The sequence below is a fragment of the Pseudonaja textilis genome, chromosome 3 (genome assembly GCF_049901715.1).
Source record: "Pseudonaja textilis isolate UNSWEBS1 chromosome 3, rPseTex1.2, whole genome shotgun sequence".
Lineage (NCBI taxonomy): Eukaryota > Metazoa > Chordata > Lepidosauria > Squamata > Elapidae > Pseudonaja > Pseudonaja textilis.
In genome coordinates, this window is record NC_141992.1 from 173581108 (window position 1) to 173869465 (window position 288358).

Consider the following 288358-nt stretch of genomic DNA (forward strand, 5'->3'; position numbering starts at 1 on the left):
AAAGTTTTCCTAAATGAAGTCTATTTGAAACACGAATAGAATATTTTGGCAGTTTGAACTTAGTTTTCTTTATATTTTTTTGACATTTTCTTGAATGTTTGGCATTAAGTATGTATGTGATTTTTAAAAGATTTTTTAAAAAAAGCATGCTTCAACAGTTATTTGATAGATAGGGGACAATATGCGTAGCTCAGAGTTGAAATGAGAGGTCCTTGGTGTTCTTTGACCTTGTATTCTTGCAGACATTTCATTACCCAAACTAGGTACTAGCACTGATAATGTTTGGATAACATCTGCAAGACAACAACCAAACTCAGAGAGCATTAAGGACCCATCAAATATTTGGGAGTCCAATACTTGAGCTTCGCCCCTAGATGGTGGTTTATGAGTCATTGGCCAATTTAAAATAGTTTGCCAGAGGAAAGAGTAATTTTCTCTCCATTTAAATGTTTATTTTTTTAAAGGACAGAAAGATGAATTACACGTAAGAATGAAAGCAGTGAAAGAAGCAGAAGAAGATAATAAAGGAGTGAGAAGAAGTTAAAACTTTGAAATCTGTTACTGTATTATAGTTTTTTGCTGTTGATGTTAATGTTCTGACTGGATTTGGCATTTTTATCCAACTATAAAGTTCATCTCAAAAACCTGATATAAGCAGATATTATTTATAAAAATAATAAATGTGGGTTATACATAAATAAATAGATTACTAAAAGACATTTTTCTTTCAGTGGTAAATGGGGATAGTTAATTTCTAAAGTAATTAAAATGGAAATAGACTCATTGTAAAGAAAAAGAAAAAGCTAATTCTTAAGGAAGTCATCCTTAAGGCAATAAAATGGCATGTACCAATGAGAATTGTAGCCATGAAATTAAAAGGTGCTTGCTTCTTGGGAAGAAAGCTATGGTAAACCTCACTGACAAAGGTCTGTATAGTCAAAGCAATGGTTTTCCCAGTAGTAATGTACAGCTGTGAGAGCTGGACCATAAGGAAGACTGAGTGCTGAAGAATTGTGGTATTGGAGAAAACTCTTGAAAGTTCTTTGGACTGCAAGGAATTCAAATCACACAATCTTAAAGGAAATTGACTGACTGTTCTTTGGAAGGACAGATACTGAAGCTGAAACTCAAATATTTTGGCCACCAAATGAGAAAAGAGGATTCATTAGAAAAGACCTGATAGTGGGAAGGCAAAAGGAGAGGGGAATGATTGAGGATGAAATGGATAGATAATGTCAGCAATACAATGAATATGAATTTGGGCAAATTCTGGGACACACAGTTTGAGACGGGGCCTGGTGTGCTATGGTCCATGGGGTTGCAAAGAGTCAGATATGACTTAGTGACTGAACAACAACGAGAATTGTAGAAGAATGATGCTTTGGTGGGGTAGGAATCCACCATAATTGTAGTACTTAGTGATGACTGAAGCACTTCCTCTCAAATGAATATGGATAGAACAACAATGACTTTGATGATTTCCACTCTCAGTGGTGACTATTTATATCCCATGAAATAAAAAGGGAGACCTGAGAAAAGGCAACTTCCTTTACAATATAGCATTAATAATTGAGAATGACATTAAAACGAGAAAAGATTGCAAAGCATGGGAGCAATGAATAACCATAATCTTAGCTCATCTTGAATGTCACTCAGATTTGTCACTGAAGTGCATGTAACTTTCTTTGGATTACTCCAAAGTTATTTAAATTGGCTAATCTCTGCTAAACATTTTGTTATTTTTACTTATCCCAGCACATGAATTTTTATAAGGCTGATAATAGGTCTCTATTTGTTTGGACAAAAGAATTACTCAAACAGCTGTCAAGAAACATTTATCTTGCTATGTTCAGGAATCTGGGAAGCAAAATCACTAAACAACTTGCCAGACTTCAAGTTCCCTAGTGATACAAACTTCAGATCAGAAAAAGTATTTCTTATCAAACTGGACTGTGTTTTTTACAAAACTGGATACGATGCAGATTTGTGCTTGTTGTGAGTCACGATTCTGACTAAAGTTCAAAGTAAGTAGGGTGTGTGCTCATCTTTCTCTGTTTTGTAGAGGGGGGGGGTTAATTTTCTTATTATCCCCCTCTTGTTTTATTTCACAATATATGCAATCTCCCTACCTGCATTATATACTCTAGATGTGCTGAAATTCTTTAATCTACTTCAAAGAAACTCTAGAAATGATATCAGAGTTCTTTGTGCTCTCTGAATTTTGTTGTTTACTTGCCAATATTTCATTACCAAACTTGATAACATCATCAGTGGTAGTGGGTGTGTGATTTAGTTATTGTTTATACACAATATTTTGCCCTGCCAGTATTGATTGAGTGTGATTTTCTCCTTGGTAATTCCTTGAGTGGGGCATTGTTTTTTGCTAGATTGTTTGTCTGGTATTAATTCCTGCTTATCTGCATGTTGGTTGCTGGAAAGGATATTTTCTAGTCTTTTTGTTTCCTTCTTAGTTTTCTTATTGACTCTTTTGAATGATGTGTAAATGTGGTTTGTCTGTGTCCATTGATGCCGATTTGTCTGCTAAGTTTCCACAATTTTCCTAACATCTTTATATTTACTTTGGTCTTTCTTATTCTATGCATTGGGAAACTCTGGGGATAGTCCCATGTAAATTGGCCTTCAGATTAAAAGATGATTAGAAAAAAATTATCCCACCATTTTGTAGTCTGACATTAGTTAACAATGTAAATCACCTAAATAGCTTTTTTGTGAAATATGCAGCAATTTAGGGTATTATGACAAAGCTCAGCTCTACTTTATTCAAATAAATCTTCAGTATAAATGTCAAAAACCTCATCAACTCATTATATATGATTCTAAGTCTTTTAATTTGTCTTCAAAGTTGGGCTCCATTAGAACTTATATATTTAAAAAAACACATCAGGAACATTTTAAATAGGAAAACTTATCTCAAAACTATGTACGGAAGAGAAAGATTTGTAGCAATGAACTATATATAATAGATGGTTGTTTTTAACAGATCTTGCTTTGAAATAAAATCTAAAGTCAAACAAAACAATACTTTATCATGCATCTCCATAAATTATAATATTAGGTATATAAATTACAAATTACCTACAAATTAGCAAGATTTAGCAGAACATTGAATCACTTTTGGTTGGGTAATATCAGCCATAGGAAACTGGATTTTTACTCCTTTTACTTTGGGGTAATTTAGAAGTTTCAGATATCACTAATGCTGAGAAGGGTAGAGGAAAATGGAAGACAACCAGCAGTGAGTAGTTGATTATAGCAGTGGTGAATGTCCATTAGGAGACTTAGATTACCAGGTTTGAAGACAAATCATCCTATAAAAGATTTATCCATGTTGCTAAGAGTGAATGCCAATATGATGATAATGTTGTGGCACTGGAGAGTTTCAGAAACAAAATGGGTGCCTTAAAGTTTGCAGACCTTTCATGTCCAATAGCATGCATTTAAACTCTGATACCCTGTCACCAAATCAGGATCTCCTTGTAGCATTTTCAGTTCTTAAAACTGGAATGTTTCTATAAGAAAACTTTTTACAGTAACAGAGGAGCAATGAGGAACATCTGTGGTACAGATTATCAAGCCACAGGCATGGCTGAAAGCATCAAAATGTCTAACTTCGAATTGACTAGGGCTAAGCTGCATAAAATAAGCCTACCATAAAAATTGTATATTAGAAATGAAAACACATGATATGATTTCTTATCATACCAAACACTTGCATATTTGACATGACTTTGTCATGGATTATTTCAGTATGAAAAGTGAAACTGGAGATGTCATGTAGAGAGGCTTACTAGAGAAGTCCAAACTCTTAGAAGACTAGATTTGCATTTTAAGATGCTTCAGAAATGACGACATACTTTTTGTTTAAAGATGGGGCAGAATTTCTAAATTTTATATGGCATTTCAATATCTTTATATCTTAAGCATTCAAGAAAGAGGTGGAGTAGAAATGTAAATAGCTAATAGTTAGCATTGTTCTAGTATTTCACTAGTGGATGGAATGGGATAATTGCAAGATCATTTATACCCATGAAAACCGTATTTAGCTGTCATAGCATTTCAACTGTCTCTTGCAAATGTACAGTCCTGAACATTTCAAGGCTGATGAGTCTGTTTATTTCTAGCTGTCTACTACGTGAGGTAAGTGAGGTAGAGTACTGACAAAAAGAAAAATAAAGAAATGCTTAAATAAAAGAGGTGGGTGGGGGAAGTTCTTGAGAGAAAATAAATGGATGGTTTAATTCCTCCATCCTTGTCCATTAATAGTCCTCCATAAATTACTTCTGCAGGATTGTGCCTTCAGAAGAAAAAAGGTTCTTCAGCCACACTTTATTCTGACATATAATTATAACAATTTATCATCCAGAAGCATCACCAGGTTTATTTTCTGAATATAATGTAGTACTCTCATTCTTACCATGCTTACCAACAGAGAAGTAAGCAATCCACATTTAGAAAAATATGCATTTATAAATGGTAGTCCTTCATAGATGGGATACCTTTCTTCCTAACTTTGATTACTGCTTTGTATACTTGCTGGTTAGACCAAACTGGTAGCAAAGGTGTACTTGCTTAATAACTGAATTTATTATGCGGAATTCCATTTTCTTTCCCCAATGTACCCAAGGGAAAGCAGTGCCTGTAGACTATACACATCTTTGAAATTCTGGAGCAAGTCCAGGCTGAAGAGTAAAATGATGCTAAAGATGCTTCAAATAAAGCCCCCTTCATGATTTTCCAAAGCTGTATTATCACATGAGAGAAAACATGTGAAATGATCATATCAAAACACATTACTTTAACAGCAAAATAATGCTCTGTGAGGGAAGTGGATAGTTTAAAAATGTGATAAATGCCAATAAACAAACAAACAAACAAATAAATAAATATTGCCCAAAAGATAAAAATTAGATAAAATGGGCAATAATTTTCTACAAATACTGTGGAATAATTTTATCCAAATCCAGCCAAATTTCCAACAAACTCAACTGAAATCATTCATTTAATTGGTTTTCCTAACCTAATAGAAGGGTTTGCATTTTTTTCAAGGGAGTTAATGTTCTTAGCCTTTGTGCATGTTATTGTTGTTGATGTTGAGGGGTGCAGTTCAAAAAGGTGATGTCAGGGCAAAACTAGAAGGAGAAGGAGGAGTGGGAGGAGGTGGGGAAGAATTACACATAGTATAATAGGAATTTTGCCCTATTTAGTAATTATCTGTCTTTTGTCACCTAAAAATTATTTGGGCTATACTTTAAATCAGGATTCACATATGAGTTGAGAGAAAGAGCGTTGTCAATTTATCCACACCATTCAATTGACTCAAGAATAATGATACCTTGAATTAATCTCCCACTGTCGGCCTGTTTTGCTTAGTTTCAAAGTATGTTTCCCTGTTATATCCTCAAGTCTCCTGTGTGAGGTCCTTAATCCTCTCCAGACTTGGTCATTTTCTTGCAGGCATTTTGTTACCAACCTGGGTAACATTATCAGTGCTAATGGGGAGTGAGATTTGTTCTCATTTTATATGTTTCTGGCTTGCCCTGTCAGTGTTGGTGAGAGTGGTTCCTTGATTGGGCTTGTTAGCTTGTTTGGCAGTTTGATTACTGTTAGCTTGTTTGGCAGTTCCTTAATTGGGCTATTGCTTATTTCTTGTTTGTTGGCCTAGTGTTAATCTTAGTGTTAATCTTTGTTCATATTTAGGTGTTGACTGCTGGTGAAAATGTGTTTTAGTCTTTTTGTTTCCTTTTTGATTGTCTCTTTTGAATGGTATGTAGATGCTGTTTTTGTCTATGTGCCTGTTGATGGCCGATTTGTTCATTTTGTTCATCAAAATTCATTTTGATACATTTATGGCTTTTAAACAGATATTGGCTGATCATATTATGGTTCATTTGGCCTAGTGTAATGTGTATACACAAACAATGTGGGGTATCAAGCATGTTTTATGACCAACAAATTGTGTCTTATTGAAGAAAATATGGATAAGTGAACAGGTTTGGCTTGCAGTATGAACACAATGATTTTGTGTCCAGGTGCCCACTTGTAATTATGCAAAATGAAGAATAAAAATGTAAGTTACAAAACAAAGCTGATGCTTTTTTATTTCCTTTCTCAATATTTTTTGGGTGGTGGTGGTAAAGGCTGGTACCTGTTCTACAAGCTATTGGCCCTGTACTGGATTTTAATGCGTAACTAACAGTTGCAACTTGGATGACAGAAGCTCAGCTTTATACATCATTCGGTTGGCAAAATCAGCAGAGCTTCCATTTCTTAATGGTGTCATTTTGACTGAATGCTATTAACAGATTACCTCTGCCTAGAGCAATGGAGCATGTGCAAGAGAAAGATAACCTTGTGTTCATAATTTAATATTAACTGTTTTCTCCATAATACTTCTTTCCAGTACATTAACAATAAACCAATATGGCCTTGTCCCCACAGTCATATTCTTGAGGTGTTTTTTTAAATGGGGGTGGGGGATTACATGATAGAAAATTCCTGAAGATTTTCCTCTGAAGTATTACAAATTACTCAATGGTTCTTGTCAGCAGCGGGGGTAGTAAAATCAACTGGCTTAGATTCAATCAAATTTAATTCCTCCAATTTAGCTTTGCCACACTTCAAAGGGTGCTCTTATGAATTGTCTTGGTGGGGAAAAAATTAACAGTAATTTCCTCTTATACTGAAAGCTCTCAGTTGTGTTTAACATAGTGAGATCAAGAAATGATTTTTTAAAAGAAGCGAATACTCTGACACAGTTTGATATAAAAGTCTAAGCCATTTACAGAAAACTCTTTATGGAATTTTCATCCTATTCCGTTCCTGGGAGCTAAATTTATATGGTGCCATAGCTATCATAGCATGAGAGTATTAGCTTTCTCACTCTGTGAGTGGTTCCATGCAGTCGGAGGGCCCTATCACTTGCTACCACTCACATACATGAGCATTACGGGTTTATCTCATCTTCTATAGTGAGTACTTGGCCCAATTCATTCCTGTAGGCTACTTTACTAATAACCTATTTCTTATCAGGGCCTCTCCACCTCAGCTTGTGATCAAAGAACCAATTAATGGAATGGAGAAAGGTGAAGCATTCAAATAATAGGGACAGCTGTTTTTCTCTGTTAGAGAAAATCCATTTGTATTGTTATCGCCTTCACCAAGTTCTGCAGCCCCTGCTTAATTCAGGAACTGCCTCTTTCTGCTGATGATTGAAAAAGAGAAGTCACAATGAATTCCAATGATAACTAGGGAAGAAAATCAGAATATTTCAACTGGTCTCTGCTGTTATCAATTTGAAAGTGAAACACGAGAACATCAGCAAGCAGATAAGAAGAATCTCCTGCAAAGACTTTGCTGGTTTTTTTTTGTCTTTTTCAAACATGTCTTCCTTCATCACCTTTTCCATCATTGATGCCCATGTTCACTTCTGCTTAGCTATCAAAATTAGAGAATCTTGAGATGGTGTCTTGAGTTTTACATCCATTGAAAAGTAATTATATGAAGAAAATAGTTGTAACTGGCCAGCATGAATAATGTTTCAGCACAGAGAGAAACTCTTAAGCATTACTTCCATTCAGACCTTAATTTGCCAAGTTGGCATTTTCCACTGTTCCATTTTAGGATTGAAATAACAACAACAACAACACAAAGTAGTCTGATACATTACAACATGCTATGTTCTTTGGAAGCACTTGAAGACCAACAGCAAAGAACTAATAGCTCTGGCTTCCTATTGTAAATTATAAAAATAAAAATATCCTGATGCCCAGAGACTGAATGGTTTACAAATGATTAAAAACATTTAAAAACTAATAAAAGTATAAGGGGAAGAGCGTTCTAATATGTTCTTCCCTATTCATATTTTCATAGACCAGCACTGGCGAATATATGATGTACGTGTCTAAGGTGACATGCCATGGTATTTTGATAACATGGCAGCATTTAACACCAGAAAACAATTCTTGAAAGCAATACCCCATTTTGGCACAATGTTTGGAGGATGTGGAAGTTGCAAAAGAATGGGGTTTGTACCTGCATAGCCTCTGTGAGTCATAAGAAGGGCCATGCTCATGTGCATCCTTGGGAGCCAAGATTTTTTGCAAGTGGTTTGCTATTGGGATCTGTCCTACAGCTTTACTAGGGATGAAAGAGAGTGACTTGCCCAAGGTCACCTAGCTGACTTCATGCTCAATGCAAGACAGTCATTTTCCCATGTATTTTCCCAGGAAACATAGAAAACACAGTCTCAAAAAGTAGGCACCATCTTAACAATACCCATGCGTTCCAAATCTATTGGTGATATCCATTTATCTCTTCGAAATGTGCAATAACAAATAACTGGGTTGTGAAGGGAGGTGCGGGTGGGGGAGAATAAGGCAAGGATTGTCGCGCATGTGCAAATAATGTTGTGCATGCGCAGTAAAAAAAACAACAGTTTTTGGAGTGGAGGAGCAGAGGAAAGGGGCCAGCCAGGGGTCCATTTTACCAGTTCTAAGAACTACTGGGAATGTTAACAACCAGTTCTATAGAACCAGTGTGAACTGGTAGAATCCTACCCCTAGGAAACTCCCATTCATGGAAAATCCACTTAGGGTTAGGTCCACAAGAATTCAGGGAGCAAAATAGACATAGCCAATGGATTCAGAGCCCACTGGTATCTTTAGGAGGGTGCATACCTTTCCAGCCTACTTTATATACATTTCCTAGGAAAATACATTGAAAAATCCCATTCACTGAAAATCCACTTAGTGTTAGGTCTACATGAATTCAGGGAACAAAATGGACATTCCCAAAGGATTCAGAGCCCAGCAGTATGTTTAGGAGGATGCACACCTTTGCAACCTACTTTATCAATTTTTCCTGGAAAAATAAATGGGAAAATCCCATTTGTGGAAAATCCACTTAGGGTTAGGGTGAGGTCCATATGAATTTGTGAAGCAACATGGACATTGCCAATGGATTCAGAGCCCACCAGTATGTTTAGGAGGATGCATACCTTTCCAGGCTACTTTATCTATCTTTCCTGGGAATATACATGGGAAAATCCCATTTTCAGAAATCAACTTAGAGTTAGTTCTACGTGAATTCATGGAGCAAAATGGACATCACCAATGGATTTGGAGCCCAACAGTATGTTTAGGAGGATGCACACCTTTCCAACCTACTTTATCAATTTTTCCTGGAAAAATAAATGGAAAACTCCAATTCATGGACCATCCACTTAGGGTTAGGGTTAAGTCCACTTGAATTCATACAGCAAAATGGACATTGGCAATGGATTCAGAGTCCATCCACATGTGTAGGAGGGTACATAACTTTCCAGCCTATTTTATCTAATTTTCCTGGGAAAATTCATTGGAAACTCCCATTTGTGGAAATCTACTTAGGGTTAGGGTTAGGTCTACATGAATTCAGGGAGAAACATGGACTTGGAGCCCAATGGTATCTTTAGGATGGTGCATACCTTTCCAGCCTCCTTTATTTACATTTCCTGGAAAAATACATGGGAAAATTCAATTTGCAGAAATCCACTTAGGGTTAGGTCCACATGAATTCAGAGAGCAAAATGGACATCTCCAAAGGATTTGGAGCCCACAGGTATCTTTAGCAGGGTGCAAATCTTTCCAACCTACTTTATCCACATTTCCTGGTAAAGTACATGGGAAACTCCCATTCACGGAAAATCCATTTAGGGTTAGGGTTAGGTCCACATGAATTCGTAGAGCAAAATGGACATCACCAATGGATTCAGAGCCAATCACTATACTTACGAAGCTACATACCTTTCCAACCTGCGTAATCAGTCTTTGAAGAAAATATGAATGAATGTACTTTCAATTCCACACTGCTGTCTGCTCTTTGAAGCTCTCCCCGCTTCTTTCTGTTGTCAACTATAAAATGTATACAAAATGTTTTATGAGTTGACAAAAAGTAGGTAAAGTAGGCTGGAAACATATGTACCTTCCTAAGGTTAGTGATATGCTCCAAATACATTGGTGATGTCCATTTTGCTCTACGAATTTAAGTGGACCTGACCCTAAGTAGATATTTTGCAAATGGGATTTTCCCACATATTTTCCCTGGAAACTGATATAAGTTAGACTTGAAAAGTATTTTCTCTACCAAGCAAACCAACGGGCTCTGAATCCATTGGCAATATTTATTTTGCTCTTCAAATTTATGGAGAAATAGTCCTAAGTCTATGTGGATTTTCAGCAAATGAGAATTTCTTTTGAATTTTTCCAGGAAACATAGATATATCAGGCTCAAAAAGTATGCACACTCCTACCCATACCCATGCACCTCAAATCCAATGCCTAAATCAATTTTGCTCTGCAAATTCATGGAATCCTAACTCTTGTTTTTTCAGCAAATGGCATTTCTTATGTATTTTCCCAGAAAATGTACATAAGGCTGGCTTCAAAAGTGTGCACCCTCCTATCTACATCTACCATTTCCAAATCCATTCGCTATGTCCATTTTTGTCTTTACATTCATGTGGGTTTAACCCTAAATGGATTTTCCACCAATGATGGTTTCCTACTTTCTAGCCTTGGGCTTAATCATTACCTCAAAAGGGATTTAATGTATGAATTGTACTGTATGAATACGTTGATGCATTGAGAGGTGGGCTCTGGAAAACCTGACTTGGTAAATCAGTCTTGACAACTGGTTATTAATGCAGTAAGGTCAATGGACTGGCTAGCCCTAATATATGTAGGCATTTATGCTTTGCGGAATTATGCTTCTTAGTAAGAATTGGTTTTTACAGTTGGCTGAACACAGGATTTATCCCTGGTGTGCCTATATTTCCTTTGCCCAGCTGGTGTTGGGTCTTGCTCCCCTTCTGAAGCTGCTTGAGCCACTTCCTGTCCTGTCTGGTAATAGAACTGAGTTCAGATTATGATTTTCTCTCATGCTTCTCTTTCCCCTGCTTTTTGCACAAGATTTTTGTGGGGAAAGAGAAGAAATTGCTTCTTCAAAATAGTGGGTGAATAAAAATGATGTGCATCGTGATGAAAGCGCACAAAGCGGCAGGATATGTTGTGAGCAGGACCCCCCCTGCTGATTGCATACAGTGAAACCACTGGTGGTGTGGAATCACAGAATCTGTATTAGACAGAAGAATGCATAATGCATTTACTTGTATGAGTATATTCAAGTGATAAAAGGACCGCATGGTAACAAAGGATAATTTGTATTAAAATGTGTTCAAAGCATTCTCAGGCCTAAGTACACTTCTGAAGTATCAGATATGCAGATACCTACTTTTCAAAGGTACAAGTTGTTTTACTGAATATACTTTGGGGATTCTTAATAAAATTGAGTCCCAGATATTTACTGGTATTCCATTTATTTTGCTTTCCTCTTGTCGAAGGGATGTTAAGCAATAAAGTGTAAAATAAATTTGGATCTAAAGAATATATTCTGTTGTCCAGTTCTGTTTTCCATGTATAGTCGAAATTTGGAAAACATTGGGGTTAGATTTCTGGTTTGCTTTTATAATAATGCTGCACAAATGAATTGGAAGCAGGCAAGGTAGATTAGTTGACAGGTTCTGCCCATGGCAGAAATTATCAGGAGGTGGGTGGAGCCTCAGTAGAAGTCAAGAGGATGAGAAGTGCCCACTGAATGGATTGGGACTGGCAGAGTGGAAGAACTGAGGCGCTAAGAAATCTGGACTGAGTACAGGAAGTAGGAGTTGCAAGGAATTAAGTGGGGACAAGACAAGGAGAGTGGAAAGAGCTCTATGAGATGCCTATAAGGAAACTAAAGTGTTGAAAGGTGTGAATGTGTTCTGATTTTAAAATGTATCGCCTCTCTTTTAAGAGGCTTTTTGCCAAGTCTCACAGAAGATGGGGTGGTGATGGTGACAGAGAAGAATTCATTCCCATTGACTTCAATAGTTATTTTTGAGTAAAATTATTATTGGGCTATATGTAATTATGTGAATCAGTCACATAAAGTTATTATTTGATGCATTAAAATAGAACTGTTCCCAGCCATTTCTGAATGCAAATAACAAATTAGTTTTCATTCCTGAAAATTTATCTTTTGAGGCTTAATGGATTTGTGGAAGGTGAGACAAATGGCCCTTAGTGGTGCCTGCTGGTTGGAAAGCTTAATATCAGACTTGGTTGAAGGCTTTTGGATAGAAATTAGAAAAGGAATCAGGACAGTTTCTCATATTTGAGTAGCTGCTTTGTAATAAATGAGGCCAGGCAAAAGTACTTTATTGATAAGAATGGAGAAGAAGAATGAAGCATCTTTAGAGTCCGATACCTCTGTGATATACCTGGTGCACACAGAAGTTTTCTATATGATGAACACCTTTTTGAATTCTCCAACAAATCCATACAGACAGATATTGGGTGGATGATTTCTCTGCTTTAGGAATGTAAAGGTATGTGAGGATGATCTTGAGAGAGACAGGGTAAGAGATGGAAGGACCTTCATCCTATCATATCTTGGTTTCCTTGGAATTAAATACAAACAGACCATTCTCCCATGATATTCTTCTGACTGTTTTTCTTTTTTTGAAAGAAATTCTAAAGAGAGGGAGGGAGGGAGAAGGAGGGGAGAGAGAGAGAGAGAGAGAGAGAGAGAGAGAGAATTGAAAGGAAATTTTTTTTTTTTGCCCTGTAGCAACATTTCTTTCCAGCCCCAAGTATGCTTTTATGATTGTTGGAAGTTACTTCTACAGACCAGCTGTTCTTGGGATCCGCTCAGCAAACATTGTAAGATTCCAGGCATCAGAGCTGAAGCGGGAATTTCTGTTTCTGTTTCTGTTCTGGCAAACCAATTCACAGAAGTCAAACCTGCCTTTGCTCATTGAAAAGTGCAATCTAGTGCAATCTAGGTTTTAGTCATGGGTCACTCAAGGACTGACCAGTTGGTCAAAAGTTGTTGAAATCCAACCAGAAACTCAGACTTTTGTTTTAAACTGAAATGCATCTTAGGTTGATCTATGGAATTGCTGCCAATGGGGAAAAGAAAGGAATTTAAGAAACAGCAATGTGGTAGATGATTAAGATGTGGTGGGATAAAAGTAAAATCTTTCTGCTATCGATTTGTAGTGCCTTATTGCTCCTCTCAATGGTCCACCTGAAAATAGGTATAGGATATCTGATTAAAGTTTTCCCCATAATATGTTATTTGCTAACTTTCTACTCAATCTCTCATTCTTAAAAAAGGAATTCCAGACAGGAACATGGGAGAAAGGAAAGCATTATATTATAAAACATATTTAAAGGTGTTGAATGAAGATTAATACAGTATGAAGGTCCTCTTCCTTCCCTGAAGGCAAAGCAAACATTTAATAGGAAAGCAACATAAACAATTTTGTTTGCACTTGTCACTGGCTTATCTATTCTAGAAAGGCTGTAGTAAATTTTGATATAATCCTTTAAGTTAGTCTCATTGGGTACCTTCTAGTTTTGGTTGGTTTCACCTGGGAGATCAGGGAATTAATAGACAGATTACTTGACACTTATCTTTCAGACTAGGAAAATTGGAAGCAAAGCTATTTCAGTGACATCACAAAGTATATTCCTGGAGAACTTTAATGGCAAAGAACACAGCTTTTCCTTTCAGAACTCATGTCAAACTCATGTCATCAAGGTGGCATCACATGATGTACCGGGACTTTTTTCCCCTTTGCTAAACCAGGGGTTAGGGTTAGAGTGTGGATGTGGCCAGGGCGTGATGCATCTGGTCTGTGGGCCAGGAGTTTGACAGCCTTGTTTTAGAAAGTTAACACACTTTTATAAGTAAGACTGCCACTTAAAAATATCACATGCAGGCTGGGTTCACACAAAATAGTAGATCAGGACTAGGTTAAATTTGAGCTAAGTACCTTGTAGTTCATCATGTTATTATGTAAGCAAGGGTATCAGTCCAACCTTGCATGGCTTATGGAATCTCTTGTAGTTTAACAAAATAGCAGTAAGTTACATTAAGCTGGGTTTAGAGCATTGTGTGAAACCAACCAGAAACCTCAACAGGTTGCTAGAATGCAACTTTATAGAAGAAAAGACATAGCTTTATGCAACTGCAATGATACTTTCTAAAGAGATCCCCATATGAATAATAACTGGAAAATAATAAGGACGTGATTTCATCTCCCTATTAAGCAGCAGCTGTTATTTAGCAGTCTGCTCGATTTGACATAGCTTAATATCTTGCCCTTCATTTATTAAACTGATTTGGTGGCTCAAAGTGAGAAAAGTAAATGCAGATTAAAGATAAGTAAACAAGAGGAATTGATCACAGGTGAGCTGACTGGGAAAAACTGTACTGAACTTTGATATGGATAAAAATGAATATTCCACACATGGTACAGAATGAAGATGATTTACAATGTTGGTCAGAAAGCACTATGTTTCAGTACCAGTACAATCACAGCCACTGTGACTGTTATTTATATGAGGCTTATTGGCTTTATTGCAATGATAAAGAGTTAATGCCATATTTTAAAGTCTGTAGTAGAATGCAAATAGGAAGCCTCACTTTAAATAGGTCATTTAATCCAGTATTATCAACATCAATTGGAAAAGATTATCCAAGGTTTTCTTAAACTCAGTGGACTTTTACCAAAATAAACTTCTAAATATGATGTACAGGTGTTAATACAATATATGAAACTAGATGATGATGATGAAGGCTAGCAGCCATTGTTCTAGGAAAAAACAAGGAGGAAGATTTATTTGGCTTTGCTGGTTGGGTCATAATGGTATCTGAAAGTTTTTAAAATATGTTATTATCATGGCGAAAATTAAGCACCATAGAGGGGGTATAACTTATTCATTTCTTTGTAGTATTCAATGCAATATAGCTTTGTTCAAGCAGCAGTTAACATACACTTGGTTGGCTTGACCAGGGCTGTATATTGTTTCCTATATCGATGCTTAACATTGATGCTTTGTTCTAGTCGTATAAGGGAGTCAGTTTCCCAACTAAGGTCACTGAATGCAATGCATTTTTAAGTGCAGTCAATCTGAGCCTTTCACTTAAGAGACTCAGAACATCAGTTCACGGAAGCATAGCTCAGAAATAATTTATACAATCAATTAAAGAACATTATCAAGGGATGATTTGACAACTGTTGCCATGCCAACCAGCATGGCAGATAGCATTTCAACGTTCAAAGGCTGCACCTGGTGATAGACATAGCAGATTTTGAGGGCTCTGGCAGAATCGCAGATGCCCAAAGGTGTGGCAGCGACGTGATTTAGAAGCCTGATGTGATGTCTTTTTCGTGGTGAAAGGGTGTTGATAACATGTTGTTTGCTCCCTCATTCCAAATTCTGTCATTTTTCATTCTTTGATGAAATCTGAAAGTGAGAATGCACTTTGCAGGCTGAGAAAATATGATAGCAAAATGGATGATGCTCATTTGCAGCCTGAGATAATTAAAAAAAAAAAAGTGTGTGCCAGTGTGTTTATGAAAAGCCTGTTAGTCAGCCACAACTTCACTATCCTTAATGGCTGCGTCTTCTACACTTCTAATTATTATTAGGAATTCTAGTGTGCAAAAGGCATTGGCTGCATTTAAATGTGAACCTAGGGACCTACAGTAGGATTAGCCCAATCAAAGGATTAGCCTAACTGGTTTCTGAAGCCTGATTAACAGATCCATTTGGTTTCCATGTTTTTCCAGTTGTAATTTAAAATGCTAGTTTTTACCTACACTAAATATGAAAAAGCCGAGATACAGTAATGACTCCCATATTCCATATTATTCTCCCACACGCTACCTTTGACAAGAGAGATGTTGCATTTCATTAAATCAGTTTTTGAAGTATTAAGACTCGACCACATCCAGATCCTTTAACATATCAATAAGACCATATTTATCCTAAGACAGAACATATTTATTTATTTTAAAAAATCTTCCTTGATTTCAACTGATTACTGTAAAATTGCCTTTTTAAATAGTGTTTCTTATAGTAAATGGTTTTAGGAGGTATGAAAACTATCTTGATTTTTCTGCAAAGAAATGGGTAGCTAAATATCCTAAATAAACAAACAATAACATATTTTTGGATTGGCACATTTGTTTGCCTACCCTTCTGTTGTATCCAGTATTGTTAAAGAAGTGTTATTATTCTATTGCAGAAAATCATGCTAAATGTTTCAGCATTATGAATAGCACACAAGGAAGCAAGAAAGCAAGCAATAAACAAAGAAAGAGAAAAAGGGGAAGGCAGGAAGGAAAGAAAGAAAAGAAAACAGTTGTTTTGTTAAGTGGGAAGCAGGTTTTGATTAAGAAACGTCCTTATAATTCTTTCTTAGGAGATTTGGGTGTGATTACTTAAGCCAACTGTTTTAACTATATACATTGAAATGCAAGAGATAAATATCCTAAATAATTGATGCTAGTCAGTTTCATAGTGATTGTAGTAGTGTTTGTGGCTCTTTAATCTTTGGAGCAGGGAGCCAAGTGGTTCTCCAATGATTATGCAAAGCACACTGCAACCTATGTTCCCGAATTATCCTCCAAATACTATGGGAAAGGACACCATTTTCATACCTGGAGAAGGAAGAAGAATGTGATGACAAGGGGCATGGTGCAAAGGCAACACTGTCAGATAATCAGTAAGAGTCCCTTTATTAGTTCCAACTTTGCCCCCAATATCCTAGTTACCTTCTGGCTGGAGAAAGGAACAGCCTTTGGCTGCAGAGAGTCAAGTCCAAAACATGGTCAAAAAAACTATAACTATAAGTCCAAACAAGGCAAAATGAGGTAATTAGTCTAGCAGGACAGGAACAAGAATTCCAGATGTGAAGGCACAGCAATAATTGAACATGGTTGGGAAGATACCAGGAACACAGATAACCAAAGTCAACACAAGATAAACTCATGCTTGCTCCCAGCAGCTGCCGCACTCAGTATGCATCTCCTTTAAACTCTCTTCCCAGCTGTGTCTAATGAAGGGAATCAGGGCCCTTTCCCTCCCCATAAGCCACACAACCCACATTTGCTCTCTTTTCCATTCCTTCCAGCGTGCCCTAGGATGAAAAGGGGGTGGGCCTGGGTCTTCCTCTGAACTCCCTCCCTTGTTCTACCTCTACCTCCCTTGTTCTGCTCAGCCGTACTTTGCCCTTCCCCAGTTTCCTCCACAACCAACAGAGCCGTCAGCCCACTTCCTGTCAGCTGTTTGTCTTCCTCCTCGGATTCAGACTCCGACAGGGACATGACAAAGAAGAGGAAGACACCTCAGATCCTAAGGTCACATTGTTGTTCTCATCTAAGCATAGTGAAAATATGACGGGGGGATATAATAAGTTCTTTCAAGTATCTGAAAGGGTGGAAAAGGCCATGAATTGTTCATCGCAGAGTGCAGGACCCAGAGTAATGGATGTAATCTATAAGGAGGGAGATTTTCAGCTGAAAAGTAGGAAAACTTCTTCAAATAATAGCACTCTGACAATTGAATCAATTACCTTGGTGGGCTTCCCATCAATAGAGGAGTTCAAGCAAAGACAGGCCACCTCTCTGTTGAAAATGCTATAATTGGGATTCCTGGAATGAGTAATGTCATGCAGTTGGGGATGATTGGACATAGTGACCTAAAATAGCCTTTAGGACTTTCAAGAAAAGTGAACACTGACTGGGACCAGGCTGGGGACGGGGGTAGGGTCAGGGGGCAGTTGATGCCAACACTTAGACCAGCTGAGTTTTTTGTGGTAGGTTGTATTTATTGTTTTCACAATCCTGACTTATAGAATTTCTGCATTGCTTGAAGAAATGAATCTTCTGTGCATCTATGGAATCAGGAAGACCTGGAAACATTTTTAGACAATTGACTTTCTGTCAGTGTGCTGTACCTTTCTCCCCTTGATATAGATCTTCCAAATCATACCTGCAAAAATCTGGATGAAAGTTTTTTTTATCTAGTTTGTCTCCAGATTACTGTAGCTCAGATCTGGTGGATGCATCATTTTTTAAAAAATATTGTTGGGAAGTTTCTCATAAACAAGAATGTAGGAAAGAAGATTTTTCAACGAGCTCTTAATTTTTTTCTGCACTCTCTACTCATTGTTGGACATCTCTGAATTCTTGACAGAAGACTTTTGCACTGAAATTAACTTTGAACACCACAGTTAAGATGTAGATAGATATACTAGTAGAGGCAGGGACAGAAGTAAAGCTGGATGTAGAGATATCTTTTTCTATAACTGACAACAAATACTTAAAATGTAAAAAAAGTGAAAGGGCATGACATCTAGGAAAAGAAGACATCACGTATTTAAAACAAATCATTCTGCCTTAAAAATCAGGTAAGTTTTCCCCACTCACATTTCTCAAACTTTGGAAAAGTAGTACTGAGTTTCATTGACATAGCTAAGTCTAGGGAAAGATTTTGCGATATGGCTGAAAAGAAAGAAGTAAATCCTATTTGGAATAAAAATGTTGGCAGAGTGTCTAAATGTTTTATAAAATTCTAAAAATAGCACTTTTGCCATCACAAATTCAAGAAAGAAAAAGGGAGGTTACTCTAGTTCCTTTGCTAAATTATTATGCAACTAAATAGGTTTTTAGGTTTTTGATGAAACCTGTACTGAGATCTTTGTAATTCTGATCATATATTTGGATAGTTCAGATATTTCAATTTTATTACTTCAGTTAATGAAACAATAGCTAAATAAGTCAAACACAAAGATCTATTTGATTTATACCTAAGAGATAACTATAGGAACTATCTTTTCAGTGGATTCTTTTTCCACTTGACTAGAAGCATTGATGAGCCTGATCATCTCAAATACAAGGGCTATTTTGGTATTGTTGCATGTAGAAAAGGGAGAGACTTGCATTGTGTAGCTCTGCCCACCAGCTTATGAATTTCCAGTCCACCCTTCCCATTTCCTCTTGCTATATGTGATGAGCCTAGAAATGAAGCTGCAAAGGAGACGGAGTATGTCAAAAAAGGAACATAGCTTCCGAAAATACCTGATTAAATTCCCATTCCTTTTTTGTGCCTTGTCTTTGTGGCACACCTATAAAAGTGACAAGACTTTGATCACTTAAAGACAGCTACCATCTGTAGTGTTTTGATTCCTCTCTCAATTGCCACTGAGGATAAAAAAATTGGGGTTCACAGTAACACAGATCACACATCACTAACCCAAGTTAATGGCATTCTTAATGAATGTTATTGTTTCATTTTAAGATAGAAATGCAGAAAGAGAGAGAGAGAGAGAGAGAGAGGGAGGGAGGGAGGGAGGGAGGGAGGGAGGGAGATGATTTCCGAATTTTTCAGTGCAGTAAAATACAGGAAAAATACAACCTCAACCTTTTGCTTTACATTTCACAACATTACAAGCTCTTTCTATAATGACAAAAACATTCTAATAATCAAAGCTGAAAATCAAATTTTTATTTTTATCAGTTTGGAGCAAAAAAAGTCCAGAAGCAGAAAGAGAATTAGATAGATTCTTCCCTTCAATCAAAACAGTCAATTTCAGCATCTCTGCAAACTCTATCATCTTTACCATCCATTCTTCCATTGTGGAAATTAGTGTGTCGAGTTAATGGCATTGTCAATTTATCTTCAAAAGAATGTCTTTGTCCAGAATTTGGAGGCAGGCCAAAGAACTTGTAGGAATTTAAAAACAAATGGACCCTTATTTTTTCTTTCTTTTTTCTTAGCAGAACAAAATGCAACAGTCTTCATCCTTCTTTCCAATATTACTGGCATCACCTTCATAATGTAGGATATGATGTCTCTTGAAAATATGAGGCAATATCCTGGAGCACTGGGAGGGAGAGAGAGGGATTCTGGCACTGGCCAATGGGATCAGTCGTTTTTTGCTCAGTAATGCAGTGATCATAATATTCACCTGCCATATTCACACCTTAGCAAGGGAAATGTTGCTTGGCTGCAGAAAGCACCCAAATTGCCACCCAACAGAATACTGTAATAATATTTCTGGTGGTGTGGACTGGAGACTTGAAACTGTCAAAGTTAAAATCCTGCCTGTATTGGGCTCACTTTGTGTATTTGCAAATATGCTCAACTGTTATAAGATGCTATAACTCTGTTGCCTCACACTGGGGGAAACCCCCCCAAAAAATCTGGATAAGTACAGTAGCATCCTCAATTTATGCTTAAATAATTTCTTCCAAACAATTTTTCTTTCAGACGATGTCTGCTTATTGTTCTTTACCACATGATATGTGTTTCTGCCTAATCATTTTTTTAAACACAGCTGATGATTATCCTGGCTGGATTATAATAGCCACAACTTGGGATGGATTTCTTACCAATAGAAAAACAATACCGCTCTGGAAAAAAAAATATCTGGATTTTTCCCATGATTTTAGTTCTGGTTGCTCTCTCTCCAAAGCTTGGGATTTCCTCTGAGTTTTCTGGAGATACATATACATCATATACTGAATGCTGGTAACTATTATCCCAGTCCTGCAAAAATAATTCCAGTTAATATTGTCTTGTTTTTTCCCCCAACTGCTTCTTCCCACCTTTCCACAGTTTATCAAAGCATAATTAACACTCTATGTGGGAAGATCAAGGATGGTCATTAAATTTGTAAGCCCTAACTGCAAGCAAGGAGAAATATAGTTCTATATAGCCTGTATTAAAATAAGTTTTTTTTTGATAGCCTGAAGATATTTATGGTAATGAATTCAACTCATCCCTCTGGGAACAGACATCTTGAACATCTGAAAGGGAGGGGATAGAGAAAAAGAAAAAGATCAAATACCAAAGTGCTTTACATTTTATTATGCATATGAGCAGGATGCATAATTATGTGAAAGAAATGGAGTACTCAGAGTTCAGATAACAGATTTTACAGGATGAAGTACACTTGCGGGTCTCTGCCAACATGAGTCCTATAAAAGCAAGGAGACTCAGTAATATAAAAATTGAAAACTTTTTTTTATTACAGAGAAGCGTCTTTAAAAAGAAATCATTTTGATGCTTTTACTTTATTTTTCTTTCCCTACACTGCATTTCTTTTTATTTGATATGTGAAAAATTCTTTGAAAACTTTTTTATTACAGAGAAGCATCTTTAAAAAGAAATCATTTTCAGACTTTGACTTTAGTAATTATCTAATTTTTAATCAATGTTCCCATTTGGCTATCAATATATCTTTGCACTGCTGTTGTGGAAAAAACATTACAAATTTCAAGGCACTCAATACTATACCTATTACATTATGAAAAATAATATGGAATTCTGTCTCATGTATTTTTCTGGGGTTTGCTGAATTTCTTTTCCTGGGCAACAATACAGGATTATGTCACTATACTTCTGAGATATTAATTTTATCATAAAGCATTCATGGACTGCGAGTACATATTGATGTATTATATAGTTTTATTTTTGTGAATGGAACTGAAAGCTACTCAGATAGGGTACCTCATTGGTATTTTTAAAAATAAGATTGTCTTATTTGTCCTTAGAGAAGAAAACATACAGGTAAGGATACTATTTTTGAGGTAAGGTAAGGTAAGGAAAGGGCATATTTCATACAATTATGCTAGACTTGCTTTATGATCTATCCACAAATGTCTTTGCTTTAAAAAATTAAGCAGAAAGATCTTCATATTTTTTTCTTCCAGTATAATTCAATTGTGCCTTTGACTTTTTCTTATAAGTTTAGATTAGTGAATACTTCTTATTGATACTCAGTATAAAGGGACTTTAAGTCAAATGGTCATGGTCCCCCCCCCCCCCCCCCCCCCCCCCCCCCCCCCCCCCCCCCCCCCCCCCCCCCCCCCCCCCCCCCCCCCCCCCCCCCTTTTGGTATTGTGGAGTCTTCTATTCTGAAACAGAGAGAGAGAAAGAATTAGAACGTACGTGTAAAATAACTATTTCCATATGTGTATTGGCTGGTACCTCAAGTTAGTGTGGAAAAAGGTTTTCCCTTTGTGTCTCATCGTTTGTATGCTTTTCTTCTTTTCTTGCTCTTTCAGTTGATTTTAAAATTTGATGAGACCAATAAGCCTTAAAGCAACATGGTCAGTAATGACACATTCACCTATCTTACTGTCTCTAACTAGAGAGGTTCTTGAAAGAATAGAGTTAAAAAAAGTAATCTGCAAAGGAAGAAAAATCCATTCAACATATGGCATTTATACATTAAAAACATTTAGATTAGAAGATTTCCAAGACTGGCTCCATTTGTTAGCACTTCACATCTGTTGTCTTGAGATAGCATCTCTTTGGTCAAATAAAATGGTTAGCACACAAAAAAGGTAAATTATTTAAAATCTGTGTGCTTCAGAACAGAGTTTAATGTGGTTTCCCACTCCCCTAGAAGTAAATCTATCATTCTGAGAGTTTTAGGGTTCCTTTAATCTTCAGGGTAATTTCTGAGAATAATGGTCAAGGCCATTAATACTACAGCAACAAAAAGCCAAGATGGTTGGAAAACTGCTGGATTGGATTTGCAAAACAAAAGTAAGAAAGAAGCCTTTACTAAAAATATTTTACTTATCTGCCTTGATGTTTTGGGGAAGAAAGAGGAAATGAATCAGATAAATATCTTTTTTCTGCAGAGAAGTAACTCCCATTGAATAGATTTTTTATTATCTGATAGTTCTTCTTTATGTGATGTTACAGTTTGGAAATGAAAGATAAACAAGGCCAAGAAGATCTGTGGATCATTTCTTTATGCTGAATTTGTGAAGGTGTGAAACTTGCCATTAAAAGCGCACCAACGTGCCTACCGTCCCTGTCCTATTGTTTCTTTTATTTTTCTTATATGTATCCATGTATTCATAACTATGTTTTTACTTATACCTATTGTTTTGTAAGCAATTGACAAACCAAATAAAAATAAATAAAATAAAAGGTGCAGGAGGGTCAATGTAAGCATTGAACGTGAGGGAGGGAGAGGGAGGGAGGGGAAGGAAGGAACAAAGGAGGAAGTGAGAAAGTGAGTCAGAGAGAGACTGTGAGACAAGCATAAGGAAGAATCAATTGTTGGTTGTGCCAATGGGGTGTGGAAATATAGACTAGAAGTTCTGAGAAAAAACAGAGTTCAAGGTAGGAAGTTAAATATGAGACCAACATAGTTCTTTATTAGGTCAGCTAGATAGTTAAAATCAGAAGCCTCAAAGAGTAGATAAACTTACAATATTAGAATGACAGTGTTTGCACTATGTTTGAGAAGATTGAAGTCCATGTTATATGGAATCAGGCTGCTGGGGCCTAGCCCTACCTGGCTTGGGACCAGGCTATTTGAAGGACTGCCTCTCCCTTATTACATCCACCTGATTCACCAGCATGGGAAGGTAGAGTATGCTGCAGGTCTTATCTATTATGGGTGCACAGTTGGTGGGTCCACCAAAAAAGGGCCTTCTTGGTGGTGGCCCCTTCTTTGTAGAACATCATTCCCCAGGACGAAAATCCTCCCTCCACCATGTTGCTTTTCCAAAAGCTCTGAAGACATGGTTTTGTCAGTTGGCCTGGAGACCATGAAAGGAGATTGTTGTTGTTAGTTACAAACTCGTGTCCGACCCATTGTAGCCCCATGAACAATGTTCATCCAGGCCTTCCTGTCCTCTACCATCACCTGGAGTCCATTTAAGCTCACATCAACTGCTTCAGTGACTCCATTCGGTCACCTTTTTTTCTGTCATCCCCTATTTCTTTTGCCCTCAATAGTTCCCAGCATTAGGCTCTTCTCCTTCCTTCTCATTAGGTGGCCAAAGTATTTGAGTTTCATCTTCAGGACCTTGCCTTCTAAAGAGCAGTCAGGGTTGATCTCCTCTTGGACTGGCCGGATTTATCGCCTTGCAGTCCAAGGGACTCGCAGGTGTCTTCTCCAGCACCATAGTTCAAAGGCCTCAATTCTTTGGCGCTCAGCCTTCCTTATGATCCAACTTTCACAGCCATACATTGCAACAGGGAAAACCATAGCCTTGGCTATACACATTTTGTGGGCAGGGTGATGTCTCTGCTTTTTAGTATGCTGTCTAGATTTTTCTATAGCTTGAATGGAGATGGAGTCAATCAAATGGTTGTTTTGATTGTGTTGCTGCTGCCATGAGGGAGAGTATAGCTTCTTATCATGTGGATTTTTAATGTTGTAAGCCTCCTAGAGTCACCTGTGTGATGTGGACAGCTGTATAAAGTTATGTAATAAGTTAAATATCAAAAGACTCCTAAGAAAAAGTATACAGAATCCGTATATTCAGTCTGAGATGAATTATTCCTACAAAGATTAAATTGATTTTAATTATCAAGCCGCTGACAGGGTAAATTAGGCAATATTTATATGATGATATCTGATAATCATTGTAAGGTCAAAGGCCAATGTACAAAACTGCAAAAGCTGGAGCTCTTTGGAGAGAGAACTGCAAATGGATGTACTTCTATCTAAGGCTAGTAGCTACCAGTCCAAGATGGGAGAGTTGAAGAGCTTGGAAAAAAAAAAATTTCATAAAAGAATCCTGGTTAATTGAAAATAATTGGCAAGTTATGCTTGCTCTCAGCTGTTTCATCGAATTCCAGGCTGGAAGGGAAACAAAGGTCTCAAGGTAATGATCAAACGAGTCTTTATTCGTCCATACAATGTTCCGGATTCAGGTAACTATGAGTATCCAAAAGGAATTAAAGTCAGCTCTGGCACACCTCGCAGCCAGAGCTGTATTTATAGACTAGTTTATCCACCATCCGGTGAGCGCTACTGGATCACATCCGGTCACCATATAACACCCTAAACACCGTGCTTTTTATCCATTAATTATTTACCCCTATTTACTATACTTGTACAAATATCATATTCCAACATTGTATTTACGCCTATGAAGTGACCCTCCATCCCTCCCAAGATTGTTAGTTCAACAGGCAGCAACCAAATCGTTTTGTCTACAACCGTCCACAGGCTGTAACAGCTCAGCGTGTGATGTCAGCAAGGCTCGTTTTCTCCATGGAACAGTCGAAGCCCCAGGTTGGGTGGTTAACAGCACTTCCCCCCTCGATAGCATAGTCTGACATGGCACAACCCATGATGTCACAGCTCCAGCATGCCCTGGAGAGATGACACTTACCTTCAAATATACATTCTGTAAGAATAACAAGGAAGTGTAATTGAAAGGAACAAATGTCATAGTAGAGAATTTTTATAAAAGATTAAATTATTAATTATTAAAATATTAAAAAAGGAATTAAACCTTTGGCAAAGAAGTACAAATAGAAAAGTAGTGATAAAAATGAACAAGATTTACCTCTTCTGATCTGGTGGTCTTTGGTGATAGATTTTTGGATTTAAAGACATTCTCGCAAGAACTTTTTGCCATCTTGGGTGGTTTTGAAGTTGTCTGGAAGTTGAGTCATGGCAACTGGATTTCTTTTGTTGGTTTGAAACATTTCACTGCTTATTTACATAGCTTCTTTGGTCTGTGCAAGTTAGTTAAGGGAACCCCCTATATCTCCTCCAGGGAGCTATCATTTCTCACCTAATCTGGATAGGCTGATTAGGTGAATAGGCAGAGAGCTGTTGGAAAGTTAATGTTTCAACTCCTAAATCCTTTACACTCAGTGGGTCATTGAGCGTGGCCTCCCTGATGAACCTATGAAGTCATCTTAATTTTCCTGGGTACTGATGAAAGAGCAGCATAAAAATGATGTCTAAACTTGAATTGATATGCTAGGAAGATACTTTAGAGAATAGAAGTGCAAATGATGAGGTTCTGACTATACCTGTATCAACAAGTTAAAAATCAATAAAGTGACAATTCCCGATGATATTCAAAATATTTAAAAAACTTAAACACTGAAATTGCTTCTAAAAAGCCTGTTGAAGATCAAGCCTTGTTGAAGAACAATCAGTGAAAATGAGAATCCCATAAAGCTTTGAGCTTGTTTAAGAATGTCAATGAACATCTGGATAGAAATAATTTAGCAGAGTGTGCTTCAATGTTCAAAAGCTTTTGGCAAATTTCTCTTTTGCAGTCATAGGACGAGTGGCCTGAGCCATCATCCTTTTAGGGTCCAGTGAACATTTAGCTTGTTGGTGGATTATTTTAAAGGAAATATACAAATACAGTATCTTAACTTACTCTATGACAACATCCAAATATTCATTCATTTGCACAGCTACAGTTTTAATTTTCTGATTTCAAACAATCAAGTTTGAATATTTCCCAGGCATCTGTTTTGTGTATACTTGCTTATCTATTTTTATTCAATTTAGCACATTTTTTTACTGAGGAAAAAGTTTTAAGATGGGAATTGAGGACTATGACTCAGATGTCAACATCTCATGGAAGGAGCCGTGCAACATTTCATGCAATGAAATCTATGAAGTTTCTAGTTTTGTTATCAACATCCTTCCACACCCACAGGAACATATGTTCCTTCTGTTTGTGCAAATAAGCAACTATTGCTTAAAGTAGATGTTTCTACTAACACTGCGTCTAATTACAAAAAACAAACGCATGTATGTATGATCTCTGTTAACTGTCTTTCTCATCAAGCTTCTCTCTGCATTCTGGTTAATCCAAAACAGCCTTTCTGCTGAAGAATAGGCAGATGGATAATATAGAGCCCCCTCTGTAATCTGAACCTGGTTTAGGGTGCAAACCAGAGTCTGTTCAGTCTGTTCTATATCTATTGTCTGTATTGCCCTTGAGAATATATGGGTATAGTATTAGACTGGAAACTATCCCATACCGAGATTGTTCTCAAAGTTAGAATGATCAGAAAAATACAGATAGTTCTTGCTTAACATCCAAAATTGGAAGTGGAAACTGTATCAGTATGTGAGACATCAGATGACCGCTACAGGAACTGGGCTTGGCTAGTCTAGTGAAGAGAAGGACCAGGGGAGATATGATAGCAGTCTCCCAATATTTAAGGGGCTGCCACAGAGAGGAAGAGCTCAAGCTATTTTCCAAAGCACCTGAAGCCCAGACAAGGAATAATGGATGGAAACTGAACAAAGAGAGATTTAACCTGGAAATAAGGAAAAAATGACAGTGAGAACAATTAAACAATGGAACAGCTTGCCTAAGGAACTTGTGGGAGCTTCATCACTTGAGACTTTCTAGAAGTGATTGGACTGCCATTTGTCAGAAATGTTGTAGTCTAATGGCTTGGGCAGGGGGTTGGACTACAAAGTCCCTTCTAACTCTGTTAATCTAAACTAATCTTAAAAAGTTGCAATTTTCCTCTATTGACTGTTTGATGAAAGCAGGAAGTGAAGCATACAAAAGACAGTCAGGTGACCAGAGCAATCTGTGACAATCATAAATACCTTGCAAAGTGCCTGAATGTCAATCTCATGACCATGGAGATGCTGTGACCATTCTAAGTGTGTGGACAGGTTGTAAAATTACCCTTTCAAAGCTGTCAATATTTGAATGGTATCTAACTACCTGTGATGGTTGCATTGTTTTTATGAGAACAATACAAGTTCTTTAAACTATGCAATCAGGCTTTGTTTTTGGAGATAGGTTTTCACTTTATGTTAAACCATGGTTTCTTAAAGCCCCATAAGACTGTGGTCTTATATTATACTAAGTTGTAGTTCAGGATTAGTTTCAATGCTTGTATTAATACAAAATACTTAAGTAAAACTAAAGTCCAATTCTATTTTGATATGACTAGCCTATGAGTGCATATTGTATGCACACATAGGCTAGTTGACATATCAACTAGCCAAAGGTTTTACAGTTTTTATCTTAAGACATTTGAATCATTCTTTGTTGGACTGCATAGAAATAAATTGGTTTTGCATGTGTCCTTCTATAACAGCTTGCAGACAAATCCTACACATCTTGACCATTCAGCCATTTTTTTAAGAATTATTTCTTTGCAAAGGAGGTGCAACTTGGCTGTTTTTGTTTTTAAAGATAAAGACTAAAAGAATGCCAACATTCTCTACAGTTAATAGCAATATTTTGAAAATCAGGAGAGATAGATAACAGATATTCAGAGTTGGAAGGGACTTTGTAGGTTATCTAGTCCAACCCCCTGCCCAAGCAGGAGACCCTACACCATTTCTGACAAATGGCAGTCCCAATTCTTCTTGAAAATCTCAAGTGATGGCGCTCCCACAACTTCCAAGGGCAAGCTATTCCATTGGTTGATTGTTCTCACTGTCAGAAAGTTTCTCCTTATTTCCAGGTTAAATCTCTTCTTGTTCAGTTTCCATCCATTATTCCTTGTCTGGCCTTCAGGTGCTTTAGAAAATAACTTAACCCCTTCCTCTTTGTGGCAGCCCCTCAAATATTGGAAGACTGCTATCATGTCTCCCCTGGTCCTTCTCTTCACCAGACTAGCCAAGCCCAGTTCCTGTAACCGTTCTTCATATGTTTTGGTCTCCAGTCCCCTAATCATCCTGGTAGTGCTCTTCTCTGTAGTTTTTCTAGAGTCTCAACATCTTTTTGTCCGAGGGTACCTTTGCTGATTAACCAATTTTGCTAAAGGATATGAGATTTTGTGAACTAAACTAACCCAGTTCTTTACTTACAATCTTTAAGAAGTATTTTGGTGACTTCACATTAAATATAACTGATAAAGTGTCTTTTAAACAGGAGCCACTGTGTACATGCCCACCAAGTTCATATTAGAAGGAGGAGGTTACTCAGATAAAGCTGTGGTGACCTACAGGTAGTTTTTGACTTATGACCAGATGCTTTGTAACTGTTCCAACATTAAAACATATTAACATATTAACAAGAGAGATCAGAGCAGCAAAAACAAGCTACTCTGAAAAGTTAAGAAATCAGTTCTCAACAAATGAACCAGCAAACAGTGGAAAACTCTTTTTAGAAAATCACTGGCTACAGCAAACTGCCTTCCCAGGCAGAAGGAAATCAACAACTAGCAGATTACCTGAATGTGTTTTACTGCAGGTTTTAAAGGAAACTACAGCCACCTATCTCCACAACTCCCATCTCAAACACACCAGCAACAGCCAAGCCTCCTACAAGTGGCCCCAACCCATTGGGTTCACAACCTCTGGTGATCACAGAAAAAGAAGTGCAAGATATATTTCATAGACAAAAACCAGGAAAAGCACCATGGCCAGACAAGATAACTCTGTCTTGCTTAAAAGTCTGTGCTGACCAATTGCCCCCCATTTTCACCCAAATCTTCAACAGATCACTAGAGATGTGCTATGTTCCTTCCTGCTTCAAACACTCTACTATCATCCCAGTGCCAAAGAAGCCCTCCATCAAGGAACTGAATGACTATAGACCAGTTGCTCTAACATCTGTTGTTATGAAAATCTTTGAAAGGCTTGTGCTATCCCATCTGAAAACCATCACGGATCTTCTGTTAGATCCCATGCAATTTGCATACCGAGCAAATAGATTGACAGATGATGCTGTTAATATGGCTCTGCATTACATATTACAACACCTGAATCTCCAAATACCTACACAAGGGTCCTCTTTGTAGACTTCAGTTCAGCATTCAATACCATCATTCTAGACATTCTTGTAAGTAAATTAAACCAACTAGCAATACCTGAACACACTTGTAAGAGGATCATAAGCTTCCTAGTAGACAGGAAGCAGCAAGTGAAGCTAGGCAGAATCACATCTGATACCTATACAATTAGCACAGCCCCCCCACCAAGACTGTGTGCTTTCTCTACTTCTCTTCTCCCTATATACCAATAACTGCATCTCAAATGAGCCATCTGTTAAAATACTGAAGTTTGCTGATGACACAACAGTGATTGGTCTCATTCGAGACAATGACAAATCTGCATACAGACAGGAGGCTATACAACTTGTCTCATGGTGTAACTGGAACAATCTGGAGCTGAACACACTCAAAACCATAGAAGTGGTGGTAGACTTTGGAAGAAACCCTCCCATACTACCACCTCTTACAATACTAGACAACACAGTAGAGACCTTCAAATTTCTAAGTTCTACTATATCACATGACCAAAAATGGACACCTAACATCAAAAATGTCATCAAAAAAGCACAACCAGAAAGCTCAAACTGCCCAAGGAGCTGCTGATACAGTTCTATAGAGGAATTATTAAGTCTATCATTTGCATCTCTATAACTGTCTGGTTTGGTTCTGCAACCCAACAGGACAGACACAGACTTCAGAGGATAATTAGGACTGCAGAAAAAACAATTGCTACCAACCTGCCTTCCATCGAGGACCTGTATATTGCACGAGTCAAAAAGAGGGCTGTGAAAATATTTACAGATCCCACACATCATGGACATAAACTGTTTCAACTCCTATCCTCAAAACGACGCTATAGAGCACTGCACACCAGAACAACTGGACACAAGAACAGTTTTTCCCCAAAAGCCATCATTCTGCTGAACAAATAATTCCCTCAACACTGTTCAATTATTACAAAATCTGCACTACTATTACTGTTAATCTTCTCATCACTCCTTATCACCCATCCCCTCCCACTTGTGACTGTATGACAGTATCACTTGTATTCTTATGATTTATATTGACTGTTTCCTAGTATGATTTGATTGCTTATTGTACCCTATGACTATCGTTAAGTGTTGCACCTTATGATTTTTGACAAATGCATCTTTTCTTTTATGTATACTGAGAGTATTTGTACCAAGACAAATTTCTTGTGCGTCCAACCACACTTGTCCAATAAAGAATTCTATTCTATTCTATTCTATTCTATTCTATTCTATTCTATTCTATTCTATTCTATTCTATTCTATTCTATTCTATTCTACCCTACCCTACCCTACCCTACCCTACCCTACCCTACCCTACCCTACCCTATTCTATTCTATTCTATTCTATTCTATTCTATTCTATTCTATTCTATTCTAATGGATTTTCCAAACCCATTTCAAAGTTCAGTGTTTCTCCCTTAAGTGACAGAATTTGGGGCACTTGGCAACCAGGCTGCATTTACATCCATTTGCAGCAGGTGCTTATATGATTTCTATTTTTGCCCACACCCAGCATTTACTTCTGGTTTTTGGCACAAACATCCAATAGTAAACAATGGATTTGCTTAATGACCATGGTGTTTGCTTAATGACTGCTGCAAAAAAATCATAAACTTGGGTTGCTCATATGGGTGACCTTCCTTTATGAATGTCACAATTTAGAACCATAACAGGCAGGTTCCATTACTAGCTGTATCTCGAACAGAATAACTTTCTGAACACTTGTGATATAAATGTATAGCTGTTTCTTTTCATAACTCTTTCAAAGGAACACACACATACAAACGCAAATATAAAGAGTGGAAAAGTATGGATTTTTAAGGATTTTTATTACACAGTAAAGAATACAACAATACCTGAATCATACTTTAAAGATTCACAGGTTGACAGACCATACATTACAGTCCAACTAAAGGAAAAAAAAAGATTAACAGGAAACCACAGTTCAGACATAGTAGACTTAAAAGCTCAAGAGTATGTTGACAAAAGCATGATGCCTAGTATCCCACCCACCGCCCCCACCCCAGTGTTAGTCTACCATTAACTTGTGGTACATGTCTGAATTAAGTATTGCACAACAACTTTTTTCTTTTCTTTTTCACAATAATGTCGCAGAACCCAAAACAAAAATCCAAAATAAACATAAAACAAAAAGAAAACCAAAGTACTTGAAAACAAAAAAACTGCATTTTCAACAGTTTCCAATTTATTTATTTATTTAGTCCTGTCCCTTGAGCAGTTCAGACAACATGGAGTCAACGTTTTCCCCCCTAAATGTTTTCCAGACGTTGGCATGCTTTGCATATAATCCAGCCTTGTACATTTCAAATCCCCAAGACATGCACCAACACACACACACACACACACACGCACACACCAACAGGCATACGCACCCCCCACCCCGCACACAATTTTCTTTTAAAAAGTAAGGATAACAGAAGGGTTTTTTTTTTTTTAAAAAAGAAGAGACTGGCAGCCCCTGCCACACGCACACTCAATACACAGTATCATGACAGAGAAAAAGAAGAAGAGGAGAGGAAGAGACAGATCAGAGGACGCCCTAGTTCTATTAGCGGCCATGATTCAGATCTAACCCAATGAAGTTAGCTTCTTTTTTTAAAATGTGTTTATTCCTACAAATTATACTCTCACGTAGCCTGTATAAGTGACAAGCAAAAAAGGAAAGTAACAAAAGTTTTTTTTCTTTCTTTCTCTTCTTTAGGTTTATGAGGTCTGCATTGTTACCAAGAAGTGATATGGTTTGCAGCTGTATGAGCTTAACTTTTGGTATCCTGGTTCTTCGGTGCCCATTTGGTTTGACTAGACTAGACCAGTTTTTTTGTTAGCTACTGGTGCAATATACATGCTGTCAGAGGTAGAGTGAAACTTTTTGCCACTGAGGAGACTGTAGCAAAACAGGAGGAGAGGAGGAAGAGGAGGAGACAGAGCTCAGAGTTAGGGGGTAATCTCTCTCTTTTTTTTGTATTTGTATTTTTTTTTCACTCCGGGTGCCCTGAATTATAAAGTAATGAGACATACTGTACTAATCCCTCTTTCACACACTTATGTTCAAGAGCAACAGTGTTGTTTCACATACATCATAGCTTCTGGAGACATAAAATTATGAGATACCATATATATATATATATATGTGCGTATGTGTGTGTGCATGTATCTATATATGCATCTTCATACAAACACATACATATATGTTTTGGATTATTAAACCCTTCATTGCCTAGAGCTCTAGAGGAATGGACTCCAGTGTCACAAGCAGAATAAGAAACAAAGGAGATCTGAATGAATTTGGGAGCACCATGATCACACAGAACGTGTTTGAAAAATTAGTTATGTGTTTTTGATTTCCATGTAAGGCAAGGCAGTTGGCAAGCACCCATTCTTCTGCTATATAAGAGCCAGGTTTCTCAACAATGAGGCAATCTAGCTCTGGAAACCCCTAAAAGTCATATGTTGTCTGTATGGATGCTTTGTATTTGCAACTTCTCCAGTTTCCAGCATGGTTTCTCAGCAGAAAATTGGACATTGGATAGAGGTTGCCTTCCTTGTCCCAGACAAAGGTAAAATCGGGAAACAGAAAACTCTGCCTCAGCTTATACAGACATTGTCTCACACAGGTACTAAACCTTCCCTATCTATTGAATAATACTAGTAGGAACAGTTTCTTTTTTCCAGAAAACTCAAAATGTGATTTTAATACTAGTAAGTCCTCACCTACCAACTGCAATTGGGACTGGCCATTTCATTGCTAAGCAATGTGGTCATAAAGTAGAAAACCACATGGTCACAAGAAACTTATGACAGTTTGTCACTTCTGGCTGTAGTCATTAAGTGAATAGCAATAGCACTAAGATGTATTTACCACTTCACAGTGCTTTACAGCCCTCTCTAAGCGGTTTACAGAGTCAGCATATTGCCTCCAACAATCTGGGTCCTCATTTTACCGACCTCAGAAGGATGGAAGGCTGAGTCAACCTTGAACCATTGAGAATCAAACTGCTGGCAGTTGGCCGAATTAGCATTCAATACTGCATTCTAACCATTGAGCCACCACAGCTCTACATCATGTGACTACAACCTGTGAATTCCTGCTGGCTTCCCCACTGCCTTTCAGAAGCCAGCTGAAAAAGTTGAAAATGGTGATCATGTGACTATGGGATGCTGAGACCGTTGTGCGCTGGTTGCCAAGCGAATCATGATCCCTTGACTGCAGGGACACGACAGTGGCCACAACTTCAAGGACCAGTTGTAAGTTTCATTATTCGGTGCCATCATAATCTGAATGGTCACAGAGCAAGTGGTTAGTAAGTTAGGACTATCTGTAATAGAGATATTTAAATAAAATGTCTGTAACCACTGAGGGAGTTCTTTGTATCCAGGCCCAACCAATCCACTTTATTTATTTAATTACATGGCACAGAATTGTTTTCTTTTTTTCTTGGAGAAAGCTTGAAATAAAAATATTTAGGAATGCCTTCTACAACGGCATTAAAGATATTAAAACCAACTTATTGCGTGGCTTACTTGGTAGAAAAGCACATAACCATCTTATGGGTTGTTTACATTTACAAATATTTCTGGCCTAGACAATGGACAATGAAGGGTTAAATGAATGTACATTATGCCTTTGCTGAACATGTTTAACCTGCTGATAATTTGGAAAATAGAAACAATGCTTTCAGAACTCAGATTTTGGTCCATCAAATCAGTCTTTGGCTGACTTCCCTTTTTTTGTTTTTTGTTTTGTAATAATACTGTAATATAAACCTGGCATTCAGCAGTGTTAAAGCTGTCAATCTACACCTCAGCATTTGGAGCTCTAATCATCATAATTTCTATTTTGTAAAATCAGAAATACCGTACAACCTTACAGTGATAATGCATGCACTTTTTTTTATTAAAAAAGTATGATAGCCTGTTTTATTTTTATTTTTTTTTATAAAATACGTATTAATGAATTTTGCAAAAGAAAAAAGAAAAAAAACAAAACAAAAAAAGGAGGGGAGAGAAAAATTTAAAAATAACCCACCACTTTTCTAATCTACAGATAAATTCGGTGAAATGGCTCTAGCATCTTTAAAAAGAGTTTGCCCCAAAAAAGCATGCCTAGGAGTCATTATGACAGTGCAAAATACATTTATGTACATCCCTCTTAGAAAAACACCAATATTTTAGCATTCCAGGAAGCATGCTAGGTTTCAGAATGTTTTTCCCCCTATAAGAGAGTGAAATAGCAGCTCCGAAAGATAGCTTTTTTCCTTTCCTTTTCTTCAGGAGAAATGAAAAAAGGAGGGGGTTTCTTTTTTTCTTTTTCTTTTGACCTTCTAGAGAAATATTACTACTACAGACAGATATAAAAGCAGCATAGAAAGTTTCTCACCTACTAGTAATAAAGAAGACTTAAATGTGAGCATAGTTAACTACAATGCATTTTCACATTTGCCCCAACACATTTACAAGGGGGAAAAAAACACAATTGGGAAACCTCACAGGACAGAAGTGCTTTAACACCAAGAGAACTACTATATTTTTCCTTATTTTTAATTGTTTTTAAAAATTAAAAACCCATACAGGATGAGATGGAAAGAATTTGGATGATATCTGGAGCTGGAGTCACTGCATTGTCACCATCGCTGATACAAAAACGAACGAGGTGAAACACACCCGATGGTCTTTCTCTGTGGAAGCTTGTTAAAAAAAGTGAAGGAAATTTTGAAGCTTGTTTTTTTTTTTTTCATCTTTGAGAGGGGGAAGGATAGAGGCAGCTGGTTGATATTATAGCTGCCAAAATGCTAATTAACTGCAGGCTGTGTTCTTATTTCTGTTCTAAAAAAAAAATACAAAACCAAAACAAAACAGAAAACTAATCCCCACCAAAAAAACGAAACAAAGGACAGAAAAGAAGAGGAGATCTTTGTGTGGTGGTATTTTTTTTCCCTTTGCTGCTCTTTTAAGTCCTTCATCCCACTGCAATCATCTTCCATTTTTCATTCTGTTGACCTGGATATTATTATTTCATTCAGAAACAAGAAAAAAAATGAACATCTGTGTCTCCTTCCAATCTGCTGCACATCTGCGTGTTTTTGATATGGGTTTTCAGAGTTCAAGTCAGTAACCCATGGACGCTATTCATCTTCTTATTAAAATGTCTGCGGCTTTATCCAATGCTTAAGCCCATGAGGGGGGGTTGTTTTCTTTCTTTCTTTCTTACTTTCTCTCTCTCTCTCTCTCATTCTCTCTCTCTTTCTCGCAGTTAAAAAAAATCCATTTTTTTTGTTACAAAGAACATTGTGACTTTATATTATTAGCATTTTTGCTTTCAACAGCAATTAGCAATCTCTTGGTTTGCTGTTTGGTAAAGCATTGTGTTAATGAGGTCACCTAGTTTAAAATCCCAGCTACTGGAAAATAACAGGGAGGAGGTCAAATCTATCATTGTGTGTATGTTCAATCTTCTCTGTTTCCTAAAGAAAAGATATCTTTGTTATCCAGAATAAGTCATTATGACCCGTTACTGGCCTTCTGGGTTTGCTTCTACCTCAAGATACAGTATAATTTCTTTTATAATATTGAAATGTGAAAGTTCAGCAGAAACCTTTGAGTATCTGAGGATGAGGATTTTGTTTTGTTTTGTATTTGTCTTTAAGTATTTTAAAGTTCAGTCTTAGCGAGGAGTTGACTCTATGGTGCTTGGAGTTCCAGGGGTGTTTGACCTGGGAGTAGCTGCTGGTGGGGTGTCGATGGGGCTCCTGGCTCCACTATTCGGTGTTGCAGAGGAGCTGACTGCTGGTGTCTCCCCTTGTGGCTGGGCCTGTAGAGTCTGTCCACAGAGGTGGTGATGTTTCTCCCAGTCTTTATGTTGGCAAAATGAGCCACAGTAACGTGCAGTATTGCAACCACTGCAAGTTTCGCTGGCTTTACGGCCACAGTTCCAGCAACTCTGCATAGAGAGATGGGTGAAAAGAACAAAGGATATAAAAAAAATTGGTGAGAAATTCTATGGGTAGAATGAGTACGAAGCTATCTATTTTGAGAAATTGTGTGAGGGAAGGAGAAAACTTCAAACCAGTTTTTTACTACACAGTGGAATATCCAACATACCCAAATCTTGGCCATTTGACAGGCCAAAGCTAGGGTCTCCTTTAGAACACTTGCCACTATAGCACATAAGATTTGGTAACCTGCGGCTGGTGCATTTTTATGACTTATAAATCAATTCCACTACAACTGATACAATTAAAAAACAGTAATAATGGTCAGAAACCACAGATATCTAACCTTTAGAAAGGAAATGCATTGGTTTTAAGAAACTCCTCCTTGAAACCAACAGTTTTGGATCTCACTAAATACCTAAGCAATGCTCCAGTCATAATCATTAAATGGTGGAAGATTTAAGATAGAATTAAGCTTTGAGGTATGCTTGGCTCAAAATGTTAAGGGAAGCACAAAAGCAAATTTAAAAAAATCCATGTATTATGAGTCAAGGTAGATTTCTAGTAGATACCTGGACATACTCATTCTATTGTCTTTCACCTCTTCCAGGATCTTTTTCAACTTCCCTGTTTTTCCTAGGAAGTTGTGGTGACTATTCTAGGCCCAACCCTGCTAAACCGTCTGAGATCAGAAAAAGCCAGTTAACTGCTGGTAGCTGCTATGACTATGATCACACAATGATAGAGTTTTCTGGAGTTTTGTAAAGGCCTCATTGTATTTATGTAGCAAAGTGAAGATATGAAGATTCAGTTTGATTGCAGCAATCCTCAGCATTAGAAAATAACTTGTCAAGGGAAATATTTCACAATTGCATCACAATGTTATACCTCTATAAAAACCTCCGTATACCAGATCTTGATGCAATCGATTTTGCGCGCAGTGGACTACATTTCCTTATTCAATGAACATTCTGGAATAAAATTAATCCACTAAAACAAGGTTTCACTATATTATGCCTTCCTGCAGAAGCCAGGAGGCAGCGCACTTAAGAAAGAGATGCATCGAAGAATTTTCTCATGAAAAACGACTCCAGAAGTTGTCTCAACAGGGTGTACACTACAGATAGTCCTTGACTTACAACTGTAACTGAGCCCAGAATTATGGTCAGAAATTGTGCTGCTTGTTAAGTGGATTATCATATGAACTTGTCTGATTTTAAGACCTTTTTTGTGAGAGCCATTAAGCGAATCCACTGTCTGCAATGTGTGGAGAGGTTTTTTTTATTTTTTGCTGGAAACCAGAATTAAATGCCTGTTTCTGGCAAAAAAACCATTGTAACTTGTGGTCATGTGACTGTGGGAATGCTTCAAATGGTCCTAAATGTGTGCTGGATGCTGGGTGTCCAACATGCTATTACTTGATCATGGAGGACGGAGCGGCTGCTGTAATTTCAAATTTGGGTTTAAGTAGCCCAGGGAGGTTGGCATAACATTAAGCAATTGGTCATAAGACAAGGACTTCCTGTAATGTTCTTGGTCTAAGTAAGACTTCACAACTAACTGCTGTATAAAAATCTGTATTCGCTACAGATTAACACAGAAATCATGGTTTTCATGACTCTAACAGGAGAATTAGATTTTTAGAATACAATAGAATAGAATAACAGAGTTGAAAGGGATCTTGGAGGTCTTCTAGTCCAACCCCCTGCTTAGACAGGAAACCAGACAAATGGTTATCCGACATCTTTTTTAAAACTTCCAGTGTTGGAGCATTCACAACTTCTGGAGGCAAGCTGATCCACTGATTAATTGTTCTAACTGTCAGGAAATTTCTCCTTAGTTCTAAGTTGCTTCTCTCCTTGATTAGTTTCCACCCATTGCTTCTTGTCCTGCCCTCAGGTGCTTTTACAACAGTCCTAAGCTACATAAGACAATTGCCCAAAAGAAAGCCAAAATATCTCATTGCTAATCCCCCAAAAGGTGTGTACAAGGGGGAGGGAAAGGCTTCTTCACTATCAAGTTCACTTTTCTCTCATTTAGCTCAAAATTCAGACAACATGGTGCTCATGAAGATTGGATATATAAAAAAGAATTTTTTTGCAGTTTAAAAGCACCAGCAACTTTTTTAATTTAAAGGAGAGATATTAAAGAAGATAGGCTCACTGATGGCTGATGATGATTGGTAGCAGAATTTAGTCACCGTGACCTAATTGTTTATTCTAACCCAACATTTCTCAACCTTGACAACTTTAAGACCTGTGGATCTCAGCTGGAGGGCTGGGGAATTCTGGGCTTTGAAATCCCCAAGTTTTCAAAGTTGCCAAGGTTGAGAAACGCTGCAGAAAGGGAAAAGCACTTTGTATGCCGTCCAGATATGATGGCATGTAGTAAGGAGGCGCATTCCAGAGGAGTAAGAAGCTTTCAGTCTGGATGCTACATATGAAAGAGTGTGAAGGCAAACTCTCCCTAACTGTTTAAAGCGTATATTGCAGATGCATATGATAGACACCATAGAAAAACTCACCACAGCTAGGTTGTCACTGCTGAGTCACCGTAGGCAACTCACCACAGGAGAAGGCTAGAAGCCAGGGGAACCACCCTCTCCTCCTCCACTCTCTTCCTCTCTTCTTCCTTAATCTGGCTTACCCTCCCTGACCAATACCCCTTAAATCTGCGAGACCCTCTCCCAAATGATTTTTCTTCTGGTTGAGGGGAACGACTCCCTCTTCCCATACCCATTTTGTCCTGCTTTTTTCCCCACAGTCCCAGCTACAGAGGAGGAGCAGAAGGTTCCTCTCACCTCTGGCATTCTCCCATTACATTACATTAGACTGATGTAACTAATAAAAGGAATTGTTCCATGGTGAGATGCCCCATGATAAATTGGTGGGGGCATGACAGCTCAGGTAAGGAGGTGGTGTCGAGCCAATGGCAGAAAGTAGTCTTAAGACTCTATAATAGAATTGTCAGTCTGACAAGGTTATGTCTGTACCCGTGTTTCCCTGAAAATAAGACCAGGTTTTATATTAATTTTTGCTCCAAAAGACTTGTTAGGGCTTATTTTTCAGGTAAGTCTTATTTTGGGGGAAATACAGTATTAAATGCAGATGATCTTAACTGCGGCTTACTTTTGGGGTGGGGCTTATATTATAAGCATCCTGAAAAATCATGCTAAGACTTATTTTCTACTTGTGTCTTATTTTTAGGGAAACATTGTAGTGTATAATAGATGTGAAATTTTTTAAAAAATCAGTTTGTAAGAATCACCAAATGCCATTCTTGGTTTTGGGCCTTATATTGCATGCATTTAGAAACTGAAAGTCTGGGTAGTAGAAATTAGGACTCTGTTTGTAACTCTTCCACTCATTAAAATGTTAACTTTATAACTTAAGGCTATTCTTCAAATAGTCCAAACTCTGACATTTAAGCAGATTAAGAAAGAAAATCCAACATTGGCATTTGAAGAAATCTTCAAATGGATGTTTATTGGTACCAAATTTGGTAAGCACCAGGCTTAAGTCTTTTTATGTTCCCTGGACCAACTAGATGGTCCTATATTTAGAATGTATGTTATTGCTTTTCATTATTAATTTAATACTCCAAATTCTACTTTATGATGGTAGCTGTATAAATTGAATGTATTAAAATTTAAATAATACTCATAAGATACACTCACAAGATAGCTTATGATTCTCTAAAACATAACATTTTCAATTCTAAACATACAAGTATAGTTGTTCCTCCTGAACTCAAGTGGGGAAAAACCACCCCAAAATTTCAGAAATTATATTAGTATGTTGGATTTTTCTGGCCTCCCTGTATTGATGCACCATCAATAGATTTTCACTGTGGGATAACAAGCAAGGATATATGGTTCAAATCTCCTTTTTTCCATTCAAAAAGTTGTGCTTAAGATACTGAAATTCTGTCCCTGTCTACATTTCATCCCAAAGTACAAGAATTCCTTGTTAAGCACATAGCCAGCTGATGGCATCTTACATTTCTATTCCCTGCCAAATAGAAAACCACCAAAAGGATGCCTGTTGCTCCTTTCCCTCCAGCTTTACTGTGCCAGCTGGATCACTGGAGCAAAGCCAGCAGATAAGTGAAATTCCTAAACTACAACAGAAATCCCAATTACCAGGAAGAACAAAGGCCTAAGTCCAAAATACTGTTCTAAGGAAATTAAACATTTAATTGGAGTCAAGTGGCTTCTTTAGAAAACAGTTCTAGTGTAGGATATACTCTCTTTCTCTCTTTTTTTGGCACAGGAATGTTTTGGCAGATGCAAGAATAGTGAAGTGTCCAGTACTCATACCTCTTTTCCTTTCTCTTTCTCTTTAATAGATTGAATTCAGATGTATGCGGCATTTCTATCTAAACTCATACAGAGGAAGTGTGCAGACTAAACCAGGTAATTACAAATGCATGAGTTAGGGATTAGGTGCTTTTTTTTGGTATTTGCAGAAATTGTTCCCATCTTTTAAAAACTCTTCTTAAAAAGTGGAATTACTAACACAGAGAAACAGATGTTTTTGGTGGTTCAATTGCAAGGAACATAGGCTCCTTGTCTGCCATCAGTTGGTTTTGATTCGCTATCCATGGTTTCAGGTTCATTCTGAGGATTGGAGGATAGTTCACTGTAGTTTTACAATTATTTCATGGGGAGAGGATTATCATGATGAAAAATTATAAAATGGGACATTTCCAATAGATTTTGCTGAGTTTAGTTTGAAGCCCAGTTTTGCGACCCATCAAATATTGCAGCTATATAGCGTGTATTGTTTTATTGGAGCCAAAGCAGAAACTTCAAGGAAATATCAGAGAAAGGAGGAGACGACGCTAGTCATTACCAATCAGTTTTATGTCTCCGAGGAGACTTCCCACATCAACACTCTCTGCTAGAAACCCTCACTTGAGTGGATTTAGAGTAACAACAATGTTGAAAGTTCTGCATCTAAAATTTCCAGGGTCTCCTTGTAAAGACAGACTCCTTGGCAACTTCAGTTAAAAGGGCCATGGACCAGGAATGGTAAAGAACTTGGCATGTGAAACTGAAGAGCTACTCCAAACCAGTTTGACAATATTGGGTTGGAGAGACAATTAGGGAAGTTCTCATGTCCCTCTAATAGGCGCAAATATGCCCTGGAAACTGTTTACGTATGGCATAGCCTGGTAACATTTTCTTCATCTCACTGCCATCCTACAGCTGAAGAAGCTTAATATCATATTTAGCTGTTTCAGTTTTAGTGTTTTCCTTCTTCTCCTGTCATAATTTTAGGTGTGGATAATATCTAGCATCCTTAATAAATGATGTGCTTGATGACACTGTCAAAATGGAATCTATCCAACATCCACTGGCCACTTGTGGTTCTGCAGATGAACATCTCCCTTCCCATTCACTGGGCCCTGTTGGGGCCATTTTCTGTTGGGTTGTAGGAGACACATGATTTCCACAGAGGTATCTGCTTGTATAATGCTTGACTTTCTTTTTTTCTTCCATTCAATCTTGCCTGATTCTCAGACATTGCCTGGACAAGTCCCTGAAGTTTTCTTACCAGGATTTTTAAGAAGTGGTTTGCTATTGCTTCTTTCCTAGGGCTGAAAGAAGCAACTGGCCCAAGATCACTCAGCTGGCTTTTCACCTAAGGTGGTAATAGAACTCAGGGTCTCCCAGGTTTTTTAGATTTTTTAATCCCCCCTTTTATTATTTCTGTAATAACTAATACTGCACACTGGATAGCAAATCCATTTTATTGTACGCACAGCTACATTAATAGGCATTTTTTTTAAAAAAAACACAAGCTTAGTGCTATTAGTCAATTGATTTGAAGCCTTGGTAAAAACATATTGAGGCTATAATCTAGCAGGGCATAGTTATTCAATACTTGGATAAAATTATAGATTGTAGCTTGAAGCAATATGAAAAGTAAAAAGGAAATATATACTAATCCTATTCTCTTTGGCTTCTGATATATCTTTAAGGGACCAATATTCAGGAAGTGTTATTTTATGGCAATAAGTGAGAAGAGAGGCATTTCTTGTTCTTCACTAGTTATTTCTCCTAAAGAAGAGTAATTTAGTGCTCCTAGCAAAAGGTTCTCAAATTTTGACACAGTGGCCAATCAGAGCATTGTGAAGGCAAAAATTTCTATCACTTGCCCTCTTTCTGGGTCTTAAATCATAGTTTTGCCCTCAGTGCCTAGAGATGCTAAATCGTACCTGCAGTCATTGTCTAATCATGTACAGTCTCATAGCTGTCTAAAGTAACTGTATTAGTAAACATTTTTCTTCTGCTAAGTCCTGCCTGTCTATTAAGGTCTGTGCTGTTGACTGTAGTCTAAACCTCCTTGGATGTGAATATGAGAAAGTATATATAGAACAGTGAAGTGCTACCTATAAATGTATAGATACCAAGTCCTATTTATAAACATATGCTTCAATCAATGTTAATGGCACTAAAATGTGCTTAACTTTTGCTGGAACTGATCTATGATTTCTTAAAAACCCTTCATAAACAATGATGTTCTGTCTGTCTTCCATGATGCAGTTGGAATTAATGCAGAGAGAAAAAGCTTAAGAGCATGAGTGCTCCCATTAAAACCTATTCACAATGTTATTTTGCTTTACCTATAGTTGCAACTCTGTAGTAATGATTCCAATCTTTACAATATTCATTTTTACATCATACACATATACCCAGGACATTCACTTCTGAGGTAACCAATGTTATTCGAAGCACAGGAAAAGAGTAAGAAATATTAAGTCAAAGAAATTATAGGTAGGAGATAAGAGAAATGTCAAAGAAATCCAACTAGACTGACTTTATACCAATACTGTTCAGTATATTCCTCTCCAGACTTTTTTTATTACTTCAAACCATAATTTGTCCTGGATTTAGTGAATGCTTGGGGTATGTTTGCATAACAAAGCCTATTGCACTGTCTTTGCTTATGTTTGGATATACCCAAGCTCTGCTGAAAAATATTTTTGTTTCATCTTACTATTACAGCATAATCTTAGTTCTGAAAGTGTCTATCACTTCAGTCTATTCCAAATGCTACAACCGTATTATTAACCATATTATTAAGAACTAAAGAAACTTCTTGGATGAGAAGCGAAATGTCTTCAAGGAAAAACAAAGAAAATCTTGTTGCCTTTTGAAAAAGCATCTTTGGGACATATTATTAACCACAAACATTTTTAGGGAACACCTTTAGCTTCTTGCTAAAAGGGATTCCCTGGCTACTTGGTCTGCTTTTGGTGACAGTTATTACAGCTGTTTAAGAGTTCCATGCCTTGGTATCAGGCTATTTGAAATATCTTGTTCTTCCAAAAGAGGCTGAGCTTTTAAAGACATTGAGAAAATTGAATGCCTTTCAAAAAGACTGCAGTACTGAAGCATCAGACTATCCTCCTTTTTGATAATAGCATGTGACAATTTATGAGATATATATCTCATCTCTCCTCCAAGAGCTCAAATCTTGTTAAACAGGGTTTACATTTTATCCTTGCAACAACAACCCTGTGAAGTGGGTTGGCCTGAGGGAAAGAGAGAGACCAAAGGTCCAGATATTAAGTAGGTTCTTTGGTTGAAGGTGAATTACAATTTCAAAATCTTAACCACTATATTCCCCATGGGTTATCTTCACATAACAAAACATACATTATATCTACTCCTCTCTCCTCTGTCTCAAGCTAGGATAATAATTCAGCTTTCCCTGACCTTGAGCCCTCTGGAACTATTTAGTCTGCATTTCCCTGATGTCTCTATTGGCTGGAGATTCTGGAATTTGTATTTTCAACATATTGGAATGGTTGTGACCGTTTAAAGATCGCATTCACAAACAAACTGTCTTGACATAAGTGAAGTACATAATGCCAATACATTTTAATTTATATCAAATTTAATTCTGCAAAAGATTTGCTAAGAATGACATTTCTCTTTCATACACAGGCACACAAACAGACACACATTTATTCTTAGGGTTTTTTTTTTTTTTTTTAGGAAACTTTCAGATGTTGTAAATCAATTCCTTATGTCTCTTCTTCATTCATCTGCTACACATTAAGTTGAAACTCTGGGCATCTAGTCATTTCCCAATAGCCTTTCATCTCTGATGATGCCTGGGACCAATTAAAATCTTACTCTCCCTTAAATAATGGATGTGTATTACTCCACGCTGTAGATTTTGCCTGTGATTTTTGCCACTTCTTTCCACATGGAGCAAGGACTTAATTGGAATTTTTGCACCTAAATCACTCTAGATGTTACCAACTTGCTACACATATTAAACACCATGCTTAGAATAATTAAAATTGTGTAAATATTTCAAAATAGATAAATTGTGTGAAATATTTCACATAATTTTTAAATACTAAATTAAGATATCTTATCAACATCTTAATTTAGTATTTAAAAATTATTGAAAACTACGCTCACAAAAATGCTGGTACATGTAAAAAGATATGATAAAAAGAAAGACCATAAACAAAAGCTCCCATCAATGTTAAGCTGAAAGAAATTATACTTAGCATCTGTTTATTGGGGCAGGCTTAATCAAGACTTCCCTTTCCGCATGGATTTTAATATTTCTTTTTTCTCTGAAAGACACAAGAATTCATTTTATCCAAAACACTTGGATTTGCAACAGAATATATGATCCTCCCTCTGTATTCTTACTTCCTTTTATATATGGTGCCATATGTGCCCCCCAAAAGCTTTCACTGACATCTTCCAGCCTGAACTAAGGTTTTATCATCATTGTCCCTAATATACTCTTTGTTGCTCTTTGAATCTGTTTTCTTCTGCCAGATGCTGTTTTCTCACCATTCCCTTTACAGAAAATCCTGCAGTTGAAATAATAGGTTCCAGTTCAGAAAAGGATGTTACAAGCCTGATAACACATTTTGTTTGCATTCTAAAAACCTCATTCTTCATTGATCATACAAGTATACTAAAATAGATTTCCAGTATACTTATACAAAATGATTTACTTTGTACTGAAACATATACCCTTTCTATTTGTTGGAAAGGATTTGAAATGCAAATTATTTTTGAAATTGTTTTAACTATTATGTACAATTTAAATATAACTGAAAACTAGTTAGAAATCACCAATATAAGATTACACTTCTAATATTTATTTATCAAGTGAGATTTTTTTTAATGTTAATGTAACTGTTGCCACAAAATGATACTCCATCCCCATTCTTTTATTATTCATTATGCCTATAAATATGTCCATCCTATCTACATTATGGAGGAACCAGCATGTGATCACAAAATAAAATATGGAAATTTAGAGTAGCATTTGCAGTGACTTCATTTAATACACTGTGGAATACATGAAATCAGAAGGAAAACATGAGCTCAATAAATATGATCTAAATACTTTTAAAACTATTTTAATATTTGCATTGGAGAATTCAAAATATCCTTACTTCAAAATGCTGTTTCATTGACTTAGTGGGATTACTCCATAATAAGTATGCACAACATTGCAATCTCAGGCTGACATATTGATAATGGATAACTTTATCTTACTGTACAATTTGTAGTTTGCATTGTTTTTCTTCCATAATGTCCAATTCTCAGAGACTATCTGGAAAATCCCTGCAATTTTCTTGGCAAGTTTTTTCAAAAGTGGTTTGAAATTGCCTCCTTCTTAGAGAAAAAGTGAGTGGTCCAAGGGTTCCCCAGCTGATTTCATGCCCAATGCAGAACTAGAACTCAGGGTCTCCTGGTTTTTAGCCTAATAAAGCCTTAACTACTACATCAAATTGGATTAAACTTTGAAATATTTCAAAATTCACCTCAGTGAATAGAATGTAAAGTACAAGAGTTAGGAGACATCTCTGTCAATTATAACAAACAAAGGAATGTTTTGGCTTGTTATATGTTAACTCATATGAACCTAGGGCATCTAAGACTGTGTACAATGACTTAATTTCAGAAATGGCTGGCCACTACCTTCTTCCTGGGGCTGAGAGAGAACAACTGGCCCATAATCACAATATTCACTTTTGTGCCTAAGACAGTGTTATAACTGACGTCTCCCTACTCCAAGTCCAGTTCCTAAACCGCTAGACCAAATTGGCTCTCAGCTTTAAACATATTCAAAAAATAAAATCAATCAGATTTATTACCGCAACATTATCTAATCTGTCAAGGAGGATAATATACAAAGGAACTCTCCTTTTGGAAGTCCTGTCAGCTCTGTCTTCTCTGCTTTCCTTTCTTTTTCTATGATAACCAAGTTCAAAAGAGGGTGAAGAAGAAAATGAGGAAAACTAAGAATAGTTAAAGCTCTGCATTTTACTTCATACACACATGAATGCTGGGATGTGTAGTTTTTAAAGTTACTCAATGATCAGGAAGAATCATCATCATCTCTTTTTTCTATAGACTAGAAAGTTCCTGATAATTTATAGATTCACTAAAACTTTCATTGCCAATTCTGATAAATGTATTATTTACTTTTTACTTATTATTGTGCCCAAACTTGTTGGACACAGATATGGCCTTATTCTTCATCACAAAATTCTCACCTCACTAGAATCCTCTTGCTGATTGATCACACTTAATGCATCCTCCGCAGCCTGTCGCTTGGCCTCTGCCACTGTGCGCTCCATTTTAGCTCTCTCTGAAGTAATCATATCATGGGCTTTCCGTTCTGCCTCTGACACTGCCTTCTGCAACTCGGTCATTGCTTGCCGTTTTACTTCATTGACTGCTTCCTCTGTAAACAAAATAAGAAATTTCTCTTGGTACAGCAGAAGCAAGATAAAAAAAACAACTGATTTTTATGCACAAACATAGTTAGATTATAGAAGCTACTTATCTATGTAATGCAAATATTCTATATTTGGGTAAATGTCCTTAAATTCAAAGCGCACGATACCAGCTACTAAACAATAGAACATATTTCCAGGTTTCTAGTATATTGGGGTCCCATAGGAGTGTCTATGCTGGGGATGGTATCAGAGAGGTAATATTCACAAAGCTATCATAATAAATTTTGATGCACAAATCTTTGCTGTAGAAATGCAGATCTACAATCACCATGAAAAGATGACATGGTGGGTGTCCACCATATTGCAGGACATTATTGGAGGAAAAAAGAAATCGAAAATGAGTAATTAATCCTAACATAGACCCAGGTGACAACAGAACACAGAAATGGTACAAAAACGTCATAGAAATGTGGGTAAATACAGCAACAGTTTTTTAGAAATTTCCTCTAACTCTGATTTCAAATACAGTACTTATACCACAGAGGTTTGGTAGAACAACAAAGAACAAAATTGGTACAAGTTCAGATTTTACAGTTAAAACAGTTTTATGGGACTTTGGTAGTGGTTGAACTCAATGGTGTTAATGGTTTTTTTTTTTCAAATATCCTTTTAGAAATCAGTGTTTTAGAACAATGGGAAGAGTTATCATGTCTTCCATTTAAATTAGCTAGCAAAAATTACCATAATGCAATATTCTTTTTCAGAGTATATAACATAATTTGTCATCAAAGAGCTGACTGGGTTTTGTTTGATGCAAGAGTGGTGGAAGATTTCTTGTATTCAACTGACAACTGAAACAAGTGATTTTAAAAAATAACACTAACTACTCTAATTAACAAGGAAACTATCCTCCCTCTGATTTAGTGTATCTAATTTTCATCTTTATTCAAAGCAAAATGACAATGATTAATTGAAAATTTAATAAGCACTAATTATTAACTTGGCAAATGTAGTACCAATTAACACTCTATTAAAACTAATTATGACATGTTTCATTCAAGTATTTGCACTTAATTGTTTCACCCACTTAAGAAGCACCTTAATTAAATGTTCTGTTTAATTAAATACATAAGATTTCTAATAAAAATGTTTAACTGTAAAATAAAAATATTTGAGTTACAAAAGCTCAGTGGTTATGGTGAGATGTACATTATTTTCCAGTACTATAAATTTAATTCTCCTTATCTGATGCTATTGTATTCTTAAACTTATCTGGGTTTAAGGCCACAACCTTAGGAATTCTTATTAGAAATTAAGTCTCAATGGATTCAATGAGACCTACATGTATGAAGATAAGCATATAACTACACTCATTAACTGCACAGACTAAGAAACATTAGACTGAGAAACATTTTGGCTGAAGAACATCAAAATGTTCCATTTCATCATCAACTGCATTTGAAACTTGTCTTTGAGTCAATAGAAGTCTGATTTTTATATGTGATATTCCAAAAGCCCACATTAAATTCTACTTGGATATATGACATGATTTCCATAAGTTTTAAAATCCTGGCTACATTCTTGATTCAGAAAGTATCTATCTATCTATCTATCTATCTATCTATCTATCTATCTATCTATCTATCTATCTATCTATCTATCTATCTATCTATCTATGCATCCATCCAATAGAACTATCACTTCTCCTAAATGGCAGAAAATGTAAGATATTCCGTGACCAATTTGAATAAATATTTATCAGCTTAATAAACCAAAAATGTTAACCTATCTTCTGTAGTAGTGTGCAGGCAGTTATGTTACATTAGTGTATCTGAAGGCAATACAATATATTCAATTAATCAAGCTGTCCATATTGTTCAGAGTAGGAAATTGCCAGATGTAGAACCTTCCTCTGTGAAGTGTAAGGGGCAGATGCCTTCCCTTTATCGATCTTTTCACTCTAAAAATGTTTTTTTTTTTCATAAAAATGTTGTTTATTCACTGAAGTAACCTAATCTATAGGAATGTCTAGAAAAATTATACCAAAAACTGGAATAAGTTTTTGGAACTATAATTCTCTACTAGCTTTAATGAAAAGTATTGATCCATTTGATAATTCCCTAATAGTTATCATGCATTACATGTGGCACCTTCTGTGTCTGGAACACATGGTTATTAATATCTCACCCTCTTTTAAAACATGTTAAGATAAATATTGATATTGTGCCTAGAGAGGAAAAATGCTAAGTTTATGAAACTTAAAATATGTCTTCACTTTACCCTCCCGTAAATATTTGGAGGCTATGCAAGTCAAGATTCATTTATTTTGAATATTCAAGGTGAATTACTATTCTGTGTAAGTGGCAACAGGACAATAATTTTTGCTTACGATTAAAGCTGCAGCTTGACTAATTGTATATGCAAATAAGGCAATTTATATTTAAATTATGCATTCCTATTCTAGTCCCACCGGCATACAAAGATCAGCAAAGAGAATTGGTAGGACATTTGCAAGATGTTTGAATATTTATTACCAACTGCAAACATTTTCAGATCCCTTGAAAAAGAAATACACGAAGACAAACCCACAAATGAAAATCATATTATTGTCTTTACAAACGTTTTTAAAAAGAAGAAATGAACATGATTACAGGCTCTTTTAAGTGTAATTACCAATCATATTTCTATTTTATAATATTTTGTGTAACCTGAAAAAATTACAAATATTAGTGCTTGCCCTTGGAGCTTAGAGTTTTATAAGCATACAGTACTGCAAAATATTACCAAAGCAGTAATAATTATTATCAATTAATATTTATTAGAAATCAACCAACATATAAACCTAGGGTCTTGTTTATTGTGGTTCTGAACCAAAACTTCAGGTGAATATGCTAAATATATCTTAAAAATAGGGTAATAGTCTAATAAAAGGGACATTTGTGGCAATTTTTGTGCTAGCATGTAGAAAGCACAGGAAGTATCCAACACAAAAGTAGAAATGGGGAGATATTCTAAAGTTTTCTTGGCCTGGCCAAAAAATGAATTCTTTTCATCCACAAAAACCCAGAAACAATTTCATGTCTTGATCCATTCAACAATGAGAAAATGAGAAATCTCTTCCTTGCAAGTAGTTCCTTGCATCAGGGCTGTGGTGGCTCGCGTGGTAAGATGCTGGGCTTGTGCACCACTGAGGTCAGCAGCTCAGCGCCGTTTGATTCCTGTGAGCGAATAAACTGTGCAGGGACAAAAAAGGAGACTCTCCCGAATGCCTACCAGCATGGAAGTGTACCTCGGGTAAAGATCGAAAAAATTCCTTTCACAACAGCAGCCAGCCATTTCGGTGATCCCTAGCTAACACATGCCATACGCTAACTAAATAAATAAAGTTCCACCAAAACTTCCCAATCCTTGCCTTTGTTTAGTATGAAGGGGAGATACTGCCAGTAGTTCAAGTAACAAGAAAAAATCATAAGGAAGGGAAAAAGGGGGGAACTCTTTTTGGTTTTGTAACTCCCAATCCTGAAAGCCATTCCTCATCTCTGTAGAAAGAGGTAGAAAAAATAAGGGGGGGGAACCCCTCTTCCTACTCAATGGATCTTGACAGACTAGAACACTGGGACATATCTAACAAAATGAAATTCAATGTAGAGAAAAGTAAAGTCCTACACTTAGGCACGAAAAACCAAAAGTACACATATAGACTGGGTGAAACCAGGCTCAATAGCAGTAACTGTGAGATGGATCTTGGAGTCTTAGTGGACAACCAGCTAAATATGAGCCAGCAGTTTGCAGCAGCAGCCAAAAAAGCTAATGCAATCCTAAGTTGTTTTAACAGAGGGATACAATCAAGATCAAGGGAGGTACTAATACCACTCTATAAAGCCTTAGTAAGACCACACCTAGAGTACTGCATCCAGTTTTGGTCATCACATTATAAAAAAAGATGTTGAGACTCTAGAAAAAGTACAGAGAAGAGCAACCAGGATGATTAGGGGATTGGAGACTAAAACCTATGAAGAATGGTTACAGGAACTGGGCATGGCTAGTCTAGTGAAGAGAAGGACTAGGGGAGACATGATAGCAGTCTTCCAATATTTGAGGGGCTGCCACAGAGAGAAAGGGGTCAAGCTATTTTCTAAAGTGCCTGTAGGCCAGACAAGGAATAATAGATGGAAATTGAACAAGGAGAGATTTAACCTGGAAATAAGGAGAAACTTTCTAACTGTGAGACAATCAATCCATGGAACAGCTTGCCCTTGGAAGTTGTGGGAGCACCATCACTTGAGACTTCTAAGAAGAGATTGGACTGCCATTTGTCAGAAATGATGTAGGCTCTCCCACTTTGGCAGGGGGTTGGACTAGATGACCTACAAGGTCCCTTCCAACTCTGATTATCTATTATATTTATTCATTGCTACACTCATTCTTGTATGATGATAAATAGTGGGAAGAGTAATATGGGGGATGTGGGTGATCAACAATAACTGGTAAAAAGATGAGAATACTTGTCTGATCCAGATCATGGGCTTTAAAAAATTTCAATCCCCCAAATTTAATTTCTCAACTTTATCAGCATCAATTTACCAGGGTGGATTTCCTTTGGATTTAGCCAATGGATTTGATTGCAGTCAAGCAAATAAAAATATTTGTAGCTCAGAGCATGACACAAAGTCTGTAAGTAAAAAAATAATAATGTAGATCTCCTCATACAATACAATGGCTTTATCAGCAGATATTACCTGCCAACCATTGGAATAATGATGTATAAAAAGCATTAGATTTAGTGTGCTGTCCAGACAGTTTAGAGTTAATGGGATTTGGGATAGTTAGTTAGGATTTGTGAGCTGTTCCCCTTAAGGGAATGCATCATGGTAAATGTAGTTAAGGTATCCTGGGAAATGTAGTCCATGTCATGTGGTCACATCTGTAATCCAGATTGGTCACTAAATTGACCCTTGGTGGGTCGGGGGAGGTCTCCTTCACTCTTGCCTGAAACCACCATACCATGCGGCTGCTTCAATCATCATGGGGTTGAGACCTTATTATCTTCCTACACCACAATTCAGATATGCAAAGGCTTGCACATTAAGAAGAACCTCATCATAAATGTGAGTTGACAGGATGCCTGATGAACCAATAAAAAAGACTTTGTATGGATGCTTTGTGGAGTTTATCTATCTGCCTTTGTATTTGTATAGTATTTGTACAGGCCAGGCAGAATATTTAGACTTCTCCATAAGGACAGGTGATATAATCTGGGTATCGTTTTTCTTTTAGTGTTGTATTGATATCCTCTTATCTTCTGACGTAGATGCTGATGTAATTAAAATTATTTTGTGTTCTCATCCATTCCAGCTAAGCATTAGGAATTGAAACTGATTTATTTGCAATCCCTTTCTTTCTTTTTCTTTTTAAAATTCCTGATATCAAAGCATTAACAAATACACACAGCTGCCAACTGCTATGCTCATGTTTTTAAACAATTCTTACCAGCTTTCTTCCAGATCTCCTCTGGAACATATCCAGAAGCAGGCCTGTGAAGGAATTCCCGATGTGAGTCTATAAGAATCAGGGAAAGAATAAGAGAAATAAAACAGTATATTTTAAATACTGGTTAAACAGATTTTTTAAAGCTGCTCTTCATAATTCAGTCAGGCAATTAAAAGCATAACCTTGATTAAAAACGAAGAGAGCAATCATGCTTTTATTCCAAAATTCCTTATGAAACATTTGAAATAACTCCTACTAAATGAATCTGATATAATAAGATACACACACACACACACACACACACACACACACACACACACACACACTGGAAAAGTAAAGAAAAAGAGAACCAATATAACTGAAAATCTATGTTAAGGGAAAAATTAGAATTAATCACTGAAATGTACCATAAATTGCATTACTGCAACTTAATACTAGCATTTTTTTTTTCTTTAATGTACTTCATAATGGGTTACTGGGTCCCACTGTAAGATATAGAAAGGCAATTTGTGACCATAAACTACAAATGGCAGTCAAGATTTCTCATTCTAGAAAATGAGGGAAAGCTAATTATTATGGCAATCCTTTAGTTTATGATTGTGGCAAACCAACAGAACATCTGTGGGATTGCCTCAACAGTTTTGTCTACTAACAATTTATTATTGGCTACTATAAAAGGAATTTGCTTTGTGACTGGTGAACCTTAAGAGAGACTTGCTGTCAATGTAGCAACTGTCCCTGCCAGTGTTATTTGCAGGATAAGAACCACAGAAAACATGCATAGTTTTTCTACATGTCAAGGCTCCACCATCTAATCTGTGGGCATGAAAGATTTATTGTTCTTTAGGAAAAGAGCTGATGCAAACAACTCCCCTTGGTATTTGCAAGACCAGGAGCACTGAAGACTTGTCCAGGTGAAACATCTCTGTATAAAGATTGAACGGCCAGTTCCCTGGCTTTGAAAGGATTATTGCCCATTTCAGGTTTCTTAACAAGAATGTGGTGTGTGTGTGTGTGGGGGGGGGGGACAGGGATGGGATTCTACCGGTTCTGTCCACCTCTGTAGAGCCGGTTGCTCTGAAGAGCATTAAACAGAGACCATACATAGAACCTGTAGCAGAACCTGTCTGCTGCTCTTTTGGCCCACCCGTCCGCCCGGGCTCTCTTACCTGACCTTTATTTCCTGTTTTTTTCAACTGCAGCTGCTTTGCGCGACACAGCTGCAGTTGAAAAAGCAGGAAAAAAATGCCTTTTCAACCACTGCGCACCTGCACGCAGCGCTGCTCAGCTGTCCAGGCAGCTAGCTGACAATGATATACACATGTGTGCAGCGCACGTCAGGAGCAAAATGTAAAATCACCGAACTGGTAGTTACACCGGTTGGATCTTACCCCTGGTGGGGTGGTGGTGGTGTAATTCTCAGATGCTACCCTTGATATAGGTTGACTAAGTCCCTAGGTTCAAATTCACTGAAGCTCCTCAGACACACAGTATAGTACAAGAATAAGAAACTTTCTTGCATAGTAGATATAAATGTTTAAAATGGCTGGTTGCAGAGGTGGTATTCAGCAGGTTCTGACCAGTTGTGGAGAACTGGTAGTGGAAATTTTGAGTAGTTCAGAGAACCAGCAAATACCACCTCTGACTGGAGATTTTACAGTATCCTTCCCCTGCCATGCACACCAAGCCACACCTACCAAGCCACACCCACAGAATAGGTAGTAAAAAAAATCGAATCCCACCACTGGTTGATTGCTTTTTGTTAGAATAAACAGATAATTCTCTATTTTACCCATTGTCTATAATTTGACAATCCTTCAAGGTAGATCAGACCAGGAAACTGACTTGGCAAATTTCAATGAAACTCTAGTTTATTAGTAACAGAATCTTGAAGGCCTGACAAAATTTTCTCTCCGCACTGTCTTATAATCCAGGAAGTTTGGGTGGAGCCAATTTGAGTTTCCCCCTCATGTTTTGCTTCCCAATCTTAAGCGTGTTTCTAACCCTCTCTACATACTTTCTCCCAGGTCATCTCTATATTTCCCTACAGGAAACTTCTTTTTCCTGCTTTTCCCAGTTGCTCTGGCCTGTGTTTTTGATCTTAAAACTGGGTGAATTTAGATTGTTGATATAACTGACAAGTCTGCTCTGAGAGAAATTCTAGCTCTCAACATAACTTTTGCTCCCTGAGGTGATGATTTTACCATTAGGAGGCTTGCTGATAAGAGAGTGACCCTTAAAGTGGTTCTTTTGACATCCCTTAAGGTGGAGAACTCTATTTTCATTGCAATTATTGGAGAAGAGCTGGGATTTAATTGGGACAGTTGCCAAATGTTGCTGGCTTTATTAAATTATGGTTTGCTAGAATGAGAGGATTAAGGATATTGAAAAGAGTAAAGACTGAAGCATGATCAGAAAACAAAATTTTAAATAGTAACTGGTAAGGAATTGCAATTTGGCTGTTGCAATTATTGGAAAGTTTATGGGTTTAGAGATCGTAGTTATGATCTACTTTCTGATGAGCTGCATTTGTTTTCTGGACTCAGTTTTGGCATCTCCTTGTGACACAATACCTATACAATTTTATGTACCTAATCTGGCATAATAGATTCCTGTATGAAGAAGTAATTGGATTTTATGATCCAACTCTGGATTTCACATTGTGCTTGACTCCTTAATTGAAAGACTTTATCTTGCCTGTTTTGTTCAATGTTCTTTATCTTTTGCCCTTATAAAAAAATTACAATGTCTGCTCCTTGTAGTTTTGCTTATGGATGTTTCCTCGGCTGCTTTTGGACTATTTTGATTTAGATTTGAAAATTTGTGGCAGACATTTGTTTTTTTTATCCCTTGTGGTTGGCAGCCCTCAGGCATAAAGGTTAAAGGACAAGAGGGATGTAGGACTGACATGTTCTTGTGGTGAAAGCTCATGTCCTGAATATATCCTGGTTATCCTTGGGAGATGCATTATTTTTTGCAGCCTTTTTCAGTCTGTGCTTGTAACTTGAAAGCTGTAGCTCCATCTGGATTCTATCAAACATGCATTTAATGCTATTCAGTTAAAGGCAGATATTTATATTTTATTTCTTATCTTTTTCAATCCTTTAATCATTTTTTCTATAACTTGCATCTTTAGCATCTCTTTCTCTCGGTTTTTGTAGTTACCAATGTCTTCTTTCGGCAAACCTGTTCTTCAGAAGAAAGGAATATTTTTCTTGTGTATGTTCAAGGTTAACCCTCTCCATCATTCTTTTTAGAGTGATCACAAATAGTGCCACGTTATGATAATCATTATCATCATGATCACTTAATATGCACTGTTTTAGGGAGTATATTTTGGAGAGGTGTGTACCATACTATATATACATACCCTTATGGGGTGCTCCTTTCCTCTGATTTGTGGAATTGAGTGGAATAGTCATCCCAATGTGCATAGTCTGCCTTTTATCTATAGTTATTTGAAACAAGACTTCATAAACCTAATCCTGAATAAATCTTAGCATACGGGCTTTATAAACCTAGGGGACTGGAAGCTAAAACATGAAGAACGGTTGCAGGAATTGGGTATGTCCAGTTTAATGAAAAGAAGGACTGGGGTGACATGATAGTAGTGTTCCAATATCTAAGGAGCTGCCACAAAGAAGACATAGGTCAACCTATTCTTCAAAACACCTTAAGGCAGGACAAGAAGCAATGAGTGGAAACTAATCAAGGAGAGAAGCAACCTAGAACTAAGGAGAAATTTCCTGACAGAACAATTAATCAATGGAATGACTTGCCTCTAGAATTTGTGAGTGCTTTTGGAGACTTTTAAGACAAAATGGTATTGGATTTTCTGCTTGAGCAAGGATTGAATTTAGAAGACATCCAATGTCACTTCAAACTCTGTTGTTCTAAGTTTTTCTGTATTGTTAATAAGTATATACTTAATAAAATTATCTTTGCCTATCTTGTCTTACTGAATATTCGTGAATATTCTGCAACTGTGTTCAACACTTGCACCTATTTCCTAAGTGGGGATTAAAACTACAGCTGAAATCCAGTTGTCAAAAATAATTAAATTAATTCCTACACAAAACACAGCCAACACTAAGATTGCCAAGTTAGCAATGGTTAAGGATTTCATTTTGACCATGATGATCAACAGCCTCTCCTGTCTGAATCATTCAGCAGGACATATACTAGATTTCATATTTAGTTTGAGATGTTGATGAGAAAGTAGAGGGGCTGGTTGTAACTCTGATATTATACACAGATACTCCTCAGTCAATTTGATGCTGGTGGCTGCTATTGGCCTTTTTGGGGAAGTGGGGTGTTGTGTTTAAAAATCAGTCAAGACAATCCAATGAAAGTGCTAAATGCAGATGATTCCTGAATGCACTTGGGGACTTGTCTATCTTATCTATTAGCAATATCATTGAAAACTTGGCAAATCTGTGCAACACGAAAGTATGCAACATAAAGGTAACCCTTGACTTACAATCCTTTGTTTAGTAACTGTTCCAAATTACAACTGAAAATAACACTGAAAAATAGTGACTTACAACCAGCCCCATACTTATGACTGTCGTAGCATCCCTCTAGTCATGTAATAAAAATTTACGTGCTTAGCAACTAATTTGTATTTATGATGTTTGATGCGTCCTGGGGTCGTGTGATCTGTGGTGACCTTCCCACTGATTTCTGGAAAGCAAAGCCAATGGGGAAAGCAAAGCCAATGGGGGAAGACAGATTTGCCTAATAACTTGCAGTGATTAACTTAAATATCAAAAAATTGGATATGTCACTTAACAAACATCTTGTTTAGCAACATAAACTCTGGTCCCAAGTGTGGTCATAAGTTGAGGGCAACCTGATATGACTGCTTCTAAGCCTTCTTTTCCTTGAAGCAAGCATCTTTGTTTTCAAAGTCTACATGCAAAAGCAAACTGGAGACATTGAAAATATCAATAATGTTCTATTTAGTGTGCTGGGCTGAAAAATGATGTTTAAATGATCCTGAACACTGAACCTGTATGACAAAATGAAACCAAGTATAGTTCAGTGTAAAGAAAGTAACACAAGCTATGAAAAACAAAACATTTTAATGCTAACTGCTCGCTTATTATAAAATATAAAATCCATAACTAGATTTTGAAATCAGTGAAACTATGCTAAGTAATGTAACCTTTGAATGATACAAGAAAAGTAACATACTAGGAATTATGGAACACTAAAATAAATATTTTCTGTTATCCAGAAAAGAGTAGAAGCCATCCAGTGCAACTATGATTTTTACTACAGAGTGGCCTTTTGGTATGATATAAAAACTGGAACAAGATGCTCTATTGATTTGTTCAGGTATGTTACAGTCAAGCTAAATGGAATTCAATGATATCATTCACTGGATTGCCAACTAATTCGTTCAATTTCCAGGCACAAAGATCAATCAAGCTCATATTCCAACCCATAATTCATATCGATAACGAAGCCAAGACACTGTTAGAAAGATTAAATCAAGATCTATGAAGGACTTCCACATGGCTTTTAATTTCTTTTCTGGAGAGGAAAGTATGGAATAATATATGTTGAAAATAAGAAACATATTTCCATATTTTAAAAATAATTTTAAAAGTGGATATGATAAAGCTAGCCCAGAGGACTTTGTGTTTTCAGAGACAAATATCTTCATAATTCTAGAATAGAAAGTAAAAAAAAGTTTCTAATTATTTCATACCATTTCACTCATCGAAGGAAAGAGTTATGAGAGAACTTAATAAAAGGAATTTATATTTATTTCAATTTATTATTTCTATGTATCTTTCTCTAATTTATTTTTTTGTATACAATATTGCCTAGCATATTTTTGCGCATAATTTTTGAATTGGAATGGCATAATTGGTTTCAGAGAAATGTACAATTCAAATCATACATTAGTTTAGCATGTGCAAATTAAATTAAATCATATCATTTTAATCACACTTTTGCTATCTTACAGTATAAGATTAAGATAACTTAGCATCTCTGGTGGATGGTCTTTATTCTTTGGTACTTGGGTGAAATGATGTATTTTTTCTCAGATTTTTGGAACTTCTTTTAGTAATTCTTGATGCAGAGAATATATAATGTTGCAGCAAATTAAACAGTGAGAAGATATGTGGCAGAACGTATGTTATTCCTTGCAGAGAGTTAGTCTCTCTGGTCAGTGATGATGTTTGTTCTGTGATCTTGAAGTCCACATGATATTTTAGAGAAGTAGGTCTAATGTATTATTAACATGTATGTGAAACTGCTGGGCTAGAGCTTCTGAAGAAGTCAAGGATTGTTATATTGGTACATGACTTTATCCATGTTGGATATTTCCTTGTTTTCAAGCCTAGCATTGTAGCCTGTCAACAGAGGATTCTTTCAAATGCTTGTTTGTAATCAACACTGATTCTATCTAAAGAAATACAGTTGACTAATTCTTGTAAACAGAACTTGTATCTTATAATCAATGATCTTTTTCTAGATTTGAGCTAGCTAATATCTGTTTTGTCAAATCTCCACATTGCCTGGTGTAAAATTTCTTGGATCCACTCTTTAATTTTTTTAAAAAAAGTTATTAATTTGCTTCTATTCTATTTTCTGAAAATAGGAAGTGGCTTTCAAACAACATTGACAAAATCCTTCTGTACCTGAGATGTAGCTTTTTATTAAAAAAAATAATAAAAGCATAACTTGGATATTAATGTTTTACTTTGCAAGTGACAATACGTTAATCACAAGAACTCACTGATTTTTTTCTAAGTACTAGACCAGTATATATTTGGTCAGAGCTGTAAGAAAACAGAAAAACATAACAGCAAAATGAAATATGCCTCAAACCATGATAGATTTGGCATACGGTATGCAATGAATACCATTAACCAATTATTTTACTCAGTTCACAAGATCCTTACAAATTAAGATGACATGTCCTATTGTCAAAGTAATATAAAGCAGCTTAATCAACCTCAAGAACAGGAAAGTCTATAATCGTGTTACTAAGAAGCACTTTAGAATTCAGCAAATCATATGGGAATTCAATGCAACAGAAATCACCAGTGTCGTAAGCATGTAAAGAAAAAATGAAGGTTGACAGCTAAAACAAACTGTCAGTTTGATAAAAGAAACTCTAACTCATTATATTTATCCCAATTCCTTGAGCTTTTTCATTAAAAAGTACAGCTCTGTTCATATTTGCATAACTATTATTAGGAAATTATTACATTGGGGTAGGATAGAAGTAATGGGAGAATTCTTTGAATAATAGTAAAAAAATGCAGCTAGAACTTGAATTCTCATTTAAATTTTGCAGTTAGTCTATTTCACCTTGCAAGAATAATCAGCAGTCTTGCACCATACAAAATGGGATTTGAGGTAAGTGTCTATGGAGATTCTCAGTCATCCAGGTCATGATTGTCCCAAAGGTGCTTTTTCAAGAGACAACTGGACTTTCTGGTTTTTCTTTGAAGACATTTCATTTCTCATCCAAGAAGCTGGATGAGAAGCAAAAAGTCTTCAAAGAAAAACCAGAAAGTCCAGTTGCCTCTTGAAAAAGAACTTTTTGGGATTTGGGGTAAGGTTAGCTAAGGAACTGCACTGTCTCTCTTTTATCTAAAGATCACATTTGGACATTGATGAGGCTTGTGTAAACAAATGAAATTGAGATAGATCTGACATAGAAGCAAACCATACTGACATACTCTATGTCAGGCCCCAAACCAACAAGAACTCTTGGTGGTTCTTCCCAGCTGAGTTGTTTATTGTTTCATATCTACAGACAAAATCCTGCCAGACTGAGAACTCTACTGTCTGCAGCTACAATATACTCTATGAATTATTAGGATCACCCTTTTCCATCTGACATGATATCTAGACTGAGTCATCATTTTACCAACCTTGGAAGGATGAAAGCTGAGTCAACCTTAAGCCAGCCAGAATCAAACTCCTGACAGTGAGAAGTGAGTTAAGCCTGCAATACTGTATTCTAATCACTATGCCATCATGGGTCAGGATATATGCATTGTAACCATTTAAATAAAGCATCCAGCCACCAATCAAGTTCTGTCCTAGAAACCAGCAAGAGGTAGGAGGCATGGTTCTTTTATAGACTATATATTTCACAAGAAGATAGTCTAAGACCGTGATGGCAAACCTATGGCATGCATGCCAGAGGTGGCACACAGAGCCCTCTCTGTGTGCATGCAAGCCATCACCCCAGCCCAGCTCTGCCACGCTTGTGCACATGCCTCCTGCCAGCCAGCTGGTTTTCTACCATGCATGTAGAGGGTGGGAGGGGCACATGCAGGAGGCAGGGTGCATGCGTGGGAGATGCGTGTGCTTGCATTTTGGGATGTGCACGCTTTGGCCACTTGGTGTTGAAAAGGTTAGCCATCACTGGTCTAAGATCTATCCATGCATCTCTAGATAAGAAAGTAAAGATACCCATCTGAAGTATTATGTATTTGGGGTTTTACAAAAACCTTCACTGGTAGTGTATTTTATGTGATATATTAAATGGAATTCCTTGTTAAGAGGATGGAATTTAAATACTGTTCAAAATGTAATTCAGGTACTCCTGTGAGGTTGACTTACAACTGGTTTTTTTTTGGGGGGGAGATCATTCAAAGTTACAAAGGACCTCCTTAGGGGTATATACAACCTGGTTTTGAAATTCAAATGGCTATCCCCCCAATCATGTGATTACATTTTTGGCTCTCAGAAACTGGCCAGTGTTTACAGCCATTTGCAGCATCCCATGGTCATATAACCATGTTTTATGGCAAAATCAGACCATTGCAAATCACTAAGGACTGTGCTGTTCACTTAATGATTGCCACAAAAAAAAGAGTGGTAAAATTGGGTCAGTCATGTTGGTGACCCAATTTATGACTGTCACAACTTACAACCATGATAGGCAGGCTCCATTATGATTGTAAATTGAAGACTATCTGTACATCCTTTTGCAAAAATGCTGGAATAAAATAAAATAATTTACATGTAATTTTACCATTACATATTCTATCAAGTGGATAAATAATATGAAGCTTCTCTGATATTTCTATACATATATGGATTATTCAGGAGTAAAGCAATTTTACTCATCTTCCAAACAAATATTTAAATATTTCTTACAAATAGTTTATGCTAAGTATATTAGCCAGTTTAGTGTATTTATTGGTCTAGAAACCAGGAAACCTGAGTTCTAGTCCCACTTTAGGCATGAAAGCCAAATGGGTGGTTTTTGGCTGGGCACTGCCTCCCAGCGAAACCAGTGTTGTTATTCTTGTGGGTAATAATAGGAGGAGATAAGAGTATTAGGTATGTTCACTGCCTTGAGTATTTTTAAAATAAAGGCCAGATATAAATAAATAAGTAAATAAAACATACAAATATAAGTAGTGTATAGAAATTTCAAGAAAGTGGTTCAGAGTATATAAATTTAAATGTAAGAAAAAAAAATGCAAATAACAATACAATTATTGATTCTTACCACTGCAATAGGATAGAAAACTAACAGATCAATAAAGCAGTGGCTTTTGGGGGAGTGGGAGGGGTGTTTTAAACTGTGAGTGTGTGCTAATGCTATTCCTTTCAACCACAGTTCTCTAAGGTCTCAGGCAAAGATACTGTATATCTCAACCCTCATAAATTACTTTTAACAGTAGATGCCCACAATTCGGCATGCATCTGCTACGGTACCTTATCTCACATCATTTCTTATTATTAGAAAGGTCACAAGCCGGAGTAGCATATGTGTACTTGCTATTTCACCTCGTGCAAAGGTTGCAGAGAATTTTGGATTAAAGCCATTATTATAAACTCGGAAAAGGATAGATTATAGCTATAATTGAAACTGATCTACAGAATGGGTACTGATATAAATCATAAAGGGGGGAGGGGGAGACACAAAGGCATAACAGATGGCCCTCTTCTCCTCCATCCATAGCTACTGGAGATGACAAGCTGGCAATTTTTACTGGGTGGTTTAGCTCATTAAAAATGACAAAGGGGATTTGTGACATTTACAACCTACAGAAAAATGCAGTGTTTGTTCTTTGTGATACAATATTTTTTAAAAACATGCTGTAAGTGTGGGATAGCACCTATGTTGGTGTAGTTCTTATCTTGCCTTATAGGCAATTCATCAACTGTTGACTATTTTCCTTAAGAACTAGCAACACACTGCCATGATATTATTTTCCTTCTATTAAATTCTATAATTTGTAAGACAATTTAATTCTAATTCATGATTGTCATGCCGTGTTTAAAAGACAAGCTGCAAATGAAAGGCATGTGCTTGGAAGGGGTTTTAATATTCTGTCCTTTCAAGAGACGCCAATGTAGGATCAGAACATCAGTTCTTTTGTGTATCAATTTATAATGATTTACTAGCCCTTTGCTTTTCTTACCCCAATAAACAGAATCCTTACAGCCTAATCCAAGTGAATGCATAGAGCTAAATATTGCATTTCAATAATCTTCCACCTTCTCTTCAATGTGCGATTTTAAATAAAGGCAACCGTGTTATAGCCACAAAACTGCAATTTTAAGAAAATGACTGAGATTAAAAAAGAAGACAGATGCAAATAGCAACATAAAAGTGTTCAAAGTTGTTTCTGAATGGTTCAAAGGCACCATACCTAAAGGGATGGGATCCGGATTCACTGGACTCTGCTGCCTAGAATGATTGCTACCGTTGCCTTTTTTCAAATCCTCTGCATCGCTGTACCGCCGTATCCAGTAATTAAGTTCTTCCCGGTCAGCTTCTTGACATCGCCGTAGCACAGTGAGAGATCGCCTTGTTTTTTCTACCATGTCCATGATGCAATTTAAGAGCTAGATGTCAAAAAGGGAAAGGGAATGATGATAATGTTTATTTGATGTATATCAATCAAAATATAGCTGGAAGGGACCTTTGAGGTCTTCTAGTCCAACCCCCTGCTCAAATTGATATTTGATGTATATCAATCAAAATATAGCTGGAAGGGACCTTTGAGGTCTTCTAGTCCAACCCCCTGCTCAAGCAGGAGACCCTATACCATTTTAGACAAGTGACTGTCCAGTCCCTTCTTAAAAACCTCCAGTGATGAAGCACCCACAACTTCTGATGGCAAGCTGTTCCACTGGTTAATTGTTCTCATTTTCAGGAAGTTTCTCCTTAATTCCAGGTTGCTTCTCTCCTTGATTAGTTTCCATCCATTATTTCTTGTCCTGCTCTCTAGTGCTTTGGAAAATAAATTGACGTCCCTTCTCTTTGTGGCAACCTCTCAAATACAGAATATCAGTCATAAGACCCAGTTTCCACAGAGCAGGGTCACACTTCAGTGGTCCTCTGCATAAAAGTGCCAAATGGACTCCCATCATCCACTACTGTCATGTTTTCCCAGTAGGACATGCTACTTATGTTTCACCACTGACTGCCACACAAACAGACTGTATTTTCTAGGTGAATTGTGGTGCTGTTGAATGAGAACTAAGCTGGCTCACAGTTCCATTCTGTCTGGGTGGCTGATGATGTTTGAGTATCTGGAACACGGTATCCAACCTGACATTAACAAGGCAGTGCAGTGGATTTTAGCCAATTTAATCTGGTGGTCAGCCAGCATAGAGCACGTCCAACTGTTAGTCCAAGTCATTTCCCATTCAGAAGGGCCATTAGCAATATTTACTGGGGGGGGTGGAGTGAGGACAGGTGAGAGAAGCGGCTGCTACTGCTGCTGCAGAAGCACTGCATCTGTTATAGTATTTACTTACTATACAGGGCTCAATGGTGAAATTAGCTAGGAGTAGTTCCAACTTTTTATGCAGTGGGGACAATATCTGAAATGTTGAGAAAGTGTGGGACAGATATACTAACATAAAGGCAGAGATGAAGGTGCCACACAGTTATTGCCATGTACTCTGAATCTCCTTCTTTCCAATGCTGTCTTACGAGTTCTATTTCCAATTTCTATTTTTCTAATCAGGTATGCAAAGGAAATAAAGCACTCAGCCTGTGGATACCCTGATTTTTAATTTCCAAAGAATGTATAGGAGGGCTATCTCTTACACATAAAGCTCCTACTCTTCTTTAAGCATATTAGTTACCATTTATTTTTAAATAAGATTGGGAGGAAAGCAAAGGAGTCCCAGTACCCAGACGTGACATTTTTGGCTATTCTCCAGCAGATCCTGATACTATGCTTACTTCTGATTTTCGAAGGAACCTTCAACAATTTGAATAGTTGTATGCCCATCTGCTACAAACATTTGCTTTCATGCTGATCCTGTGAAAATTGTAGGGTTCATTTATTATGGGCTGGCTCAGGGAAATAGTTTTAAGGATAAGGGACAATTTGAGTCGAGTTATTTTAGATCCAGTTGGACATCTTAATCAATGTTTCGGGAATTGGGAATTCAACAATAGGATTCACTTCATTGCCAAGCAGACCTCATTCCAAATAATGTAAGTAATAAAAAAAATTAAACATGTCATCATGAACTTTCCAAATCTTGCAAAATTTCAGTGATATCTCATGTGAAAATGGCAAGCGTCACTTCAATGAGTTCAAAACAGTTGACATTCAAATTGGCACTTATCCTCTTATAACCATAAATAACACTCATTCTCTCTTTCATTATACAGTATATATAATGAAAATAAAACATGTACAAGATATATTTACACATAGTGATGAATCTCGTTGCCTAACTTCATGGATTTTGCTTGCCTTTGTGCTAATATAACAGAGATGAAGACCACTCCAATCTATAAGCATATATAATATAGGATTAGGCTGCAAATTTTCATAATCTATGGACAAAGATAATAAGCATTTCTCACTAATTTAAAACTTAAAATTAAATTTAAAACTTGCGATGTCTACACTACTGAACAAAATACAGACATTCCTTACATGGTCAAGGTGTTTCCATTCTTCGGCCCATTCTCTATCTGTTAGTCTATGATCAATCATTTCTTCTTGACGTGTCCCATGCAACCCTGCCAGAAAAAGTGTAAAATATTACATATGAATAACATGAACAAGTCATCTAATAACAGCTTCATATTTCACCTATGGCTGTAAATATATGCATTTATAAATATAACATTGCTTGATTAGGGGCATTGCATGGTACAGGTAGTTCTTTACTTACAACCACAATTGGGACTGAAATTTCTATCATAAATTAGTGGAGTTGTATGTCAAGGTGGACCCAATTTTATGACAATTTTTATGGTGGGTTTTAAGCAAATCACATGGTTGTTAAATGAATCACAGTTATTAAGCAAATCCACCTTCCCCAAATGGATGTTTTGGGCTGAAAATTGGCAAAAAGTTGTAAACTGTAATCATGTGACCTGAGGATTCTGCAACAAGTAGTAAATATAAGCCAGCTGCCAAACACTTGCTGTGATTACATGACCGCTGGAATAGTGCAATGGTCATAAGTGTGAATACAGGTTGTAAGTTACTTTTTCCAAGGCTGTCATAACTTGGAACCATTGTTAAATGGTTGTAATTAAAAAGATGACCCTGATTCTCATGGAATATTTCAGGGATCAATTAAATCTACAGAATTAAAAATAGGAAAGAAAATCATAGGACCCAAGTTGTTAATGATAGCCATAGCCCTTACACTTATATACTGCTTTACCTAGTTTTACAGCCCTCTCTAAGTAGTTTACAGAGTCAACAATTTTGGGTCCTCCTTTTACCCACCTTGGAAGGATGGAAGGCTGAGTCAACCTTGAGCCTGGTGACATTTGAACTGCCAAATTGCAGGCAGCTGGCAGGCAGCAGAAGTAGCCTGCAATACTGCATTCTAACCACTGCGCCACCGTGGCTCATAAGTTCCCAGTGTACATAAAAAATACATTCATCATGAATCATAAGATACTGTACAATACTTAGTGATAGTCATAATATACAAAATAAGCAATCAAAATCATACTAGGAAACTAAATAAAACAATATATCATGGATGGGTGTCTTCAGGCAAACACTGGGATTCAAATAATAACTGAGGCACAGAGGCCCCAGTGAAGAAAGAGCTTTGCTTACCCATAGGTCTGTTTCTGTCCCTGAGGTCCCTGTGGTTGGGGTGTCTGTATGAGTCCCTGTAGTGGTGGGCAATGGCCATATCATCCAAACGGTAATGCTGAGGTGGAGGCGGAGTAGGGTGAGGCAGACCATTAGGCTGGTAAGACAAGCTGTTATTTGGACTGTACCGCTGGCCTGGGCTAATAGTGCACGGCCGCTTGCTTGGATGCTCTGAGTGCAAAGGCTCTCTGTCAAAGCCATTTTCTTTGGTTCTAGGGAAAAAAAAAAGATACATACGTTTGATTAAGAGCTTTTTCAAACCATAAGGAAGTGCTGCACAACTTTTTATTATTTTGCCTTCCCCAATCCCTGCCCCACAGAAATAGGGAGCTAAAATCCCAACCTATGTGGAGGGTGTCGGCTTAATCCTCAACTTATAACCATTCGTTTAGTGACAAATCAAAATTACAACGGCACTTAGAAAAAGTGACTTGTGACAGTTGCAGCATCCCCATGGTCACGTGATTGACATTCGGATGCTTGACAACTGACTCACATTTATGACAACCACAGAGTCCTGGGGTCATGGGATCACCTTTTGCAATCTTCTGAGAAGCAAAGTCAACGGGGAAAACAGATTCACTCGACAACCATATTTACTAATTTAGCACTTGCAGTGATTCACTGAACAAATATGGCAAGAAAAGTCATAAAATGGGTCAATTAACCAATTTCTCATTTAGCAACATAAATTTTGGGCTGAATCGTGGTTCTAAATGGAGGACTACCTGTAGATTATTTACTGCAGATACTAATTTTAGATTCAACTCAAAATATATTCAGTTTAGGTCGGGAAGAAGAAGGCAAATACAAACTGTATATATGAATAAATGAATGAATAGGGTTTGCAATAGAAACAACTCATATAAGAGGTAGCAGTCCTACAACAAATCCACCCCCATTCAAATCATAAATCTCTAGCCGCATCTCTCAGAGTAAAAACAAATTGTTTTATTAGGAATGGCCATGTTGGCATTATCTGGGTGCAGCCAACACTAAAATACACCATTCATTTTCCCCTTGACCTTGGTCTTACAACCCACCCCCAGATGTATATTCTCCAATGGGACACATCTATAGTCAAATCATCAATCATGCTCTCCAGTAATATTCTTGCACTCCAACAGCTTTGGGCTGCCAAGGTGATTATCTAAGGCAGGGGTGTCCAACCTTGGCAACTTTAAGACTTGTGGACTTCAACTCCCAGAATTCCTCAGCCAGCAAAGCTGGGAATTGAAGTCCACAAGTCTTAAAGGTTGGACACCCCTGATCTAAGGCATTTGAGGAATGCACTGCTTTCCCCCACTCCTTTTCTGATGGCAACTAAAATGACCAAAGAAGTATTTTTTTAGTTGACACCTATACTTGTACTTCAACTAAATGTCTAATTATTTTTGTCTTCTGTTGCTTAGTGTATCTTTTGATTTAGTTTCTTGCTAACCTTGCAATGAGAGCCTGCTTGGGGTAAGTCACTTATTCAGCACCTTGAAACCATTGTTGAACAATTTGTCTTGCTTTGATTTTCTCCGGTAGAAGAGGGAAGAAGAGAGAAATGCAACTGAGCTTTCAAGAGTCTGTTATTTACGGTCTTTATCAATAGAGTTCTAATATTTCTTGCTCACCTTGGCTGATAAGGTAAATGGAAGCATGAGAAAAGTACACAGCAGAAAGTAGTCACCAGATCATTGAAGGTTGGGCATTCTTAACCCAGGAACTGCCTGTATAATCATTTCTAATGTAAAAATCTTGGCAAATCAGGAAAAAATCTGTTTATTTCTATATCTGTAGCACACAGCAAGGAACCAGGATTCTGCATAGTCTTCTACTCATGTTTCAAATATTTTACAGATGCATTTTAGAAATTTCATACTGAAAGACCACTCGTAAGTATCTATGTTTGTATAGTAGCAATTAAAGCAGAGATTGAAATGATGTTTTTCTTTGATATAAAGGGACAGGCAAAATAAAAGTAGAGTTGAAAGACAAGTGTCACAACATGTTTAGGTTACTGTACTTTTGAGACAATCATACTTTTTTCAAATTGGATTCTTTCAAACAAAATTACGTTCTTTCAAATTCTTTCAAACAAAATTACGAACCTGCATTGTGTATCTGATATTAACACAGTAGAGAAAGTCCAGAAATATTTCACAAGAAGAGTTGTCCACTCCTCTACTCGTTGCAGAATACCTTATGCCACCAGACTTGAAATTCTAGACCTAGAAAACCTAGAACTATGCCGCCTTCGGTCCAATCTAAGTGTAGCATATAAAATTATACATTGCAATGTCCTACCTGTCAATGAATACTTCAGCTTCAACCATAACAATACAAGAGCACATAATAGATACAAACTCAAGGTTAACAGCACCAAACTTGATTGCAGGAAATACGACTTCATCAACCAAGTGGTCAATGTCTGGAATACTCTACCTGACTCTGGGGTTTCTTCCCCAAACCCAAAAACTTTAACCTTAGAATGTCTACTATTGGCCTCACCCCTTTCCTAAGAGGTCTGTAGGGGACGTGCATAAGCACACCAACATGCCTACTGTCCCTGTCCTATTGTTTCTTTTTTTATTTTTCTTACATGTATCCATTTCATGTATCCATAACTATGCTTATACTTTTACCTGTTATCTTATAATTACTTGACAAAATAAATAAATAAATAAATAAATAAATAAATAAATAAATATGGTTACTGAGAACCTACTGCAAACACACATTGACCACTTTCTGTACTTTTTAAAATTTATTGCTTGTGATTGCTATTACAGAAAAAATGATCTTTCTTTCTTGATAAGCCTACCAATGGTAATAGAAATGTTAAAAAAAAACATGTATCTCCTTATAAAGAAAATCAAATCTTAGTTCTATGACAGAAGTTACCAAATGTTAAAACTGTATATTTTATTGGATTGTGTTGGAAAGGTGGAGCAACCAACTGAAAAATTGGCATTGGTTTATAAAGCTGTAATGCAAATATTTTTGACAAGAGTTGAGAAGTGGAGAAACATATCTAAATCTTAACACTAAGATTCCTTTATAAGGAAATCCATTCAGTTGGTTGACCTATTTTACCAACATAAAATTCCTTCTAATATCATGCTGATATTGATTCCTCTGTCTCTTCAACTATTGATTCTTGTCCTGTTTTGTCAGACAATAGAGAACATACAACAAGACATGTTCCCTCTTTACATGACAACTTTTAGATAACCAAAACCCAGTTCCTTCTAGGGTTTGGTTTCTAGTCCCCTTTACCATTTGGGTAGCTCTTATCTTTATTTGCCATTTATTGATGTTATATGATGTCCAGAATCAAATACAGAATTCCAAGTAGGGTCTATTTAACAAAGAGATGATTGCTTTCCATCAGCTGGACTCCATTCTCCTAATACATGCCAAATAGCATTTGCTTTTATAGCAGCTGCATCACAACTGGTTTACAACACTTAGAGCCTTTCCCCATTTTCTCATATCCATCTAGCCTATATCTTACCATGACATCATGAGAAACTTTGTTGAATGCTTTGCTGAATTCAAGGTTCATTGTATCTATGGCATTTCTCCAATTTATTCAATTGGTAAATGTTTAAAAATGAAAAAGGAAGGATCTGGCATGTCTTGGGATAAACCAATGGTGGCTCTTGCTAACTATTGTAGTTAAGTTCACAAATACTTTCTTCAATAATTTCCTTAAAAACCTTGCCAGTATAAACATCAAACTGACAAGTTTGAAATTGTTCAGGTCCTCCTCCTTTCCTTTTATAAGGTAAGAGTATCATTGCTTTTCTCTAATCTTCTTGGTTATTTGCCAGTTATCCACAAATTCTCAAAGATGGCAATTACTTCTAATCACCTCCATTAATTTCTTTGGTATCCCAGGATATCATTCATTTCATTTTGTTATCTTCCATTTAAGTATATAATTTAATTTTAAACTATATATTTGCCTTCATTCGTAATTTTAAACTGCTATGTAATTCTTTATTCGTCTACCCTGAAGTTCCCTTCTTCTATTTATTTATTCCTTTATATCCTGCTATTATTATTTTTATAAATAACTCAAGCCAGTGAACTAATAGTCCTTCTTCTAGTTTCCCCACAACTACAACCTTGTGAAGTGGCTTGGCTGAGAAAGAATGACTGGTCCAAAGTCACGTAGCTGATTTTCATACATAAGGTATAATTACAACTCACAGTCTCCTGGTTTTTTGCCTGGACTAAAGCAAATTGGCTTTCCATTTGTGGCACAATAATAATCAGCCACGGTTTTGCTTTCTTTCTGAGCAATGATAGAATGTGTATGTGTGTGTGTGTGTGTATGTGTGTGTGTATGTACGGGTGTGCATGTGTGTATACACAATTGAAACACACACATATACACACATAGTCTAATTTGTTTTTTCATGATCTTTCCCCATATGTCAATTGTGTATACACACATACACCCACAAAACTTACACACCTTATTATTGTATGCTGGGGAATAATTCATTATTAGTAGCATTCAGGGGCTTAAGTGTGGCAATTATAGATGAGAACAGTTCTCAGTAATTTTTCCTTTTCAGACACCAGGCACTGAACCTCCGACAATCTGCAAATAGTACAAGTATTCTACCACAAAGTCTTGCAGATTCCTGGGCACATACTAAGTTATTTATTTTATTTATTCAATTTTTGTGCTACCTGTGTCTTTTACCATGTGATTCTTGGTGACTTACAAGTTGAAGATCAAAAATGTGACATACACAATTTCTGTTACAAAGAACAAAAATTTAAAAAAATGCAAGAAAAGATGTTATTAGCTACTGGCTAGGCTTGAGATAGGGGTAAAAAATATAACAATAGCAAAAGGACTTAGACTTCTATACCACTTCATAGTGCTTTATAGCCCTCTTTAAGTGGTTTACAGAGTCAGCGTATTGCCCACAACAATCTGGATCATTTTACCAACCTCGAAAGGATGAAAGAATGAGTCTACCTTGAGTGGTGAGAATCGAACTGCCAAACTGCAGGCAGTCGGCAATCAGCAGAAGTAGCCTGCAATACTGCATTCTAACAACCGCATGGCTCATTGGATGAGAGGAAAATGGATGAGAGGAAAAAAAAATCTTCACAAGTCAAGTGCAACTATTGTTTACTATGGAAGATGTGTAGAATACAAGCATCAGTCACAAGATTGGAGGTTATATAAAAGAGAATGATGATCTGTGATACACATTGCCAAAGTAGATGCTTCTGTGTATTAATTTCCAACTAAGAAATTAAGTTTGGTGATAGTTTACTTTAACTGTATTGGAAAAGCTAATACAGCATAATCTAAATCTGAAAACTCAAAACCAAAAGAATTCTTCCTAATGAGACCTAAAGATGTCAGGATTCCACTCAGAACAAAAGCATATGACATTGAATAAAAGATGCTATGTACAAATGAATAGAGATATTTAAAAATGCACAAGTATGAGCTCTTCTTTTTGGAAAACATACACATTTTCTGTACAGACTGAAAAATAGTTATATATAGCAAGAGATTTATATGCACTCATCCATATATCTATATCTATTTCTCACTTTGTTTCTAATATACCAAGAAAAATTATTAAAAATGTGTTGTCTCCTCAGGTGTCATTCTCTTTTCTCATTCAGTGACTGATGACTTCCAGTGTTATTATAGAAACAGATTGATCTTTTTAATGAGCTCATTTAATAGACTCCAAAATCTCACCGTGGCTGCTCATCCATGTCAGACCATATGCACCATGAAAACATTCACTGAGAGCTCTGCTGTCAGCCTGTTTCATAAAACTTTGTATACAGCAGAACTGGGCATACAGATAAAATGCAAGAGATAGAAAATGAACATGCAGACAAAGTGAGAAAGGAACAGAAAGAAAAAAAAAGGAAGGAGTGATGCAAAGAAAGAGAAAAAAATAGAAGTTGTATATATGTGCAGTATTGCAGGGTAGTTCTGCCAACTGCCAGGAGTTCGATTCTGATTGGCTCAAAACTGACTCAGCCTTCTATCCTTCCAAGGTTGGTAAAATGAGGACCAGATTGTTGGGAGCAATATGCTGACTCTGTAAACTGCTCAGAAAGGGCTGTAAAGCACTGTGAAGTGGTATATAAATCTAAGTGCTATTGCTATTGTTCAAGTAATTTAGGTAGGAGAGGGCATAGATCAAATTCAAACAAGAAATGCAGCATTTCTTTTCCATTTTAACTGAAAAAAATAGCATGTAATGTGCCAAAAGTAATAGAGAATGTAAATGGAGGTACTTATTAAATATGGATCCATTTAAAAATATTTTGTGTTTATAATGTATTAAACTGCCAAGAAAACAAAACAAAGCAAAACAAAACTAAATCCAGCCTCAGCCATCAGACAAACAGTTGAACAAAATTCCCTCCTTAAAATGTTGTTACATTGCTTTCAGAAGAAAAGGAGCATTCTTGAAACCAACTAGCTGGTAAAAACTTGTTTCAGGATGCCAAATTTACTTCTATTCATGAAGAAAATCACAGTAGGGCTCTCTACAAAAATCTTCATATAGGCCAAACGGCCCTCCAAAGTAGCCTGGAAGAGAACTGATAGCTCATAAAACAATATTTCAGCAATTTCAAAAATATCCATATGATATGGGTCTTTTTATCTTCAGTATCCATTCTATTTTTTTTTTTATTGTTCTCTGTTTGACTATATAGCCAAGATAGAAATGGCATGATAGTCCCTGACTTGTGACTGCAATTGAGACCAGAATTTCAATCATTGAGTAAAGTGGGCATGAAGTGAAATACCCATGTGACTGTTTTGCTCAAGAACCACAATTACGGCATTTCTGGTTGTGGTTGTTAAGTGATTGCCTGGATCATTAAGTGGATATAACAACAAAAAAGTTGTCTGCCAATTTCAGTTCCACTCCATTTTTTTTATACAGTTTGAAATCCTTTGGTATTTAGCGTACTGTAAGAAAAGTATTTCGGATGATGTTTGTTCAGTTTCTTTGCTGAACAAGGTCTTTGCCATGATTATCTTGTAAGACCTCAAGCAATAAATTTAACTTATAAAATCTTGAGCAAAAAAAGTCTATTTGTTCAAAATACAATTTAGAATTCTCAGCAGCTTTTTTTCAAAATCTACAATAGACTACAGTTGATTATATGCTATATAAGGCATTTCTTTGGTTTGTTAAAACCTTTCTGATGGTATGAAGAACTGAAACAACAACATGAGTGCATTCTGTCTTCTCATGACATCCAAATGTAATAATTCTAGTTAAAGTTACAGTCCAAATAATCTGTGAGATTCACAAAGTAATGCTCTCATTGCAGAACAGAAAGTGAACAAGCACAAGGAATGAAATCAAAATTTGTCTTGGTTGTCCATGAAATGAAAAGAAAATTGAAAAAAAAGTTAAATATGTGATACCATGGGGGTAAGATTAATATTGTCACTGAGAAGTTGGTAATCACTTTGGCACCATAATTATGCATTTATGCAAAAACTTATGAGGATGGTCTGATATAGTTTATTGGTCTGGATCCACAAACTTCAGCATAGCCTTGAATATTTGGACCTCTGTAAAGTTGTCTTTTCTTGTATGCCTGAAGTATAAATATTGTTGCTGCTTTGGCTATGATACAATCTCTGATTCTAGTTGAATGAAAATGTTGCCTTTCACTAAGTACGTTAATCTCAGTGTGGACTAATATCCCATGAGCATTTGATCCTGACTATATAAAAGATTGTTAAAATTGTTATTTAACTGGATCACCTATAACTGTTATGTTGTCTAACTAAAATCAGTTTTCCTTCTAGATAATTCAATGAACTCTGCCAACCAATGGCTTCATGTTATACACAAAAGTAGTCAAATTAAAGAAGCTTTATCAACAAATAATATTTTAAAATAATCTTGCAGAGAAAGCTACAATCAAAAAAATTAAGCAAGAAATTAGTAACAAACTACATGGCCAAAGAACCAGAGAAATTCAAATTAGTAGAGAAACCAGTAGGGTTTATAACTGTACTTATAAACCAGTAGGGTTTATAACTGTGAGTCAAATGAACAATTAAAAGATACAGCTTTTAAAACATTCTTATGGCATGATCTGATCTAGGGGTCTCAAATTCAGACTGTAGTGAGTACAGCTATTAGAGTTTGAGAGGTTTTCCATACATCTCATGGGTCAAAAGTGAAGACTATCATAGGTAAAGGTAAAGGTTCCCCTCACATACTAACTGTACATACATACTAATTGTTTCCGGCTCTAGGGAGCGGTGTTCATCTCCGTTACAAAGCCAAAGAACCAGCGCTGTCCAAAGATGTCTTCATGGTCATGTGACCAGCATGACTAAATGCCAAAGGTTCAAGGAACACTGTTACCTTCCCACCAAAGTGGTCCCTATTTTTCTACTTGCATTTTTATGTGCTTTTGAACTGCTAGGTTGGCAGAAGCTGGGACAAGTAACAGGAGCTCACTCTATTATGCAGTGCTAGGGATTTGAACCACTGAACTGCCGATCTTTCTGATCAACAAGCTCAGTGTCTTAGCCTCCGAGCCACCACGTCCCTGAAGAATATCATAATGTGCCATTAAATATATGTTTATAATGACATTTGTTGGACTATCTGCTTTAAATTATGCTGACCCATCAGAGGTGATCCTTCTGGGAAAATTGCTAGTGATTCCCCATTTTTTTGAGATGAGAGAAGTGAGGTCAGACAAAAATATTTTTTTTAATTATTTTACCTATTTTATAGAACAGTCTTATTAAAAATTGGATCTTGATTGCCCATGATTGTGATATTCAGAACAACTGAATTCTTTCATGGGGCTTTGAGTACTGAGTATATTTAAACTTTTATTTTGTACAGTATATTTATATTGCATTATTATGATTGATTTTCTTAGTATACTCTATATTTTATATGGATTTTGTTCAGGTTACCATGGTATTTTATTACAGGTAGTCCTCAGTTTAATAATGAGTTCTATACCCAAAGTCTGTCCTTCAATTAAATTGTATGTAAGCTGGAACAGTATTATTGTATAAGTAGTATTGTATAATGAATTTGAACCATTGTGTATTTAAATAACATTTATTTATCTTGATTCCTAACAAATGTACCTTTTCTTCATGTATACTGAGAGTATTTACACCAAGACAAATTCCTTGACAAAAGACAAAATCACACTTGACCAATAAAGTATTCTATTCTATTCTATTCTATTCTGTTCTGTTCTGTTCTGTTCTATTCTATTCTATTTTAACTTGAATCATTGTATATTAAACACAAACTTTGCTACAATAGGCTCCTTTCTAGACTACGAGTCTTCCTTAAACTGAAATGTTGTTAACCCAGGGACTTACTGAATTTTGCATGATATGCACTATTGCCGTGATGGCAAACCTATGGCACGCATGCCACAGGTGGCACACTGAGCCATTTGTGCTGGCACATGAGCTGCAGGCAAGCTTACTTCACTGTGCATGCGCGAGCCTCACAGCTGATTTTCGGCCCATTTGAGGCCTTTTTCAGCCTCCCAGAGGCTTTAGGAAGGTTTCTGCAGGCTTTTCAGGATGAAAATCAGGCCCGTTTCATCACTTCCTGTTTTTCCGGAAATACCGGAAGTGACGAAACGGGCCTAGTTTTCATCCTGAAAAGCCTGCAGAAGCCTTCCGAAAGCCTCTGGGAAGCCAAAAAAGTCCTCAAACCAGCTGAAAATCAGCTGTGAGGTGCAGTGCAGGTAAGGGGGCAGCAGGGGTGAGGAGTGGGGATTGTGCACACATATGTAGGGGCATGGGGGATGCGCACTGCCTTCTGGGTGCTGGCACGTGAGCGCAAGTATGCAAGCGTGTGGACAATTTTTGCCACAGGAGCCCAAAAAGGTTAGCCACCACTGCACTATTGAAAGCCCCTGGAGGTCTAGAAGGAGTTAGAAGCATGAAAATCTAACAATCAAACTATTTCACTAATCAAACAAAATTTCACTTTTGCTACTTAAATGGTATTTAACTAACAGCTGCACACAATCTTTTTTATTTCTCTTTTCCATCTTTCTGCCCTCTCTTCTCCTCTCTTTTCCTCTCCTCTCCTTTTCTTTTCTCCCTGCAAAGAGCTCTTGCTTTCTACTGTCTCTCCCACCCGTCCCCAACAAAGAGAATTGGAGGCCAGAGCTTCCTTCCTCTTTGACTACTTTCTTCTTCTCTCTTTGAAGCAGCTCAACCTTCTTGGCCTGTTTTCTATAGAGAAGTGTTGATTCCCTGCCACCCTGCTAAGAAAGTGTGGCACTGTCTCCAAAGCACAACCTGCCATGGAGTGGAAAACTAATGAGCAGCACCTCTGTGGAGCTCAGCCAACCAGATCTTACTGTGTCCAGGAGACATGCTGTGGTGATCCAAAACCAGCCAACAGGTAATCTTTGCTTGCTGCTCTTCTTGGAGTACTGTCTATGGGCCACCCAGCAGGTGGTCATTCAATATATTTTATACAAGGCTGCAACTTTGAGACCCTTATTAAATTTAGTTTATTACATGTGCAAGATCTGATATTTCAATATATTCAGCACATTTATCCAAATATGTCAAATATGACAATCATGTGCAGGCCAATATGGAATATATAGGAATTTTAGTCATTAACTATTACATTACTGTAAGATATTTTGACAAAAGGCAATTCTGTATACTTTCCCCCACATTCTGGGTAGTTCAAGTTGCATATATTCTAATGGACTCAATGGAGACATTGGAAGTAAAGAAGTGGGTCTATTTTAGAGCATAAGCATTCTTCAATATGAAAATTGTGTTCACTGCAAATTAAATCACACCCAGTATGTTTACATAATTTGCAAAATAATATATATGCTACAGTTGAATTCAATAATAATCATACATTTCAATGTTAGATTAGCTCCAATGTAGAAACTGTGGGTTAACAATGTTATGACAACTGTCATGAACCTGTTAGAATCTGACTTCGAGGGAGAGGAGGAACAGCCAACAGGGAGTGGGAGTGTGGCTCCGGAGGTTATTGAGGAAACTGGGGAAGGGCACAGGCTGGCTGGGCATTCAGAGGAAAACCCAGGCCCATCCCCTCTTCATCCTAGGGTATGCAGGGAGGAGCGGATAAGGTAGAAATGTGAATGGCATAGTCTATGGGGAAGGAAAGGGCCTTGATCCCCTTCATGGGCTGCAGCTGTGAAGACTGTTTAAAAAGACAAACTGCACATGGGCCAGTTCTGGAAGCAAAGCGTGAAAATATTTCTAGTCTGTCAGTTCTTATCTGAGTTCTGGTGTCCTTCCCAGTGTGTGTATTTCAATATCTGCGGATATCTTAAAGACCTTATCCTCCCTGATCTCCTTAATTGCTCAATGTGGTTTGTGTTTTTTTTTCTATTTATAATTTATATGGTTTTTGAGTTTGAACGGAAGTTCTTCCTTTTTGCAACTGTTTGTGGGGGAGTTTTTTTTCTCCAGTCAGTGATAATTGGACATTCAAAGCCAAGTTGAAGGAATTAAAGGGAGTTCACCTGTTTTTGTGACTTTGTTGCTTTTGTATCCCACCCTGGGTCATCACAACAACTGTGCTATTACTATAAACTGCTTCATAATCTATAAAAAGTGCTAAATCAAAATCCACTTCCCTTTTGTGCAACACATTTTTCTATCTACATGACTCCAATAAAATGTGGTAACAGACTCTCATTTTCTCTTTAACAATTCCTCTTTAAATATTTTGAAACAGCAGTCAAAGTGACTCAATGCACTGAAATCCCTTCTGTCCAATAAAGGTAGAGTGGATAGTTTTACTCCAAGGGCTTCATTTTCTGACTGTAGCTTATTTATTTTTACTGTATGCCAGTCTTCTCCTAGGCTAAAGCTAAAAGTAACACATTCCATTCCCATCCATCCATCAGTCTACTTTGCTTATGCTCGTCCACCCATCTTTATGAACTGAAAGAAGTTTCATGCTTTTTTGCTGGATGATGGAGATCTGTGATATTTGTGCAGGGAGAAGAAGGCATAGTATTGAGACAAAATGAACATTGCAAAGACGGTTCACCTGGAAGGAATGCTCACAGATATTTTACCTGTCTGGAGTTCGCCTCTTCCCGTTTTCGTTCACATCGAGAAGCAGCTCTGAGGAGTCAACAGGTGAGGTGGTGCTGGCATCCAGAAGCAGCTGCTCATGCTGAGCGAGGTACTGGGCGGGATTTTGCTTGGCCAGCCTTGCACAATGTAGGAGCTCCCGCTGTAGCAGGGGCAAATTGGCCTGGAACAACAGAAAAGTGTCAGGGTTCTGGCAGTTACTCCCTCCCCTTCTTTCTGTTGTCAATTATAAAATGTGCATACAAAATGTTTTATGAGTTAACAAAAAGAAGCAATAGGACAGTTACAATATATAAATAAAAATGGAATGTAAAACAATTTTTCTCAATTACTTCCCACATGACTTGTCTGCGTAGATTACTTAGTTTTCTCCTGATGTGTTGGGATTAGACACTGCAAAATTCTGCAATGTTTAATCCCAACACATCAGGAGAAAACTGGGCCTGTGAAGGCTAAAATCCTCGTCTTTTGCCCCAGTGTTAAACATTGATAACATGAAAAAAAATAAATTCTATCAAAACTGAAACATAGTTACAGTGTCAACAAACCATGATTTGGTACCTTTGCCAATAATACAAAGCTTTGAATGGGGCTTTTCTAGAAAGGAGAGTGGAAAGCAAAACTCTCCTGGCTAAGAAAAACTATCATATGCTTTGCCATACTGAACAACAAACATCTCTCTCCTCTGTGACCATCTGGCCTTTCTCCAGCTGCTGTGTTCAGCCCCAGGCAGGAATAGGGAAAAATACTGCAGTGTGCTTGGGGGAATGTGAAGGTCTCTTTGGCAGAACAGGATGATAGGAGAGGAAAGAAAGATATGTACACACACACTCACACATGGAAGGAGGGAGAGAGGAGAGTTCTTAAAGAGCAAATAAAACTTTCTCTGTGATCTTAAAAGACTCACAGAGCTTCTATAATTTTCTGTCTGCTATGAAAATTCATTATCTCACACGTCCAAATCAAGAATTGTCCCATGAAACTTGGATTTTGCAGGAAAAATTAAACAACTGCTAGAGTAGGGGGTTAGACTAGAAGACCCCCAAGGTCCCTTCCAACTCTGTTAATGTGCATGTTTTGTGCTGAATGTGGTATGATGTGAGTTGTCTGCAGTAGGTACCATGTGATAAATTTCAGCAGGCATGTTTTTCAGCTTGTTGAAAGGGTGGTTGTTTGCTGCAGAATCCATCATATGTTGTGTTCTGCTATGCTAACTAATTCTAGAGATCTAATTTAATAAGTGATTTTTTTAAAAAAAAATGTTATTCAAAGAAGCCAAAGAAGTTCTATATGTGTGTGTGTGTATTTATAAACGTGAACAAGAAAACTTCTGGGTGGCTTTTTCATCGTGTGTATTCTTTATTTGTGCCCATATTGGAAGCTTCCACATTTATCTTCTCACAGGCATTAAAAGTTTCATTCCCTTCTACCAGATAATGAAACAGGATTATAAATTAATATTAATTTCATGAATTTTTCTGAAGTTTTCATCTTGAAATAGCATAGGTAGAACTCACATTAGTATATGGACATACATCTAAAAGCCCACTCATATCTACTTGCTATTTTCTTCCCATCTGTACCAAAGTTTTCTTCCTGGCACTATGTAGGCAGGGTTTTCAGCCTTGCATATGAATGCATCTATGCAGTCTTTAAATATCATTCCCAAATGGTATTTAGGAAAATGATATCATGTGCTAGACATCTTGCATGCAGATGTTTTTGGCCAGGCTCCTTTGGCTCATCCCCAGAAAAGGGCTTAATATGTGTTTGAAAAAGAAACCCCGGTCACAAAATATAAACAAGCTTTGCAATGGAATGATGCGATCCATAAGCTTCTAATATTTTATTAAAATTGAATTAAATCAGGCACATTCACAAAGAATTGCTGAAAACTTGTTTTAAATTAATATTAATTAATAAGAAAAAAGAACTTATAATTAGAGAAATTTGTACTTAAAATACCTATTGGGATTGGGAAATATATTAAATTATGTTATAATTGATAGATTAAATATGCATAGCTACATAAGCAAGTAAGTAATGAGAGACATATACATGACCATTAACAAATGTATACATACAAATGACATAATACATGCACTCTTTCCCTTAGTACTCTGTTTAATTTACTGACTCCATAAACATCTCCTGCCATTTTTTTTTAAAATATGGTAATGCAAAGCAATTTTGCTTGCTCTAATTCTGGTGCCAGATTAGGTAATTAGAACAGTGTCTAATATCCTTCCAGTAAATGTTTCTCCATAAATGCAAAATGGAACTGAGGGTCTGTGAGTTACATTAGCTTAATGAAAACAAGACTTTAATGCATATTGTTACAGCAGCATTTCAATGCACTTATTAAGGCCCGTGTTCCCACAACCATATGGTTTTTGTCATTAATGTCTCCTTTGAGGAAAAGCACTAAAATTAGAAGAAGAAAAGAGAAGTTGCATCTTTGATTCTAGTGATCCCAAATAAATGATATGATAACCATATGGTGTGAAGTAATGATGGAAAGGTCTAGGAGTATTCTTGTAGTTTTTTTCCCTTCTTCCCTTTTGTATTCCTTTTTTAAAGTCGCCTTCTTCACGATGATAATATTTAGATATGATGAAGTACAACACTGAAATACTTCTTAAAGACACAGAGAAATAAAAACTCATTTGATGTGAGAATTGTAACTGAATGTTTCTCTCTCCCCACGTGTCTTGTTAAACAACTGAAAAAAAAATTGTACAGCAAGTGGATAATAAGAATGAATAACCAGTATGTACTGTGGATATTTAAAATGATAGAAGTTGCTTTTGAATTGAAATTAAAGTTTCTGTTTTTTTTAGTTGTAGATAATTTTTTTTAGTTGTAGATTTGTTCTGATTAAATAATTCTAGATTCATCCTAGCTTCATATGCATTACAATATTACAGTAAAATAATAAGTTCTATCATACAACAATCACTAGTAATACATTGTAATTTCTTTTATATTCTGCCGCCTCATATGTCTGTGGAGATTCTTAGTAATCCAAGTCATGGTTATCCCAAAAGTGCTTTTTCAACAGGCAACTGGACTTTCTTGTTTGAAGACATTTAGCTTCTCATCCAAGAAGCTTCTTCAGCTCTGAAATCTGGAGTTTTAAGTAGAATACTTGGAAGAAGGGGTAGGATATTGTGGGGCAAAAGGAAAGTGACCTTGACAAAAATATGCAAGATCATTATCTAGCCAAAGTGAACTGTAGTAATATATAGATCCTGGGAAATGCTGGGAAGCAGACAAACACGTCACTTGGATGACAAGTGAAACCTCTTCAAAGAAAAACAAGAAAGTCCAGTTGCCTCTTATAAAAGCTCCTTTGGGACTGCCATCTCATAATTTATATATAATGAATTGGGGATGGGGAGGGCAACATTGTTGACTTTGTTTTAGGTAGGAGCCACAAAGCCTATGGGTGATTACTTATTTTATTTATATGGTTTAAATGGATGCCCATCTCAACATAGTTGAGCCATAAAACATAGAAAATTGACAACATATTGAGTGAGTTTGATCTAGTGGTTAAGGCACCAGGCTAAAAAAGCTGGAAGTTGTGAGTTCAAGTCCTGTCTTATCCATGCAAGCTAGCTGGGCAATCTTGGGCCAGTCACTCTCTCGCAACCCAATTTACCTCACATGCTTTTTGTTGTGGTGAAAATAGGTGCGTGTTCACTACCTTGAGGTTTTTATAAAAAACAGTAAAGGTGAGAAATTAATAAATCGTGACTGTTGAAAAACAAGCCAACAACTAATAACAAAAAAGTAAAAACAATAGCTTAAATATCTATATCCCTGATTTAAATATAAATAATACAATGTGACTGAGCAAAATTTCCAATACACTATTGGAAAAAAAGCAAAAGCAAAATCTAATAACAACAACAGCTTTATACACTAGACTCAATTACCATCCAGACCCAATGCCCGAGGGAAAATCTGGGAATTCAAAACTTTAAGATATTTCTGTAGCAAACAGGCTTTACTTCTTAACCTCCTTTTCATTTTAGGGATTTGGGAATATTTGCTTTTTTAAAAGAGGCCTTTAAATTTTCTGCTCCAACCCACTACCCTGGAAAAAAAAATCCAATAAATCAGCATTGCTTACTCCATGTAACTGAGGAAAATCATATGACCCATGGTCTGCATGTGTTTTTCTTTTGTTGTATACATTTTTATATTTAAAAAAATGCTTGGTAGAGCCAATGCTTTCCCTTTTGGGGGGCACCATATGAAGCTAACGGACTTTTGATATTAGATAGTGAACGTGCAAAAGGCACGTTCAGTAATGTGACATATGAGGAAAGCCTGAAATTGCTTCCTGTAGATATTTATTGAAGACCCCTTCCTCACAGAAATCTTGACCAAGTTTGCTTGAAGGAAGTGGAAAGTAATGAGGCTTTCACTCTGCTGAATGATTTTGTTTCAGATCACTAGTTCCTTGCTGTAGGAAGCTGGTGATTCTGAACAGGATATTTAAGGGGGAAGGAAAAGCTCGAGACATCTGCAAGAGGTTGAAAAAGGGTTTTCTGTTGGCCAGCTGACACAATACATGCAATATATTATGAGCCAAATCACCAGGTCTAACCTAGCTGTCTGGATTAAAGATATTGCTGAGAAAAAGCTTCACCCCTTTTGTTTGTGTACTGTGGTGTTGTAGACATGTGCAGTATTTGTAAGGTGGAGTGTGCAGTATGATTCTGTTTTCATTATTTTGATGAAAGCATTGTATCCTGCAGGTGATTCTGATTGGACTTTGTAATGTTCAACTGTATAAGTTTCAGAGAAGAGTCTTTTCAAAGTATATACAGGTAGTCCTCAACTTATGACCACAGTTGAACCCCAAATTTATATTGCTAAGTGAGAGATTTGTTAAGTGAGTTTTATGACCTTTCTTCCCACAGTGTTTAAATAAATCATTGCAGCTGTGAAGTTAGTAACAGGGTTAAGTGAATCTGGCTTCCCCTTTGACTTTGCTCGTCAGAAAGTTACAAAAGGTGATCACATGATCCTGGGAACACTGCAACAGTCATAAGTATGAATTGTTAGTTGCCAAGTTTCTGACTTTTGGTTATGTGACCATGGGGATGCTGCAACAGTTGTAAATGTGAGAAAAAGTGATAAGTTACTTTTTAAAATGCCATTGTAACTTTGAACTGTCACTAAATGAACTGTTGTAAGTGGAGAACTATCTGTGTATGGGCTTTGTTGTCATCACATCATATGTGAAATGAACTGAATAAACTCTACATAGGGCAGCTCTTGAAGATCACTCAATGCAAAGGCCAGGTAGAAGCGGATATGTCCATATAACACCTTTGCTTTATGCACTGCATCAGTTACAGTGTTGTGGCTTGCCAGCGGCCAGTGGAGCTGGTGGCAGACTCAGACAGTGAGGGGGTTGGGGAGGAAGATGGGCCAGTCCTGGAGTCTGGGAAAGGCTCTGACAAGTACTCTGCGCTGGAGGGAGAGATGGGGCCAGGGTCGTCCAACATTATCAGCTGCCTTCAGAGTTGGAGAGCAGTGGGGCAGAAGAACAGCTGGAGCCTGTTCCCAATGTGTGCATGCACAGAGTTGCCAGGAGAAGGGAACAGTTAAGGAACAAGGGTCGACTCGAGAGCAAAAGGAGAGTGGTGTTTGCAGGAGATAATTAGTTCATTTAATTAGGGTGAAGATTTGTTCCTGACTCCTTGCCAAGTACTTTCTGCTAAAGCGTTGTGCTTGGAAGCTATCAGTCTGATAAGGCTATCAGGCTATCTCCAGGCCTGTGATTGTAAATCACTCTTGAAAGTCTGTTTGCTGGGACTTTGCTAGAGGTGAATGAGGAATTCACATTAGCCTAAATAAAAGGGGTTTTGTCAGGACAAGGAGTCTGCTTTGTGGTTTTGTGAAGCCTAGGTCAGAACAACCAATTAGCTTCCAGTGCAATATATATTGTGCCAAAAAGCTAGCAGTGTTTATACAGAACTTGAGTAGCTATAGTGGCAATCTCTGTCAATTTAGTTCTCTCTTGAGATCAACTGGATGTGTTGAGTCTGTCCGTCTGTCTGTCTGTCTATCTATCTCAAGGGCCTTCAAACTTGGAAAGTTTAAGGCTTGTGGACTTCAACTCCCAAAATTCCTGAGCTAACATGACTGGAGGAGGAATTCTGGGAGCTGAAGTCCACAAGTCTTAAAGCTGTCAAGTTTGAAGACCCTGGATCTGTCTGTCTGTCTGTCTGTCTATCTATCTATCTATCTATCTATCTATCTATCTATCTATCTATCTATCTATCTATCTATCTATCTATCTATCTATCTATCTATCTATCTATCTATCTATCTATCTATCTATCTATCTATCTATCTATCTATCTATCTATCATAGCATGTTCCACCCTCCCCATTACTCCCTTCAGTTGTCTTATGAATAGTGAATACAGGATGTGGTAAAGCTGGTGTTTTCTACCTTATTAAATATGAGTATCAGAAATTTAGCTTGAACTTTGCTACTGAAACAGCAGGAACATTATTAGGTGATTTCATTTTTTACTGCTACTGATAATAAACCAAGCTGTGCATGAGGTTGGATCAATGGAGCTATATCTGGTGAAGGAGGTATTGTCAATCAACCAAACACAGGAGAAAATGGATTGAAGAGAGTATGAGGTAGCACATCTGAAAAATGATTTTATAATGGTGCTTTGAATATAGAATGAAAATAGATGTTATAGAGCTGACAAATTCTGTCTAGTTAGCTATGAATATATAGGAACTAATTATTCTAAAAGAGTTTATCCCACTTACACTAAGAATGGAGCCCTTAAAAATGAGAATCATTTTCCTCACTCTCTTAAAAAGCAGAACTATAATACACATCTGTGACCGAGCAATGATATGGTTTAAAATAGTTTCCAGATCAATGATCTGTGCAATACCTTCAAAAATGGGATGACAAAAGGTCGCAGTGGGAAGTTAGTGGCTTCTTGCAGTTTGGAATGAAATTCTTCAATTGTCAAAGTAGAGTTCTGTTGAATGAAAAAAAAAATCTGACTCTGTAAAATGGATAATAGAAATGTTTTGGCAATATACATTAGGTTTGCAGTATTTTACCCCAAGAAAAACTTCACATTAATATAGTATTAAAAATACCACCATTTTGTTTTTGTATTCCTGTAATTCAGATTACCCTTAAGATTATATTTGTTCTGGGGAAAAAAAGGTCTGGTTTCATTTAAATTCATGTCTTTATGCAGTCATGTTTGTACCTCATGTATGACAAACAGAAAAGGGATAATATATTTGGGGAAAGTACCAAACTAGCAGAAACATCTATTTAACAGTCAATTGTCTCTGCATGACAGTTACTACTCATACTGCTATTGGTACAAAGCTTCAAGACAGTAAATAATGGCCCAGTCATAACTCAGTATGTATTGACTTTTTTATAGTGTTTTCCATAAAGATTTTTGGAGATTCAATTTATATAGTGCAGTATGTGTGTGTTAATCAGTTGTAAACTCAGAATGAGATGCAGCTGCCATGTTGAAGGTTATTTTCAGTATAGGGGGTCCTCAACTACTCAACCTACACCCACAATTGAACATAAATTTTCTGTTGCTAATGAAACAGTTGTTAAATGCATTTTGCTCCATTTTATGACCTTAGTTGCCACAATTGTTAAGTGAATCACTGCAGTAGTGAAGTTAGTAACTCAGTTGTTAAGTGAATCTGGCTTCCCCATTGACTTTGCTTGTCAGAAGGTCACAAAAGGTGATCGCATGACCCTGGGACACTGCAACCGTCATAAATATGAGCCAGTTGTCAAGCATCTGATCACGTGATCATGGATATATTGTAATGGTCGTTTGTATGAAAAGGGTCATCCATCAGTTTTTTCAATGCCATTATAACTTCAAACAGTCAATAAACGAACTGTTGTAAGTCCAGGACTACCTGTATTGACCCTGAGTACAAGGGTCATGTTTATATACAATCCAAGTTAAAAAAATATGTGAAAGCTCTGCTGAAACCTATATTTAATTTGAGTATCTGAGACATAAAAGTACTAATAAACCCACATTCTTCATTTAAATAGAACATAAGCTCAATATCTACTACTGTTGGAATACAAAACATAGGAGGTATGCTGAATCAGACCATAACATCCATTATTTTCATTTCATGGTGGCACAGCCATAGTATTCTGGAAACAAAAAACATATATGGTTGGAGGTCTAACAGAAATGGTTTCAAATCCTACGTTATTTTTAATAGCTACTGAGAGATCTAAGCAATAGCACTCAGACTTATATACTGCTTCATAGTATTTTACAGGACTCCCTAAGCTGTTTAGTCAACATATTACCCACAACAATCTAGGTCCTCATTTTATCGACCTCAGAAGGATGGAAGGCTGAGTCAACCTTGAGCCAATTAGGATCAAACTCCTGGCAATGGGCAGAGTCAGAGTCAATCTGCAATACTGCATTCTAACCATTGCACCACCATGGCTCCTAAGATCCATGAAGATGTCTTTTAATGGCCATCACCTTATCTTGTGCTAATCAGCTTATAAATTAAGTCTGGGATGTGTGCTAAAGTACTTTCCTTCTTTGTCCTAAAATTCCAATCATAATATGTGCAGGACAGTCTTTAGTTCTAAAATCAGGAAACAGGAATATTTTTTTTAGAGTATTATGGAAATCCAGAGTTCAAACAGGGTTCAAATATTGGGCAAATTATTAAGACTTACTTGCCTCAACAGGATAGCTCAGGCTAAAAACACTTCTTTGAGCCCCTTGGAAGAATGCTGGGGTATAAATGAAATAAATAAAATGTAAGTACCACTTATCTTCTTGCCAGGTATATAAATAAAAGGGAGGTTTCAAGGAAAGTCTGAAAAGAAAGAAAGAAATCCAGTCATTCGATCATTGAATTCACTTACCACAAGTCCTAGCACAAGGGTACGCACTCTCTCCCCAATCTCTGGTGAAATGTCATTGCCAAACTGTTGTAAGGTTGTAAGAAATCTCTTCAGTTTGCTAAGCTGCCGAGCTCCACAAGCTGGTGGTAGTTGCTGATTAGCCAAAGATGAGGAGGAGGAGGAGGATGGGCCATTGCTAAAGCCATTTGGTGGGGAAGGAGCCCCATTCAAAGCTGTTGGTGAATGGCTCGTGCCATTAGTTACTAAAAAAGGAAAGAAGAAGGAAAAGACATGTTATCAGAGCTTTTTCAGCTTCATATTTCCCTAAGTTAGAATATTTCTGAAGGCACTATTTGGTACAAATAAACAATGGTGAAATGCGATGGTTTAAAGATAATCATTTATCTGAAATGATATAGGGTTTCCTGCCCAAGCAGAGGGTTGGACTAGAAGACCTCCACAGTCCCTTCCAACTCTATTATCCTATCAGTTCACCAATTTCTTGCTTTCTTGAATAGTAAACATATTGTAGCTAAATTGCAGTAAACACTTTAGATTTCAAAAAAGCATTGGGCAATAGCTCTTTTATTAGATCCTCAGAAATAGGCCTGTGGATTCTTTGAGTTCCCTATCCTATTTGACTTTAACTTAAAATTAGAGTACCAGAGGATTAGTTGCAAAAACTACATCAATCATAGCAACATTTTGCAAACAATCAATCCCAGCTATTTTTTGAGGGTTCCTCCAACATGCTTTCAAAATCCAAATAAGTCCCTCAGCATTTTTTCAGGCCTAACGTTAATCTTATCCTAAAAGAGAACAACATGTTGAATAACTATATATTTTCTGTACATTTTAAATAGGATGCAAATATACAGCTTCCTATTGTCTTTCAGGAAGAAAACTTTGAATGCATATAGTTTTGCAATTATAATTGTTGGCTTCAACAGGAGCACACGATCCATTTTAATGGAATGAAAACCTGATTACCAAAGTAAGCATTCTGTTAAAATGTACACACACACATATAAGTATTCATTGACCTTTCTTCCAGAAGATTAAGATGCCATACCTAGGAAACTCTTTCCATTCTTTTTTCAAAACAACATTCTTATGAAGTTTATCCAAAAAAACTTTTAGAACCAATAATTACTGTTTGCATAATGTTGAAATCTTGTGGGCTTAAAGTAAGGAACCCAGCACATTCCTTAAAACTGTGACTCAAAACTTGTATGGTTTTAATTTTCTCTCTTGGCTTCCATAAGAAAGAGTAAAAGAGAAAGACTTCTTTTTTAAAAAATGCATTTGCTGTCTGATCACAAGTTCCTTAAATTCCCAATTGTGTTGATCGTATTGCTCTATGCATAAAAATCCATAAAAATATGATTCGTGCACATGTTACATTATGTAAAGTGTGCAGGTTTTCAAAACTGTGCTTCATGAATTGACTGGGCAATTTTCAGGATGTGATTCTTTTTCTATCAGGACTTCTTGAATGTATAATGAAATATTCCAGACTGAGAAGGTTTTGAGGGACTCAAACCCAGATGAATAAGGCTCTAATGATGCTGATCTCATAACAGTGTAGAACAATATCATGAAGCAAAATTCTGTGATTATAAATTCACTGCAAGAAGTACCTGAAAACAGAAAAAAAGAATCTATCACGAGCCCAGGCTTGCCATAATCATACTGGACTTTTGAAAAGTTATACAAGAGTGAAACAGATTCATTGAAGACTTTACACTTTTTTAAAGTACACTTTTTAAAAGCACCTTCACAGAGAAGATTGGATTAGATTACCTGGACCTAGACTGTAGGTAGCAATTTTATTTTTGCTAGTATGTGTGTGTGTGTGTGTGTGTGTGTGTGTGTGTGTGTGTGTATGCACTCACAACCCTTCCCTTCTAATCTGAAATAATTTATTGTGCATATATTTATTACTATCTCTACTTTTTGAGGTTATAACAATACTTTTTAGTTTTAAATAACCTCCCCTTAATAATATACTGAAATATGAGGAAGTATAGCTTGATGGGTTTTTTTTCTGGCACTGCTCCTATCTGAGCATGTATACAGATGTTACTTATCACAATATACTCTAAGAATAGGGATAAAACCAGACAGCTGCTGACAGTGGGGAAACAATGCTCCTGAAAATAGAACAGGAAAACAGAAATATATAATAGCATCTCTGTCATTACGTGGTTAGAGAAGTTGGGTTACAATTATTATAAACTGAGGCACTACTTTCTATCTAAATAGTTGCTGAGCTGCTTTTAAAAATGACTGAGCTTTAAATCTACCACAATCAGCCGGATAGATATATCAATGTAGTAACTTGGAAATGGCTAATTTGGTTATCAAATTTATACTTTTTTCTCTATCAGCATCAACTCTTATTTAGAATTCTAGAATGCAAATGAACAATAATCTTAACTATTTAATTGGAAAGAAGGATAAGCAATGCTGGAGATTTGTATAGTGTAGAGGACAATTAACAGTTTAATTAAATGTATGACTCTTGGTTTTAGAAAGAAAGTTTATCTCTTGTTATCCAAAATGAGAATATGAAAGCCAGAAGAAAGATCAAGATGTTTGCTGCAAGCTTCACTTTTCTTATCAGAAACATATATAGAAGAAAAGTATGATCACATGTTGTGGGTGAATTTTACTACTTTATGTGTAAACATCACTCACAAAACACCAATAGTTCTTATTGTTAGTGGATAGTTTTATTTTGTTCACTTTATTGAATGTACTTCTATTGGTCAATGAAGTTTCTGCCTTACATGTTGTGGGTGTGAAAGAACTGGTTCTTGGTGCTCCTTGGGTAGTTGGGGGAGGAGGCATTGTTGGAGGGGTCAGCCTGGATTGTGTCTTCACATCCACAGGTGAATCTGGCATTGTGGAATGCTTCTCAATCCGATCTGTAATAGATAAAAACTGTACCTTATGAAATAAATGCAAAGAACAATGATAGCAAAAATACCACCTATCAAATGTAACATTTTTCAGTTCCCAGATGTACAAATATACTTTAGGATTGGATAACTTTCTTTAATTTGAGAATCTCTTTTTCCCAGTTATTGAAAGTGAACCAGAATGTGTGATAGCATTATCCTTAACGTTTCTATAACTGAGTTCAGGTGGTGTTGTAGATGGAAGAATGATGTTTGGTATAAAGAGATTATAGCCTTAACAAGAAGATAATCACTTGAGACTTTCAAGAAGAGATTGGACTGCCATTTGTCAGAAATGGTGTAGGGTCTCCCGCTTGGGTGGGGGGTTGGACTAGATGACCTACAAGGTCCCTTCCAACTCTGATTATCTGTTAAATCTGTTAAATAATCAATGACTAAGTGAGAAATTCTGGCATTATGATTCTTTCATGAGGATCAGCTACACAACGCTTTTAAGATTTGATATGTACTCTATTTTATTTTCCTGGCACTGCCATTCTATGGCCAAATACTGTAAATAAATCCATGAAAGTTAGAAAGATCCAGTTCTTCACTATTAAGAGTTTGGATTGTACATGCAAGGGCATATTCCACCAGCTTTACCAATGCATTGTTTTTAATAAAAAATAGTCTGCGATGTGGCTTGCTGAAAGAACAGGTAATCCCCGACTTATGACCACAACTGAGCTCCAAATTTCTGTTGCCAAGTCAGATATTTGTAAAGTTAGCTTTGCCCCATTTTATGTCTTTTCATGCCACAGTTGTTAAGTGAATCTCTGCAGTCAAGTTAGTGGCATGGTTTTTCATTCCAAATTTCAAATTTCCATTGATTTTGCTTGTCAGAAGGTTGCAAAAGCTGATCACACGATCCCAAGATACTGCCACCATTGTAAGTATGAACTAGTCGCCAAGCATCTGAATTTTGGTCAGATGACCATGGGGATGCTACAATGGTCATAAATGTGAAAAACCATCATAAGTTACTTTTTTCAGTGCTGTTGTATCTTTGAAAGGTCACTAAATGAACTGTTGTAAGTACCTTCTCCCTTGCTTGAGCAAAAGGGTGTTCCTATAGCAAAAACCCACCATTGAATACAAGCAATCAATTATAACTATATCCCTGTACCCAGTCATGTTTCACAATAAAGCTGCAGCAATACTTCCAAGTTAATACATTTAAGACCTGATGTAAGATACATTCTGATTAAATACTCTTGGTGATGTAGTGTATAAGCATGCCAAGAAGACATTTTATATGCCATTTAAGGATTTAATACTTTAATATACATCAACATTAATTAATTTTAAAAGTCACCTACAAAACTGGAAACTTTTCTGAATATAGCTCATGATTACACAATTTTTCTCATTATATTGCTAGATTAACTGGCCTAGCAAGATACTGTCATCTTTTTCCTATACCTTTTTTCTCCTATAATATTGATACATGCGCACAGCAAGCAACCTAATAGCTATAAGGTCTGTGTAAAGATGAAAGCTTTTACAAACTACCACACATAACCCTTAATAGCATGGTTAATATTCCACATAACGTCTGTAAATTAACTGTTTGATTTATTCTTAAATAAGGTGGATTGTTTGAATTTCTTGTAGTCTCTGAATTATCAAATCTGACATTTCAGGAAAAAAATCTGAGAAGGTTGTTTAGTCAGGGGTGATGTTACATGCTTTGCAAACTTACTAGTATAAAAGTGCTACATTTTATAAGAACGTTGGAAAAATACTATATCAAGTTATTTTTGTGAATAGAGAAAAATTAGTAAACATAATTTGCCATTTAGACTTTAAAAATCAAACTAGCGATTAATAGAAATCTCTATGGAAGTAAAAAAGGCAAAACATTGTTTCATGTTTTTCTCTTTCACACCCCAATTGTTTATATTGGCTGTATTGATAGTCCCTTAGCCACTTTCCTTGGCAGAAGATACAATATTAAGATGATGCTAAATTTAATAGCATTGAATTAAAAGCCTGAGTAAGAAGTCTAATCATTAAACGACAGTGACTGAAATACGAACACTTACTTAAATAAATATAGCTAAACCCAGTCTGATTTCATATATGATTTATTTTGCAGCTCACAATGAGTAAAACAAATTAAAAAATCCTTCTATAAACCTTTGTTTTAAAAAAATCAAAGGCACGAAAGTACAAGATAGATGAAAAAAATATTTTTGGTAACATCCAAAACAATTAAATCCAATTTGGGAACCCCACTGAAGTGAGCAGTAACTGTATGAAAACAACTTCATGTTTGAATCTGTAGAAGCTCTGACTCTTTCAGATTATAATTTCAATTGAGTAGACAAATCAAACATTTATTTTTCAAAAATTCTTTTAAGACAAATTAGAATTTTGTAATGGAAAATAAAGACCGGGAATCATCATTTCATTATCAGAACTTATCAGAGTTAACATTTTTTTATAGAATTAAACCTAAAAAGTAAAGCACTTTGCAAACTGTGGGACTAAGTAATAAGATATCTACAGAAATGGGTGAAGATGAGTGTTATAAACAAACAATGTTCCCTAGGAAAAGAATCACTTGGCTGATACTGTGATCAAATATTTAATAGGCAAATTTAAACCCAACAAGTTGGAAATGTTAATTGTTTGTTGCACTCACCTACAGCCTCAGCAGCGAGAAAATAAATAGCATTTAGCCTACAATGCAACAGAGGAAAAGTGGCATGGTAGGGAATACAGGCTGTCCTAAATAAAGGCAGATATGTCTGCCATGCCAAGAAAGGAGAGAGAACAGAGACTTGCCAGAGCTGGCCAGAAGATAACATTGGCAACTGCTGGTCCATCTGTTTTGCATTCTGCTAACACTCATGCTGAAGTGTTGGAGAATGTATTCCAGGTACACAGATCTGAAAACATGTGTGAGCCTGGACATGAACAGACAGGGAGCAGTATATGGCAGAAGGAAAGGAAGTTATATTCCAGTTGTGAAAAGGTAATCACAAGATATCCCTCCAATTCAATTCCTGGGAACTGAAAAAGTAATTTCTTTCTCTCTACAACACAATGGTAACATATTGCCTCCCATTTTAGAGCATTTGAAAAATGGGTTGACCTCAAAAGATGAAGGAAAAAAAGAGGAAAGAAAGTGTGGGTGGCCTGAATGACTGTATGATCTTCAAGCAAAAGCTCCATTTATTATTCAACTAGACAAGAGAACATGCTATTCCGATAGATTAGTTGCCCCATAAAGTTTATAGCCAATATTATAAAGTCTTCTATTAATATAATGAAAGTTATATTTTCCAACTCCTTGCAATTACCTTCCGCTTATTATACAACTTACATCTTCAAAATAGGTTGGGCAAAGTATAGAACTGTAAACCACTTGATTAGCAGTCTGTTTTGTTGGTGAACATAATACTAACTCATATATCACACAGAACACCATTAAAAACAACTGGTATCTTTCAATCTGTAAATCACTTTCCAATCTTTTAAAAATGAATGTAAACTATTTGAAATGATTATGCATAATAATAATCTTTATAATCTTAATTATAAATTAATTAGTAATTAGTGTTGTTGAGTATTATAAGAATTTTTAGTAGATTTGGTCTAAACTTCTATTAGTTCCCAGTATTTCCAAAAAAACTACTTCAGTTGTTGAAATCGGGTTAGGGAATCATATAAAAGAAGACTTAATTTGGGTAATTCTGTTACCTTGTAAATGTGTAAAAAATGGCAGAATTGAGGAAATGACAAATCTTAAATTTTAAACACTATAACTATATGCTACATTGGACATTTAAAAAAGTACTTTTCAAAATCTGCATCAATCATTGGCCATAATTATATGTATTACTTTTGAAAAGAACTAGATGTGCAATGTACACTATCATGATGGAAATTTGTCCATAATGTCAAAAGCAATCACAAAAACTGAGTTATCCCAGACAGTGTTACTAATTTTTAAATTTAACTTTGATTCTGAAACAAAGGATATGTAGAAAGATTGCAAATGGCAGCTTTATGTTTTTGTAAATGTACTAATAACATGGGGGGAAAGCTATTAGGAAGTAGACACTAGCTGGCAAAGGTGGTCAGAATTTCCATGTTAGATTTTCTAATTACTAGATCAAATTATATTTAGGTATGAAATAATAAGCTTATACAACTAAAGTTTTAACTCACCTCTTTGAGACCAAAGGAGCAGAGGAAAGAAGTGGGATGAAGCAGGAGGATGCTCACACAGCATCCCCAAAAAGCTCCTCCCACTTTATATCTCCAGCTTATCTTCCACTTCACCTGTTAATTTTTCAACAGAAATTTACCTTTATCCCATTATTTAGGGTAGAAAGAAAAATTGATAGCAATCTTGATAATTTCATTCTAATACAATCAATAAATCAAATAGATTAAGTCCTGCAAGATAATAGCAATGAGTAGTCATAGTCAGAAGGATCCCATAAAAAAATTCCATTTCTCAAAATCACAAAAATAGGAGTAATAGATGGCTGTCTTTTGTTTGTAGAAGTAGTCCTTTGTTTGTATAATCCATTCATTTGGAAAAAAAAAAAAAAACTAGAAGTACATCGCTTTTTTAGTTTAAATAGCTTGGAGCTTTTCTCCATCCCGCCAGTGGTAGGATTTAATTTTTTTTTACTACCGGTTCTTGGGTATGGCTTGGTGGGCGTGGCAGGGGAAGTCCAGTCAGAGGTGGTTTTTGCCGATTCTCCGAACTACTCAAAATTTCCACTACCAATTCTCCAGAACTAGTCAGAACCTGCTGAATACCATCCAGATCTGCATCCCACCCAGATAGGCCTATCAATCTTCTGAAAAACAGTTGAACAGGTTTGTAAGAACAGGTTACAAGTAAGAGGTTGTAGGCTGCTACTTGAAAAGCAGATGAATTCAGGCTTCTGAACCATCATATAAAAATAATTTTTAAAATAGTTTGGAATATGATTTTAGTTTGCCTTTTCATTCTAAGTTTGTCTGGGACCTGGTTATGTTTCAGAGGTTGCCAGATACTTATTGAACCTGGATTTTGACTTGTTTGCTTTTTATGTTTCTCAATTTTGATTTTGGTTTTTAATTGGGTTTTAAATTCAGTTTTAAAGGATTATTATGATAGTTATGGGATAGTTATGAATCTTTTTAATGGTTATGTTTTTTGCTTGTTTTTAATTGTGTGAGCTGCCCAGGGTCACAAATATGAGATGGGCATCTAAACAAATCAAATGAATGAATGAATGACACATACAGTTTATATCCTATATGTCTGGAGTTGCTTTATAGTTGTGCCACATTTATGACTAGGAAAGTAATACAATAACAGAATATCAGAATAACAGAGTTGGAAGATACCTTGGAGGTCTTCTGTTCCAACTTGCTGCTCAGGCAGGAAACCCTACACTATTCCAGATAAATGGTTGTCCAATCTAATCTTAAAAACTTCCAGTGTTGGAGTACTCACACAACATCTGGAGGCAAGTTATTCCACTGATTAATTGTTCTGTTAGAAAATTTCTCCTTGTTTCTAGGTTCTCTCCTTGATTAGTTTCTATCCATTGCTTCTTGTCCTCTCTTCAGGTGCTTTGGAGAATAGATTGTCTCCTTCTTCTTTACAGCAGCTCCTTAGATATTGGAACACTGCTATCATGTCATTCCTAGCCTTTCTTTTCACTCAGCTAGTCAGACCCAATTCCAGCAACCATTCTTTATATCAGGGGTGTCAAACTCACATTGTCACAATGGCATCACATGATGTATTGGGGTTCCCCCCCTTCGCTAAATTAGATGTGAGCGTGGCCAGCACGTGATGGGTCTGGCCCGCAGGCCAGGAATTTGACAGCCCTGCTTTATCTGTTTTAGCCTCCAGTCCTCTAATCATCTTTGTTGCTCTATGAGTCAAGGACAGGATGTGAGATGTGTTTTATTTTCTTAGTCTTTTTTGGGTCTGCAAAGGGACAATATTATTTTGTTGTTATTTACAGTCACAGTGCCAGGCTGACTATGTATTGGCTAGGCACAAAAATGGGCAAGCAAACCAAAAGCGCCTTACATTCACATCTAGGGAGTGTATGGTTTAGTCATTATTTTAATTTTATGTGGCTATATATGAAATGAAAATCCATTAATCTTCATATCTTTTATAGAGACTAAGCAGATGTAATGGTAGCTATTTCAGCTCTGTGAAGAAAATTTAAGCTCAAGGCACCACACCAGGAGTAAATTAGCATAATGTTAGGGCAAAACATTATTTGATATGTGACATGATTTTTTTTTTACTTTTATTCAAAACTAAAGGCTGATTGAAATAGGAAATAGAAGATATGAGAATATCAATAATTTGCTCCCCAATCTCATGCTCTTAAATTTCCCAGAGGGAAGAATGGGGAGATAGATATCTGAAATGTTTAATTTGTTCCATTCTTAACTCTGGAATTAAAGTTCTCATCTTCAAACTAAAGAAAAATATTGAATAGTAACTTCTGAGATGTGTTTCATTTACAAATTATATCGAGGAATATTGAGGATGCCAAGTATTTTGTACAAATATGGATTCAAAGGCAAATTAATCCCAAAATTCAGAGAAGCAGGCAAATGAAAGAAACCATCAGATTTTCTCTCTCTGCTTCTTTTTTCTTTTTCTTTAACAATGGGTTGCTTAAAGATAAATTCACTGTTATTACTCTTATGTTAGTAGAGCTAACATGATTAGCGTGGCTAGCTATTATCATTAAGCCATAGCTATAAGTGCTGTAGCATATGAGAACTCTCCACTCAGGTATTCTTTAGCATGTCATTGTATGCTATCATATATGCTATATCACTGTAGACCAATTAGTCAAACCAGCAAAGATCTGGCTGTTTTCTTGGCTGTATTGACAGTGATTGTTTGTTATGTGTCATTCCCAGCTGCTATTTTGTTACTTATAGTATTAATTTGTTTTTGTTTTTAACTGTTAGCCACCAAGAGTCATGCAATAAATTACTTCACTGAAGTAGTATCACATAAGCATTTTTTTCTTTTAAAAAAGTACATCCTCAGTTTTTCTTATTTGAAATAACCATTTTAAACTATTGAATAGAAAAATGTGCTTTAGAAGTTGAGATGATTTTTTAAAGATAACTGTTTTGATATTACAACTTATCTCAACAGTCTTCTATGATACGAAGCAGACATACATGCTGTCTCTTTTTCTTATAGACAGACACAGGGTATATTGTTGTGTACTGTAATAAGCAGAAATTCTGTTTGTAGCAGGTTTCATTTTTCTCTGCAGTGAAGTATCTTCATCAGCTGAGTTGTGTGTGAATTTACCACCGAGGAAACCAATTTCAGAATAAGGAGTTGAGAGTCTAGATTTATAGTTACATGAAAGTGCGATATCAGGTGGTATACGGATTAATCGCTCATGAGTACAATACATACACAAATCTCAGCACCTTCTTTTGAGTGATCCAGCACCTCAATAAATTTCTGTGAACATCAACAATTCAATTGTAGTCCAACAAGAAGCATTCCAAACACCTTGATGGAGCCATAATTATTTTGAGACTGGGCATGTAGGGCAATGAACTCAAGTTGGAAACAGTTTCATACCGATAGTGATTGGCATTCTATTAAAGTGTAGAAATATAAAATATGTTCACATGTTCACCAACAATATTTCTTGCTTTTGTTGTAACAAGTATTTATGGACTTGTTATTTCCTTCTGATATTAATAACCTGAAATCTTACCTACAAGGGTTTGGCATACTTCTCCATGTGTCAAGAATTCTCTGGATACTATCTTACCAACAACACAGGACAGGTAAGTAACCATGACACTAGGATTTAATTATGGTAGGATCTAACTGAGGTCACTGCAATAGTCTGACCTATTAAGGGCACAAACCAAAATGTCTACAACTATTGGCACCAATGGGTCAAGGGTCTTTTCTTGTGAATTTCTAACAAAAAACAGACTCAGCAAATCTTATGTAGGTAACACAATAATTTAGCTCTCTTTGCTGCAAGGTTCAACCACTGTGTTTTGCTTTATATGAGTTCCTTATGAACTGTAAAGAAATGTGTGCTGTATTTTAAAAACTGAAAAACAGCCAACTTTTCTAACACAGCTTAAAGCCAAGGAAACAGATTTGGTTGAAACTCATTGGCTTTTGTTCCTGCAATAAATTCACGATGAGAGTAGATGGTGAAATAAAAGCCCAAATCCAACCTATACACTCACAACCCTCTGGTAACAGGAGAGCCTTAAGATAAATTCATAAAATATGCTTTAAGTCTGCACACATGTCCTCCATTTGTTTCGTATTATATTTTAAAAATGAAATATACATTCTTGAACCTCTTCTAGCAGCAAAGAGCAGGAAGCTGTGATTTAATCATAGAAGCATTTTGCCCCACTCTAAATTAAAGAATGCTGTAAAACCAACTTTAAATTATGACGTCTCTTCTGTGGATTGTTTTGGTTTCTGACACTGAGCTGTTCTTTGTCATACATTCGGTTCTTATTATGGGAATTATTTTTAACTCTATAGCTAGCTTTTAGATGAACTGCTATATGTACTGCAAGTGTTTCCAACTTTATAAAAAAATAAATATATACAAAGAAAGAAATCACTAAGAAAATGTGTTCATGATACAGGGGAAAAAAGGCTTTTATAGCCAACCCATTTTGAAAAACAAGATAGCTTTTCATATATTTTTAGCTTATATGGAAAACATCCAATTCAAGTGCATCAGGGAAGGGTGATGTATGGAACAAAATATGGCGTATGTAAATATACAACTGATGCTTTTTCAATAGCCAATTTAATGTCAGGCAGTTCTGCAAGTGGTGTGGTTTCAATTTCCTCTTTAAAATAAAAAGTAGGATATAATAAGCAGTGGCATTTACTTTACTGTTAGCTAGTATAAGGAGTTCCAGATGTATGTCCTGGCATAAAAGATTCTTAAAAAATACTCTTCACTGATTCACTGTGAGAACATGTTTCTGCTAACCTGTAGAAAACCAATATAATATTTATAAAGTTTGCTGAATGTATCCATTTTTATTTTTTCCATCCCATTATTTCAGAATGTACCTCATCAACCAATTAAGTTTAATTCCTCATATATGCAAAACTGATCTCACACCCAATAAGGCATAAAGTGATCTGGAACTCCAGAAATAATTGTGTCTGTGGGTCACATGAGTGTACTAAGCATACTATTTGTTTTGTCTAGTGTTATTAACTAAATTTTATGCTACATCAATTGAGTTAGATGGCAAATCATGTACCATGATTACAGGAAGAATAATGATTATATAGATAGCAAATGGAAACAAGGGTTTAAATGCTCCAAAATGTATGTGCAGATGAGTTATCATTACATGTTATAATTAAGAATATACATAGACAAATTTTGAAGCATTTTAAGGGAAGATAGATCAATTTTTTTATATACTATAGGCCAGCCTAGTCTCTTCTTGATAAATAAGGCTGCAAGCCAAATTGATTGGTGGAGACAGTTGAGATACAAGGCAGAAGGGGACCAAAAAGATGGTGTTTGGTAAGATGACTATTGGATGAAAACAGCTTTAAGGCATTCTCTTAAATATGTATTCATTGAATATTTTATATAACAACATCTAGAAAGGTAATTTCTTTTACTAATGATAACAATTCTGTACTTTTCTACAAAAGATTAGGGAGCCATCATAAGAAACACATAAATGTATAAAGATGAAAAATGCAATCATTCCATTTATAAGGTATATTGATTATAAGATATATACAGTTCCACTTCAACCATTTTTGTTCCACCACCCTCTCCAAGAGAGATAGATAGTTTTTGACTCATTACTTGTGAGTCAACCTGACCCTACAACTTGAAATTATGAAATTGACATGAGTTTACCCAACTCATGTCAATTTCATAATTTCAAAGTTGTAGGGTCAGATTGACTCACAAGTAATGAGTATTATTTTTATAGCTTGAGATATGTGGAAGAATTATGGAACAACCTAATAGCTGAATGGCTATAAATCTGATGGGATAAGATATATCTCATTTTAACAAGGATGAAGATGGCCATGCAAATTTAAACAAAAGGGATGATTATGATATTTTTATACTGTTCCTGTACAACATTATCTCAAACAAATTTTAAAATATACAATAAATTTAAAGAAGACATGCTAAAAAGGAGACGGGAAAGCAGAAACACAGGAAAATATTCATCTAACATTTATACAGAAGGTCTAGGAGACAAAGGAATTAAAATGTTAACTGTATGTTCTTATAAAATATCAATGGTCAGTTTAATACAGAATGTAGGATCAAATGGTAACCCAACTTCAAAAGCAAGAGACTTCATATGGTTATCATGCATTATGGACAACAATACATAGGCTGTTAAAGCTGGGAAAGGGCATAGTTATATTAATTGAGATGTAGAAGAAAAATGTTAATCTACTGTAGTCAAAAACTGGGTAACATCTTTTTTGACTAATAAATTTTAATAAAACTCACTTCACTATTCCTATAATAATAGCAATGAGTCTATGAGTATCCCAAGATACATATCTAATCTTTCCAAGGAAATGCAATCAAACTAAAAACAGTCAAATGCCAATTCCCATACAAACCACCCATACATAAAGCTTTCACTTTGTCAGGATTCAGACTGTGTTTATTGCTCCTCATCATCAAATCACAGCATCCAGATATTAGATCAGAACATACATAAGCTTTCCTAGTTCAAATGTTACACAGAACAAGATCTGAATGTCATCAGGATTTTGATGAGACTAGTGCCAGATGCCTGATACCTGCCTCCCAAAGCTTCAGGTAGCAGCAAATACTCCAAGTTTAATGTTCTGTGCAATTCCATAACATAAACGCCAGGACTGAGAGGCACAGTCATTCAATAGTCTTTGAAACCTTCCTTTCCACCATAACCAGTTCCTTCAATGGGGGTCATGGAGAATACTGTGGCCCATAGTTATCAAAAGCTGTTGAAAGATGTACTCCACATACACATATGAATATGTTCACAGAATAGCTAGTTTGCAATACAACCTAAGAGTTTGAGCTATCTGACATAGTTCTTTACTTGGTAATTATTTAATAGCTTTGTACACTTTTTATCCTAATACTTTATTTATAGATAGAGCTAGAGATAGATATATAGATAGCAAAAACAAAATAAAAGAGAAACTAGGATAAGAAATGGCTTGACTGCTAACCATCAAGGAGCATACAGTATTTGACCTGTTGTATTTCTTTGTGCAAGGAAGCCCCCTTAGTTCATCTACCTTTCATTTTCTCATTTATGCACTATCCACTTTTCTGTCAAGGAGTTCAAGAATGTGTACATATAATTCCCCCTCTTCTAATTTTTTCATAGCATCAGCTCTATGAGGTAGGTCATGTTGAGACACATGCTTAAAATCATCCAGTGACTTTCTGTGGCTGAGGATGGACTAAGACCTGGGTCTTCAGATACCAGTCCAACATTTTATCCACTACTTATACTGTCTCTCTCTTTTGACCAAGACCCAATATAGAGGAAGCTAGGAAGCAAACTATGCTCAACTTGCTAAAGTCCCATCTGGGTGGAAGTGGAAGAGTGCATCAATTCTATGAACTTTTAATAAAAATGCAGTCCAATTTGTTTAACAATATTCACTTTGTGCATAAATAAGAACCAGCTGAATGCTTTGGAAGGATGCTGGAAACTGGTATGTTGCAATTACTATAGGCAGAGGGGGACATTGATGTCTCTGGAAATTTAAATCAGTAATGTCAGTAAGAACTCCAGTATTGTATAATTCTGTTCATGAGTCTTTTTAATCTACTTTTAGGAAGCTTGCAGTACACACTGGTATTTACGAGAGAAAGGGATATATAATAACTGCGTCTACTCCTTAATGTAATTCATTCGTTAATTTAGAATTCCATTAATTCATAAATGTAATTCATTAACGTAAGAATCTGTAAAGGGCCGTTTGCAAAAAGGATATTAACTGAAATAAAGAAAACAAAATGGTAGAGACGTAGCTTTAAGTAGATCTATTGATTACCTTCAGTCCACAAAGCAATTTAAATACATAAGTTTACATACAAAAGCAATACAAGCATTAGATGAATTAAAGCACTTGATCACAAAGCTTTCCCTAATGATTCCAATCACATAATATTTACTCAAATATGCTAATTTGCTTGACTTGTCTTGAAAATGTCATTTGGTACTATATATTGTACCAAAGTCTAATAGTATAAAATTTCCAGTTCTTCCTTTTCTACCTACCACTGCCCAGCTTTCTCAATCTCTCTGGGGAAGAATTTGAAAGATCTAAATTTGTTTATAGCAATAGAACTTAGACTTATATACATATATCTCCCCTTAGTGCTCTACAGCACTGTCTGGATGGTTTACAGAATCAGCAGACTGCCCCTCCCCCAACAATCTGGGTCCTCATTTTACCAAACTCAGAGGGACGGAAGGCTGAGTTAACCTTGAGCCCCATCAAGATCAAACTCCAGGCTGTGGGCAGAGTTTGTCTGCAATACTGCATTCTAACCAATGGGCCACAGGATTTCTTATGGTAATCCACTGACAGATGTTCCATGAATTGTTTTTAATACAAATGAGAAGTGACATACTTGGAAGAATTTATAACCAAAATTTTTCTTTGTCTCAAAGACAGGGATCAAAATTAAAGGATATATAATAAATGCAAAGTTTGGAAGAAATCACAAAAGAATTCACAAATGCAAATGTTATTAATAGAGTCTACTATGTAATGCTCATCTACTGTATATGAATGCCAAGTAAATAGTTTAGATTGCCTTGTCTTTATTTCACCTAGAACCAAGTTAACTATTAAATTAGCATGACAGTAGAAATTAAATATCCATCAATCCAGGAAAAGCACTTATAGAGAATAAGGTAAACAGAATTTATTAATAATAATAATGGTAGTAATGGGGAAAGTGCAATGATGGATACGGAGAAAGAAAATGCATTGCATCTAAGAGCAATACTGTTACCAGAGTCTGAGCTCTCTCATATAAGCAACATTTACAAGCCACAGATTAGCATCCTCATGAATAGCGTTACCCAGGGAATCAATTCTATGGAAAGTAAAATATGAAAATATGTCAACAATGATAACATTGTTGGATGGTCCAATAGTAATATCTTGCATTCCGATTTTTAATATTGGCAAACCAAGCTTATTCCTCTCTGTATCTTTTAATGAAAATGTGTGAAATAATTTCTGGCATCAAATTGTGCTCTGTTTTATGACTATGTGATATTTTGTTATAGCATTTGATTTCTAAAATGTATTACATTTTTTCATATTTGTAAAATACTAATTGATACTATTGCAAATAGTTTTGGGGTTTGCAGAAAAAGTGGTTTACACATATTATGAAACAAATAGTACTTAGTAGTATTTAATTTTAAATGGTCTTCTATTCATATGAAATTATAATACAGAGAGTGCAATATTTTAGGTTTTTTAGTGCCAAATAACTTTAAAAGTCTGGCTTTGAGTGATAATAATGTTTACAATATGCTTTGAAAGTAATTTTTAATTCATACCTTTGTCAAATAATTGAGAACGTTGTTTTTTTCTTACTGCCTGACAGTTTGTAGAGTAATAAAAAGCACATATTGAAGTAATATGTTCCATTAAAAATGGAAAAAAATGGCACTGGGGAAGACAATAGAGAGATAGAAAAGGAAGCTGGAATTACTTTGGCTTAGTTAAGATAAGAGGCTGAAGTATTCACAGAAAATGTAGCCTAGAAGGAAGTAGAGATATACTGTGCAGAAGGTCAGTAAGGCAAACACAAAATCAGTTATGGAAGTAAGAAATATCTAGATCAGAGGTGTTAAACTTGAATCCACTGATGGTTGCATCAGGGTTGTGTTTGACTTTGTGGGGCTGGGATGAGCGTGGCCAGGGTGGACATGGCCAGTCAATATCACTTGCGTTGGGGGCAGCTGTGGTGGCCTGAGCGCTCTGCCAGCAAAAATGGGCTCTCAAGCTCCATTTTTGGCAGCAACGGCCTCCTGCAATCCTCTGCCAGCAAAAGTGAACTTAGGAGGGGTGTGGGAGCCCCACCCAAGTTCTGCTTTTGCTGGCAGAGGCACCATGAGCCGGTCCTTTGCTGTTTCCAGGGCAGCCTTGCAAGCCAGATCTAAGTACCCTGTGGGCCACATCTGGCCCCCAGGCTTTGAGTTTGACACCACTGATTGAGATAGTTGATAATACTAATTGAAGCAGTGGACTGAATTTCATATTCAAGAAGGGACAAAAAAAGAGAGAAGCCACTGATTTTATGTTGAATCCATTGTCTTCAGCTGCAGTGCAGGTAGGCAAAGTATGAATACTGTTTCTAAATACTCCAAATGAACAAGTTGGCTGTAAGTGCTTTAGAACCGTTAATTAACTGGCCCTGATAATATATGCAACCAATATTTTCCAGTTTGTATTTGTCTTTGCACTTTTGAAGGTATCATATTGAATTTGGATGAATGAAATTGAAGTACAAATTTTCAGCTATCAGTGAGACTGTGAGGGAGCAGTTCAATATCTCCAAGTGGCCAATCAGGAGATAATGAAGGCACTTCATTTTGAGAAGGATACATAGAAATAAACAGGTCCCATCTGGAGTGGAGATAGAAGAGTGCAATAAGTATTAACAGTGCAATTCCATGAACTTTTAATAAAAAATATGGTCCAGTTTCTTCATTAGTGTTCACCTTTTGCATAAACAAGCTGAAGAATTAGCTGAATGATTTGGAAGAGTGTTGGGAACTGGCTCATGAAACCATCCTGTTACTAATGCATGGATCAAAGTCATAAAATTTTGAGCGCAATAATAATGTTTTCTAAATTCCAGGATGGTCATTCAAGTCTATGGATGTTTAAAAGATGGCAAAAAGAACACCTTTAACACAATTTATTTTCATGATGGATACAACTGCATTTTCAAAACAGAAATGTCTTGAGCCATAATAGTCAACATGGACAGCATTTCTGTTCATTCTGTCTTGATTAAGATGAGAAAAATACATCAATGTATTAACCTCCTGATGACTATTAACCAGTTATAAGGACTTGTGAAACCATGGCTATACAGTTTAGTCCCAGAATCATACACAATCTCCTCAAGATCCTCCCAAAATTATGAGACAATGTGGAAATAGTTAAACATATTTAAAATATTAATATTAACTTATTTGTTGGGGGAGTAATCAGATGAGAAGGTTCTGTTGCACTTTCTGAGAACAATTTAAACTAAATATATTTTCCTGTCAATGTGTGGGCAGCTGCAAAAGATCATTAAAAATACTGCTGCTGCTCTATGGCATTCTCAACAGGTGCTACATTTATAAACATGCATGCTCAGAATCACGTTTTGGCCTTAAAATCCAATTCTGTGCATAGTTCTACTAGTAACTGTATTTACCATTTCAATTTCATTTGTAGACCAAGAACTGCTTTTCAGCCCAGAAAATATGGCCACTTTTTTCCTTAAAAAAATATGAAAATCCTACATACATATACGTACGTACATACATACATACATACATACATACATACATACATACGCACATGCATACATACGCACATGCATACATACGCACATGCATACATACATACATTCATTCATTCATACATGCATACATACATACACTCTTCATTTCTTGCATATGCAGTTAAACAACTGTACACTTTTCAAACAAAATGACATATTGTACATTTGTAGAAAAATATGTCGTCAATGTAACAAACAGTAAGCTTAAACAAACCCTGTCAAGTCTGATCAACATACCTTGAAAGTAACAATACCATCTGGTGACAAAATAAACAGAACTTTTCTTGACTACTTGAGTATGAACAGTTAGTCTTTACTGCCAGTAACGTTGCATTTTCCCCCTTTAAAATCCTTCAAGTTTCTCTGAATTCTCAATTGCATTAGCATGTGACCAGAAGTCTGAGACTGAAAAATATTAGCACAATATTAGTGATATGTCAAATCCTAATTTGTAAAGTCACTCCCTTTCCTATGAAATTGAAAAACAGGGACTCTTGAAAGGAGAAGATAACCTACATCATACTCATAGCCAATCACAAGGTAACATATTTATGTTTCTATTTCAACATAGAAAACACTATCAACAACTGTAGTTTAATCAAAAGATTACATATGTATGCTTTATCTTGCCTTTCAATGTAGTAAAAGAGAACATAATTAGTATTGTTTTTTAATTAATATTTGTTATTTAACAATACTCTACAAGTGTAGTATAAATAGTAATACAAGTAGTTTAAGCTGCTTCTGTAAAACTACTAGAGAAAAGCTCCATGATTCACTTTAAAGCACCTTGCTATGGGGGCAGTTTCAGCAGTTAATGTCCAAGAAATCATTAGCTTAACATACCCTCTCCTGCTTGGTTAGATCATGTCCACAAGTTGAAGGCTGCTTGACAGCTGCAAAAACATTTGATATCCAAATTTTCTTCAAATAATTTTCATATTACATATTGATACTGCAGCATATTAATCTACTAATGCAAGTAAATTAATATATACCACTTTGGTGGGAAGGTAATGGTGTTTTGTGTGCCTTTGGCCTATAACTGTGCTAGCCACATGACCACGTAAATTTTTCTTTGGACAATATTGGCTCCCTCGGCCAAGAAATGGAGATGAGCACTGTGCCCTAGAGTTGGACATGGTAAAGGTAAAGGTTCCCCTCACACATACGTCCTAGTTGTTTCTGGCTCTAGGGGGCGGTGCTCGTTTCCCCCCCCCCCAACATCTTCTTATATATTATTCTCTCATTCTCTCTCTCTCATTCCCCCCCCCCCCCGCCCATCAGCTATGCAAAAGTTACATGCAAAACTATCTAGGACCTCAATTTATCTTATTTAATGTCAAAGGGTTAGAAAGCAAAATTTTAATTATTTTTTAAAACTGATTTCAACATTATTTAAGAAAATTAGAGCTAACTTTCTTACTAGCTGGATGTGAGAACTCTGATTACCAATTAATTCAAGGAACAATTAAAGTCTTAACTGGGTTAGTCTTTATCTATTTCCTTGCCACTTCTATAATTTACTACACCTCCCAGGCTGCTTCTTGATTAAGGCAATTCTTTATCAAATATGAAAATCTTTTCAATGGTTGTTTCTCTTGAAGATAGACCAATACCACCAATAGGCTGCTAAAATATGGTTTTTAACGTAGTCATGTACTTTTGTTTCCAAACCAATATGAACAGTATTGTTTAATCCTATTTCAATTTCTAAATCATGTCAGATGTTCCAAAGATGTTTTATATGGTTATAAATGGTTGCAATTAGGTATATATCAAAAGCATCTGGTGGTAGTTCATGCAAGAAACATTGATAAACTATGACAGAGGCCTGATATACTATGATGAAAGCTAGAAAAGAAATCTTCCAAAAGGGCCATATTTTCCCACTAAAATTTTTGTGTAATGGTTCCTGTTTCTCGGCAAATACCTATGATCAAATGAAAAATAGCAACTGCCTACAGTATCTAAAGTGAAAATCTGAATTAGAAACACTCCCATTCCAGTGTATTCCAATTTTGATTACATTGCAGTTTGCTCCATTTCCTTTCAAATAAAATAAGTCTTTTCAGCCTATTAATGTGTCTTAAATTTCAACATGAATATAATGTTGCTAAACTGACAACATCAACTATTTCTGTCGATATAAAATACTTACATTGCTCTATAGAAGTTCAGGGAAAATACATATGCGATTAAAATCTTGCCCCTGAATTTATCATTGTATTGTGCTATTCTCACATACCGTTCTTGACAGGAACAAGAATACTAGTTTGGAACAGAAAAGCAGTAGAAAAATATACAGTTTGAGAACTATACACTTTATATATTTATGTTATCTATTTATCTGAAAAACAAAAGATAGAAAATTCTGTAAGTTTCTTCTTACCCTGCATTTGGATTTTTTCAATCTTAATTTAAAAAAGAGAAGAACAACTCTTTGAAAGCCTGGACCATATGTTCATTTCACTTTTTTAACTTTAAAAAGTTCTTGACAAGAAATATTTCTATGCACTTTAAAGGTAGAATAGAATGAAACAGAGAAATAACAAGTAACTGAAGTGAATAGTTCACTAATCATTCCTTGGAATAGTTTTTCACCCAAGCCAACTTTTGCTTTTTAGGAGGGAAAGTTTCAAATGAATACATATGTTAGGAATATAAGTAGAGAGACTCTAAGTGACACATATATATAATATTCTTGGCAGCAACGTGAAAGTTGTTTGCCATTGTTTTTTTCCAAGATGTTACATCTCCACTTGATTTACAGAATTTTCTGATAGTCTAGTCTTCTAATACTTTCAACCATTATAATATAATCTATGTGTTCATACGTAGTAATTTTTAATTAGTTCATATGTGGTATTAGTTAATAAGAGGGTCTTCAAATTTTACTTCACTTGTACTTGTAGTTATGACTTTTTCAGTCACTATTGAAAAAGTTGCTGTAAACAGCCCTATGAGCATATGAAACTATTGCAATGAGAAAAAATGATAAGTCTTTTTCATGAAAGACAGCCGTATCATTCTTAACTTTATTTTTCTTTTTTCTTACATTCAGGCTCAAGTACAGCTGTAATAAATATGACTCTTCACAAAATGTGCAGATGTTAGCAATATTGTAAGATGCCATTCAAGGTTATTGAAATGGTGACTAAAGTTGCTGCTTTACCCGTAACTAATAATCAACCACCTGTTAGTGTCAATAACTGAGACTAAACATATTTTAAATAAACATAGATTTTATACCAGCCAACAGACAATAAACATGAACAGTCTAATCGGATTAGAAACGGAGAGACCAAAAATCCTAATCCTGCCTATGACACAAAGTCAGCTGGGTGATCTCGGGCCAGTCATTCTCTCCCAGCCCTAAGATGGAGGTTTCATGCCCTTGTCAGAATCTGACTCAGAGGGAGAAACCAAACAGATAACAAGGAGTGGGAGTGTGGCTCTGTTGGCAGTGGAAGAAACTGGGGAAGGGCAAAGTCCGGCTGAGTAGAGCAAGGGAGAGGGAATTCAGAGGAAGACCCAGACCCAGCCCCTCTTCATCCTAGGGCACGCAGGAAGGAACAGAGAAGGAAGCAATGTAAGTTGCATGGCTTACGGGGGAGAAAAGGGCCTTGATTCCCTTCATTAGCTGCAGCTGGGAACACAGTGTATAAAAGAGGAAGTTGCGTACAGCAAGATGTTGGAAGCAAATGTGAATTTATCTTGTATCATCGTGGCTTATCTGTGTTCCTGCCATCTTCCCAACTGTGTGAGTTTTGCTGTGCTTTCAAGTTAGAACTTCCATCTCCTGCCCTGTCAAGTTAATTACTTCAGCTTGGTTTGTTTGGATTTTTAGTTACAGTTTGTATGTACCTTGTTTTGGATTGAATTTTCTACAGTTAAAGGCTGTTCCTGGGAGTTTTTTTCTTCAGCCGAAGGTAACCTGGACATTGGGGGCAAAGTTGGAGATAATAAAGGGACTCTACTTTCTTATTTGACTGTGTTGCCTTTGTGCCACACCCCGGGTCATCACAGGAGGCAATGGCAAACTATTCTCAAAAATTTGCCTCAAAAACTACAGGGATTTGTTTAGGCAATGACCAAGAGCCAATGAGGACGCAACAGCATCAAAAGGAGAAAAAAAGATTAAGGAGTCAAAATCTTTAAAAAGTTAATTTTAATATTATCACAATTTCCTAATGCATTAAGAATTATAATTATTTCAAAAGGTTTGTCTTTTTCTAACAGTAAAGAAAAAAATATTTCAGAGTAAATCTGTAGGAGATGACTAGGCTGAGCCCAAGGGAGGGGTGAAGCATGTCATCAGTCTCGAATCCTTGCATGCCCACAAGAAATTTAAATCCAGTCCGCCTTGAATTCTGTTGACTCTTATCTACCACCAATTTGCTTTGACTGTTAGTATTCTGATTCCTCTAGAAAGCATAAGCTTGCAATAAACCTTTATATTCATTTGAATTGCCTGGATTTCTGATTTTTCCATGCTTGACTTTAATCTCCTGGTCATTTCCTACAAAATCAAGCATAAAAACTTTCCTAAAATGAAATCATATGATGTTATAAACCTGTTTACAAATTTATATGGAGATAGGAAATAAATAAATAAAAATATGCCAGCAAAAGAGTTCGATTTCATATTTTTGGCGGGAAACCCAGCTATTTAAATACTATTTCCTTTTTACAAGAATGACGTTTTATTTCTGAATTCCTTATAAAAGAACATTAGTTTCTACAATATTTGATGGGTGATGAAGGGTCAATATATATATACATGAAAAACAATTTGAAAAATAACCCAATATGTGCAAATTTAAAAATAACTTAAAATGTGCACTAAAACTCAATATGATATTTTGGTCAGAGTATCGGATAAAGGTCTGTTGATATTGCAGTTTATTGAGCAATCTAGTTCAATAGGGATTCCTCCTATTGACTATTGGGTAGAAAGAAAGAAGAAAACATCCCATGGCATTTCTTTGTCTTTGTAGGAAGAGTGAAGAAAACTGTGAGATATAATAATTATGACTCTTTTCCACATTTCCTGTAAAATCATCTTCAACGCATGAGCAGAGATGAACATATTAAATTTGTATGCTCTCCATCTCACTGTTGAGTCAGTGATCTACAGTATATACTGTAAGACTGAAGACGTATCTCTTTAAACAAAAGTGGAAAAGGCCATTATATTGTGAAACTTCAAGTAGCTACACAGTAAATATACCAACAGATGAATCAGAATGAGTGGTTGAATTCAGTAGCAAGTGCAGGTTTTTTTTTACTCAAAAATATTTTGGAACAAGATTTTTGGATGAGGGCTAGAGGGATAAACTCCTTGTTCCCACCTTTCTGATACAATGGAAAGACCTTGTCTGCTAAGGATAAACAAAGATCCCATTTCAGATAATTTTAAAAGTTCTATTCTATTACTAGAGTGCTGATCCTAATATGTTCCCATTTACTTTAATTTAAAGGTTAATACACACACAGACACACAGATCTATCTGCTTGTCTATCTATCATCTATCTACCTACCTACCAACCTATCTATTCTTCAAATAGCCCCCCTAAGATGTTTTAGCTTTTTGGAACTATGAAGCATGAGGCAGTTACCTCAGAAAACTAATTTGGTTTCCCTGATTTGTTTAAATAGTTAATTACACACTCTATCTATGCCTCTTTCTGTGTATATCTGCTTAACATCCCCAAATATCTTGGCCAGCCTTCAGTCTTATGTATTTTTATTTGAAGAAGAGGAACATTTGCCATCTCCATAGGCAGCATAATGTCTTGGGCTGACTGCCCTCTCTGGTTTTTCAGTATTTTTTTTTAAGTTGCTAATCACGTTACCACATAACTGTTACTAATTCTCAGTATCTTCAGCATCCCCCTGTGCAGCATATGATCCACAGCTACAGTACATACACAGATAATTGCTAAAACAATATTTAAGAAGAAGTAAGGTGGGAGAGTCATTAGTGCAATCTCCCACTGCTTGAAGTCTTTATTTGTTGAATGATTCACTAGGTTGATTTCAGTGCCAGCTATGTTCCTCAAGGAAGGGAGTGGACAGGGAAAAAGAGCAGGAAAAAATAAAGAAGGTAAGAGGAAGGAGAAGAAATACTGTTTTCCAGTTTTGTCACCTTGTTCATGTGACTCCACCAAAAGAAATAAAAAGCCATATTACCAATACAGGTAGTCCTTGAGTTACAGTCACAACTGAGCCCAAAATTTATGTTGTTAAATGAAACATTTGTTGTGAGTTTTGCTCCATTTTACAACATTTCTTACCACAATTGTTAAGTGAATCATTGCACATTTAGAATATGGCCATTAAGTGAATCTAGATTCCCATTGATTTTGCTTGTCAGAAGGTTGCAAAAGCTAAATATGAGTCAGTTGCCAATCATCTGAATTTTGATCACGTGACCATGGGGATTCTGCAATGGTTGTAAGTGTGAAAAACAGTCTTAAGTCACTTTTTTCAGTGCTATTACAACTTTGAAACTTTGAAACGGACTGTTGTAAGTCAAGGACTACAGGTACAGAGATATTCATTTTTACCATCTATTTTGTCTCTCAGTAGAATCAGTTAAAGAATCATTATTGGCAAGTAGGAATCTTGAAACAAACCATGCTAAGCAAAGAAACATATTTTAAAAGAAGTCCTTAATAAACCCTTTCAGATCCATTATGACCTTTTGGAATCTGCAGGACAATTCAAAATAGATTTTCAACATCTAGAAGGCAATTGGAAGTTGCACAATCTGTAAGTTTAACATTCAACAGGACCATACAGAGTAACAAGAAATCAGCCTTTATGCTGTAATTAGAATGTCAAGGATATTATATTCACAGTCAATTCATATATGGACTAGAGGGATAGACAGAAGAAAGAATGTTCTGGTTTCTGATAAAAGTTTCAGAATATTTAATTCAGTGAACTGTGACCTCAAAGACTGCCAGTTCATTAAAAGGGTGCACTCTTTGTTGTTGTTCTGTATTTAAATACGTACCTTAACCCAAATGGATATTTAAGGATGATTATTTGACTTTTTATAGGATTTGGTTTTTTTGGATTGCACTTCGATTTAGAATAGGTCCATTTAAATTATTTATGAAGGTACTTCCATCAGCTTCTGTTTTAAGTATGAGTCAAACTCTTGTCTTTGCCATGTTACACCATTCCTGATTATTTCAACAGAAGTATTTTTGGGTGTCCACAAACATGTTCAGAAGACTTCAGAAGTGCCTTGAAGCAGCTGCTCCAAAATCTCAAGTGGATGCATTGAGCCTCTGAGAAACAGATTCACAAGAGCACAACATCCACTTGCAAAGTGCCCCATCAAATGATTTGCACAGGTTTTGAAATTATGAGTCTGTTGCACATTTTATCTGTACATTGTTCATGTGATTTGCTCCGTGTTGCATTATTTTTTTTTTACTTCTAATAGTATTACTAATTTTGCTAATTCTGATTTTCTGATTTGATTGCCCAGGTTATATTGTTAGATCAGATTTTATGTCAGTTATTTTTTAATTTGGTTTTAGATTAGAACTAGAGTTATTGTTTTTATCCTTAATTACTTTGGGAATCAACAGGTAAAAAAAAAGTTCTGAAACAACAAGCAAATAAAAATATAGACACAAAAAATTATATCAGCTTTCTCACATATTTAAAATACCAATTTATTCAACATGTGCTAATGTGTACATGTGTGTATGTCATCATCATCATCATCATCATCATCATCATCATCATCATCATCATTTTAGCTATTGTCTATCTACTGCAAGATGAAGGCCTCTTCTGCATGTTTCCAACCAATGCCAATTGGGCCCACAATACTTGCTGATATCATCAATCCATCCAATTTTAGATCTCTTTCATGGACACTTTTTATCAAGGGGGGATCTATGACTGCCTTGGTCCACCTTCCATCAGTTCTTCTTGCTTGTGTGATCAGCCCATTTCCATGCCAATATTTTTACTTTCTTGATATCGTATACTTTCATTTGTTCTCTCATGCCTGTGTGTATGTGTGTAATTGTAAATATATCACAGCATCTAAAATAGATATTAAAGCATTTTGATGAGCATCGTTGATTTTCTTCATTGGAATAATGCTTCCTTATCACCATTATTATAAATCTTACTCAGCTAAATAGAAAATAGTTTGTGGTATAAATTTCTTATGGTTTGAAATTAATATTTTCTCAATAAAAGGTACGAGAGGCAGAGGCAGAGGCAGAAAATTCCAGGAGCTTTTTAGGAGAACAGCAACAGTATAACATTTTTTAACAAATACTTTTCCTAGAAAAAAATACAAAAGAGCTAAGAGGAAAATGGAATGACTGCAGCATCTGCTACTCCACTTAGTAAAGTGGCTTTGGCAGACATAGTTCTTCAAGCATTGAGGAGCCAACTGAGTTTTACCCTCCAGGGAAGGGTTGGGGGGTTATAGGATATTTTCTTTACCAGTTTATTTCATTTTTATTTCAAAAAAGCTTAGAATTGTGCCACTTATATCCATATGCAATTGCTTACTGGATGGTTGTTTAATATGTAAATCACTATAGTAAAGGTTTTTTAAAAATATCTTTAATGTTTAGTATTTTTAATTTTCATATCTATAAAAGCATAGAGGTGAACAATTCATTCCTGTTCAACTGGACCAGCTCTCACATTTGGCTCCAGAGCATTTATGTATGAACATAAAGTTTCCAAGAGCAAAGATTTTGGGGGATATATGTTGGAAAAATCCATGACTAATTCCTCCATTAGAAAACCCGTGTCATCTCCCAACACTGACTTTTTGTAACACAACATGTTAAAAAGTTATGATATTGATGTAATTACTTACCAAGCACATCTAAATTATATTAAAGTAACCAAAATATTTTTAGAATCCACAAGGCATGTCCTGGACTAAAATTTGGAAATTAAAAGTTGAAAAGTTTGACAAGCCCAAACAAGCTTCACTTGGATTCTAAGACCTATACATTGTAGAAGGAAGTTGTGTAAAAAAAGTATATATTTGAGAAAATTATGTACAAAAGAAATATTTTACATTATATTCGTTTGGCAAGCCATTCTCAGTTTTATTTCTCCCTTCTGCAATATGTGACATGAATAATGTTTAACTTCCTTAGAAGATTGCTGCTGTTAACAGTTTCAGTAACATTATGCATAAATAACACTTTCAAAAGCTCTTTATAACTACAGCTGCTGCTCTATTATAATTATCTGTTTACCACAGGTTTTAAACTAAGTATTTTCTGATGAATCAGGTTCTAACAAACAGCCTAGGAATCATGAAGATGACATTGGACTATGTAGGAAGTTGCACGCAAGATTCATTTTTTTTAACACTCAATGGTGTCAACTCTGATAAATTGTGCTAGAATTTGGTACAGTTCAAAGAGCTTCAATTACTATTGGTACTATACCTGACTTTTTCTTCCAAAAATCTGCACCTTTGCAACTCAATTTGCAAATCCTGACATTTTGTTTCACTTTTTTTTTGGGGGGGGGTGTGTGTTCTTAATTTGACTTTTCCTTCATATTGCTACATGTGTGAACCATGTTTTTCTCTTTTACAGTAACAGCATTGTCTGATCTGTGGTGTTTCATATATGCTTGTTGATCTGCCTTTTAAATGCTACAATACAACATCATTATCTCATTTGTAAATTCTTTGCAGGTGTGTAACCCCAATTGTTTTTGTTAACAGTGAACCTATATTATTACTGATGATGATGATGCTTACTGTTATCTAAACATACTGTATAGTCATTTCAATAAAGCAAGAAATTGTGTTAATTGTTCAGTTTCAGTCAGCAGTATGCACCTAAGAAAAATGACAGTCTAATCTAATCTCCAATCTCTACCCACCAAGTTCCAACTTTACTCTTTGATTTAAAACAGGGGGAACACTGTGCACACAGTTGTACAAGTTATAACCATAAACCATTAAGAAGAAGCCAGACTTTTGTTCATCACAGTAGTTTTGCATCCTGCTCCTTCTGCACTGCTCATTTTGCCAATCTACAATCAACCGGATTCAATCATCAAAGATCAAACTTTTCTTACTTTTCTAAGAAAAATGCAAATAACCAACTATGAAGTCAAAGGTCATATAATCTTTACCATAGTTGGATCAAAGGAAATAGCACTGACTCATATTCATCAGAGCTTTTTCAAGCTGACCAATGCTAGTTCAGCTGTTCATTTCCAGATGTTCTTCTGTCAAAATTCACTGTAAGAAGATTTTCTGAGTGTTTATACATGGATGGATGTCTGTATTGTTTGATTTCAAAGGTGAATTCAAAGAAAAAAATAAATATTAAAAAGAACACGTAAAAGTAGATGGAAATAACTTTAAATGTGGACCCCAATTCCAGTGTGTATTCTCACATGATATGTAAGCAATTATATTCAACACCCTTATCTTTCTATTTACATTTCTGCTCCTCCTTTTCCCTATTTTATAAATGTGACCTTCTTCCTACAAGCACTCAAAGGCCAACAACAGCTCTTAGTTCCCCTTAACAGTAAGGAAGAAGTATGTCTGATTTAAAAGAATTTTTTTTAAAAAATGATCACTTGAGAAAAATAACCCTGAATCAGATAAATCTGTCTGCTTAAAGCATTGTACACTGAGTTCTACATTAGAGTGTATTCTATTATTTACAGATTGTATCTTCCTAACTCATTATATTCCCTGTATTATTCTAATAACTCCATTCTGAATTATTATGATGTAGCACTGTGAGACACCTAGCAGCAATTCAGACAGACTATTGTATATACTGTATATGCCTGATTGAAAATTAATAAAACCATATGAATGTATTTTTGTGTTCTGATTATAGCTCTTGGGGTTCAAACCTATAAACCAGAAAACCCTAAATGTCATAGGCTTGTGGAACTTTCAGATAATTTAATTGATGTATAATAAATTATGCATTTCTTGAGAAAACCAAGTAACAGCTGTTTATCAAATGAATTTAAATATGGCACCATAGACTAGCCCTACAATAATTAGCAGCTCCTACTTTCAGAGGATTTTAAACTCACTGCTGGTGGCTCAGGTCACTGTAATTAACCATTAATTCAATCCTCCAATTAGTACCAATGGCAACTTTTCTCCCAGGGCAAATAAGAGCTTGTGAGATTAGGACTAAAGCAGTACCAAATACTTAAATGTTGTCTCCCTTCACTTCCAAATTTCAGATGGTTACTCTTTTTTAAAAGAAGAGAAAAATCAATAAGAACAATTTTGGAATAAACATTATAGTATGAAGGTATCTCTTTTAATCATACAAAAATACATATGCAATAATTATTGAAAATATTTAGGCCAGTTTGCATACATTTATTTTTATGTATAAATGGAGTACAACAATCAAGTTCATTGTTGCATATATTTATCAGGGATAGGTTAACTTCTGATAAGTTACAAGATAATACATGTCAGCAAATGAAACTTTAAATTTATTTACACTGTTAAAATATGATCATAGTTTAAGACCTATAGTTTCCAGGAAAGATAGACTCAAAATTAACTAATGCTAATTATTTATATAGTCAATGTTTCTTTAACAAAATGTTGCTTTAGGAGGAAAAATAAAAACATATTGCTACATAACTCTTTGGATAATGAACATAGAAAATCATAGAAATTTCCAATTTCCCCAAATATGATTATGAAATATTTTAAAGTAAACAGCCATGCCTACTTTATAAGGATAAACCTTTGCCTATCCAACTAAAAGAATGTAAAGGGATATACTGGAAAAAATAATTCTAAAAAAATAAAATTTTTGTATCTTGGCCACTAGCAACCATAATCCTCATCCTAATTGATACTCAGGAATTTACTCTCAGGAATTAATTGTATACGACACTTGCACAATTCCAAAAGAATTGAAAAAGGAAAAAAAGTATCCACCTCAACGCTTAAATGAAATGAACATAATTGAAATGCAAAAGAAAGCTCCCAAGTAGATGTGTCAATTAATATGCAAGTGATGCTTTCTTGCTTTGAATACATTATGAACTTGCAGCATGCAGCAAGTTAATATGCCACGGTATCATAAGCACCAGATGGAATAGTAGGCAGAGATGTCTCATCAAACCCTAGGAAGATGTATTAATGCTCCTTCCTTTCTTTTTTTTTCTTTTTCTTTATTTAAACAGGAAATCCTCAGCTTTCCTACTCTTACACATTTCTTAGTATTTATTATCTTCTCCCCAAGCAGAATTCTCCAAAGATGTCGTTTTCAATCTATTTCAATCTAAGCATCGTTTTCAATCTATTTTATCTCATAAAGGCAAGAAAAAGGGCCAGATTATGCTTACTGTGCCAAATCTGAAAGATAGTAACAACAATGATCAACAAACAGCTGTATCAAAAAGATTCCAATGTAAGCCCAAATTGTCTTTGTTATGCATCTTTGTTATGCACTGTGTTCTTTCCTCTGTTATCATTCATATCTCAAAAATGAATTTCACATTCTGATTAGTTTAGCGATACAGGGATTTTAGTTTCCAAAACTTTTCAGAATTCTACTTTTTCCTGGATTTTCTTGAATTAAAGCAGCAAGTTCTAGGAAACTTGGAGGAAGAATGGAAAACTCTTATACTCTTTGGGAAGAACTCTCAACCACATCCGCTCCTCAAGGTGGAGAAAAGATCCCTTCTAATAAAGTACTACCAGTTGAATTATTGACTAATCCCATTAAGGTTATGTACCAGAGCAAATCAGGTCAATTGAATGCCTTCTTACAGAGCTATCTTAAGCCAGGATGTCCTTCTGAGTAGGAAGCCTGCAAAGATCTCTCTTGTGGTCAATGATGGACTTAGAAAAGTCTCCTAGTTTTCACCCTTACAAATCTTTTAACTGATGGTGACTCTGAAACAGTCTTGTATGTATCATATATGTGTGTTTTATATGTTATATACATGTGTATTATATATGTGTGTGTGTGTGTGTTTATAACACACATAGAATAGAATAGAATAGAATAGAATAGAATAGAATAGAATAGAATTCTTTATTGGCCAAGTGTGATTAGACACACAAGGAATTTGTCTTTGATACAAATGCTCTCAGTGTACATAAAAGAAAATATGCATTTGTCAAGAGTCAAGAATCATCAGGTACAACACTTAATGATAGTCATAGGGTACAATAAGCAATTGAATCATACTAGGAAACAGTCAATATAAATTGCAAGGATACAAGCAGCAAATTTACAGTCACACAGTCACAAGTGGGAGGTGATGGGTGATAAAGCATGATGAGAAGATTAACAGTAATAGTAATGCAGACTTTGTAAATAATTTGACAGTGTTGAGGGAATTATTTGTTTATCAGAATGATGGCATTGGGGGTAAACTGTCCTTGTGTCTAGTTGTTTTGGTGTGCAGTGCTCTATAGTGTCATTTTGAGGGTAGGAGTTGAAACAGGTCTGTAAATAAATACATATACACACATATGTATACAAAGGTCACTATAATTTTGATGAAAGATGCTTGGGTTACTCCAAATACCTTCAGAGTTGTCCTTTAGCACCATTTGATAACCAGGATAGATAGCAAGGCAGTAAAACTGTCTACTGCCAAAAAAAACCACTATCCCTAAATACTTTTTACAAACTATTAGACATGTATGAAGATCCAAGAAGAACAACTTCACCTGCCTCAACTGTGCCAGTAACAGTCCCCTTAATGCAATATGCCTAGCAGGTATTTTAGAAAAGATACCATAAATGAATTAATATTTGCTGTTCTAAAGGATAATTAAGTGTTGTTAGTGACCCAGCTATCTTAGAATTGGAGGCACAAGATAGGATAATCTGTAAAATAACAATCTTATTCTAAAAAAACAAAATGAAAATGGAATAAACTGTGGATGAAAGACAGTGGACAATTACATTTGGTAACTCACAGTAGTTCTTAACAGAATTCATTATTTTCCCTTATTTGAAGTAAAAACAAACAGATAAAGGAGAATTGTGCCATTTTATTGTTCTTGCCTTTGCTAACTGTATTGTTATTTTTTTCTGCAGTGCCATCTTTTGGATTATTGTACAAAGTGGTGGTCTGAACCAGTGGTGCTTCTAGGCAAAATCAACTAGCCATTGATGTGCACAATTCAATGCTCATGGATTAAGAAGAAAGGGGGAAATCCATCACTCAAATCTCAAAAGAACAATTCATTTCATTTCTTACCTTTTTATACAGGCTATTTGTTTCTGTAGCTTCCTGGAATTTTTCAGACTTAATGTAATCGATTAGGGACAGGTTGTTACATTACAAATAATATGTGAGAAGACATAGTCAGGTACCAACTCAAGTGTTGGAAGTGAAAAATGAGCTCCCATCCTTGTCACTGTGACCCAGTTCCATAGCTCCTTTCTTATTTCTCTTTTAATGGTCATTTCCTCTGAGAGCTATGGCTCTGCTTGGCTGGAAAACATCAGCTTGCTTCACTCATTTTAGGGAATGGATGGAGTGAAAGAGTTATTATGAAAATATTTTCTTTTGAGCAGGCTTTAAATTTAATTTCATAGTTCTTAAATTCTAACGCTACCTCCAATCCAAGTGAAAATTGCACATTACAACAACAACTAAAACTGTCACTTGGCTACTGAAATTGAAAGCACAAAATTAAGGGGTGTGCTAGGATCACATGTGGCCTGCATGCCATAGGTTGGTCATCTCCAATGAAGGAAACGTGTTTGAAGCAAGGAGTCAGATCTAGACATGTAAATTTCACATTTTAATTTTAATATTTTGCAATATTATCAAAACACAAAAATATTACATTAAAATATATATGAATTATAAAACACACACACACATTCTCTCTCTCTCTCCCTCCCTCCCTCCCTCTCCTTTCTTACTAGAATACTTCTGCAAGGGTTCACTTTTTGGGGGATCAACCAAGTGTTGATGCATTGGTTGTGACAGGAGTTAACTGACTAGCTTGCTGCCCAAACAGACAGAGAAAAGAGAAGGGAGAGAAGTAGAGAAGTAATGGAAGACAGAGAGAGGGATGGAGAGAGGGGGTGGAGGGAGGGAGGGAACATATTGCCAATGGGACCAGTTTTGCCTTTACTTTTCTTGTTCTATTTGGTTCTTCCTTCAGACTCTGGTACTTCTCCAGTTTCTCACATTTCTTTCTGATGTTACTGTCATTTGGTTTGGCTACATCTATCACTAGCACTGTTTTCTAGTCCATATTAGTACCTAGTTGATTGGCCAGTATCCACTTGCCAGGATATGCAGAAATCCCGATATACTTATTTTCTAAATGTAAACAACGCTTATATGAGCAGCCATTCATATATAATATTTCTCTTTCCAGAACATGAAGTGGAACATTCCCTTCTGGTTACATCTCTTTTTCTATTTCAGTTTGTTCAAAGAATGGCTGCAAGACAACAGGTGCGCCATAAGAAGATGCCAATAGAGCAAATAACTTCAGATAACTGAAAAGCTTCTAGAGCTACATGGAAGGAAAGCAAAGAAACAAGAACACAATGCATTGTTAAAATATTTGATCCCAATAGCAATGTCTCTCTTTGCTACTTATATACATGTTTATCCATTGTGATAGTAATGTGTTTGTTCCTCTTTCTACTTGTGTCTGTATGTATACTTTTCTCTCTCTCAGGTATACGCATCCTCTATTTTCCTGTTTGTTTTAAAAATATGCATCAGTGATGCAGATGGTGGTACTATAAAGAAGAAAGGATGATTAAAGATGGGTAACCTTGACATACAGCTGTAAAGAATTGATAATTGCTGGAAATTCCTGTATTGTCATGAAAGAGGGAACACAAATGTATTGGAAAGATTATTACCTTTGTGTATTGGTTTATTTAATGTTCCGTATTTATACTAGTTGACTAATAAAAATTATTTTGAGAAAAATAATCCTGACTTGTAGACAAAGTAGGGATTAGAATGGAAGTTCTAATAAAAGGATGGCCATATAAATAAAAATCTTAATTCACTCAAAGCGCTACATTCATTCAAAGTGCCCTTCACTGAGTGATCTAATTCTCTCTCTGTTGTCCCTTCTTTCTTTTAACACTCCCTTCTCACTCTCTCTTCTTTAAGAGAGAATTTATAGAAAAGAGAAATGCATTTATTACCAACCATAAACTTATCTCCCACATAATTGTTTTGAAAATAATCCAAGTAGTAAATCTATGCATCAGGTTCTCCAATAGATTCAGAAGAAACCTGCTGGATTAGTGAAGGTGCCTGAACAAAACTCAAAATTTAACAAGACTTCAAAATAATATTCTGAAACTGGAAAGTATTCAGAAAAGGTAATCTAAAATGATTATGGGTGAAAAGCAATTTTCTTGAAAAACAGCTATGCTTTCCAAACATGGTAGTTTAGAAAAAGACATGAAATTAGACCTGATAACTAATGTAGCTAAATGGAAATTAAAGGCAGGCAAAATATGTTTTCACAAACTATGTGATTAATTTGTGGAATGTACTCCCAAAATTGTGATTATATATATATCTATATATATATTATATATATATATATATCTCCATCCATCCATTTGAATGTTTTTAGAAACAGATTAGACAATTAAGATTAGATATTGATTGCTTTATGTAGCTATACTGGTTTTTAAACATTTTATTGAATTGTTGTTTTAACTCTCCACTCAGGGTCACTTTGGTGAGAAGGGCAGCTATACAAATCAAAACAAATCAAACCAATTAATAATGAATAATATCAGTAGTCATTAGGATACTTGGAATGTGAACAGGATGGTGGGACTATATCGCTTGTGAACTTCTCAGTGACATGTGACCTTATAATAACTGACAGTATTGTGTTTCCATTCTACACATGAAGTATTTTAGACAGATTGCAAAACATAATTTAAACATTAAACATATCTAAAATGTTTTAACAGCTTAAGAAACCAATACAATAATTTAAAAATGCAATAAAAACTAGATTTTACAGTCTTTTGGTTTAATCTTTTATTGAAAGAGTAGTTTAAGAACAGAACTAATTAATTAAAAGAGCAGATGGCTCTTTCTCTATGTTTCTCTGAAGATCCATTCTAAAGAGAATGGATAGCAATCTCTTGGGGATATACTAGAACTGGATTTCCTACCTCCAGATGGCAGGATGATAAACTAGATGTGAACTGAGTGGCCTATAGGGCTTCCTTCAATTCAGTGGTTCTAGAATCTTTTTGCTTACTATCGATTTCAAAAGGAAACCATGCTTTTTTTTTCACATATGAAACAACCGAGGGAAGCGTTGAATTTTTAGATAAAAATTAGAGGAGAAAAGACGTTTTGCTATGTGACTAACAAATTATATACTTCTTGTCATTTTGATGGAGTAAGTATTCTATACATTGATGGGAGCAAAAATTGATTTTTTTTTCTTTTAACATTCAGATGAACTAAGTCTCTTGAAATAGAAGTTTTCATAAGCATTTAAAAAAAAGAATAAAAATAAAATGCAACTATGCACAAATGGGATGCTGATATAACACAGAAACCAGAAGTAGGCAATGTTAGCATACTGAACGCTTTTGTTGTGCTGACTGGAAATTCCATGAATTATAACTTGAACACACACACAATATATCAGTTTCTTATATTTGGGATAGATATTGAGTTTGATGAATTCATTGTGCAATATTCCTTGTGTTCCTATATTGTGCAGTTATTAGGTTAGATGTTTCTTTCTGCTTCCAAGATTAAGAATATATAATGAAGGATATATTTGGCAGTTTAATTTTCTCTATAGCTGTGTTTTAAAATCTGAGCTTTTTTTTCAACAACTATTTTAAAAAGTTATGTTTTATCTGAATGAAATTTCTAGCAAATAGGCACTTTCAAGTCCAACTTGTCTTTGATATACTGTGAATGGAAAAACTGTCTACAGAGCTAAAAGAAGAAGAACAAAAATCAAATGAGCATTCATAACTATGTGCACAATAACATTTCTTGTTTGATGTGTTAATCAAATGTATGTTGCACAATATCAAACTCCTCCTCCTGCTTCTCCTCCTCTCCCACAAATGAAAAAAATCAAATGTATCAAAAGTTGTAATGAGCAGAGGACAGAGGGAATGGCCCTGAAGGACAAGAGGAAAAGTCTCTACCAAGACAATAGTCAGATAAAAGAGAACTGATTCTGGAGCAAGAATGTAATCTGAATAATTCACCCCTTCTTATGAAGGTAAAAGGAGGGAAGCAAGAAGTACATTCAGACTTGCAAGAGTCTCTTATTATGGTTTTACAATAATTGTAGTATTAACCTACATTACATTGGATTCCTAATCTGATCTACCTTGAAAGGCTGACATAATGAATAATCATTAAAGTCATAGTCAGATGCTTATAATTCGAAACCTTCACATGAAAATGTTGAAAACACAGGTGCCATTAAAAGTCTGATCCCTTTAATTTCTGTATAAGATACACAGAAAGGTATAATACCTACTATATGGATAGATATCAAAGAAGAAAACACAGTAGCACTTATAATAATCAGATACGATGATTATTTACTAAATGTTTCTGAGAAATATAGTCATATATAGTTCACCTTAATGGGGCTTAGCTTTGTGAATTTTTGTTCACTTGTTAATGCCTTAGCTTTTCACAATTCATCAGCTATTTTCTTCTATACAAAGGGAAGTACAGATTGCATGTACATTAAATATTTTAGAATTGGGCTTCAAAAATCCAGATAACCATAGGTGGCACCAAAGAAAAACACAAAATGCCTCATTTACAGCAGGAGTGTCAAACTGGCGGCCTGCGGGATGGATGCATCACATGCAGGCCACACCCAGCCCAGCTCTGCAAAGGCAAAACATGTTGCAATATGTCACGTGATGTCATGTGAAGCAATCAAGTTTGACACCTGTGATCTACACCTTTGTAATGTAGACCTGGCCCTCCAAATATAACTTCACCTAAGATAAAACAGTGGCTATGTTTGTTCTTTGCCAAGCTGATTTTTGGAAATGAAGAATGAATTGGTTAAAGCTCCTAAAATAAAGGGATTTTATGGGTCCAGTCATACCCAACTGCAGCATGCTAAAAACAGGTTGTTTTAATCCAGCCCACCTTGTAGTAATTTACATTATCATATGAGAAAAGAGTATAAAATGGAAGAGAGGAAGTACAGTATAGAAAGCTTTTTTTAAATAGTATATTTGTTCTGAATTTTTTTATCCTTTTGCATTACCTCAACCCTAATATTCTTCAGTGGAGATAGTTCAAAAATTCAGGTATAAGTTATAAACTTTGTATACAGAATATATACTTTCTACACAATGAACAAAGGAAAAGATTTTGGCTGTGACAAAATTAACACTGGTTAAGTTCAATGAAGAACATAGAGAAAGACAAAAGATTGACATACTGTCATTCACTCACACATCATTCTTGCTAAGGCAATCATGAGAACTGAGCTACAATTTAGTATAATCAAGTGAAGCAAAAGTTGTAAATATTCTCCTGGTTTATTTCAGTACAATCCTATATAAAATTATTAAAAGTCTCATTGTGTTTCTCTATAAGAATAAAGAGGGGATTTTAAAAAATGTGGAGCTGATGGCCAAAGTATTTGAAGAACACCATATAGGGGAAATAGCTGTATGATACTGAATTTGTAATTTTTCCTTTCGTCAAGAGCCAGTGGTCAAAGTATGGGGTTTGGACTGGCTCAACTCTGTTTCAGGTACATTTATAGTTGTAGAAACGTACTGGGTAACTTTGGATTAGTATATGTTACAAGGTTATTGTAGTGAGGATAAAATTAAACAGTAATCTCTATACAAGCCACTTGAAGGTCTCGGAGAAAATAAAAGTTTCCATATCTAACAAATATATACATATTGATGTGATTACATATACATTCATTCATCATTCAAGTTTCCTTGAATAAATCAGTGTGGACTGATTTATGACAGAAACTCATTCACTTTCTATACAAAAATTCCAAAATGTATTGATCAAAATTGGGACCCAAATTGTGAAATCAAATAAATAATAAGAGATATGGGCATAGAGACAGATAGACTGACTGACTTGACTGTCTATTGGAATCTTTTGCCTGAAATAAGTTTCAGGAGGATAAACTGAATATATGAGAGAATCTGTCTGTTAGGAAGATTGAATACTATTATTGAGAAATAATTAAAATTAAGTACTTCTATTGAGAAATAACAGCTCTATTTAACATTATATTGTATACAAGCCAGACAGAAAGTCCCTCTCTCAAAAATCACCCAAAATAGATTTATTCTGAGTAACTTCAGAAACTGTTGTTAACATGAAAGATGACAGAGATCAAAATTGTGTCTCTTGAAAATATTTAGATAACTGTCTCCAACTGTAAATATGTTCTCTAGGAGGCAAAAATATCCATCAAGGTTTTACTCACTGGCTAAACCCTTAGTTGGGCTAAGACATTAAGTATGATGACTGAAACAGTGATACAGCATTAACTGCTGAAGCCCTTTAAATATTTCCAGATGTACTTTCTACAATTGGCAGAACACTTGTTTTGTAAAGCATTGTCCTGAAGTAATAGCATAGCAACAGCAAGTTAAAACAGAACTGAACCAAGTTAATAGTGTTTAAGCTGTTTGCTGTATTCACATGTACATTCAATCAGAATGAAATAAACAAAAAGTTTGATATAGGTGGATCTTCCTAAGGTGATGTTATTGGGACAACAGCATTGTGCTTCTTTTCTGTAAACATATCATCAGTGGCTTGCACTAAGTTTAAATCCAGAAAGCCTTTCTCTGGTACACAGTGGCTATAAATGCCAAATCAATTTTCAACAGATAATAAAATCCATGTTTTACAATCAGCAATGCAATGTTTTACTACCCAGAATGTAAGCTAATAATATATAGTTCTGCTAAATGGAACATGCAGATATACTGTTTAAAAAAGGGCTGGCTGTGAGATGATGGATCATTTCGGCTGGGACCTTATAGCTTATGTGTACAAATGTTTTGAAAATATCACATGATGTAACCATGTGTTTAAAATTATAGCCAGTTAAGTTCTCTGCTAAGAAAAATATGTGGGCAATTTATGAAATGCACTCCAGGATGGAGATGTCTTAAGTAAAACCAGATTTGAAAACACTCCCTCCTCCTTTTTCCCCCCCTGGAAACATGAACTTAAAAAGTTTTGCAGCCACATCTGGAGAGCAGAAGTAAAGAAGGGGTGGTCTGACCTAATACCAGCCATCTTCTGAAAGAACAGCATTATTTCTGGGCTGCAATGACTGTGATTAGTGATTGTCCTTTTAAGGCAACTATCCTGAAGATTGCTAAGGGCAACAATAAAGCATTCTGTAGGCCAACATCTGCTATTTGAAAGGATGGTAAAATGACTGGTAGATTTGTGATTTTACAAAACAACAACCACCCCAACCCTAAACCAATGCTAATAACAAAACAAATTCATAAACTGTGGCTGATATTTTGTTTAAAAAGTGAACAGTATAAAATTACCGCCATTCTGTACAATTTTAATTATGTCTACTCAGAGGTAATTCCTACTAAATTCAAGATATTATAAAGCTCCACCTTAAAGACATTGAAAAGTAAGACCTAGTTTCATAGTATTATTATAGGACTGTGTATTGTGGACTAATTTCAAATGTTATGTAGTACAATGTCATGTACTGCTACTATCCATATATCTATATGAATTTATTTAAAATATTCACTTTATTGTGCTGTAATTCTCCCTTCCCAGCAGGAGTGGCTTTAGAAAGGCAAACATTTATAGCTAATCACACTTGTAACTATTTGTAAGAGTGTTATTGCTATACTTAAAACCATAAAAAATATGAGTACTGTATGTAATCCCTCATTTTTTTCTTGCAGTGCAAGAATCCTAAACACCTGAATTTCTTGCAAGAATGCTTCCCCAAAACTCAAGGCACTTACATACAACAACAATGACATAATATTGATTTCATAAAATTTAAACATCTTTTCCTCTCCTGAGCATTATATCTTTATTTTAAAAGTACAAAATCTTTCCCAGATGGCTAATAATGCCGATTTGGAGGAAAAAATACCAACAATATAATAATAAAAGGCTGAAATATGCTATGAACAGATTGAGAGGCAGTGCATCCTAAAGGAAGGAGGGGTAAGGGACTACAGATGGGTGTCAAAAATAGCCAAGTGTCAGATCTGCTCAAGTATCTCCATTCTGGCACATGCTCTCAGTCACAGCTGTTAGGGTATTCTCTGTATCCAAGTGCAAGATTTCTAACACTCAGAGCTAACATTAAGACTCTCTCTTCCCAAAGCCTCACTTGTACATCATTTTTGTTTCCAGTTAAAAAGTCTGCTGGAAATTAAAATTTTATGTAATTATTAAATTCTACCCACTGATAAGTCTCTATAGAAACAATTGGAGTTCCACCCCTTTGTATTAAAGATGCATGGTGATTTAACTAGTAGGTAAATTAAGTAATTTGAGAGCCAATGACTTATTAAGTTTAAAGATACAGATACTGTATATAGATATGCACATGCTTTAGACGCTCTGTGACAGTTTAAGCATCACAAAACTATTTATTTCTAAGACCGTCTTTATAACAAACATAACATTCCAAAGAAGCATTTACAGTTTATATATCCCTACATGCAAAACTCCTATAGAAAACATTGCAGCCTTTCAATGTGAAGGATCACTGCAGTCATAGCTATGTAACTAATTAAGATTACTTTTCTCAGAATATAAGATCTGCTCATTATCACTTCCAGACAAAGAGTTAAAACTGGTATTTTCTATCTTTGGTTGATATTTAGTCAAATTAATCTGCCTCTATCTCTGCACCAATTCTCAGCCTTGTACTATAAGCACATATATTCTCACTTTCTTGATTTGGGACTGCAATTGTGACCAAACAAAAAACCAGTGATATAAATGACCAGGAATGCACATCCTAGAGGAAAATAAATTCTTCAAACACTGGCAATACCTACATACAACTGTGGTCAAAGCAAACTGGCAGATACTATTTCAAAACACCATCTGTGATGGGTACACACTCTTCAGCCAAGACAGCATCTTTTCTTCTCCTCCTCCCTACCTAAAATAACCAATCAGTTGTAGAATCACTCGCTATATATATATGTAAACTAATTATCATGACATGAATATGTTGCAAACATACATGTACATTGCAAAATGCACACTGAAAAGATTCCATTCTTCCTTCATTTACAAAAGATTCTCTTTTCCTCTCACACACACATACTCCCCCCCCTCAAAAAAAATCCCTTCACATAATTTACTCGACACCAATGAAATATTTCCACTGGCAGTACCATTTATCAATTAGGCAAGAGGTCAAGGTCCAAGGATAATATTTTCAGGAGGAAACTGACATGCTAAAAATTTCCACTTCCATAACAGTTTCACTCATTCAGCAGATATGCAATTTTAAGGAGATGTTAAGGAGAAACACGGTTCCACTATTCAGCTGCTGCTTGTGAAAGACAGCGGGTTGGTTTTAAGTGCAAAATCAGAAGCAATCTGTTATATTCCCTCTCATTTCAGGTCTCTAACACAAACAGCTTTTCCAAAAGCTCATTGTAAGGACTTTCCTCGCAATTACACAAGTCTTCCTTCCTTGATGTAAGATTCACAGATAAAAGAATATAGTCAAACATAAGAAATAAAACCCATTTTCTCATCACAAACTCACTGAATCGTGCATCCACAGGCAGACAGGCTGGCCACTGCGTTTTCTTCCTTTAATTTTCAACATTGCAATTTATTATACCCTAAATAATCCTTGTCTCTCTTTATCTCTCTCTCTCTCTCTCTCTCTCACACACACACACACACACACACACACACACACACTCGCTAACACACTTTACACAGCCCGCTACAAATAGGATGCAATTCACATTTCAAACTATTCTTTGCGTATGCCAACCCCAAAGTCTTCAGTTTATCTGTCAAAAAAATCTGTCCATAAAATGATTAGTGCTTAGAAGAAAAATCAAGGAAGAACGAAAGGGAAAGGGGGGTCACTTACCAGGCATTATGAATAAAACAGAGCCACAGTAACCGATTCTCTCCTAAAGGCGAGGTTATTTAGGTCTCAGTGCCTCCTGTTCTGGAATGAACACAGAGAAACAAGGAGGGCCATCCTAACTGATTGTGCCTCTGTAGCTGGAAGCAGGATGCTGGGCTCATACATTTGCAAAGACAGATGGAGAGCTGACACTCTGTATTGCACTTGGAGCAGAAATGTGAATGATGACAGGAGCACATGTGGCCTTGAACCTAACCCCGTCTCTTCAGGCAGAACAATGACAGGGATGGGTGTGCAAATTATCACAGCCCCCCAGCTGACTTCTTCTACTGTACCTTTCACGGCAAGTTCCAGAGGACCAAAAGAACAGATAGCAAAATGCAGAGTGATAAAGCTGAACACTGAATTATTCATTTTCTCCCTCTTTAAAAGTTAACCCTTTCTTCCAGAGAAAGCATCTATTAAAAACCTGCACTTCCTTCTCTCTTTCTCTGCCCAATTAATGGCTATAAAATGTTAAAAGGGGAAGGGGGAGCTGAACCTGGATTGCTAATTTTAAAGTGCAGAAGGAATTGGCTTAAGCATGCAGGTTTATTTTTCAGGGAAACGGGAATAATTTTGCTGTTGAGATATGGTTTTTTATCACTGTGAGCGGAGTATCAAAATCACTCCTTTTGTCAGGCTCTCAATGGTATGTATAAAATAGAACACACTTAAAGGCAGTCCAGTTTCATTTTACCACAATGCATTTAATCCCCCTGGGATTCTAGCATTGATACGCTCCAAACATTTGTGGCTTACTCTCCCCTCTACCTTGCATATCAAACTGTGGGAGATGTAAACAAAAATCTTCCCTGCAAAGCTTTTCTCAAAAGCTAAACAATCGTGTTCTTCCCATTTTTTTTTATTTCTGCGCATCTCTTAAATGTTTATTCTTTCCATGAATAACATATGCCTGGCTAGGTTCAATGCACTCTTCCTTATTAAGCTTTAATGGACACCATGATACATAAAACTACAAGTCTTTGTTACAGTGCTTTATCTAAAGCCGCCTATTTTCTTCTCAGCAGTCTGTCTTCTGTCCTTTGTAAAGCATCCTCTGCTTCATAGGCGAAACAGAAGCTTGATCCTCATATACTTTCCACAATGAATTCAGGCTTACGCAAAATTCTAAGCAAGAGGAAAAACCAACTCTATTCACTCATCCACTATCCCCGCCTATTAAAAAAGCAAAAAAAAAATAAAAAAATTACCACATCTTGTTTCCAATTTTAGCTCCATTCAAACAAAGCCATATTGCTGCATTCTCTCTAAACATTTAGCGAAATTTATATGTTCATGTCAATATACCAGGGGAAAAAAGAGATATAAATATGTCCACTTTATAAAGCAATGTTCTGGACCTAACAAAATGTAATCTACTGAGTATGTGTTGTATTCATTGTCTTTTTCTTCAAGGAAGGAAGGAAGGAAGGAAGGAAGGAAGGAAGGAAGGAAGGAAGGAAGGAAGGAAGGAAGGAAGGAAAGAAAGAAGGAAGGAAGGAAAGAAAGAAGGAAAGAAAGAAAGAAGGAAGGAAGGAAATATAAGTAGGAATTGTCTAATGAACTACTTGGCACTTTGAAGCAAACTGATTATACTTGCTATTGATCATGTATTAAATGATGTACTATACTTTCAAGCAAGCAGGGGAGGAAGGGAGGGAGGCAGAGAGAAGGGGGAGTGGGGGAGGGAGAGAGAAGTCTACTGCTGAATTTGTGGTATTTGTTTTTAAAGAAAAAATTGTACAATGTTTCCTCAATGTCAACCGTAAGAACATAATGGTATTTATTTGGAGGACAACAGCAGTCAGATGTCGAATGTATATTACATAATACAATTCTGAGGGATGTAGGAAATGAGAACAAAACTCTTATAAAGCAAAAAGTGTTACAGACATCATCAGCTAACCTGAAAAGAAGAAAGCAAAAGAGAACACAATGATAATATTTATGCAGTGAAGTGTTTAAGAGAGACCACTATTTCTTTATTTATGATTTAAAAGCAAACACATAAGACTATGCTTCAGATGTGAATAGGCAGGGGGCATTTTTGCTAATGGAAAAGCAGTGTTTCATCACTGCACAAGTAAGGCAGATGTAGCTTTAGAAACAGAGGAGAAAAGAATGGGTCTAAAAGTACTACCACATTTAAATAAAATAGAATTCTATTCAATCTTAAAAGTGGGTCAATATCAACACATTTTAAATCCTTAAACTATGGCTCAGAACATTGAATGCTACCATATGCTGTGTGATTATGCATCTTTTCTATGTGTAAAAAGGCTTTTTAAGCTGTTATCTGACTACAGTAATTGCCATTTAAATTGATCCACGTCAACAAAAACTGGATCCCTAGAGATTCTCACCTAGAAGACTACTTATGGAAGGGGGCTCACAGAATGCCTGTACATCTGAGGCCTACTTCAGCATTTTCTCAAGCAGCCAGATGCAGAATAATATACTTGCCCTGCCACCCCCTCCCATATTTAATACCCAAGCAACTCATTTGCCAGTTCTCCTTAAATAAATACTTCTAGATTTTTAAATTTTTTAATGCACTCGTGCAATGCTGTAACAGTTTTTATTCAACTTAATGTTTTGTTTTCCATGAAATGAACCTTAAATAAGCAACAACAATTAAGATCATCTGAATAGCGATTAACAGTTCTGAAAACTAACAGTATTCCTTGCGTGATTTGCACAGAATCCCCTCATCAATACAAGAAACTAAACATATTGCTTTTTCTTGCATGCAGAGAAATGTAGTGTACTTACAAAACTATAATGTCACAAAATTATCCACAGGAGAGAATATTCCCACAAGCTAGAGCCTTAAGCCTATAACTTCTTGTGCAATCAGGTGTGCTGAAATTAATGTAGGCATAATAAAACAATATGCAGGTCAGGATAGTGGCCTGTAGCTTTAAAACAGACTCTTTTCCTCCTTGTGCTTATACTAACTTACTACAATAGATGAAAGTCCCTTGAATTGCATATATAGTTGATGAACGTTCTTTGTTATCAGCAGCTATGGAAGAAAATGCTTTTCTGAGGGTCTTTCCAACTTCCCCTCTCTTCTCACAGACTGTTGTGATACATTGTGACTTCACATAGCTACTATTAAGTGAGTTAATTCAAAGGCATTGAAACCTCATTGATCCTAATTGAAAGCAATACAGCCAACCAAATAGTTTTCTATCCCATCTGTTCTGGCCTGCCACCAGCTATTCAGTTCAAGACAATTAATAGTTTCAGATAGTCTGACTGACCCAATAAAGGCACTCATTTAAGCAGGACTGCATTAACAAAGTGAAAAACCTAGGGCAAAATGGGTTCAAATGGAGCATTTTACTCCTACTTGGCATTAACAAAGCTGGATAATGCTTATTCTGACTTTTTATGTGCAAGGCTTGATAAACTGAATGAGAAGGCACTCAATGATCAGGCAACGAGCACTGATGAATGGTCATTAGGACACCCCCTCATCTAGAGGCAAAGCTACTCCATGAAGTAGCATGCCAGTTGAAAAGAACAGACTCCATAATCTCTACTCACTTGTTCCATTTTTCTACTCAGGCCACTGGCCACCAAATGAGGCTGACATATTGGAAAATAATATTTTATGGGTGACCGACGAGTGAAGAAAGAAGCATTCATTGGACTTTTGAATTCTGATCTGCTAGGTTTTGTCAGATCCCAAAGATTGGATTTTTCCACTCAGCTGGAAGTCATCAGTGTTTTCACTAGAAATTTTACTGACAAGGCAAACCCACCTAACAGATGAAGTGTTGAGGGTTTTTTTTTGTGTGTGTGGAGAAATTCCTTTTGGACACTTTCCTAACTTTATTCATTAGACTGTCAATGTGATGTACAGTAAACACAGTATCAAATGAAATCATTTATTAATGTCTTGCACTGAGTGACAGTATTTCCTATTATATTTCTCTAGGAAATTTCTAAGTCACTTTCCTCTCGTTAAAAAACATTGAAAACAGTTTTCCAGTAATGTGTTTTGTCTTATTTCATATTAAGATGAAAATTAGATGTGTCACACCTTTTACAAAAGATTAATCTGTGTGTAAAGACCTGCATTTAGATATCATAACTGTACTCAAGTTAGAGCACAAATGTTCCAACAGAGATCAGAGATTCAAATAATTGATTTTCTTCTTAGTCCTGCCATGACGCAGTACCTACACTAAACCTTTAACAAAGACAATTTTCTTTCCACTAAAAAAAATCATTAAAATAATTCATGATGACATGTGATTTGTGTTTTCAATTTGTATCTTGAAGAAAAAAGTATGATGACAACACTTTGCCACAATACTTTGTTTCTTAAAAAAGTACCTATGTTTAGAGACTAGCGAATGTATATATTTTTGTATTGGGGGGGGGGAGTTTTTTTTTCTTATTCTCAATATGCTTTGGGATAGGTGGTTCAGAGAATCCCCATATATAATAATCTTAAAAGAGGTCCTAAGTATTAAATGTACACATATACAGATATCTTAGAAGGAGGGCAATACTGGCCATGATGGTGACAAATGTCAGCATCATAGCAACCTGGCTGCATACTAAATATAATAAATAAAATCTAAATCCAATTAGTGAAGTTATGTAAAATTAGCACACAAGATAAAATTATATACACCTAATTCAAGGCATTTCAAACTGGAAATAAGCTACTGTCCAAAGACATTCTACAAGTAACATAAATACGTATTATGAATAATCAATTACTATCTTGCAATTCACTTTGCAAACTGAAAAGGGACTAGAGATCCATCTTTTCAATGAAACAAGTGCTATACCTTCAACTTTATATTCAATCATAAATATATAATAAAAAATATCTGTAACCTATCATACAGACTTCCATATAACCAATGAAGCTAATTAATGTCCAGAAATCTTATTCTGAGCACAGATGTAATAATCTCTCAAATGATTTGAATCTCTTATACCTGACATTAAAACCAATCCATTGTTGTTTCTTTATACATCCATACATAGAAACAAACACCTTTGGTATGCTCAATGCATTATAGGTTCCAAAATGGAATACCGTAATTCCTTTAGATAAATATTAGACCCCCACTTATCATTATATTTTTTAAAAGGAGCATTTTGATGTGTTTTTCACCCTTTTTGGAGGGGATTGCAATAGAACAGTGAACTCTTTTTTTGGTCCCAGTGTCATCACCTCCCCATTCTGACAGAGAGAGCGAGTTAGTTTTGTTAAAATGCAAAGGGTTGATAGCATATGCTCCAATGAACTTTCCCTCCTCTCAGTACCAGAGACAAAAACCTGCAGCTCTGGCAGCCATCTGGACAGATTTTTCTGAATACCACACCACACTGCAAGCAACATTTCAGAGCTCCAGAGCTCTGTGGAACCATTCATGAGATACCAGTTTCATTCCCCCAACCCCCCCGCTTTTTTTTTTGTTTTGTTTTATTATAACAAACAAATGCTAAAAAGGATTGTGGGCAGCATGTTTAAAGGGAACAAAAAGATTTCAAAATTCTCCACATATGGCCACCCGAGTTCCTAACTTTCACTTCATGCTAAAGATTGTTTAAAATTTAGAATTATCTGTGTATATGTGGGAGAAAGGGAGGGAGAACTTCAGGAAGGCTGAACTGATAGAATCCATATATTAACATATCCAATTGGATTCCAAAGAAAATAACCTATGTCAGCCAAACTTGGACCTTTTTATGACAAATACTCTACAGAAATATCTCTGTACACAATTACCTATTTGGGTGGAACTGCTTTTTCTTATATCAAGTGTTGCCTGTTTGCAATGGAGTGAGAGACAACTTTCAATGATCATATTTAACTTCAAAAAGCTATATATTTAGATGAAATTGAGGCAGAGGTGTTATTAATTGGTTTGAAATAGTATGTCTTGCTAAAGAATCACTAAACTAAATGAATGCAGGGAAGCAAACCATCTGATATCAATTTTTACTTTGAATATATTGCTCTTTAGAAGGATTTTATTGTTCTAAACTTAAAAGACGGCTTTACTCTGAGTAGGATCTTGTGTTTCAGTTGTACACAGCTCTTTATTAAAAGGGATTAAGACATTCTTCATAAAATCCACCAGGTGGAGCAAATATGCAACACTATAGAGCTCTCTACATAAATTCAGATGACTAAACTACAGTAATACTATAAGGAGAGACTGCTACTTAAGGAACACTTTTTCCTTTTCAACTTCTTTTACTATTTAATATATCCATTAGCAATACTCTAGAGCTGCTAATTTACACACCAATGTTATCCAAATACTTTGGTTAGTGGAATTTGCCTCACTGGAATAGATTTCTCATCACTTGTCTTTAAATTATCCTAGCCGAAGTCCCAGGCTTTGGGAAGTGGTTATGGTTGAGTTACTAGCCTACACTGCAGAAGACAGAAAGAAAATAAATGCCATTCTCTCTCCTTAATTAAAGGAGAACTTTCCAGCAGTTGTTGATGGTTGGAATAACAATAGCAATAACACTTAGACTTATATACCACTTTATAGTGCTTTACAGCCCTCTCTATGCGGTTTACAGAGTCAGCATATTGCCCCAACAATGGGTCCTCATTTTACCCATCTCGGAAGGATGGAAGGCTGAGTCAACCTTGAGCCTGGTGAGATTCAAACTGCCAAACTGCAGACAGCTTGCAGTCAGCAGAAGCAGCCTGCAGTATTGCACTCTAACCACTGCACTACCATCCTCCTGTACACATATCAACCCGAGTGTTGCACCATTCTTTCCTGTAATTCTGAGTAATATGAAAATATCAGGTACATGCCACCTGGTGTGTTGTGCTTGTTTAAGGTTCCTCAAACAGATAGGTCTGGATTAGTGAAGTTAGAGAATCCCACAAACATTAGCTGAATTTGTACTACACTGCTCAAAAAAATAAAGGTAACACAAAAATAAGACATCCTAGATCTGAATGAATGAAATATTCTTATTAAATACTTCATTCATTACATAGTTGAATGTGCTGACAACAAAATCACACAAAAATTATCAATGGAAATCAAATTTAGCAACCCATGGAGGTCTGGATTTGGAGTTACACTCAAAATTAAAGTGGAAAAAAATACTACAGGCTGATCCAACTTTGATGTAATGTCCTTAAAACAAATCAAAATGAGGCTCAGTAGCATGTGCGGCCTGCATGTGTCTGTATGACCTCCCTACAATGCCTGAGCATGCTCCTGATGAGCTGGCAGATGGTCTTCTGAGGGATCTCTTCCCACACCTGGAATAAAGCATCCCCCAACTCCTGGACAGTCTGTGGTGCAACGTGGTGTGGGTGCATGGAGCAAGACATGATGTCCCAGATGTGCTCAATTGGATTCAGGTCTGGGGAATGGGTGGGCCAGTCCATAGCATCAATGCCTTCATCTTGCAGGAACTGCTGACACACTCCAGCCACATGAGGTCTAGCATTGTCTTGCATTAGGAGGAACCCAGGGCCAACCGCACCAGCATATGGTCTCACAAGGGGTCTGAGGATCTCATCTCGGTACCTAATGGCAGTCAGGCTACCTGTGGCAAGCACATGGAGGGCTGTGCAACCAACCCCCTAAAGAAATGCCACCCCACACCATTACTGACCCACTGCCAAACCGGTCATGCTGGAGGATGTTGCAGGCAGCAGAACGTTCTCCACAGCATCTCCAGACCCTGTCATGTCTGTCACGTGCTCAGTATGAACCTGCTTTCATCTGTGAAGAGCACAGGGTGCCAGTGGTGAATTTGCCAATTTTGGTGTTCTCTGGCAAATGCCAAATGTCCTGCACAGTGTTGCGCTGTAAGCACAACCCCCACCTGTGGACGTAGGGCCTTCATACCACCCTCATGGAGTCTGTTTCTGACAGTTTGAGCCGCCACATGCACATTTGTGGCCCGCTGGAGGTCATTTTGCAGGGCTCTGGCAGTGCTCCTCCTGTCCCTCTTTGCACAAAGGCGGAGATAGCGGTTCTGATGCTGGGTTGTTGCCCTCCTATGGCCTCCTCCACATCTCCTGATGTACCGGCCTGTCTCCTGGTAGCGCCTCCACACTATGGACACTACGCTGACAGACACAGCAAACCTTCTTGCCACAGTTCGCACTGATGTGCCATCCTGGATGAGATGCACTACCTGAGCCACTTGTGTGGGTTGTAGACTCCGTCTCATGCTACCACTAGAGTGAAAGCACTGCCAGCATTCAAAAGTGACCAAACCATCAGCCAGAAAGCATAGGAACTGAGAAGTGGTCTGTGGTCACCACCTGCAGAACCACTCCTTTATTGGGGATGTCTTGCTAACTGCCTATGCTTTCCACCTGTTGTCTATTCCATTTGCACAACAGCATGTGAAATTGATTGTTAATCAGTGTTGCTACCTAAGTGGATAGTTTGATTTCACAGAAGTGTGATTGACTTGGAATTATATTGTGTTGTTTAAGTGTTCCCTTTATTTTTTTGAGCAGTGTATTTGAAGTGCTATTTCTATGGGAAATATGGTAAATGGTTTCAGCTTGACCAAAAAGTCCATGAAAATTTTCAAACATATATGTTTAATATGTATTTCATGTTGATAAAATATTCAGCGGTGGTATTCAGCAGGTTCTGACTAGTACTGGAGAACCGGTAGCGGAAATTTTGAGTAGTTTGGAGAACTAGTAAATGCCACCTCTGACTGGCCCCTCCCCCATCTATTTTCTGCCTCTTGAGTCCCAGCTGATTGGTTGGGTCTTCTTCTTTTGCCTGCACAGGAGAACGGAGCTGGAAAGCAGGTTAGTGGGGTGGGGAGGGAATGGGGATTTTACAGTATCCTTACCCTGCCACACCCACCAAGCCACACCCACAGAACTGGTAGAAAATATTTTTTGAATCCCACCACTTGAAATACTGCAGTAAATGATAAAAAGAATGTACACCTATTTTCAATTTACGGTTGACAAAGTCACAGAGTAATTAGAAAGCAAAATAATAATAATAATAATTACTGAAGATTCAGGCATTCCAACAGCATCCTATTTTAGCATTGCTATAATCAGGTCCGTACTATTCAGTTATATCTATTTTTTTTCTGTAATTTTTTTCCTGTAAATTAATAATGAGACTCTTCTTTTAAAAATTTGTACTGTTTTCCTCTAATGGAATCTTTCTTTTTTCCATATTCCATATTTTTCCACAAGAAGATTAGCAACGGTCTAAACCCCAACTGTAATTGTGCGCTTGCAAGCCTCAGCGGTGCACAATTCACACTAAATCAAATAGTCACATTATTCAAACTCACACTAATTGCAACCCTCCTGTACACATATCAACCAGTGTTGCACCATTCTTTCCTGTACTTCTGAGTAATATGAAAATATTATATGATAGATATCAGAGTAAACATAATTCCCTAAAGGACGATCTTTAACTTTGGCTCTTACCTTTTACTATGAGTACCTTCGTTACAATTTTGGCTTGTCAAATTATTTTAATGTTGTCACAAAAGCTTCTCAAGTCACATCTATAACTCATCCTAACTCATTTAAGAAACATATAGCTTTTGTCAAGGATTTATTTATTGATTTCTCAAATTCATACAGGTAATCCTTGACCTATCACCAAAACTGGAACCAAAATTTCTGTTGCTAAGTATGGCAGTTGTTAAGTGAGTCATTCCTGATTTTATGACCCTTTTGCATGGCTGTTCAGCAAATTGCTGCAGTTATTAAATGAATTGTGTAGTTATTAAGCAAATCCAACTCTCACATTGATTTTGTTGTCAGAAGTTGGCTAGGAAGGTCGCTTATGGAAATCATGTGACCCTGGGATATTGCAACCATTATAAATATATGCTGGTTGCAAAGTGTCCAAATTTTGATCCTGTGAATGTGCCGCTTCTGCAATGGTCGTAAGTTCAAGGACTTGTTGAAAGTCATTTTGTTTCAGTGCCGTTGTAACTCTGAACTGTCGTGAAATGAATGGTTTCAGTAGAGGACTATCTGTATAGTAGATTTGCTTTATTGATGGCAAGTATTGTGGACACCTTGATGGAAATACGCTTGATGAAATCAGATTTGACCTAAGGTAGCGGAACAGTACTGTAGTATACTGTAATAAAATATGGGGAGAACAAAGTCACAATAAATTAAACTGGCACATCGAGGCTCCTCCCAGATAAACCTCCCTGTGCAGTGGTTGGGAGAAAATAATCAATAACCTATGATATGGATTGTGTTCTATATACACTTTCTCCACAACAACCCCTCAGTTTACGTCATTTGCTAAAATTTCTGCATTCGAGGTAAGCCAATTGTTGCCTTCTGGCTGCTGACATTTTTGAGGAAACACTTCTTATTGGATAGTCCCTCGTTTGCTTTGACTTCTGGAATTGTGGGTGCTCCATAACTGGAAGTTTTCAAACAAAGGTTGGGTGGACATTGATCTGGAAATTTCCTCCCTAAATAGTGGTTTGGATTAGACGACCTTCAAAATCTCTTGCAACTCTAGGATTCTATGAAGAGCAGAAAGTAGCACAGGCTTGATTTCCTCCAGAATCCCTGAAGCTTTACCTGACCATCCCCAAGAAGTCTAGAAGGGTCTTGTAACATAGGTGACTAACAATGAGATTGCTTGAGATTATTCACAAGTGGCTCTGGCTGCTTGTACCTGTAACTCTTAAAGGTACTCAGTATCATGAACTGTGGCATCTTTCTGGTCTCCTTGTAAATCTAGGATCAACCATTTTACAATTGTTCTATTCCTTCCTGAGTGGAATCACTGAATCAGTGATTATGAGGAGAATATACTTATACTTAACTATACTTATGATTGCTGCAGTGTTTTGTACCCCAGGGCTCAATGTTTTCTTCATGTCATTTAACATTTACATGAGACTGCCAGAAAAGGTAATCTGGTGTTTGACGTAAAATATTTTCTGGCTGGCCCAGAGATTAAGTGAAGACTTTAGTAACTGGAGACTGCATGGAACAACAACAACAACAACAACAACAACAACAACAACAACAACAACAACAACAAAAGAACTTCTCTGAAATTGACTTGGCTTCTCCCATCCCAAGATGAGTTTGGGTACTGAACTTGTGATGTTGTTGGGCTACTATAATGTGAGTGCTGGGTACTATTTTAATGAAGGTTAATAGATATAAGATGATTATTTTTATTAGGGATTTAAAGGATACCTTCTTTTTTATGTTTGTACATTATATTGTAGTAGACTATCTCCAGTCTTTTATTAAGTAGCATCAAAATTATAAGAAAGAAGTATTTTGCTGTAAGTCTCTATTATTTGACATTTTCTTGAACACACCTATCACCAAGACTAGGTCTATTGAATAAAGGTCAGACATGGCAATCCTACAAGCCTTTTTAGAATACGCCATGTTTCTGGTACCACTAAGGAATCCAAGGATCCTGTGAAGGCAAAACACCGCAATAAAATTGAGACTCAGATAGTGGTGGTATTCAGCCGGTTTGTGTTGGATTGGGCGAACCGGTAGCAAGGATTTGGCATGGGTTGCTGAACTGGTAGTAAATTCTGGCTGGCCACACTCCCAACCTGGACACCCTCCCACCCGATCTCGCTTCACCCCGTCCACTTGACATTTGCCTAAGGTATTTTCTTTTTCTTTTTTCTCCCAACAATCAGCCGTACTTACGATCAGCTGTGCCGGGATTCCCCTTGTGAGGCCCAGGAAGGCAAAAAATTGAGGGAGAACTCAGCCCCCCCTACATTTTTTGCCCCCCCCCGAGGCTCTTATGAGGCCAGGAAACTCCCAAAATGGAGGATGGAGGGGTGCTGCATGCTACTCCCATGCTCTGTTTTTTTTTTCTTCCTGAGCCTTAGAGGAGCCTTATGGGAGCAAACCCCACCCCCCCACCCCCCAAGGCTCCTCTGAGGCCCAGAAGGCCCCCAAAATGGGTGGGGGGTGGCTGCAAAAAAAGCAAAAATAAAAGCCCTGCCCACCCAGTCACATGGCCACGCCCACCAAGCCATGCCCAGAGAACCGGTAGTAAAATAATTTCAATCCCACCACTGGGCTCAGGTATTTTGGCATTCGTTCTGCCATTTCCAGTTAGCTTTTCTTTAAAAAATATAGTTAATTTAAATCCACTCAAGAACTATTTTAAACTTGGAAGGCTGGAGAAACTTCTGGAATGTTTGGATCCAAATATTCTCCCATTCAACTCATGACACAGATTCCATTTCTCCCCTCCCCATTTTTTAACTTCCCGATATCAGAGCTTCAGATTTGTGGATTGTAAGGCTGCTCCAGATATTTCTTCAAGAGTCGAGTAGAGTTGATGTTAGTTTCCCCACTTCAATCTTGGAAGGAAAAATCCAACCTCTCATTTGATTCTCTGGAAAACTTTCCATATAACACAATAACCTAGTTTTACATAATTCTCATGTATATTATACTTACTAAAACATGCTTAAACATTTCACTTTCCGTCTTGCACATATAGCTCAATAGTTACACTATAGCAAACATTTAAAAATGCACCAAAAAAACCCTATTAAAATATTTTCCTCCTCCTTATTCTACAGTACTGCACGCTCTTTCAACCAAGCCTTCCTCGTCCCCAAATTAAGGCAAACAAACCAAAGATACTGAAAAATAGTTTTTATATAGGGATAATTTTAATCTCACAGTAGGGCATCTGTGCTTGTTTATGGCATAAACAGAGCACCTTAAAGAGTAATAAGATGCCACACTTGTAACCTTCAATGAACGAACAATCCATTTTTAAAATACAGCAAAGTCAGAATCTAACAAAGATCTACATTACCTCGATATGGATTTGCTGTGTTTATTTAATAGCAGGGGGAAAAGTCTTTTACACTGCACTATGTTTTTTCCCCACAAATATTTTTTTTTCCTGCAGGATTACAAGAATTGATTAAGTTTAGCATCGACTAAACTAAAAAAGGGATTGAGAAGCCAACTCGCCAACATGCTGTGATGTTGTAGCAGAGGTCAGCAATACACCAAGGCCAGAAATTATAAAAAGAAAGCATAAGCAGAGCCAACTCTTTTCCCCTTTTGAAAGAAAAAAAAAAAAACATTTGGCCTTTCTGCCAGAGTTGTCAGCACTGGGAGAACAGCACCGGCAGGAACCTCACATTCCTGACCAAGCCCTCTTGTATACAATGCCTCCTGAATGAAAGGAACTAAAGCCCAACAGAGATAGCTGACTGTCAGGAACCTGCCCTGACGTTAGTACATTGACAGGGTTGCCTTTCCAGGATATCGGAGCAACAACCTGCAGCGAGAGATACTGGATTTTCACAGGCTTCCAGATTGGATGTTTTGCTCTTCAGGTAATTAAACAAGGAAGCAGGCGCTTGAAAGTACAAAACTCAGCCAGTGCAGTGGCTCCAAACTTCTACATATCAGCTTCCGCAAGAACTGCCTGAAGCGTCAACATAATCTTCTAGATATGTGTATTCTCTGAGTGCCACAAAGGCACAAACTCTTCCTTCACTGAAGCAAATTTGCTAGTCTTTTCCAGAATTGTTCTAAGTAAGCAACTTTATAATGTTTTTTTTTATTTTATTTTAAAAAATAGAGATGGGAAGTAACCCTGTATCAACTGGAAATAAATTAGCTCTCTAAATATGTAAAGAGTAAAGGATATGTAAAGAATAAATCAGGGGAGTGATCTCTCCTGGACTGCAAAAATCTGAATGCTTAGGAGTAGATGTCAAATAATTAGAGTTCTCACTATCTCTTTGATGCCACCTGGTGGTCATCCATATATTGAACACAGACATGGTTGCCAGCAGATCATGTTAACTTTAATGGATGTCATTACTGCTTTTTTCAAAATATCTGCCTCCTTAATTATTGTTAAACCTTATCATAACCCAGAAATGTATCATAGGAACAATAATTTAAACAAGACTTAGGAATGAACAGAATGTAAATACAGAATTTCCCTTTCTTTTTTGTTTCAAGTCTCTTTTTTCTCTCTCTCTCCCTCCCTCCCCTCCCCCCTCTCTGTGTTTGTGTACACACACACACACACACACACACACACACACACCAACCAGATTTACTTGTACCCATACAGCAGAGATGTTTGAATTGTTTGATGCAGAACACATGGCTGGCAAGCAACACAGAAGCAAAGACCGGGAAGGCTTTGAAATTGATCTAATTTCCTACTGTTTAAAATGCCATGTGAAATAAAACATTTTTTAAAATTAAAAAGTGAGTAACATTCTGCTTTGTCTCAAGAATTTGTTGTATAGAACACAGGCTGAAAGACAAGAGAGGAGCAGTACAAAAGCAAGCTCGCTTGTCCATGTTCAACACAAAGAACATTAAACGAAAACAACTGACATGCTGCCAAATTCCTATAGAGGCAAAGAGATTCAAATAAATTGATTTCATGCCTCACACTGGCCTGGATCACTGAGCAGTGGTACAATATACTCAGAACTCTGTGTGAGGCAAAGCCTATTAATGGTATCAGACACTTACTATATTACCAAGAAAAATGCTTGCTCTCTCATGCACACATGCGGCCAAATCTGTTTCTAAAAAGAAGTAGAATAAATTAAAATAGATATTCATTTTATAAACTAAGGCTCCTTTGCCTACGTGATATCATCTTACAGGTTAACATATTTCTTTTAAAAGGTATGAATGTTTTAAAGGCAGTTTCTAACTGTTTTGAAGATGTGTTATGTTATATTCCCTACTTGCTCTAAGTAGCATTAAGCTGCAAGACCACTGCTATGGATTTTGTTTCCTTTGATGGAAAAGCATTGGAGATTGATGATACCCTACTTATGTTTACTTTACTTTTACAAGAAACAAATCAAACACGAGTGGGAAATGAAGTGTTTCCTAAGCCAGAGATGCTTCCCAGGCGGCACTCATTTCAATGAGCATGAGATTAAAAATCCTGCTCTGATCCTCTACATCAGAAATGGTATTCAGCAGGTTCTGACCAGTTCTGGAGAACCGGTAGCAGAAATTTCGAGTAGTTCAGAGAACTGGCAAATACCACCTCTGACTGGCCCCGCCCCCATCTATTCTCTATTCTCTGCTTCCTGAGTCCCAGCTGATTGGCTGGGTTTTCTTTTGTTGCCCTGCACAGGAGAACGGAGCTGGAAAGCAGGAGTTAGCGGGGTGGGAAGGGAATGGAGATTTTGCAGTAACCTTCCCCTGCCACACCCACCAAGCCACGCCCACAGAACCAGTAGTAAAAAAAAATGGAATCCTACCACTGCTCTACATGCCTTCAGACACCATTTCTGAAGTTTCTGCTACTATCCTTTCTAATATATGGATAATTTTTCCCCTTTTCAGTTGTTAGACCTATTGGTAAAATCATCTAGAAATTACAAATAACTAGCAATCTGTCCTAAAAGGAAAACATTGGGCAACGATATTCACACAAAACAATCAAAATATGTGGTAATAAGGTAACACCAACACAAGCCTTTGGAATTCCAATCTGGATCAAAATTTAGACTCACCAACCTCTGGAATTGAGTACAAGGAAACAGGTCCTTCAATATTTAGAGGGAAATTCAAGTTGTCTTACATTCAATAATTGTGTGAAACAGCTCCTGATGTTTATGGTCTTGATGTGGAGGGTGTGCATTACATATCATCTTGGATTAACAATGGAATGGTAACACAAAGGCCCACACTAATAAGACAAGAAGCCAAAGCAATAGGACTTCACTATAAGTATTGGATTTTCAAGAGATAGTTGTTACGGAAACACTCAAATGTGCTAGCTCTCTGGTTATCATTGTGTCATGTTTTTAATGCAGTATTGACTCAACACAATCCACTTTATTCTTTAAAAAAGCAACAACATAAAACTGGCAGAATTAAGGTGAGTCATAAGATCTCTTAAAGAGATTCCTAGGAACACCCTGAAAAATTTCCTTTAATTGCTCAAGTGAAAACAATTGATTTCTTATATTCCACACTGACTACAACCACAAAACTATGGAGACTTCAGTACAGGTTGTACCCTACCACAGTTGAGCCCAAAATTTCCATTGCTAATCAAGACAGTTGCTCAGTGAGTTTTACCCCATTTTATGATCCTTTTTGCTACTGATGTTAAGTGAATCACTGCAGTTGTTAAGTTAGTAACATGGTTATTAAGTGAATCTGGCTTTCCCATTGACTTTGTCTGTCAGAAAATCACAAAAGGTGATCATGTGAACCCAGGACATTGCAACCATTATGTATACATGGCAGTTGCCAAGCATCTGAATTCTGATCACATGACCATGGGGATATTGCAATGATTGTAAGTGTGAAAATGGTCATAAGTCACTTTTGCAGCGCCATTGTAACTTCAAGCAATCACTAAATACATGGTTTTGAAGACTACCTGTATTATTTTACTCAAATTATCAGCTATCTTTATTATTTCTTTTTTACAGCCATTGAACAGGCTTATGGCTCTAAAACAAACTTGAATACTCTGAATCTCCAACACCATTCCTCGTGGGTTTTGTTATACATTTATTGTCCTACTCTGATTCTAATCCATTTTAATATGCTTGTTGTTATATATTTTTATGAACCAAGTTATTAGCTCACAGATAGGGAATCAGGTAAATGTAATAGCAATAGCACTTAGATTTATATACTGCTTTACAGTGCTTTTACAGCCCTCTCTAAGCAGTTTACAGAGTCAGCATATTTTCCCCAACAACCTGGCTCCTCATTTTACTGACCTCGGACGGATGGAAAGCTGAGTCAACCTTGAGTCTGGTGAGATTCGAACTGCCAAGTTTCAGGCAGCCAGCAGAAAGAGCCTGCAGTACTGCACTCTAACCACTGCACCACCGCAGCTCAAAAGCCATGTTCCACATGTAACATGTTTCAGCTACAAACGTCTTTAAAACTTATTTTGAAACTGTATTTTCTGCATGAGTTGCTATATATGCAATTAACAACTATCACAATCCACCAGGATACTTAAAGCAATTAAGAAGTTGCTACATGAATACTTGAGCCTAATTCAACCATTATACTACTTTTAAATCTATTATTAATAGTAAAAGGAGCAAAAGCATATGTTAATTTTCCCTAGGGTCACTGATTATTTTTTAGGCAATTGTCTTTTCTTCTGCTCTAGGACAACTGATCAGAAAAGTTGTTGACAGAAAGAAATGAAAAGGGTTGAAGTAGATAATGGGTAATATGCGTGTCCCATGTCGTCCTTTTATTTTAACAATAAGCCCTACACTGCTCATCTCCATATAACAGAAAGGAACATCCATCACTGCGCCCCAAACATCGGTCTTAATTAAGCTCACAATCTTTAGCCAATAATTGTAGCTTATTTATGTTATATTGCTTATTTGTGCAATTTGACAAGTCAGCAATGAATAAGGCTATTGTAGTAACATGTTATACAATTAGAAAGCCAGTTTAATGCAATGGTTAAAGGTACTAATATTAGAAACTAGGGTACTTTAAATTCTAGTTCTGTCTTAGGGAATCAGCTGGGTGATTTTGGGCTCCTTCTCAACCCTAGGAGAAAGGCAGTGGCACTTCTGCAAATGTTGCCAAGAAAACTACTTAGAGATATCCAGGTAGTTGCCAAATTCAAGTTTTGTGTACTCCAGGTTCAGGAGTACATACTCTCAGGAGTATCAAACAGCATGGTTAAAAGTAAGGTTTTGTAATCAAAAACCTTTAAGAGCATGAGGTTGTCCTACACTCCAGAGCCATTGTCCCACTAACACCAACTATATAACTACTACCAGGAAGAACACCCCAATGAGGGTCATGTGAACCCATATAACAAAAGATCCATTTTTAAAAAACATTATGGAATCTAACAAAATTTTATTTAAATTCTGAAGCAAGCAGTCCAGCAGAATAATGAAAAAATAAAATGTTTCATGTTTCCTTTTTCTTCAAATACTGTTTTCCAGCTGAATTCTTCTTATTTTTAATATATGTTTTATATAATGTGTTGACTCTATTTTGTTTGTACTTCTGAATTTGGCCACTAGCCCAGCATTTTCTTATAGTCAGAGAACGGAAGTTGAACAGAATAGTCACCTCTTTAATTGTTCCATTTCAATCTGACTTACACAAACAAATGGATTGTGCTTGAGCCAGAAATCAGTTGTACTGAGAATTGCCGATTTTATGTACACTCCTGTAATATGGGAATAACTAGTACCCTCCAATTATTTTGCAAAACAACTGCATTTAGCTTCAACCATCATGATTTTTAGTATTTCATTAAATCCCCATGCTTGCAAAAACAAAGAAAGAATGTACCACAAGCCAGGGAACATATGTTATAGTTTGTTTAGAGATAACAACTATGGTTTGTCACTGAATAGGCCTTGGGTTTAGCTTGTCAACAAAATCAAGCTGTCCAAATTAAATCAAATATACAACAAAAGGGGTCAAGAGAACATACATTTTACTTCAGTTACTCCAAAACAAGGTTTACTATATAATCTGGATTCCTAGAATGTTATTTTAAAATTAAAACAAAATCACAGATACAATATGTGGGCATTTTTCTTTCTACATTTATTTTTCTTTCTACACTTATTTTTCCTGCTAATCACATTGACAATTTGAATCAGGTTTGATCTATCCTTTTGTTTTGTATTGTGTAGATGAAGGGGGATATCTATTTATCCCTATGTTATTGTTCATTACTAACATTTTAGAGAATTAGGATGACATCCAACTGACACAAGCAAGGACATAACTCATTCATTTTTCCATATTTCTGTAAAATAAATATGTGAAGGGAGGTTACTCAATATAATTACAACTGTAATTACTTAAAATTGTAAGTAAAATTACCATACAAAATATGGGCCTCAGAATACTAAAGGATGACTAAACATAAAGAAATGGTTGAATGGGATGATTAGTAGCAGTAATTTCTATGTACTAAATCAGAATATTTCTGCCTATACGTAAATGCGATAAGGCAGCTAGTTTGATCTAGTGGCTAAGATTCCAGGCTAGAAGCCAGGGGGCTGTAAATTATAGTCATGGAACAGGCCAGTTGGGTGACTTTGAGTCAATCTCTCTTGGGCAACTCCCAACATCAGACTCTGGCAATAAGCTAGTCAATTCTTGTTGACCAATCAATCACATATAATCACTAATTTTATTCTTACCTCTGAGAAGATGTATAATTCATGAGTATAATGAATTTCTTAGAAACTTTTGAGTATTAGTTTTCCAAAATACCTTGAAATATTGTTAGATATCTATTCCAAAAGTTCAAACAAACATAAATCAATTTTAAACAAATATAAGCATCAACAAATTAAAACAAGTAAGAAATTAAATAATCAATAAATGCAGCTTATATAAAGAATAAGAATTCCTATACAACCAGGTGAACCTTTTATTAGGGGTCTAGGCACTTCTGAAACCTCAACAAGATACATTCACACCACACTAAGTCATAAATATTGACTTCCATTATTTTTTAAATTGCTGTATCTTATGCTGTATGTGTGTTCTATACCTAAATGAAACTAACCAGAAGGTGGTTTCATAGTTTGTTGTAGGTTTGCTTATGAAAATACATAAGGAGTATTCTGCAAAATTGATTACACTTCTAGTCCTGTATTGTTTTGTGGTGATGTGTAAGAAGTAAATTAAACTTTGAATTTGAAATAGAAACAAAAACTATTATTGTTGATATAAAGATATTTCTCTGAACAAGCTCAGGTAAATTATAATACAATAATAAACAGCCAGTTTGGTGTAGTGATTAAAGCACCAGAAACTGGGAGACCGGGAATTCTAGTCCCATTTTAAGCATGAAGCCATCTGGGTGACTTTGGGTCAGTCATTCTCTCTCTCAGTTTCTAGGAAGCACGCAATGCCAAACCACTTCTGAAAATCTTGCCAATAAAACTGCAGGGACTAGTCCAGGCAGACACCAGGAGTCAATACTGACTTACTGGCACACACATATAATAAATAAAATTCCTATATTGGGATTTTAATTCTCATTATTCTCCAAATTGCTTATTATTACATCCACATTTTGTGTTTCTCCAGGCATACTTGTGTGTTTTACTCTTTGTTGCCGTATCCCTGTGAGGTGGCTTGGCTGAGAATGCAAGAGCTCTGTTGCTGAGTAGGGAGGGATGTGAAGCTGGCTCTCTCCTATCCTCAACACAATGTCTATCTTATTATTTTTAAAGAAAAAAGATAGGAATAGAAACCCTTCCAAGAACTGCAGTGGACAAGTAGTTTATAATAGTATAACTGTTTTATTTCACCACTGAAAGTCTAAATAGCAAATAAGAAATAAAACAGTCTATGGGACACCTTACTTAACCGTTTTACAGGTCTCTGGAGGAAGTAATACTGATACTTCAGGCTTGTTTCATCTCTGTTTTTCATTAGCAAGCAGATGAAATCTGATACTTAATCACACCACTGAAAGGGCAACTTCTTTAAAAATGTAAAGGAAATACATCCATTAAGCTAAACCTTGGAAGAAGGCTGCTGTATGCATTGTTCTTTCCTGACATAATTTCAAAGGCAGCATTGCTTCTCAATTTGTCTTAAAATTTTAGTTCAGTTTAAGATCAGTGGCCAAATTTCCCATCTCATAAGTGCCTACTAATGAGTAGATGCTTTTAGATAGGGACAAGCAACCTAAAGATTTTGCAAAAACAGAGCAACCTATTTTGCAGTCTAGAGATGGGGAGGGGAAAGATTGTGTTTTAGCCTTTGAGGGCTGTAGGAAGTATGGCTATGGGTTTTCAAACTTTTTCAGACCGTGTAACTTCTTATTTAAAAAAAAATATTCTGGAACCACTGGTCAAGGAAAAAACTCTAGTGCAGAGGTCTGCAAACTTGGCAACTTTAAGACTTGGGGACTTCATCTCCCAGAATTCTGGCTATGCTGGCTGAGGAATTCTGGGAGTTGAAGTCCAGAAGTCTTAAAGTTGTCAAGTTTGAGGACCCCTGCTCTAGTGATATAAAATTGGCTGTGTTCCAATGAACTGTTTTTTTTTTTAACTTAGAAGACCATCAACCTTTAGCAGAACCCTAGTGTTTTGTGGAATCCAATTTGCAAAATTCTGACATTGGCCAGAGAATAGGAAAAAAATATTTCTACTTTTTTTTAACTTTAAAAAAAAAGTAAAAAAAAGACTTTAAGATCATGTCTATGGAGATTCTCAGTCATCCAGGTCATGACTGTCACAAAAGTACTTTTTTTTTCTCAAGAGGCAACTGGACTTTCTAGTTTTTTTCTTTGAAGACATTTAGCTTCTCATCCAAGAAGCTGCTTCTTCTTTTATCAAAGCTGAAGAAGCTTCTTGGATGAGAAGTGAAACGTCTTCAAAAAAAAAACCCCCAGAAAGTCCAGTTCCTCTTGAGGAAAAAAAAGCACATTTGGGACTTTAAGATCATGGAAGGAAATATAAAAGGCAATTTATTTATCATCTAGCATGATGTATAAACTATCCAATCTTAATGTATGCTTAGAAAAATATAACCGCAAACTGTAATAAAATAGAAATAAACTACAAAAATCATTAACAGAAGCAAAACAAAACTCTTAAAAGCCATTGAAAAAGGATACATCTTGCTTCCCTCCCCAGTGACAAAAAGAAAGAAAAAAGGTCAGATACAAATCTTTCCACAATCAGTTGGGCCACATGCAAGGGCAGAGTAGAAAATACAAGATGGTGCATTCAATTCTGTAATTAAACACTAGGCTTTATGTGGGTAAAAAGGATTGGTCTATCATGGGGTCATTGCTGCAGCCCTGCAAACACCCCTCAACAACATTAAATTATTTCTAATTATTATTTCTATGGTGGGACCTTTGTGAACTAACCTTTGAGAAATAAAACTGAAAAATGTGCCATGGTAACTAGCGGTTTGCTACTAAGTTTTAGCAGCATGATTGCAGGGACTTCTAGCCATATCTATGATCTGAAGGTTGCCAAAATTTATTTTGAAAATCAAAGTTTTGTTGACCTTCAATTCAAAACTTTCTGAAATCTATTACTATAATCCAAATAAACCACTTGATTTTCCAACATATTGATTCACTAAAAGAGAAATAAAGATGTATTTCATTTTGCCTTGAAATAAATGGGATTTAAAGTGCCCCAGCAAAAAAAGTTTACATAGAGCTTCAAATGATGGCAGAAGGCCAATATTCCCCAAAGAGTCAGGCTTTTGGAGAAAAGAAGAAAGCTATAAGTGCTGGAGAAGATTCTTGTTGGGAATTTTGGCAGTTGTAGTCCCAACACTTCAGACAAACATCGGTTAGGGAATGAGACACAAGACATTTTGTATATTCGGCAAGTTCATAGATATGCATATATATCATTTGAAAAGGAAAAAAAAACATTTGTAGGCTCGTCAACTAAAGTGAAATGATGGTGAAGATTTAGTAAGAAGTGGTCTGATTGAAATAACTATACTTTATGTAGGACTTCATGAAAATAAATGATTTGTGCCTTCCCTTTTTGCAGAGATGTGGCCAAAGGAAGTTTTTGTAGCCTAAAAGGCAGAAAAAAAATCTGAATTTTATCATGATTGCTTCCAAAATCCAAGACTGGCATTTTTTAATGGATGTATCTTATATCTCTTCTATTTTATCTACCTATATAGATCAAATGGTACATTTAAAATATTGTTGCCCTTTCAACTACTTTAGAATCATTCATCATAACTCAAAGGTATATTTCCAAGAATGTCAACAATATCTAAATCATAAAATGATTCCAACTTTCATTGGAAAGCTGTTGTTGATGCTACCTTAAAGTACTTTGTCTACAATTCCTTAGTGCAACTGGATCTATTTGTGAATAAATGGGTAGACATATAGCTTTAAAGAGCCATTCATATACATTGAAAACCTACAATAACTATGTTTGATAAGGAGGGAAATATGCCATCTCAAACATCCCACACGTACATATGCCACCTGCCACTCAAAGTATTCCTGTTCATTTTGTTGGCCCATATTGGATTTAATATTGATATACTAAGCATAAAATAGTCTTTAAGCCTTCATGCTTTCTTCACTGCTGTGCCATATACTGGAACTATCTCTAAGAACAGATGTGTAACACCATCTTTTAAAACTGTTTTTCAATTGTTCCTAATCCCTTTTTCAGCCTTTTTGTTTCTTAAATGATTTCCTCAAATTAATAGCAATAAGACATATATCTCTTCACAGTGCTTTACATCCCTCTCTAAGTGGTTTACAGAGTCAGCATATTGCCCCTAACAATCTAGGTTCTAATTTTACTGACCTTGCAAGGATGGAAGGCCCAGTCAATCTTGAACAGATGAAAATTGAACTGCTGGTAGTTGGCAGAATTAGTCTGCAATACTGCATTCTAACTACTGCACCACTGCATGGCTCTTAAAATTAAGAATAGCTTAAATAATCATGGTCAACCTTTTCTCCTGCATTCTCTCATTTTTTATTTTTTATTTTGTCCCTTGGGGAAAGGACCTAACATTCCAGATTTAAACTTTGATTGCACCAGGATATCACACATACCTATACTTTGGCTTAAAAGCAAATCAGCAGAATGCGAAGATATACTGCTCAGACTATACATGATGGCTCTTTCCACAAGGAAGTGCAGTTAAAACCCTGTTTATGCCTTTATTTTTCTTTAGCAATCCTGGAAATTGGGATTCTGGAAGAAACCAGAGAAAGAAGCCATAGAGAGAAAGTCTGATTGTATATGGATACTGTTGAAGTCTAAATCCAAAATTGGAGGGGAGGAAATTGCAGTCAGGGGCAAAGTGTATATGTGCATTACATATCTGTCTTCTTCCCCTCAATTGGGCATTTCACTCATTTGAGATAAAAGTAAATGGGCCATTTTCTTTTATAGATTCTCTTAAGTTTGCCATCAACAATCCAAAAGCTTTATGATGTTAGATACCAAATAATTTAGAAGGAGAAGAAAACATGTAAGATAACAAGGAGATTTAAACACTCAGTTAAAAAACAAGACAAAAAAATCATTATTTTTCTTCTCAAAAACAGCATGTTGAATTACAAATCTGTTCCTTACCTTGGCAAAATTCAAAGTTCCCTTTTTTCCGGCAGTCACCTATTACTAAACTCAGTGCTCTCCAAGTGTTTCTTTTGACAGATATCATTTTCCACCAATCTTCCTGCTAATTTCCTCTCTCCTTTTCTGACTGGGACAGCTATTACGTTCACCAGCCCAGTGATCAATCTTTTCTATTGACAACAACAAAAGGGGAAAAAAAACAAAAACGCACATATCACAGCCAGTCTGAAGCACAAAGGCCTTCTGTTTACATGTTAATACTAGATTCTTTAAAAAAAATAATTACAAAGAGCATAATCCTAAAGGCAATATTTTGCAATTGTATTATAATCTGAACCCAATGCATTTGTAAATGTTTAAGTCTCTAGGAATATTCAAAAAATGCTGAATGAGTAGTAAAGTCAATTATATATAGCTTGTAACTATGAACTCCTTCAGATTGATAATTTATGGCCTCATTCCAGCCACTGTTGTAACAATATATTACTAATGAGACATGTTTTATATCGCCACAGTGATGGCTGGATTACGCTTCGAATTACTAGTCTGGATGACCTCCAAGATTTAAGTGAAATCAACTGTTTACAGAAAAACCAAGGCAACTGCTGCATCCTGGGTCAGCCTATAAGGCTCAATTATCTATTCAGCCTTCCAAAAGTCCAGACAGATGAAATTTTCTTATCAGTGATTACCTGGTCCTTTTTAATTACTGTGCAGACAGCAGAAACTAAATCTGTCATGGACAGGATTCATGTCATGCTGTTGTTGACACCATCTCCTGCAAAACTATAAATCTAAACCAAATCTAGTTTTCCAACTACCTAAAAAGTAGTAAACTTGGCTGATGTTTTTTTATTGATTTCAGTGGAATAAAATAAGTGCAATGCAATAAATCATGTTAGAAAGATACTCTTCAGCCCAGCAACCTGCCATACTAATATCTCTTTGATTAAAAAAAAAAGTATACCATAGCCCAGTAATTTCAATTTTTGCAGCATCAAGAAAGGAGGCTGCCCACTAGATAACTGCTTGTTCTCAACCTTTGCAATCAGGATCTGTAGAACTAAAATATGAGATTTGAAACTACTGATAAATCCCAAGTACCAATGTAGCAACACAGCAGAATTATCTGTTTTCAGAAGATATCTGCATGAAGCTTCTTCCTTTCTTTCCAAATGTTAAGGAAATACGAAGGGATTAAGTATTTCTTAATATAATCCTCATTCCACTTGTGTGGAGACTCTTAGCAAGAGGTCTTTTAGATTATGCTCTTTCCTTAGTTGCGCCTGAAGTTTCTGTAAGAGCTTCTGCACCAGAGACAAGTTCCTTTTGTGTTTAATCACACTTGGCCAAATAAAGCTGTTCTATTCTGTTTTCTGTTCTGTTCTGTTTGCTTTTTAACTTTGTTTTAGGGCTTTATTTTTTTAGTTTGTTCAATAACAAAACAAATAGCTGGGTTCCTACATTTTTTTAAAACTGCCCGTTTTAAAGTGCTCTCTTTTTTGATATTACACCCCTAGTACTAGTCAAATGATGCATATATTGTCTTAACAAAGTGAAATCTACAGTGGGTTATAAACAGTCACTTTCTGTCAATAGAATCTGTTACTAACCCTATTATCTCCAGGTAGAAAAAAAACATTCTTACCAGAAACTCTAGTGGATCACTGACAGTGATTAAGGACAGTGTAAAGATAGGATGATCAGTTTAGGCAGCTTTCTAGAATTCTATATATTCTTTCAATTCTACAAGCCTTTAGTTTAATTTAAAAGCCCTGTATAAAGCTTTACACATTCGGAAGTAAATGGATTTACCTACAAAACATCTTAATGATTAAAATGCAGTAACAAGAGAGAGAGGGGGTAACTCTTCAAGGGCAACTAAGCAAAAAGGGGAAATATTATTAAACTAAGCAGATAGAACAGGCTTGTTCAAAATACTTCAAGTGAATTATCTCAGGGACAATTACAATCAGCTCAGGTTGGGAATAGGGCTACCATGAATCCTCCATAGATTGCCAATGAAGTCACACCAAGGTTCAACCAGACCGTGAAGGAAACTTTTTTTTTTAGATGAATGGAAATGTAAAACCTGCACCCATTCTCTGTTTCATTTGCTTTATTTCTGCATTTTCCTAATGTAATTTATCAATATGTATTTGCTTTGCAAAACATCAAGGTAACATGATGTTATAGAAAATGTTTGTCTGTCTGTCTATGTAATGTTATCAGACAGCCAGTTTGGTTTAGTGATTGAAACAAAAGGATAGAAGTCTTATCTTGCCATAAGCACAAAGCCCATGGGTGATCCTGAGCCAGATTCTCATCCTAAGAAGAAAGGAATGGCAAACCCCTTCTGAAAATACTGCCAAGAAAACTGCATGAACTTGTCCAGGCAGTCACCAGGAGTCAAAAATGATTCAAAAATTTGCCCTCTACACACAGAGAGTATAAAGCCCGCCACTCCTAGTTGTGAGAACTTCCAGTTGTATTCCATCAAATTGCAATGTAGTGCTGCCATTTGAAAAAAAAAAGTGTTTCAAAAAATTGCAATGTAATGCCATTTGAAAAGGCAATTTGGTCTTGGCTCTATAGAACAAAGAGGACAAGAAGGGGGGGGGGAGGGGGAGAAGAGTAATACCAGAAAAAGAAATTAAAAATTGAGAAGGAAGGAAAGAGAGAAGGAAAGAGTTTGAGGAGCCATCTCCTCGGTGTTCTCTGTATTCTGTTGATTTAAAAAATGTGTCCTGTTGAAAAGTTGGTAGGGTTAAAAAAGAGAAATCCAATTCAGCACCAGATTCTGTTGTTTCAAGTTTACTGAGGGATAGACTGTACCTTAGATAAAGGTGAAAAAACTGGAATCCGAAAGCAAGCCCCCAGCATGTCTGTGTGTGTGTGTGTGTGTGTGTGTGTGTGTGTGTGTACACGCACACACATGTGCGTCTATGTAAAAATAAATATTGGCAAGTGAAAATCAATCCATTCACTTTCTTAGAAATCATTTGGCACAGATTACACTCTGGCCTAGGCACAGTTTTGTGATCACGGATACCATATTTGAGATGTCAGGGCTATATTATGAATCAATGCTTCCTTTGCAAGCAAATCTCTAACAGTTTTAATGGAAGTTAAATATTTATAAAAACAAATCAGGCCACAAATGAGATATTTTCCAGGTTTTTAATAAAAAATAACCTTTTATATTAAAAAATAACTTTTATGTTGTTATACCATTTTAAAATTTATTTTATCAAACTTAGAGACAGCATGTTTCACCCAACTAATATCTGTCAGCTACAAACCCATCTCCTTAAACCATGCAAGCTCAGAAGAATAATGTTTATGCATTGGCATATCTTAATAGAGTGTTTCAAGAATTATTTTAAATCAGATAATTTATTTTATACAACAGTTATCATCTGACTAATAAGTTCCACAGATCTGTTTAATGCAAGAAAAAGGTTTAGCAGATGGTGTATTATAAAAATTATGCAAAATCACTATCAAAATAGTGTTCTGAGGTCCAAAGCAGAATATAAAGGCTACGTGGTTAATTATACTGATTCAATACTGATTCATGCAAATTACAAAATAAATCTTACAGATATTTACAAATATTTAAAAACAGTCAGTTTTAAAGGAACATAATTTCTCTACATTTTTGCAACTTTACTAAACAAAACATTTAATGTTTATGTACCTATATTTACTTATTTATTCAAAATTTATCCTACTTTTTCATTCCCTGAATACCTAAAATTAAAAAAAAATACAAAGTAAAAGAATTATATAGAGGATATTGCAAATTAAAGTACTAAAATTGTTTAAATGATACACAGCAGCAATTTGCAAAGAATAGCAATAGTATATAGACTTATATACTGCTTCACAGTGCTTTACAGCCCTCTCTGAGCACTTTACAGAGTCAGCATATTTCCCTCAACAATCTGGGTCCTCATTTTACCGATCTTGGAAGGATGGAAGGCTAAGTCAACCTTGATTCTGGTGAAATTCGAACTGCCAAATTGCAATCAGCCAGTGATCAGCCAGTGATCAGCAGAAGTTGCCTGCAGTACTGCATTTAACCACTGCAGCTTTGGTGCTGTGCATTAAACGTGGACTTCTAGAATGGTGCATTAGAAGTGAACTTCAACTTACAACCAGTCAGAGATTGTTGGAAGTTACAATGGATCTAGATATGGGGTACTTACAACCCAGATTTCAAATTCCAAGGTTGATGGCTTCCTATGGTCACAGCCATTGACAACCGAGCCACATTGACAGCCATCTGCAGTGTTCTACAGTCACATGACCTTGCTTTATGATGGTTTTGTCAAAAACTGGCATTTACTTTTGATTTTTGGCAAATCCGGCTCATAGAAAACCATGGGCCAGTTCTGTATATAACCCTGGTGTTCGGTTTACATTACAACCACTTGCAAAAAATATCATAAAATCTGGTCAGTCAAACAGATGATCAAATTTACAACTCTCATGAGTTACAATAGAGCCTGATTAGCAGGCTCCATTTCAGTTGTAACTCAAGGATTATCTGTATTAAACTCATGACATTTGATTCACTATATATACCTACAAACATATTCCTATTGCACAACTACAGTTCAGGCCCATTATTTTATTATTTATTGAATTTGCACCCTATCTTTTTATCAAGAAAAGTATCCTAAACATCTACATGAATAACAACATATTGGCAGTTCAATAGCACTGATCTTTTACATCTGTATAAGATTGAGGCATGTGTCAATCAAGTACCCTCAGTATAAGTCTACTTGGAGTAAGTTCCATTAAATTTAACTGGTTTTACTCTCTGTAAATGGATATATTTCAACTTAAGTATTCTTTTTATGAATAGCTCTGCCTTCTGAAGTACTACTAAAATATCATTTTAAATGATAGTCAATAGTAGCAGCAGAAATCTGCTGAAATCACAAGAATTTTAAAATATATTTTGAAAGTCTATATACAGTATTTCTATTTTTCTTTCTATTACATCTAAAAATGAAACAGGCAAGAAGGAAATATACTATTTTTATTACTTAATGTGCAATCTTGAAACTAAAATGTCTGGACTAATTTAAAATCCAGCCAAAAGGATTTTAAACTTTAACAATTTGTATTTCTCCCTAAGAATAATATTCAAAAAGCTCATCACATTACATAACCATGGAAATGCTGAAAACATACATTTTCAAACAAATATTACTTTTTCTCAATGGTATGAAGTAATTAAAGCCATATGTGTAAATCTGTGATCCATGCAGTAGTTCAAGCTGCAGCTAATAGAAAATACAGAGAATGAACTCTGCCATATAAAAGATTCTTGTTACAGAAATATAATGTGAAAACCAGATGCAGACAGAAACCCTTAATCACAGATGGGAATGTAATCACTGGCATACAGAATATTTTTGATCAATCTTAAACATATGTGAAATGTATTTATTTTTCACAGAATGTAATAAGTAGGGAGTACCTTCTATTTGAAATCAGTTAACCTTAGAGTAAGAACACTTTTATCTTATTCCCTCCACTCCCTTGTAAGATATTCAGCCAAGCTAAGGTTTTAAGAGGGGCTTGCTGGGCCTACCCAATCATTCTTACATCAGTTTATCTTTCAGAGTATTTAATAGGATGTACAGACTTACACATATTGAAATCAGTGTAAAAGAAAATCAAATGCAGTTACCAATTCCTGCATTGCTTACTTACTGTCAGGAATCCCTTCATCACCTAAGCATACACAGGATTATATTACCATTGGAAAAGTGAACGCAATTTGTTCAGCAACAGCAAATCACATGAGAAATGCATCAGGCACCAAAACTTGAGCCAAAACTGCTGGCAAATAATTAGCTAAAATTTCATATCCAGTTTTTTTTAACCTGACAGAGGGACCAAATTATACTAGTGGGACTGTTGATACTTACTAATTTGTCAGTGTTGTTATTCCAACATTATCAGATGAAGAGTATTATTGAGTAAATAAATAAAATAAATACAATTGTTGAATATTGCAATAAACCTTTGTCCCGGGAATATGTCCATTTTATTCGTATTCTGATCTCAGAGTTCAATAAACTGCCCTGTTTATAAATATTAATTTTATTCCCTTTTCTGGAATAGCTATTAGGAAATTTCAGGGTTTAACTTTAATCATCTACAGCTTATTATTTTTACTTGAATCCTGGAAGCTGGTTTCTCTTAACTACAAATAGTCCTTGTTTAGTGACTGTTAGGATGATGATAAAAAAGTAATTTCTCACATTTACAATTTTACCAATAACACCTCACATTTACAATTTTCAGTTGCAAAGCAAAAGGAAATAAGGAAAGAAGTAAAACTGTAAGCACAGTTTTACTTTAGCAATCGTTTTGCTTAAGGGCTGAGTTGTGATCCCTAAACGATGACTACTTGTACAGTTCAGTTAAACAAGACAATATTGATCTAAATCGTGATGAAACATTTATTTATTATATGTATAATACATTAACTTTAAGGATTTTTTTTTATACTTGGCTACTGGACGGTATAGTTACTGCTTTCTGTCAAGTAGATGTGGAGGGAAGCATGAATCTCCTGATCATGTGACATATGCAGAGTGCTAGGACAATAAATTATATATTCATTAGAAGGTACAAATGACTATCAATATCTGCTTGTACATTACTTAAGGGATGTTCATCCCCTTCAATACTAATGCAGCTAACCATATTTAACATTATATAACTAGAGCTGGATTAGGACAGATATTGACACAACTACTATCCAAAGCAAAGGAGGAACAATCCAATAATATAAATAGAAGTAAAATTGTCTGATTGATCTGTACATAATACGTACTGTATGCACATTCAATTTTATTCTTTTTCTGTTTTTAAATTGCATTTACATACAGATAGTACAGGTACATATCTGTAAAATACCAGCAAGCATGCACCAACTGATACTCAACTGTTAATATCTCCGAGCAAATATTATTAGAAGCAAATGTTCTTAACCCCATGTACCGAAAACTTGTTAGGAACAGTAAGAATATTCCTAGTTGGGCATTCCTAGTTGAGATAAATGTACATGGCCTTCATTTGTGCTCTTATTTTAATGCATTTTTAATTTTTTGTCAAGAAAAGTTGTCCAGATCTTTCCCCTATTAGAGATTGTTTCATATTTTTATTGTTTTGGTAGGTTATTGTGTACCTTTTTATCATGTCAACTTCAGAAGCTTTGGCAAAAAGAATCCCTCTTGAACTTTCTTATTCACATACTTAACAAAAACTATATACAATGTGATTTTCCAAAACAGAAATTCCCAATCTAAAGTCCACTCTGAAGCTATGGGCTGTAGTCTGGAGATCCACAGCACCCCAAATTTCAAGAAACTGCAGAGGACTGCAAAACTTTAACAAGTGCTTTCATGATGGGCAATTAAAGTAAAAATGTAGTAAAATCTGCAACACAAGGCCTATATTAGAATGTCTACACTGTTTTTTTCCCCCCAAAACTAACTGCAACAATTTATTTCCCACCATATGAATGAATGAAAGCCATCTATGTTCAGTAAAGAAACTAAGAAATTAACAAACAACAAGAAATATTTAATTCTGATTACCAGCAATCTGGAATGAGAATAGCACAAAGTCAGCCCAAATTTATGGAACCTTGAAAAAAACTAAGGGATGTACCAACTTCATTTTAACTACATATCTGTACCCTCGGGCTTTTTCCCTCTTAGTCATTTGGGAATGTAATAGATCAGGTAAGGAGAATGAACCATAATATGAAGAATTTGTATTTAACAAGGAGAAATAGATAATCTGACATTCAATGAGATCTGTCTCATGAGAGGAAAGGAAGAGAAGACTTTGGCTCTTGTTTATTTTTCTATTTATGAAATAAATGTCTATTCCCTCTTTCTTTAGAAAAATCCAAGGCAGCAAATATGGTTCTTCCTCTATTTCATTTTATTTCCACAACAACCATGTGAATAGCCTTTAGTGAAAGATTTAATTGGACCAAGGTCACACAGTTAGCTTCATAGCTGGGGGATAAATCTAGGTCTAGGATGTTCAGTCCTAGTTTGTCATTCTACCTGTTTAGCACATAGTCCTCAGAAGTAATCCCCACTTAGTTAATCGTATCATTCTTAGCCCTACTTCCACGGTAGTTATTGCATTAAATTTCAAGTTACATCTTTCTTATGACCTGCTGTACTGTACTGTGGTATAATAGAAAACATAGTTCTGTAATTATTAATAGACAGTGATCAGAACTTATTGTGTTAGCAATGCAGATTACACTAGCACCTTAAGATTTTGATATTGTATTCCAGACTGGAAAATAAAATAGATTTGAAACTTTGAACACTTCCAGTCAGGAACACCTGAGGTATTGGTAAATTTACTATGAACAGTGATTCAGCAATTAGAACATAAACACATTTTTTGTTGATCATCTGGTTTGGAGGACAGCCAACTTCACTCAACCACTTCCAGTGGTAATTTAAACAACAAAACTTATAAAAAACTAAATATAACAACATAAGGGGATTATAACATTTCAAATAGTTTAGGAATAATTCTAAAAGGAAAAAAAAAGAATATTTCTTGCCTCTAGGTATGAATTAATATTTATAAGTGCAGAGAAAAAGCCAAGCTAACAAAGAACAGCTACTGCAAAATGCACTAAATCATTCAACAGCTTGGAGACTCTGCAATATATATATATTTTCAAGTTCATTCAAAGAGGCTGTTTTTCAATGGCCAGTATCCAAAGTTAGTTACAGAATCAGTACAGAAGACTAGAGTCTATCGCTAGTATTTTCCCAAATTGAATTCCCAAATGAGTTGAACAAATAAAATAAAACTACTTATGAGGAAAAGCCTCAATTTCTGTATTAAAGATGAAAATGGGTTTCCAAAAAGCAAAGCAAACAGAAAAAACACTAGGTACACCCTTAGTTATTTGAGTAATTTAGTTTTATCTCACTAAAAGATGTGGCTAACCAAAGGTCAGGTTAATCATGCTATAAATCTCAATCCAATTTAATATATGTAGTTCAATTCAATATATTGTAGTTATTACAATTAATTGATTAATTACTTTTCATTAAAGAAGGCCCATTTTGTTCACTGTAATGGATGGATGGATGGATGGTTAGCAAAGTCAGTGTAACACAAAGAAAACAACATCTCCCAGCTAAGTCTGCCATTTTTTAAGAGATGGAGGTTTTTTGCATGTAATCATTTTGTATTTACTTACATATTTAAAATTGCCTATTACTTGCTGATTACATTCTAATCAGTCAGGTGGTTGATAAATCATCATGTTCCAACCTAATTGATTTAATACTTAGCAAGAAGAAACTCTATTTTTTTTAAAAAAATATCCTTACACAATGAACAGAAATCCGGTAAGTGATCCATCTTTAAATATAAAAGGGAAAATACATGGTAAATAGACCAGAATTTTATAGTGTGATATAATTCATATCACACTATGAAAACTCTCTACAAATATTTCTTTCTCTCTTTTTATTCTATCTCCCTTATCTAATATCATAAATGAGGGACCATCCCTAGAGAACAAAGAGAAGACAGAATCAATTACATCCAGTGTCCGGTTTCTTCAGAATGAAGGCATCTGTTCCATGCCAATGACTTCCACACAGAAGAAAAACATAACTTCGAAGGCATCTGTGTTCATGGTTGACAGTTGCGCATCTTAGGGACTTCTGTAATTGCCCAGCTGCAAACATTATTTGCCTATTGCTACCACTACTGCAGCTGATCTCTTTCTCTCTCCCTCCCTCCCTCTCTCTCACACACAAAATTTAGAAAAGAATGTTTATCAATGCAAAAGTGGCATGAGTTGCCCAAACTTTTAGTCTCCACACTTCATATACTACAAGTACACTAGTCACATGGATGAATAAGGATTTCTCTTACAATATTTGTCCATGTCACTGACCCATCTCCCAGTGACTAACTTACAAACAGAATCCTTAAACATCACTGTGACCACCTTTCACCATCATTATCATTAGTAACATTATTATTATTATCCCAAATACTAGTCCAAGAAGGAACAAGCAGTGTTAGGTATTTTTTGCTGCATTGAATTATTTATGAAAATATTAAAGGCGAGATAACAATAAATATTTTCATTGTGTTGCTCTTCTTTTTCTCATTCCACAAGGCTCTCAACTTCAAAATTTCCAAGGGCATACACATAAATAATGTTTATAAGAATAGAAGGGTGGTATAGATAAAACCTAACCTCTAAGAATGACAAACCTATTTTAACACCTCATTCTCACCTCAATGATCATCACTTGAAAACAGCCACTATATAGGAAACCAGTTTATACCAAGCCAGACTATCTAACTAATCTTATTTCTTCTCCTTAGTAATGGGCCTTCAAGAGCATAAACTCCCCAATGTTTCCTATTTAAATCTCATTTAACCTGGACCACCCTGTAAAATGATAATGGTTTTAAATGAATATTCTTCCTTTATGTTTCTTTAAAACTCTTGCGCATGCTACTAGTGCAATATGCCCAAATTGTGTTTATTATGGAATAGAAACACCTCAAAACCCAAAGAGCAGCATCGATTGTCCCAAGGGGAAGCAAAGTTACTGAACCTTGGCTCATAAATGCAAGTGTGAAACTTGACAACTAACATCTGCCAATATGTATGCAATACCTGCTTTCCCTTATAATTAGGAAGATATATTGGAAAAGAAAACTTTAGAAATATTGTTCACAGTGAGGTAATACAGAATTCCAATGCCACTTTTGCTATCTTGAATAATGCTTTAAGATCCATGTTAGATTTTCAAACAAAGAAAACAAAATTAAGACAATGGCAATCTGTTAACAATAGCTTTGAAATACATATACTGAGGAAAATACAATATTAGGAATGAGGATGAAATTATTTGGATTCATGTTAATACAAACCATACTCATTCATGCTTCTCCAAACTAATATGCAAATCTGAACAAACATATTCTAAGATTTTCATATTTTGTGATGGAGTGCCCAATCGAAAATATATGCCAGACTAAACAGCACAAAAATGCATAAGTGAGCTTCATATGAAGATTGTACATATTTTCACATGCCTTTTTATACTAAAATTCACAACTTGAATGAAAAATTCAACCATAGAAATAGACTTGTTCAGCCCTAAATGCTACTGCTGTCGGTAATGCTGCACTGTTTAGCTCATGGATCAATCTACTAACTATGCCATTGCACGCATGTTCTATCTGTAAGCCCATTTGTGGCTAAATTATTGGGTATGGGATTACTGTCCTCTTCTCATTGTACAACTACTCTTTCCCAGTCAATTTTAATAAATGCAATAAATTTAAGGTTTGTGGAAGAGGGAAATATAGAAAAATAGATTGGCCTTGAAGTGTGTATATCTGATAAATATGTGTGTCACTTTAAGTCAGCTTTCTACAGTATACATAAAAACCTGATAAAGTCAGGTTGAAATGATAGGTAAAATATGATAAAGTTAAGCATCTTTTCAGTCATAAATTAGTCTTCCCTCAAAGAACACAACTCCACAATCCAGAACTAGAATCCTAATTCTATTACTCTTTTGAATCTGATGGCACATTCATCTTTTAAGTTTTTTTATAACACTGTCACACTCCCCCCGCCCCCCAGCAACAGCACTAATTTATGTTTAAAGAACAAACCCACAATCTGGCACCATTGTTCATAAATGTCTGGCAATACTATCAAATTTCTGGCAGCCAAGAGACTTAATCGCTTTAACAAACAATTCTACCTGGAAGTCCTTTTAAGCATGCTTTCTTAATCTACTGTAGCATTCTTCCCAAATTTCCTTTGCAGAAGTATTTTTGCATGCTTCTCTATTTCAATATCAGAGAAAAATTATATTGGAACAAATATTTCTGTCTCTTGCTATCCATTCTTCCATACAGCAATTCTAGCATCTTAATTCTTTGGAATGTTGTCATTCAATAGCCAGTACAGTCTTTGGTTAAAGGCCATCTAAGGAGATGCTTTTAATCAGTTCATTAAATTGCATTTTCTCAGGCCCTAAAGCAAAGATTTTTACTATGCTACTTTACATTTTTAACTTTATTTTAAATGTATCATCCATGCTTTCTATTTATATCATAACATACCACGCTTGGATGCAACCCTTTCATCATGGAGAACAACAAATAGCATTTGTTATTATTGTTTTAGGGGAAAACAAATACTTAGCTGAGGTATTAAAGGAGATATAGATGATGTAAGGTTTTTTTTATTGAGGATTTATTGGCATGTAAAAAACATGAACATCTTGATGCCACCTTGTTATATGTATTAACACAACATGTTGTGATAAAATGATGAAAGAGTAGTTTGCATCCTGCTGCTCTAAGACCAATCAGGAAATGTTACACTGAAAACAGAACATCAGCCAGACAGTCCATTGTGGAAAGTCGTTTGACCCAGCGAATTGAAACATGACATTTGAACTACCACCTAGGGAGGTGACTGTGCGGTCATCATCAGTCAGGCAAGCAATGTAGCCTATAGCTCTTCAGTTAAAGTGAATCACAAAGGGAAACTGGTTGGTGGTAATGACTGGTACTTATGCAAATTGCATATTAATATCCAGCCAGGCAGATATTGAAGCGCCCTATAGCCATCGAGGTAACTACAGGTTCCTATGTAACTGAGGTGGGCTGTGAAACTACTTTCTCAGATGGTGGTTAACACACTCCTGTTTTAAAACATGATGGAGAATGACCAATGCTAACGGATGCTAACCAATAATTTAAAATAGCAATAGTCCAGTTTTATTGTTGCTACTGGAGGAACAAATTTATCCACTAGATGGAGTCTCGTCTATAATGGCAATTACTACAAGAACTGCTTTGTAACATAGGCTTTTCTTTCAGATGTTCTGTTTCATTGTGTAACAGTCCACACAGATTACTGAGCAGAACCTGAGACAAATAAAGGTTCTTCAGAGATTTTCTTTTCACTTGTGGATTATTCCACTGAGGTAATTCACCTAGTTACTCATACAGCTAAGCTTCTGATGTTATATTATTTTCAGTAGGCCAATGATTGTATTTATAATAGTACCAAAAATCTGAAGAAAAAATGTATTTAAAACTTGGGTACATATTCCAATTACTGTACAAAAATCCTTTGTCATACTAACCTATTTTTTCATAGTAATTTACCTCATTTTGAATATCACTTGGCATTTTTTCCTTCACTGGTTTTTTAAAAAAACCATTTATTAAACAAATGCTTAGTTTGCCTATCTATACTTTTTATTACACACATGCTTTTAAAATTTGTATCCTGTGCATTCCATAAAACTTGATTAACATGACTGAAGAGGCTTTTTAATGAATACACTCAAGCATAATTTAGCCATTTTATTTAAATATGGAAAAAGTTATTTTAGTTAAAAGACCTATTAACTAAAATACCCTTGATTACCTTAAAATTTTGATTTGCTGTTCTAAGAATAGGCACTGTATTATTGCGCAGAATGGGAGAATAGTAGGAATGGATAAATGTCATGTTAAAATAATGAAAAAAAATATTGTAAGGCTGGTTTTAAAGTGACTTTCCCCCCCCCAAATTAACAAGTGCTACACAACATACAAATGTTTACTTAAGAAAACACATTTATTTCTCATCATCATAATAAATTCCTAGCTTCATAATACTATTTTTCTGCTCCTCATAAAATTGCTAAGAAGCAAAAGTGCACATTAAGCTAGAATCAGTTTTTCAGAACCAATTTTTCCTCCAAATAACCCACTCACATTAACAAAAGATTGCAATGGCTTGCAAATTATAGGGTGTTATTTTTAGTGGAAGTAGTTCAATATTCATATTGGAACAGATGTAGCAGTTTAACAAAACAGCTCTTCAAATCCTGCACAAATTGAAAACAGGAAAACTGATTGCATTTTCTCTTATCACTTTCCTTTTCTAAATTGACACTTATGGCCTTCTGAAAATTTACACGTGGCTTTCATCTCAGCAGCACCTGCTGATCAAACGGAAAACTAAAATTTTCACGAAAATGTTATGAAGGATTCATTTTCTCTACATTATTTCAGAGAAACATCAAGAGTTCACTTCATGGCCACAACTGTTGTATTTTTATAGTACTATTTGAATTCATCCTATATTTTCATTGACATTTTAAAAAAGGAGTTAAATCACTGGTGATTCTTGTCATACTAGTTCTTTGTCTGCTTTAAATTAATTTTCATTTCCATGCTTGCCTAGACCTGATGAATTTTATTGTACTACTGGTTCCATTTTATAGTATCTCAGAGAATTTGAGATAATAAACATTTTATTATTTCATATCAAACTTGTCTTCAAAAGGCAGTGGACTTGATGATCCAAGATACCACAAAAAAAAATCATAACAATTATATCAGAAATGGATCCAACAATTATATCAGAAATTGTCTCTCTGACATGGACTCAAAGAAAGATATGGTATTTAAATTATACCATTCATTTATCATACTGTACAATCTATGAATCCAGTGCAACTGTGGACTCCAAATGAACAATAGATTTTGACATATTTGCCAAACAATTCTCACAGAAAAATGGTAATCCCTGACATAACATGCGAAAATGTAAGCCCAGAAATACTATATATTCTTGGGTCAATTAAAGAAGTTCCTAAAATTTGCTTTATGTAACAGAGAGATTTCAGCCTCCCCATGTCTTCTGCAATTATCCATTGCTATTCTGCTTCAATGATTAGGAGACCTGAAGACAGACACAACAATACAATAATATATGTGGCACTCCTGCCTTCTGGTTTGTGAACTTGTGTTCCATCATGCTTGCTTACTGAGGCACTTGTAAACCTGAAATGTCAATATATTCAGTCAATGCAAGTAAAGTAATGGGGCTCTATTGTCTCATCCCATTGATCTTCTGTTGTCAACATGGATCCATGACTTCCCACCTCTTTCAGCTTTAAACAGATTTTAATTAGGCTTGCAGCTATTGGATCATGTTTCTTTAACTAGCTATGCATACACCCGACCAAGCACTGTAGCAAAAAGGTTAATCCCCTCCGAGTTAAGACATATTTGGTTTCTAAGGAGCTTGTTTACAAACAACAATTCTTTCAGCTGATTTGTAGTTTCACTTCATTTTTAGTTTAAATGTTTACAGTAGTAGTAAGTTTTTAAAATATTTATTACAAATTAACAATATTTTTTGCTATATTATTTCTCTTTTTTTTAGTTTTGAAGACTACTGAGCACAATATCATTAAAAAAAAATCTTATGTAAGAAAATGTGTGCCATGTCATCTAAAACCAAAGATTCTAACATTAAACACCAATTTTCTTTCTTTAAACTGTAGTATCACTCTTTTGACACGAAGTATTCGCACATCCAAGTATAAAATCCAAATCAGACATCCTACTACAAAGGCACAATAGTTAAAAACTGTTTTAACTATTACAAAAGAGTAAACCTCATTGATCTGTCTAAATATATTTCTAAGTTAGTCTGCTTGGTACTTCTTATTCAATGCACTTATTCATCCTGAACTTGTCATACAGAACATGAATGGAAGAACTTTAGTAAAGATGGATGAGAAGAGGTGAGCAGTTATAAATCTTCTCAATATCTTCAAAAAAATCATCAATCCCAAAATCATCAGAATCCTCCCACCCTCTGGCCAAATCTTGCACAAAACCAGCTTATTTTCCCCATTGTCATTTGATAAAAGAATGAACTATACTTTTATGAGGTTCATTTTTAATTCCCACATCAGCCTGTAAAAGCTCGTCAATGTACCTTTTTCCCTCACCCACCCAAAGCCACGGTTTCTTTATCTTGTTCTTTAAAAAGAAAAACTAAATCCAATCAGGTTGAACAATTAAACATAAACCGAGTGGAGTGAGGAAAGGTGGGGAAAATAATCCCAACTTGCAAGTCCAGTTGAATAAATGAGGGGGGAGGGACAGGTCTCCCCAACAAATACAGGTAGACAGATCCTTTTTCTTGTCTCACTCCAGGCTAATCTTTAAATGTAAATTCTCCACCAGCTAAGAGGAGAGGCAAGATAAGAGGTTACATCTTCACTTGGAGCCTGTTATCAATTTTAACATCATTTAGGAAAAAAAAACGGAGAGGGCTATTGCAGAACAGACAGAACTGGTGGTACCCCCCCCCCTTCCTTCTCTCCCTCCCTCCCTGTGCTTGGAGATTACCTTCTGGCTGAGGAGCACATGGGCAGGAACCGAGACAGCAGCGCAGCGAGGGCTTTGTATTCATTAAACACACATTGCAGCTTATCTGAAGTAAAAGCCTTGTCAGGATGGCACATTGTGTGTGAGAGAAAAGGGGGGAGAGTAGGGGGAGAGAGAGAGAGGCAATGTGCATCAGGGTGATTACAATATCAGCCTGATCCAGATGGAGGCAGGAAAAATAAACAGAGGGGGAGAGAAAGGCATTGGCCTATGACTGAGAGGGGCAATTCCTTCTGGAAGTAGAAAGACCAACTTTGATATACACACACATACATACACGCACACACCTGCTAAGGAAAGCAAAGCTGTAAGCGGTTTCCAGATCTCCATTTTTTTTTCTCCCCTTAAGTTAACATTCACTTCATAAGCACCTATCTTTCCCTCTTGTCTCTCTCTGGACAGGACTCAGTTGAATGCTAGACAATGCTCTTTTTGAGCTGGGTGTCATGCCCCAGAAGATATGAAGTAAAAAAATGAATGCACGGGCAAATTGATTTATTGTATTTATAATCTAGGTTTCCTCAAAGGGATTCAGGGTAGTGTGCACCACTCTTCTATGAACTGTGTTTTATGCTCACAACCATCCTGTAATGCTGCATTGGCTGAAAGGTGGTGAGTGGTCCAAGGTTACCCAATTTTTCATAGCTCTATGGGGAATTCAATCCTGTATTCAATTCAATTCAGCACCTAACAGAGGACAATACAGGCCTTCCAGAGTGCTGGGCTGCAAAAACTATCTAATTTTCTTGCATTAAGAGTACAGTCACTATAGTTCAACCATATGAGCAATGTCAAGTAATCTTCCCCAGATCAAGATTAGGAAAGCTGACATTCTAATCTTTGTTCACTTTCATACAACATATTAACTGTTTCTCTTAGCATTGAATAATAATTTAATTTTCCTTTTCTAATGATTAACATTCATTCATGTTCACCTGCCGATTTCATGGATTACTTGCTCTTTTCCCTTTGTTTAATTTTGCAAAATGCATAATATTGCACTATAATGGGCCACCAATCAAAGTGGAATAGTTTTAGTTGTCTTCCTTCATAGAGCTAGCAAAAACATGTTCTTGTTTGATGAAAAAATGTGCCAAGATGGAATTATTTACTAGAATATACCATGCCAAGACAGTCAATCTAGATAATAAATTTTATTAATTAGGTTCATTTTATATGATATTAAAATGTATCTTACAATAAAACATATTTATTATCATTGTTAGAAAATATTTGGTACAATGTGGTTATTTATGCCAATTAATAAGAATAACTTTTGGTTCCAGAAAACTTGACTTATGTTTTGTTTGCTCTTTAGTTATATTTTATTTTTACATCCTACCTTCCCACCCCAATTTCTTTCTTCAATATAAGTTACAAAGGGAAGAATAAAAATGGTGGTAGTGCCATCAATATGACCTACCTTAATTTAGGATCTGAGCTATATGTCCTAATCTACTAAACTGACAACCCAATGAGCCATGTATTCCAGCTCAAATTAATTGGCTTCAACATGTTAATAAAAGAAATATACAATCTATAATGTCTTCCCTGAACTGCCAACTAAGAAGGTTTCCCTTCCTTTTAATTTATGTGAAATAGACAACAGGGTAATGTAATCTGAGAAATTAGCAAATCGTATTGAATTCAGTCTTTGACCATTTGTGGATTTCTTCTTTCGCTATCTAATATGCTTATGAAACATAAGAAAGACATTTTTCTAATCCACTGATTTCCAATGGCAAAGTGAATGTTTATTTTTTTAAAAAGAAACTATTGGACAAGTTGTTATTCTTCCTTCACACAGAAGTACTGAAGAATGACAAATAAAATGGTTAAAGATTGAGAGGTCTCCTGACTGATGTAAAAAACAGAAACATCATTTTTATATGAAATCAGAATAAAGCCAAGTAGAAAAAAAAAACACTGTATATCAAATAGACTAACCAACCAACATATTCTACAAGCTCTTTGTAGACTATCAAGTGCTATTAATTATTTGCCATAATTACTATATTCTGAAGAAGCATTCTTCTAGATATCAAATATAGTCAAATAGAGGCAAATGTTTTTCTCCAAATTATTTGTCCCAGCTTGCAATCTTCCATGAAGCATCTGTTTGTCATAACCAGGCACAGCATATAAGCCTAGAGACTGATGTCTGACCTGATCTACAAGGCACTTCTCAACAAGTAGAAATAAGCTATCATTGCCATAATATGATGCTTAATTTATAATAATAAGAAGAATCAACTAATAAGAATCAACACTGACTTGATGACACATAATCAAATAATGTAAAATTTTCATAGCATCATTGAGATATTGATGAGACATGTATTTTTCTTTCCTTTAAAGCTTACACTTACAATATTTATTTCGATTTAAACACCCTTATGAGACTGTTCTATTAGCTTGATCATCAATATAATTTACCAGAACAAAGTACCAGTAGTTGCAACATAGTTTTGTTTCAACAAATCAGTTTAATATATAGGGAAAGGAAAAATTAGATAATTGTTTACCAAAATTTCTAAATGTACATTGTGAAAAATAACAAATTATATTGGTTTAAACTGGTATGTGTTCATTTTTACATATTTGAAAGTCACAGCATTCCCACTTCTTGTTATCCCTTTCTCTTCATACTCAAGTTTTGAGCCACTAGATTCAAAGAAAAAATAGATATATATTCACAAAAAAAGGAAGTATGCTCACTGCAAATAGATCATTTCTGGTAGCAGCAATTTTAGATGTAGGATAGCAAATATGGTTAGGCTGCAGTCCTACAGAGTAAACTCTATGGAATGCCGTGGCTGGATTTACATACTCATTTGTGAGCTTGTTTCTGGTTTAGCATATTATGATTTGTAATGGTTTAGTGAATTATGTATATCCAGATAATTGTAATTTATTCAGAAAATCAAATTAAGATGACCATGGCTTAACAAAACCTTAATTCCAAGTCAATATTCCCAGCACTGGTCTGCTAATTTAAAATCAATCTTAACTTTATCCTACACTACCTCCTAGAAAATAAAAGCACAAGTTGTGCAATCATTATGTGAATTGTCCCCAGGTCTACAACACATATTCCAATAAAGAATTCTGTCCAACTATTTAATTCAAAATTCCTTGTACTTATTTTCCAGACCTACTACATACATTATACGATATCTTATTTTTTGATAAAAAATATCTATTAACGCATTTCATTCCTTTTTTTTTTTTTACAAAAAAGGAAGCAATATATATGATATTCTTGACGGTCAGAATGAAAATGTATAAGAGAGATGAACTATTCATAATCAAAGCTGTCTGAAAGTCCAAGCTTGGGGCTATAAATCTTAATTTCAACTGATGCTCTCTTAATAATGGTTACCTTCCTGTAAATCAAAAAGGTCCATCTGCCTTAGGCAGAGAGGCCTTTTCAGCTGCTTAATGCTTCAAAATCTAACATCTTTTCTTGCATTGAATATGTGAATTCTAGTGTGCAATAATGTGAGAATACCGACATATGACTATTATGCCATAATACCTCATTGCTCAGCTCATCATCGCTTCACTTCTAATTCTTATGTTAATTATGGTCATAATTACTATAAGCAGATGTGATAGAAATTCCTAAGATCTTCTTTATGGCACAGTGTCCTCTAAGATTAGTGATCATGTGTATCCACACAATAAGGTTAAATAGAATGCATAGAAAATGCATACTTGGGACTAAAATATCCTCTTCCATTTTAGTGGATTGCTGTGCACTATCCTGCATATGTTGTATTAAAATGAGCGATGTTATTATTTGCTACCAAAATGCATGCTTAATGTAAATTTAGCATCCCCAGTTCATACATCTCTGATGCATACTACAAGTCCATGGCAACCACTTAGCATTTACTTCCTTTCAAAAATAGTACCACAGTTCTGTTTATACACCACTACATTAAATTACATTTAATGTAATTAAATTTCATTGGAAGGAAATATTTCAAGTTTTCTTTCTTTCTTGTCTTTCTTTTCCTCTCTCTTCCCAATCTTTAATTAGTGTGAACAGACAGGTGACTCTTCCCATACAAAACTGGGCTCTAGAAATAAAGCAAAAGTATCTCGTTCTATTTAGACAACATACAGAGCTCTATTCTTATCACTCACAATTACTTCCATTATCCCAAGGCGATGCTTACTTTAATAAAACATTCACTACTCTTCAAAGATCATTTGAGAACTTTCTTATCAAGGAAAGTAAAAAATAATAACAATGAAGATGGACATCTATCTCTATCAGATTAAGTTAATAAATTCTAAATCAAAATCTCTCTTTACACAATCATTAATCTTTTAACTATTCTTATTTATAAAGACTGGTCTTATTCACTGCTACTTTTATTTGCCTATAACCTTAAATAAAAGCAAGCTTGAATTATAATATAATTGTTCTATTTTTAAAAAAATCCAATGCTGTATTTAACAATGTATGAATTCATGTGAAAAAGTAATTATTCCATGTATTGGAAGGCTTTTGTCTAGTGAGATTCATTCAGTGCTCAGCATGTTAAAAGGAATGTGGAGATTAAAAAAAATCACACTGGAGTCCATTCTTCCATGAAAGATGGTCCATTTACATTCTAATAGTAATATTCGTTTTTATGCGATAGTAAAACTCCCATACCAATCACTTCTGAGAAAAAGACCATTTTTAAAAAACTTCTTCTGGGCAAAGCCAATTCATAATAAATCACCTTCATCGAACAATAGACAATTATTTTACTTCTGTTGAGTAGTTCCAAATTTAACTGAATGGGGGCAATGGAAAATATTTGTTTATTAAAAAGAAGATGCATATTGGCATCCTGATTACCAATTATAAATCCTTTGGAATTATCTAATATTTAACAGCACTGGGGCTACTGCAGTAAACAAAGTTGAAGTCTGAACAAACCCCAATTTCAAGAGGGCTTCCCTCTCTGCAATGTAAACTACTTTCAGAATGCTTCCTAAAGAAATGCTCCACAGTGGTTCTCCTTTCAGTGGCTGTCAGCTGAGCTCCGTTTCAAAACAGTGAGAAATAGGAGTTGACAGAGAAGAATTCCTTAAGCTTGCTGGCCATTGACTGCTATTTCAGGTGTCCTGGGCTTCCTACTTCCTTTTTCCATGCAACAAACAGTACTTTTCAGCATAAGATACAATGTCCTGGAGAAACATGATGACAAATTGATACAGACGAAGGTATACTTGTGATGTTTTAGTGGAGGCAGTAGCTTAACAATGGGAATGGGAAAATGCTATTTCAAAAATAACATAGGGAACGCTGGCATGATGGATACTTTTGAAGAAAAACAAGCTGAATAGCAGCAGATACTGGAATGAAATCGCCTGATGTTATTAACTACATTCTACTGCAAAATAGAATTACTACTTGTCTATTGGTTCATTCATAAGATTTTGAAAGTGAAGTAGTTCTCATATGAATGAAGATTTGATTTTCCATCCAGTTGTTGCTATAGGCTTTCTAAACTAAACAATGAGCTATATTTATAATGTTACACAGTACTGGACTGGAGTTAGAAAGGGAGAGGTAGAATTGACCAAGCTGATTCATCACGCACAATGAAATTTGATATGCCGTCTTGAAAAGTTTCATACCAATACTTTAAAGAGAATACTTGTGAATAATTTAATCAATGGTGAGGCTTGAAGAAGTCACCTATCCTTCCCATCTCCTGTCATTAATTTAATGACTGGTTATTGGCATGTGCTTCTGAGTAAAACAAAATAGCGTTTGGGTTTCTAGAAAAGTGTCTTTGGAAAACAATTCTTTTCAAAAAATATAGTTACAGAAAATCATGTCAGTTAGCTTTATGCAAGAAAACATTCCAGAATTATTTAAACTAATCTTTCCAGCTTCTCTCAGAAAAGCAACAGCTTCTATCATTTATCTATTATGATTCAACCATTAAATTTAGAACCATAAAAATACCATCCATGCTATTGCTATCTATTTTCTACAGTCTTTCTAATCATTAATGAACTGAATAAAAACTAAGTACAGAGTCCATCAAAGCAGTATGAGGAGCATCCTTCTCAACAAATAATGCTATCATGTCTAAAAAGGTACCAATTTGGGGAGCATCTGAAGTACATTATGCTGACACAAATATTCAAGGGATAAAATTCTGACATGGCTATTAAGGTATTTGGAGTTTATTTCAAAACTATGCATTTCAAAGGTATTTGGAGTTTATTTTAAAACTATACATTCATTAAACCATCAAAACAGACAAAAAAATCTGTCTAGAACTGAAAGGAAAAAAATGATTTGGTCAGCAACTGGGACCACCATCAGGGAATAAATCAATTTTCAGCAGCTGTAGACAGCCATTTAAGTATGGGACCTGAACAGATTAATTAGGGGAAGCAATGTTAAAAGTTAAAGGGGTCAGAGTTACATTAAGTACATGATTTTTTGCATTCCAAGACTCAAAAGTCATCCATCATAGAGGTGGGCCAGATCGTTATACATCTTAGGAAATCCCCCACCTTTTAAAAAAATAAAATGCAATATAAAATCTAAAGCTAATCTAAGGCTGCATATTTATGCATTTACCTAGGAGTAAATCCTGTACAGTGCAATGGGACTTGTTTCCAAGTAACATGCACTATCCTACTACTTTCAGATGTGCTGTCAAAAAAAAAAGTAGTTCAAAGGTGTAATTCAGCATATGATAGTCACCTATTTCAGGGCATACCTGGTCCAAGGATAAATAATAGTCCACTTACATCTAAAGAATAAAAGAACTTGGCCCATATATGCTAATTTAAATCCAATATAGGTTGAAGAGATTTCCTCACCAGCCTCTCCTAACAGTAAAATGAATAAAACTTCAAATCAATGAAAATGGTTAGTGACAGTTGTATATCCTCTATGATTTTTGAATTGTGATGTTTTTAAAGGAAACATATCAGTGATTTATAAGCTTAGGCTGCAATTCTGTCCCAAATGCTATACACTTACCTGGAAGAACCACTGAACTCAGTGACTTACTTCTAAGTAAACTTGTCTAGCTAGGTGTATGCAATACATTTAGAAAACTGCATTCAGACCTCTTTTCATAAAACTAGTATCTCTGAAAGTAATTTAATTAGAACTTTCAATTGGCTGGGGTTTTTTTTTTACAGCCAATACACAGTTCTGTGAATTTCTCCTTCTATATATTGACATCTACTGTAGTGACACAAAAGTTTTGGATTTGAAAAAGCAATGCCTAGCGCATCTTACCTGAAATGCATTTCTGCAAAAAAGCAAATATAGGGTGCCTTCTGATACCATTTCTATATCGTGTCCGGTGTAGAACGTGCCTGACCCGTATCTATCCTGACGATTACCTATAGAGCAAAGCCATCACTACGGGCGTTTAAAATCTATCAAACAATCTGGCATCGTACTAACTCGTACCCAGCAAGGAACAACTTCCCACGAGGACAAGCACGTTTATAGGAAAGAAATCGGCGTTGTAACTTAGTAGTTAGCCCTCCCGCCACCCGCCTAAGTAAGCACCGCTATGATTATTATTCGGCGTTCAACGAAATCATTCCGTACATGCTCAGAGGCGCTGCTGTACTTTTTTTTTTCCTCGGGAAAAGAGAGAGATGAAAAATCTCGGTCTATTTCCTATTAACTCAGATTTAAGCGTTGGATGAGGCACGCCGCTCGCCGCCCCCGATCTAGACGGCAGGCGGAACTTAACGGAGGACTAAAACTTTTCTCTCCCGCAGGTCGATCGGGCCAGAAAGCAGAACCGACGCTGAAGCTTTTCGCCCGGCAACCCCCACCTCTTGACAGGCTCAGAGAAGCCTCCATCTGAGAGGCTTCAAGGCGGAAGCCCGCCTGGTTGAACCAGCGGCGCGGGGGAGAGGCTCAGGATTTCCCCGCCTGCCCACCCCCCCAATCCGGTCCTCAACGCAGCCCCAGGGCTCTTAACCGCGCGGCTCTCTCTTATCATCGCCAAACGTTTTGCCGGGGATGGGGAGGCGGCGGCGGCGGCAGCGGAGATACTTACACCGAAAAGGACTGGAGACTCCAACCATTCGCCACAGGCCGAAAGCGCTGAAAATAAAAAGTTCCCGTCCTTCTTGGAGGAAGATCCGACAGCCCCAGGCCGGCTGGCGGAGAAAGGCGAGCGAGGAAAGAGAAGGGGGAGGGCTAACCTCGCTTTCTTTCTTCTTCTTTTAAATCCCCCCACCAATCCGGAGGTCCCCGGTCCACACGACCGCGCACTCGAGTCCAAACGCCGGGAAAGGAAAGGGTGGGGGGGGGGAGAGAGAATGAACGGGAAACAAACACAAAAGCCCAAAGTCCAGCTGTGTCCTTCCTCCGGCCCGGGCAGCTTTGGTTTGGCTTGCGGGAGCTTTTTACTGGAGGGGCCGCGCCGAGAGCCTGGAGCGATCACACCTGGTTTGCAGAATCATCCCCGGCGCAAACAAATAAAAAGCAAAATAATAATAATAATAAAAATAAATAAATAAAAACTAAAAACAGAAAAGCGGGGAAGCGAGCCGAAGAGTCCGACAGCGACCGCCCGGAGATCCTCTTTTGCGAGCCCCAGGCGAGCCGAAGATCCCAGCGGCAGCCGCTCGTCCGGCGCTGTCAACGGCGAGGCGCCCGCTTGCTGCCTCTCGCGAATAGGTCGGCGGGCTTCCTTTGCGCCCGACCGCCTTGGGCAAGCCGCTCCATGCAATGGCTGCGCAGACCCGCCCTGCAGGAGCGTCTCCGCCGGCTTGTTTGTTTGTCTCCGCGTGTGTGCGTGTGCGCGCGTGTATGGGTGGGTGAGTGCGCCTGGATCTCTTTTCTCCCCCACTCCCCCCTCCTCCTCCTCCTCCTCCTCTTCTTCTTCTACAGCCACCTCTAAAGTCAAGCAGCCGACTGCAAGCAGCTGGCCTGGCTCAGCTACCCAGGTGCAGAAGGGAGGGCTTAAAGCAGTGGGAGGTGATAGAGTTAGGAGACATCTGTGTCGGGAGGAAAGGGAAAAACCGGGGCGGACGGTGGGGGTGGGGGTGGGTCAAGTATATGTTAACTATCCTCGGGTCCTTTTCCTCTTGAGCAGCAGGCTGCCTTCGTTTTCCTGCCTTTTCCCGCCTCCTCCTCTTCCTCCTCCCGCCCCCTCACCTCCCTTTTATACAGTGGACGTGCCACTTGCTCCCAAGCCGAGCCGCTCCCCACGGCTGTTTCCTTTAAAAGTCCAGACCGCCCTCGAGTAACCCAAGACAAACACTTTCTCCAACCATCTGGAGAGCTGCTTTCTCCCCCCCTCCCTCCCCTCGCTTGTATATCTCCTGTCAGTTTCGGAAAGAGGCAGCCTGGCTAGAAAGCAAGCCACTCGGCGATCTCCTCTTGCTAATTCTCGCTGACAGGGAACCTGACTCTTCGCGTTCACGTGAAACGCCATCTGGGAAACAAACAAACCCTACCGTCGTCGGATTCTTTCGGACGTTTATTCTTTCTTTCCTGTTCTTCCTTTTTTGTAATATCTCTCTTTTCTGGATTCCTGTTGTTTTGGGAAAAGTTTTTCTTACAACAGCAACAACATAAAAAGATATTTTCCCCCTCACCTTCCTCCCCCCTGACGGAGGCTTTTCTTAGTTTCACACTTTTGCTAGATGAGGTGACTTTCAGAAGCCCTCACATCAGCAAATGTGAATTAAGTTGGTTAAAGAATTCTAAACTGGAAATAAACCTTGGGATGCAAAATGCTGCTTTACCGTTTGAGCTTTATTTGATTAACACTTGTTGCAATTAGCCAGTTCATTCATTGCTTCTTGAGTTATGCTTGTTTAATTAGATTTAAATTGTAAGTACTCTTTAAAAGGGAGCTGCCTGCTTAGGTTCCACAATGTAGTATTTTTTATAAACATTCTATGCTTGTTTTGTGATTTGGGCAGTGGGCTTAAAATCACCCACACACTGCATATAAAAGGATTTTTTGTTACGTAAATTGTAGCATTAGCAGCCAATCATTACGGCTAAATTACAGTGTCCGGCATTGGTGAGAGAGAGAGAGAGAGAGAGAGGAAGGGAGAGAGGGAGAGCATTGACTGAAGACAAGGACTTGGGTTCAAGTCACTAGTCAGCCATATAAACTCTGTGGGTGATCTTGAGGTACTCACTGTATCTCAGCTACAGAGTTACTGGGAAGATAAAGTAGCATGCCTATTCCCTCAGTGAAGGGGAAAAACGAATGGTTTAAGTTACAATTAATAGTGTATGTATTTGATCTAATGGCTAAGCTACCCTTAGAAACCAGGAGACTATGAGTTCTAGTCTTGACTTAGACATGAAAGCTTATCTGGATGATTTTGGGCCACTCACTCTCAGCCCAACCTACCGCACAGGATTTTGTGGGAAAAAGAGGAGAAAGAAAGAATATTAGGTATGTTTGCCGCCTAGGGTTATCTGTGAAAATAAAAGTGGTATGAGATAGAGATAGATAGACAAATAGATAGATTCTTCCAAAAAGGAAGAACAAGAAAGAAACACTAAAGATCCGATGATGGTGGGATTTTTTTCCCAGCTAGCATTTTAACCTGAACTTGAAGAGTTGGTCCCCATTAGTGAGAAATAGCGAGAGGAGATCACAGACAGACAGACAGACAGATAATCTTTATTAAATTTATTTTCTGCCCATCTTGCTGATTCTGGAATCTCATGACAGCAAGATGGCAGAAAATAAGTTTAATTTAAAAAAATGTGTGTTTTTTAAAAAAAGTATTCATCTCCAAATAGTCACCATCATAAAATCTGAACTTTTTCGTTGGTATGACACATGGACTTGCTTTTTATTACAAAATCATATTCCAACCACTTCCACCAATGGATGCTTGAACATTGAATCATAGCTATCCCCAATCTAAACCCTAGTTCTGCTAGATTTCAGTCCAGTTCATTTGGAAGTTGACCATAAGGAAGAGATGATGCTTCACGCACTACTTTCCTGTGTGTGTTTAACCCTTCTATTCTTCTATTCAGTTCAGTAGTTAGTCATGGAGCTTTAACATTCCACCCTCCCCAAAAAACCCTTTTGTTGCTGCTATTATTATTAATCACCCAACAGTTTCTAGGGAAGTCTTTCTGTTAGTATATATATATATATATATATATATATATATATATATATATATATATATATATATATATATATATATATATATATATATATATATATGTAAAATCAATATTTGGCTGCGGCATAAAATACAGATAAAAGCTAGCAATTGCAACAATAAATCACAGCATATACTATAGCAGTGTTTCTCAACCTTGGCAAGTTTCAGATGTGTGGACTTCAACAAGCCAGCAAGTTTGGTTAGGGAATTCTGGAAGTTGAAGTCCATATATTTGAAACTTGCCAGGTTGAGAAACATTGCTATATTTGGTAGCATCACATTAGCAGCAAATAATGTTCAATAACCCTTGTTAATTTTCTTCATATTTAAAAAGAAAATGGTGCCATAATAAGAGGGTTACTGTCTTAGCCATCACTTTAACTCATTTGGTAGAGTAACCAGAAGACTTCAGATGAGTGTAGCAAACTAAACGGAAATTGGTCACTAAGGAAAAAGACACTGCAGCATTTTCATCTCCCTTATCAGTGTATTTTCTATATTAAAAGAAACAATGGAAGAAGGGCCGTGGAAGTGATTAACCCTATAAAGCCTCTTCTGGAAATATCTGCAGACAAACTACTCACTGTAGTAGTTGAATGGTTCTTTTCTGCTCTTAAAGCAAGGAAAATTGCAAGGAAGAAGCTGATGAAGGACCACATTCTGGAATCTGTCAAGATTATTATCAATTAAGCATAGTTTTGCAAAAAAAATCATAGATCTGATAGAAAGGGGCTCAGCCACTGAAAGTAAAAGAAGAGGACAACCTCTGAAGACGATATCTGTATCCTTTGTGGGTTGAGTTTATAGCAGATTTTAAAGCAGTCATCAATACATGAAATAATTTTGGGTATAGTGTGATAATTTGTTGCTTTTTTATTGCAGAATAGGAATATGAAGTCACTAATAGGTAGGATATTAATCTATGACATGTTCAATTTTTCAGAGACATCATCAGTTTCCTCCACTCTGGGAAAATCATGTCAGAGTTTCAATAGTATACATAAAAGGTGTAAACATTTGACCAATCCACAAATCCTAGGAAAACACTCTTCCTCAAGGAAACTGAACTGAGACAGTTGAGGAACCAACAGATGGGAATATGGTACATCTAAGCATTAAAGATGAAGTTGTTGAAGTAGGATGTAAAGAACAGGAAAATGTATAAAGAGGGTCCACTTTCATTGTTAACTTATTAATAACATTTCTATGACTGCCCATCTTGAAATGATTCACAATATCATGCATACAATGATCGAATAAAAATATAACAACATTATAAAACATTAAAAGCATTATTAAAAATTAGAATATTATTAAAACTTTTAAATATACTAACCCACATGGAGCAAGTGAATACAGTATAGAAACCACAGTGGAGCCAGAAGAATCTCTGGTTCCTTGGACCCTCTAGGCCTGATGACATAACTAGGCCTGGAGGGATTTCCAAAATATTAACAAGGATGGAGATAACCTAATATATATATATATATATATATATATATATATATATATATATATATATATATATATATATATATATATATATATATATATTGCGGGGGGGGGAGAAGGGAAGGCTATGATCCATAAGGCAGGTACCATGGCATAGAAGTCCTGCCTCCTCAGCCCTACCAAGTCAGAGGTGGTATTCAGCAGTTTCTGACCAGTTCTGGAGAACCAGTAGCAGAAGTTTTGAGTAGTTTGGAGAACCGGCAAATACCACCTCTGACTGGCCCTGCTCCCATCTATTCTCTGCCTCCTGAGTCTCAGCTCATCGGCTAGGTCTTCTTTTGTTGCCCTGCACAGGAGAACAGAGCTGGAAAGCAGGTTAGTGGGGTGGGGAGGGAATGGGGATTTTGCAATATCCTTCCCCTGCTACGCCCACCAAGCCACACCCACCAAACCATGCCATACCCACCAAGCCATGCCCACAGAACCAGTAGTAAAATTTTTGAATCCCACCACTGTAAACCAAATGTAAGTCCCTTGCAGATGGTACCCGCACAACATACCTTCTTTGCCAGTTATAATGGAATGGGCTGATGTAATCAGGGAGAAGCAGTCCCTCAGATAACCCAGGTAATCCAGGTATAGAAGGACTGGCTTGAGCAATGGGCATGTCATATATAGTTGCTGTTCTCAGTTAAGAAAAGATATAAAATATATTTTTTGATCCTTAATATTTGGAGACAGGAAAAGTATCAAGGAATCTCCACAGGATTGTCAAACAATTTTTAAAATGGCCAATGGTCTATCGTTCCTATTAATGGAATATGTTAAATAATTGCAGATTTACTGTTGATGACATAAAACTGGCTCATGAATTCTTAGTGACTATGAAAATTATGTTCAGATGTTCTGCTTGGAACCCATTTCTTAAATATGGTGAAATAAGTTGGAATACTCACATTTGAATATTTCACATTTCAATACATTTTCATAGAGAGAAGGCAGTTTAAATTTTAACATGCATGATAAGATACTAGGAGAACCAGTCATTCCTTTACAAAATGAAGCAACTACTAATCATTCAGTGAAAAACTGAATTGGAAAGATTGGAAAATATTGTTAGAAGCAATATATACTTTATGGGCCAATGTATTCATGTAGCCAATTGGGAACTTTACAGTACCTTAACATGATAAATGAATCTCTGCAACTCCTAAGCTAGAAATAAGTATACCATTAAATTAAAATTTAATCTCTATATAACAGAGGTGCTCAAACTTCATTGAAACCATTTGTAATGTGTTTACCTAGATCAAGGGTCTTGAAACTTGGCAAGTTTAAGACTTGTGGATTTCAACTCCCAGAATTCCTGAGCTAACCAACTGCAGGAGGAATTCTGGGAGTTGAAGTCCACAAGTCTTAGAGCTGTCAAGTTTGAAGACCCCTGACCTAGACCAAGTCAGAGTGATTTTTGATTGCTCCTATTCTGCCTGTAGAAGCCTGATCAGGTTTTTTTTTGGTTGTTTTTTTTAAAAAGGTGACAGCCCACTTCTAAACTGTTTAGGCTCCCCGGAATTATGGCCGATTGTTTGAGAAGGGTCTTGTTTTGGTACAAGTGATTAGTTATATAAAGTGCAGTAAGATTTGAAAAAAAAAATGCATAAAAAAGCATAAGCTTTTGAAATGGTTGTCCAAACTGAACATGATCCTAACACTAATCCTAAACTTTATGCCTGTATGTGTGTGTGTATGCGTATGCATGTGTGTGTGTGTATACATATAAACATAATATTATATATGTATACATACATACATACATACATACATTCCCATACACATAGTTTATATAGCCAGAAAAGGTGCTATAAAATATATGTACCATAAACACATGTACACATACACACACAAACACACATGCACATACCTGCAGAGTATATACAGTCATAAAAGGTGCCATGAAATCTATGTACGATTATGTGGAAAAAACATGGAATAATTATATTTTGGGTTAACTGTCTTAACTCCTCCTTAGAATTGACAATACTTTGATATGTTGGTTAATGCTTAATAACTTTCTATTTTAGTTCTGGACAGTAAATATTGGCAAGTTTAAATGAGCATATAGTGCAAACCACATTATTGGGCAATTAATATTTGACTTCAATATGCTCCCACTTAGGATATACAATACCTGCAGGATATTCTGAAAGTTAATGGAAGATCTTTTAGCAGAAGTTCTGATTATTTCTTCTAAAGAGCATTTTATTTTACATCTAGATGACATTGTGATTATTGGAACAATTCCTGGGGAACATTTTGCAGAACTGCTGCGTTTTAAGGTCTGAGAACTGCACATTTAAACACTTTTGAAGTCATTTTTAGAAGCAGTGTATCAAGTGATGGCAACTTATCAGTCTAGTGAAAGTGAAATGTATTTGTTATGAAAGCACCAACTAATCCTGAAAAGATTTAACATATTATAACATCTCTGATTTGAGATATTGATTGAAATTGACACTTAGTGTGGAAGGTTTGCTACAAAGTGTTACCTCAAAAGTTAGCTCCTGATTTCAAATAATGGGAAAAAGAACTAATTTAGTTTCCTGCAGTGTGAAAGTGTAGGAAACACTCTGCTGTGGAGATTCCTGGAGGCTAAATGTATAGTAATAACTGCCATAATGCCGATAGAGACACACCGAGAGAGGACACTTTCCTTGTCAAGTGTAGGAAGGAGCAGACCATTTTTCTGGATCACACATTCGTAGGGTTCTTTCAATTTCCCACCTGCTGGGCAGGCACCTGTATTAAACAATGGTGGCCTATTACTGGTCAGTAATGAAATAAACAGTCACAAGCTGTTTATCTAATCAGGACCATAAACCTCTCCAAAGCTGAATTGCAAAAGTAGGAGAATCACTGCTTGGTGCTTGTGACTACCTCCTAAACAATCTACCCCTCCTAAACCTTTTTGTTTCAAGTCTGTCTTCTGTTTGCCCAAATATGCATCATCTAAGGAAAAAGATATCTAAAGAAAATACCTTTGTTATGAATCCAAGATGCTTTGAGCTTCCTGTGCATTTTTTCCCCCTGGCATTCAAATTCTCAGTGGGAAAACAAGGCCTAAAACGTCTGCCTGACTTTCTGAGTTTAGTCCAGGCCGACAAAAGTTAGAGATCATGTCTAAATTCCATTTTAAAAAAAATCAGGTCTGAAACAGAGCTAATTAATATGCAACAGAAAGTAAGTTTAAATAGTTATATTATATGCTAATATGTGCACACATTCGGTGGTGGGATTCAATTTTTTTTTACTACCAGTTCTATGGGCATGACTTGGTGGGCATGGCGTTGCTTGGTGGGCATGACAGGGGAAGGATACTATAAAATCCCCATTCCCTCCCCACCCCACTAACCTGCTTTCCAGCTCCGTTCCCTTTGGAGGGCATTAAAAGAAGACCCAACTGGGACTCAGGAGGCAGAGAATAGATGGGGCAGGGCCAGTCAGAGGTGGTATTTGCCAGTTCTCCAAACTACTCAAATTTTCTGCTACTGGTTCTCCAGAACTGGTCAGAAACGGCTGAATACCACCTCTGCACACATCCCAATTTAGCTATTTTAACCATGAATTAGGCTACAAAAATTAGACAATAATTTGCTGGCAATGAAGAGGTTTTTGAAATTGTTAATAGTTATAAAAATCTGTTTACATTTGGGCAAATTGCATTTTTTAAAAAATATATATGTAATTTTCTTAATAATATACACTATTTGCAAGGAGGGTTTTTTTTTTTAAAAAAAGCAAAACATTTGCATATGATATTTGTAATTTTAAGTGTCATCCATTTTACTATGATAATTTAATAAACTGATAATTTTTGGGGAACCAGTAATTCACCATATGAAACTGTTGTTTCTTTGTTTTCTATATCAATATTTTTTTATACAAGGGGTGCACAGTCTTGAGGCTCAACACTTATATAACCCACCCCAAATTCACTTGATCTAGCCCAAAGTCCCTCAAAAAAATTGTCATCAAGTTGTAACTGTGGGGTGTCAGAAAAAGAAAACTAAGCAAGCTGCATTGAATTTTAAAGAAATGTAGATTTTGTCCTGGTTCCATTTATTTCTTGGCCTGATATTACTATTTTTGGAAATTTCCCCCTGACATATCATTCAAAGTCATTCAGAATATAGGCTTTGTCCTGAGAAGTATTATGCCTTTCTGGTCTGCATTAATGGGAGCAGCTGAAATGTTGGTTTCTGTTAAAAAGACTGTTTCATTTTCGGCTACAAGATGCTACCTCAGTTAAAATGCATGTTTTAATTGAATAGTTATGTTGAGAACATTAAGGCTGTAGATTTCTCAAAGCAGCTATCTATGATCAGAACCATTTTTAGCATTTCTAGACGTCATATTCCCAGCTGTGAAGACAGAAAAAAAAACCTGGGATGTCTGGTCCCTGATGCAATTGAAAGCTTACTTTGCATCCAGCCCTATCTACTGTTTTAAACCAAAAAGCAGATGTGTGCAGAGTTTTATTTCTTTTCCCTGTACAGTTTTGAACAGAAATTTTCTTAAAGTTGGTATCCACCCAAATGATGACTTTTCCAGCACAAAACCAGCTGGATTTCAGTTTTCCTTAGATATTTCCATAAATGTTTCAATAACTGCCATGGGAATTTTGCATTTCTGTTTTTCTGTTATATTCTTTCATTTTCACATCATAATAATTATTCAATGGCCTGTAGGGCTAAGCATTGCATTACCAGTTATCATTAAATGTTTTCAGAATAAATATTTCCAAGATTAAAAAAAAAAGAATATTAAAGATGGGAAATAAATAAATATATTCACAATAAGGGAGAATATTTGTAGCTCAGGATTGAAATGAGGGGTCAAACAGAATCATTTTTGCCTCAGGTAATGAACTATTTTACCAAGAACTATGCTCTGTTTTTAAAAAGCATTACATTAAATGTGGAAAACATTAAAAGTAACTTTTCTACATCTAATTTATTATGCATACACACCTATATAGATACATATAATGAAACATCTTGAATTATTATGAGAATAATTACAAGGTTTTTGCTATCACATTAGATGGGTCCATGTTACCTTTCTAAGTGCTGTCCTTAATTTAGATCACTGATGGCTCATTTCTGCCGATGTCTTTCCAAACTCTAATTTCTTATGCAAATTACCAGCATTTATAGTAATGTACAGTAGTAAATGTCTTATCTTGCTTTTTATTTTAATAAAAAATAATTACAAAATGTTAAAAACAAAAATACATCAATATAAATATGATCTTACACAAATATAAACAATATAGTTTAGATTAACAATTAACAGTATTGATACTGTATTTCTCATAAAATAAGGCCAGGTCTTATATTTTTTTGAGCCCCGAAAAAACAGCTAGGCCATCTTTTCAGGAGTGACTTAATTCCCCCCCTTGCATCCTCATCTAGAGCAACCCGCGGGCAGCCTCGCCACCAGCCACTCCTAACGGGTGATCATGGTGAAGCGCAGAGAGATCCCTACTCCCACCAACACCTTTGCTGCAGACCCAAGACCTTTGGCACCTGCCACTGTTGCTTTCCCTTCTGCCCATTCTGCCACCATGTTTGGAGCTGTCGCTTCCACGTTTGGAGTGCCGCTGCCATTTGGAGTGCCACCACCATTTGGAGCACCGCCGTCATGTTTGGAGCTTCCACTTCCATGTTTGGAGCTGCCGCCATGTTTGGCGTGGCGGTGGCACTCCAAATGGCGGTGGTGCTCCAAACAGTGGCAGTGCTCCAAATGCAGAAGCAGCAGCTCCAAGCGCGGTGGCAGCTCCAAATGCGGAAGCGGCAGCTCCAAACAGCAGCAGTGCTCCAAACAGTGGCAGTGCTCCAAACGTGGAAGCGGCAGCTCCAAATGCAGCGGCAGCTCCAAACGGCAGAGATGCTCCAAACAGCAGTGGTGCTCCAAATGTGGATGTGGCAGCTCCAAACGCGGCAGTGGCATGGGCAGAAGGGAAATCAACAGCGGCAGGCGCTGAAGGTCTTGGGTCTGCCACAAAGGTGCTTGGCAGGAATAGGGAGCTCTCCGCGCTCTGCCATGATCGAACATTAGGAGCAGCTGGTGGCGAGGAATTGCTGCCCGCAGGGCGCTCCTAACGGCAAGTCCCCCTGCCCTTCCCCCCATTTTGCATGTTTTAAAATAGGCCTAAATTTGGGGGGAGGGGCTTAATTTCATTTTATGCCTAGAAAACATTCTGGGTCTTCCTATTGGGGGAGGTCGTATTGTTGGAGAAACACGGTAATATATATAATAAATTTGGAAAGAAAACATGCCTGAAAATATGCATAATACATAATTTGAGGATATGGTTTCAAATTATTTGAAAACCTTCTGTTCAACAACCCCGCTGTTGGAAAAAAAACAATTCAAATGTAGTTAAATAGCACATTATGACAACCCACTTCTGCAAATGAACAAAAGTTTATCTTTCCAAAGTTGTATAATAAGACTTATCTCAGACACTTCTCAATGTACTACTACTCACTACTTCTTAATGCCTTGATACATTTGAAAAAGAAGGAGGCATACATGAATTTGACAAACAGGTATTTCATTCAAAACATGTATTTGATTCAAATCCAATGAATTTAAGACTAAAGTACAGCTATAATACAACAAGCACAATGCCATAAGACTTCAGTGTTCCAACCCCTGAACTGTTTCTATATACATATTTAAGATCTATGTTTGTTATACAAAACAGAAAGACAGGACTTAAACAAAAAGCAACTTCTATTTGTCCTATCATCAATGTGCTACAAAGTTTAGAAAACCTGATTCAATTCTTGAAAATATTTTATATTGTCAACACATTGGCCACATTCAGATGTTACATAAACAAGAAAAACTCATCTCCTGAGCAGCAGAGAGAAGGCCATCTGCCTAGGATGCTAATGCAATTTAAGGACAGATAGCTCTGTGAACAGTTTGTACTGAGAAAGTCTCAAAGCTTACAGCTCCGTTCATATTGATTTCCATGGGACCTGAATCCTAAAACAGTTAACTAGATATTAATGTAGATTATGTGAAGCCAGCCATTGTGGCTTACAGAATGCGTAAACTAGCCAATAGTGACTAAACCATTGTTAAAACAAATTAGTGTGGAGTGAACTTAGCTTCTCTCTAGAGCTTTAAAGGCAAAGGTTGCCCTCGTGCATATGTGCTAGTCATTTCTGGCTCTAGGCATGTTGCTCATCTCTCTATTACAAAGCCGAAGAGCCAGCGCTGACTGAAGATGTCTCTTGGTCATGTGGCCGGCATGACTAATTGCTGAAGGCGCACAGAATGCTGTTACCTTCCCACCTATTTTTCGATTTGCATTTTTACATGCTTTCAAATTGCTAGATTGGCAGAAGATCGGACAAGTATTGGGAGCTCACTCCGTTACATGGTGCTAGGGATTCGAACCGCTGAACTGCCGACCTTTCTGATCGATAAGCTCAGGGTCTTAGCCACTGAGCCCTTCTCTAGAGTTTTACACTGCTCCTAAATTAAACTTGGCTGATTTGGCAATTATTTTCTATCTCCAATGAGGATTTTGTTTCCTTAACATTATTTTCTAAAATTTCCTCAGGTGTTTGCACATTTCTCCTCAGTCACTTCAGGGTGTTAATCTGCTTAAAATTGCATATTTGCTCAAAATTTTGGCTCTGAGAACTGACAAGTATCTTGTTTATTATTTCTTAAAGATATTAAATTTGGGGGGGATAGGTTGGTTTTCTGAAACAAATAATGGTGGTAAAATCAAAGTTGCCTTCATTGTTGATTCTAACTAAGAAATCTTTTAATACTCTTTATAAGAAGATTGATTCCATTATTATTAATGGGCATTTATGAAATTATGAAAGCATCATTAAAAAATACAATCGATTACAAAGTGATTGAGTCAATAACCTAAATGCCAGTGCATTTGGGAAAGAAAATTTAGTGTTCTTCAGAATTACATCATATATAGCAATAGCAACAGCACTTAGATTTATATAACACCTTACAGTGCAGTTTACAGAGTCAGCATATTGCCCCCAACAATTTGGGTCCTCATTTTAGCCACCTCACAAGGATGGAAGGCTGAGTCAATCTTGAGTCTTGGTGGGATTTGAACTGCCAAATTGCAGGTAGCTGGCTGCAGCAGAAGTAGCTTGCAGTACTGCACTCTAACCACTGTGCCACCAAGGCTCTCTCTCTCTCTCATATAATGGATGAAATGCCATAATGCAGCTGTTTCAGCTGTGTTTTTTTTTAAACAACCAAAATATTTTACTTATGCTTGCATCAGGATTTGTGAATTCTTTCCAAGCATTTTCCTTTGCCATTAGCTGTAAAAATATTTTGGACCTTGCCTATTTTTGGATTTCAATTGCAGTTCGATTCAGAATGGTCAGTCATTGGATTTCATTTCTTTATTTCCATTTTAAAATAAAGTCTCTTGGTGACTTACGAATATAAAAGACATAGTACATATAAATGAAAGAATACAACTGATCAGAAAAAAGAAACACCCAGTCTTTAAACTAAACTAAACTAAACTAAACTAGACTAAACTAAACTAAACTAAACTAAACTAAACTAAACTCAACTCAACTCAACTCAACTCAACTCAACTAAACCAAAGCAAAGCAAAGCAAAGCAAAGCAAAGCAAAGCAAAGTGGACTCCATAACCAGCCTATCCCAAAATCTGGGATTTTTAGAGATTTCCAAAATATCATAAGGTGCATAAACTTTGGATATAATTCCAGATAACAAGTGCTATTAACAGAATAGATACATCTTCTGGGTTCCATAAGACTTTAAGCACTTGATGGAATTGTAGGCAGTGTAGTCACCTGATATATACCAGGTGGTCTAGTGGTTAAGGAACCAGGAAACCATGTCCAGCTTCTAATTCATCCTTAGGAATGAAAACCAGCTGGATGGCCTTTGGGCCAGTCAGTCTCTCACAGTTCAGTTTACATCACAGAGCTGTTGTTGAGGGGAAAATAAAAGGAAGGAGTGCTGGATGTGTTAGATATTTGTAAAAATAATAAAGCCGATATAAATGAACAAAAAGAACACTGTAAGTCATCTGTTGCGTGTGCCAAGAACAGAAGGAGGAGTTCAGAAAGTTGTACTTGGAAGATAAAAACCAATTTTTGGTTGAATAATTTCTAGAGCTCACAATCTCCATTCAGTTAGACACTATACGTGCTATTTGCAATGATAGGGAAGAAAATCATTGTTCAATTCCTCCCTTCTCCTTCAACCTAACAAGGAATATTTTAAAAGTTTGGCTCCAGTAAGACTGTGAGCTTCAGATGTGGTACCATTTTCCAATTTTTACAGAGAAGTCATTGATGTTTCATCACTTTCAGCATCATTTTAAAAGCATTATGTAATTTTTTATGATTTGACCTGATTAAAAAAAGGAGATGAAAAATGTTTATCAAAGGACTATAGGAAGCTTGTAGAAGCTAACAAGAATGTGTCAGCGAAGAGAGCACTTTTAATTTATAGTAACTCTTTGCTGCACAAAAGCATGAACTCTTGTTTGAATGAGCTAGTCATTATCCTATCTTTTTCAATAGGTGAACAGCACCTATTAAACTGAAGCTTGTTTATATTTTTAAGCTCCGTATTTTAACTCACTTTTAATCCTTGCTTATTTCCTCATTTTGCTGCCAAAGCCGCCTACTTTCTTGATGGGTTTTCTTCCCTGCAGTTCCTTTTTATGGCAATGTTTTGAAGCAGATGCTCTGGCTGCTTCTGCCGTCGATCCTGCCAGCTTCATGATTCCTTCTTGCTGTTCAAGATCATAACTCTTCATATGCCAAGGCCCAATTATAAGGGCTACATTAAAAAAAAAATCCATAGAGGAAATGCTTAACACAGAGACATAGAAAGAGAGAGTTGGTGAGTCATAGATCTGCCCGCCCCCCCCCCGCCGCCACCTCAGCCTCTCTATTTCAACTACGCATATTCTCTAAGATCTCATTTGTTTGTTTGTTTCCAGAACTGAAGATGTTCCAGCACTTTAAATAAACATTTCAAAAACTTAGGGCAATTTATTTCTTTTACTTAGTTCTTATGGGAAACTGTGTTGCAGGGGGGAAAAAAGAGACTCAGTTGCTAGTTCCACAGCTGTAGCAATTTTGAGAAAACATCAAATCAGCAAAAATTGTCTGGTTGTCTTTCTGCAAAATATTACTGAAATGAACTGAAGAAGCTTCTTGGATGAGAAGCGAAGCATCTTCAAAGAAAAACAAGGAAGTCCAGTTGCTTCTTGAAAAATCACTTTTGGGACACCGTGATTTAGATGACTAGGAATCTCCATAGATAGACTGGGGAAGAAAGATCAATGGGCATGACTTCCAGGCATGTTGTATCCCAAAATCTATTCATGACTTTTCATAAATACAATAAAGGAAGTCCCGAATTGGTTCCTTATTCATGCTTCTCTTAATTTAAGAAATATTTTATATGAAGTTCAGCAAAGGGTTAAGGCAGAGCTTTGTGGATAGATATCACATCTCATGGTATAATGAGCTTTTTACCAAAGTAATTAAAATGTGTTTATAATTAATACAGATGAATTGGTTCCTGCACAATAGTAGTTAGGAGATTAACAAAGGCCACATTTTGGCAACAGGATTACATTCCTTTCCAAGAACTATGGGATTTTATCCAAGGAATGTCTGTCCAAACCAGCTGATTCTTCAGAGGTGCCATATGGTACTGTTATCCATTCCATTTTTTCCATAAAAGGCAGCCATATGACATAACTGATCTTCAAATGTTGTCAGAAGGCATTACCTGGGCACGCTGTGAACTGCTCTCCACCTCCTCCCCCAAATTGAGCAGGGACATGGGCTATTAATTAGGAGCAGACAAAATAGCCCACACATGCTGGGAACTTGGCCTCCTTCCCTGTCAATTGAGCATCTCAAACTGCTCAAGCTGACAATGAGAACAAATTATTTCCTACCCTTAAAGTATTATATCCTTCTCTAATACATATAATATGATATATAGACAAACTGTATCTGAATGTTACAATCACACACAAATTTCCCAATCAGCTAACTCCAAAAAATATGAACTTCAGAGTTTTGGAATTCAAGTCTGTATTGGTATATTCTTAAAGTCAACAAGATTTACTGGATTGCAGCTGTAGAGCCTAACCTACTCATTTGTTCAATAGTTCAGTGGGAACTTGTTTTTAATATTATATTAGTGAAAAAGGGAGAGAAATGGGAAGTTCAGAAATATTATAAACATACACACACACAAGCACTCAGGAACTTTGAAAATATTGCATCAGGATGCAAAAACTATATGAGAATAAGGAAATAACCACTTATACATTATTTGTTATAAACTACATGGCTGTACCTTGTACCTTTTAGAAGTCAGGGAAGAAGAATTTTATTTTATTTCTAATGCTGACTCTTGTCAAATCAATATTAGATATTACATATCTCTTTATATACAGATAGTTATATAATTCAGTAAAGTGTTTTTTAAAAATGTGTAGTGTTCTTGGTATTTTTCTATTTCCTCAAAGAGTCCACATGTTAATGTATAAAACACAATAGCAATGCTTTTCATCATAGACTTATTCAACAAAAAAGGTAAATTGATGACTCTGCTGAAGAATGGTAGAATATAAACACAGCAAATGATTCTCTTTCTCTCTCTCTGACATGCACATTTATCCTCATAACATTATCACATAGAAGGATTTTAAATCCAGAAAGCAAAACTTCTTATTAACAGGACCAGTTATTCAGAATGATTTTAGATGAAAGGAAGAATGTTACTCATACTTAGTAATTTAAGGACATATCCAGAGCAGGATGGCTTTCTTTTGGCACCTAAATTCAACAGAGATACTTCTGGTACTCAAGCTTAGAGTGTGGGCTCAAATGTGCATTATTGCACCATCATATACACAGTTTTGCCACATGAGGTGAAAGACAAAGAGAGAAGTTACCTGGAATAGCAGTGCCATATTTCAGCTTCGTCCTTTCTTCAAAAAAAAAAAAAAATCCTTCCTTACCATAAGGCTGGATGGCTCAGTGGTTAAATATGCTGAGTTTGGCAGCTGGAAAGCTGACAGTCCAGGTTCAAGACCCAAGTGACACACGATAGGGTGAGCTTCTGTCTTTCCTCAGCTCCTGCCAACCTAGCAGTTCTACAGCCTACAAATGCAAGTAGATAAATAGGTACCACTTTGGTGGGAAGGTAACAGCATTCTGTGCACCTCAGTGAGGTGCATGATCATGGAAGCGTCTTTGGACAATGCTGGTTTCATCGGCCAAGAAATATAGATGAGCACCACCCCATTTTGACACAATTGAACAGAGGAAACTTTTACCTTTACCATAAATCCTTCCCTTTAGCACCTTCTGCAATCATTCAGATGTGTTACTGGATATGACTATTTACTTCATTCCCCAAATAAAGCAAAGCTTCTTGCTACTTATTTTTCTTATATATAGTTTTATTGTAATGAATCACTTAACTGAGCAAACAGCAAAGATTCAGGCAGTTCAGCTGAATTCTCTGAGCATCATTTTGCAAGAGCTCTGCTCATCTGGAATGCAGAGGACAATTGTCCACTGGGGGTTCTCTTCATTTGTTACTGTTGCAAATCTGCCAATTCTACTTCTTTGCCTTCTCAAATGTTTATTTTTAAACCATCCTATTTCCATATTAATTTCTTCTGCCCATACCAGACAATTTACCAACACATGAATATTTGTGCACATTTTCTCTAACCAGCCATTTTTGTTTGCAATTTTGTTTAATATATATCACTTTGCCAGCAAAATTTTGCTAATGTTAATCATGTTGTACATTTTAACAAGTAAAATATATGCATTTTTGTACAGGGAGGATTTTCTGGACTGGTGAACTGCAATGACAATTTCCAAAAAGGATTATTGAAGTTTTGTTTGTGAAACAGCTCAACAGTAAGAATTAAATGAATCTCTCAATTCCTTTTATTCATCTAATTTATGCTTGTACTCACTTATTCAACCATTCTTTGGCTGAATAGTGATCAGGCACTTAATATACCAATGACCAAAAGCAAAATGACAAAATGATGTCTGCCAAAAATTCTGCTCTATCTCCCAAAATTATTCTTCCCTTGCCACGCTGTTGTGGATATTGCCCTATTATGAGTACTGAATTGCTAAACAATCTGGACAAATGTCACACCCCACTAATCTGATCTTTCTAACAGTAAAACTGGCCCTAGCACAAAATAAATACTTCTTGTATCTAGATAACTGAGAAGAATAACAGCTGATTTTCTGCTTCGAGCATATAGAAATGTACAAATTGACAAATGCAGTATGTACATGGATATAGACACAGATGAATGCACACATACTTTATTATTGTATTCACAATCTACCTGCATTGTTGGTGAAATGCTTTTAATGTATAAAGTAGTCCTGGTGTCTAGATTCTGGCAGTTACCACAATTAAATCATTTTTAGAGTTGCCACCTGGACTAACAGTTACAACTGGGACCAATACTTGTGTCACCAAGCAATGTGGTGTTAAGTGACTCACTCCCAACATTACAAGAATTTTTGCTGCAGTTGTTAAATGAACTGAACATTCATTAACTGAATCCAGGTTCTCCAATTCAGTTTGCTTGTTGCAAGCCCTCTAGGAAGGTTGTAAATGATGATTACATAATCCCAGGACACTACAGTGGTCATAAATACATACCAGGTATCTAGCACTCAATTTTTGATCATGTGACCATGGAGATGCTGTAATTGTTATAGGTGTGAACATCAGTTTTAAGTCACCTTTTTCAATGCCATTGTTATTTTAAAAGGTCGTTAACAAATGCTCATAAGTCAAGGACTATCTGTACTAAAAGTTAGAATTTGTTCTCTGATTGATATTAAAGACAACCGATTTAAAATGTATTATTTGTAAAATATGATCCAGGCCAGTTCTATTTTATTTTTCATCCTGCTCTCAAATATGTGCCCTTTACAAAGGGCAAGAACAATAAACACATCTAATAGAACTAACTGTGAGATATTTTCCTAAAAGCTTCCATTTAGTTTTTTGAACATTGGGTTGGTGTAGAATTTTTACATGAAGAATAATAATACTGGGGTGAAATTGCTTTTAAACCAACATGTTTTTCCCTTGTAGATATTTTGGACATGTCTGTATGACAGATAAAATTGCTCTTTTTAAAAATGCTATAGCCTTTTTTAATTCCTATCCTTAGGAATATTGGTGTCATTTATAGAAGCTCATTAAGAAATTCTTTGACATTGTTTTATTCATTTAGACCAGTGTTTCTCAATCTTGGCAACTTTAACTCTGAGAATTCTTGGAATTCTGGGAGTTAAAGTCTGTATATCTTAAAGTTACTATGATTGAAAAACACTGACTTAAGCCTTCCATTGGTTTTGACAATCAGGTTCTTATATATTCAACTAATTCAATTATCTACAAAAAGAGTAATATTGATAGAATTGAAGGCTTTAAAGCTTTTCAGGTTGACTCCCTGAATGTTTCTTTGGGGAAAGACTTACAGACAAAAAAATAGAATAGGACAGAGCATTTTTTGCCCTTTTCAGTGCTGTTGTGAAGTTCTCATTTTATATCATTTCATCATAACAACTGTAATTAAGCTGTAAGATAACTTGAAATAAGATGTGGAATGAATTTTCTTTGTGAAAAGGTAAACAGTGTGTTGTACATGGAAGATGCTTAAGATTCTAAAAGTATAATCCAAGAAAGTATGGAGAAGCTATTGCCAAGCATATTTTCAAACAATCTTAGTATTGCCAACAAACAGCTTAGGCAAATACAGTGGTTTGTGGAGTATTTATAATACAGCAACAGCAGTCAGCAGTTGGAAAACAGCAGCTAAATAATCATACCTTCTGGGATACTGCATAAGAATGCTCTAGAAGATTTTTTTTTTTCACATTAATATAAGGAATGAAGTAATAAATGTACAGACTGGCACACAGCTCTGCCATAATTTGAACTTCTTTAAACACTGCAATATATTTCTTGGCAATTTAGGTTCATCAAAATGTATGCATATAATTATACATTATGTGTGTAGATAACATAATGATCTGACAAAACACATAGGATATCTAGAAAGTGCCCATTTCAGAAAGATGGCAATGTGAAGCTCCCAATATATTTATAATAATAGTCTGAAGTTTGGTTCGAGTTGGGGAACAAGTCATCCATAGGCTAGGTTCACGTGGCTTTAATTTAGAATAGAATAGAATAGAATAGAATAGAATAGAATAGAATAGAATAGAATAGAATAGAATAGAATAGAATAGAATAGAATAGAATTCTTTATTGGCCAAGTGTGATTGGGCACACAAGGAATATGTCTTGGTGCAAATGCTCTCAGTGTACATTAAAGAAAAGATACATTCACCAAGAGTCAAGAATCATAAGGCACAGCACTATAATAGTCATAGGGTACAATAAGCAATCAAGTAACTTCAGAGATTGAGTAGGCAACAAGGAGAGAGGGAATGCCCCAGAAACAAGTGGGGGGAGAAGATTTAGAGGAAGACAGCTATATAATCTTGCAATGTACTTTTGACTTTCACTTCATCCACTGACATCACATAGCCCTTGAGAGAAAAAAGGTTCCCTACTCTTACACAAGATCATCAGTGAACAATTAAATCAGAAGGTAAGCCTTTAAAATGAAGAAAGCTGCTTTGCTACAGATATAAAAAAATCAGCTAGTTAATTTGCTGCTGGCATAATTGGCAAAGGTCTGTGAATGAGATCAGCTGAGAAAATATTCTCCATGAAGTTCAGTCTCAAAGGGAGTTCATTCCTTACTCTTTCCCTTGTCGGCACCAACCAAATATAGCCACATTCCATCCAGTCTTTAAGAATGACAAACGTAAGAAAAACAAAGTGGCCCTCTCAGGATAAAATTAGATGTTCAGCAACAAACAGGTCTGGGAACCTGGCTGTTGCCTTTCCACTACACAAAATGGGGGTGGCATTGTAGGTTGTGGCACTTGATATGAAAAAAGTAAGAGCAATGAGAAATAGGGGTAATTTAACTGCCTCTCTCTTGAGTGCTCTCTCTTTTTAAACCTAAAACAGAGAGAAGGGGAAGCCCAAAAAGGGTTAAATTAAATGTTAGTTTGACAGGGAAGTTCAGAAGATGTATTGTAGTCCAAAACTTCCAAGCATATCACTGTGGGTAAAATTTGATTAAAGTACCCCAATGTACTGTTTCTTCCTTTAATTTTCAACAAGGATGACAATCTTGTGTCCATCTGCTTGGGATGTGAAAAAGCAAGTTGGCAGCTTCCGAGAATTAATAAGTTTGATTTTCTGATACAAGAATAAACCTCATGATTTTTCTTAACTACAACACTCTTCCAGCAGGCCTTACTCTCCTGTTTCCTATAGCTCATTTCCTGGAATTATTTGAAATATAGTTTTTTTTTAAAAAAAAGTTGTGCTCTTCCTTTATGGAAGAAACCAGAGAAATATGTGAATTAGGTAATTAGCCATCTAACAGGACAAGAGCCTTTACTAAGTTAATTACCTGTGATTATCTTATGAAAGGAAGAGATTATATACCTAAACAAAAAAAGGGGAAGTCCCCTTGGAAAGATAAAAAGATGTAGTGCTTATAAACCAACAAAAGCAAAGCAACCCATTGTTAAGTTGTAAATGCCTTGTTTCAGTTGATGTCTTCCTACAATACTATAATGCATTTCCCACTTGTTCTCTCTCTCTCTCTCTCTCTCTCTCACACACACACACACACACAGAGAGAGAGAGAGAGAGAGAGAGAGAGAGAGAGAGAGAGAGAGAGCGAGAGAGCTTAGTTATTTAAGCCCATGTCTTTCTCTTGCAGTATTTGATAGTATAAATGCTGATGCTATGCAATTGAGCCTAGATTAACAAGAGTCATCCAGTTGTGAATATATGGAATGCACTGTACATGTGGCTGCCCCTGAAGATCACTTGGAAGCTGCAACTGTCCAGCATTAGCAAGGCATGTCATACTGTGTCCATGTAACATCTATGTTGCATGGGCTGCATTGGTTGCTAGTAATTTCCAGATGCAGTTAATGGTGCTTATTATCACATATAGAGCTCTTGGTGGTATTGTGCCTGGTTAAATTTTGATGGATATCAATTGTCGATAAGTTTTGCCCCTTTTACAAGATCTAAGGGAGTCAACATGCACTGGGTCTATAGATTAAACAGTGTTACCAGGTGGGACTCAGAAAACAGTTTAGTTTAGTTTAGTTTACTTTATTGTCATTGCACCTCATACAACGAAACAGGCCTTGTGTATTGTGGCCCCCACTCTAATTAAACTTGTAATTAAAACCCAGCTCTGAGCTAGAGTGGGTGATGGATCCCTTGTGTGATGCTTTGAATGTTTTTTGTTTTCCAGATGTTCTCATTTTGATGATGTAATTCCTTGACTCTTCTCTTCTATCTCCTTGTATTATGTTTGCTCCCAGGGACATAACAGATTGGGGCAGCCTATAAATCCCATAAATAATTGAATAAAGATATAAAGAAGTGCAGTCTTCTTGCTAGCAAGTTCAATAGGCTACAAAATGTGACAGACAGTATTGATGAGGTAGGAGAAATTCCATGACCATCATACTTCCAGATCTTAACCAGGATTCTCCTGCTTGATGTACTGCTGTTGTTAAAAGCATAAGTAGGCAGGGGAAACAAGAATGGCCATGCTCGTGTGAGTAGTGGGGAGGGCAGGGTGGCTTACAATGATCCCAGCTCAGGGGTGGGCAATTAATTTCTGTTGGGGGCCACATGGAAAATCAGATCTGCGTTCAAGGGCCACATAAATGATTTTCCATTCCAAATCTACATTGGAGAAAAAAGACTTTTAAATAAAATGTTCAAAATTTTGGTCTTCCAAGCTCCTCCCCCTCCCAACAGTAACAAAACCCCTTCCAAACCACCATCTCTTTGAACTTGAAAACAAAAAACCCTAATACTTAGCTTCGATCAAATCAAGCTCTTACAACCAAATGCTGAAGTCAGTGGCACTTACTGAAAATTAGTTGGGTGGGGAGGGTAATTGAAGTTTCAATTTCGAATTACAGCAAGCAATTCTCCAACACCATTTCCTCCGCTCGAGGGGGAAGAGAGAAGGCAAGGAAAGGAGCTCTTTGCCCACCAGTTAAGTCTCAGTTTGAAAGGCTTGAACTGACTCGGTGATTTTATTTCGCTACCGAGATTAGCGAAAACTGGAATTGCTCCCGAGCTGGCAAGGTCCAATCACCAAAGCGCTCTTCCAAAAGAGCAGCTTCCGGAAGCAAAGTAACACCACAGCTGCTCCTGCTACTACTTTCCACGCTTTCCAATCGCAAGTCCCAGGAGAGAACAAACAGCAAACCACGCTCAGGGGGCATCCAAGCCCACCTAAAGCTAGGCCGCTGCTGGTGGAGCCTTGCCCTGCCTTGGTGCCCCATTTCCCGGCTCGGCGGTCCTGCTCGGGCAGCACTTTAAAAGCCCTCCTCGCGTACGCACCCGACAAGCCTCTCACCATGACGGAAGCAACATGGCTGCTCCCAGCACCCGAGCAACTTCCCAGCAACTTGCGGCTTCCTTTTTCCTCGTGGGTGCTCATGCCTGGCCCCGAGCCGCGTGGCGGAGGGGAAACCTGGAGCGCCGCCGGGTCGCCTCCTCCAAGCAGCCCGCCCACCCACCGGGCGGAACCCTTCCCGCTCCTCGGTGGGAAGACACTCCCACCTGCCGAGGCCTTTGCAAAGTTTAAGCCTGGAAGCCCCGGGAAAAAAAGGGGGATCGGCGGGGACTCACCTTCGGAAAGGTCCTCTATGCACTCGAAGGTGATTTCGAACTGGAAGGGGTTGTAGAAAGGCGAAGGGTTGTCCAGCACCACGACATTGTTCACCTGAACCTTTGCCATATTGGGCGGGAGGGGAGGGGAGAGGTGGGAGAAGGAAGCATGGGGAGAGGACCCGCAAACAATAGTCGGAGCGTGTTCCTCCTGGCTCCCAGGGAAAGTGCCTCACGTGGGAGACACATGCCGGCCCGGGATGGAGAGGCGAGTTAGGAAACTTCGCCGCTGGCTCTCCCATCTGCTGCTCCCGCCACCTTCGGCAGAGGTATCGGCCCGGCAGGCGCTGGCGTTGTGTGCCTCTCTTCTTTTCTTTCCTACCCCGAGAGCGCTCCGCGCTGTTTTGCAGTTTTGGGGGCCACGTGGTGCAGGGCAATACGCCACGCCCAGCAGGCCAGATTAGACAGACCAATGGGCCGGATGTGGCCCGCGGGCCGTAGTTTGCCCACCCCTGTCCCAGCTGCTTTCTTCTTTAGTTGATCTGGTTGTTTTTAGCTTTCTTCACTTTTGCCGAGTACATAAAATAGATGATGGGCATGGTTTCAAGTTGTGTTCTTTTTAGAGTGGTTTGTGGAGGGCAGACTCCTAGGAACCCAAGCAACTGGAAAATGAAGTTATGTAAACTAAGAAATAAGATGAAATATTGACATCTTTTTAAAAGTACCATACCTACACAATACAAAAGCATCTTCACCAAGATTTATTGATTCACATCAAAGTGTCATACCTTTTGAAAGTGTGAAAAATGATAATATATTTATGACCTGCCAACTGAAGCTGTTTGGAGAATTAGCAAAAGCTCTGGAGAGAAGCAGCCTAATTGCATTATTACAGAATCAGAAATGGTTGTCAGTTTGGCCCCATTTAGCTTTTCTTCTTTTGTTAGTTAAAATGAAGATGCCATACCTTGGTTGAATCCATGAATTCCCTAATGAATTAGTGCGCTGTCACACTTTTTTTCTAGCATAAAACACCACTATAAAGAATGAATTAAGGATGATAGATCATCAATAATATCTCCTTCGCGAAAAGTTCTGTCCTCAGACTGGTGATTTTGATTATGTGTCATCAAATTGGTGAAAATTTAGCAAGATACTTTTTTCCAGGAGGAACTGATCCTTCAAGTATTCTAACTTTGTACTGGTATTATTGAGTCTATCTATCTTGCTGATCATTCACTTCTTGTTATTCCTTTCAACTTTCCCAGCTTATACATTTCTCTAGAAAACTAGATGTTCATGTAATATGTCCAACGTTAGATCACTTGCACTTGTACCTTGAGTGAGAACATTGCATTACTGTTTTAGGTGCTTCATTTGTTTAGATTCTTGGCTATCAATGATATCCCCAAGAGCTAACTTTAACACTAAAGTTAAAAAGCATCCATGCTCCTTCTATCCTGTTTTTTCAAAACCCTACTTCTGCTTCCGTATATTGAATCAGTAAAAAAATATTGTCTGCACTATTCTGATTATTGACACATTTTGTCATCTGAACATCTTATATTATTGCCCCTAGATTTTTCCTACAGAATTCTGCTCTACCACTAGATAGCAGTAAAGAAATACAGAACACTTCTTGCTGGTTAGCCCAGATATGGTCACCCTACTTATACTATATCCCAAACCCAAGAAATTACATGAGCACCATATACATTTTTCCCATAAGGAATAATGTAGTGAATCGCAAGGCAGCCGACACCGAGAAATTCTAGCTTGTGCATTGAGTACCAAACAAATGATGACTACTAGGACAAAATGTTCATGTCAAAATGCATTGAGTACCAAATACAATGAGTTTCAAAGCAGTTGAGTACCAATGTATCACTTTGGACTTTGGACTGCAACTGGTCCAAAATGCAGTGTGACCAGGGTTGGAATTCAACCAGTGTTACTATTGGTTCGGTGACTATCTTTTGCTGCGTATGCGTGTAAAAAAACCCTTAAGCTATGCCGCCCAGACAGCTGAAAAACACTGCGCCTGGGTGCGCAGCATTTGAAAAGCCACTTTCCCCCTGCTTTTTCAACCTCAGCTGTGCTGCACAAAGCAGCTGAGGTTGAAAAAGCAGGAAATAAAGGACAGGTAAGAGTCTAAGTGGGCGTGTGGGCCAAACAGCAGCAAACACAGAACCAGTTCAGTGTCTGCTGCTCTTCAGAGCTACCAGTTCTATAGAACCGGGCAGAACAGGTAGTATCCCACCCCTGAGTGTGATTACTAACAGGTCAAACCTGATTTAGAAGAATAATGATCTATGGGAGATGCTTTGGCTATCAGTAAATTTTCAAATATAATTTAAGTGCTAGCCATCTCTCCTAGAGTTCTTTCTAGCTTGGGTTTTCTATTCCTAGGTTGTTGGGTTTTTTTTTTCAGGTGCTTAAAGTTGATTGTACTATTGTACTTTGATGATGGTGATGGTGGTGGTGGTGAGGATGAAGATATTTACAGTTCAATAATCAGGCAGTGGTCAAATCTCATAAACAAAGAATGGTTTTAAAGTTATGAGGTTTTTATGATGTTTTTACTGTTGCAAAGCTGCCCAGAGACTTGGGAAGTGGGCAGCATATGAATAATTCAAAGAAATAAATAAAAGATCCTTCAAGATGAACTCAACTCCTGGTGACTTCATGAACACATTAATTTTATTTTCTTGGCAGTAATCCTGAAATGGTTTGCCACTGCCCCCTTTCAGGGTTTTATTCCAGCTTTATTGCTTTAGTAATGCCATTTAGTAGTGTCATTATTACAGATGACCTGGATGGCAAAATGGGTCAGATGGAGTGGGTTGCTCCAGCTATGGGACACCTCTAAACTATACTCTTCCCTCCATTCCTCCACCCTGTTTTGATGCAGCTACAAAAGAAGACAAGATAGCAAGTCCAAGTGCTAATTCTGGGAGCTCGAGTTAAGCTTAGCTGCTAATGGAAAAATGCCCTCCAGATTACTATGAGGTACCACAAAGAGACTCAGATAATGTGTTTCTTCATCTAATGGCCTTCCAGATTCTTGCAGCCCAAATACTGTTAAAATTTGAGATAGAGTGGGGCTATCTGGTACAACTTTTAATGCTTGAGAGATACAGGCATATCCTTTGGAACCAGCTTCCTCACATTCAAATCTTGAAGAGAGGTGAATGGAATGGATCTTCTAGGACACAGATCCAACCTTTTTCCCAATAGTTGACTGGCGATAGACACTCTGCTTCACAGGTTTTCCAGAGATTGGACAGTTTTCACAAAGCATCATCTGGGGAAATTCCTTTGCACTGCATTTCTTTTGTCTAAGGGGATACAATAGTTTCCCATAAGTGCAATATGGGGCCAGGAAGCTTGTCTGTGGGGGTATGTCATGTGGCCAATTATGCATTGCTGTAAAGGTAATAAAAAGTGTAATATGCTAATGTATACTATTTAACCATATTTGGAAATAATCTAATTGAAAGAAAAAAATAGTACATTTTACTGTAGACAGGAAGACCACAGTATTATTAGACTGTTTTGCTTTTGTGTATTAGTGCCGTACTTAGCATAATATACATAGATAGAGGAGACTATTTGTAGCTCAGAGTTGAAATGAGAGGTCCATGGTGATCATTACCTTAGTTTGGGTAATAAAACATCTGCAAGAAAACAACCAAGCTCAGAGATCACCAAGAACCCTTCATTTGAACCCTGAACTACAAATATTCTCATCAATTGGTAACAGTCCATCCCAAGAACCAACAAAACCACTCCCACCAACACTGACAGGGCATTAGAATATGAAATGAAAGCACATGCCACTTCTTATTAGCACTGATGATGTTACCCAGGTAATGAAAGATCTGTAAAAAAAGAACCAAGCTTAAAGATCACCAAGGTGTCATCAACCAGTCTTCTAGATTGATGCATCCCAGATACAGTAGCCATATTTTGTTGTAGTTTTAAAAAAGATATTCAGTTAAAGATGTGATGTTGAATTATACACCATAAATATGGAATTTTTCGCTTGGTGAAGAACTCTGGGTTTATCAGAGATTCAGCTAAGACAATTATTTTACATTGGCGGAAAGAAATGTGCACTCTTAATATTAAAGAGATAATACAAGGGACATATTCTTCATTTGTTTTTTAAATGTTTATGAACATGAGAATAAGGAGCAATATGCTTTATATAGTTTAAGTTTAATTATACGTTGAAGTATTGAGTTAGTTCTCTATTAATATTACTTAATATTAGGTTTTTTTTCTTATTTGCATTTCAATTGCTTTTAATCAATTTAAGGTATAATTGTTTTATTTTCTAACTCTGTTATCATGGTTGTTTTTGTTTGGTTGTTATAGTTCAACAATAGATGATAGCTCTAGATTAGATGATGAGGTAAAAGAGATAGAGGTAAAATATTTTCAAATAGCAGTTTAAGGTTAACAATCAGCAGGGGGATTTGTAGGACAAATGTCAAAATGAAATACCAGACTGAGCACATATGAGTACAGTGTTTACCAGCAATGAAGGTTTAGATGATACAGGATGGAACATAGTATAAGGGGGTGGGGGAATCAAAACCTCCAAGCCTCTCATAATTGAAGGAAAGAGAGCAGAAAGCTGCACTCTCAAAGAATTGTTCCAACACCACATTATACTTATATGGGTCATTAACTACAGGAACTTCAAGGCATCCAAATGGCAAAACAGCACCAGTCCATCCTAATGTCTCAATCTATTCAAAGAACAACCCAACTCCTAAATATACCTATTTGCTTCACTCTACTACTGTGCTCATCTCTTTCTGTCTTTCATGGTTTTATTGCAAAATTGCAGAGTTTCTGTAAGCTTGATGGTTGGGACTTTGGATTGAGGTTTTTGGGTGGAGGGGCAGAGTTGGAGCAACGGGACTCAATCTATCTTTATGATGTTGTTTAGCCTTGAGCTTTGTATGGCTGAAGAATTGGGACATTATCTGATTTGTCTCTTTGGAGCATAAGATCAGGGACCTGCAGTTCTTACAGTATTTTTAAAGTATACTTCGAATAGATGGTCTCTTAGAGCAGCATGTAATGGTACGTGGGAAGGAATGTCCTTAGGAGACACAAGGGAGAGTCACAGACAACAGTCATACTAATGATAGCTGAGTCCACAGAATGAATGGGGGCATGGCAAATGTCTCAGAAAGGACCTTCCCTAGTGCTTAGACTGTAAATGTGAATACATTATGATTCTGTTAAAGCAAACTTACAATGAAATTGAACTTCATTGTAGTTTACTTTTGGGTGTGTTTCTTATCTGGACCACCTTGCAAAACTAACCATGATAGTTAATTCTATATTGGACCTTTGTTTTTCTTAGTATTCTGATTTGATAGAGTTACAAAGAGTTTATTTAGTGATCTTGTGACATCACCAGTGTCAACAGAGAATGTCAAGAATGACCTTGAGGGATAAGGAGAAGAGATGCTGCCCAGAACACTATCAAGTAAAAGGGGGGAAAACCCACAATGCTTAATGGGCAAAGAAAGAAACCGAAAAATATCAATGGATATTTTTGATATGTCAACAGTTTGACATATGAAACTGTTAAAAGTGACAGTGGGAGATTTGTATTTTTAGACTTGCAAGATTCTGTTAATGTAGCCTTACAATTAAGTAGAATTAGTTCATCTGGTTGTGTTTCCTATCTGGTTTATCTGAGAGGGCTGTCAACAGGATAAAATTGTGGCATTTGGGGGAATTGGAGCTAAGAGAGTTTTAAGGGGCACCTTTTGCCATGTGCTCCCCACCTAACTCTGGGAAGACTCTGAAGGCTGCAGAAGAGTGAGAGGCTGTATCTTCAAATGTTGGATGAAGCTCTGTGAAGGGAAACACACAACCACCTGGTTAAAATGCAAAATAGCTACTTTGCTAAGTTCCTATGAAAATTTCATCTGCCTTCATCTTTTGTTATGAAAACACTTGCATGTTATATGAAGTTTTTTCTCCAATTATATAAAGGTTGTTGCCAAGCAAATTGTATTGTGCTACCGTATTATGGGGCTGAAATGTTAAACGTATACAGTTAAAAACTGGTTATGTTGGCATCAGCAGGATTTGCTTCTTCTTAATAAAAGTGATTGCCAGAACATAAAGAACAACCAAAATGTTAGAAGAGAAGAAGAAAACAATTATCAAGGAAATACCCAAGAGAAGATCCAAGAAACATGTAGAAAGTATGTAAACTTGCATAAGAAAGTATATAAATAAAATTTATAAAAACAGCTAACTCGGCCAGACATATCTCTGAAAGCACATGAACAGGGAGTAACATTTTTGGCAGATTTAACACCCCCAAAAGTCAATCCCAAACAAGGGACAATGTTATGGCCACCACCAGCAGTACTTCTTGAAAGTCTGTTTAGCATCCAACTGTTTCTGTAGGTAATTCTTTTACCTTCAAATATTTAATATAAAAATATGACATAACAGTCATTCATGGTATGTAGTAGAATTAGACATTGAACTTAACCATGGTTTGCTGAACAAAGGATAATAGCTGCATTCACACAATGCTATGTCTAAACTAAACATACCACCTTACAGGTGAGTGCCAAGTGTGCATAAATGTGTGCATACATTGTTTTTTAAAAAGAAGTGATCAAGTGGGGGTTTTTTTGGATAAAGAAGTGGTCAATGTGAGTAGAGGAGCATGCAGACATCCTAGAAAAGAGACAACTGTTAGAAAAAAAAACATAGCCAGAGAAAAGAGGAAGACAAGAGAAAAGGGAAGAGAAACTGTTAATTTCAAGGTTCCATTATTATGATCTATATCAGGGGTCTTCAAACTTGATAGTTTTAAGACTTGTGGACTTCAACTCCCAGAATTCCTCCCCTAGTCATGTTAGCTCAGGAATTATGGGAGTTGAAGTCCACAAGTCTTAAACTTGCCAAGTTTGAAGGCCCTTGGTGTATATCTATGTTAACTCCAGCAACTTTAAGATGTGTGGATTTCAATTCCCAAATTCCTCAGCTAGCATAGGGAATTTTGGGAGTTCAAGTCCAAACATTTTAAAGTTACTGAAACTGAGAAACTCCAGCCTATATCAATAAAATTCAAGTATATATTACAGTGTTTGTTTTCTGACCTGGTCCAGCTCAATGGGCTCACATGAGAATACAAGAAAGCAAATGGTAGATGGCAAATGGAGAACACGGTGAAGGAAACTGATTGAAGTAGCAAGTTTAGCCATTATGGCAAATTTGGATGCCCATCAAACATATTGGAATGTTCACTACAATTCTCATCCATCTCAGCCTGTACAGCTGGAGATTTGAGGACAGCTAGACTAAACTCCCTAAGTAGCACATGTGGCCAGATCTCTTACACCTAATTAAATTACTTCTTCTATATCATATGTTCAACATACTGTCAAATAATAAATTGAAGTGATCTGTGCTCCATCTAGTCTTCCTGATTTATTAGCCAACTCATTTACTCAAGAAAAACACACCTCAAGAAAACATGAATAGCTAACACTCTAATGAGGAAAGAAAGGGCATGGGTGTGCATGTTAAATAATGCATTGCAACACATTCTGGCATATACATACTTTCGCAAACTACGTACTGCTGATTGGAATTTTATTTATTTCTATGAGGAATACAAATCACAAACCCATGGATGGATACTACCACATAAGATCTTCCCTAATGATAAGAATGATTTTTACTAATCAGCAGTTAATTTATGGTGCAAACAGTCATATCTGGTTTATTAGACTTTATATTATATTATATTTATTATAATATACTATATAATAATTAACTTAATTTTATTAGATTATCTCTGAAATGTTTCAAAAAATTTAACAGCATATGAAATGAAAGTTTGAAAAATCAGACATATATAACAATGTGTTTAGTATTATCAGATTGTTTCTTTTGTTTGAATGTATTTCTTTTGTGTTACTAGTTTTATTTGGGGAAACTTTTGTAATTAGGATGGTAAAAAGACATAGAACCAATTTCAAAGAGCATGAGATTAATAGCAAAGGATGCAAGTAGTAACATTAATTTTTTTAAATGTTACAAAACTAGCAGAAGATGCATAGATAGCCATTTTTTTAGATTCTGAAGACTTTTGCACTCATTTGGATGTTAGATGTTGGCAGAATGTTTTGGACTGTGCCACATTCACCATCTTGTTCTTTGTTTTCTTCTGTTCTAATTTAATATTTTGTTGTTTGTTGTTACTTAATATATTATTTGGTGTATTGTGAGCCATCCAGAGACATTTGGAGTTGAGTGGCATCAAATCAAAACCCAGTCAAAATAAATAATTTGTAATTGCACTATTACTCAACCATAAATTTTGCCTTTCTGTATCCCATGATTTGATTGCAACTTTTGAAACTAGCAGCTCATGTCAAAATAGTAAAGGCAGTCTGGACACTTTATCAACATTTTCCTTTACTTGTCAGATATAAGAATATTTTGGGGCAGGAACATCTGCAGTGGGCTAAAAAAATTTTAGATTCCGCTGTGACTGTATGAATGAAGCTGCAAATAAAAAGGAGGGCAAGCTTTGATCAACTGCCATCTTGACTTTTTTGACCCCATGTCTCTGATATCTTTCATGTGTATTTATATTTAGTTAATCATATTTAGGATCAACCATTTATTCCTTTATTTCTAGTACAGATAACAATATAAGCCATTATAATAAAACATGCTGTAATTTCAGTATTATATTGTTGGCTGCACCAGTAACACCAGTGGCAGGGCTGGGGGGAGGGTAAACCTATTATAAACAGTATTTTGGAGATAATTACTTTCAATGGGCAACATCTTTGTCCTGCTATCATATGATTCTTTGAATATAAGTCTGAATTAAATGTGTAGGTGAAGTGGAGGCACCATGATGCCCTTAGGCAGTATATCACAACCTTGACAGTTTATAGATCTGTGGACTTCACTCCCAGAATTCTCTAGACAGCCTGGGGAATTCCTGGTGCTGAAGACCACAGATCTTCAAGCTGTGGAGGTTGAGAAACACTGCCTTAGGGCATCATGGTGTCTGATGTTAGTGAAACTAAACCAAAGTGTGTATCTGTGAATCATTTTTAAAAAGTGCAATATGTGATCAAATTTGGTTATTTATAATGGAAAATGTTCAGTGTGCTAAGTGAGGAAATATTTAACTATTTCTAAATGTTGTTTGACCTCTATTATGTTTGGTCTACAAATGTTGTTGAGACCAGAGAATTTGTTTCTAGTAAAAACTTTCCATGAACTTTTGTAGTAAAGGAATACTGAAGAAGTGCTTGCTGAGACTAAAATAGTGGTCTTAGGCATAACTTATTCCCGTGTTAATTCTCCCAGACTAGTGGTACATATGATCATGTGAATGGTGGATGAAAAACAACAATCATTGCTGATGCAAAAGCTACCTTACAAAAACCTGAGGGAATTAAAATGCTGCAGCCCATCAACTTTAGCAAATGTACTTCTGTTTTAGGACTTTCAACTTAAATGGATTATTGCTGCTCACATAAAAATGGGCCAGAAGGGAAGTTAAACAGAGCCTGTTCACTATACAAAAATAGCATCATCTGGAGGCACCATAAAAATAGTTGCAATTAACTATCCGTATTACACATTAAAAGAACCATTTGCACATAGCCTTTGTTTTTCTACCTTATTATCAGAATGCTTCCAAATTTTATTGGAGATTCTTTTAGTGGTTTTTTAAAACTTATTTTGCTGTAGCAAGATGACCTCACAGCCTTATGGTAGACTCATTTCTGATTGTCAGCATTATCTACCGCATGCAGTTGTATAGGGGAAATGGTCCATGTATACTCTCTTGAGTTTCTGAAAGAAACACAGGATATAAATTAAATTAAGAAAGAAGCAATTAAGCAAGACTCACGAGATGATATTTCTGCTTTTCAATGGTATGTGGGAAAGCAAGGTGTGTGAAAAGTACTGGAAAGAAATAGAAAAACCAGGACATGCACACATGGCTTTTGACAAAATTGTGATGTGAAAGCAAGCATCCAATATCCCTGCTTGTTTATCTTCATAATTTCAAAAAGAATTTCCATCAGATTGAAAGTACATGAAAAAGCATTCTTGAATTTTTTTAAGACCCTCTGATCTTTGGACTGGCCCTTACAAAATAGGAAGAAAATTTAAGAAATCAATGATCTCCTTCTCAAGGATCTTCCCTCCTACCTAATCTTATTTTGAATAATTCTGCCACTCTAGGAAGCATGATTAAGAGGGCTCAAAAATAACCTGATGGGTTATTTAATTCCTGGTAAAAAAAAAAAATGATAGGAACCTAGCCTCAACATTTCATTTCATGATAGACACCATGTGTTGTTCATTCACAAGTTGAATGTTAAGGCTTCAGATCTATGCACTGCTTGGTTAAATCCAACTGGGCTCATTTCCCAGATCCAGAATGAGTTAGCTACTCTATTCCCACTGCCTGTAATAGGCCTCAATTGGATTTAAAGGAGTCTGACACACAGATTAAAGTACTTTAGACAGAGTCTTTTTGAGATGGGATAGCATTTGGTGTTAATACAATAAATGCAGCTGCTGTTTTACGGAGGAACTTAAAAAGTCATGAATTTAATCAATTAATCCTATAAAAGCTTGTATGATAAAAAAACTATCAGTGGCTTAAAAATAAAATATTGTTTAGGTAAAGAAAACTATAAGTCTTCCTTGTTCAAGAAAAAGTATTTTTTTCATTGACAAGGTACCTAAGCAATTATGAATATTTGCTTTTGAAGTTTTTAATAAAGGAATTGTGAATTCATGACATAATGGCAGGGTCATTTGAGAGCAACTAGCCAAATCTCATCAGAGTGTCCCAGGACAGCAAAAGTAAATTTGGTGCCCCTCCTTGATTGTGGCTATGCAATGGCAGCAGGAAAGCTACAGGGGTCACACTGATCAGCATTCCCACTTTCTAATTTATCATGCAGGCCAATCTCCCCCAAATCATTTACCAGATGGGGCAGCTCATCACTTTAAACACCTAATACGAAACCATCCGTCATCTGATAATGTGATCATTTGGCTGCAGCTGGCTTGGCACTCTGCAGCCTGAGTACACATGTGATGGACTGGGGCCAGGCAAATGGCTTATAGCACTGCTGAGTTCCCCTGATAGGATTTTTCAGTCTTCCACTGGTCCGTGAACAGGTGGAACATGAGCGAGAATGAAAAAATGACCATGTGTTGCAGAAATTAAGGACTGCACACATAACCACTCCACTTGAATACCAATCAGAAGACAACCTTGAGCCAGGCAAATTAAAGCCATCTGTGATGTAACAGGAAGAATAGAGATGTCTGGGTATGCAAATACACTGCCATTAACTTATAACATACAGGAATGGGCTGCTTTAATGTTTGCTGTTTTTGATTCTGTGCTGCTGGAACAGTGAAAACCACTAGCTGATTTTTTTTTTAAGTGCACTTAATTGCTTTGGTTATACTCTGCTTTACACCTAATGGTATTTATTTGAAACTTCTGTTTCTCCACCATGCAATATTATTGAGGAGTTGGAAAAAAATAATACATTATTTTCTTAATAATGTTAATAATGATCTTCCATCATATTATCCGATCCCTCATTCCTATTCAACAAGGCAGGAGGGTAAAGAGAGGCCTGCTGGAATACTTATATTATAGATTTGGGGCAAAAGCAGAAAAGAGGCTCAGGTTGTAATAGAAATATTTATCATAATGGCAAACACAATTATGCTGATTAAACTTGGGTGGCATTAACTTATTTAAGTGACAGAGATGCTGACCTTTCACTCTGAGGTAATGAATCAAGGGTATTCCAAGTCAAGATCCCCAATGAGTTTGATTGTATTCATTCTGCCCAGAAGCTGTAGAGAAGGCAATTGAATTACATGGCTGCAAGAGAAACACACATATTATTTCTAAGAGAATAATAAAAAATGAGTAAGTGTAAATGAAAATAGGGAAAACATTTAACCTATACCTGCTCTTTCACATGTTGAAATTAAAAGTACGGGAAATATGGTACAAATGCATGTTCTTCTTTTGTTTCATTACTAGGGCTCTGTAGCTCATTGGGTTGCATGTCCAAAAGATGCTTCAGAGCACAGGATACCTGTCTGCAACACATTAAAGCAGCTGCAACTTTTTATGGGACCATGTACAATTCTGGAAAAGAAGACAGTGAGTTCAAGTGGATATAAGTTCATGTGGGATCCTGGGAAAAGGAGAAGCTGTTTTAAGTTGAAGCCAAGAGGTGCTACATTTGTAGTCCCATGGAAACCAAAATATCTTTTGGAGATCAGATCCATGCTGCACATCTCTAATGATCACAATATACATACTTACATACATACTTGTATGCGTGTATGTGAGGGTGCAATGGCATAGCAATTAAAGACGCTGAGCTTGTCAGCTACTAGCCCAAGTTCAAGATCTGAGCACTATGTGATGGGGTGAACTCCTGCCCCAGTTCCTGTCCACCTAGTAATTTGAAAGCATGCAAATGTGAGTAGACAAATAGGTACCATTTCAGTGGAAAGGTAACAACATTCTGTGCACCTTAGCATATAGTCATGCTGTCCACATGGCCATGGAAGTGTCTTCAAACATAACAACACTATTCTCCCCCCCCCCTTCTCTTTTTCTCATATGTATATGTATATGTTATGTATATGTATACATATCACCTTACTTTCACCATTGGTTCTTTCTCCAAGAAAAGGCCAACTTTCCTTTTCCTGCAGATCCCAGCTGAAAATAATACAGTGCTTAAGTGAAGCAAATGCAGCATGTACAAACAGCATTAACAGTACATTTGATTTAATCAAATGTCCAGGGTCCATGTTAAAAGTTAGGTAATCCAACAATAGAATGGTGAAAAAGTTAGACATGGCTGGAGAGAGAGGAAATACTTGTACAAACTCAAAGAGATAGGAGCACAGAAGATTAACAAGATGGTTTATCTCAGATGGTAGAGCAGCAAATCTTTGGAGTAGCAAGTAGCATTACAAGGTCATCTGATTTTGGGGATTGAAGAATTCATATCTTATTGTTCTTCAGTTTCCCATAATCCATCCCACTATAGTCATTTATATGCCCTTATTCTAAACCTTTCTCTGTCTCCTGTCTTCTCTTTTGAAAACTACCATTAAAACATCCTTTTTAGGAAGGACAAAGACAATTTTTTCATTCCTGAAAGCAAGGAAAGGGAGAAGATGGTAAGGAATATAACTAATATATTTCTGAAATTGTCTGGTAGCTAAGACAGCACAGAACTTCTGACAACTTCTAGGGCTGGAGGATTGGAAACAATCAGGTGAATATAAATTCGCTCAGGTTTCTTGGTTCTCCCTCCAAATGCTCTGACTGAGAAAACAGAGGGAAGGTTGATCACAGGGATGACATAATGTGATGGTAGATCTGTCAATTATTAAAGCCATTGTTTTTCTTCTGTCTCTCCCCCATCATAGCAAAGGTATTTTAGAAATGCTACCTGGTAGCATTTAAAAATACAATAAATCTCTTGACTAGTTTGGTGGGTAATCTGGTGCCTTCTTTTTCATCCAGCACGATAGGCTCTCAAAAGAATACATTTGGAAGCATTTTGTTTGTGGAGGCCTTTGAATTGGGGAACATCTTGTTAAAGACAAGCTACATCTTGAATAAGTTAAAGGAAAAACCCTCCAAAATCTGGCTTGGTTTGGAGTTTACGTAGAGACAACTCTTCTTTGTATTATTGGAATTGTTAAAAATGTCAAGCTTCATTTGTATCAGATAACCTAACAGATATTTAATCTGTTTAAATGCTAATTTAAATTTTGGTATGTATGAAATTATATTTATATTTCTGCACTTAAATTGATTTTCTTTAAGCACAAACCATTTGTGGAAAATGTTGCCTGGAAATAAAATTGACTGTGACTGAGTTAGAATAGCCATGAGTTGATTCAAGATAATTTCTTTATCCAGCAAATTTGGCATTTCCAAGCTTAAATCAGCCAAGCAAAAACATAATAATGCAGCTATAACACTAAGAATTTAATTAGAGCTAAACTATTCTAACTATTTTACTTATTTATTGTGAAGCAAACTTTCAAAATACATCTTTCTCTGGTATGAATACATAGCCATAACCAAAATCATTGTCAATTGCCTGTTTGCCCTAGATATATGGAACACTACCTTTCCATTAACAGTTGGATTACTGAACAGGGTTAAGAAAATATATAAATTGTGTTACAAGTTTCATCAATTATTTGTAAGTCCAGGTAGTCTTCATTTAAGGAATGGTTGCTCAGTGACCATTCAAAGTTACAACAGACCACTCCAAAGCTATTTATGCCCATTTTTGAAATTCTAACAGGTACATCCCCTCAATCATGTGATACCATTTTGGCAATTGGCTCACATTTACATTCTTTATAGTGTCCCACAGTCAATGACCATGATTTTTGGTTGGGATTTTTTGCCAGTCTTCGGTCTTTATTTCTGGTTTCTGGCAAAAACTGGCCATTGGTGAAAATGGCTTCACTTCACCATTGTGTTTACTTAATGACCACCTCAAAAAAGGTTGTAAATCAGACTTGGTTGTGTGGTGACCTGCTTAACGACAAACAATTCCAGGCTCAGTTATGGTTGTAAGTTGAGGATTATCTTTTTCTGAAATCCATAAAATATCCTTTCTCTGTTGATACCTGGATCCAGTCCTATAATTCACAGCCAGAATATCTTTATCCATGATGTTGGGAATTATGAGCCCTGAAGTCAAAGATATTTTGAGCTGGTCAAGAAATGTTGTAACCTAATAGTATGAACAATTACTGTAAACAAAGTATTTGTAGGTTTTCTGTGTCAAAAAACTGCCCGATGCAACACAAGTTAGGAGCCTTGGTTCTCTTATGATAAGTTAAGTTTCACCTAACTTTTGGGGCCGCAGCATCTTTTTATAGGCATACTTATTATTTATTGAAAACGGCAACGGTATGGATCTATGTAAATGGTAGAAGGTTTACTGTTCTCTTCAGGTGTTGTAGCCAGCTTTCATTATTGGGAAACCCTGCTGTGTAAAAAAAGTAACATTTTTACTTTCATGTGTTTTTTTTCTTTATAGTGGAAACGAGGGAAGCATTAATGAGTCGAATACATGAAAACTGCACAGATGCACGTCTGTGAAGAAACAGGTAAGTTCAGATGCTGAGGGGAAGACATTTAACAAGGTCAATACAAATTGCGTGATTTTGACACAGCCAAGACTGTTGTCACTAAGGGGTTATGCACTCATTTTCTCTTCATCCTAATGGCATTTTTATGTCTTCATCCCTGGTGGGTTGATTCAGAACATTTATCCTCAAAGCACGGTAAGAAGGTGAGGAAAGGAAAGTAACAATGAAAAAAAAAGAAAGAAAGAAAAGAAAAAGAAAAAGCAAACAACCATTTCCCTCAGATTCATAAACTGCCTCTCTCTGAAGTTGTAATATATCTGTAGCAACTTTCTCTGCTTGTCATACTATTCCATTAATGGCTCACATACTATTACCTTGACTGTAATAAAGTACACCCGCATAACAAAACCGTTTAAGGGATAATGATGAGTCATTTTATTTTATTTATGCAGCTTTTTAAAAGGCTATGACAGGTTAAATAGGCAAAGTCAGTGACTGACTGACTGCCTCCAATGTAACATTCATAAATGGATGATGGAGTTTGCAGCCTGGAAAACTGTAAGTGTTGGTGTTAATGTCTGTCAACACCTAGGCAGCAATTCTCTCCCCCCACCCCCGAACTCAGAAAATGTTAGAAAAACTGAACCCCACTTTTGGTGTGTGTATGTATGTGAGTGTGTGTGTATGTATACCTAGTAAAGATTTACTAAACTAATTCACTGAAAGTACCAGTAGTCCTCAACTTATAACTATTCATTAGTGACCATTCAAAATTACAATGGCACTGAAAAAAGTGACTTAGGACCGTTGTTCACACTTCTGACCATTGTAGCTTCTCCATTGTCATATGATCAAAATTTGGATGCTTGGCAACTGGCATGTATATGTGATAGTTTGATTGTCATAAACACCACTTATATCCTACTTTTCTGAAAGTTCAAGGTGTATACATGAAAGAAAGGAGTTATGTTTTATTTTAGTTCCCTATCAGCAACTCTAAGTGGTACTATAGGCTGAGTGAAAGTGCTCTCAGATTTTCCATTGTTTTGTTTCTTCCCTCCATATTTTTGTTCTCTTTCCAGTATAAAACTGGGATAATATCCAGATATAGCAGCCCACATTATTATTTCCATCACACAACTGTTATGTAACCATGGGATATCTAATTCTACTTTTTCCTCCTTGGTATGGTTGCCTTTCACTGCTGTCATTTTACTGATTTGATTTTAATCCTTTGTAGATTGTCCAAAGTCTTGGCGAGGGGCAGCCTTAGAAATGGATTAAATAAAATGAGGTACACAACAGAATTTGGAGAATGCCATAAGTCAAAGTTGAAAAAATATTTCAAATTCTCTAGGCCACCACTCTAGTTATGGTATTTCTAATTCATTCCCACCCTACTCCAATTGTTTTTTTTTAATATTCTTATATTTTCAGTTAGGTAATAGAAGACAATTATTCCATTAGAATGATGGTGCAGCTTGTTTAGCATAATCTAAACACATATCCCTACTTTACCCTTAACCAACTCCTGTCCTGTGTTCAGCATGGTTTTGATTCTAAGTTGATTTAAGAACATCCTGTCCAAAAGCAAAAGTTACGACAATAGCTTCCAAAATATTTGGTCCAGTGGACAAGTATGCTCCTGTGCACCTCTAATTTTATGTCCTACGACAGCGATAGTTAATTGGTGTTTCTCATTCTCTTTCATCAATCTATATGCATGCATGCACACTCACATGCTCTGAGGAAATTTTCAAACTTATTGTTACCCTAATAAGTTTTCTGAGGGATGGCCTAGACATGAGAGTGTTCATAAATTTACAATGTTTTCAGGCACACATTTTGAAATGACTAGTTCATCAGGTAATTATTACCCCTTGGAGAATTTTCACCCAAACTGGCACTTTGTCATCAGAAATAAAGTGTTGTTAACAGTTACCCCCTTCCCTAGAAATCAAGATAATCCTAAATCCTGACTTGAGTTACATTACCAATTTTTAACCCCATTTTCTTTAGGAAAATTTTTCCCGAATTCTCCACTTTTACAGATGCTTGATTGTAAGAGGTACTTCCTCTTGCTAGATTCAAATGACATTGAGAAAAAAAAATTCAAATCCTAGAAAATCGTCACTGTCTTATTTCAAATGGTAAGCAAAATGTAACAAAAAGAAAGGCAAAAACCCATGTTAATCCTCCTAGCACAAAACCGGAGCATATATTTCAGCACACAAAAATCTTTACCACTAAATGTAGTTAGATGGCCACTGAAATTAGAGTAAAGGGCAGCCAACAGATCAGAGTGAGATGTTGGAGGTTGAATCCAGTAATTTTGGCGGATTAGGCTTTCTGAATTTTAATTGTTCCACATGTGGCTCTTTGGACCCTATGTTATATTATCTACCCAACTCCTGATTGGTCAGTTGCCTTGGTCATACAATTTTATATCAAAAGTGCTCTTGCTTACCTGAATGTCTTTTCTCTATCTCTCCTGCTTGATCTGGCTTGATAAGACCCATGCTGTACCACAATAGAAGGCTTTTTTTTCTTGAAGTCTTAATTAGATTCCCCTCCTGTGACCCATGTGATAGATTCAGAAGTACTGTACAATGGTGTTTTTCAATTTATCTCTTATTTGGGTAATTTCTTTTGCAGTAAAAGCAAGTTATGCAATCTTCTACTTTCTCTCACTGACCCTTTCAATGCTATAATCAATACAGAGTGCTCCAGAGCACCCCCAGGCAATGAGTTACAGATGCCAAGTTCTGAATGCATAGCTGAGGTAACTAATTATTGAATTGAATACTTTTATTGTCATTGTATGTACAGTATATATACACAGTATACATATAACGAAATCCACATAACACCCAGAGACCAGAATCAACATGCACATACACATGACAATCCCATTATGAATTGCAATAATAATGGCTAGAGTGTTATAGTTAAAATTCAGGAAAAATTACTTCATGCTTGCCTACTAATTTAATATATAAAACAAAGCTGTAACCCTACTCCTTAAAAGGAGTATTTTTTTTTAAAAAAAGTACTGATGGCCTTTATAGGCCCATGTAGTAAGTCACAATGAAAATAAAACATGATCATGCAACTGATGCAATTAGGTACTTTGACATATTATGTGACATACATATATATCATCATTTACAAGAGAAAATAATGACATCATAAGCATCTTTTATGCATTAACTCCCCTGTAGATACCCATGTTTGCCACTGTTTTTCTTCTAGGATATTTTTGAGTATTACTTCCAAGTATTACTTGGAAGAAATACTTCCAATAATATCTATCTATCTATCTATCTATCTATCTATCTATCTATCTATCTATCCATCCATCCATCTATCTTTATCTATCTATTGCTGTTTCTGTTGTTATTGTTATTTTATTATTTTAATTATTTTATTTTGGCCTTTCCAAGTTAGTCATATTCCTACATAATGCCTAAAGCAGGACTGGAACTCACAGTCTCCTAGTTTGTAGCCTGGTTCCTAAAACACAACATCAAACTGTCTCTCTTCTAGTTAAGTGTATATCCATTAAGAGCAGGTAGAATAGAAGAGAAGAGAACAGAATAAGAGTTGGAAGGGACCTTGTAAATCATCTAGTCCAACCCTCTGCTCAAGCGGGAGACCCAATAGTACAATATAGAATAATATAGAATATACTGGTGATACACACACACACACACCAGTATATATAGAGTATATACTATAGAATATACAGTATAGATAAATCTTCTTCTTGCTCTTCACGCTAGTTTGTGTGTGTGTGTATTTGTTAAACTGAATACTGTATTAACCCTCTATAAGACTCAGCAACATCTTCTGTCAGTCATATCCTCTTTCAGCACTAAGAATAGAAGAGAGGCCTCTAACTCAGTGCCTTTAAGATACCAGATTGCTTACCCAAACTCTAAACAGTGCCATTGGCTCATTAAAATAATTATTTTCACTAAAATCTTACTAGATTTAAGAAATGAAATGAAGGGAAAGTTTTCATTTTTGTGAGAGACTGATGAAACATTTTAAGGTTTTGTGATTTGATGAAATTTAACTTTGGGGAAAATACTTAAGTAATCACCTGAGATCATGTTATTGTATCTGGAATGATAAAAAGTTGTTGATCTTTTGTTATTAGACAATCCAATCCAATTAACAGTGTTCTAAGAAAATATGTTTAGTATTGCATTGATGTTACACATGAAGATATGTGGTAAAGATGAATAGGTGATAGAGAGAAAGAGAGACACAGAGAGACAGACAGACATTAATAACCATTCATTTATAATGCTTCTATTACAAATTCATGATGAGAATAGAAGTCTAGATCCCACAGAATTCAAAGCAGAGAGTAAGGATTTCCTGTACAGAAATATGCATAAGTTGCACTGTCAGAGAAACAAACAAATGTTTTTGCACATTTGTGAAATAATCATTGGCCCACCTTTTGAAATTGACATGATGCAAGGGCAATTAAATTCTAACAACCTGCCTGGAATGCTCAGTCTGTTGTGTATGTTCCAGGTAGTTCGATGAGTAATGAGCTCATTCAAATCTATGGGGACTTCATAATTGCTTTGGATTTTTCTATGACAGGGTAGTAGCTCTATCTCTGTGGCACTGATTTAGTGCAATTTATCTTAAAATGTGAAGCCTTCCAAAATGTCGTGCCAGCTTTTATAATCTGCAAGTGCAAGATTTGTTTTTGAATGAGAAAGCATCCAAATAATGTGAGCAATTTAAATGGCAATTCTTCTTCATCTTATTTCATTACTGTAGGATGCAATACTGTGTCTATTTTAAGCATAAATGGAAAAAAGAAGGAAAGTCCCCTCCCAATGTTTAAGCTTACTTCAACAGCTTTAGAATTTATTCAAAGCATGTATAGTGAGCTTGAGACAGCTAGATTGTGTCTTCTGCAGAAAACTGTAAGTAATTATAATCAAGCAATACTGTCAACTGGATTGGCTCAACTTTACAATTCTCCTGATCAAGCATCAACCATCTCCCCTGATGAAATACTTGACATTTCCCGCATTGGCCGAGAGCTCAAAAACAAAGATGGCTCTGTGGCCCCATGCTTCTGCAAAAATGAATCAAGCAAATGTAAATTCATTTGCACTATAAATTCACTCTCCAAAACCAACACCAACCATAAGAACCTCCATTGTCGCCCTGACCTAACCAGCAATGTGCCTGCTCCCGTGTATTCCGCACTGAACTCAAAAAATGTCTAGACAATGGAGAGAAGGACCTGTACATTGACTACCATGCTGACTGTATCAAAAGTAAGTCACACAACTCGCAACTCAGCTTTAACCTTCAACCACAACCCTACCTCAACCAATCCACCATCACCCAAGACTAGGCACGCACGCCCCTAACTACCTCAATTCCAACTACTGCTGGCCTTAAATGCAAGCTACTCAATCCAAGAAGCCTTGCGAATAAAATACCTGAATTTCTCCTCTTATTAAATATGGCTAAATTCGACATCATATTTGTCTGTGAAACATGGCTCAACACATCTCTCCCTGACTCTATTACCACAGTAAGAGACTATCATGTTTACCAATCAGATCGTGAAATTCGTAGAGGAGGTGGTGTTGCTATCTTCTATAAAAAGTCCTTACATCTAAAAAACATCCAAGTTACCCAGGAGCTTGCTCTTCCTGAGACCATCATCTGTGAACTATCCTTAAATATCACATTTTGATTCTTACTATGTTACAGAGCCCCTGATTATGACATCAAACATGTAAACAAGCTAAATACACTACTAACATGGGCAGCATCCTACCCACACGCTTTTATCTTTCTTGGTGACTTCAATCTACCTCATATTGACTGGACCCTAAATGAATGTACAACTGAACCCATACACGCAACCTTCTACAATGCTGTTACAAATCTGGGACTGGAACAACTAGTAACCAACAACACTAGACTAAACAACTGCCTCGATCTCATCTTCTGCAATAGTTTGAATTTAATTTATGGAATACAAACTAAAGAACCCTTTTCCAGCAGTGACCACAATATGATTGACTTTGTCTCAACATATGCCCACACAAAAATCATACAATGACGTAATCCCCAATTATAACTTCAAAAAAGGCAACTATGATCTTATAGACAACAATCTCTCATCCCTTGATTGGCAATCTCTATTCACTGGATGCAATACTGTTGAAGACCATTACAACATATTTTTACTTGAAGTCAAAGGAGTCATCAAACTATATGTACCAATAATAACTCCCAAAACAGAAAAAAAAAGCAGTTTACCCATAACAATAAGGAAACTTCAATCCAAAAAGAGATCACTCTGGCGGAAAACAAATCTGGTCATGTTGCCAATTTCAAAAGCCGATACAAAAATGTATGCCACCAGATAAAGACTGAATGCACCGATTATCACATTAAACAAGAGGAAAACCTATGCACCAATTCCACCCGCGCTTTTTACAATTTTGTAAACAACAAACTAAAAGACTCAAGGTTCATCCCACCCCTGATAGGACCTAATGGTAAAGACTGCAATGATGACACCATTAAAGCCAACATCTTTAACACATTCTTTGGCTCAGTATACAGAAAACTACAATGATCTAATACATATTGATTTTACAGAAGACAATGTTGAAAAAGCACTACACAATCTAAAACCATCTCTATCTATTGGACCGGATGGAATATGTGCCTACTTCTTAAAAAAGCTATCCACTGCCATAGCCAAACCTCTAAGCATAATCTTTGAAAAATCTTTCAGGACCAGCTCCTTGCCTAACCTATGGTCACAAGCCACAGTCATCCCCATCTTCAAAAAGGGAGACCCCAGCCTAGTTGAAAATTACAGACCAATCTCCTTATGCTGCGTCACCTGTAAAGTCATGGAATTAATTATTAACCAATCCATTATCCTCCACTTAGAGACAAACAACCTACTCTCCAAGAAACAATTTGGTTTCAGGAAAATACTCTCCTGTAATCTGCAATTCTTACACTGCAAAAACATATGGACTACACAACTCGATCAGGGCAAAACAATAGACGCAATCTACATAGACTTCTGTAAAGCCTTTGATTCAGTGGTACACAACAAACTACTCCTAAAACTAAAATCTTATGGTATCTCTGGACAACTGCATAACTGGATAGAAGCATTCCTGTCAAACAGACAACAAATGGTCAAAATTGGGAGTGTCCTATCAAATTCTGTACCTGTCAATAGTGGTGTCCCCCAAGGCAGTGTTCTAGGACCAACTCTCTTCATACTCTACATAAATGACCTCTGTGATCATATTAAGAGCAACTGCGTTCTTTTCGCTGATGATGTAAAGCTGTTCAATACCACAGACAATACTTCTACTCTTCAAAAAGATCTTGACTATGTATCAGAATGGTCAAACAAATGGCAACTTCAAATCTCAACAAATAAATGCTCTGTCTTACATATTGGCAAAAAAAAAATCAGAAAATAAAATACAAGCTGAATAGTCAAGATCTTGTTGATGATCCAAGCTCTGTCAAGGACCTTGGAATACTCATCTCTAATGATCTAAGTGCTAGAGCCCACTGTAACTACATAGCCAAAAAGGCATTAAGAGTTGTTAACCTAATCGTACGTAGCTTTTTCTCTGGTAATATCACACTACTTACTAGAGCATGCAAAACATTTGCTAGACCAATACTCGAATACAGCTCATCAGTCTGGAACACACATTATGTATCTGATATTAGCACAGTTGAGAAGAAATATTTCCCAAGAAGAGTTCTCCACTCCTCTACTCATTGTAGAATACCTTATGCCACCAGACTTGAAATTCTAGACCTAGAAAACCTTGAATTACGCCGTCTTTGGTCTGATCTAAGTATGGTATATAAAATTATACATTGCAATGTCCTACCTGTCAATGAATACTTCAGCTGCAATCATAACAACACTAGAGCAAACAATAGATACAAACTCAAGGTTAATCACACCAAACTTGATTGCAGGAAATACGACTTCAGCAACAGAGTGGCCAATGTCTGGAATACTCTACCTGACTCTGTAGTTTCTTCCCCAAACCCCCAAAACTTTAACCTTAGACTGTCTACTATTGACCTCACCCCTTTCCTAAGAGGTCTGTAGGGAGCGTGCATAAGCGCACCAATGTGCCTAGCATCCCTGTCCTATTGTTTCTTTTATTTTTCTTATATGTACCCATTTCATGTATTCATAACTATGTATATACTTATACCTATTATCTTGTAAGCAATTGACAAATCAAATAAATAAATCTTGCACAAATAAGAAGGGAAAAAAGAGACAAGGCAGTGTAAATCTATTCTATCAATAGCTACAAAGATCATGGATCTACTAATAAAATGGGTTATTTGAAGACTTTGAAAAGATGGCAAAAGGACCTTTCATTTCAATGCATCCTACAGTAATGTAACAATTTTTCATCTATTGCTTTGTGTTCGATGGGTTAATGGGTTAGTAAAACAAGAGTGCAAGAGAAAACATAATGGCTAAAGTAACTCTTGAGACTATAAATGAATTAATTTGTTTTATTTTCCTGAAACCCTGAACCAATCTTTGAAAGGGCCCCTGGGTAATTTATCCCATTACCCTTTCTGTAAAGTAAAATATCCTGGTGCAATCCCAAAACTGTAGGAATAATTAGACAAGGATCACTTCTTTAAGATGGACAGCTATATACATCAAAATAATTAAATAAATAAACAAGAAAAGTTACTGCTAGAGAAGAATAATAATACCACGAATTGGGCCTTTGTGTTTAGGTGTAGGTGAAACCTTTGCATACTATTAAATCCCTGTCCCTAGTTAATTTTGAAACTGAATGATGTTTCTTAGAATTTTAGGCAGGCTCTTTCAACTTAAAAATTACTTGATTTAAAGAGTTGAGTTCACAAAAGTCATTTTGTGAAGGCCTGTTTAATTACAAGATTTTGAATGCTAAGGAACAGGCCTTATTTTCCTGAACATTTTTTTAAAAAAACCATCAGTGTGGGGTTTCATTAAGCTTCCCCCCCACTTCTGTTTTCCCATAATTGGAGCACTTTCTCAAATGCCTTGGTTCAACACTCTATCTACAGCAACATCTGGAAACCATCTGTGGTATTTGCTGGAAATTCTGGTTTCTCATCAACATAATGGCTGTTTTTATTCTTAGGTGCCAGAATCAGTTCATTCCTGGGTCATTCCCTACCCAATAATAACTAGATTTGATTTCATTCAAATCTAGGCTGTGCCATTAAAAAAAAAATAGAGGAGTTTGAAAAATGTAGAAAAGGGCAATCAGAACATTTAAGAAGTTAGGTCAGGTCTCTAGTTACATCTTTTACCACAAAGTTTCTTAACCTTTTTGTGCCATGGACTCCTTTGAAGGTGACTAATATTTTGGGATTCTAGAAGCTACAAATTACTTTGTAATTTTCACATAAAATATGTTCCATTTGTTTCTTCTATGCAAATTTATAGAACCTCTAAAATTTATCTTTGGACCCTCAGGGATCCAAGATCAAATCTATCCATGGACCTGGGGTTTCAAACCCTGTTTTAGAAATTTTAAGCATAAAATAAATATAGGCAGGGGAGAGATGATCTACTTTAAAAGGGGTCTACAGCACGCCTGTGGTAGAAAGTGTGAACACAAATAATCTTTTACCTTTTTCATTTAGATAGAATTTATGGGCTGGGGCCGGAATGGTAGTTGATATAACATGCTTTATAAGAGTTTAATGCTAAGCCTACACTTTTCATACTTGCATTCAGTGCAAGTCCATAAGAACTAAGTTTGTGGCATCACACGTAGGTCATTATTTTTCCATCATTGTGATTAGCTCTAATGTGCTCAGGATGGAGAAAAGTATCTGTTTACTCCTCCTTGATCTCTTGGGGGCCTTTAATATTACCAATTACTGAATGCTATTCTCTGGATTGGCTTAGGGGATTAATGGGCATAGTTTTGTGGCACTTCCCTTCTTTCTTTTGAGATTGATGGTATTGAATGAGAAAAGAACCAGGGTTTAGACCTCTGTGCTGTGAAGTGTCTCAAGGTTCAACTTTCTCCCCACTTCTGTTTAACATCTACATGAAGACATTTGTTGGTACAGAGTTAAATATTATTGGCATGCTGAAAATCTGACTTTATATCTCTGCCCCAGGATATTCCAGTGATGCCAGAAACATTTTGTCTCTTTTAATAGTAATTTTATTGAACAGTTTAATTAAAAAGATAATAACCAATACAAACTTAAAAAAATAAAAGAATAAATATAGACAGTGCAGGAAGGAAGGAAGGAAGGAAGGAAGGAAGGAAGGAAGGAAGGAAGGAAGGAAGGAAGGAAGGAATAACTTATTCTTTCAGAACAACAAGTAGAAACAATTTTGGTGTCTTATCATCTTTGCTTGAAATATAACAAATGACAGCTTTGGCTACAATCTAGACTATGTTGTTCAATTTGTTATTGGAGTATATGAACCCTAAAAGAATTGAGTTAACAAATCGTTGGGTTATGCAAGGGAAAACCATCTACTGCCAGAAAAGAGTTCCTATGTGAGGAGAAGGTATCACTGGAGCTGATTGACTGTTCAAATTTTCTTTTCCTCAGTCTCAGTCTCTGGCAGGGAAAACTATTGGTGCAAGAGATGAATGTGGCTGCAATCTATTTTCACTTACTTGGGAATAAACACACTATCCTGTTTCACTTAACTATTTTCACTTACTTGGGACTTATTTCAACCATACATATATTTACTAACTTTCATTTCAGAGCAGGCAGCCTTGCACAGTTCATCAGCCTTTTAAAAAAAAAAACTCAAGAAACTCACTGCCACCAAACTGCTAATTAGTGTGGCTTTGTGGCCCACAATTATTTTTACTTTATCAGTGTTGCCTTTTCCCCCTCAAATGAGCAGTGTGGCCTGTTTTAGGGTCAGTGTAAAGTAAATGCAGATTTACAACACAATATAAAGGTTTTATGCTAGAAGTGAGATGGAATAGTGATATCTGAGCAGGAATGTTATGTTCAGAAATGTTATAAAACCATTTTATGAGCTGGGACTCAAATTATCAATGTTTTACGCTTCTCTCTGAATAGTAAATGGTTATGCAGATTACAAACTGCTTCTGTAATTATGAATTGTGCTTCCTCAGAAAGACCTTGGCATCTTCCTAGATGGTTCTCAGAAAGCTCAGAAAGCAGGTGGTATCTGTGGCTAGGCAACCTGTGCATCAGGTGTTCTTTCTCACAATCATCCACATCTTAATCATGCCATATGTAGTAGATTATTGTAATGGAGTTTACAATGGGCTGCCCTTGAAGACAACCCAGAGACCACAGCTGATCCAGAATTCATTGGTACTGACAGTTATCTGCATGCCTCAGCATGTCCATGTAACATCTCAGGTGCGCATTATTAATGAGCTTCCAGTTGTAATTCAATGGCTATCATTTACACTGACCTGAAAAAACTTCTTTCTCCCATTGTTTCGATCTATCCTATAAGATCTAACAGAGAGAGCTTGCTTTCTATCTCATCTCAAGAGGTCTAGGAAGTGAGTCTTCCCTGTTAAGGTAACAGTTGAAGTAACATAGTGGTGGTATTCAAATTTTTTTTTACTACTGGTTCTGTGGGCATGGCTTGATGGCGTGGTATGGCTTGGTGGGTGTGGCTTGATGGGCATGGCAGGGGAAGGATACTGTAAAATCCCCATTTCTACGCTACTCCAGGGGAAGGATACTGTAAAGTCCTCATTCCCTCCCCACCCCACTAACTTGCTTTCCAGCTCCATTTTCCTGGGCAGGGCAACAAAAGAAGACCCAGCTGATCAGTTGGGACTTGGGGGGCAGCGAATAGATGCGGGTTGGGCCAACCAGAGGTGGTATTTACCGGTTCTCCAAACGACTCAAAATTTCTTCTACCTGTTCTCCAGAATCTGTCAGAACTGGTTGAATACCACCTTTGAAGTAACAGTCTGGATTCTGTTTTCCTGAAAATCTGACTTTTCCTTGACACTTTGGTATAGGTTGCAGTGTGCACAAACCTGGATTGAATCAGGTTTGTGAAAATGCATAACTGTTCTCCTCTAATAATTATCATTTACTTGGGTGACAATAATATAATGTGGATTTGTTTTTTAATTTGCATACCACCAGGGGTGGGATTCTACCAGTTCACACCTATTCGCGAGAACTGGTTGTTAACAATCTAAGCAGTTCAGAGAACCGGTTGTTAGAAGAAATTACTGGCCTAATCCTGTAAGGAAAGCAGGAAGGAAACATTCTGGTGTTGCTTACAGAAACTGCCTCTCCGTTAACCCTTTTTACATTCTTGGCAGGACTAGACTTCCTGTCTCAGGAACTTCTCTGAGTTTTTTCCCCCTTCCTTTGCTGGTACTTTGCTTGTGTGGGGTGACCATTCAAGGTTACAACGGCACTGAAAAAAGTGACTTATGACAATTTTTCAGACTTATGACTGTTTCAGCATCCCCACAGTCGTGAGAGGCCAGGCGAGGAGATGCATGCCTCGATGTGAGTGATATTGAGTTGGCCACGCCCGGCCAGTAACATGACCACCAAGCCACGTCCACCCAGTCACATGACCACCAAGCCATGCCCACCAACTAAGCCACATCCACAGAGCCAGTTGTTAAAAAATTTGAATCCCACCCCTGCATACCACCCAGAATTGTTCTTGAGCTAGGCAGCCATAAAAAAATCTAAATTATTTCACAACAAATATAATAAAAAAAATCTAAATTATATATAAATACACTTTTTAAAAATATGAAAATTACATAAGTCTATCTAAAATTCAGTAACAATGACAAATCATAGCTTGTTTATTTCATTAGTTTATTTAGCTATGTCCATCCATTATTAAACTGTAAACTATGGTTTAAAACTATGGTTTAAAACTATGGCTCTGTTTACATGACACATTAAGCCAGAACTAAATAGTACATTATGACTTACAATGATCTACATCCAGTGAATATTTTAATTTACAGAATTGGAATTTCATCTATTTCAGTAAACTGTGGAAAACATTCATGTGGCACTTTATATATTTATTATTTACAATTCATTCTACTGATTTTAATCTACAAAAGAAAATCATGTTAGAAGATTTCATAATGATCTTTTATTTGGTTTGGCTAATTTTTGGTTAATGATTACTATGTTTATTAATCAGGTATCAGAATATCTCAGTACTTATGTAATGAAGACAAACATTTTCCTTGATTAAGGCTAAATTTGTATATTTTACTGTGCCATGAGACAGGTTCCCTTAGTGTGATGGGTAACCCAGCTATATACCATTTTTTCAACAAACTATAATTCAACAAACCATGGTTTACTATGACAGGTAACAATAATTGTCACATTGTAGTTGGACAGTCTTTCTCACATTTTCCTGGTTAAATTTGTATATTTTGCTGTGTCTTGAGACAGTTTCCCTTAGTGTCACATTGTTATTGGACAGTCTTTCTCACTTGGGCCTACCTATGCTTTAAGACTGTAGCTTCCAGACAGTACAGTCAAAGCCAACAACAATGTAGATGAGAGAATTTAGAAACACTTCTGGAATTCACCAGTATAGGTGGGTGGTCTGTCTCACAAGATCAGTTTAAATTGCTCCCATTAAAGTATAAATAGTTTAGCTATATCACTGTTCATATAAGTCAGTTCCAGAAACCAGAGCCAAACTAGATGTGAAATTAACTCAAGACTTACAGTAGGTGTTATAGTAACAATATAGCATTTGTTTTTGTTAAAAGTTCAGTTGATATAGTATAAAAAGCAATAGATGCAGGATGTCTGAATGATTATCAGGAAAGGAGAAAGAATTTGTGTTAGGAGAAAATTCCTTTTTAACAGCAATGCAAATGTCAGATGCTAATAACCAGATGAGAACTCCTTGAAAGGGAACATAATGAAGACAGATACATTTGCAACTAAATGTTTTTTTTCCTTAAAATATTCTACCTCAGACCATAGATGAGCATGAGGCTTAGCATGAAGCTCTTCTAACTTTTTCTACTGTAACCCAGTCCTATAGGTTGTGAACTTTTTCTTAAGAAATGTTAATATTAAAAGATAGTCATTTCTAGGTTTGCTGCCAATAGGATAATGGATGTTAGATATATGGAATTTCCCTTACTAACAGTACCAACTGATATATTTTGCAGGAATTCACTGTCATTCATTAAGTTACTGTGTATTATTTAGAGTTGTCAGATCTTTAAGAAGGCTTGGTCTGATCTCCTGGTAGTAAATCAATAAAAGAAGCAAAAGGCCAATAAAACATTGACTTAAATTCTGCATCGTCTTTTCATGTAACTCTGATTTTACTAATGTAGAATGCACACTCTCTTATTTAGGAGATGATTCAGAAGTTAAGTATTTTAAGGTACAGTGATATAAATAAGAAAGTAAAGCATGTTCTTAAATGCCTTCCACTGGAATGAATTTGAATTTGGAAGTGCTAAAACTTAAATTTATTGTTCTCTGAGTGACATTTATTATCCCTTCCCCCACTCCACCTCATTGGCTCATTGTGAAAGAATGTTAGAAAAGTATTGTAAGTAGCTGAAATGTGATAAAAAAAAAAAAATTGGGGGGTGGAATGGAAAAAAATGGAAATGCACCACCAAAAAGTAGGACACAGATTTGCATATAATCAGCTTATGCTAATTTATCTATATTGATGCATCTTTAGAAATAATAGAAATAGAGTGTACAGTAGGGAGTGTTAGATTCCTCTTTGTTGAATGTATTGAAGCAAGGATTTGCCAATCATCTGTCATGGATGTTTCAGTCTAAATTCTTATACAAAGAAGGCTGTTGGACTTTATGACATTCAAGAAACCTTCAAGTACTATGAACTGTGACCTGTGAGCCTGCTCAGTCTATAGTCTAAGTACTAATTGGTATCATTGGCAAATAACTTAAGGTCTCTTTGCTGCTCCCTTGTTTTACTTTATTAATATTAATTATGATCTGCTTTACCTCCAAATAAATTTTCTTCTCAGAGACGATTGATTATAGACCACCTTTGAAATACAGGATTGTTCTTTGTAAAGACAGATATAAAGTGACAAATGTAAGATTAACGCATTGCCTTATGTCAGGGATATTTCTTTTTATGTCTAATGACAATTCTATAGTATTTGAGTATCTGTAAATGAAAATAAAACTTCAAAGCCTTATACAAGAAGGTGGTCATCCCCTCCAATGAAAGTCCAAGTAATCATCTGTAGGTGATTCGTGCATACTGTACAAATTATTATCGAAAAGGACATGTTCATTGCACACTAGTTCTTCTGGACTTAAGACAAAAAGGCAATTGTATGAAAATAATATGTTTTAAAAATGTACTAATTTCTCACAGGAAACACTGATTAATGGGCAGGTGTGGAGTAAATGACTGAAATGGATTGGGTCCTTCAATATCAATATTGTAAATATATATGTAAAGATTGAATTTTTTATTTTTTTAAAAAGAGCAACTTTTACCCAAAATCAGGCAAAGCAGGCAGGCAGATTGAGCTACTTGCAGAATCACAGCCTCACTCCCAGATCTATCTTTCTGCAATCTGCTGCCTGAGACTGCACTGAAAAATAGAAACTGCAATCCTAAGGAAGGTTCAGCTCTGCTCTCAGGCCACTTCTGCCTCCTCCAACCCTCTGAATACCACCCCTGATTGGGCCTCAGGGCAGCCTCCTGGGTGGGGTGGGTGGGGAGGTGAGGGGCCAGCTAGTGGTACGATTTGCCGGTTCTCCGAACTGCACAGAATTGTAACAACCAGTTCTATAGAACTGGTCCGAACTGGTAGAATCCCACCCCTGGGGGTAGTGTGTTCATCCTGGCCCTTCTGGATGTTTCAGGAACTTTTCATATCATCAGCCATAGTATCTTTCTGAACTGACTCTGGGTACTGGGAGTGGGAACACTGTTTTGCAGTGGCTCTCCTCCTTTCCCCATTACCGATCAGTGCTAGTGGGGGAGGAGAGACCCAGCCTTAAACACTTATTATGGGAGGCAACTCAGCACTCAAGTCTCTTTGCCCTGCTATTTAACATCTATCAAGCTGCTGGGAGAGGTCATGGCTCCCGCTGGAAGAGCAAGTGGCAGCTGTGGACAAGCAGGCCTTTGCACAAATTTGTCTTGTACACCAATTGCACCCATTCTTGGACTGGGAAGCCTTGCTCAGATCATCTCCCATTTGGATTACTGCAATATGCTTTAACCCAAGACCACATGGAAGCTGCAACTAGCCCAGAATCCAGCAGCATGTACAGTTTTAGGTATCTGCAGATCAACCCAATAATAGAGTTGAACTTGCTTCCAGTTGCTTTTTAGGTCAATTCAAAATATTGGTTATCACCTTTAAAGCCCTATGTGGCACAGGGCCAGGCTACATTCAGTACTGCCTCTCCCTAAAGGTATCTGTCCTTCCTACTAGTTTAAATAGGACATGTGTCCTATGCTCCAAGTCACCCCCTGTCAAAGGCTGCCATCTGATGGGTCCTTAGAAGTTTGTTTTCTCAGTGGCTGCCCCAGTGCTTTGAAACAATCTCCCACAAAGATCAGAGTAACCCCTACTCCTTAGCCTTCCAGACAGCTGTGAAGACCTGGCTCTTTCCCTAAACATTGGCCTGAAATGGGGGGAAGGTATTGAGCCACCAGGATGTTTTGTCTGGCAACTGGAGAGAGAGGGGTATGTTTTAATCTATATTTTATGGATTGTTGTGAGCTACCTAAGTCAGCATATGAGATGATTGGCCATATAACCTGTATATGACTGAGATTAAGAGCAGTATTTGGCTTTGAAAAGGTGTTTGCTTATATTGACAGCACTATGGTTTTAACAACATCCTACATAGGACATTGAGTGTATATGACTCAGAGTCACTGAAATTCCTACCCTAGGAAGATCTGGAAGAATTGGTATCTTCAACGTTAACAGCAAGATCAACAGTGTTGTCATGATTCACATATATTTTGTAACTTTAAGTTGCTGATTTCCAGATATTTTTTTCTGTATGGGTACATTATTGATTTGACCAACGTATTATTTACAGTTAAATGAAAGATGTAAATCCTTGCCACCATTCATTCTTTATACTCTGTGTGCCTTGAGTTCTGTCCAGGGGTGGGATTCTACCAGTTTGCACCTATTCGCTAGAACCGGTTGTTAACATTCTAAGCAGTTTGGAGAACCGGTTGTTAGAAGAAATTATTGGCCCAATCCTGTAAGGAAGGCAGTTAGGAAACATTCTGGTGTTGCTTACAGAAGCTGCCTTTCCATTAACCCTTATTACATTCTTGGCAGGACTAGACTTCCTGTCTCAGGAACTTCTCCTGAGTTTTTTTCCCCTCCTTTGCTGGTACTTTGCTTGTGTGGTTACAATGGCACTGAAAAAAGTGACTTATGATCATTTTTCACACTTACGACTATTGCAGCATCCCCACAGTCATGAAAGGCCAGGTGAGGAAATGCGTGCCTCGATGTGAGTAATATTGAGTTGGCCATGCCCAGCCAATAACATGACCATCAAGCCACACCCACCAACTTAGCCACGCCCACAGAAACGGTTGTTAAAAAATTTGAATCCCACCCCTGGTTCTGTCCCCTTGTTTGTGGAAGGGAAATGAGGACATGGGTATCAATTATGTGGGATAATCAAAATAACACCAAAAATGTTTTTCAACTGTTTATTTTTGGGTGTACCCTAGACTATATAAAAAGGTGAGGCTTAAGTATTGTAGAAATATCCTATGGTCAGACAATGAACACAAGAAATGGGTATAGTTTTTAATTTTTTTGCAGTTTATTTCTAATAGTTTTAATTTTTTTGTAGTTTATTTCTAACACATGCACATTCATCTATTTCTGAATTGTTAACTCTATTTTGTGGCTCAGTATATCTATCATTGAGCAAACTGTAACCCCCATTGCCTCTTATTATGCTTCTCCATAAAGAAAAAAAGAAAAAGAAAAACTCCCCCAGCCTTCCAGATACCACTATCAGTGGAAACCCTATGTAAGCCTTGACCTTGATGAGAGAAGGGAGGTTGATAATAGTTGTGAAACTGGAACCCCACCGCTACGTGCCGAGATATAGGGCAAGGCCTATAATGACTATCTCGGTGCACAGCATGCAAAGCTGTTGCCACCGGGGCCCCCGCACCTGCTTCGCTTGCTGTTGTGAGTACAATGTCAAGCATATTATCTGAGAAAGAGAATCCATGGATAGATTCTTTCCTGTGGATATATTTATTTATGTAATGCGCACAAGGTAACCATCTTTTATTTTACTCAGTTGAAGGAAGTGGCTGATGCTTGATTTTTGTAATACTAATTTTACTGGCTCCACAATGCCTCATTCTCTATCTATTACTGTCTGATCTTAACATTTATTAATATTTAATTTGTTTAATTGAAAACCCAAGGCAACAAAATCATCTATCTGTTTATAGCCTACTGAAATCCAAATCCACCTCTTTATAGCCCTATAGCCTATTGAAATCCAATTTTTTTTTCGGGGACACACAAACACAGATATTCAGGATTGTTTTACTTGAGTATTATAGTATCATATTGCAAATTATCAATGTGACCTGGTTTGGTGAAATATCACCTACTGGAAAAAATATTAGAAGTTGAATTCTAATGTCTAGATTTTGATATTTTTTTGAAGAACAGTCTCAGATTGTATCCTGAAAGATGCCAATTAAACCTAAGTCATGTGAACAACTCAGTTGTGTCCTTTTTACTCAGACTGGATTTACTCAGACTGCATATATTGAGGGAAGACTTTGTGATTCAGTCTACAAGATGCACCTCTTCAAATTGTGGAGAACTTCTTTCTGTAAAACAGAAATATGGGACTATTGAAAAAGGACCTGCTTACTATTAAAGCAGTTATAAATATTGTGACATTTTGAAAGACTTTTATCACTTAATTGTCCATTTTTTTTAAAAAAGGAGGAATTCCTATCCTTAAATATAATCATTCTTGAATCTCTAAAGGTAATCCATAAAGAAAAAGCAAAGGTGACCATTTCGTAGTTTGTAGATGCACCTCTTTGAGTAAGGCTTTCTGTGGTTTCCAGGTTACACATTTTGCAGCTGTTTTGCACTTGTGGGACACAGGAAATCATGGATTTATCCATGTTTCAAGAAGCTTATTTGATGATAGTTATTGAGTCAGTACCATGAAATATATATATAACGTATTTGTATTCAGGTTGTGAATCAACAGCCCTTGTGGACATTTTTTTGACCTTAACTTGAAATTGGGAGCATATCTGTGTTGTGTTATTAATGTGCTGTCGAAGAATTGCAACAATGCAACTGGCAGTAAGATAATGCTTATTAACCACTCAGCTAGGAAGTCTTCCTTGAACTTCTTGCCAAAGATTTGACACAGAGATAATTATATGAGTCCAACTATTCCCCTGCATGAATAGTTGATAGAAAATGAAATTTAAAATCACGAAACATTTCATTTTATTTAATTGTTATGTTTTTAGACATTACTGCTTCAGAAAGATCTGGGGAGTTCAGGGGAAAAAGGCCTTATATTTTGAAACATCTAAGTTCTTGCTAATTTGCAGACTTTAAAAAAATGATCCACAACATCACTGCAGCAATTAACATAAAAATAAATATTACTTGGTAACTATTATGATCCCTTTTTAATTAGAGTCTGCATTTTTGATTTTTTTTAGACTGAATTCACAATAATGATTTCAAAACATCAAAAAAAAAAAACCCAAACATTTTTTTCAAAAATGAAGAAAATTTTGAACCCAGTCCTTGACTCTCAATGAAATCAATGAAAACAAGTTTATCTTGATAAATACATTCTTTGAAAGTTATGACATTTCAGCGTGAAAAGAATTACTAAACATTGTAGCTGCAGAATCAATGTTATCACTAATAATATTTTTCAAGGATTTGCTTTATTAGGATAGGTTGATTTTGATAGTTTTGTTATTATATACTGTATCATGCATATATTTCTCTTCATTTGGAAGGGAAACCCTGATCTTTTCTAAAGTTCTCATAATATACAGTAATAGCTATAGCATTTAGACTTATATACCACTTTATGGTGCTTTACAGCTCTCTCTAAGCGGTTTACAGAGTCAACATATTGCCCACAACAATCAGGGTCCTCATTTTACCAACCTTGGAGGAAGACTGAATCAACCTTGAGCCAGTCACGATTGAACTCCTGGAGTGGAATGCAGAGTTGGGCTGCAATACTGTATTCTAACCACTGCACCACCACATAATGAATGTTAGAGTTGTCTATTCCAATGAATTGCTATAGAAAGTAAACCTATACATGGAAACATCCTCAAGATTGAGTCCTAAAGTTGCTTTTTTAAAGAGGCAGCTGGGCTTTCCAGTTAAACCAGAAAGTCCAGTTGTCTCTTGAAAAACCATGAGCTGGATGACTGAGAATCTCCATAGTCATCCCTCAAGATTGAAGCTAATATTTGGAAATGCATGCCCACAAACACTTTCTTGGTGCATTATTATATGAACTACATTTTAGTCAGATTACTTAATTCCATGTTTGCTGAATTAATTATAATAAATCAGTGATATCAAAAATAACACTGGATACATACATACCACAAAGGCAGCATCAGAAAGCCAGGATCTGGGAAAAAAAAGGAGAGTATGGGAGATTTCTCAGTCTGGAGTCATATTTTTTAGAGTTCACTTATTCTAAGAGGATAACTCTTGATTCATAATCAAAATACTGATTCAAGATAATAGATAAAGAAGCCTGTATTTAATTTTAAAAAATTTTACAACACTGTGTCTAGCACAATTAGTCATGATACAAATCATGGTGGCCACAAGGTTCATTAGATCATTTCTCTTAGTTCAGAGACAGCGTCATCTATCCAAGATGACTATGTCCTTCACATTCTTTTCTACTGGTTCTTTCCAGGGTTAGGAAATTTTATCCCTGGTAAGTCCCAAGTGGGATATATGATCCAAAACGACCTGGTACTTTCCTTGGTTGTTTTTAACCAGCTTTCCTTGACCTTGTACAAGTTAATTTTTCAGGTTTGTCTTACAGCATTTTGTTGTTGTGTATACATTTTGTTGTTTTGTTGTTATGCCTTTGTATTTTACCCTTTTTATACTTTATTGCAAAATCTCTTCAAGTACTCCTTGAATGGAAATGCAATTAAAAATACATAAATTACATAACAAACACATTGTGCAAATCCTAGTTCACATGGGCCAAGTTTCAGATGGATTTATAAAGATAAAAATGGATTGGTCAGAGTAAGGCATACTGAAATAAATATTAGTTACTTCCAAGTATACAGCATAGCAGAAGTGGTCAATCTGTCATGCTTGATTGCATTTCAAAAACAAGAGAAATATAACAGTTTAGATTTCTGGAAGTCTGTCCTAGTTTGAAATGTCTGTTGTCTCTATGCCTGCTTATCTGTCTTTCTATGCCAAGGGGCAAATCTGAATGAGAAAATATGATTTGGAAGTGCATGAGTCAGTGATGGGATTCACATTTTTTTACTACCTTTTCTGTGGGCATGGCTTGGTGGGTGTGGTGTGGCTTGGTGGGTGTAGCAGGGGAAGGATACTGCAAAATCCCCATTCCCACCCCACTCTGGGGGAAGGTTACTGCAAAATCCCCATTCCCTCCCCACCCCCTAACCTGTTTCCACCTCTGCTCTTCTGTGCAATGCAACAAAAGAAGACCCAGCTGATCAGTTGGGGCTCGGGAGGCAGAGAATAGATGGGTGCAGGGCCAGTCAGAGATGGTATTTGTCGGTTCTCCAAACTACTCAAAATTTCCACTACCGGTTCTCCAGAACTGGTTAGAACCTGCTGAATACCACCTCTGGCATGAGTGCATAGGTATACTTCCTGTTCCTCTGTATATATATATATAAGGATTGCAGCATTTAAATATTTGTTTTGATATAACTTTTCTTTGTTACACAGAAAGCCCAATATGTACTTCCCAAATTCAGTAGATTTTGGACCTACAAATTAACCTTTGTCTAGAATTAGGTGTTTGGTAGAGCCTTGACAGATCATTCATTTAAAAAAAAATACATAATTTGTTAGTTTGACCAAGTGCTACTAGGCTCTTCCTGATTTTTGGACCCTATGGATTAACATGGGTCTCTTCTACGATATCCTCATCCAGAAGAGTCTGAAAGAAGAGACTGTGAGAATGGGTCTTTCTCATTGCTGCACTCTGCAAAGTATTTAGTATTCAGTAAGTTAAAGCCTGCAATGAAAGGGAACTGTCAGCGCAATCTAGGAGAAATAAAGAAATGAAGGGGTGAAAAAAAGAGCAGTATGCTAATAATCCACTCAGTAATTAAGTGAAGATCGCTGCCAAGCGCCACTGCCACTTTCAAAGGGTAATTTGTACAGGAAATCATAGAGTCATTGTCAAATCATTTCAGGATAAAAGGAAAGTCATCAACTGAGATAAGATAAATGCTGGGTGTCTGGCAGCATGTGCCCTAGGAAATGCCTTTGCTATTTTTTATTTATTTAAAAAAAACTTGCAAAAGTGGGGCTAAGAAAACTTGATAGATTGAAATGTACATTTACTATTAATAATAGGGGTGCAATATGCATAGATGCATTATTAAATAGGTAATAGAGAAATAGTAAAATACCATGGAATGAACTTACAGGAATGAGAGTGAATTATTTTCAACTGTTAAGGTCCTTTTGTGTAACCAGATTCAATCTGCACAGTGATGTATACAATCTACCATATATTTATTATTATATGTAATCTAGCATAAGTTATTATTTATATCCTTTGTCATTGCAAAATGATGAGGATTTTTAGCGATAACATCCGCAGATACAAATAAGTTAAACAACAGTTTCATTAGATAAGGTGTGCATTAGATAAGGTAAAGCATTCAAGTTCTATATGTAGCAGCTTGGTTTCCTTTGCTGTTGGTGATCAAAGACACTCTGAATAAAATAAGACTTCCACACAAGCATTATGACAGTTGTTCTTTTGCTAATGGCTTCTTTACAGCTCTATTGCAACTGAAGATTTCCTGGAAAGTATAACTCTTCTAGAAAGCACCAAGGCAGAGGTTCTGAGTGGGTGATCCACATTAATTCCAAACCACCTCTGTGCTAAAACAATCACACTTATTACCAGTTTCTTTCAGGGCCCAATTCATGGTTCCCCCAGAAATCTATAGAGCTTTAAATTGCTTGGACACAGCACATGTTGGATTCCCTAATTCAGTGTTCCAGGTCCATCCAGTTTTAGAGGATCATCAGATTCAATCTAGACTATAAAACTTTAGACTGCCCCCTCTTAATTCCAATTTAGGAAACAGATTAAGCATATGTGTTTATGTTGCTGAGATAGTGGTTTTTTAATATATGGATATTTGCAAGCTTAAAATTAAACTGCCAACCCAGACCTATACCAGCAACTTTCCTGGGTTGACCCCCAATTAAAAAGATGAAAAATGTTTTCTCCCAAGCTGGTTTCTACCTATTCTTGTGAAAAATCACATCACCACACATGTAGCCAATAGTCCTTGGAAAATAAATACATTCATCCTCAAAACAAAACCTCTGGGCATATGGATGAATACTTTTGATATGTCTGAGGAAATTTTCTACCTCAACTGAATAGAGAAGGGACAGGGGGACAGAGGAATGGCTGCCTTAAGTTGCTTTTTCAAAAGGCAACTGGATTTTGTTTTTTCTTTGAGGAAGACGTTTCACTTCTCAACCAAAAAGCTTCTTTAGTTCTGACTGAAGAAGAGATTGAAGAATCAGACCTGAAGAAGCTTCTTAGATGAGAAGCAAAATGTCTTCCTCAAGGAAGAAATGAAGCCCAGTTCTCTGTTGAAAAAGTATTTTTGAGACAGATACAGATAATCAGAGTTGGAAGGGACCTTGTAGGTCATCTAGTCCAACCCACCACCCAAGCAGGAGACCCTACACCATTTCTGACAAATGGCAGTCCAATCTCTTCTTGAAAGTCTCAAGTGATGGCGCTCCCACCACTTCCAAGGGCAAGCTGGTCCATTGGTTGATTGTTCTCACTGTCAGAAAGTTTCTCCTTGTTAAATCTCTCCTTGTTCAGTTTCCATCCATCATTCCTTGTCTGGCCTGTAGGAGCTTTAGAAAATAGCTTGACCCCTTCTTCTCTATTGTGGCAGCCCCTCAAATATTGAAAGACTGCTCTCATGTCTCCCCTGGTCCTTCTCTTTACTAGACTAGCCAAGCCCAGTTCCTACAACCTTTCGTTTTATGTTTTAGCCTTCATCATGACTAATAAAACCAAAGCCTTCCCTTTGACATCACTCCTTTAGCCACACATTAAACTCTGCTACACGCTGCCCTTTCTCTTTTTGTTCCTTGTATACTGGTAGAACTTCTGAAAAGATAAGCCTACAGTCCATATTACTAAGTTCATACCCCAAGCTCTGGAAGTCTTTCTGAACAGTTAGTACATCCTTCTGGGACAGGTCATTTGTACCAAGATGTATAATAGCATCAACATCACAGCCCTTGCTGGCATTTTTGACTATCTTAAGAATACACTTCTTGTCTGTGCTGGCAGTAGCACCTGGTAGACACCTGACCTCTTTCAAAACCTCAGTATTCTTTCCTAAATTTACATCCCTTACAATTGAGTCCCCAACCAGAAGGGGGCCTCTATTTTTGGATGCCTTGCTCTTCTTGTGTGATTGGTGTGTAATACCTGATTCACACTTTCTCCTTTCCAAAGTAAGTTCTTCTTCTAGGACCATGATCCCTGGCTTACTTAAGTTATCGTTAGCACAACTACCTTGACCTGTCACTTTGGTATCCCTATTAAGGTCAGCAAGGGCATTGTATCTGTTATGCTGGGACACAGCAAAACTTTTGTGTTTATGGTCCACAGCTCTCACCCTGCCAGATCCCACGGTTGTCCATACTGCCCTTTTCCTGTAGGATCTTTGTGGTAGTGGGGGCTGGTAGCATGGCAACTCAATAGATGGCTGGATTGGGCACCTAATTTCTGCTTGGAGAGCACAGATTAGAGATTCTAGATAGATAATCTGTCCATGTAGACTGGTAATTTTTTTACAAAGAGGAGAGTATCCAAGTTTGAAAAGAGTACTGCAACCTTGACCTGGATGGCTGAAAATCTCCATTGACATAAGGAAGGGAGGGGTTCAGGTAATGGAAGCCCCAAGGCAGCAAAGCCAAGAAAAGCTGGAAGAAGTTGTAAGAAGTGTTATAAAGTGACTGAATGGGAAAGAGCAATATCTCACAACAAGCCAATCAGTGGTATTTTGTCACTTTAAACAAAGTTGATGCTCCTATCAACTCTTCATTCAGAGTTCAGTCTTACTATCAAGAGTGGAGCAGGGCATTGGTGGGGCACTTCGTATCGGGGTCAACGCAGGCAGCACCATATCTGGGTGTGCAACAAAAGTACTTCCTAACGGCAAGCCCCCCCACCACCACCCCCCATTTCGCATGTTTTAATATAGGCCTTAATTTGGGGGGAGGGGCTTAATTTCATTTCATGCCTATAAAACATGCTGGGACTTCCTATTGGGGGAGGCCGTATTGTTGAAGAAACAGAGTAGATGTATCGTAACAGATATTTAGAGACATATGCTTGCATATATTTTCTCCAAATTTAACATGAAAAAGTTATAAGATCCACCAACATTGGGCATTTTATAAACTTGTAATCTTCTGATATTTTCTCCCACCCTTGGTAGATATGATGTGTTTCTACAGTGTCAGGAATAATACTCTCATGGTGACCATTAGAATCATGTTTCATTTAACTATGTCTCTCTGTATCAGAGAATATTCCAAGAAACAACATGAAAAAATAGCTTAAGTAAAAATGTGTAAGTAAATCATTCATATTTAATTCTTCAACCTAAAGATTCCTGCAAGTGCAAAATTAGAGGGGAACAAAAATAACTGGATTAGAAAGCAGAACAAATTTTGATTTTAGCAGGTCATAAACTCACAATTTCTTCTATGCTACATACTGTTGGCTTTCCACATTCATTTGTGTTCTGCCTTATTCTTTTAATTTCAGTTATTTTTCCTCTGATGGGGAAAAGATCTGAAGCCTTTTAAAATGTTTCCAGAGGACTGTCCCATAATAATGTTTTTGAGTTTGTTGGATTTACTCTTCTGTGAATCTTTAAATATTATTTACTACTATATTATCTTTAACAATACAAACGTATTAGCACATATATAGCATTGTTTGGTGAAGATGGAAACAATTACTTTTTTGAAAGATAAAGTTATTAAAAAACAAAGAATACACATTACCATCACTACTACAACTTGATTTATTACTTTATTCTAATATGTATCTGTTCTTCATTGGACATAGGTTTAACTCATTTAAAATCAAGTTTATAGTAGATATTTCTTCATTAAGTTGTATTTTAACTTGAAATGAAAAAGTTTAAAAGTGCCAGATTAGTGTCCATGTAAATAAAAGATGCAAATCAAACTCCTGTATGCCAACCCACTTTTTCATAAAGCTGACATATTCAGAAGCTTCCTTTTGTTCAACAGCATCTCACTCAAAGGAAGTTGTGGATAACAATTTTTCATCTCTGATTCTATTAGATGGAAAGGGTTCTTTGCATACATCAGTTTATGACATTCAGACATGCATTTCTAATTATAACTCCTTGTTGAAAGTTTGGATTTAACAATCACTCTACAAAGCATATTTGTGGAGTTGGTTTTCTGTATTTGGGTTTTCCTCCCTCAATAAGCATCAACTGCACAGCAGAACAATTACTGAACAGAATGTAAACCGTATGACATAATTATGATTTAAATGACAGTTGGATCCATTCATTTTTCTTTACCATATTTTTCAGTTTCCTATGTTATCTGCTTTTTATTATTTTAGTAAAGGGGGTGAGGGTAGAGAGAATGATATATATTTGCCTTTCTTCAAGCACACAATATAGGGAGGGTTCTTTAATTCTAATCTACATTGCCACCAAAGCCATCCATCTAAGTTGGAGCAATTACTTAAAATCATCCTCCACAATTGTTTTTCACAATCCACCTCATGCTGTGCAAAACAATGCAACTGACAATCAGAACAGCCCAAATGAGATGCTCCCCCCCCCCTTCATGCTGTCTGACTGACAGTTACCTGCCGGAAAGAGTGAAGGACTTTCTCATCTAAATATGGAGACAGTTCACTGCCAACCTGACTTGTGCAGAGCTGCTCAAAGAATAGTGGTCTGTTTTACAGGATCTTTTTGATGCTTAAAAATGCTGGGAATGTACAGGAGAATAGGGCATGTTATCAAGTGATTATTATTTTTTTAATGGTTGAGTTGCACTGAATGCTACAACAAATTTGCTTTTTTCCAACTAATCATCTTTATTGATGTTTACAGCTGAATGTCTCTTTCTATGCTTACAGTGGTCAGAATAAAACAATTGACTTGTCAGCTGAAGATTCCCAGACAATCAGATGAGCAAGAACAATAGGGAAAAAGAAAGGTATCCAAATAATTAATAAGCACTTTCCAATTAAATTACAGCAAAATAATATTTTGAACATGCACAAAACACCATCCTCACCCTGAAATATATTTAATTATAGCAGCTTTGAACTGATGCACCCTAAAAATAGAACACATGGATGCTGTTTTTACTACTGTTAATATCCAAATTCACCATGCTACTCTGAAGAGAAAATTAACCTATTTAGTTTACCTGCAGTACATTATTGTCATGGGTAAAGGCATATGAATGTTTAATTTATCAAATAAAAGATCTATTTGAAGAGAGCATAGTGAAATATCGACTGGTAATTGAAATGATATGTGCTCATTGGTTTATACAATCAATCAGTGCTGGTAGTCTATTGATTAACAGTGAGACACACTTTATGACAGCATATCTTTTACATTTATATTATTATTTTGTTAAGTTTTACTATTGGCATAAAACAATGCATTGCCAAAAAAAAAAAGAGAAGTTTCAGTTGGGAGTGGGAAATGTTGGAATTTTCAAATCGATGTCCAAAACTTAGGATTTAAGTTATTTATTAATGTAAATATTATCAGACCATTATAAAATGCATTTTTAAAATAGACATTCTAGGAAATTGCTCCTGTATTACATTAAGGCATCATTAGTGAGAATACTTGGAACTGTTTAGTATGTATGCTAAAAGACATTGAAAAAAACCCAAAGATAATAAACATGACTAAAAACGTTTAACCCCTTTGCAAGCATAAATGTTCATCTCAATAATTTCAGATTGCGCACTGTGTGATGAAGAAAATCTATTGAAGAATTTTATTGCTTTTTTGCAGTGGTTTTAAAGAGAAGAAATGTTTGGGTTGGTGTTGTCAATTTGAGTTACCATTGTTTAAAACAATTAATTTGTTTATAATCCCATGTTTACTTTCTGGGATTAAACTCTATGCTTGGACTTTTTTGAAAGCAATTTTTTCCTTCTCACAGACCTAATGCATAATAGTTTTTTCTTTAATGTCCTTCCTCCCCTCCCTTCCATGTTATTTTGCAAGACGGGATGGTTTAAATCTGCATTTGCATTTATTTGTTATTTTCATCATGCCTAATTTAAGACCTATACAATTAAATGAAATGAAATTAAATGATAAATCTAATATAGATACTAGGTTAATAGTGCTTATTCACACTGGAAATTAATGGGGAAATGTCACAAAGAAAAGAATAATGTGGCATGAGAAGACTCCGTATCAATCTCATTGTACCTTAATCCTTAAATCAAGTAGGCAGCCATTATCTAGCTTTCCATCATAAGAGTATAAGGTCAGTTGAGGGTGCATTCCAATTATGGATGGGAAAAATAAAGATACATTTTGCAATATTAATTTTTTCTGCAGGTGCACCTTTTATTCATCAATAAAATATACCTGACAAATCTTGATGCTATCCAACAGTTAAGAAATAAAACCTACTGTGGAGGGAATAATATCATTTCTACTATTTTTAAGATAATAAAAAGCTAATTGGGAGAGTTACCTACAAATTTTTATAAAAATTGAAGGTGGGAGGAAAGACAGTCGTGTATCTTCTCAGAGATACAAGCAAATAAATAATTCTGCAGATGAGTTCAGAACTAATTGGAATTTAGAATAATTATAGAAGATGATAAGCCAGCCACCAGAGAAATGCAATATTCAAGATGTGTGGTAACAAACACACTGATTAACATAAGTCAGAGCAGTAAAGATCACAGCTCAGAAATGCCATGTAAAATTTATGAGCACGTGGAACTCCGATTGCATTTCACTTAGAGAAATATACTATATTTGTAATCCATACAGTATTTCTTTGTTACAACACATTTTGGACTTTGCAAATGGACATCCGTATGAGTTTTTTTTTCTGCATTAAAATGAAAGTTTTTAAAGTGGTTTGCATATTATTTATGTAATGAGCCAACCAAACATCACTTTGCCAGACATTACAATACAAGCTCTTTGGCAAGGGGAAATTTCAAGTGCTTAACCTTTTGCCATTTATTCTTTGCTCCAATTTACCCTCCACACTCTTCATGCTTCAGTTTCTATATCTAGACCTGTGACAGGAAATATACATTTGAAAAGCCCTTCTTGGGGTAAGAGTTGTTGATAAGACTCTTTGAAGGAGTAATTGTCTCTTCACATGTCACAACTATACACATATTTATTGGTAAATAAGTCCAACTGAACAAATAGGTTTACTGTCATACCTCACAGTAAATACAATGGCAGAAAATTTTCTGCAGAAATTTCTTTTGTATCCTAAAAAGCTATACTCAATAACATAGTTATTGACTTCAAAAATAAATTTGAACTTGACTACATACATAGTAGTCATGTAGACAAGAATCAAACAAACAGGAACTTTCTTCATTCCAACAGTATTAATGTCAGGGCTTACAATTCAAAGTGTGCTGTAATTTAAGTAGACTTCAATTCTTTCTTTTTGAAAAATTTTATCTGGAGGGTTCCAGGAAGACAGACTTCTCTGCTACTCCTTCTTCCTTTGAAATATCCTGCCCAAGGGTGAAATTCAAAAATTTTCCCTACTGGCTCTGTGGGCATGGCCTGGTATACTTGGTGTAATAGTAATAGCAACCAGGGGGGATTTTTTACTGATTCAAATCACTCCTACCACCTCTCCCGGGGTGGGCCGAGATGGTTGAATTTCATTCTTGATCCTGTCCCCTAAAGGTGGAGTGGGATTCAAAAATTTTTACTACTGGTTCTGTGGGCATGCTTGGTGGGCGTGGCAGGGAAAGGATACTGTAAAATCTCAATTCTTTCCCACCCCACTAACCTGCTTTCCAGCTCTGTTCTCCTGTGCAGGACAACAAAAAAATAACCAGCCAATCAGCTGGGACTCAGGAGGCAGAGAACAGGCAGGGCCTGTTAGAGGTGGTATTTGCTGATTCTCTGAACTACTCAAAATTTCCATTACTGGTTCTTCAGAACTGGTCAGAACCTGCTGAATACCACCTCTGGGTGGACCCCCTTTCTCCTGGCCTTTTGGAAGAGTTTGGAGATCTGGCTCTGCTGACTAGCATAGTGCCTGCAGGGGAGCAAGGTTAATCCCTTGAAGACTGCCACCTGGCCTCTTTTAACTTATTTATTTTATCCTTGCTCTAACTGCTTCCTTTCACTGAGTAATAATATTTTATAGGGTCCGTGTTTTAGATCTCTAGTTGTACACTATCCAAAGCTGCTCTAGGTTAGTGATCGCAAAATTTGGTATGTATTAGAGAGAGAGAGAGAGAGAGAGAGAGAGAGAGAGAGAAATTATAGAAATAGATTTTATGTATACCTCCCAGATTTCGTGGCTTATTTTCATATACTGAATAACCAAAAAGGTTTAAACCAGATAAGAAAGCTGGGGAAAACAAACATTCTGGAAAAAGGAAATACCATTCCACTTCCATACTATTGCCAATAAAATTTCATTGAAATCTAATGTGGATTTGAAGTTGACTCAAAAGAATCTTCACCTTTTTTTTTTTACTTTTTTACCTTTGATCAAATGGAAGTCTGTAAACAACTATGTGCATTATGTGATGCCTGCTTTGCAGAATAACTAATTCAGAACAGATTTGTGTTTCTTGAATGGACTGAATAAATCTGAACTTGCTCCTTCTAATTCCAGCCTCTATGAAGTGGAAATCCTGAACTATTTACCTAGAGCAGGGCTGTCAAACTGGTGGCCCATGGGATCGGATGTATCATGTGCAGCCCATGCCTACCCCAGCTCCACGAATGGGGAAAACATTGAGAAACATCACATGACGGCAATGTGATGTGACAAGTTTGATACCCATGATCTAGAGCTTTATTTCAAAGAGTAGCAATGGGTTTAATGATTAATAGGCAAATTTCAAATTAAAGTTATCCTTCCAATTCAGTCACCAGTATTTATTTATTAAATGTCTACAGATATTCGACTCCATAACAGTTTTAAATAAAATACAGTATTAAAATACAGCAATAGAATAAATAAAAACCTATAAAGTACAACAAAACATACAAACTGAAAACATTTTCACAAGATGACGATCAGCTAACCTACCTCAATTATTGGAAGAATAATCAGTTTTAGATAGCAATAGCAATTAGACTTATATACTGCTTCAAAGTGCTTTATAGCCTTCTCTAAGCGGTTTTACAGTCAGCACATTGCCCCCAACAATCTGGGTCCTCATTTTACCCACCTCAGAAGGATGGAAGGCTGAGTCAACCTTGAGCCAGTGACAACTGAACTGCTGAACAACAGCCAGCAGTCAGCAGAAGTAGCTTGCAGTACTGTATTTTAACCACTGCACCAGCATGGAATCCTATCAAATAATACTTTTTGAGCAATAGGACTGAAAGCAGGCTAACTCTGCCAATTATATAGACTGGCTAGAAACCTTAAGAGACTGGTGGCTCCTCAATAGCTAGTCCCAGTTGCATCATCTTAGGAAATAGAGATATTATGACATTGAAAGAGCTTCCTAATTTTGTTTTCCTTCAAGATGTCTCTGATAGTTTGTTAGTCTCTTATCTTGAAAAGTTATGTGGATGTCTCTTCTGGAATGTAAAGTATTAACTAGCTGACTTGGCCTATTAGTTGATTCATGTTCTGGAAAAGATTAGCAAGTTCATCTCTCATACTTTTTCTATGATTTCCAACAATCAACTCCACTTTATTCAGGAAGTGGAACCTTCACTTTGCACAGGTCCTACTTTGTTACTATAGTTAGCAAGCCCTATGCAAAATGAGATTCTTGAGATCTGATCTGAATTTTATTATCAAGGAAAGAGAAGAAGTCATGGATGGACTCAGTTACAATGGTGATGAGCACACCACTGGAAGACTTTAAAAAAACAGGTCATCATGGGGTAGATCATCACGGAGAAAATGTATCTATGCAATAGCTAGAGTAAAAATGCCTTTATGGCACAGAATCAAACATTAGTTGCCAATTAATAATAATAATATAAAATTATATCAAATACCGTATTCTGAATTACATCTTTTTTCTTAGAACATATTAACCAACCTACAGGTGAAGATCCTATAGATCAGTGGTAGCTAACCTTTTTGGGCTCCTGTGCCAAAAGTTGCATGTGTGCTTGCATGCTTGCTCTCATGTACCAGCATCCAGAAGGCAATGCATGCCCCTCCATGCCCCCTACACATGTGCACACAATCCTGCCCATTCACCCGCTGCCCCTTTACCTGCACTGCATCTCACATTTTTGCCCGGTTTGAGGCCATTCTTGGCCTCTCAAAGGCTTAGGAAGGCTTCTGCAGTCTACTGCAAACTTTGCAGGCCAAAAACTAGCCCCGTTTCATCACTTCCTGTTTTTCTGAAAATACTTTGGCCTGCAAAGCTTGCAAAAGCCTTCCTCAAGCCTTTAGGAGGCCGAGAAAGGCCTCAAACTGGCTGAAAATCAGCTGTGAGATGTACACATGCACAATGAGGTAAGTTTGCCTGCAGCTTGCGTGCCAGTACAAATGCCTCTGCATGCCATAGGTTCGCCATCACAGCTATAGATTAATGCTGAGCATCAATATCTAAAAGTATGCTGGAGAAAACTGAGTAGGAAGAATGAAAATTATCAGGTTAGCTCTGAAGATGTTGTACATGCCTCCAACTTCCACCAGATGGGGATTTTAATAATTTTCTGGATTGTTTTCTTCTTGAATCTTCCAGAAGAACCATTCTTATTCAATCATGATTATACAGTAAACAAACAGAGCAGGTTCTCTGAGAAACACCTAGCAAGCTGCCCAATTCAGGAAATCAGCATATATCCAGAAGCATAATCATAGCTTCCATTGGTTTTATGTGACCTTTCTATGAACATCTTTGCTATTTGTACATCCATTTTGTAATTCTGGCTGATAAGGAGAAAGCACTTCTTTTGCCAATTCCTTCATACTCTTCCCTTAATGCTAGTCCCAAGTAGCATTAATAGAAAAGAGAAGAAAAGCCATAGCACCAGTAGCATATAGAATATTCAAGATTGCATTAGAATAGTTCATTCACCTTTGCTGTCATTGGTGACACTACCACTGGTGTTCCATCAATTAAGGATTTCATTACTCAATTTCAACAAAGTCTGTCTCAAAATAAAATAAATGACAAAGATTTTTTTAAAAAATACCCTCCACATTGTTTCTATGAAATTTGGCAATCTGGAAGATTTGCAAATGGCAAAACAGAGTTTTGTTTTCCTTTAAATCTTACTAAAGATCTGAGCATCCTGCTCGATATCAAAGAATCGGACTGGGTCACTTCCGAGACTTTGATTTGGGTCCCCTTTAACAAATACTTTTCAAGAAATTGGTACAGAGATCAGAAACAAAAATGAAGGCAATTGAAAATGAGGAAAAACAAACTGTATTCCTGGCAGTTCCCAAAATACTACCGTTCTGTACATAAGAATCGAACTTACGTTGAGAGCAAAACCATTTATATCAACCTGCAGGAGAAATCAGTCCCACACTGATAAACTATACAACAGACTGAATGAATAAGCATGCTGGACATTATTTCACCTCTGTCAAATTAATTCAATCTTGTAAAGTGGTAGCTGCACAGCTGCCACTTTAGGAAATAATAAAAAAAGAAAGAAAGAAATCAATAAAAAAGTCTCACCAGTGAAAGGACAGCCATAACTCAGTGGTCAGTCTGTGTCCTAGCCAATTCTAATACATGGAAATATTGTCTCCCCCTCCCCTTAATATTCTAGGAAAAATAATAAATAAAAGAGAGAAATATGTGAAAATATGGAACAGAAGGAACAGAAGGAAGACAATATGGTAACACATGGCAACAGTTCCAAGATTTCAGAATCTCTCTCTCTCTCTCTCGTAATATATCTCTTTATATTAAATTATGTTTATTTTGGGTCAGTGTTGAAATGAAGCATTCTCTCATTTTCAAGATCACATTCGCAGGTCTTCATCAACGGTCCATTATGAGGCTCAGCAAAGATCTTCTAAAAGGTTACCTCCAGTTTATGGAATTCTAACACAATAGACATACTGTAAGCGCTGAACCGGATTTGAAGCATATCTCCTTCTGGTTTTTAATTTAGAAGCTTATTTGGTATGTATTATTTGCTGTTGCTAAGTGTTTGAAATTACATTTATTTAACTGACTTATTTTAAAATAATTATGTTTAAGATATTTTTAATTTGCATTGAATTTTGCCATTTTTGCTACCGCAAGCCATTATGGGAAGAAATGCAAAGGATAACAGTTTGAATGTTTGAAAGTATGAAATTAGGTAAATATGTGTAAAATGTGAATTAAACACACTATTCCTCTTTCTCCAATCCCTAGCAAAACATTTGTTGGTATAACATTCTCCAGGGGACTGCTGGTAGGCTCATACATATAAGGATAGAAAACTCACCTATCTTTCACTAGGATGATCAAACACATCGACCCTTACAGAATAATGCAAAGCAAGAGGCTTCCCTGATCTTGTGTTATGCTTAATGGTAGCAAAAATAAAACTCCTATTACACAATCTGAATATTACAGTCTTGGCATATGCTATATGACCATGTAATCAAAAGTTCCATGCTTTTCTAGGAAGCCGTTGTTCACACATGGAATAGCAATAATATTATTTAAAGACTTATATACAGTACCATCTTATAGTGCTTTATAGCACTTGCTGGTGGTTTACAATGTAAGCATTATTTGCAACAATCTGGGTCCTCATTTCACTGATCTTGGAAGGATGGAAGGCTAAGTCAGGATCAAACTCCAGGCTGTGGGCAGAGTTAGCCTGCAATGCTGCACTTTAACCACTGTGCCACCAGGATTCCTGAAAAGAGATAAGTGGCCTTTGGACAAAAGCCAACAAGAAGCAGGGAGATCACTATAGGAAGGTTTAAACTCAAACTCTGGGATTTGAAAAGTGAACATACACAGTTTGAGTATTTCTTAAAAGATTGGTGGAAAAGCTGGGGAAGCAATGCTAACTAACATTCCTCCGCTGTAGTTTTGCACTTAGAATCTCTGAAAATTCCCATATCAGTTTTGAAAGTAGGCTTCCGTCTAGTGTAGCAAAGCATATTAGAAATAAAATAATCTATATGGTCCCTGAGATGGGATAATCCAGGAACCATCATCCTTTGATTCCAGTGAATATTCCTGGCCACAGTTCTTCCTTCCTTCCTTCCTTCCTTCCTTCCTTCCTTCCTTCCTTCCTTCCTTCCTACTGAAGTGATACAGTTAACAGTTACTTTGTTAAAATACATAATGAAATACTAAAGTAATATAAAAGTGATTCTAAGATAAATTCATACCCAGAGTTTCCTGATAGAAATAGGAATAGGCTAGTAGTCAGCTATGGAGAATGGACTAATCCTTCAACATCCACTACTCCCACCTCCTTTTTACGATGTCCTAAACACTCAGTAAGGTGGGAGAGTACTTAGCTCAGAGCACCAGCTAAAAAGGGACAGTGTGATAATGTGTGAGGTTTGGTAGCTTCATCCAAAGTTTTCCTGCATGGGAGTAAAAAGAAAACCAAGATGGCTGTTGGTTGAAGTATGGCTGAAATCTTACTTCTCTACACATCGAACACACATAAATAGGTCTTTGACCATAAAGTTTTGGCCATCATCTTCAGTTTTTTTTTCCAATCCCTCAGCAGATGCCCCTGGTTTTATTCTCAGTGTCAGGTTTGTATCAAGATAGGGTTGCTACTTATTTACATGCTGATTCTGAGTTTTCTCAGATCCAAATGTTTTTAAAGCATACTGTAGTGAAATCTCTGTGTACCAGAATTGGGGCAATGTATCTTTCCTGCTATCATTCCATTTCCATTAACAGAAACTTCTCAAAATGAGGGGAGAACAGAATATTATTTTTCTTTTTATATGGAAATGTATCATTTGATTGTTATGATTAATTTTTAATTATCTTTTTTCTCTTAAAGGGCAAAGGCAGTCTAAACTTCCTCAGTGCAATTAAGAAAAGTTGCATGCATAGAAAATGGAAACCTATTTAAAGGTTTGATTGGGGCTGATTTACAGTTTAGCCATTAAAATATGAGGAAGAAAAATATTTAAGGAGCTAGCAAGCTTTTGAATGAAAACAATGAATTACCAGGCAAAAGGGGGTGCACAAAGTAAATCTTTAAACATTCACTTAAAACTGTGTATCATTTAAAACTAGTTATTATTTCCATATCATACACAGTATTCAGAACAAAGGCATGTTACATTTAGCAGTCTTTCAATCTACAAAGGGTACGAACACTGTGTTATCACATCCTCTTAAAATCAGTTCTGGTTTCTTTAATTTCAAGGTGACTAAACAAATATTTTAAAAATAATCCACAGATTTCACTCACGTGGTGACTAATTCCATAGTTGTTAATTTCATGCCCTTTTCAAACACAATTGGGGCTCCACAGATGTAACAATAAGAATTCCAAGAGTTTATGTCACAAAAATGCTGCGCTGAGTTGTCCCTTTCTAAAGCAACCCACACTCTGCTCATTAATGCTAATAGGAGCTTGGGAGATGACATCAAAGACGCTCATAAAAGCTCACATGCCGCTTCGAATTAATGTGCAAAACAATCATAAATTAGCCAACCAGTTTGAGGGTAATAATGTGAAATAAACCCCAACACAAATATTGGGAGTTTGTGTAATTTTACGTTATACCAGAAGCTAATTTCCAGAATTTCATTTCAATAGGGGGGAAAGGAACCCAGAATAGGCCTCTTCTTGCAAAAAGAGATACTGTTAAATCATGCAAATGTAGAGATCTGGCTATTTTGTCATTGTATGCATATTTTGCTCCTGGTTTTATTCTGTGTTTCTGCTAAATAAGGACAGCTGGAAATGATGGAATGCAAGAAAACACTCTTTTTTTTTAAAAGTTTTCTTGCAAAGTGGTTTGTGCTCATTTCCCAACTTTGGGGTGATTTCACTGTCCTTTTATGTTCCCTCACCATGCATATTTTCTCACCCACTGCATTTAAGCAGATCCACACACAAAAGGCTGTTTTCCCACTAAGGCAACTGGCAGATTAAATGTGCATGTAATCACAGATCCTCTTTATCTCTTGGCATTGCCACCTGGAATGGCACATGTATTTTCCATCTGTGCTTTCCTATGCATTTCTATATGCATCCAATTTCCTCTACAATTCCTTAAATAGTATGCTTACATCTATATGTACATTTCATGGATAGACATCTCATCCATGGATAGTATGCACCTAATTTTAAATTCTCCCCAATCAATTGTGAGTCGATGTATATTCTCACATCCATATATATACATATATAGAGAGATAGACAGATACATAGATGCATACATACATATATATTAAAGATTATATATAATCTATATACACATAATCTATATGTGTGTGTGCATGTATACACACCCACACATATAGACATATACTGTTTATACACATATATACATACACACACACATATGTATGTATGTATTAAAGATTATATGATGTATATAAAATCTTTAGTCCTAGGGTCATTTATGTCCTGAGGAGGCTCCCAGTGCAATACTGACTGCCTTCCATAGCTTCTTGAATACAATTAAGTACTCTGGCTTGAAATTGTGGGAGTTTTAATGGTTAAAGAAGGCCATTTGTTGAGGCGCTGAAGGTTTCTTGTACATTAATTCTGAGCAGTCTCTGACGCCATTGATCTTTTGACTTAATAACTGATATATAAAAGCTATTAATATTTTTTAGGATATGGATTCTTTCATCAAATTGGAAAGAAAGCAGCACACTGCTTTTTTCCCACTCCATCCTATTGTTCCTGTTGACTTCACAGTTCCTAATAAAAACTAGGCTGCAGGAAATAATTTCATTCCTAGCAGCTCTGTTTCAAAATTGCTGCAGAAATATATTTCAAATAACAACACACCTTCAGGTACACACATATGCTTAAAAACAGTCCACACTGAGAGAAAATATGTTTGTTTTAAACACTGGGATGTTTTTGAAATAAAAACTGTCCCCAGCTCTCAGTTTGTTGCCCAAGTCCTGTACTGAAACCTAGTTTTAAAAATGCCCTTTCTTATTCATGATATGTGAATTTCCATCAAGTCAGCTGAAATGTGAACTTGAACAATGGAGACTGACATTTCTCCAGAGCTAAATAAAAATATGTGAGAATGGTATGAAATGTGCCAAGTGGTATGCAGTGCACTTTGTAAAGTTTATTATTTGTATTACTAGGAAATTAAAATCTACTGCTTTCCTTTTTCTGTTATTATCAATGATATATGCCCACTCTTACTTATAATTAACTTTGCACTCCAAATGAGGTTCTAGTTTTGCCGATATATGTTGTCCTTATGTTTTGTAGTGAGCCTACAAGGAAACCTGTTGTTAAATTATCTGGAGACAAATTTTAGAAAAATATGAGCATTAATACAGTTTAATATTATCCACTTCAATGCAACGCATCTCCAGAAATTTATATGACATGAAAAATTAAAAACACCCACAGTAAGTTCAATGTACATATCCATTCCACATCTCCATTTTGTTTGTCAGATAAAATATGAACATTCAAAAACTTGGCCACTTACCATTTTTATGTACTTGGTATTTTTTCTTCATCTCCATGTGACTTGCATTGTTTTATGAAGCCAGCTTTCTAAGTCACTAATTCATTATATACTCTCTGACTAGTCTTAGATGTAGCTCTTTTGTTTTGGAGACCATTTTATTAAAATGTCTTAATGTTGCTTAAGAAATCTTTCTTAGCAATAGAAATTCTGGTCCCAGTTGTGGTTGTAAGTCAAGGACTACCTGTACTACAAGTCTCATATGGTCTTTTAAGATAGGCAGAGAATTTTATCCTTGTTTGTAGAGATGACATTTGACTTGTAAGACACACTGCTGTCTGCAGAATACCTTGCTGCAATTTTACTGCAGCAAAAACAGTTGGATTTACTAGTAACTAACATGGCATTGATGTTAGTTGGTGATGCAACTAATGCAGCATTTAGCACAAAGTTTATGCCAACCAACAACAGTGCAATAACCTGCAGCCCCACTGGAATAGGTAGTCCTCACTTAACAACCAGATAATTAGTGGTTATTCAATGTTATGACTGATCTCTCCAGAGCTGCTTACGACCCAGCTCTGGAGTTGTAATGATCACACCTTTCCCCCTTCCTTCCATAGTCATTCATTGCTTGGCAACCAACTCACATTTATAGCCATTTGCAGCATCCTGCAATCACCCAATTGCAATTTTTATTGTTTTCTGCCAGTTTCCAGCATTTACTTCCAGTTTCTGTCAAAAAATGGCCTTTGAAGAAAATATGTTTTGTTTAATGACCATGTTGTTTACCTGACAACCACCACAAAAAGGGCTATAAACTCAGGTGCGGTAATATGGTGACTCACTTAATGACCACAACTTATAATTCTAGAGTCAATTACAGTTGTAAGTTGAGGACTATCTGTACCTCTCTCTGCTTTCAAGAGAGTTTGCCAGAGAAGTTTGGAGGAGATCAGGATCAATTCCTGACCTTCACAACTCAGTGTGAATTATTCAAGGTGGGTGAGACAATGACATTTCCTATAGATTGCACCAAGTGACTTTTGTGCTGAGTTTGCTGAAAGAAGGGATAGCCGTACATCATTGGCAGCAATGTGAGGTGAAATTATTTGGTTCTGATTCAGTTATGAAAAGAACTTGCTGATGAGTTGAACAATGAATTAGAGAAAGAAGGCACCTTAAATAATTTGGAAGAGCTGTTGCAATGTAACAATAGCTGACCATTTCAAAGACATTAAGACATGAAAGGAATGACTGGGTGATGGGCTTTAAACCTTCTCTTTACCTATAGCCCCACTACCCAGCGGCCTCTTCAAAATCCATCAATGCCAGAGAACCCATACAAATTAGAGAAGTAACAAGGGAGAAAAAAAAAGATTTCATGTTTTGCTTTTACTAGAGAACTGTTGGACATTAATATCCAGGTCTTGCACAGCTAAATTCAAGTCGCTGACTCAGCAACATAAAGGCTACACCTGTGAATTTACAGTCCACATAGCAAGAAAGTGCCCCAGTTGCTTCTAGGCTATGGATTCAGGAAACTTCACAATTGCACTCCCAGTAGTTTCACAGAAGAGGTCTGACAGCAGGCAAGTACATTTTATTATTCCTGTTACTCTTTGTTTAGACTCAGGCTGGAAGATACACCTATCAGCTCTTATAGACTTGGGTACAACAGTCAATTTCATAGATGAGATCACAGTACAAGACTTTTTAGTTTATCCATTCAGACACTAGAAAAGGCCAGTGCTGGTGGAAACAATACACACCTGGAATTCTTGTCACTCTATCTCACTGCTTTCTTACAGGATCCCACTGTGCTATTGATTGGCTACAATTATATAATCCAGATGTGCACCGGGAGCAAGGAATAATTCTTTTCTATCACCAAAATGTCAACAAAACTGCTTGAAAGCTTTTCATTCTTCCCCCTCCCCTTAGGCCCATTCCACATGCTGATTCTCCTACCTTGCCAGAAAAATTCTTGGACTTTGTAGTTATAGGAGAGTACAAAGCAATTGCATTTCCTCCCTATTAAACATAACACTACACCATCAACTTGAGACTACTAACATTCTGGTAGCTGGGAATTTGTCTACAAAAAAGGGCACATTCCTTGTAAGAGCATCCCATCATCTCAGGAAAGAGCATGGTTTTTCTAAAGCCACTTTTTTAGATAGAGAGACCTAGTCAGTCGTGATCCCTGATCATAGATCTCAATTTATGTCCACATTTTGGAAGGGTTTCTTCCATCTGTTGTCTTCTCAGCATCCAGCATCTAGCAGTCAAAGTGAATGTTTGAATCAAATTCTGGAGCAAAAGTCTCTTATCTTCGAGTCTCTTATCAACAAGACAATTGGACTGAACAGTTGATTCTTACAGAATTATATAGATACGGATAATACAGATAATCAGAGTTGAAGGGACCTTATAGGTCATCTAGTCCAGCCCAAGTTGGAGACCCTACACCATTTCTGATAAATGGCAGTCCAATCTCTTCTTGAAGGTTTTAAGTTTTGGTGCTCCCACAACTTCCGAGGGCAAGCTGTTCCATTGGTTGATTGTTCTCACAGTCAGAAAGTTTCTCCTTATTTCCAGGTTAAATCTCTCCTTGTTCAGTTTCCATCCATTATTCCTTGTCTGTCCTACAGGTACTTTAGAAAATAGATAGACCCCTTCCTCTCTGTGGAAGCCCCTCAAATATTGGAAGACTGCTATCATGTCTCCCCTCATCCTTCTCTTCATTAGACTAGCCAAGCCCAGTTCCTGCAACCGTTTGTTTTATGTTTTAGCCTCCAGTCCCCTGATCATCCTGATTGCTCTTCTCTGCACTTTTTCTAGAGTCTCAACATCTTTTTTATAATGTGGTGACCAAAACTGGATGCAGTAGTCTAGGTGTGGTCTTACTAAGGCTTTATAGAGTGGTATTAGTACCTCACTTGATCTTGATTGTATCCCTCTGTTAATACAATTTAGGATTGCATTAGCTTTTTTGGCTGCTGCTGCACACTGCTGGCTCATATTTAGCTGATTGTCCACTAAGACTCCAAGATCCCTCTCACAGTTACTGCACGTTGCTGAACTTGTCTACAAAATCAGTATGTCTCCTTTTAGGTGACTTCTGTGACTACGCTCACATTTTTTTCCCTCTACAACTCTTGAACCTGGATTTCTTCAAGCTTTGTATTCTTGCAGTAGTCAGGTTGCCCAGCACCTCTTTAAAGAAGAACTAGATATCACCAAGGTTGTTTACAGCAAACTGTAGATATATCCAGGTAAGAGGATGCTAAAATTGTTATGGGAGATTGGTGGCTTTCAGGTATTTTTTTTGTTTTCCACACAATCCTTCAAAAAGCTGGAGTCAACATTTACTGGCCCCTTCCCAATGGTGCAGCAAATTAAGTTAGACCTTTGTCTGCAATTACCTGTATCAGTGAAGAATCATATGCCCATCCATTCATTGCAAGGTGACTGTGGCATGAGTGATTTTGAGGAGGGCATCTACTTTTTATAGATTTTAGGGAAGAGGGAAAGGGGAGATATATGGAAAAGCAGCATCAATGCTTAAGGTGAATATGGTGCCACATACTTCAAGTCTGCAAGTAACTCCTATCACTAAGAACGGATATATACATATGATGGCTGTATGAGATTGCATACAACAGGGGTGTCAAACTAGTGACCAGATGTGTCACATGTAGACCACACTGATCCCAGCTACACAAAGGCAAAAAATGTAACGAAATGTCACAATACGTCACGTGACATGATTGAGTTTGACATCAAGTAACCTCAATTGGACCAACCAGATGTGAAACAGACATTCTGGTCTTCTTGAATATGCTTAGTTTCTCATGAATTAATACACATCAAAGAGAATTCAAAGACAGCACTAAGTGCTTTCCAGATGTTCTGAGCCTACAAATTACCAGCTTTCCAGCCAGCATGGCCCTACATTGTAGCCATGTACATTTCCTGTCTACTATTTCAAAAATTATTTTTTACAATCAAAGCAGATTGATTTGACTATAAACCTACTGTATGATGTCTTTTAATGGGAAGGAGCACAGACTGCAAGAAAGAATTGTGGGACCACAAAACAAACAAAGTAATAGAAAATGAAGATGCTAAAGTGCTCTGGGACTTAAGAATTCAAACAGACAAGCATCTGCACCCCAGATTTAACAATTGTTGATAAGAAAGAAAAAAAAAGTCAGGATAGTGGACTTTGCAGTATCTTGAGACAACATAAGAAAAGAGAAAGAACTTGAGAAAATAAAAAATTACAAAGATATTCTGCAAATAGAAGCAGAATGTTCATGACAAAAGAAAGCACAGACAGTACCAATAATAATAGGTCTTTGGATACAATCCACAAATACCTGGAGCACCACTGAACACCATTGGCATTGACAACATCAGTCAATTGCAAAAGACAGTTTTTACTTGGAACAGCTTATATCTGCGATGATACCTTTAATACCAGCAAACAACAACATCCACCTGCCAGATCCTTGGGAAGGACTTAATAGTTGGATAAAAATGCCAATTTTAGTCTAAACATTTGGCTGCCTGTGCAATCAATCAATCATCATCATCATCATCATCATCATCATCATATGGTAATTTTTAATGGTACTTAGTAAATCTGTGCTTTAACAAGATTTCCATCTGTTAATTGCAAAAGGCCACACTGCTTCAATCCGCACATATACAATTGCCAAGACATTATGTCATGTTAGATGCTTGGCAAGAACTTGATGCATATGAAGGCCAACACCAACTAAAAAACTGGCAGCTGTGACTTCACATTATTGTGAAAAGGTAAAGATATCTGTGAAGAAGGCAATGGCAAATGACTCTGTACTGTTGTAAAGAAAACTGTATGGATGTGCTTCTGTATAGTTATCAGGAGATGAATATGGCCAGAGGGATGCTACTTTTACTGATCACCATAGTTTTCACCAGGCTAAGCTTTTGCAGGAAGCTACCATGCTCAATGTCAGACCTTGAGTTCATCTGGTCTAGGAGATGATAGCAGCTTTCCAAATCTTTAGGCATGGAAGTCTTGCCCAGTCTTCATTAGATCTAGAGATGTCACCAAAATGTAAAACATATTTTCTTCAGATTCTCTTTGGCTAGGATTAATTTATGGGAAAACAAAAAGATATTGAACAATGTATAATAACTGTTTAGTAAGAAATAAACACAAAGGAAAAGGAACTGTATGAAATAAAATTTCAAGTGGCATCTAAAATGCTCACGTGGGAAACATCAAACCAAAAGCAACAGAAGGTGGCTTGCCAGCTTACCTGGCAACTGTGCCAAAAATTGGGCAGTTCTATTCCTGCTGTTGTAGCAGTGTACTTGTGGGCTGTTATTCTGGGCTCTGAAAACCGTATTAAAGCACTCTGTCCACTGATGCCAAGATAGATAATTAAGGAGGAAGAGACAGGGAAGGGGAAATATGCAGGTTTTAATTTTTAAACATTGGTAGGAAGTCTTACTCTTCTGTTTTGCATGTGAAGCCTTTTGCATTGTTATTCAGATAATTCCCCCTAAATTTCTAAATGAGAACACCCTACCCCAAAGAAAATATTTCATACAGGGCTTTCAGGTTCCCTGAAAAGAAAAGGAAGGTGGTGGGGGGAGGAGGGGGAGAAAAACAAGATTTTTGCCACATCCAAAGAAAAGGTTTCCACCCCCAAATTTGACACAACAGTTGGTTGAATGCAACTGTCTTGGGGATGGGAGGCAGGCATCCAGCTATTTTTTTAAAAAAAGCTTTAGAAACTGTTCCCTGAAGGAAAGGAAACACATGTAGAAAAGCTAAAAGAATGTGAAGGAATGTACAATACTGGAAATGTAAAAGGAATGTGACATCTATTTCCTAAGGGGAGATGATATATTGTTGTATGTATTACATTAATAATCTCTCTGCTCGTGAGATTTCAAGGTAGTATATATGAGATTTCCTTTTATTTTATCCTCTCAACAACAATATAATGAGGTAGATTAACCTTATTTTGTGAAGCTTCTTCTCTGGTAACATTGAATTGCTATCTAGGGCATACAAAATCTTTGCCAGACCAATTCTTGAATAAAGCTCATCCACCTGGAACCCACACTATATATTGGCATTAACACAATTGAGCAGGTTCAAGGTATTTCTCAGGAAGCGTACTGCATTCCGCTACTCACAATAGAATTCCCTATGCCTCCAGGCTTGAAATTTTGGGCTTGGACAATCTGGAACTGCTCCTCCTGTGGTCTGATCTAAACAGAGTACACAAAATTGTCTGCTACAACATAGTCCAGTCCATGTCTTTCAGCAATGCACAAAATAGGCAGAGAAATCCTTGCTTTTCTCCTGAAATTCTCATTGATTTTGCATTAAAAATAAAAAAAAGATAATATTGCAATAATGGACTTCTTGCATTTGAATGATGAACTTCTTGCATTTCATTTAGAGATAAGTTAGCAGCATTTAAAAGCAGGTCTAAAAAAAACCAAGATAGCAGTAATGACTGTGCGATTACCTTGCTTCTTTTGCAAATACAAATTATATATTCTGTAATCAAGATCTTCTACATTTTTATGTTATGTTATTTACATGCTTACAGATAAATCCGTAAAGGTTTTAGATACCATTAGAGACCAATCACCACCTCTGTTTGGACTTCCTGTAAGATGTGAGAATAAAATACTGTTCACATGCCCAGGAAAACTCAAGGGCAGCATTAACACAAATCATCGATTTATCCCTTGCTTAAGTAATTATAGACATGCCCTTTTCCATCTTCTCAAAAATGGCAGCAACAGACATTCTAAGCCAACTGATCCTTTTACAATTCTGCACCAAGGAATATAAATTTTCTGATGTAATGTTCCAACTGGAAGTGCAGATCATCTCTTAACTTCCACTCCATAGTTATTGCTAGGAAACTGTAATCCCCCAGTTCAGCAGAGTGTAAAGCAATAAACACACAATTGTAGAGGCTCAAGTGCAGGCAAAACTCAAGATACTTTTCCAACTAAAATTGCTATGAGCTACGCATTTACTCACTGTGAATACCAACATATATATATATATATATATATATATATATATATATATATATATATGTGGATCTTTGTGTGTTTTCTCCATAAGATTGATATCTAGCAGCTTGATGAAGTCTCATTCATCACTTCAGCTCTGTCTCGCCTGTGCTTCTCAGAGTAGCATGAGAAGCACAGAGCCGAGACAAAGCCTGAAGATGATGAATGAGACTTCTCAACGTGCTAGATATCAATCTACGCGAGAAACCGAACAACCAAAGATCCACATACAATACCCAGAACCTCAGAAAACAAATATATATATATATATATAATTTCTGGCCATAAATATAGACTTTCTATGATCTCAGGGGACTTATTTCCAAATGATGTGTATAAAACTGGCTACTCAAATATTAGGTTCTACTCTATTTCAGTGGACCTCCACATGAATTCTGGCTTTCACTTTCAGTATTGCTTTGAAGAATGATTACACTGCTTGGAAGATTCTGGAAATTACAGAATTATCCAGCCACCCCTCCCCCACAGATGAGAAGTTACCTTCCATCTGAACACTTTTATGAAGGAGAGTCTATCATCTTGTAACTTAAATCCATTCTGGGTTCTAATGCTAATAGAGAACAAGCCTTGACCTTTTGCTTTGTGACATTCCATCAGGCATTTGAAGACTGCTATCTTATTCCCCTGCAGCCCTTTCTTCTCAGGGTTTATCATGCTCAACTGCTTTAATCTTTCATCGTGGGGTTTACTTTCTGGTCACTCAATCATCTCCTCTGCTCCCTCCCAGTACACCCAAATTTGTTCTATTTTGTTTGAATCCTTGTCCAGAACTAGCTTCAGGACTCTAGATAGGCAGAATAAGATATTATTGCCTGTGATTTGAAAATTGTGCTTCAGTTAATGCAATAATACATTTGTATTTTTTTCTTTTCACAGTTACTAAGACAGATATGCACCATCCTATGCCTTTCATTTCAATTGCCTACATGATATAGGATACATGTTTAGACTTATAAAATTTGTTCGTGGTTAATCCTTGTTAACTTCTAAGCCAGCTGCAAAACTTTATCATTATCAGTGCAATAACCCTCCACACCATATTACAGGAAGACAGTTAGAAATCAATTGTTTGCATCCTGATGTACACTGGAATAATACAGAAAATAGTTCCTTTGCTAAAATTCCTGTAATCCATCCCTTTCATTTCATTTCAACAAATTTTGCTAAAGAGAATTCTGTGAGAATTGTACTTGGGGGTCGCCAACTTTTTGGACCTCAGGGATCACCAAGCTCATAAATTTAAATCCTACGGACCACTAATATGAATTTTGACAGACGGTGACTTGGTGACATTGGTGGGAAAGTCGGCCCCATATTCCAGAGCTGCAGTAGTTACAGGACTGGCCCTTTGGTCATCCCGGAGCAGCTCCTCCACCTGGGTGCACCAGCCTGCCATGGACTGGAGGAGCTGTGGCGGATTTCCTGGGGTGGATTTCTCTCCCCCATTGCTGGTCTTACCTTCTAGTTCCAGCTCACGTGGCTCTACTCAAGGTAAGGTTTGTGCTCAGCCAAAAAGTGGGGGGGCAGCGGGTGGGTGGGCAATGTGAGTGGCACAGTCTGGATTAATTGTTTTGGGGGGGACATTTCTCTGCGGACCACCAAAATTTTCTCACGGACCGTGGCCCACCAATTGGCAACCACTGTTATAGAATAGCCAGTTCCACATCATATTTTAAAGATGCAGCTTCATTAATAGAAAATTAGAAAATGAAATTAGTTAAAGACGGAATGCCCAAGAGTCATGACACTCAACCTTTTCTTACAGGATATGGAAGATATGCTCAAAACATGATATTGTGACATTAATGCCCACTGTAATTTATATTATACATTAAAGATGAGAGAATAAAAGGTATGCATTTTCTAGTTTGCTTTCTTTGGCTCTTATTAATTAAAAATTCTGAAGTTTATTGGTAGTTGTCCAATTGTTTAGGTATTGAAGCTTCTAAAATTCATCTCTATTAGTCATGTTGGCTAGAAATAATAGTTGTTGTGGTTCAACAAAATTTATAGGGCCACAGGTTTCCACATTCATTTAAAAAGTAAATTAGATCTATTCGTGATCATGAGAAAACTCACTTTATATAGAGACAATATATTATTAGTTGACTTGGATCTTCTGAAGACCGTCCGTGTGTTGGTTTATGCTATCTGATAATATTTGATCTGATGCTGAACAAGACAGTGATGTACTGATTTAGAATGGCTTTAATAGAAAAGGTCTACCATACATGTCAGAGATTTATATTTTTCTCTCCAGTTCATGGGTGGTGTTAATTTCATTATAATTCAACTCATTTTTCTTAATCCCCACCCACTAAGCAACATTTCTGTGCAGCGATAGTTTTGCAAAATATATGTAAAATGTGTGTATATATAATAACAGAGAAAAATTGGTAAGCCACAGAGTTCAAAGGCTTAAGAAAATTTTTCCCTGAGGTGCTTAAAAGAGATTTTTTTCTTCATTATTACTGGTGTGATTTACACTCTTTGAAAGTAGGGTGTATTATTAGACACAAAACATTGGTTATTTTCCAGAAATTTGGTGTCAACTATTTAGTTCACATCCTCACCATAATGTGGTATTGTTTGTATTTTGACTGCTGTTTTGACTTAAACAGAATCATTCCCCATTTAATGGCCAACAAATGTTGAATTTGGAGATCGAATTACATACATTGGAGAAACACACAGCACACAAATAAATACAGTGTGCTGCTGTTTAAGTACTGCTGGTGCAATCTGTTGCCAATTCTTGGAAACATTAAATCCTGCTACTTACTCTACTAAATAATAACATAGGCAAGGAAGGCGAGGGAGGAGGGAGGGTGATGTAACAATTGGAATCAATAGAAATCAAGCATCTAGTTACCAATTTGTGCTGGAAAGTTGCCAGAGTATATTTTAGGGTTCTCCCCTACCAACCCTCAACTACTGTTAAAATTGGCAGATCTTTAAACAAGAAAAGAGAAAGTCTAATGTTGCATATTATAATAAATGCCAGTCAGGTAATTTTACAGACTTCAGTTCCTGTCTTAATAATCATTGATAATTATTCTTAAAATAAGCATGAGGCTGATTTTTCATGATAAACATCTACTTTAATTGAAAAAAAAAATCGCAGAACTGGGAACTTTTCCACCAGGATAGCCTTAGATGTTACATGCCTCTGGCACTCAGTGAATGTTTGAATCTGTTTAGAAGTCTTTAGGGTGGTCAACTGGCTAAGATAAACAGATACCCCTACTAAATACAACATAGGCATTTGAAAGGCCTATGGTGAACCCATGTCAAGCATCTATCTATATACTATTAGAATTCTAATTGTTATGAACTTTTGCAGGGCAAAATGGCTCATCGAAGGACAACAGTTTTTAAGCTAAATGGGCTAACTTATGTAACGTGTCCAACATCTAGGAACCGTGAAACTCAAAGGAATGAAATTTAGGAAAGTTACTGCTGCTGATATGCTACTGGATTACTGGTGCAGCCACAATTTCACTCTCTTTCTCTTTTGCTTGTGTGTGTTTGTGTGTGTACAATCCTGGAGGTAGTGTATTGGAGGAAGATAGCATGTATAAAACAGAAGGTTCTTGCATGTTGTTAACTGCAATCGAACGGAGAAAGAGTTAATGTCAACGTACAAAGAATCAAGTTCCTACTCAATTTTCTGAAGAAAGAATATGTTGTTTTTCTCTTGGTCTACTTGACTCAGAAATTCCAGTGATATTCTTCCGTGAATCTTCTCTTCTTGACAATACAGGTAGTCCTCAACTTACAATCACAAAAATTTCTGTGGTTAAATGAGGCATTTGTCAAGTGCATTTTGCCCCATCTTACGATCCTTCTTGTCACAGTGGTTACCACTGAAGTTGATAATTTACTAATCAGATTGTAGAGTGAATCTGGCTTTCCCATTGACTTCGCTTGTCAGAAGGTCACAAGAGGGGATCACATCACCTTGGGACACAGCAACCATCATAAAAATGAATCAGCTGCCAAGCATCTGAATTTTGATCACATGACTATTGGGATGCTGCAAAAGTCACAAACTTTTTTCAGTCAATGAAACTTTGAATGGTCACTAAATGAACTGTTGTAAGTTGAGGACTAACTGTACTGCAGAATCTTTGATTTTACTCTGATTATTCCAGCTTTGTTTCCTGCCTTCTCCAAAGCTGCTTCTGGCTTCATCCTGTTTGGTAAAGTTACACACTATTAGGGCTTCTCCATATTGCTTATCTGATTCTGTTATCAAGTATCCCCATCAACCATCATGCAGCAGTTTAATGGCATATAGGTCCTGCTAATGTTGATTAATTAAATTCAATTAATGCAATTAATTTATGTATTGCATTCATATCTTCCTGCAATCTCACAATTTTGGGGACTTGCACAACATAAAAATATAAAAACATCCATGGAATAATTCAAATAACAAGTAACTAAATCATAAAGTCACTAAACCAATGCACCATACAAATCCTAAAAGATAATTATTCACCATATAGTAATTTGACAGCAAGGTTTATCAAGCCTTTAGTGATTACATTAAATCCTGTCATATATTATGTACCTTCCTTTAGCCTTTCTCCATCTCTAAAAATAAAGAAACCCAAATGCATTATATTATGGAAAAAACATTACATATTAAGCAAATTTGCATCATTATAATTGTATTTATTAATAGAAATATACCTGAAAAAATAATTGCATATTTTCTTATGTTTTTGAAAGATTTTCAAACACATATGGAAATAGGACAAATGAAATTGAAGACTAGAAAAAATAGAAAGCATTTTAATAGATCGTCCCTCTATCCTGCGTCCAATCAAAGTACGGTATCTATTGCCTGGGTCATTCAATAACAATGTCAGCTTTTAAAAAATGCTCCTGTTGTTAAAACATTTAACATCAAACTGAGTAACCTAGTTAATCTTGGAGAGTCTCTTATCCAATGAATGATTTATAACAAAAGAGTAGTATACTTTATTAAAAGGTTTTCATGCTTTAGAAGCTGTCACGGTCAAGCATATAAGAGATATCATTCAAAAAGCAGAAGAAATACATTATTATTATTGTTGTTGTTGTTGTTGTTATTATTATTATTATTATTATTATTATTATTATTATTATTAGTAGTAGTAGTAGTAGTAGTAGTAGTAGTAGTAGTATAGAACATTTATATGGCTGTCCAATTCACTTTTGGTGATTCTGGGCAGCTTACAAAGATAAAATCATAATACAAAAGCCAATAATCTCCCCACACCTCTGCTAATAATCATCAAACAAGTTACTTGATGGTTTCATATCACTCTGGGGTCTCCAGGCCTATTGGCAGAACCATGTCTTGAGAAAGAAGGCCTTGAGAAAGAGTTTCAAAGAGAGACAATGTTATCTTTGCAGAGATAACTTTCACAGGGAGGAAGCCACCACAGAAAAGGACCTTCTTCTTGGTCCTACTCAGGGGTGGGCTGCTGGAGGTTCTCAGAGGTTCAACAGAGTCCCTAGCTAAGATTCTGTACAGTTCAGAAAACTGCCAAATCCCATTTCTGGCTGGCCCTGCCCAATACTCCTCCCCTCCCAGGAATCCCCACGCAGCCCATTTTGGATGCAGGTAAGTGCAGGGCATGCCCAGAGGCTTAGAGAGGGTGAAAAATGGCCTCCTGGAACTTCAGGAAGGACAAAAATGCACCCCTTTCCAGCTTCCAGAGAGTCTTTGGAGCCCAGGGACTCTGTTTTGCCCTCCTGTAGGCTCAAGAAAAGCCTTTGGAGCCTGGGGAGGGCAAAAATGCCCTTGCCCCACCATGGTGCAGGAGGATGACTAGGCAACACCCACCATGACCATGCCCACCTAGCAACTAGGCAGAGAACACTTTGCTAAAATTTTTGAAGCCCACCCCTGTTCCTACTAGATAAACCTTCTTAGGAGCGGGGACCTATATAATTTCCTACCTCCCCACTCTGGTGGGTTGAAGAGGATTTTGAACCAACTGAAGCTTTTGGTACTTTTCAAGGGAAGCCCCATGTAGAACACATTGCAATAGTCAAGATGAGAGATAACTAGGACAGGTAATTCAACACTCTTACTAATTTAATAGTGGGCCTCCTCCAACCAGCAAACAATCAGGGGTAAGATAAGCCCAACAGGTACTAAAGCACATGCTCTCACTCACTTCTAGCCACCACCCTTTTCCTCCTCTCAGACCGGTCACATCCAACACTCCCATCAACACATTCACTCTACATCCATTCAACTCAGAATCTTGCCCAGTCATTCTCATCCACCAAGTAGGGAGCCACTGCTCTCACCCAGGTCTCACCTGGGGAGGGAGACAATCACATCCATTTGACTCTCACCCAGCTTCCATCTCTCCCAACATTTGAGTTACCTTCAGGGCCAGATTGTAAACCAATCCAGAGATTTTAAAGGAACCGTCAGAAGAGCAACCCAAATACACATACAGACATTTTTGTTTCTCTCTCCCCCAGTCTCCCTCCCTCCCTCCGTCTCTCATTTTCAACTCCTAATGACCACATAGATATAATGTGGTACATAATATCTATTTCATGTATTGAGATGCTAGATAGGTAGATAGATAATAGATAGGTAGATAGATAGATAGATGATAGATGATAGATAGATAGATAGATAGATAGATAGATAGATAGATAGATAGATAGATAGATAGATAGATAGAAGATAAATGAGAGAGAGGTAGACAGGCAGGCAGGCAGACATACAGACAGACATATGTTGATTTCATCTTATACCCAGGCGTGAATCCTGGCTGAAAGGGATCCAGATACTCCATTTCAAAATTGTCCAATATAGCAGGGTCCAGTGGTGACTTATTGAGAAGAAAATGAGCCAAAGCCTCCTTAAGAGGGAAACCCACTCTCTCAAGGAGGCATATTAATGCCATTTTCTTTCTTGTTTTTATTTATTTACTGAATTTATATAACTGCCCAGCTTACTCAACAACTCTGGTGGTGTACCACAAAGCTGATTTTAGCTGATATATATTAAACATCATGTTGAAATTTTGCATTTTGCATTTCTGAAGAAATAGCCTGAATCTTGAAACACCATAACTCCCAAACAACCATATTACTTTGTGAGGGAGTGATACTGGGAAGTTTAATTCAGCAGTATTTTCAAAACCAGGTTTGCCCAAGTCTAAGATGCCTTTCTATCACTTTGACCTGGATTTCACTGAATTAATACAATCATCAAAAAATAAAATGTTGGCGTTGGATAAAATAGGAAATGCATACATTGTCTATGCATTAAAAAAAACAAAATCTCCCCCTCCCTTTGTTCCTCCCAAATAACAGATTTATTTCCAGGCATCCTTTTCCAATTTTACACTTGACCTCAGGTGGCAATAGCAGCATTATTTTCAGCAGAAGGGGTTGTGTTAGACTGGCTTTCTAAATATCTGTATGCAATTTATAAACATAGAAAGATACTAATTATCTTTACTCAGAATTTTTGCTCTTTGCTGACATTGCCAGTGTGTTAACTATTTCCTTTTTCAATACTCTTCTTCATCACAAGCTTAATTCTTGTTCACTTCAGAGTCACATCCATCATGTGGATGTATTGATTGCAATAAGGTTTTCCCCCCATTTATTTTTCAATGATTATTTTATTTCTTGTTGAGCTTACAACTGTATTTACTGATAGTCTTCCATTCAAGTATTAACCAGATCTAGTCCTGCTTAGCTTCTAAAAAAGATGAGTCAAATGCTACTACCTGCTGAGGCTTCCTTCTCAATACACATCCCCATACCTCTCAAATGTCTGGCACAGAACTAATTTTCTTGTAGAGCCTTTCATGTTCATTTCCATCCTTCCTCAGAGAGTAAAATTGGGGGATTCATTTAAAGAGGAATATTATATGGCTTTCCCACATGGTTAGCCTAATCATAAATGAGAAAGCAAGTTTAATCAATAAGCCACAACTGGCAGTATTCACATGTTATAAAGGAAAACCATATTATGGCTTGGTGATACAAGAATCCAGTTAATGTTGAAAATTGTACTTCTCTTCATGGACTGTTTCATGAGGACATGATTGGGGATAGGAGAATGCCCAGTTATTCTATATCATTAGGGATGATTTACCTACATGCATTTAATGGCACAAGAGCCAAGTCACTACAAGTAGAAGAGTCTTCTGCAGTGGATCCCACTTGTCTAGATATATAACTTCAGTGTTTACACATTAACAGATGATATTACTGCTGAATCTATAGCAGTGTATGCTGTGCAACAGCTCTATAAAGTGTTGAAGCAGCATGCTTATCTCTTAGTACGTGTGTATATCCCTTTTACTCCAGCTCCCAACAACCTAAATTATTCAGCTAGTTTTGGCAGCTGGACCAAGTCGTTATTTTTTTTTAGATGGAAATGGAGGTGTTGCCAAAGAACTAATAATATTTAAAATTAGGGTTGAGCAACAAGGCAGTTCTTGTAACAATTAACATCACTTGCAGTCTGCAAGGAGAGTTGCACTCATTTGCAAAAGAATATTAAAATGATCTGCTTTATAATCAATGGCTCCATGCAACACATTACAAATCAGCCAAAACAGCTTCCCTTTCTCTTTTTTTTCCTGCCAAATATCCTGAGCTGAGACATATGAGCCAAAGCAATTCGCCACTGCTTAATAGCATAGCAACTGTATTCACATGGTTATCTTTCCATAAATCCACACTGATCAAATGAATAAATAGAACTTTAGGGATCAATGAACCTCTCTCCTTTTCTGGAGAGAAAGCTCAGTTTCCCATCAAAGTCATGATGAACAACCTGGCAGCAGCAACTCATGGGAATGGTATTTGTGGGCTTCCCAAATTAAATACCTATTTTTATATTAGTAAAGAAATCTCAATCTATAATTGAATATTGTTTATAACTTTCATGGTTTCAAAAGTAGTTAAAATGTCTTAAATAAGACATCCCATTGCTGATTCAAGGGAAGGAGGAAGATTTCTGATGTTTCCTTCCAGTTTTCCATAAGAAATATCAATGGTGAAACCAGCAGGAAGTCAGAAATTGCTCCTGTTCTTATTGCTTTTTTGTCGACCCATGGTCATTCTGTTTCTCTGTTTAGGCATGGAAATATCTCTGAAATGATGACAACAAAAAGAGCAGGGTTATCTAGTAACCAACAAGAAAGTAGAATCTGGCTTCCGGTTCAGGCTTCTTTGGCGACAGACCAAAATCCGCGATTGTGAGTGGTTTTGATGTGTGCTCACTGCTGGAGTGCCCCAAGCTGCCTGGATTTGGGGATGAAGCCACCCCGTAGAGGTGGTGAAGAAGGGGGAGCTGTCAGATGGGTTGAGGAGAGCCGCATCTCTCCTCCTCGGCTGGACTTATTCCCTTTCCCAAAGGTGGTTGCAGCAGTGGTCAGAAATGGCCACCTCAAAGAAGAACCCGACCAGACAAGATTGTGCAGGAAGAAGTTTAAAGTAGAAAGCTTAACTGACCAGGTTGAATGGAGAACATCTATTTAAGGTACCTGGAACCTGGATTTTAAAGATTAATACTATTCCTTAAAAAAAAGATCTTAAGCTGTGAAAGAGAAAGGAAAAGGACAGGATTGGCTTTTTTCCCTCTCACATTGACAGTTTTGATTAACTTGAAATGTTAAGAAGAAGAGATTCAAATAAGAAATTGATACTAATCCACTTTGACATTAATAGGCTATTTTTAGCTGAAAATAAAGTGTCAAAGGGATAAAGATTCTTGGATAATTCAAAAATTTTCTTCAAAAAAGAAAGAAAGCAGAGGAGAGAAAAAGGAAACAAGACGGTGGAATCTGGAAAATGGAGGAGACCACTTGGAACTTAAAAAAATCGACAGTGGGATTTTAACAAGGCTTGCAAAAGATACATTGTAGCTGAAACTTTGTTACAAGATAATAGAGCCCCTGGAAAGAGAAAATGAGAAAAGAAGCAAGAAACAGTTTTGGATTATTGGATGATTCGTGGAATTTTGGATGGTGGATCCTAATGAAACAAAATAAAATCAATTGGGGGTTGTTTAAATTTTTTTAAAATGGCATCACTCCTCGAAGAGTTAAAAATGAGACTTAAAGAACAAAAAGAAGAAGCACAAGAGGGAAGATTATCTTTTGGCTTCATATTTCAATTTTTAGAAATGGAGATTTTGAACTATGAAAAATAACAAGAAATGCTGGCAGAACAAGAAGGGCGGGATGAAGAAGAAGCCATCTTTAATGACCAAGCAACTTTAAGCGGGGTAAAAAAGGGAAAGGTGGGAAAGGGAGTTAAAAACTTAAGCTTTGAAGCAACAACAACAAAAAAGAGTAATTTGAAAAGCAACTATAATATTAGGAAGAAGCAGAAGGGAGGATCACAGAAGGGAGAATCAGATAGAAAAGGGAATAAAAAGGGGAGGGAGAAGAAGAGAGGGAAGAGGGAAAAGAAAAGAAGTTACAAAGGACAGAAACAAGATATAAAGGTACAGGAAAAGCATACAAAAATTAAAGGTACAAACCTATTTAAAAGACAAGAGACAATGGTTAAAATTTAACTTAAGGAGAGGATTCTGCAAGGGTGCATGGGATAGCATTGTTATATTAGAAATAGAAAAGGGTTAGAAAATATGTTTAGATGATTAAAGTGATAGAAAGAATTTGTATTGGTGTGTAATGGAATATTTGTTTGTAAAGAGAATAAGGCTCTCAATGATTTAAAAAGAAAGTTAAAAAAACTGAAAAGAAACATGGAAGATTTTTATCAGTTGACAAGATGAATTTGAATAAGAAAAATAATTTTATTGATTACTGTTAATACTGTTTGGTTTTTTATTTAAAGAGTAATAAGTAAAATATGAAATACAGATGATTAAAGTGAAAGACAACTGATATTACTAGGTAATGTTTGTTAAAAGAAATAGAAATGTAATAGATTGTTATTAATATTAATGGCAGAGCTGTACTTGAATAGAATAATTGTTCCATTTACTATTGTTATACATATATACACAGATATATATACATATATACTTTTTTTCTTTTAAGAATTTGGTGTGTATTTTTAAGGGAATGTACCAAGCAGAATTTCATTAGAAATAGGTATGTGTTATAAAATAGAGGTTAAAAAAAATGAATGTTATAACTGTAAAGGTGTAACTTAAATTTTTAAACAAGATTTGAAAAAAGATACAAAGGTGTTACACTCCACTGTATAATTACAGGGCAAAATTTGTCTTATGAGAAAAGATAATATGAAATTGTAAACAGGACAGATAAAAGTATAAAAGCATTGATTAGAAATGTTTAAAAGATGGCATACAAAAGTATGATCATTACTCTTCTCATAAAAGTTGATAACATTTGAATATTAAGTTCATAGAAAGATGAATGGCATTTTACCAGAACAAGGGGTCTTATTTATATTGTATGAATAAAAATATAGTGGATATATTGATTTGGAAATATGTAAAGGATAAATTGATGCATACTTAAATATTACTTTTTATTCATTTCTGTAGCTCAAGAAATCTAGCATTTTCTTTATACTGTTCTGAATAGTAGGTATTTCAGAAGCACTAATCCATATTACCACATGGACATTAGATTTCAATTCCCTTTGTCAGATGAATGGGGAGGGGAATGTACATTTTCCAGGCAGTAGGTTTATTACTACTAGTGTCAATGTGAATCTGGTAATCACATTTTTCATTGTGCCCAAAGGGTAAAATATTTATAGTGACAATATAATTTGGGTCAAGGTATTAAGTTAAGTAAAAGTTGTTTTATTCAATATGTGATGAACAGTATCCATATTAAAAACCAAGGGGAAAAGTGTTCAAATATGAAAATATGCTGAAAACAAATGCATCTGTTCATTCTTCATAAATGTTTTAAGGCATGCAGGCAAACACATATTGAAATCCATATTTACTGCATGCAACTGAAAACTAATAGAATTTACTTAATCCAGAGGGAGACTGGATTACAAATTTAACTTCTAATCGCCATCAAAATATAGTTTTTCTTTAGAAATCACCATATTGGTTATTGTCAGTCATGTTACAATAGAATTATAGCTCTTCTCTTGGTAAACAAATAATGGTATTAGGTACACAATGATTCAGTAAATAAATATCTCTTCCAAGTTTGAGAGACATTATGAAACTTCCATAATAAGATTACTTTCAACAGAATGAGCCAGCGCAGTAATTCCCCAATAAAATTTGAATTCTAAATAGATTCATTCAGAAATCTTAGTCTACCTTTTGTGCATCTATCTACATGTTATGTGGTGATCAGTTCAAAATGATTTTCTTTTATTCCCCATAGTCAAGCTATGTTCATAGTTTTGTTTTGCACCAACCTGAATTCAACCCCAGAACCATTTATTTCTTTTGTATGCTTTGTTCTGAAGTCTGTATCTGTAAATTCAGTTGCATGGGTCATGCTGGCTGGGGAATTCTGGGAAATGAAGTCTACACAACTTAAAGTTGCAGCTTAGTGGTGGTTATCTCATGGGGAGGTTTCAGTTCAACTCTGAGAATTATGCAGAATTTTCTGAGCTCTGCAGACCAGTCCCATGATTTTGTGCTTGCCCTTTGCTGCCTAGGGTGCTGGACATCTGGCACCACCATCTGGGGGTCCTCCATGTGGCCTGAGAAGGATAGAATGGCTCCTCTGAAAGATAAGGGTTTGGGGCTCTCCCTGTCTTGCCTTCTTCTGCTGGAGACAGTGGAGTTTCTTTGGTCTTTTCTCTTTTTGTTATTTTTTGGCACATATGAAAGTCACTTGTGTTAAGGCACCCAGTTTGAAACTGTCCTTTTGCATGGTTATGGTTTTTAGGGACTATAAGTGTCAAAATACATTAGGGATTATTTTTTTACATTCTTGCTTACTTTTGGATAATTTAATTCTGAAGAACTATTTATTCATCTGAATTTAGATACATTTATCTATCTATTAATTTAGCCCTATTTATATTCTGCCCATCTCACTTTCAAGCATTTTTTTTTACTAGACATTCCCAATCTTATATTACTATATTAATATTTGAGCATCTCCTCAGTGCTTACATGACTAAATCTGCATATATCTAACCTAGGTACAAATCTTTACAATCCCATGTGCAATTAAATCACAACCTAAATTGGAATTAGATTTTTCTACTGATAAGCCACTGCTACTCTGAAATATTAAGGGCTTTCAGATATTTTAAAAAATGAGATAAAATGTAAATTTTTATTTATTTATTTGTATCCCGTGTTTATTATTTTTATTATCCTTGCTCAAGGAAGAGAACATATCCAACACGATTTCCTCCTCCTATTTTCCCTACAACAACCTGTGAGGTAAGTTGGGCTGAGGGAGACTGACTGGCCCAAAGTCACCTAGCTGGCTTTCATGGCCAAGGTGGTACTTAAACTCATGGTCTCCCACTTTCTAATCTGATGCCTTAACCAGTAGACCAAACTCACTCAACATGAAGCCAGTTTACATAATGGCATCAGCGTGAAATCCAACCACCTTGTCCCGGCTCGGGAGAGGTGGTAGGAATGATTTGAATAGTAAAAAATCGCCCCTGGTTGCTTTTACTATTATACCAAGACATGCCCACAGTCATGCCCACAGAGCTGGTAGGAAAAAAAATTGAATTTCACCCCTGAATGGTTGCTTTGCTTATTTATTAGGACTGGTTTTAACAATGGTTATATGACAACTAGCACCAGAATTCTCTGACTAAACTATCACAAAATATAATCCAAATATTAAAATGCTATTAAAATAAAAGATCGTTAAATTTTTAACTTTAATGTATTCTGACCAAGGCTTCCTGAGACAGTAACAACCACACACTGTTCCCCCAAAAACTTTTTTTTAATTATTTCAATGGCTGTGAATTATATGCATTTACAGCTTGTAATGAGTTCCAAACAGTTTATGAATAATCCAACAGAAGTCTGCCACAGTCTTTCGGGATAAGGCTGATAAGCACCCACCTTTATCTCCCTTGAAATGCTGCCAATGACTAAATTGCCAATTAGCTGTACAAGGCCAAATGGAGTACAAAGTCAACACAGAGTTTCAGATTTTAAATTGACCAGAATGAACAAAGTTGCTTCCTGCAAAGGCTCATGTCCCTTTCCTCCTCCTTTATGTCTTATGGGAGGGGCAAATTATCTTCAAGCCTTCTCCTGAGTTGCCCCTTTTGTCTTAACTGTTCTTGCCTTCTGGCAACTCTGCACAAGCGTGCACTGGGAACAGGCTCCCCCTGTTTCTCTGCCTCGCTGATGTCAGATTCAGCACATAACTCTCAGATGGCCCTGGTCCTATCTCTGTGTAGGATGCAGATTCCTCATCTGAGCCCTCCCCGGACTCCTGAACTGGCCCATGTTCCTCCCCACCATCTGACTCTGCTGCCAGCTCCTCAGGCCACCGGTGGAACACAATATTTCATCAATATCATTCTGGCTGTAGGGATTATACTTCTTTATATTCTAATGCCACATATTCACAAAAGTGACAGTTATTAGTATGGAAACAAATCAAGTGATCCATGAAGCTGAAATGATCAAGGTTTTATTATATGCCCATTGAAATATAATATTTATTCATTGGGAAATTATACATATTATTAAACCATGATTTCTGATTATTTGTGTTTATCTTAGGTCTACTCTAGTATAATGGCTAATTAAACCACAATATTAAAGAATAACAGATGATAGAGATAAAGATAAAAACATACATCTTTCATCTAATGCTACAACTAACTCTATACCTTGTGAGCTGCATTAAAGATTCCATTCAGAAAGTAGTTTGCTAATCCAGATGTATTAACAGATGCTGAGTTAGTCTACTATATTCTTCTATCTGGCTTCCAAAGCAAAATTTCTTGATGTGATCAAACTGTTCTGAAAGAAGCTGGAAATGTATTTGTAAGCTACACAGAAGAGGCAGATCAATAAAGTATATTAAAAAATGCACCTGAGTCCCTATTACTGATTTGATCAGAGGATATTTGGCTTCAGGAAATGGTACAATCATGAATTCCAAATAGGCTGTCCTATTCATGCTTAGATCAAACCTTAAGCAGCATACGTTGCATGAACTTAAAAAAGAATTGCAGTCCAATTCTACTAATGTGGGAGTATTAGAAGACAAATAAAGGATGTATACTATTATTTCTGAAGTACAGACACATTGAATCCAGGGATGAGCCTATGGGTCAGGGGTAGTCAACCTTTTTATACCTACCGCCCACTTTTGTATCTCTGTTAGAAGTAACATTTTCTCTAACTGCCTACCGGTTCCACAGTAATGGTGATTTATAAAGTAGGGGACAAAACCCCTACTGCCCACCATGAAAGCTGGAATGCCCACTAGTGGGCAGTAGGGACCAGGTTGACTACCACTGTTATAGGTGAAGGACTGAATTACATAAAGCAATATGACCAAAACTTTGCCCATGTACAATGGAATATTGCTTTTCTTAAGGCAGTAAAACTAATCAATTTAATTCTAAGAATTATTTCAGTATTTTGCATGAATTCTTATTCATGGGCTGTTGATTCCATAGACATATACCTCTAAACAGGTATATAATGCAATGAAAAGAAGCTGTTGGTTATTTTAAAGTGCCATTTGCCTCATATCTATGTATATTTAAATATATGTTTGGGTATTGTATTGAATGTGCATACTTGTAAGTGGTTCATTTATGACCAGGGAATGAAACAAAAGGTAAACTGATTCTGGTATGATTAGCTTGGTCTAAATTGCAATCTGAAACTAAAAAGGAACTAATGTATTCTAAAACACATTTCATTTGTTTCCATAAAATGGGTAGATTAAACTGTTGATGAATACCAATTCCCTCACAGATTGCACTTAAATTACATGGGTTCATTGTTTCAGATACAATCCATGAAAAGTGTTCCTATCTTCTGTTTGTCTTGTCCTTCAGCCCTAATCGGATTCTTTCCCATTCTTCAAATGGGCATTCTTTTTAAATATCAAGAAATTGATACATCTATCTATCTTTATTCAGTCAGTCATGGACCAACACAATTAATTAGGATTAGAAAAGAAACATATAATTGTTCTAACTATCTAAAAAGGATTAAAGGAAGTATTGCAGTGTGTTGTAAAATTATAGGACAGAACAGAGCTGTGGTCAAGGAAATAAAATCAGATTGATCTGATAACAACAATTTAAGATAAAACAAGTGAGTATGACCAGGATATTAGTAAATGATGGAAATAATAATTCCTGGTGAGCATCTGTGTAGAGTGGCAATAAAGAATAATATATTCTGTCATTTCAATTATCCCTCCACCATATGGACAGTTTCTGTTCAAGGAATCTTTTGGTATCTTCCTCCAATAATAAGGGAACATTGAATCTGGCTAAGGATAAAGCTAAATTATATCTAGCTGGTTGGACAAAATGAAAATGTGTGCAGAGTAGCTCAAAAAGATATTTCTGGGTAGAACTAGAAAGTCTGTTGCAGCTCTAAATCAATGAACTGCTGTTTGAAATCAGATAGTGTATCCTCATAGCCCATCAAAGTCATAACTGGCCATGAAAAGTTGTAATGTTGCTGTTTGGAATGTATTACTTGGCACCAGGAAGACTGGAAGCTATCTATCATTATTAAAGTGACTTAAATTTAAGTAACTAGAACCAGAGACAGTCCAATATTACTTCTTCAGACCATGCAACCTGAATGCAAACCGCAGCATCCAGAATTCCCATGCTGCCAGGAGATGAATAAAAATGAGAAAGGTTACATTGATAAATTGTTGTATTCTCTTTAGTTCTGACAGGGAATCAGTGTAAAAAGTGGAACTTCTTGATTGCCCTACATTCGGAAGGAAAAATTTCATTAATCACAAATCTGTCCCAGAGGCTCTATTTTGTCCTGGGGGACATGAAGGAGATATCTGTTAAACATTATTCTTAACCTCCTTTGTACATCTACTTAACATGTTAAATAGCTTGATGGACCGAAGTGAATTTGTCATTGCCATTGTTGATACACATTTAATTGTCCTAATTGCCAAAGAATGTATCCCATGTCAAAAGTTCTCTATATTCATGAGGGTATCAGATCTATGAAAACTTGGTTGGTGGGTTTCCATCCAAACTTATACACCAGTCATAACTACTGCATCTATGATAAAGTTGATATATCTTAGATACTTACAATATTTTTGTCCTAGTTTTCAAGGTACCTTTGTAAAAGGAAGATTGAAATAGCCAATTAATGGTCTTGAGAGACATTTGTGTAGTACTTGGATTACGTCCGTGACTTCTTTTTTATCTTGGATCAGTCTGTATATCTTCCCGATGTGTGAGACAACTTCCAGAATTCCCAAGACAGCAGAATTCTTAGAGAGCATTCTGAGAACTGAAATCTTTGCATACCAGTATAGACTTATCCACCTAATTCTCACACACAATGCAAATCATACATTCCAGGTTATACATAATACATCCAGAGACTGATACACTACTAGCACTGGTGATGTTACCTAGTTAAGGTAATGAAACATCTTCAAGAAAACAAACAAGCTCAGAGAGCATCAAGGACCCCTCATTTCAATCTTGAGCTACAAACATTCTCCTTTATTGGTACTGATACATGGAGATGTCCTTCCTTTCTTGGCAGCCCTGAAATCCTGATAAACTTTGATTTCAACTCATTAGTTTTATTGAAGAACCAAGATTTTATTCATATTTGTAATGGAATTGAATAATACATAACTAGTTCTGCATCATGACTTAATTATTCTAAGAAGAACATTATCTAACCATTATTTAATTGATGAAGTTTACCAAGTAAGAAGTTTCCACTGAAAATGATTGTCTAAGTCATAAGTGTTTGGAGACGAGATTTAATTCTGCAGTCTAAATAACTCTTCTTCCCAATATGTACACGTTCCCAAAATCTTTACCTATCCATAAGCAATAGCTGTGTGTGGTTGTCTTCATTGTTTAAAAAGAGAAACCCATCTCTTCTTCTTCTCTAAGTCTGTTTGAGCAAGAGGTTATTGTGTAGTCTTCTATCAATGTCACCGACATTCTAATAACATTTTTAAGGATGACTTCTCTCTCTGCCCCAGATATTCTTCTTCTCTGTTTCAGTCCAGTAGCAGACATGATGCTAATGAATGCAGAATGAACTGAATAGAATGGCAAGCATACTGTAGGATGCAGCCTCATTCAGAAATAAATAAAGAAATAAAAACAGCAAAGGCATCATACTGTACATTGCATGCCAGATGGCTAACTCCCATGAGTTAATGAGAGGACCCAAATTTGGATGATTTAATATGTCCTGCGGATATTTTTTTTTTCACATGAAAAGGCTGCTTTACATATGTATGGTCGATGCATTGCTGTCCCTTTTTTTTACAGATCTTCATATAATCATAGGGTTGTAGTAACTGTTGTGCCTTTCTTTTATCCCTAAAAATTGTAAGCATTGCTTTATTCTCTTGGTATTTCAGCCATGATTGTTTTGCTTTCACCTTTAAAAAAAAATAGAGAGAGAAACTGTTAATTTTTAAAATGACATTTTATTCAGTTTGAAATCTTTTCCAGAGTAAAAGCTAACTTTTGAACTCATAGTGCATCTCCTTTCCATTTTGTAAGCACTATGTGGATGGGTATCAGCCAAAGTTGTCTTTTGTGGAAATCATTATTTCTTCATTAACTGTTTTTGCAGTTTATCATATCAACCAGAGATTTAAGAGAAACTCTCTCTTCATGGATGCCAAATAAAAATCACCAACTGATTTTACCACCACCACCTTGTGGAAAGTTAGAAAGGAATTGTGGAAGGAGATTTTGAACTCTCTCAGTATGAACATTTTTGGAAACCAGAACAGAAAAGATGAAATCTGATGTGGCAGGAGAAGCTAATAAAAGAAAGACAAAGTCGAAAAATGGGCTGGATCCAGAATAGAGCTACAGAGAAAAACATTCCCGAAAATACACTGCCAATAAATCCCTAGGAGAAAAGTTGTTGAGCAGCAGTTTGGAATGCAGCCAACTAATCCTTCTGAGTCTCTCCTTCCTGGAGGCCAGAGCAGTATCTGCTCTCATCTTGTGTTGTGTGTGTGAGCATGTGTATGCAAGTCCAGGGTAGGGTACACACGGTGTGTAACCTACACTGGATTTACACACACACACACACACACTCATACACACAACACAAGAAGAGAGCAGATACTCACACATGCAGAGGCAATATACAGTATATGTACCTATCCTAATTATATCCTTTCATATAGACATCTATAGGTACATATAACATATCTAGATGACATACAATAAAGGTATACAACCTGTCTAGTCCCTTGCGAAAAGGTACAAAGTTCATCGTGTAAGCAAGCCCTCACACACAAATAGACATGGAAAACATTATGTTCTTATACAGAATAGCAATCTAGATGGCCCTTGCTGGTAAGAAATTGGAAAGAATTGTGCCCTGCTTGGTTTCTCTAGCTTGTTAATTCTGAGACTGTGACCATATAATATGCAAAATTTGCTGATTGCTTAAATCCAGAGCTGTGTTATGTAACAATGTTTGTGAAGTCAATCACACTGTGTATATAATGATGCTGTATGGAATATGATACATGAAAGACACATAAGATGCTATGATTTAATATACAATCTTTCCTACTCCTAGGAAGACCAGGAGTTTTCTTACTGATCACCACTGGCAGCCTACAAATTGGGTGCCACCAATCCTTCCATAAACAGTTTCGTGATGATATTTAATTGGGTAATGAAATATCTGCAAGTAAACAACCAAGTTCAGAGAGTACCAAGAATTCTACAATTCAATCCTGAGCTACAATATTTTATTGGAACAGTTCCATTAATTTTCAGAGATAACATTACATACAGTAGAGAATATCTCTATAAACAAGATTAGGTAGAACAGGGGGGAGGTTGCTAAAATTACCCTCCACTGCTGTCTTTTTAAAGCCCAAGAAAGATTAACTCTTTCTTATGAATTTTTCTTAAGAAAGAACTAAATTATAGAAATTTTCTAATGGATATTCTTCCCTTTTGCCCTAATTGGGGGGGAAATGCTGTACAGTATATGTCCACATCTATAGCTCTCATGATGCAAGTAATTACTGCAAGGAGATGATGGTTATTAAGAACATAAGGATTCAAATCTTCTTTCTTCATCATGTAACCTTATGCCATTCATTTCCTTTCCAAAAGACAATTCTGTACTCTTAAGACATTTGGCTTTTGATTTATATCTGTCTACAGTAGAGTGATTGCAATTCAGTCCATGATTCAAGATGAAGGGAGTGTATTGATTGTTTTAAAACTGCATTATATTTTTTTCAACTCTGTGTCCTTTCCTTGTTTTTCACGTAGGCTACATTTTGTTTGTAATTTTTCTGTCCTCCAAACCATGGCTGGATATTGAGCTGAGATTTTTTCTGAGCTATCAACAGTGACAATTGGGTCTTTCTCTTGAGAAATCACAGCCAATTTCAAAACCAGCAGCATATGAGAGAAAAGTTCAAAGTTTTCCTTTGACTATGAATGGCAAGGCTTCTTCCCCAAGGATTAGGAAATATAGGCAGCCAACATACACCACACAAAGAAAGCAGTATCACTTAGATATTTGAGTACAGTCGATTGAAATACACAATGCAGGAACACCAATGGACAGCTCATGTCAACTCACAGTGATGCTACTTCATACATGATATTTAAATCTAGACAATTACAATAATTCTAAAATATAAAAAGAAAAGGAGTTGAAGAAAGGTTGTATTAGCTCAGTTTGTATTTTAGCGCTGGAAACAGCAATTTTCTATTATTTTTAAAATATATGTAAAAGGCACATATGACTTCTTTGCTTATAGCTTGTGAACATACTTGATGTGTTAGCATGAAATAACACATGCTAGAAATAGCATGTTCTGAGAAAAGATGAAAAACTATTACTAGCCAATAGGGAATGTATCACTTGCTTGTTTTTTCTAGCTTTGATTCAAAACAGTCATTTTCTAAACAGAACAGATCTAAGAACTTCAAATTACATAGTCTCCAGTGCTGAGTTCCAATCTAATGGCAACTCCAGCCCCTCCTTTGTCCACCATTTTATCTTAGGATCTTTATCACTGGGATGCTCTGCATGTTTTATAATCTTGTTCTCGTAGTTGATCCATTAATGGCCCATTAGGTCAACGAAGTGTTTGAAAGTAAGTAGGTATGTCTACCCTATCAAACTGAAGGACTAAGAGGGACATGATATCTATCTTCCAGTACTTGAGAGGCTGTCACAAAGTATAGGGCATTGACTTATTTTCTAAGACAAGAAGTATTACGTGGAAGCTTGTTAAACCTAGAAATAAGAAGATTTTTTCTCCAGATTGGGTAAACCCTGCTTTCCTTGGCCTGCCTGCCTTCCTTCCTTCCTTCCTTCCTTCCTTCCTTCCTTCCTTCCTTCCTTCCTTCCTTCCTTCCTTCCCTCCCTCCCCCCCTTCCTTCCTTCCTTCCTTCCTTTTTTTGCTTCTGTGAAGCTGAACAAATAGTTCTTCCTTGCTACAGTTTTTCCATAAACTTATATAGGAACGCAGAAATGAAAGACCAATGTATTCCCTATTACTTAGATAATTGTAGCAATGGTTCCAATAGAAGAGAATATATACAATTCAAGGTTGATAAGTGGACAGGTTCCTGCAGTTTTGTTGGCAAGATTTTTGAAAGTGGTTGTCTCCTTCCTAGGGTTCAGAGAGAGCAACTGGTCCAATGTTACCTAGTTAGCTTTGTATCCAAGGCAGAACTAGAACTCAGTCTCTTAGTTTCTAGCCTGATTCCTTAACCAAAATGGCTCTCTTGAATCTCATTTACATATATTTAAAATATGTGATCAGACTCCTAGAAAGGAAGAGAACTCATGCTTTTCAGCAACCAACAACAAATACACAGGAAAGAGCACCAGATAACCAGGGAAGAAACAAAAACCTAATCAGGGGACCTTCAAGGAAGAAACCAGACCCAACCAAGATTGGTTAACAGATATATGGCAACCAGACCACACTCCTTACACTGATGATATTGCTTAGTCTGGTAATGAAAGGTCTGCAAGGAAACAACCAAGCTCAGAAGGCACCAAGAACTTTCAGTTACAATACTACCATACCATAAAGGAAAAAGGAAAAGTTAGAAAGGATAAGCATTAGCATCAAATAAAATAATGGGAGATGAGACTGAAGGCATCCTTGTGTGCAAACACCTGGAAAACAAAGGAAAGGCAAATAGACATGTGAAAATGGAAGAATTGCTGAAAGAAAAAAAAGCAGACATTGGTAGAAAGCAGCTGTGAATCTTGCTTTCCCTGCAAAGATGGGAAGGGAAAAAATCAGGGAGAAGACCAGTGAGGTCTTGCAGTGGCTATTTTCTGGATAGAAAACCAGACTGGTTCCATTGTCAGCCTACTGAATTGTACTCTGGGATTGAATTTCTTCAAAACAGCTAGGAGTAGCATGGGAAACAAGCAGCTTAAGCTGCAGTATGGAGTAATTTTTAAACGCTTGCAGAACTGTTCCCCCATATGGAGGAACAAAGGTTAAAATAGGGATAATAATAAATGCAACCTACAAGATGAATATATTTATTCTTGCAATGCCCCTACTGCTAACCTTTATATTTTTGTGCTCTTTTGGCCTTTGTTTATGCATAAATATATTTAGATGCAAACCCATCTATATCCTTAACAATTTAATATATTATTTCATATCTGTTGCAGAAAAGAATGGGCTCAGTTGTTTTCAAGCTCTATTCCAAACAAGAGAAATCAACATTTAAAAATTATTAATCTATGTGCCACTATAAATCTCTTACTTTTTATAGTAGTAGATGATTCTGTCTGGATCTTGTATCCCCAAATATAGCCATATAAATCATTTAGCATTAATCTAGAGATTTACATCCACAAAACAATATAAACTTTTAGCTGCTTATTTTGTTCAGATATCTTTCTAGCAAAGTGAAGATGAAATCATTAATGAAAAACTTCAAGCACCCTCTCCAAAATAAGCAATCTCGTGTGCAGCATTATAAACCTTTTAAATTACATTAGCTAATCAGAATCAGTGTTGAGCAATCATTGTCTTTTATTAAATGACCACTGCACTCATATTGCTTTTCAATTAAAACAGAAAACAGTCACAGATGATTGAATAACACATCTTGAGAGCAATAGCTTCCACTGACGCAACCACCATCAGTAGGAAATCGATCACTTAAGGATATAAGTTAACTTTGTGAATAATCCTTGCTATTCTTAAACCCTTTTTGCATATTCTGCTCAGGTAATTGTGGAGGGAATTTATGAGCTTATGATCAATAAGTCTCTGAACATTGGTTGAAGTGTAAGCCCAATTGTGCTTGTCCCCAGATTATTTTTTTACCTTAATTTTTTAAATAGCAGTATGTGAAGAACTAACTCTTATACATCAGGGCTCAGTTCTGTCCTGAATATCTTTAAACATCTTCAAAAAAGTACAGAAAAGAACATCTGGAAATAAGCATGCAAACAATGTATAGCCTGGGCTCTTGATTTGTCTGCTATTCCAAAGAAGCTACAGTGTCTGGAATGGTTCAGGGACAATGAAGGTAAACAAATTGAAATTTTATCCAAAGAAGACAGAAATGGTTTAAAGTTGCACTTACTTGAAGAAACTGACATCTAGGACAAAAGTTATATATTAAAGTACGATTTGTTCCAATAGCTAAGTGATTAGGTCACCAATTATAGCTTATTTCCAAGCTTTGTCAGGTTTAAAAGACAACAATAGGCACAGATTTGAATGGCCAGAAATTAAACAAGTTGTTCACATCATACCAATTATATATTCTTGGATCAAGTGAAAACATTGGGTTTGGCTAGAAATCTCTTACAAGTTTGAGTCCAGGGTCATTGCATATAACACCTTTTTGAATCTTAAAATTCTACCCAATGCTGTCAAAGTCCATGTAACATTTATTATAGTCCCAAAGTTGTAGCTCTGAACTAATGGAATTGCTTCCCATTTCCTACCTTGCTGTTTTAAATGATGCAGAGTTTTTAATCCTGCCAAATGTCTACAAATTTGACTATTAACTGTGTGTTTATCATTTATCCAGTTCTGTTTTGTTATGGTACTTACTCAGTTGATGCTATGTAGACCTCAATAGATGATTCTATATGTACAATGCACTCAAAGTAAGCCCCACTGAGTTTAAAGAAATTTGCTCTCAGATTAAAAGATGGAAGATGGTAGCTTTTAGTTAAGATTCTGGAATTCAAAAAATTCATGTTACTTCGGATTACATAATTTACTCATATAATGCTACGTATAGAATGCTCACTGTGCTCTGAAAAAGGATTTTGATTACTGAAAGTTAAATATATGA

General features: G+C 36.4%; 1 protein-coding gene across 8 annotated transcripts; it reads right to left on the minus strand.

Annotated features, from left to right (window-relative positions):
* Positions 1-31223: 31223 nt before the first annotated feature.
* Positions 31224-180027, minus strand: RUNX1T1 (RUNX1 partner transcriptional co-repressor 1). 8 transcript variants are annotated; one of them, XM_026705980.2, is made up of 12 exons: positions 178936-180023; positions 154556-154728; positions 90532-90669; positions 87761-88002; positions 85752-85841; positions 78786-78967; positions 66642-66892; positions 65493-65578; positions 63237-63432; positions 52591-52659; positions 46915-47105; positions 31224-36371 (listed from the first exon to the last, which is right to left on the minus strand). In XM_026705980.2, the coding sequence occupies exons 2-12, from the start codon at positions 154641-154643 to the stop codon at positions 36096-36098; spliced, it is 1809 nt and encodes a 602-aa protein (XP_026561765.1). In that variant the 5' UTR covers positions 154644-154728; positions 178936-180023; the 3' UTR covers positions 31224-36095. The 8 variants fall into 8 exon arrangements, with proteins under 8 accessions (XP_026561765.1, XP_026561767.1, XP_087787620.1 ...); XM_026705983.2 differs by having other exon boundaries at positions 36231-44967; positions 178936-180027; XM_026705982.2 differs by lacking the exon at positions 154556-154728.
* Positions 180028-288358: the final 108331 nt, after the last annotated feature.

Bases quoted from the DNA above. Each gene is read 5' to 3' on its own strand.
- RUNX1T1 (XM_087931492.1), bottom strand. From the start codon at position 104,395: ATGGAACATATTACTTCAATATGTGCTTTTTATTACTCTACAAACTGT. The intron at 85,842-87,760 runs GTAAGTGAATTC...TTCATTCAACAG, and splicing joins CCCTTGTGCTAGGACTTGTG to AACTCTACTTTGACAATTGA. The intron at 63,433-65,492 runs GTAAGGAATGTC...TTTGACATCTAG, and splicing joins AATGGAAACACCTTGACCAT to CTCTTAAATTGCATCATGGA.